Source organism: Carassius gibelio, chromosome A18, assembly GCF_023724105.1.
Source record: "Carassius gibelio isolate Cgi1373 ecotype wild population from Czech Republic chromosome A18, carGib1.2-hapl.c, whole genome shotgun sequence".
NCBI classification, from domain to species: domain Eukaryota; kingdom Metazoa; phylum Chordata; class Actinopteri; order Cypriniformes; family Cyprinidae; genus Carassius; species Carassius gibelio.
Window position 1 is genome coordinate 15,419,568 of NC_068388.1, and position 288,358 is coordinate 15,707,925.

The following is a 288,358-nucleotide window of genomic DNA, read 5'->3' on the forward strand; positions in this document are numbered from 1 at the left end:
CACAGGATCAGATTAGAATAGTAACTGCCTGATGTGTCCTCTTAGCCTAACCTGATTTTACCAAGTGAGACATGTTCCTGGGACAACATCGTTGTTGACCCTGGAACAACATTGTGATTAACCAATCAGATTTGAAGAACCAGTTTATAGATTTTGTGAAGTTTATGCTTAAAATCAGTGTTTGGTGCTTGTACATCAGTGTCATTCATCTATCATTTCCTCTGATTTTAGGGATTACTCATGGTTAAGGTTAGGTTTAGGTGTAGGGATATGGTTAAGAATATATTTTTGGAGTAAAATGTTGTTCCAGGGTCAGCAAAATATGTTGACCTAGGAACACATCGGACTTGGCAAAATCAGGACGTGCGTCCTCTTATGAAACGTTTCGTCTCCATCACATGGCTTTAAATACAGAATTAATGAGGGCAACTGTCAGGTCAGGAGTGGTGTAATTTGATAATACAGTACATCTGATGACAGCACCTCTTGAGTCCTGAAGGATTACATCACACAAAGCATGATCGAGATTTGCAAAGGAGATCGCCATGTTCCAGGAAACCAAATGGAGAAAACAATCCTGCCATCTATTGGTGATTTGGGCTCATGTGTAATCAGAATTTGGTGTCTCATATATATATATATATATATATATATATATATATATATATATATATATATATATATATATATATATATATATATATATATATATATATATATATATATATATATATATATATATATATATAATGTATGATTGAATTCTGCAATGAATTGCTCACTGCATAGTAAAGTGTCTCATGTCTATTTCATGTGTTTTTTAATTGGGTCTTGAGGAACTTATATTTATATTTGTGGATGAAAAGGAATGTCTGTGGCAGTATTCCAAGAAAGAGCTAACACAATAAAGATGCTGCAGCTACTGGCACTTAGAGAAATTCTACAATATACAGCTGCTTATGGCTTGCCTATCTAGCCATCTGGACAGATGTGAGCCTGGGAGTGTAATTTCACCTCTTAATGTAGGCTAAAAGGTTCTCAAATGTGCTAGAGCCAAACTAATAAAAAAGCTGTAACTATCTTATTCTAACAACTGCCATAGCTCTACTTAAATATCTGGAATATAACCATTATTTTGCCAATTTGTCTTATAAATGTTTGATTTTCAATAGTGAATACAACCCCATGTTATGTTTTATTATAAACATTAAAATAATACAATTCTATTAAATAATATAATTCTTAAATAATATACAAAAATATTATAAAATATATATTTTAACATTTATTTTTAGATTATATTTTTTTAAATTTGAATAGTTTTTTTTTTTTTTTTTTTTTTTTTTTTTTTGCTAATTTGAAATATTACTCATTATTTTAGGGTTCATTTATTTTTGTTTTCATTTAGTCCAGTTTTAGTCTAGTTTAAGTTCAGGTTTAGTTCGGTTTAAGTTTTATTACTTAACTTAGTTAGTTGAAGGGCAAGACTTCTCATTTTTGTTTAGTTGCAGTTTTATTTATTTCAAATAGCAAAAATGTTTTTTAATAGATTTAATTAACAACAGTGTCACTAAACCACACAAAGACAACATTTCAACATGATAAAAAATTTTAGCCAAGAAAAGGTTATGCCATTATCATATCGCTTAGGTAATGTGCACTGATTTAATAATAGGTTATGTGTGTGTATACCTTCCCTTTACATCTCACATCTCATGCTTTTGGTACATTTCATGGGTTCCGAATGGGTTCCCCATGGTACTTAACCCCCCTCCTTCCACGCCCCACATTATCTGGCTCCCAGGCTTCCTCTCTGCCCTTGTGCAAGCACGTAACTGACATAACACTCGTACAGTGGGTTACATGCATATAAAGAAACACACCCACGCTTTCCTTGTTGACACAACTCGATACTTGTTGATACAACACCTATTCACTGATCTCGCTTATGCACACCAACAATGAATTAGAAAAACGTATGGAAACTGCTGCCAGCTCAAAACTTTTCCACAACTACATCTGCCATTTTCTTTTTTGTTGAAACCTGTTTCCACATACAGATATTAAAATGTTTATATTCATTGACACCACCTCCAAATCGCTCATGGATGTTTCCAGACAACCCAGGAAAACAAAACCTTAATGGGATCCATCAAGTTGTATATATTTATATATATATATATATATATATATATAGAGAGAGAGAGAGAGAGAGAGAGAGAGAGAGAGAGAGAGAGAAACCCTAAACCTAAGTTCTACATACAGTTATATATATATTGAGATATATATATATATATATATATATATATATATATATATATATATATATATATATATATATATATATATATATATATATATCTCATTGACACCACAAATATTCATATTCCTACCTTTTATCAATTTGTCAAATCCTATATAAACTTTTCTCTTTTACAACCAGCCAGAATTATCTGTGTGGTTTCAAGTTCATTTGAAACAAAGTAAATAGACATCAATTTCTCCAGAGGATCTGGGAGTGCAAGCTCATAATGAGGTTTGGGAGGAGAACCTTGAGAGCATGTGTATGGTTAATGTATGACATATACCTGATAGCACACATACATTTCAGAGATGTCTATTTAACGTATGCATTTACATCTGCAAGACATATTTTTTTTTTAGGGTATTTGCTCATCTGCAATACGTCTATACGACGTTTCCTTTTAGATGTCAAATAGATATCTATTAGATGTTTATACGATGTTTATGATTTGGAATGTATGCAAAACTGACATCTGAAAGACGTCTGTCAGACTTTTGTAGACAGCAGATGCTTTCCAGATCAAGAGATCTTTAACAGACGTCTTGCAGAAGTACATGTGCTATCTGGGATATTGATACAAATGAAAACACATCAAATACATCTCTCCAAAAAAATACACAACACACGGTCTTTCCCCTCAGTGCAGCAGATAATAAACAAACCACCCATTCATTTCATTTATCGTGCACATGTAGTGTAGAAATACTTGTGAAGTATGAAGTGTGAAGCAAACCATGAAGGCTGAAGGATAAACACCATTTAGATACCTGCTAGTTAAGGGGATACTGCACCCCAAAATTAAAATGTTGTCATTAATCACTCACCCCCATGTTATTCAAAACCTTAAAATAATAATAATAATAATAATAATAATAATAATAATAATATTAATAATATTAATAATAATAATATTAATAATAATAATAATAATAATAAACACTGTATCAAAAATAGAAATGTTAAAAGTGTTTAAGACTGTGTCCAGCATTGTCTTAGTGGTTCAGAATAGGTTCATATGTGTAGTATTTTGAAAAGCAGTGTCTTGAAATAGCAAAGAAGTGTGTTTAGTGTTTTGCAAAAAGTGAGAGGCTGAGAATGTGCTTATAGCTGTGCACATCTGGGCTGTAGCTTTGCTCCTCAAATATAAGGTCACTAAAATTTTCATTTTTGTGTGTAAGCAATCGTAAAAAACTGTCTATATATTTTGTCACGTTTTTTTGTTCGTTTTTGCATTTGAGCTGTTTTATAATGGCAAGATGCAAAAAAAAAACAACAACAACATACAGATAATAATTTACTAAGCGTAAACAATGATCGAAATACAATGTTTTGGATAACCTTTCTTGTGAATACGGTTACTCCTCCCAGACACTAGAGGGCAGCAGCTCCGCGAGACTCCTTGAGCGCAGCCTCTGCGCGCATTAATTCTACGTCACTGGTTGTGCTGACGCGGCGTAAGCGCTGCATTTGGACCACATAACGTTACGTGTCTCTCTTTTCACCCAAGCCAAGAATCGGAGAGGAGCGCAGAGAGAAGACATGGCACCCAAAGCCGCCAACAAACAGCAGTCAGAGGAGGATCTCCTCCTGCAGGACTTCAGCAGGAACCTGTCGGCCAAATCCACGGCGCTATTCTACGGCAATGCGCTAATCGTGTCCGCAATCCCCATCTGTAAGTTCCTCATCTGTTCCTACTAATGAGACTCTCAGCAGGTTGTGATTCAAAAGTTCGTTCGCTGCCTACCTAGTTCTATTCTATTCTATTCTATTCTGTTCTATTCTATTCTAAAGTTTGCTGTGGATTCTCACTTAAAGCGTACACTTTATTTGTGCTCTCTCTGATGACCACTGTTATTGTTTCATTACAAATTATTTTGTTCTCACCTTGTTCTTGCATATTATTTTTTATCAGGGCTGTTTTGGAGGATCTGGCACATGGATTTGGTCCAGTCTGCAGTGCTGTATGCAGTCATGACTCTAGTCAGCACCTACCTAGTGGCCTTTGCTTATAAGAACATCAAATTTGTCCTCAAGCACAAGTGAGAATCCCTAAATGGAACCTCGCACATCGTCTCAATGCATTCTTTTCTCTGTCTTTCCGAGACCATTGTGGCTTTTGGCAACTTTAATGGAAGACTGAATTGATGTTGTGGAACTGTACTTTCAGGGTCGCTCAGAAACGGGAAGACGCCGTGTCCAAGGAAGTGACCCGCAAGCTCTCCGAGGCTGACAACCGCAAAATGTCCCGCAAAGAGAAGGACGAGAGGTATGCTAGTCGTAATTATAATATATTTGAATGGTTTTGTCAGCTATTATCAATAAAATCTTAATATTTATATGGTGTTCATTATTTTAAATAGCTTTTATTTAAAAAATATATATATTCTATATAGCTTCCTGTAGGTGTATTTCTTAAATTATTATTATTTTTATTTTTTTCAGTTTAGTAATTCTAGTACTTGAGCTTATTTCAATTAAAGTACTCAAGGCAGCATTTCTAGTTCAGATTTATTTCAGTTTTTAACAGTTTTGATTTTAGATAAAAAAAATTAAAACACTGGTGACTATTTAAGACCATACCACCTCATATGTATCCTGTTGCTCTGCTGTCTTAAATACGGCACAGAACATGTACTTTGTGGCTGACAGTGAGTCTTTGATGCAGGATCCTGTGGAAGAAGAATGAGGTCGCCGATTACGAGGCCACCACGTTTTCCATCTTTTACAACAACACTCTGTTCCTCTTGATTGTCATCGTTGCCTCTTTCTTCTTGCTGAAGAACTTCAATCCAACAGTGTATGTTTATGGTAATATTTAGTCTTTGTGTCTGTTGAAGCCTATTTATGTTTAACTTTGACTTTATGTGTCTGTCACAGGAACTACATTCTGTCCATCAGTGCCTCTTCAGGTCTGATCGCCCTGCTGTCCACAGGGTCCAAATAAAAGACTGATTGCATTCGGAGGAGAAGATTGAGGAACAAACAAATGAGAGGATTATGGAGCTTGGTGGAAGAGAGTCGTGTGGCAATGTGTTGAAAAAAAGTTGTGATCTTTTGGGAGGACGTTTATCATTTCATTTGTTAAAGTTTCATGAAATTCATGATCGGTTAAGGCCTTTTTTTGTCTGGTCTTCTCTTGTTTTTTTTTTTTTTGTACCAATAAAAGACCATTGACTCATGCGTTTTGTCATATTTTTCTACAGGGAACAGGGGAGGATGATGTGATCAAACGTTAGATCATAATACAATGCAGTTATTTGGCTGGAAATATGGCTTTTATGACACTAGGAAGACAAGTGAATACAATAGAAGAGTCTTGAGTCTCAGCTCTGGACCTCGAGATCCACTTTCCTGCAGAGATTAGCTTCAACTCTAATCAAACACCTGAACAAGCTAATCAAGGTCTTCAAGATTACTAAAAAAATTGTGGGTAGGGGTGTTTAATCCAGATTGTAGCTAAAATCTTTAGGAGAGTGGATCTCGAGGCCCAGAGTGGAGGACCGCTGCTCTACAACAAAGATACAATTGCAATAAACTATGAATGAAAGTTAAAAGCAGTGTATATATTTTTATTTTCTTGCTTCATTATCATTAACGACAGTGTGTACAGAGGACTTAAATGACATATTTTTGTTAGTATCATCCTGGTTTCCTCTGTATGATTTTTCTATTGGCTTTTGGATTATTGCAGAAAATTAGATTTGTCACCAACAGAAATGTATGAATCTTCTGTGTTTTATTCATCATGATAATGTTCAAAGATGAACACAGCTTTTATGAATTTTTAAACCTAAATACAATTGCAAGAAGTAAAAAAACTTTTTTTTTTTTTTTTTAGGTAGATAAGGGGGTGCATTCACTTCAGAAACAAAGGTTATCCACTGCATCTTCAGCGGCTCACATGTCGGGGGTAAATTCCCGTTCATTCTTACATCCAACAACAAAACATAAAATTAAATTATTGACAAAAAAAAAGTTTATTATAAAACGATTTAATTGTTATTGAATTATACATGAACTCAGACTCTACAGCTACCTTTGAAATGCATCATGAAGACTCACCACCCTGGGTCACATGACATAATCAATCAAATTAATGGACTTGTGGAAGGGACCTTAGTGAATGGATTCAATTCCATTTGGAATGCCCCTATAAATAGGGTCACCTTCTTGAAGTGCTCTTTATTCACCCTATATTAGGCTGCTGTCACCTTAAGGCTGATTGCATTTTAACTTACGGGCCGCACTTCAGATTTCAAATAATAGTATTGCACTACCAATATATCCAGTCAGTTTGACTGAATAAAACTGTAATTTTTTTTAGTCATGATAAATTTTTATCGGTCAGGAAAATGTGATATATATATATATATATATATATTTAAAATGTAAACATTTAAACTCTTGACATCTGGCAACAGCAACAGTGAAAGATCATGGAGGCTAGTTCCCAATGCAAGATAACACAAGTTAAAATTAAATGCCTTCAGGGTAAATAACCGACTACGCTTACATAACAACTATGCTTAATAAATCAAGAAAAGTATAAATCATGATCATGATTAAAATCCAATTCATTGTGCAGTTGCATCTGAACAGAAGTTTGAAGCCAAAACATTTCAATCTTCCCTGGTGGATGACTGCAATATAGGTAGCCCACCCTCTACATTCATACATGTGGGACGTGAGCCAAACTAAAAAATTCTAATTACACTTAAAATTTAATTTTCCCAAAGATGGTTTCCATCATTTTAGATGGTTCTTATCATGCTGATTATCATTTTTTATATATATAATTTAATTTTACAGTTTATGAACAGAACCAACTGTGAAATGACTTCAGTTAGCCTAGATAATGACACTGTTGTCTTTTAGAATACAAGGAACCATTAAACCTTTGTGACAACACAGAACTGCAATGTCATCTGAACTTAAAGATGATGAGACAAAAGTTCTAACAGTTGTCAATTTTCCACCAGTTTATTATGTCTTCAATTATATTGCCCAACCCTAACAAGAAAACACACATGGGTTTACTGGCCTTATGCGTTTTTATTTCAAGCATATAACTACTCATATATACTGTTTACATATTTATATTTACAGAAGTCACTGCTGCCATACAGGGAGAGAGATGCATGATATGGTAAAAGACCCTGAATCCAACAGCTCCTCTTTTCTCAGAAACAATGTTACAAACTTTAGAAAACAATAGTCACCACATGGTGTGATTTCTTAGTTGTTGTTTTTTTTTTTTTTTTTGTAAAAGACATAATTTACAATTGAGAAAATCTCACAGTATTACACTCATTGACCCATGGGAGAATGGGCAAGCCCTAATGTTCATGCAATCAAGGCACTCCGCAGGGAGACTAAAGGTAAAACTATGTACACACAGATCTCATAAAAACCTTCTGTGCTTCTTTGAACACGATTTTTGCAGTTTAACTCTTAATGTTTTTCTACACAGAACCGTCTCGTTATCTCAAGCCAAATTCTAACAGGTTTAAAATTAATCTAAACATTCAGAGAATTTAACTACAGGGTAAAGCAGCTCGTCTGTTTTTAAAATACTGGGCGTGATAATGTATGGCTTTCAAGTAGGGGTGAGCAAGCGCTATAAAATCAATCATGAGGCACCCACAAACAGTAATTAAGATTCACTCCCATTATATCTTAAAGCTGCCATGCATATCGGGAGCTCCTTGATTCTTAAAGAGACAGTCCACCCCAAAAATGTAAACCTGTCATTCACTGACCCTCACGTTGAAACCTGTATGACTTTCTTTTTAAGCATCTAAGTGATCACAGAGTCTTACGGTCACTTGTTGTTCTTGACCCAAATGGACCTTCACTGTATGGACAAAAACAGTTATTCATACATCTTATAGAAGAAAGAAATCAAGAAGTCATTCAGGTTTGGAACGACATGAGGGTGAAGTAAATGACGACAGATTTTTATTTTTTATTTTTGGGCGAAGTAAACGGAGTCCCGCACATGACATACAAGAAAAAATAAATAAATTGTGTGCACGATTACTATTGCGTTTCCTCGATTTACTATTGCGTTCGCTCGATTTGCTAAATCGTTCGCACGATTTAACAAATCGAGGGAACTAATTCGTAAATCGTGCACACGATTTATAAATCGAGTGAACGCAATGGTAAATCGAGGAAATGCAATAGTAATTGTGTGCAAGTTTTAGTACATTGAGAGAACGAATTAGTAAATTGTGAGCACAATTTAGCCTTATATTTTTTCCTGCATGTCATGTGCAGGGCTCCGTAGAAGTATACCCTTGTGAAAAAGAAGACGACTTTAAAATATTTTTAAAAAGAGTTCTTATTATGGAAATAATACACTTAATAATATAAGAGTATACTTAAAGTGATACTCCACCCAAAAATAAAAATGTAGTCATTAATCACTTACCCCCAAGTCGTTCCAAACCAGTAAAAGCTTCGTTCATCTTCAGAACACAATTTCAGACATTTTGGATGAAAACTGGGAGGCTTGTGACTGTCCCATAGACTGCCTAATAAATTACACTGTCAAGGTGCAGAAAAGTATGAAAAGCATTGTAAGAATAGTCCAAAATGGTGCTACAATGATGTGGAGAAACACAGAGGAGAGAATTGTTGAATAAAATAGTTTTTGTTGGTTTATTTGCATACAAAAAGTATTCTCATTGCTTCATAACGTTATGACTTGAACCACTGATGACAGATGGACTATTCTGACGATGCTTTTCATTCTTTTCTGGACCTTGACAGTGTATTTTACTAAGCAGTCTATGGGGCAGTCACAAGTCTCCTGTTTTTCATCAAAAATATCTTAACCTGTGTTCTGAAGACGAACAAAGATTTTACAGGTTTGGAACGAAATGGGGGTAAGTGATTAATGACAAAATTTTCATTTTGGGGAGGGGGGTATCCCTTTAAGTGTAAACTGAATTTAATATTTGTGGACACCTAATTACATGTTAATTACTATTAAATGAAAATGTTTTATAGTTTAAATTTATATTAAATGCAGTCAGCCAAACTTTAGAGAGTTGTTTAATCCACTTAAACAATGTTTATTTGTAATCTCATAATTTTTATTTCGTCTTTGAAATGTGCTGTTCTCCCAAATGTACTGACAAGCATTTATGGTAAACTAAAATGTACTTTCTTGTCATTTCTATTGAAACCTATATATAATGTATTTAAATGTATATGTAATTACACATTTGTAATGACAAAGCTGCAATTCAGTACATTTCAAATAATAACTTTAAAAGGAATAACAAACTGCATACTATAAATAACACTTAGTTTAACACAAGTTCTTTACATGTGCTATAATATGATACTCAACACATCAAAATAATTCTACAAAGCACAACAACATATTATTAAAATGAAATTATTTAAAGCGTACCTTGAGGTAAATCTTTTAATTTTACTTCTTAAAAGTCCTATTAAGTGTATTAAGAAACATGGTCATGAAAGTGTCATGTATTTGATTTACAGTCCCGTGTCCTTCATTGATAATATGTCATCCAGAAGAACAGTTAAAAAAATATACTTTGCAAATTTGCAGTTCACTAAATGTGTGTATTCAATATAATTAAGCACACTTCTTTTCCACAAGGGTGTCGCTTTAAGTTGTTATCCTCTGAATATCTTCTATACTGTTACTAAGAGGAAAAAAAACTAATTTATAATCAAACATTACCACGAATGCAGCTGGCATAATATAATATATGTCAGATCAACTCTAATAATGTATATTTGTACTACAGTGTAGATTGAGGTCTGTTTATAATACAGTTGCATGATCATCAAGCATGTATTTATAGATTTATGCTACCCTCATTCAAGTAGTAATTTCTTTAAAATACCCCTCCTAAAATATCAATACAGGCATTCTTGCACAGGCAAAACAGCTTGAATCTTTGTGAATGCACATTGTTTCACTGAGTCCTCTATTCTACAGTCTGTGAAACAGGATTGCAGTTGCTGCGTTTGAACACGAGAGGGCCACATGCTCTCTTCTTCCACTCTTTGTGCTAATACAGCCAGACATCCCAGTGGCTGATGGTTTTCAGAGCAGAGGCCAAGCATGGGTGTTTATAAGGTTCATAGATCACATTTGTGAGTGAAGATCTCCTGCAAGGTGCCATTACAAGGTGACACCTAGACACCAATCGAGGGGATCCTTGGGTGCAAAGGCACACTTGCAGAAACAGAGGGGATGCAGGTACAGGTTATGGAGGAGAGCACTCCAAGGCTTCAGAGAGAGGAAACAGATTTGGAGCAGGAACCACTAGGGCACGGACACTGCTACACATGCATCTCTCTTCACCATGAGCCTGTGTCCAGAGCCTCTAGGACCGATAGTCCTTCTTACTGTATGGCCTATTCCCAAGTATATGATCGATGTCTGAGACCACGTGGGATGTCATCTTTGGAAGAACCTGAATGTGCAAAGAAATTAGTCAGGGAACTTCTGGAAATGAATAGATGCATAGAGAGTCAACAGATGCATTTCCTCACCTGTATGGCTCCTAGGTTTTCAGTTAGCTGCTCTGCATTTGAAGTTCCTAATAGTACGGAGCTCACTCCCTCGTTCCGCAGACACCAGGCTGGAGAGAAAAAGTGACAGAAGAAGTCTTTAAAACACTCTTCTCAGCAGATTACGATTTTTGGACATTAGGTGGCACAATCTAAAAACTAAAAGTACTGTAAGTTGTGTTTGGTTGGCCAGGATGAGCAGATGCTCCTGTAATTACTCCATTATGTGGTCAAAAAAATCATATTTCTTCGTTGACGGCAATTCGAAAGTACTTATGAATTCTAATGATTATTTAAACGTGCTTATTATATGAATATTTTTAAAAGTTTGAGTTATTAAGATTTTTATGTTTTTGTCTATTATGCTCACCAACGTTATATGATTGATAAAAAAAATACAGTAAAACAATTATTTTATGAAATGTTATTACAATTTTAAATTCATTTGTGTTCAAATATATTTTAAAAATGTAATTTATTTTGATGATGAAAAAGCAGCCATTACAATCTTCCGTGTCACATGATCCTTCTGAAATAATATCTAATATCCTGATATGGTGCTCAAAAAATATTTCTTGTTATTCTAAATATTTCTTGTTATGCTTAAAATGTATGTGGAAACAGTAAAATTAATTACAGACCCCGAAATAATTATAGGAGATATTACCAGTGATTGTTTTTGCGATCTCATGAAAAGCTTGGAATAAACACCCATTGCCACCAAAAATGCTCACAAGAAATGATTTTTTTTTTTTAAATAGATTTGTATACATTCTTGGTTGTATCAGTGCAGCAAATTCTTTACATCACCTCTTCAGCAATAATTTAAGAACAAGAACCAAACCATCCACGATCTCTAGTCTGCTCAAAAGTCTACACTGTTCTGGCAGCTCCACTGGTGTTGATGGGAGAATTCTTACCTACGGCGAGTTGAGGCAAAGTGCAGCTCAGCTTCTCAGCAATATGACTGAGTTCTTTCAGCTTTGCCTGCTGCTTTCGTCCATCCTCACTAACTATCTTGTCTTTCAGCCACTGGTATGACTTCATGACAAAAAGACAAGAGAAGTAGATGAGTTGAGTCAGGTAGGAAGAAGCAAAGAATATAAATATTTGATTTGTCATCACGTATATGCAGCAGTATGTTTCTAGATAATTCTAAAAGCTTAAAATACAATTTGTCTATAACTCTGAGTACCTTCATAGCTGCCCTGGAGGATTCTGGGATACCGTTTTCATACTTTCCAGTGATGATTCCACATGCCAAAGGAGACCATGTCATGGCGCCCACACCTACAGTCCCCCACAGAATCAAGGTTATATTTATGGTCAAGATGAGCAGCTGCTGCATGTTCTCACGGATTAATTCTCTCAATTTGACAGTATCATATTCTCTGAGATTGAGTGAGTAAATGCTGACTGATTGACACCTGCCTATCTTATGGTAGAGCTCTGGCAGCTGCACTTCGACCTTCTCCCTCTGGAAGAGATGATACTCAGCCTGCTCGCACACTGGAGGAATCAGGTTAAACTGCCTCGCTACAGAATATGCTTCCTAGAAAGAGATAATAGAAATTACAATACACTTTCATATCAAAATATATAGGCTACAGCAGGGTTCCTCAAATCTTGCCCTGGAGGTCCAATGTGCTGCGGAGTTTAGCTCCAACCCTGACAAAAGTCACCTGCCTGTGATTTTCTAATGATCCCAAAGACATTAATTGGCATTGATTAGCATACTCAGGTGTGTTTGATTATGGTTAGAGCTAAAAATCTGCATGGAAGTGGATCTCGAGGTCCAGATCTGAGGATCACTGGGCTACAGTGTTTACAGTATATTTGTTATATCTAGCATTTCAACATATGATGTACACCCTCTTTCTTAATTTCTCTACTTATGTCAGTTTCAAATGCGTTTCTATCCTTCAGTCGAAAAATTTACATGTTTTATTATCACTGACAGATAGAAAGTGTACAATATGTAAACCTGAATAATTATATATAAGTTATAAATGATTAAAGACAGGATTAATAGTAGTTATTAAGTTGATGTCATTTGGAATCGGTAAAATGTGCTTGGAAAAAAATATAATCATAATATCAACTATCAACATGCGCTGTATTTTTCCTCTTCTGCTGTCGTGGTAATTCAAGGAATGTAGTGATTGGTTGTCAAGGCAGCCAATCAAAATTTAGCTGCCTCATCTCTGATTGCTGGAATTATGACATATTGTAATGCTTGGTTGTGTTGAGCCATTTAGCATCAATGGAGCAAGCTAGGGAAACATTGCATGCGCAAAAGAGAACGTCTGAACACATCCAAAAACGTATTTTAAATGCAAAATTGATTTTAGTACGCTCCAAATACTTTTTTCTTTGCAAGACAAAAATTTTCTACACAAAACTCACATCCGAGCAATGCAAAATGCACTTTTGTGCACTCAGAATAGGATCTTTCGCACGCAGAATTGTGGCAGAGATCTAACCCGATAGCTGACCTGCCATCGAGGATAGTGAGGACGGAGGAAGGAGACGAGTGGCCTCTGGCCATAAAAGGGTCACTTCCTCATGCACCTCTGGGAAGAAAGGAACCAGAGTAGAACGCAGTTGTGAGCCACGTTCCGTACTGAGAAACCAATTGTCCGACCGCAAGCATTTAGGTCTGGGCAGTGTATTCACCTCCCGCCTGATGCTCACAGCTGCCCGGGCAAGCATGGCTGTCAACTCCGGGTCGGATTTGGCAGTGGTGACAACATCTGAGGTGGGCAGCCCTATCTAAACTTGATCCTCAGAGGTCAATAGCCCATCCCCCGATGCTGCATCTGATCTCCCGGCACCACACCTAATGAAATACTGGGACTGCCATAAGATAGCCCAGCAGAATCATTCAGCAGCCACACAGCAAAAATCTAATGAGTGGACGTGCACTGTCACCTTATATACGGGGAGTGGCAAAATCCACTAGCCGATTTCCAATGGCATTTTCTCACAGATAGGGAACTGTTATAGCAACTATAACTGTGATGCCAAAGCTAGATTTCCTCTGTGATGTTAAACTGTGATGTTTAATATTTTTGTGGAGAGTGTGATTTTTATTTTTTTTTCATTATTCTTAGATGAATGGAAAAATTTGTAGAGCATTTATTGGAAACAGAAATCTTTTGTAATATTATAAATGTCCTTACCTGCCACTTTTGAGCAATTTAATGCATCCTTGCTAAATAAATGTATGAATTATTAAAAAAAAAACACAACACATTTTTTTAACAATATAATATAATATAATATAATATAATATAATATAATATAATATAATTATAGCCTTTTTTTCCCTATGTAATAATGTTGGAATTGTTCAATAGCTTTTCTGTAGTCAGGTCTTTAGTTATGTACACACTGAGAAATACTGACTATAATAAAAGTGACAGCTAGTCCTGGTTACCCCATACAGTCTACAGTTTATCACAAGACTGCTGGTATCCCAATTGACTCATTGTTTGCATATGCATATAAAGAGCTCATTTCAGGCTGTGAACACATGTCCTATTTGAAGGGGGTAAGTTTCTTTGGGACAGATCTAATGTGACACCAGAACACGGTATTATCACAGTCACATAAATTATAGCTCATCAGTGTGTCCCCTCTCTTTTAAAACCTTAATCAAGCCTCAAATTATCGGCTGTGAAATAATAATGTCAGTGCTTAATTACCACATATCAGTTTGGGCCAACATGCTTTGCGCTACACTGCAATTACAGCAACATACAGTACTGCAAAACACTGACTTCAGGCAGAGGACAAAAATATGTTACATGGCCAATATACACTATAGAGGAGCTGAGATACAAGAGGGTACTTTGTTATCATTGCAAACACTGTTTGCTCCACAATTCAGTCCTATAGAAAGCCAGTCATCAGTAACAATCTCATTTAATGTAAGTGATACACTTGAATTCTATTGAAATGCTGTGCCCTGTAAGGTGATGTGAAAAGTTTCTCTTGACAAATGCCGTTTAGAAAAATGTTACTTACCATTATTTCCATAGCTGTCCATCGTGAGGTCCCCCAGTACATGGACATGCCTTGGTTTATCACGTAGGTCATGGCTCTGACGATCTCTGCAGAGAAGATTCACAAGATGTACACTTTTATGACTGTTCTGTAGCACACTGAAGTACACTTTTAAAGTGCAAAATGTTCTTATTCATAAAAAATAAAATAAAATAAAATAATAATAATCCTTCATTTTCTTTCTATTCATGCTGAAAAGCCCGAAAATAAATAAATAAATAAAAAGTATAATAATAATAATAATAAAATAAGATAAAATATAATGATAAGCTACAATAGTTCTGCTGGTCACCAAAGACAAATGTAAAATTTGGTGGAAAACTAGCTAAATTAAGTAATTTTCTAAAGCTGTCTGTAATGACCTCTTTCTCCACTCTCAAAAAATGTTAATATGGATATTCATTGACTCACACATGTTGAACTTTGAGAGAGACTAAACTCGATTCCCTCCCGTTACGTTCTAATGCTCTAAAGAAAGTTACTGTGTATTACTGTTTTTATATGAACGTATTCTCAGTATTGGTGTTTTCCCATATTTTGAATTGCACTGCATTGTGTTTTAGTGCTAAAGGAAATGTCTGTAATGTCAGAAAATGTCCAGTACATTAACTGGCAGAACATTTGCAGTATCTTCTATGTTTTATTATTTATTTTTCCTTACAGTGTACACCTGTGTTTGCTATCTCAGACTTCAGGTGCTGACTTAATCAGGTATTGTACAATATAGTTTCATTCACTGTGTCTCAGCTTTGGTGGATTATGTTCAGCTTGATGTACTTTTGTGTGGTTTCACTTAATTCAATAAGTGCACTCATGAGGAAAAAAAAATATGATAAAGTACGGTGTAACTTAATATTCCCTTCAGCTTTTACCCTTCACGCTGATGGAATTGTAATCGGGTAAGAAACAAAAAGCGAGAAAGCAGGGCCAAGAGAGTCAGTGGACTGCAGAGCTACTGAGGAACTTAAATATGCACTGCACACAGTGAGAAGCGCTAAACTCTGGACACTTTTTGCTTCAATGCAGCAGAAAAGCACTGCATAGTTATCTGCCTGCCCATGCTTATGAGACAGACAGCGAAAGAGAAGCATCCACATCTGTTCCATGTACAAAGATAAGGACCAGAAATGATTAAGGAGTCTAGACTTGCAATTTTTGTGGCACTTTCAAAATAGCACGTCACATAAAATAGCATTTCTGTGATGTGCAGTTTCTTGAATGACATAAAAAAAATAAAAAAAATAGAAGAATGATTCATTGTGTGGTGAGAGGAAAAGTTAATGCATTATCACATTTGTAAACAATATACCACCTTCACTAAACCCTACCTAAACCTAACAAATAATGTTGACAAAAGCAAACGTGAGATTTGTTACAGAAACCGTGCAATTTTGGCTTGCTTCAGCGGGGGTGAAATGCTATTTCATGCATACTGAGTTTTTTTACACTGTTAAAGAGTTGGATTCCCATGCTAAACAAGGACAAAGTTTCAAAAATTAAGTTGTACGTTTGAAGGAGTATTTTTGTTCCAAAAATACTCCTTCCGGTTTGTCACAAGTTTCGGAAAGTTTTTTTTTTTTTTCGAGTATGGGTCTGTGTGACGTTAGATGGAGCGGAATTTCCTTATATGGGTCCTGAGGGCACGTCTGCCGGAAGAGCGCGCGCTCCCGTATAGCAGAGCACTGAGAGCACAACAGACTTCGCTGATCAGAGCGAGAGCGAAAAGTCACAAAAGAAGTGTGTTTTTGGTTGCCAGTACAAGACAACCCTGCACAGATTATCCCCCCCCCCCCCCCCAAAAAAAAAAAAAAACAGCATTAGTGGATGGAGTTTATTCTACAGAGCATCAACGGAGCTGTGCAAGTGTTTTTGTTTGTTCCCTGCATTTCGAAGATGCTTGTTTTACAAACAAGGCCCAGTTTGACGCCGGATTTGCGTATCGCTTATTTTTTAAGGATAATGCAGTCTCATCGAAAAGGGTCACAATCGTGTGTTGAAACCGCAGGTGGTGAGTAAAACTGCTTCAAATATCTCTGTTTTGTTAACTTAGCTATCGGCGCGTAAGCACATCAAGTAAACAACATGCAATGTTGGCATAAAACTGCACTTTCCAAAAGTACACCTTAAAAAAAATAATAAAATAAAAAAAAAAGACGGCATAAAGTGTAACTTAGTCATTTTTCAAAACCGCTAAGCAAATATATACAGTTTCAGTACATACCACATAGAGACGTCGTTGCTGATGCTGCTCTTGTTCAATTTCAGCCTAGGGATCTGATTCTGGATCATAAATATACGCTGAATCTGACTGTTAGCCATGGTTTGTTTTGGATGATGTTTTTTTCCTCACGGTAATGTCACAGCTTCCAAACGCTCTCAACGCAAAAGCCTACTCGCGCTCGTGATTCTTTAGCTCTGCCCACACGTCACGCCTCCAGCCACTCGTGTTTTTCCAGGAAAAAACTGTACAGACTATCTTTCTCTTATAAATATAATAAAACTAAAGACTTTTTGGAGTTATGAAGGATGTAGTACTACTCTATAGGTACTCAAGATTAACAGGATATTGAGTGAAAACGAGCATTTCACCCCCCCTTTAAGTCTTTGAGCTCTTCTAAAATATGTTTTTGATAAAAGATAATCTCCTGTAATAATTATTTGTGTAAATGGAATAAAACTCCAGTGTTCATTTAAGATGAAAACTGCAGTGAATTGCGTGTACATTTTTGTAGTTTAGCAAAATTGTAGTTGAATAATGAAAATATAACATATTTTCAGAGTTTCACACATTTTTGATATTACAAACAATTAAATTCCCAAATTAATTAAATGAGATTTGCAAATTCATTTGCAAAAAAAAAAAAAAAAAAAAAAAACACATCCACAAATAGCTTTTTAATGTCAGAAACACAAATTTGCCTTGCATTCATTTGTGAATAAGGCCCTGTGCATTCGTAGATCACTGCATATATTTGTGGATCGCTCCCAGTACATTTGTGAAAGGCTTGATCACTGCATGAAACATTTCTGGCATCAGTGTCTACTCAAGCCAATCAGATAACAGCCATATATATCACTGACCAGTCATAGAACGTTTGTAACAAATAATAGTTTTTACATCTTTTGTTTGAGGAAAATGTAAAAACATATAGGGAAGTAGCACTTAAAAATCAATCAAGGCTAGCTGGTTGGCAGGCACTGTGTTAGATTTCATGAGTGTGAGTGAGAAGTGATGGAATGAAAGCAGAAAAGCTTGTTATAGTATAGAGAGGTCTGGAACAAATGGCTGAGTCAGGGTGACCTTGGCTTCCAGCGCAGAGCTTTGAAATATAACTAAGCCCTGAATGTTACAAAACAGAACAGCTCTAAACAGTACATACATTACCAGAGGGCCATACTGATCCGCCTCTAACAAGAGAATATTGATTGAGCCCAGGAAAAGAGAGTGACTATGAAAATCTTTCGAAAATCTTTTTGGCTTTACAAGGTGCTAGAGGTAAGCTTTATCAGCCATTATGCCAACTTTGCTAACTCCAAACTCGGTCCTCCACAGACACATAAGCAAACCTGCAATGCAGTACTTTATAGTTAGTGAAAGACATTAGCTATTTGAAAAGAGTAGTACGACAAATTCACAGGCGAGGAGTTGTGAATGGCAATGCAAATTTGTATCAACAGCATAGTATACGCTCTGTTTGCATGAAGTCTGTTTTTTTTTAATTGCATACAACGTATGCTTAGCTTGCACAAGGTTTTTTTTTTTTTTTTTTTTTGCATTTACAGTGCCCAGGCCTATAGTTTAACAGTCAAGAAAATCAACTGATGAGACGGAACAACAGCATACTTAGACACAGAACAAGGATGAAACTTTTTATAGCGCATATGTCAAGCTCCTGTGTTCATGCAGACTATCAAATAAGAGTATACTAATTGAAAGGCTGTGAGTTTGGCTGTAAAAACTGAAGTATACTGTGGGCAAGTCACATGACAATGGCAATGTGTTGGCATTGTATTTCTTTAATTCTGATTGGCTAAAGAGTGACTTTTTTGCTGCTTACAGAGTTTAAGGTGGTCACAGGACACCTATTACAGTGATACTGTATCTGTATTGGACAATTTAAACAAGGTATTTAAAAAACCTAGAATCTTTAAAAGCATAAAATGGCTTGAATTCCTGTATGGTTAATGTCATGGTCACACTACATTTTGAGCATGCAAGATTTCTTCGGATGGTGCATCGCCCGTGATATAATGTCACACTGTGCAATATCTTCTTAATAACTTAAATTCAACACATAACAAATAAAAATAAATCTAAAATGTAAAAACATACAATCTACTCCACTAGAATGCTTATAGCAATGCAGAGTCAATGTAATTGTTGATTGTATTTCAGCACTTCCACTAGAGGCCTTGTAGAAGGGTTAAATGGTACATAGCATACACAGTTTCACTTAATCTCATGTTAATCTTGAGTAACTATAGAGTAGTACTGCATCCTTCATATATCCAAAGTCTTTAGTTTTATCATATTTATAAAAGAAAAATACAGCTTTCCGATTCTTTCCGGGAAAAGCCGAGCTCCTGGAGGCATGCCATGGGTGGAGCTGATGTTTCGTGTTGTTTCCATTTAACATATATTCATTTATGTGGTGATTTCCAAGAAAATACAGAAATCTGATGCAATTGTACTCACACGAACGGGGTCTTTTATCACAGGAACGGTTCCATGTTTTAATAGCAAATGATGTGCAAATCCAGCGTTGACTTGGGTCTTGTTTATAAAACATTTGTCACTCAAATGACTACATAAAGGCACTTGATACACTCTGTTGCTGCCCTGGAAAAACAAACTGCATCCACTGTTCATGTAACGCTGGGTTCTTGGGGAAGCTGAACACTGTAAACTTTCCCTCACATCCAAAAATGCACTTATTTGGAGGCATTCGCGAACAAATCCAATGCAGCCATACTGGCGGTTTTGAAGCGCGTTGATGTGCACGGTCTCGCTCTCCTCTGGTCAACATGTGCTTTTCCAGAAGAAATGCTCATATAAGGAGTTCTGCTCTCGACTACGTCATTAGGTCCATGATGGGAAAAAAAAAAAAACAGCCAAAACTTGTACCAACCCGGAAGTAAGATTTTCGGCACAGAAATTCTCAGTCATTCTTCTAAACTTTGGCCATATATAGCATGAGAATCAATCTCTTTAGCACTGTAAACAACTATGAATACATGAAACACCATTGTACCATTGTGTGTATTCTAATTCTTCAGTCAGTCTTCTCTTCTAGATCAAATACTGTTATTGTAGTGCAAATGTTTGTTGAGCAAGTAGGTTAAAATTAATTAAACCTTTTGCTGCTGCATCATTAAAGCAAGAATGCAAATCAAGTATGATATCACCAACACCAACTTCACTATGAAGAGGGTGCAACAATGTCTTCACTTCCTGCAGAAGCTGAAGAGAGCCAGCCTCCCACCACCCATCCTCACCATCTTCAACAGAGGAACTGTGGAGAGTGTCCTCGCCAGCTACATCACTGTGTGGTTTGGTAACTGTAAAACAGCAGAACGCAAGACCTTCCAGCACATAGTGAGGACATCTGAGAGGATCATAGGGGTCTCTCTCCCCTCGATCAAGGACATCTATCAGGCAGGCACAATGTGTATGCAGAGCCTCTGCCATTGTGAAAGAAACATCTCACCCCTCCAGCCATCTGTTTGACCCTCATCAGGCAGAAGACTACGCAGCATCAGGACCTACACGACAAGGTACTGCAACAGCTTTGTCCCCCAGGCTGTCAGAATCCTGAATAAGCTAGATAGAACCCAACATCCTACTTCCATCATAAAATGCCTTCCCTACCCCATGTCTACAGGAAAGAAGGAAAAAAACATAAAAACAAAACAAAAAAAAAAACACTGCAATGGACATTCGCATACATCTGCACTACAACTGTGCACTAGACACTCTTGCACAACGGTCACTTTACATATATCCACACTCAACCCACCCAATATGCACTAAAGACACTCTGTGCAAAGGCACATATTCTAAACTAATATCTGCTCTGAGCCAACTCAGTTGTGCACAAGCGCTTTATTCTTAAACTCTTACAGTTTCACATTTCTACCTCATTTAACACATCTACCTCATTATATTTATTGTGTTCGTCATGTTTATTACCCGTTATATTTAATGTGCTTTAAGCTTTTATGTCCCTGTTGTCATGAACACGAATGTACACTTGTTTTGTCAGTGTCTTTGCATCTTGGTCTGTCAGAAATGACATTTTGTTCGTATACTGTTTATGGAAGAATGACAATAAAGCAAAGTTGAAGCTGAAGTTTTTTCCTGTGCTAGCAAATAGAATATCTTTAACCTTGTAAGCTTCAATTACTCTCCATGAAACTTTAGATAGAAGATCGACCGAAGTATGAGGAGACTTAAGTTGGATTAAAAATTTGGCACAGAAAAAAGAAAATTAAGCCGAGCTTACAAATTCTTTTGACTGTGGAGATTTTATCTTGGGGTGAGACTTTAAGATCATTCCATCTTTGAGTATCACTCTTGATCTTGACTAAGATATTATTAAAATGGTTTTATGTTTTATGACAATTTATGACAATTGTATGATTATCTTTATATATGTTAATACCGAAATAGACTAATAGGTATCAAACCAACATTAAAAGTTGTAAAATTACTATAAAACACATAAAACGGTAATTAAACAAAACGGAACTTTGTGCAATAACAGGAATGTTTTTCTGAACATTTTTAGTATTGTTTTTTTAATTATAATGTCACGTACTTAAATTGTTTAATTTAAATGGTTCATTGTAAAAAAAAAATCCCCCTAGAAATAAAGCCTTGTGCAACATAAAGGGCATATATTTCTGACTATCTGAGTTAGTTTGGGCTCACAACAACCTTAAAGAGTTTAATTGGCCAAAAAAAAAAAAAAAAAATGTCTAATGAATGTCAAACTAACTTTACCGCCATCGAAAACCGCAACGCGAGCACCGCACCAACTGCACAAAACGCCACTAAAATGAGAGAAACTTCAGCCTCGGTTCTGCCGCTTGCCGCGACCAATGCCAATGGTGAAAGTCTTTGCGAAAGGAGACCCCGCCCCATTTTGGAGGTTCTGCCCAATTTTGGTGTTCACACCCCATTTTGGAGATCTCCGGTCTGCAGTTTTAATCGACTTGGATCTCCAGGCTGCAGTTATACCCTTCTCGCCTGCGGCAGAACCAAGGCGGCAACAGCGCCACAATCCCGCGGTGGACGTTACCACAAGAAGACTGCCATCTCGCGGTCGGGAAATAAACTCGAAACGAAACAGCTGCCATGAATCTTGTATGATTGTTATAATTTTTTTATATCTATATTATGTTTTCGATAATTTATACAGTATTGCCAAACAAAATATCGCAATACTCATGTGTATCGATATGTTCTTACACCCCTAGTGGGAACCAAGGAGTCCTGCATTATTGACACACTGTTTTCCTAATTAATGTTGTTCAGTTGCTTTGACACAATCCTTTTTTGTTTAAAGCGCTTTATAAATAAAGGTGACTTGACTTGACAGCATGATTATTGCACAAGTGTGCCTTAGGCTGGCCACAATAAAAGGCCACTTTGTGTACATAGAAAAAGGCTTAGATCTTTGAGTTCATGAGTGTTGCGTTTATAATTTTGTTCAGTGTATAAAGGAATGACCACATAATTATCTCTCTCTCTCTCACTTTTGGACTGTAAATTACTGATAATATGTCTGTTGCTCCCCCTTGCCCATTTGTTTGTTTGATGTTTGTTATTTTGTTAATCCAAAAATAAAAAGTTGATCACAAAAAAAAAGAGAGAGATTTTGCTGTCCTGTCGTTTTTTTCCAAAAGCACACACTTAAACAGTAGATTACATTTTCAGGCTGACTGCAGTGCTTTAACAGCAGTCTTTGCATTGTGTACTTTGGGCAGAAGTAAGAAGTCTGGTTATTCATAATTCTTACCGTGATGGCACCTCAGGGACTGCACTTAATCGTAACCCTGTTATTACGAATACTTCTTTTAGAGAACTTAGATGGATGTGCCTGCAGGACACCAACCCATTTAGTCTGACACACTTTTCTTTTGTACATGGCATTTGATACAGTATTGTCATTGTGTCTTCATTTTCCAGAGAGTGTCCCAAGTTCTTTGTCGAAGGTCAAGTAAATTCCTTCAAGAGGAATGACTAAACCTACCAAAGTCTTCAAAATATACCCCAAATAGTTTTCATGCACTGATGTTTTTTTTTTTCTTCAATAATACTTTAAAGTTTCATTAAATTGATTAAATGAGACATTAGCCATGTTTCCATCACCCTTTTTTTTATATGTATTTTGAAGTATTGCATATATAAAAAATCTCTTAATTTCCATAAAAGTTTAGGTGGTTTTTGACTTTATACAGATGTAAATTGTGAAAAGGAGGTAATGTGAATAATAAGAGATGGAAATGCATTTACAGAATAAATTCCTCCATGTGCATCAAAAAATGTATGTGACTTTGTGCAATGGGACTGTATAACTTAATTTAACCAGCGGAATGATCTCATTGCATAGCATCTGAAATTTTGTTATGGTCATTATTAAATGCCCAAGCATAGTCTGTCGTCAAAGTATTTCTGGATAATTGCTTCCCGTCTAGGGTTGTGACGAGACACTTTTCCGATGAGACAAGATACGAGACACGAGACAGGGTTCACGAGAATGAGACGAGAGAAAATTTGTAGACATTTTTTAAAGAAATCCTCAATGATGAATTATATAGGGAAAAAAAAAAAATGTCTTTTATTCAACTGAAAAACACAAAATGCAAAAAAATGTAGGTCCATTTTGAAATCAACTTGTACTTGTCAACTTGTATGAAATTAAAAATTTATTTTAATTAATTTTATGCACTAATAAACATCATGTTAACACAAAAATTAAATTTAAAGCTGCAGTAGGTCACTTTTGATGCTCTAGCGGTTAATAAACAGAACTGCTTGCGTCTCGCGGAAGAACATCGTAGCCGGAACTAATTCTCTCTGTTTATGTCTATGAAGAATCACAAAGGTGCTGGGTTACTCCGCCGCAGTACCCCCGAAGCAATCTAAAATAGTCCGAATATAAACACTTATTATAGGTGCACCCTAATGATTCAGGACAAGCTAAAAACACAGTTTGGAAAATGGATTCATGGTGTACTCGCTTATTATATACATTTTTCTACATTTTGAACTCAAAGTTATGGACCTCAGCTCTAATTGGTTGTTTTCTTACCGGGAATTGCAACTTACCCTCCATTGGTGTGTTACTATCAGGCCGGTTGGCGAAGACCACATCTACATATTCCAGCTGCATCCTCTGCAGGGAGCCCATAAGACCTGAAAGATGAGATGTATATTGCGAGTCAGTCAGGGTATTTGTTTTTCTTCCCTTTAAAAAAATTAATCTGTTATCTGTTTATCTACCAATGTAGCATAATTATATAGTTATACATTGGGAACATTTTAGTGCTAAAAGTTTTTGAAAAGTTGTATGCACTGAGAGACAACCGTTTGTTGAGGACTCTTCATAACATGAAGAATTTCAAGCTCATAGCATCAGAACAAACTTTCACCCACTAAATCAAGCTTCGCAGACGAGGGACCCCTAGCTGCGTGAGTCTGGTGGACTCTGCAGTAATCAAGTTCGTCCTGTACAGGGCCCCAGGGCTCATTCGTTCATTCTGTCTGTGCTGGATTGATCGTCAAGTGTAATGAAGAGGGTTTGGTACTGGATTCCCTTCTCTGTCCACCTTCACTCTGACAGGGTCAGCATCTTGAGGTCAGCTGAGACTTGACAGTCAATAAATGATGGTGGTTTGTCAGCAGTTTGAGACACAGTGGGCCAAAGAGATATGCAATTAGAGATATCTGATTAATTGTATAGTGCGATGTAGCACAACAACATATTTGACAACATCCTATCTTTACCATGACACCCCAGAGTTGATTTATTTTGTTTGTTTCAGCACTGCTAAACTATTGCTTTATGTCCTCTTTCTCTAAATGTGTATGTATGAATGCTTAGATCAATTAAAGAAAAAGGAATCTACATTATCGTTCAAAATTTGGGGTCTGTTGGGTTTTTAATGGTTTTGAAGGATTAGTATGCACTGAATTGAATTAATCAAAATACTGGAAAAGAGTAAACATATAGTGAAATATTATTATAATTGAAAATATATCTTTACTCTTATAAGCAGCTGTTACTCCAGTTTTATTGTCTTTCAGAAATCATTATTATATTGAATGGGTGCTTAAGAAGCTTTACTTATTGTTATCAATGTTGAAAACAGTTGTGCTGCCTTAATCGCTTTGTGGAAACCACAATACATTTATTTATTTTTTTTTTCAAGATTGTTTGATATAAAGTTCAAAGTTAAATTTTGAATCCTTACAGAATGAAAGTATCAATTCCTGATATATATATAAACGACATGTAATTACATCTGTATTTAATTTCTGTAATTACATTCATAATTACACTGTTGACCCATACTTTACACCTTAACCCACCCTTAAACTTACCCATACCTCCAACCCTCTCCCTAACCTTACCCCTATCCCACCTCAATAGCAGCAAAAGTGTTTTACAATACAATATGAACACAATAAGTACATTGTACTTATTTTTTTATGTAAGTACATAGTAAATAAGGCCACCTAATATAAAGTGGGACCTATATATATATATACAGGGGCGTCGGACTGGGGGGGTAAAGGGTACCGAGAACCCAGGGCCTGAGGTAAGGGGGGGCCCTTAAAAGTCAGTTTTCTATACATACATATACATGCACTAACATTTGTATAGCATTTATGTACAAATAAAAAGTTCCTGTGCAAAACTAAACTTGTAGTTAGGCACTGGTTTGGTATAACAAAGTCAATTTAATTCTTTGCAGGGCCCCACCACCCCTCTCGAATCAATGTAAATTGTACGACCCGCAGTTCAGGTGCTTCAGCTGCGGACCAGCGGTGAATCAGTTAATGAGACAGGAGACAGTAAAATAAGACAGGAGCTGGAGTTAGCCGTGATATGAACTAAGAAGACAGAGGAAGAGTCATGTCTTTCCTTAAGAAAGGAAAATCAGGGGCTCAAAAATGAAAATAAACGAAGATTAAAGAGAGAAAGGCAAATGAGGGCAAGCAGTTGCTCACTCAGTTTTTTGAAAAGAAAGGTGAGCTCCAAATGCATAATCGAGCATTGACATTGTTTTAATATAAATATCTACTCTTGGAGGAGTTCTCCCCAGAGTCAGAAGTTTACATGAAAACACTGTATATTTCCCTCCATTGTCAAAATCTAACACCCGCGAAAACACAGATCGTTAGCGCCTATTTTACCAAAATGGTATGCAAATTAGCTTGCGCACGCTCAGGATTGTTATCAGTTTAATGCACATCTTAATGATTGAAAATTACTTATTTTAAAACGTAAAGACTGAATGTCTAGTTTGGTGGTTAGTGTACCCTGTGATTCTATAGTCTGCATTTATTTTAAACAGACAAATAATCAGCAATTAACTTGTATTTAGCCTACACTTTAAAAAAGGTATTATGACAATAAAGGATATTTTAGCAACCATTTGAAGCCATATATTTCAGTTTCAGACCCTGCAGCATCAGGCCTCTCATCGTGGCCAGGTGAAGGCAGTGACAGTGAGGTGGATGTGACAGTGAGACAAGGTGAGCTTTTAGCGGAATTGCCTGTTTTAACACTTAGTAATTAGTAATTAAGTGTTAAGAGGAAATAAGCAAAATGGGTACATTGTTATTGTACACATTTAAACTTTAAAGGGGCAGTTCACCCAAAAATGAAAATTCTGTCATCATTTACTCTCCCTCAAGTTGTTCCAAACCTGTATGGTTTCCTTTCTCCTGCTAAACACAAAAGAAGATAATTTAAAGAAGGTTGGCAATTAAACAGTTGCTGGTCCTCATTGACTTCCATAGTATTTTTTTTCCTACTATGGAAGTCAATGGGGTCCATCAGTCGTTTGGTTACCGACTTTCTTCAAAATATCCCACCCATTGGTATCACTATGGTATTTGGTAAGGGGGCCCAGCAAGATGGTTTGTACCCAGGGCCCAAAATTTGGTGCTACGCCCCTGTATATATATATATATATATATATATATATATATATATATAGATAGATAGATAGATAGATAGATAGATTTGCATCAATGACAAATAACAATATAAAGAACTGATACTATTTACTACAAAAATATACATTTATAAATGATGACTAGAATTATCAAACGGTGTGGACATCATGTAGAAATAATATTTTCCTCACACCTTGAAAACATGTTCAAATATTAATCAGTATCATTAAAACATGTTAAATATATTTTTTAAGGTAAAAGTACGAACCTATAACTTGTGCAAAAATATGGCCCAAAGTCTCAGTCCAACCTTATCTGTGTGTATATATGTATGTGTGCTTTGCAGCCTGACTAGACCAATGATTGAACCAAATGCAGTGGTGTAAATATAATACGGCCGGCGTGTTCACAGACATGCTCCAAATGCAGGGAGCTGCAGGTGGGCGAGAGTAGTGTGTATCCGGAGCTCTATGTTTGTAAAATAGGTGTCTGGCCCCAAACTTGCTGGCATGGAAGAAATATAAGGGCCAGTGCGAAACAGCACACACAACCAATATTTCATCCTCTCTGTAACCCTGAATATCTAGGCCAGAGGTGTGAATTATTTCCGTACTCACACACCAAATGTAACTCTGATCCTACTGATAGCATCTACTGTATGCAGAAAATAACTAGCTTTTTCAAGCAAGTAGTTCACCCACAAATAAAGGGTCTCATTATTTACTTAATGTGCATCATCCTTTTAAATGTTTCCTCTACATCTACATCAGGTTGAACCATTATTTTGATGCAAGCAAAGCATCCTGAAATGTAATATCACCATTCATGGCGCCTGTTGGTGTCAGATGAAATTAAGTCGGGGGAAAACTATGTCAGAAGCACATTATTCTGATTCTTGATTCTGTGCATTGTCTGTTCAGTTACTGATGCTGTCTTTAACATGCACACAAGCTATGATCACAGAGTGAGAGTATTTAGAAAGTGAATGCATGTACTGTAGCTTTACCTTCAATAATGTGTTTCCTAGAAAGCCCTCGTTCGGTCTCGGCTCTGAGGCAGAAAAAAAAGAGCAAACACAGAGACAGATGTGCATCAGAAAGCAGAATTTCAGACAGAACTAAGTTTGGTCTAGCATATGAGATGTGTCCTCCTTCTGCCAGAGTTTCTTGCTCATCTTTTTCTTCTTTCAAACTAGCCCTTTTGCATGTTCATATTTCACGTCAAATAAAACCCTGGCATATTTAAAGTCTGATTATTATTCATGAGAGAGGATTTGTGGGGAAATGGGACAGTACTTTGCTTTAGTCTTATCAAGCTCTGCAGCTGCACTTCTGCGCACTTACTTACAGAATACTTATTCATTCAGAAAACGCTGGGTCAGCACTTGACTTGAACCAAGGTTTGTAATTACATTTATGAAATGTGGGAATCCATGGATGTCTGCATTAAGTGTGCTGCCCTTTAGAATGTGTAACAGTGTGAGAGTTATGAAATAAAAGTTGTCATAACTGGACGTGACATTCACAATGAGAAAAATGACAGTTAACTCACTTTCCACCCCAGTAAAGCTTTGTGGTAATAACCAGACTGGAACGCCTTGAGAAAAGATAGGAGGAAAAAGGGAAAAGTGAGTTAGGATTTGCACTTGCATATTCCATTTTTTTTTTTTTTTATCAAACAAAAGTTGGTTAATCAGTAAAATCCACAGTATGCATATTTACATGTGCCGTTATAATCAAACCACAGTCACTTTTTTTCCCCTTTTCTTTCTTTTTTTTTTTTTTTTTTATCAAACTACAATGAGACAGTTTTTGGGGTCAGTTAGAAATATTTTATTTTGTATTTATTTTTTAACAAAATGAATACTTCCATCCAGCAAGGATGTGACTGTAAAGACGTTACAAACTATTTATATTTCAACTATTTCAAAAGGATTATATTCTGAAAATAATTTTCTCCAAACTAAGGCAGCATGACTGTTTTCAACATTTATAATAATGAAAAAAAATATATATATATATTAAATGTTTTTTGATCCCCAAATCAGCATATTAGAATGATGTCTAGAGGATTATGTGACACTGAAGACTGGCAAATGGCTGCAAATTCAGCTTTGCAATTACAAGAATAAATTGCATTTTAATAGATTTTTGGTCAGACAGATATTGAATGGCTTCTATCTATTTTGAACAGTTAGTCCCTTGATCATTGGTTTCATGACTTCATCAAACAGGAAGCAGGCTGTTGAGGCCGAACTGTAGAGATAGTGATGCTATTGCTCAGCGATGATACATGTGTAACCTTCGCCTGTAGCTGTTCGGCAGTAATCTGCAGGTCTCTCAGAGTCACTCTCATCTGAATTGTAAATGGGTGTAAATGAGCTTTCACTGATGTTAAATCGTGCTGTGTCCTACATTCACTACTCACAAAAACTTCAGAGCTGCCCTCTAAATTTTGGCCTTATAAAATAATAAAAAATAAAAATAAAAAAAAAAGCTGGGCTGTAAAATTCAACAGATATCTTAGGCCAGATGTCATATTATAAGTGAATTCAATGGCTTTGTGTTTCACACACAAATGTCACTGTATAGAAAACAAGCAGCTGGTATAGAAAGACATGAACTTCACACTGAGGGAATATGTTAATGAAAAGGATGATGAAATTGAAAGAGAATGAAAGAAAACTTGAGGGAAATGGGGAATGGGACACAAATTTGAATACTGAAGAGAGGGGGAAATAATAAATTGGGAAGATAAAAAAGATTGAGTATGAAAATAAGAGAGGGCAAACTAGTCCCACAGCATACCCTCTCTGATCTGTTAATTAAAACTGTGGATCTCAGGGGTCAGTTCACCTTTAAAGGTGCCATATGCAAAAATTGAGGTAAAAATATCCATAACATGACCTACACGCATCAAAAGAATGAGAAGAAATAAGGGCGATGATGTCAATAAAAAAATGTCAAGTTATAGTGCTGCAGAGATATCAAAATTAATTAGCATTAGCATTACTAGCCCCGGCCCGACAGGTGTCGTAATACCAGTTTCGGCCATGGGAGGCAGCAAGCGGGCAACATAACCACCAGCCAACCTGCAATACACAAATAACTTGTACGGCTTGTGGGCGTGCCTGAACCTGATGTCAATCATGTGGAAAGTACAGCCCACTAGTTCATTTCAGTTCAGGGAAGAGAGAGAAAGGATGGCTCAAGCCCTTGGCAAGAGACCACCACCCGCTACAGGGAACCAACCGCGCTCTGAATCAAATCCGATAAGAAAAGGAGCCTAACCAGAGTAAACATCGGCACTGCTTTTAATCGCTGGAGACAACTGATGGACCTGAAAGAAATCAGGTTCAACTCCGAACTTGAATCATTACTTTTGGATTGGTAAGTTAGATGCTGTTAGTATTTCGCTAGAAGTTTTTTTTATATGTTTGTGTATTTGTTTTCGGGAAGTTATAACATAGAAATGTATGGAAGGCTGTTCGATAAACGTGCTAATGTTAGCGATGGCTAACCGTAGCTGCGTTTGATAATTAGCTAGCTATAACTTAACATTACCCATTTTATTATATCATAACTAACCTGCTCTGTCTAGTCTGTTGGTCTCCGTGTCCTCTTTGCTTCGTAGTTTTTCTGTGCGTGAAAAAATTGATGTGTGGCATGAAAGCGTGGGAAAAGAGTCAATTGCGTGTGTCTCACGGTGAATGCTTGAGAGTTGGCACATTAGTTCCCAAGCAGAATAAAGGACAGGTTGATTATTGCTGTTTAGCGTTTGTATTAATCTATGATGTGTCCCTGTTTGCGTACAGGGACATAAAAAATAAATAAAAAATGATACGTGGAACAAGGTGTCTGAGATTGTTCATTTTAAGTGTAGCAGTCGATTCTGTTCCACTCGGAATGTCTGTTTCCCCTCGGGTTGCCAGGTCCGTGTAATAAACCTAACCAAATAGTTAATCAAACATTTTCCCAAAGTAGCCTAAATTCTGCGGATTTGGCAACATTCCCGCATGCAAATACACCAAACACACCTGGATGTAAGGAAAGCAAAAAGGGACAACAACAATTGTAGTATGTTTGCGTAAAGGGGAACAGACATTCCGAGGGGAACAGAATCGACTGCTACACAGTGTCGTGAGCAGAGCGGCAAGAGCGATTTTTGACACTCTAGACGCCGGCGGTGTGAACGCACAGTTAGGCTTCGGCTATGGCTGTAGTGTTGTTGTGAAAGTAGGGGCAGAGCATAGAGACTATGCCGTTTCTCGTTTGTTACTCTGGAGTAGACCATTTCACTTTATTGAGGCATACTGCCCCCATCTGGTATTGAATGTGGAGTATGACTTGATTTTTTTTGCCAAACATTACAGATGGCACATTTAATGTATATCCATCAAATATTTACAGAAGAGATCCATACAGAGTTCTTGAACTTTGATTGAGGATCATGTGATATTCATGTATGATCACTTCAGTGAGATGAGTAAATTTGTCAGCATTACAGAATGATCTGTAGTACAGATCTACATATCTAGTTTGGGGACAGAGCAGATCTGAACTGTATAACTCAGTCTGATGAGATATGTTTCAAAGAAAAAGAGAAAGAGAAAGAGAAAGAGAAAGAGAAAGAGAGAGAGAGAGAGAGAGTTCATAGCAATCTTTGGAATGGCATTCTACCATAATACTTGTTCATATTTCATACAATATAGAAGTGGGACATCTCTATTCAGATTAAATAACTGCTGCATGTACACTATCACTGAAAAGTTTGGGGTCAGTAATTTTTGTTTTTGAAAGATGTTTCTTATGACCAACAAGGCTTCATTTATTTGATCAGAAAAACAATAAAAATAGTAATATTGCAAAATTTTCAGCAGCCACTATTTCTGTCTTCAGAATCATACAATCCTTCCAAATCCTGCTAAAATTTGCATGCTCAAAAAATATACTGCGTATTATTTATCAATACTGAAAATAGTTGTTCCCCTTCAGAACCTCGAACTGCATTGGAAACACTATGGGAACGCCTCTACATGATTGTGTACTGAAGCACGTGTGACATCAGTCCGACAGAAGTGCATCAAGGGAAAACAGCATCAGCTTCTGGTCTTCAGCAAGTGCTCAGTGTTGTATCCATGAAAAACAAAGTGTGTGTGTTTTGCCGGTGCACAAATTGTTTTCATAGATATGATGAGTGGCAAGCAGCATTTCAGTTCATGTGTTCCTTCCTGCCCACGTTTCATTACTGGTTGGGATACACATGATCTGCCAAATGGCTCACAATGGATCCCGCCGACTGTAGAAATGGGCTACAGCATCCAGTTTAGTTCTCGTCTGCCTCATTTTAACAGGGTTATGTCCCACTCGTCCTGAGCAGGCTCTGGTAATGGGACAAGAAGTAGACACTCTCTTGAGGATGGAGGCCATACAACGTGATCCTCCTCTCGAGAAAGAGTCCAGGTTCTACAGCCGGTACTTCATCATTCCGAAGAAGGATGGGGGTTTCCTCCGATTATTGATCTGTGACATCTGAACCGTTCTGTCAAAGCAGTTCAAGTTTAAGATGCTCATGTTGAAACAGATTGTGACTCAAATCAGGTCAGAGGGCTGGTTTGTCACCATAGATCTAAAGTATGTGTACTTCCATGTTTCCATCCTTCACAAACACAGGAAGTTCCAGAGGTTCATTTCTGGTGGCAAAGCTTACCAATATCAGGATCTTCTATTTGGCCAAGCATCCAGATTCTAAACTATATCGGCGATTGGTTGATTCTGCCTCAAACGGCATATGGTGGTTTGGCCTTTCGAGATGTCATCCTTGCTCATATGAAAGAACTGGGGTTAAGGCTAAACACCAAAAAGAGTGTCCTTTCTCTAATTCAGAGGAACACTCATCTTGGAGTGGTATGGGATTCATGTCGATGTAAGCACGTTTATCTCCTGCTCATATCAATTCAATTCTTGCAGCTGTGAACAGTATCATACTAGGGCCTGTTGCTCACTGTAAAAAATAGTTTCAGAGACTAGTGGGTCTGACGGCAGCTATGTCCAATGTCATTCCTTTTGGTCTGCTGTACATGAGATCCTTGCAGTGATGGCTTAGGGCCAAAGGTTTTTCCCTGAGGGGCAACCCGTTTCACTTGATCAAGGTCATGTGGCAATGCCTTTGTGCCTTATTCATGTGGATGAAGCCTTGGTTCCTGTCTCAAGGTCCTGTGCTGGGAGCTGTTGCTGTCATGTTGTCATGTACTGCTTATGACAGATGCTTCCCTCACAGGCTGGGGACTGGTCATGAGTGGCTGCTGTGCCCAAGGTCCAGTGGTGGGGCTAGATCGGGGCTTGATGGGGATATAGCCCCATCAGAAACTTGCTTAGCCCCTGCACAGTAACTAACGGTGCATATTCTCTGAGACAACGAGACAAAACTACTTCAACATATGCTGATAATGGTATTTAACTGTAATTATTCACTTATTATTACTCTTGTGGCCCGTATAGAGAAAAAACATGAGAAGAAACGTATTTCATGTTTTTGAAAATCAGTGCATGACATAAAGCTGCTCTTAATTTTAATTGATGACTGCAGTGTTAATAATTTTAATTATAGGCCTATAATTCAATTGTATAAATGAATAGACCTAAAAAAAAAAAACTCTTTTAAACTCTTTTAAAAAACATTTCCAATGAGGAGTAAGCTAATAGACTAAATTTTAAATGTCCTCACAGCCCGTCGTGTGGTAATGCACTATGAAATTGCGGTGCAATAATTTCATGTAATTAATAAAAGTAACCTAATAATAATAATAATAATATGCCTGATAATAATAAGAATGTAACAGGCCTACATTAATTGGAAATGCTAATTCCTCTTAATATTGCACATTTTTTGCCATTATCTCTGGCTACCATCATAACATGATATGATGTAACTCAGCACAAGGAGGTGTTCACCGGGCCCCCCAACACGTGGGGCCCCACCGCAGTGCGTGCCCTGTGTGCCAATTTGCTATGCCATGTGTGGAAATAGTTGTATGAATTGCCACTTTATCTATTGCAAAAAAATTAATAAATAACAATAAATAAGTAAAGATGGTTGGAATTTATCATATTTTTCTGCCAGTTTGCATTAAGTTATCGACACTTCATGGTCAGAGAAAACTACCAAATAGATGCGTAAAAAAAAATACAAAATAAAATGAAACATGCCCACTTTCGCTCTGTCTATGTGCATTCATATATTGTATTAATTTGTGTCATTTTTGGCAGATGGCATAAGAAGTTATTTGACTTATAACAGTGGCATATGAGAAATTTATACCACTTTTTTTTTCTTTTTTTTTTTTTACAAATGTTAAATATGCAACCCCTCTGAATTGTTAAGCCCCCCCTTAGCACTCCCAACAAAAAATCCTGGAGCCGCCACTGCCAAGGTCTGTTGGAAGGTCACCATCTCATGTGATGAATGAATTGCCTGGATATGCTGATCATGTTTCGGGCATTAAAACACTTACTTTCAGACCTGCATAGACAACACATTGGTGGTCTCCTACATCGACCGCCATTGGGGGTCTGCGTCCGGGCCCACTATGTAAGTTGGCACAGCAGTTCATGTGGGCTCAGGGAAATCTCGTCTCACTCAGGGCAGTTTACATCCCTGGGCAACTTTAGTCTGGAAGCAGACATCCTGCCGAGGCAGGGGCAAAGGCTGCATACTGCATCCTTGTGGTTCTTGTGTTAACCTGTCAGAGGTTGACCCTGTTTTCACTGGATACGCCTTTATAGCTTCCAGGGGGCATATTACACCACATTTCTTATCTTAGGTCTTTATTTAAGATACTGTATGATATTAAATTAGTATTTTTCAGAAATCTGTATTACAGAAGCAAATCTTAACTTGATTTGAGATTCTATCCTTTCTGTAGTAAATGTAAGCTCAAAAGGGAAATGTATATATAAATATGTATATGAAATTATATATAAATAATTACAATTGATTATGATTAACTGTAATTATTTATATGAGCTGTCAATAGTAACTGTAGCAGAATTAAATTGCCATCACTAATCTGTTCGTCCAGCGAACCTTTAGCATGATTTCATATAAACTCTTTAGAAAGGATTTTTCGTGGCCACAGAAAATACTTTCATACAGTACTAATGCATTAGAGCAGGTAGCAAAAATCGTAAAAGGACATTGATTTGTAAGGCAGAATCAGAAACTCATGTAATTTGTGCACAAGAGTTTTATTAACTAAACACTAACGCAAACTAGTCTACCAAACAAACATAAAATCACTCATACAGGGGAAAGGGCAAATGAGATTTGGTGGATGATATCATCAGGAAAACCAGAGAATCAAGATATGTAAAGAGTCAGTTAACCCCCTGAGTAAAACCACCAGCGCCATTTATAACGGGGTCTATAGCTTATAGTCAAGTCAAGTCACCTTTATTCATATAGCGCTTTAAACAAAATACATTTGCGTCAAAGCAACTGAACAACATTAATTAGGAAAACAATGTGTCAATAATGCAAAATTATAGTTAAAGTCAGTTCATCATTGAATTCAGTTATGTCATCTCTGTTCAGTTAAATAGTGTCTGTGCATTTATTTGCAATCAAGTCAACGATATCGCTGTAGGTGAAGTGACACCAACTAAGCAAGCCAGAGGCGACAGCGGCAAGGAACCAAAACTCCATCGGTGACAGAATGGAGAAAAACCTTGGGAGAAACCAGGCTCAGTTTGGGGGCCAGAAACCAGTAGTTCAATTCCAGGCTGCAGCAAAGTCAGATTGTCCAGAAGAATCATCTATTTCCTGTGGTCTTGTCCTGGTGGTCCTCTGAGACAAGGTCTTTGATCTCTATCTGGGGCTCTACACTCTAAAAAACGCTGGGTTGTTTTTTCAACCCAACTGCTGGGTTGAGGCCGTTGGATAGGACTTTGGGATGTTTTAACCCAAGTTTGGGTTGAAAATAAGGTTTAAAAAAAAAAAATTTTAACCCAGCGGTCTGGGTTGAGGACGCGGACGTGAAGGAGAGCACGCACGTCACGTCAAGATCGTACGTCTCCAGTGCGAGCAGCCGCCATTTTCTCAGCGTGATAGAAGCGAGAAGCGAGTGAAAGACTATGGTAAGTAAATATTCAAAATGTAAAGTTATCTTTTATTGTTTACCCGGTTGTATGAAAGGCGGAAGGTTTTATGAAAGGCGGAAACAAAGGAGCTTAACGTTATATATATATATTTTAAAATAAAACGGACGCGGTTTTCGCCTCAGACACGGAGGTCTTAACTGCCTCATGTAACGGTACTGAACAGAGGATGTACTTTTAATATAACGTCTGTGAATGTATTTTGTCATATTTACACAAGGTTTTACATTATCTGTACTTTTTGAGGCGTTAACAGACGGTTATGGTCACGGTTATGGTCATGTGAATTTGTCTTTTTTTTCGCGGTTAAACTGAATGTATGTTTGTCTCCTAAAGGAAACGGCATTGTGTAGTAAAGACTAGCATAATTATTTTGAGGCTGTTGAAGTGGTAACTGTTAAAAGTATGTTTTACATGTAATATTTCAGACTTGTCCAGCTCCTGTCTTCATTGTCCTCGCGCTGAGAGTTAAAGACACAGAAGCTGTTTGTGTGAGGAGTCACAGACCTGTGTGAGGATGAGGAGGAGGAGGAGGTGTTCTTCTGAAGAGAGGGACAGACGGTTTAAGGAGAGTAAACTTCAGAATAACATCAAGTTATCTTTATTTTTACTAAGACTAAAATAATGTTGTTTTTTTAGATGTTGCAATCCAGAGACTAGATAACTTCATTCTTTTGAGACTGATGTAAGTTAAGTTATTATTACTTTTTTTTTTTTTTAGAAAATTAATGTTTATGTTGTGTCCTGCCTGTTAACTTCACATTTTGATGCAAAAACAGTGTGATTTTATATATATATATATATATATATATATATATATATATATATATATATATATATATATATATATATATATATATATATATATATATATATATATATATATATATATATATGTGTGTGTCTGTATGTGTGTGTATGTATATATATGTATGTATATGTTAATATTTTATTGAAACCATTGATGTCCCTCTTTGCAGAACTCAAACTAACTGGAGTTAAGGACACACAAGTCTGCTTGTGTGAGGAGGTGGTTTTCTCAGCTTCTTTGGAAGAGAGGGAAAGATCATTTAAGGCAAGTAAACTTCATAATTTCATGTTATCAGCTGTTGTTGTGTTTTACTAAGAGTAAAATAATATTTGTTTTTGTAGATGTTAAAAGCAAGAGACATGGGAGAGCATCATTCCTTTGAGATTTTATGTAAGTTATTTTTAGAAAATAAATGTTTCTGTTGTCTCCTGCCAGTTTACTTCACATTTTGATGCAACAAAAGTGTGATTACGTGCTCATTTCATTAAGACCATTGATGTCTGTGTTTTTTATTGCAGAAATCAAACCAAGTTTGGAGTTGTCTTGTCTGATTTGGAGAGTCATCATTCTTGGTCTTCGCTCTTAGAGGTGAAGTTCACACAAAAAATAATTTACTTGCCCTCAAGTCATTCCAAACCTATAAGACTTTTGTCTGTCTTTACAACATAAATTAATATATTTTTAGTTTTCTCATAATATTTGTTAATCCATTTATAGTTTAGATAATCAGTATTTTCAAGCTTCATAAATATAGAGTTATTGTAGAAGTAAATTCTGATATTTATATATGAATACATCTTAAATTATATGATAGCAAACATGTATGTTCAAAATAAAATACTGGTCTCCCAGACCAGCAATGGAGGACACAAAAAGAGAATATTAAATATATTCATATTTTTTCCAAAAAATGAGCAGAGTTTGTATGAGTCTGGAAAAACATGGGGAGAGTAAATTATGAACATTTTAATTATTTGGTGAACTAACGGTTTGAAGAGCAGCCCTCCACGTACATGAACATTTGTGAGGTATGTGAATGTCATGACTGTTTTAATGTTTCAGTAAAGAAGCTTTCTGAAAGCGATATTTATTCAAACAATATCACCTGTCCTCACACTAGTGCTGCCATTATAGACTTCATGAGAGCTGTGATAGACAGACATTAAACAACCACACAAAGTGTTGAAACTTTAAAACCGATTATTTACCTATCCTTGCGGATGTGAATACACCTCTACCTGAAAATCGATAGTTTAATTAAATGTTTAATTTTTTCAAATGTGTTTCTCTTAGGCCACTGATGAAGAACAGGCGGTGACTGGGATGAATCCTGGTCAGAGAGGAGAATGCTCTTTCCCCTAAACTGATGCAGCGGTGGTTTTAAAGGAGGACGCTGCCCTGGATGATGTAGAAGATGTCAGATGCTGTGCTGATGGGGTTTCTTCATGATTACATCAGTTATGCTAAAGAGATCATGAAAATTGACCGTGATGCATGATCTGTATTCATGGACTATGAAACAAACTGTAAGTGTATAATTTGTTAAAAAAAAAAAAAGTTAAATGCTTTTTCTGTGTTGTTTAGTAGAAGAGTTTACACTCTGTCATTCATACACCTGCTCACATTCTTTCACACACACACACACACACGCGTCTGTTAAATGTTATAATATCAAAGTTAATGTTGTGATTTATTTGTGTACTGTCATGCCAGAATAGTTGGAAAAAAACCTAATTCAGTTATATTCATCAAATGTTCAATGCTTTGTTTATGAACTCTGTAGCTGTTAATGCCATTCTTTTCTGCATTTCTTCTAACATGTTACTTTTTGACTTTTCTCTTGTTTTTAATAAATATTTTCCTTTTGGTAATTATTATTTGTGTGTAAAAGTGATATTTAAAATGAACAACATTTGTAGGTTTAATGCCTAGCTCAATTTGGGTTAATTTTAACGTAGAAATGCATTGTTTCCCCACATGGCTGCACTCTGCGAGTTTATTTTCTGCCAGCAGGAGGCGCTAAGAGCGGGAGAGGTAGGTTTCTCCGGTAACGGCTGCAGAGCGGTGCTGAGCTCACAAACGCTGCCTTATCAAGCACATGCGAAATGATATCGAACATTTTCTAAATACAGTAGTTTTCCTTCTGAAATACAGTGATAAAAAACACCCGCTCTGGTTTTTGAAACCCTGCAATATAGTCATTTTAAACCATAAAAAAGGCAACCCAGCAGGCTGGGTTAAATGTGATAACCCAACTGGTTGGGTTAAAATAACCCAGCGCTGGGTTCGTCCCTTTTTGACCCAGCGCTGGGTTGTCAAAATAACCCAAATTGGGTTGTTTTCAACCCAGCAGTTTTTAGAGTGTAGTTGTCCTGGTCTCCGCTGTCTTTCAGGGCAGTAGAGGTCCTTTCTAGGTGCTGATCCACCATCTGGTCTGGATATGTTCTGGATCCGGGTGACTGCAGTGACCCTCTGATCTGGATACAGACTGAATCTCTGTTTAGCTGTTGTTTTGTGTGTGTGTGTGTGTTTGGCGCTGCTTGCACGTGTGCCGGCATCTGTGTAAAAACACTGGCTCTGATTGGCTACCATGAAACACATGACTCTGACTTAGCCAGTCATAATCGCTTATCTCATTATCAATTAACCCACCTCCTCACTAGCTGTGTGAGCCAGGGGTGCGTTCGGATTAAATAGTTTATTAAATCAATGCATAGTAACGCACCGCATTTAACGTCCAGTAATGTTAACGGCGTTGTAACAACGGGAAAAGTAATTAGTTAGATTACCCCGTTACTGAAAAAAACGTGTTATTCCAAACACTGCTAACGGTAAATTTCAATGTGTTAATGTTACTTAAACAATCTTACAAACCAAACTTTTCTTAACTAACTTTTACATGATAGAACTGTCTGTCATGAGTGCAGTCCATGCGTTTCTCTCTCACAGCACCAGAGGATGCCATCTCCCATCTTCAGGACTCCATTGCCCAAATTCCACACACTTATTACACTCTCAGCTGTTCCTCATTGTCATGGACTATTTATACACCACACTCCCACCACTCTGCCTGACTGAACTATAATTGTATATATGTATTTATTTGAAGGTTTGGTTGTTGCAAGCTATTTTGCCATATTTGTATCCTGTCATTCGGTTTGTAATCAGTTTAGTTTATTTTTTCTGCCTTTCTGTTTAATAAGAAGTTTATCCTGCTTTTAGACCCAGAACCTGTTTTTCTATGGTGCTCCCTTACCACACTGTGACAGAATTCAGCCAGCAAACATGGGTCCAGCAGGGCAACTCTTCAACATCCATCAAGTAGACCAGAGCATTGAGGAGTACGCCAGGGACTTCTTTGGAATGGCTCATCGGTTGGTGATGGAGAAAACCTGCCTCATGGTCATCTTCTGGGGATGTCTGGCCGAGCCCTTCAGTGCCTTTCTGGGTCCCTGAGGAGTCTCTGGAGGACTACATTAACCTGGCTCTGCATTTGAGTGGCTCAGGCTTCAGGGTCCTTCTGGGGAGGTCTGGCCGAGCCCTTCAGTGCCTTTCTGGGTCCCTGAGGAGTCTCTGGAGGACTACATTAACCTGGCTCTGCATTTGAGTGGCTCAGGCTTCAGGGTCGAATTAGCTGAGGAGCCTGTTCACAGTTCTCCTGTAGCCTAGTCTGCCACACCCAGTCCCTCACGCCCTTCCCGGAGCATCCCGGGCTGAAAAGCAGCATGCAGAAACCCCTGCTGATGTCGGTGAGAGCTCACAAAGCCCCAGAGGCGGTGGTGCCCACTTACAATCCTCCTGAGGCGGAGGTGCCTGCTCACAATCCTGTGAGACACTCTGTCAGTTTAAATATAGATTAAAGACCCATCTCTTTAACCTGGTTTACACATAACATACTAACACATTTATAATATTCAAATCAATTAAAAGATTTGTAGGCTGCAGGAAAACCGGAACCTGGAACACTACCCATAACACACAATGTACTCGCTACATCATTAGAAGAATGGCATCTACACTATTATAAGTCAGTTTCTCTCTTATTCGTAGCCACCAGATCCAGTCTGTATCCAGATCAGAGGGTCACTGCAGTCACCCGGATCTAGTTCGTTTCCAGCTCAGATGCTGGATCAGCACTTAGAGAGGACTTCTACAGCCCTGAATGTCAGCGGAGACCAGGACAACTAGATGAGCCCGAGAAACAGATCCCCTGTAAAGACTTTGTTTCCTAGACGGCCACTGGGACAAGACCACAGGAACCTTGAATTGAACTGCTTGTTTCGTCTGGCCAGAGGAGAACTGGCCCCGCTACTCAGCCTGGTTACTCCCAAGATTTTTTCTCCATGCTGTCACCAATGGAGTTTTGGTTCCTTGCCACTGTCGCCTCTGGCTTGCTTAGTTGGGGACACTTAATTTCCAGCAATATCGTTGACTTGATAAATACTATTTAAACTGAACTGAGCTGGATGACGACATCACTGGATTCAATGATGAACTGCATTATTGACATACAATTTCCTTGTTTAATGCAGTTCAGTTGCTTTGTCACAATCTGTATTGTTAAAAGTGCCATATAAATAAAGGTGACTTGAAAGGTGATGACTGGAATCAAATTGCACATAGTTTCCATTACATAAAAAAGCAGGTTAACAAGTATTCTGATTTCAACTTTTCATTTCTAAGTCTTTCCCCCACTACACCACTAATGTGGAAACTGCTGTGAATCTCACAGTAAATAATAAATCTCACTTCAAGGGATTTTTTTCAAAGTTTTCATAGTCAGCAAAAGAACAGAGTCATTCCAGAAATTCACAGGTGATCACAGTGGGTTGTCATTTGTTGCTATGGCAACAGCCCTCATCAGGATGCATCCTTCTGCTGGCATTGATTAAGTGATACAAACTGAGCAGGATCCTAGTGATCAATGTCCCCATCAAAAGTGTGTGTGAATAATAACACATAACCGATGCCAGCGCCAGCAGGTATACAACAACTACAAAGGAATAAAAGCTGTAGTTCCAATCTTTTTGCTGTTGTTGTTTTTTTTACCTTCTTTATCTTGTATTAAAGTTACACAGGTGAGCTTGACACACAAATCAACCATACCTCCAGCCCTTCTTTTTGATGATGTTTCCCATTATGACTTCAGCTCTGTAAAAGACAGAGATGTTAATAATGACTCATGGAGTAAAGTACATTTTGGGTAATCTTGCTGATGCTGAGTCATACTCACTTTCCAGCAGCATACACCTCTGCGGTGTCAAAAAGGTTAACCCCGCTCTCATATGCTATAGTCATCAGCTGCTCCGCCACCTGCAACACACACACACACATATAATAGAGATAGAAGGGTCAACCTTTTATATCGCAACCATCACAGTTAATGTATAATGCTTTTCATGTCACCATTTTTTCACTCCAAATTTCTTAAATATTATGAATCAGGGAGGCTGGGTGGTGCTAGTGGAAAATTTTAGATAAATTAAATGAATAAATATATAAATATATATATATATATATATATATATATATATATATATATATAAATATATATATATATATATATATATATATATATATATATATATATATATATATATATATATATACATATATTAGAAATTCCACTTAATTGTCACTGCACATTAATGTAACATTTAAGAGGGGAAATGTCTGTCTGCTTGTAAAATTCCTTGTTTTGTAATTAAATTATGTTCCTCCTAAAGTTTTCTTATGGAACGCCACTGAAGGAGCTCCAAACTTACTGTAATTAAACTTTATTTTATTTTATTTTTTTCCCCTGTCAAGTTCAGCAAATCTCCCAGCTCATCAATAAAGAGCTACTCAGTCAAGAAGGTGACCCTCAGAAAAAAGAGAGAAGAAAGGTTGAGCAATGGAAAAAATGCCAAATACATTAACGAAACATTAAAGATGAGGAAAGTTTAATGATCAAGAACATACTCTGATAAAGCTGGTGATATAGGTGGCAACAAGTCAAAGGCTACATTTACACATTAAGTGTTTGGGATTGAGAACCATAAGTAACAGGTGTGACCCTCAAATTATCAAATTGTCCGGTGGATTAAATATTGTCTGTAATGTTTGAACAAGTAACAAAAAGTAACCACATTCACAGGATACTTTGAATTGCATCTTTAAGAGTTGGATTTTTATTCTAAACTACAACATTTCAGGTTGGGTTTAGACAAAAAATGATTGATTGATTGATTGATTGTCCTCTTAATATAAGTTTTGGTCAAACAATATTGCTTTGATTACCATTTAATTCATGCAGCACACATCATCTTAATTTGCTCTCAAATGTAGCTTTGTCTTCGGTTATGACTAAACTAATGAACTGTTCCTGTCTAATGAATGCATTACTTTACTGTGTTTAATAAGATTTATTTTTATTTTTTTAAATGACAACCCAGTAATTCTTGGACTTCCCTGGCTACACATTTCCTAGACTAACGGCCTGATTACACAATGGTCAAAGAATTGCCAGATACCTTTTTCACATGCTGTGGAACCACAAACCCTTCAGGCAGCCACTGTCAAAATAGAGACCCTCTCTGTGCCCAAACTGCCTTTGGAGTATCCTGCTCTTGCAGAGGCATTCAATAGGACAAAAGCCTCCCATTTACCTCCTCATTGACCCAACTACAGTGCCATCAAGCTGCTTCTTGGTAAAACCCCTCCTAAAGGCAGGATCTTACCACTATCTCAACCCAAATCAGAGGCCATGATAGTCCACATTGAGTAGTTACCCAATGGTTCCATTCATGCCTCCACATCTCTTGCTTCCACTGAGTTCTTCTTTGTCAAGAAGAAGGACAAAGGGTCTCCTTCCTTGCATCGATTACAGAGGTCTGAATGAGAGCACAGTTTCAATATCCATTACCATTAGTGCCGGCAGCAATTAAACAGCTTCACACAGCCATATATTGCACAAACCTGGACCTATGCAGTGCCTATAATCTGATCCGTATTTGAGAAGGGGATATAAGAAAAATGGTCTACTCCACTGTGTCTTGGCACTACAAGTACCAGGTTATGCCATTCGGGCTGGTCAATACTCCATCCGTGTTTCAAGCCTCAATCAATTATGTCTTCCGCAATATGCTCAACAGATTGGTCATAGTATTGATGATATTTGAATTTACTCAGATTCCCTCAAGACACACATTCATCATGTTCGAGCTGTCCCTCAACATTTGATTACCCACAAATTGTATGTGAAAGCTGAAAAATGTGACTTTGCACCAGACATTCCTCGGATATGTAATCAGCACCGGAGGGCGTGGCCAAAAATGATCACAAAGTGCAAGTCATTTTGAACTGGCCTCAACCCACTATGCTGAAAGAGATGCAACGTTTTCTAGGGTTTCTTAATTTTTATAGACGTTTCATCAGATACTTTAGCTCTATTGCAGCTCCGTTGATATCCATGATTAAGAGGGGATGGATTCTGTCTATCCTTGTCACTGGCAGCCAAAAGTGCATTCCAGCATTTGAAACTACAATTCACTTCTGCACCCATCTTGCATCATCCAGACCCAGAACGTGAGTTCATAGTGGATATAGATGCTTCCAGTACACGCATAGGTTCATGGTAATCCTACCAAACCCTTTCCATGTGACTACTATTCTTGAAAGCAGAACTAAGCAGAGCAGACCTATGAAAACTGCATTCAAGGAGTGGCTACATTGGCTCAAGGGGGCAAAACTTCCTTTTTTTGTACTGACCCACTATCACAACCAGGAATACCTTTGCACTGCCAAAAGAGTCAACCACTGGCAAGAGCAAGGACAATTTTTAATATATCTCTGATTGGATTAAAGTCACATACACCTAGGATGCTTCGAGGGTAGAAGATGGACACATTTTAATTCTCGGGTGAACTACCCCTTTAATAAACAAACTCCAGCTATTCCAAAATGCAGCAGCTAGAGTTTTTACTAGAACCAGGAAGTATGACCATATTAGCCCGATTATGTCAACACTGCACTGGCTCCCTATCCCTACAGATTTTAAAATCTTGCGTATTACTTATAAAGCCCTGAATGGTTTAGCACCTCAGTATTTGAGTTCTTATTGCACTATAGTCCTCCACATCCGTTGCGTTTTCAAAACTCTGGCAATTTGATAATATCTAGAATATCAAAATCAACTGCGGGCGGCAGATCTTTTTCCTGTTTAATGCCCAATCTCTGGAACAACCTACCTAAAATTGTTTTGGGAGGCAGACACACTCTGTCAGTTTAAATCTAAATTTAAGACACACCACTTTATCCCTCTGGGGTCGACAAACAAGGATACGCATTTTGTGGCATCTCTGAGTGGTACAGTCTGGTATATAGGATTTTTATTTGCATGCCCCTGGGAGTACGGTCCCACATATGGGGTTTAGAGCATTCGGTGACACAGCATAACTGCCAAATTCAAACTGTTTTTGCAGGTTGGCTGGCATTGAGCCAGAGAGATCTTCACTGCTCTTGTCATTATAACAACTGCAGTGTTAGGTTTCAGACATTTAAATACACATAAGTACTAGTAAAACAATACATGTAGAGGTTTTAAAATACACATGTCTATAGAAGTAACAATAACAATCCATTCAAATTTAATTTGTGTTGTGTTTTATTCATATCAGATACACATAGGGTGCTTCTCAATATCCTTCCTCTCTCCTCGCTCCTCCGTCCTCCATCCTATGACCTGGAAACCGCAGCCATCTTGAAGGACATCTCAATTCTCTAATTGCACCACGAGGAGGCGAGGATCGAGGAGGGAGGAGGCTTCATGAGGAGCAATGAGTGAGGATACACAGGTGTATCCTATGCGGTATCCTATGCGGAAGTCTTTTTTCGACTTTTATCGAAGTGCTAACCATGGCAGAAAATTCAAACACACATAAATGTGAGTATTAAGCATGGATGTGGGTTATTTTTTGACAGTGCCTTTAATATCGATGTATAATGTGTACTTCTCAGCCCAGTTTCAATTATGTTTATTACGTTTCTTGATTTAACTGGCTTGTTGTTTTTGTTTAATTAATGCCTCTTATATTGATAAATGGGGAATAGAGAATGATTTTAATTTAGGCCTGTAGTTAATTATTTTTAATGTTTTGAGTATTTGTAGTTTAAGTCTGCAGGGATTAATATGCAACGTATTAACATTTCAAACTGCTTCACTGTAGTGTAAAATTTTTTCTTACAGGGACTGATGAGGAGACCGAAAACTTAATTAAATTCCATATTGAGCTTGATTCTGACTTCACTGAGAAGAGGAACAGTGCCAAACAAGCCTGAATGTGAGTTATTTTCCAGTATGTGTAGAAAAAAAATATGCTTTGTCTTAATTTTGTTTGATAAATGCAGTGAGTTTTTAGATAATATTTATTATAATATTGTTACACTATCTTTGTCTGTGTTTGAGTAAATAATTTGTTGAATTTTATTGTGTAGTAAAGTTCTTCAGAGGATTGGTTTAGATGGAAAAGTTACACCAAGTCAGATTTCCAAAAAATGGGACAATCTAAAAAGAAAATACAAGGGATGTAAAAAATGAATGCATGCATTTCATTTGGTGTGAATTTTCTTCTTGCTAGTTTAATAGAGAATGGATTCATTATATTTTAGGAGCTCCGCTGTCCTCCCACGGGAACTGGAACAGATAGTGGGCCGTGGAAAACCTTTTCCTTTTCCTTGTGTCCTTCCCTCACATCCTGAAGAGGTGAAGCTAAGACATGAGGAAAGGAAGGGAGGATGCACAAATAAGAATTGATAAGCACCCATAGTGTAAGTAACTATAAAGTTCATTCTATCGTTCACCCTGTTCACCAGCCACTTATTACTTGTATTTCAATTGATGAATTTAGGTACTGTAAATCCAACTGACATAACTCTCTGAACTGCAGCGAGAACAAACATGGTGGCGCCCATGTCACATTACAGATCAAGATCATTTAGAAAGAGTTTTTAAATGACAAAACACTTCTTATTTACACATATTTGTGAATCTGAATATCAGATTGTTCATGACATGGTATGCAATCATGTACATACATGCTATTTACATATTATTGTAGCCCAGTTTGTACTGAATACAGTGTTTTCAGGCTTAATCAATGTAGGTTTATAAGGAACTGAAAAAAAGCACAAATATCAGGGCATGTCAAAATTTCTCCAGGCCCTCAAAAAACCTGGCTTACAAATAACACACTAACACGTTTCTAATATTCAAATCCTTTAAAATATTTTTAGGTTGCATTAATTAGGAAAAACCGGGAACAGTTCCCATAACACACAAATGTACTTGCTACACTGTTAGAAGAATGGCACCTACGCTAATATTAGTATGTTTCTCTCATTCTGAGGTCACCGCAGCCATAAGATCCAGTCTGTATCTAGATCAGATGGTCACTGCAGTCACTCAGATCCAGTATGTACCCAGCCCAGATTAGGACTTAGAGAGGACCTCTACAGCCCTGAATGTCAGTGGAGGTCAGGACAACTAGATGAGCCCCAGAGACAGATCCACAGTCAAGACCTTGTCTCCTACTGTAGATGGTCACCGGGAAAGGACCACAGGAAACAAATGATTTTTCTGCACAATCTGATTTTGCTGCAGCCTGGAATTTAATTGCTGGTTTCGTCTGGCCAGAGGAGAACTGGCCTCCTGACTGACCTTGGTTTCTCCCAAGGTTTTCTTCAATTCTGTCACCGATAGAGTTTTGGTTCCTTGCCGCTGTTGCCTCTAGCTTGCTTAGTTGGAGACTCTTAATTTCCAGCAATTTCGCCGACTTGATTGCACAGATACGGTTTAAACTGAACTGATCTGAACGATGACATCACTGAATTCAATGATGCACTGCCTTTTTGCATTATTGACACACTATTTTCCTATTTAATGTTCTTCAGTTGCTTTTTTCACAATCTGCTATATAAATAAAGGTAACTTGACTTGACTTGACTTGTATTACTCTGTTCAATTACCATTTTTGACCCTGGACTGTTCCTTTATACACACATTCTTGCTGCCTGCCTCAATCTCCTTGCTCCTTACCACCTAAATGCATACTGTGGCAAATTTTTGTCAACGGTTTTTAGACTTTAGAAGTCATATTTATCCTGCCTCAAAAATATATTGTTTTGGATTGTTGGTGGTATTCATTTTTTTTTTTTTTTTGTGAAGTAATCAAATAAAGCCCAAATATATAGGCTGATGTTCAAATCACAGCCCTGTGTGATCATCTGTACAAGAGGAACGAAGAGAAGAGCAGTTTTCACAGTCATGATAGTTCATTTAACAGAAACATCTTAACCCTTTATTTAATTCTCCTCCTACTACTTCCACACACTCTTACACTCTGAGAGTGTTACTCACAAAAGTGTTAACAAAGTCCTGATTCAGACATTGACCTCTAACACACCAATGCCTCAGAGAAAGCAAATCTCTTACGATGTCAGAGAAACAAACTGCCCTGTCACTCTATGCTAGGAGTCCAGTCAGATCGACTCAGCTGACAGGACACGGAGTCATTCCACTGCCAAGGGAAGGTTAAAACTGTGTGTGTGCACATGTTTAGGAGGGGGTGATGATTCTAACATTTCATGCTCAATCTCTCGACAACCAGCTAAGAAATAAAGGGGCTGTTTGACTGCAGAGACTGAGGACATTTTAACCCTTCCATTGATGCAGAAGGACAGCAGGCTGTTTTGTATAATCTAACATGCCCTCATAAGCAAATTATCATCCTCAGTTATGATTTTTTTCCCCTTCCACAACATCTGTGTGTGCTTGTATGTTTTACACAACTTCTAGAATAAAATATCAGGGTCTCTTCCATCATGTGTCCTCTCTCTCTTTTCACATACACCGTATTTGCCATCTGCAGGCTTTTCTTTTCACTCTTGCAGTTGCACTGTGCTTTGATTTTAACAGTTTCATAGATTCATTACTTCAGGTGTAGTGAAAAAAGCAGAACAATTAGCACTTACTTCATCAGAAATCTGTCCTCCAAATGTCACCCATGTGCCTATAAATGAAAAAAAAGAAAAATAATATTAAGCATTTTTAAGTAGGAGTTGTGATATTTCGTACAAAACACTCTCAAAACAGTCTCATTTAATTACTGTTTGATTATTAACTGGAGAGCAAAAAGCAGAGAACCAGAGAAAACCTGCTCATTTGTATTTTCTGTATTGTCCGAATCATTAAAGTCTTTCTCGACCTTCAAGATTTTCATTTTTTCATTTTCTTTTGGTGCGGCTGAACATGTACAAAGGACGGGCTCCAATATGTGAAATAATAACGCTGCAAATAACAGCCAGTTGTGCCATATTTAATTAAAAGAAGATGGGGTGCGCGATAAATATCATCCAATAATTAATGCGCATCTCGGCAGTAAAGCCGGTTATCTAATCAGCGGTAAATTCCATCAGGTGTGTAATTTCACATAGAGCAGCTGTTACTACACGGAGCCGTTGTTAACTGACAAGCTGCGCAAATCAACACAGATAATGAACGTGGATTTGTGCAGCTTGTCAGTCAACAATGGCTCCATGTAGTAACAGCTGCTCTATTTGAAATCACACACCTGATGGAGTTTACTGATATTTACAATATTTACGGACGATATTTATCGTGCACCCCTAAAAAGAAGCTTTGAAAAAATTATTTTCCAGTGACATTAATATAAATTATTGATTGCCACATAACACTATAGCAATTCCACAGTTTATATATGATAATCTCAAACTTAAGCTGAAAAGATGCTATTACGATATATATATTTTTTTATTATTCAACATTTTTAATTATTGTCAAACTGTTATTTATAATTAATATAACATTTTAATGAAGTTACTATATTCACTTTATGTTCGCTGTATATTAATTTGGGGAATTTATTGTGTAAATATACAGGTGCATCTCAGTAAATTTAAATGTCGTGGAAAAGTTCATTTCAGTAATTCATCTCAAATTGTGAAACTCGGCCTACACACAGAATGCAGTAGTTTAAGTCTTTGGTTCTTTTAGTTGTGATGATTTTGGCTCACATTTAACAAAAACCCACCAATTCACCATCTCAACAAATTAGAGTACTTCATAAAAAGGGTGGGGGTGGGGGGCTCCTTCGTAGTGGCATGGAGTTGATCAGTTTGTGGCACTGCTGAAGTTATATGGAAGCCCAGGTTTCTTTGACAGTGGCTTTCAGCTCATCTGCAATTTTTGGTCTCTTGTTTCTCATTTTCCTCCTGACAATACCGCATCGATTTTCTATGGGGGAGTGAGTTTGCTGGCCAGTCAAGTACACCAACACCATGGTCATTTAACCTACTTTTTTTGCTTTTGGCAGTGTGGGCAGGTGCCAAATCCTGCTGGAAAATGAAATCAGGATCTTTAAAAAGCTGGTCAGCAGAAGGAATAATTAAGTGCTCCAAAATTTCTTGGTAAAAGGGTGCAGTGACTTTGGCTTTCAAAAAAACACAATGGACCAATGCCATCAGATGACATTGCACCCCAAATCATCACAGACTGTGGAATCTTAACACTGGACTTCAAGCAACTTGGGCTATGAGCTTCACCACCCTTCCTCCAGATACTAGGACCTTGGTTTCTAAATGAAATATAAAACATGCTCTCATCTGAAAAGAGGTATTTGGACCGCTGGGCAACAGTCGAGTTCTTAGCCCAGGTAAGAGGCCTCTGATGTTGTATGTGGTTCAGGGGTGGCTTAACATCGTCAACGTCTGTGTGTGGTGGCTCTTGATGCCTTGACCCCAGCCTCAGTCCATTCCTTGTGAAGTTCACTCAAATTCTTGAATCAATTTTTCTTGACAATCCTCATAATGTTGTGGTTCTCTAGGTTGGTTGTGCATCTTTTTCTTCCACAATTTTTCCTTCCACTCAACTCTCTGTTAAAATGCTTGGATACAGCACTCTGTGAACAGCCAGCTTCTTTTGCAATGAATGCTTGTGGCTTACCCTCCTTGTGAAGGGTGTCAATGATTGTCTTCTGGAAAACTGTCAGATCAGCAGTCTTCCCCATGATTGTGTAGCCTAGTGAGCCAAACTGAGAGACCATTTTGAAGGCTCAGGAAACCTTTGCAGGTGTTATGTGTTGATTAGTTGTTTGGCATGTCACCATATTCTAATTTGTTGAGATGGGTGTTTTTTTTTAAATTTGAGCCAAAATCATCACAATTAAAAGAACCAAAGACTTAAACTACTTCAGTCTGTGTGCACTGAATTTATTTAATACATGAGTTTCACAATTTGAGTTGAATTACTGTAATAAATGAACTTTTCCACGACATTCAAATTTATTGAGATTTCTCAATTAATCATCAAAAATTGTGACTAATTACATAATTTCTTAAAATCACAATAAAAATGTTTTGCCTACTCCAATCACCATCTTAAAATAAAAATTTCAAATATTAAATCTAAATGTAAAAATAAAAATGAAATATTCAAGTAAAAAATAACATTGTTGATACTTTGACCGCTGTCAATGAATAACAATAGACACTGTTAGCAAGACGAAGAGATTGTGGAAAACATTTATATTTTGTTAACAACTCAGATCCTTTTCAAAGTTTTCAGAGTGATCACACCTGTGAGTTTGCTATCATATACTAAAATTCTAGTATAGAATAATATAACTATATACTAAAGTAATAAAGGTCACATGCATATTAACTGTCTCAGTTCCTTTAATGCAAAATCTACCTTCTACTAAACTGTATCCTCTTTTATATTAAATATTTCCCCATCATTAGAATGGATCATTTATATGTATTTTTATCCTCATCAACTTCTAAATATTTACTTAAGCCAAAATGTATTAAAATGTGTGACATTTGAAAATGGCACAATCCCTCCAAAATCATGATCAGGCTAATTACGGTGCCACTCCAACTGAATTATGGATCTGCTGTTTTTAACTGGTTATTTGCTCCAGCTGTGGGAACCAATAGAGGAGAAGCTTTATTTCTAACAGCTGCAGATTCAGTTAAAATACTACAAAGAGCTATAAATCCAGGCCAGCAAAACAGAAGTTACAAGCTCAGCCAACAGAGCTTATAAATAGCAGCTGCTTTCTGACTCAGAGAAATAATGTCGCTGTGGTTTGACAGTGGAGAAGACCCCAAATTTATGACACATTGCTTATGAAGCACCAGGATATTGGGAAATGTTCTGCGCCTCTGAGGCTGTTTCGCTATGAGTTTTAATGAGAGATTAAGATCTATTTTAGTGCAGATAATTATCATAACTGTATTCCTGCCCACGTATTGCTGAAGTGGGAACAAGTAAAGCTGTCCTATATTTAATCGCACTCTTCTACAAAATGCTGCTGACATCAGCAACCATCTTCCTATTTCTAGATGTCCCAATAGGTGGTTTTACAAAAGCAAAGCAGTTATGTATGGCATTTGTACCCCAGTCGAAACTGGGGGTGGCATTTCTATTTCAAAACCAATTTGATTTACATTCTTCAAGTCAAACAAAAACGGAGATGGTATGAAAAAAATGGACACAGAAGCACCATAAAATGATTTATCATAATAATCCAAATGACCAGTGTACTATAATCTAAAATATAAAATAGCTTTAGATGATGTTATATTATGAATGATATATAAATATGTAGCTTTCATTTCTATGCTGTGTTTAACTTCATTTGAGAGTAGAAAGGTCACCATATGCAGATAAGAGGACAAGAAGAGGGGAGAAGGGTCAGTGGGTCAGTGACATTCAGGCACTGAGCTGATGGCAAGAGCGGAACTTTGAAAATAAGGGAGCAAATTAACTCATTCACACAGAAAATCTTAACATTTCATGAGCAGAGGCTGACAGGAAGACACATAAACATATGTTGTACTTGCTTTTCAGAGTGCAACAACATTTTAATAAAATACCTCATTTTATTCAAATAGATCCTGAATGAACTGCCTGACCTTGATTTCACACCCCTGCCCTGGTCCTTGATACCAAACTCAGCATTTATAACTGAACCTACTAGTTATTTATCATCCATCTGACACCACCACTTTGGGCAGCATAATGTCAGAATGACTGTGCAGAAAATCATTGTTAATGCTAAACATCATCTTCCTCACTCTCACTCTTCCTCTTCATCTTCAAGTACATTAGTATTTTGCTCCAGCACACCGGATGTCTCAGTCTTAAAATGTTAATAGTCTGATATAATCCTTCTCTGTCTGATATTTTGTCTTTGTGCAGGTTGAATCATTTTGATGAGGTTTCAGATAAAGTTTTCCTGAGAGTTCCTTCAAACTGTCCCTTTAAATATGAGGTGAGAATTTACCAGTGAAAACAGTCCAGAATTAAATACCAAGTATTGATTTTATTCATATTAATGTGGGAGGAGATTGGCCAGAAATGAATTTCAGGTGCGAATGGTTAGTAATGTGACCAGGAAAGTATAAAATAGTTGTTGCAGCAAGATGGTAGGATTGGCATGTTCCTGAAGTTGTGCTCAATGTTCAGCCGCTTAATCCTGGTTCTCGATGTGCAGCTTTTGTGCCTGACATGCAGTTTTCATCCTTTTGTATAGGTATGTGGCATTATGAGATGTGTGAATTGTTTGTTGAATGGTTGCATATTGAGTGCCTAATTATATTCCTATATGATCTCGCTCTTCTTTTAGGCTGATTTATTAAGAGGTTTTACACTGTCAGGAAAGCGGGGCAGGCAAACATTTATTGCTGCAGTACCATCAATGGGCTAATGGCCATGTTGGAATGCTGAATAACCGGTAGATGTAGTATATTACATTGAGGCCAATTTGGTTAAGAGTTTGACACAATCAATACACAATTCCTTTGTGGAAGTGCTTAATATTTGTGCTCTTTTAGTCCCTTCTCTGTATCTATTATATTTGAAGTGTGGTCTTGGGATTGATCGCTGAGATTGGGTAACTGTGCTGAAGTTGTACATTTGCTAACTTTAAGTAAAAGTTAACGTACCTAGCGTTTTTGACTTCTACGTGAATGCACACACATGTTCCGGGGGAATCACTGACCGTGTGAAAGGGCCAAAATCTAGTGACACAGGAACAATGGCCGGGACACATTACCTATGTATTTTCCAGAATCGCAGTGTGAAAAGGGGCTATGCATTTGGCTGAATGAAACCATTTGCGTTTTTTTCTTTTTCTCAACTAATTATCACAGGTACTCGGTCTGACGCCAAACACATTGATCGTAATCCTGCCATGAATCAGTCTTGAGCATTAATGCTACATTACATTTAAATTATGTGCTGTTAGACAGATCCATATGCAGCTTATGTAGATGTAAACTGTGTATATACATCCATAGGTAAAATGTCTATAGGTGTCACCAGTTGGAGTGCCCATGAGCTCCACCCGAGGGACTGATTACTACTCCTTTGCCATTCGATTACAAATTAAACTTCCCATAAACCTTTGCCTGGACTCTGTTGTGCGATTACTTTCACCTGTGTGTCATTAGCTTGTTAAGGTCTGTGGTTGAGCTTGACCTGTGCTTTAAAGGGTTAGTTCGCCCCAAAATGAAAATGATGTCATTAATAATATCAACGAGTCAGTCTATTGTTCATTATCTGGCTTGGCTCGGTGTTCATCACAGCAGTTCAGTCAATGTACTGTTTGAGTACATGAATTACTCCGGGATATTGGTTTGTTTGAACTCAGAGGGAGTGTCAGCCACATTAAAAAAGTTAACAGCTTAAGTCATTTGTGGATTAATGCGTATTAGAGAGACGTTTAAAACGATTCAGTTCAATTTGGTGAACTGAATGATTCGTTCGGACACGGACAGTATACCCTACACACAGCTTCAATGGAGGGACTGAGAGCTCTCTGACTAAATCTAAAATATCTTAAACTATTTTCCGAAGATAAAAGGAGGTCTTACATGTTTGGAACAGCATAAGGGTGAGTTATTAATGACATAATTTTCATTTTTGGGTGAACTAACCCTTTAAGGTCGTTGTTTATGTATGCGTGTTCCAGGTTGATGCTCTCTCTTGCCTTCTCTGAGTAGATCGGGGTGTCCAACCCTGCTTCTGGCGATCGACTTCCCAAAATTTAGCTCCAGTCCTAATCAAACACAACTGAAGCAAGTAATTAAGGTCTTTAGGCTCACTTAAAAATTAAAGGCAGGTGTGTTTGATTAGGGTGGAGCCAAACTTTGCAGGACAGTCGATCGCCAGGAGAAGGGTTGGTGGCAGGAAGCAAGTGCAAGTTAGTGGTTTTTAATGGAATGAATAACACCGTACATGAAGACAGGAACACAGGTGAACTTGGCTGGGGATACACAGTCCGGGAAGATGCTGGTGTGCAGAGGATCCAAAGTGCGGTTGTAAGTTGGCAGCAGGAGAGGGTGACAGAGGAACTGCGGGGAATCGAGCCGAGAAGTTATGTGAAGAATCCAACGGTGAGATGAGATGAGATGAGTGGATGGAGTTCCGGGGAGACCAGACAATCCAACGAAGAAAACAACACAAGGAGAGCAGAACATGAGACGAGGAACTGAAACAACGCTCTGACAAACACAAGACGCTAGACAGGGCAATATATAGGGAGAAGTAATGAGTGACAGCTGCTGCTGGTAACAATTAGCGGAGACGCCCACATGAAACAATCAGTGCTGACACGAAATACACAAACTTCACCCACATAGTGAAAACCCAGAGATCACGGTTTACCAACCGTGAGAGTTGGGTACCCCTGGAGTAGATTATGTTCATGATTCCCCTATGTGAATTGCGCCCTGGTTCTTGTTTTGGTTTTTATCTGTGTGGTTTAAAAACTTTTGTGCTTGCATTTGTATTCCTGCTTCTTTCTACCCTGGCTCATACATTACAGAACAACTGACCAAGATATGAATCCAGCAGCACAGATTATGTTGCAACACTAGTTGTTCCATCCTAGTCTCATGGCTGTGCCCAGGTAACAGAGACTAAGTTTGGCCAGAAAAGCTGACATTACAAGGTCCTCAGCACTGGCTATCACAGAGACTGTTCTCATATCCTCAGTGCTCACTGTAATGGTGGAAGCCATCATGCATGTTTGGGCTCCACACTGCTCTGCTAGTCCCCCAGAGCCTACTCCTTTGAAGGAAGTGAACTTATGAACTCCATGTCAACCCTAGGTAAGCTGCATAGATTCCTCCCTTCGGCTCCACCTTGGTCGATTGTCCACCTGTCTACGTTTCTGGACTAAATTCTTCTGGTTTCACCTCATCCCTTTGTCCTTCTGGCTACTTTCGAATCCTTGCTCCACCTTGTTCCTCTGTAACTCTGGTTCCACTACAGTCTTCTGCATCCCTACCGGTGTTCAGTTGTCTGAGCCGGCAGCTTTGTCTCTGCCCGCCTTTTGCCCTCCTACCTTGGCTCTGAGGCTTTCAAACTGTCATAAACTACATTTCCCATAAACCTTTGCTTGGACTCGTTGTTGTGTGATCACTTCCACCTGTGTGTCATTAGCTTGTTTAGGTCTTTGAATATAAGGTCTGTGCTTGAGTTGTTGTTGTTGTTGTGTGTAGGTCATTGGCCCTGAATGCCTTCTCTGATGCCCCGTCCACTCAGATACATTTTGTATCGTATATGCCTGGGATCCACTTTCCTGAAGAGTTTAGCTCTAACCCTAATCAAACACACCTGCTCATGTTCATCATTGTCTTCAGTATCATTAGAAAATCACAGGTAGGTGAGTAGATCAGGGTTGGAGCTAAACTCTGTAGCAGATTGGACCTCCAGGGCAAGATTTAAAGAACCCTGGTATAGGCATTTCCTCTACACAGATCTGGTGTCTTAGGAGAGTGAAACCAATATTTTTTTTAAACTGCGTCCCAGAGTGGATAAAACTTAAAATACCACCGTTTGCATTTTCGTTTGGACAGTGAATCCATATATTTTTAGAAACTATGACATCATCAGCCCACGTCGCGCACCTAGTCGGACACCATGTCATGGAACAGAAACAAAAACATGAACAAACACTGAATGATTGTCTATTCATTAACTAACATTAACACAGATTAATAAATGTATTGTTCCATGTCCGTATGTATAGTGCACGCAATGTTTACGCGCACAGTCCAAGTCTTATTCTCCGTTTTTAGTGTATCTCTGTAGTAGAATTACAGTGCTATGTAGTGGTATGGCATGAATACTACATCATTTTGTGTCAGTTTTGTGTAGATGCAGATATTTCTTGAGACGAGGAAAAAAAAATATTGTACAGGGAAAGTGCTGCCTTTTGTGTGGACATGTTCTGAGGGTATTATGTTCCTGATTCCTCTGTGTGGATTGCACCCTGGTTCTTTGGATTATCTGTGTTTGTGGCTTAATAAACTTGAGCTTGCATTTGGATTCTCGCTCATCCTGGTCTTGGCTCATACGATACAATATGAACCAGTTCGAAGGGGAATTCTGTAGCTGCTCAGGGATAATGCTGTTCATTACTGCTCAGTTTCCACAACACCATTTATAGCACATACTGTCTTAATCTGCTGCTTTTGATCAGATCAATGAGGAAGTCTGACCAAACTTTTATGCAGAAAACACCGTGCTGTAAAATTTAACTGGTGGATGGAAAATAAAATAATGTGTTCTACAAATCTAAACCATTAGAATAATAAGATATCTAGAATTTTTATCGTATTTTGAAGAGGCCATGAAAATAATACCATTAATTTTCACTGTTGTTGGCACAACACGTCTCCTTGTGCAGTCTTCAGTCATTTCTGACTGGAGAATTTAACATTTAGAATTTTTACAAATTGTAGCTTCACCAGAATGGTACGAAATGGTGATTTTTATTTTTATTTTTATTTTATTTTTTATTTATTTTTTAAATGGCACCTGGTATGTGAACACAAAAAAACAATTGAGGGCATGATTTGAAAATGCTAAGTGGTCGTAAAAAAAAACAAAATAGTCACACTCTTCGGATAAAAAAGACTGACCATAGGGAATGAATGGGGAAAAAAAAACTGAACATTTTTATGTGTACAATCTATAAATCCGCAGAAATGCATTAAAAAAAATTTCACAGCAATGAAGTGGTGAAACTGTAAAACATCTAGAGTGCAAAATCAACACATCAACTCACACACTTGTACACACACATACACACCTTTGAACTGGTGTTACTTGTAACACTGCAACTATGTAAAATAACTACTGTACTATGCAGTAAAAAGTGGACAGCATGGAAGGGGTTAAACTTTAAAACATCAAGAGTGTAAAATGGATACATCCACTCACACACTTAAACACACTCACAGATACACACATTTACTATACATAGAATTATACATACTCAAACGAATTGGTATGGCTATAACCATAAAGCCAAAATGAGTCAGAAGACTGAAATAAGAGGCTAAAATCAGATCATACCCAGAAGGATTAAGCTCTGATAAAGAATTCCTGTTCATTTTTGTTACATTTTTTTAAAGGGGGGGTGAAATGTTATTTTATGCATACTGAGTTTTTTACACTGTTAAAGAGTTGGATTCCCATGCTAAACATGGACAAAGTTTCAAAAATTAAGTTGTACGTTTGAAGGAGTATTTTTGTTCCAAAAAAACCTCTTCCGGTTTGTCACAAGTTTCGGAAAGTTTTTTTCGAGTATGGCTCTGTGTGACGATAGTTGGAGCGGAATTTCCTTATATGGGTCCTAAGTGCGCGCGCTCCAGTATAGCAGAGCACTGAGAGGCTGAGCACAGCCTGATCAGAGCGAGAGCGTCGTGAAAAGTCACAAAAGAAGTGTGTTTTTGGTTGCCAGGGCAAGACAACCCTGCACAGATTACCAAAAGAGAAACAGCATTAAGGGACCAGTGGATGGAGTTTATTTTTACAGAGCATCAACGGAGTTGTGCAAGTGTTTTTGTTTGTTCCCTGCATTTCGGATTGCACATCGTTTATTTCTTAAGGATAATGCAGTCCCAACGGAAAAGGGTCACGATTGTGTGTTGGAACCACATGCGGCGAGTAATACTGCTTCAAATATCTCTGTGTTGTTAACTTAGCTATCAGCGCATAAGCACATCAAGTAAACAACATGCGATGTTGTCATCAAACTGCACTTTCCACATGTACAGCTTAAAAAAAAAAAAAAAAAAGACGACATAAAGTGGAACTTAGTCTTTTTCCAAAACCGCTAAGCAAATATATACAGTTTCAGTACATACCACATAGCATACCGCCTTTGCTGATGCTGCTCTTGTTAAATTTCAGCCTCTGGATCTGTCACAGCTTCCAAACGCTCTCAACTCAAAAGCCTACTGGCGCTCGTGATTCTTTAGCTCCGCCCACACGTCACGCCTCTAGGCGCTCGTGTTTTTCCGGGAAAAATCGGTACAGACTATCTTTCTCTTATAAATATAATAAAAATAAAGACTTTTTGGAGTTATGAAGGATGCAGTACTACTCTATAGGTACTCAAGATTAACAGGATATTGAGTGAAAACGAGCATTTCACCCCCCCTTTAATAAAATTTTTATTTTTTGTGTAACAAAGTGCTTTCTGTGTTCAGGTTTGAATGTAGTTATAATAATGCAACAACAACAACAACAAAAAAAACTATACTTTAAATCAACATTTAAAACAACAAAAAATATAAACCTAGTCTTTGAGAATGCCTTAATATACAGGGGAAAAAAAGTTACATTTCAGGTGTCCGGTCACTTTTGACCATGAGGACCATGAGTGTGACTCTCAAATGAGGAGCATATAAGGGTGAAAGCGTTCACAGCACGATGCAGCAACTGCTATTTCAACAACATATATAAAAAATCCATCACTTAATCTTATCTTGTTCACTTTTCTCTTTTTCCACTTCTCTGCAGTCTGTACCAGTTTTATAGTGATGCCTATTCATTTTCATATATTAACACAAGTGACTATAACTCTTTCAAAGCTATTATTACCAAGCATTATTGTCTTAACCCTGACACGGGTCTCCATGCAACCTCTTACTTTGCTTATTATGTCAGGCTGTATTTGCTACATCCCTTAGTAACCTAAGGGGATCTAACTCTTCCCTCTCTAAAAAGAAAAAGGAGAGAGAGATTGCTGTACTGTACTACAAGTCTGTCTGCTTAACCTTAGCCTGAGGGACTTGATTACAAAAGCATCAGAATGACAAAACTTTTATGGTGATGAAATTCTGAGGTCTTTACAGCAATACATGTTTCTTAGCCTCGGAAACCTTTTCATGAGTGATGTTTTGAAGCAAGTAGACTTTCTCCTCAGGCTGTGGCAAATGATCCAAAGGCCAAAACTGAAGTGCCGTTTCCGCCACTAAATAAAAAAAAAAGGTAATTGTAAAGGTTATTTTTATCTCAAAATTCTGACTTTTCATATCTCACAATTCTGACTTTATAACACGCATATAAAGTTGTTCATTTTTTTTAATCAAGTAATTCTGACTTTGTCAATCTTCAGAATTGTGAGATAAAGTCACATGTAATGTAACTATGTATGTGTGTGTATATGTACATGTGTAAGTATTATAATAAAATATATCATATATAATATAATATATCATTATGAAGTAATATAAGAATAATATACACATATATGAATTGCATATGCCAAATATAATTTTTTTTTTCAAAATAATTTTGTCTTCATATTACTTGTATGACTGGGTATATAAAAATGTAAGTGAATAAGTCTGAATGAAAACTTACTCGTAAAGTTAAATCTGGGGATTCGAACATTCCGACACACACACCTGATTGGACAGATTGTGAGGCTTCAAGGATCACATGATTGTCTGTGAGGCTTCGAGCATCACGTGATTCTCTGAAAACAATACGCGTTCTGGCACAGAGCTTTGTGAGAAATTGTGCTGCTTACTTCATACACGCTTTTAAGCTTCAGTGTCATATATAACTTCACTAGCTGTCGGTCTGTTGAGTTGTTCTCCTGCTTTGCCTAATGCAGTTTGGCAGGATCCACGGCGGGCAGCCATCTCTGAGTGAGCTTCCTGCCTAAACATTGGTGTAGCACCACCCGCTTTGTGCACTTGTGGCATTATGGTAGACAGCCAGTTGGCAGCATGCTGACCTTTGCATAAGACTGCATCCTGGGAGGATGCTCTCAATTTTGCTCATACAAAAATTATTCTAGGCTACTTCCTCTGCCAACTCCAACTATCATCCTTATACAAAATAATATTTTCCTCTAAAATTGATTTGTGTGGCTTGTGACAGTCCTCATATAGCTCCACATCTACTTGCTTGAAATTGAAGTGTCCTTTAAAAAAGCTCTGTAAAGATAGAACATTTTAGGAAGTTAAATCCTCTCAAACTACCATGATATGTGAGGCAGTTTATATAAATGTGACCCGTCATGGAAACAAGTGACACAAGTTGGCTGCACAACTTTCGAGTAAAGTGAGACAGAAGCGTTTTTTTTTTTTTTCAGAATTTGTTAGTTGAGATCACAAAGAAGCCTCTATGTGTTTGAGATAGCAGTATTGGTATATTTAAAAGCCTACATTTTGAGGTTGAAATCAGCTTGTTTTTCAGAGATTCAAGCACGCAGTAGGGGCATGTCATTGTCTGTGTGTATTTCCATTCTTGATAAGCCGGCTTTTGTTTTTTTTCTTATTGCCCCCGCCCTCCAAGGGAAGTGTGGCTACTTATTATGTAGCACTCGATAGTAACATTTGATGGGGATAAAGACATAGAAATGGGGAAAATCCGTAACTTTGACTGCAAATGCTACACAAGGAGAAAAGAAAACTCTCTGCATGGGACACTGTCCTGTAGCTAGAAGCTTTCACCAGACATTATGTACAACATACGGCTAGATTCTTTAGCTGTGGAAAAAGAGTGTCAGGACAACGAGATCTGTAAGAATACTTTTCTGTTTCTTATGGGGTGAGTTTCCATAAACATCAAAGTTTGTCATTTTGCGTACACATTATCTCATGTTTAGTCCACAAAATCCTGTTTAAAAAGTCCTAATGCTACACAATGCAATCAATTCACCAAGTTTAATGTAGAAAACCAGCAAATTACAAATAAAATTAGCATCAGTATGTACTTTTTGTTTACATAAACATTAAAATAATAACATTAAAAATTATGGCCAGATTTTTAAGGAGTGTGTGACAAGTGGGGCGGGGCCGAGAGCCGTGGGAACGGAGCGAGAAATGAGCAACACCTGCGCCACTCACTGGTCTCGCGTCCCACGGAGGAAATGGAGGGATACAAAAGAGTAACGATGACAGTCAAGGATGAGAGAGGACCAGGCCTGGATTTTAGTTTATGTTTTGATTTTGTTTATGTGCGGCAGTGGTCCATGTGGGGCTGCCGGGCTGTTTTGTCTTTATTTTATTATCAAAGCTCATTTGATTGTCCGCCGGTTCCCGCCTCCTCCTTCCCATGAAAGAATATTGTTACATTGGTGCCGAAGCCCGGGAGGAAGGAGAGACGTGCTGCCGAAGATCCCTCGCCACTGGGGTGAACCCGCATTGCCATCGAGCTGGCGTAGCAGTCGGGCACTGGGGACGCTCAAGGTGGTGGGTTGGAGTAGGTCCAGGGATGGATGAGATCACTGCCGGCCGCCCGTGATGTGGAGGGCCGGCTGCCATCCATGAGGGAGCGAATGAGTCGGCGCTGTTCGCCAGGGGGCCGGAGCCTGTTGCCATCCTTGAAGGAATCCGGAGGAGCAGGGAACGGGGGACTCCTGCCGGCTGCCCAAAATCGGAGGAGCCATCACCATCCACGGGGCAGCGGAGAAGTGTTGTTCCGTCCACTGAGGGCAGTCCAGTGCCACCACCAGGCACCGCGGAGGAGATCACCAAGCTGGTGGAGGGCTGAGCGGCAGTGCGTCTGGGAACTGGAAAAAATTTTTTCCCTCCTCTCTCCCCTCTCTCGCCTTGTCTGTCCTACCCCCAGGTTCCCGCAGGTCACCGTGAGCAGTCCCCCTGGAGGGAGGGGGGGAGTAGAGCGCAGTCTCAGTAGTACCCCCCGGCCTGCGAGGGGTGATAGGGGTATGTGACGGGTGGGGCGGGGCCAAGAGCCGTGGGAACGGGGCAAGGCCGGTGGAGTGATTGAGAAATGAGCGACACCTGCACCAGTCACCTGCTGCACTGTTTTGTCTTTATTTTATTATTAAATCTTATTTGATTGTCCGCCGGTTCTCACCTCCTTCCCACAAAATAATATTGTTACACAGTTTCTTGCAACGTTATCTACAATGCACAAGTTCAAATACAGTTTTGACAAAAAAGGTTTTATAAAAAGAGCCTCTAAATAATTTTTATAAAAGTCAAAAAAAGATAAATTACTGACATTTACAATGCATATTATCCTTTATTATTAATGGTAAGCGATCCGATTTTTCCCGTTGCATCTGTCATGCTATGCAACCATGCAGCTTTATGGGGGAGCTTCACAGGGGGTTTGACTTATCTAACTGAGATGTAAATAAGCTCTATTGTCACTCCCAGCAGGTGAGAACAGGTGAGAACTGCACAATCTTTAGAGGCCATTTTGAATAACTCAAAATGCCCCAGGACTGACTTGTGTCCCTACTTTCATTGGTCACAAATTTGCTGATTAAATTAATGATTCACCAATAAATAATTTAAATGTCTGTACAAAAGTCCCTGCCTCTTCTAAATATTAATTCAAATGTTACTGTCCACCATATATATTTTACTCAGTTATATAAATGACTATTATCTAAGTTTCTGAGTTAATTTATTGTAAATTAGATTTTTAATTAGCTTTTTGTTATCAACTTTTGATTAGTGTAGCTAAATACATTTTGATAAGAGTAGCTTGTACGTTAAAATACTGATGTTTGTGTAAAAAGAGAAAAGTCACATAGACAGATTTATATAAGTCTATAGTCTTTCGTTGAATAAGACTGAGGTGAGTCTCCTCCTGTGTTCTCCAAACAAACCCACACAGTCTCTCTGCTGCTCACTTAAGCTTACTTCTTCCTAAATTTAACCCATTATGTACTTTCTCTGCAAAAGTCAGATATCCTTTCTTTCTCTAGAGTTTGATTGGAATCTGAGGTACATAAAATAGTATTCACTTGTTGTAGAGTCAGATCAATTAGACCAATACTTCTCAAATGGTTTCACTTCAGGATCCAGATGATTAACATTAGACATTACATGGAGCCCCAAAACAGTACTGAAATTGTTTATCATATGAAAAAATGTGTCTTTTAATATTTGAAAAAAAAAAAAACCTTAGATAATACAGAAAAAAATCCTCTTCAGGAACTCAAGCTGCATCTGAGAATGAGAGCTCAGGAGGACTAAGGAGACTGGTGGCAAAGGTGCGGTCGATCTGTGCACCCTGACAGAGTTACAGGGTGCAGTGGTCTCCCGCGAGCACCACTCTCAGTTGCCACCCGGAAACGTAGTGGTGCTAAGAAGCTTGCCACCTCCATGGAGGTCTCCAGAGTAGTTATTTCGTCTTTTTCCTGCTGGTTCGCTTTTACAGGGCACAGAGCTAGCTGTTCTAATTACACCAGAGGTCAGTCTCGAGAGACTGAATCCCTTAGTAGACTATTTGTCAGCGTGGAAATAACTGCCAAATGTTTCTCAAAGGGTCCTGCACACTGTAAAGAAAGGCTACAGAATACAATTTGTTTCTCCACCAATTCATTTCAATGGGGCTATTCTCACGATGGTGGGCCCTGAGCAGTCTCTGATCATGGAACAAGAAGTAGACACTCTCTTGAGGAAGGAGGCCATCGAGGTGGTACCTCCTCACGGAAGAGAGTCCGGGTTCTACATCCGCTACATCATAGTTCCAAAGAAGAATGGAGGGTGGCTTCCCATTTTAGATCTGCGACCGATTTAAAAGATGCATACTTCAATGTTTCCATTCTTCCCTCTCACAGGAAGTTCCTTAAGTTTGCTTTTGGGGGCAAAGCATACCAATATCAGGTTATTCCCTTCGGCCTTGCACTCTCACCCCACACTTTCACAAATTGTGTGGATGCAGTTCTGGCTCTGCTAGGACTCTGGGGCATCTGCTTACTGAACTATATGACGATTGGTTAATTTCAGGTCATTTAGAGCAGTCGGTGGTTCGACATCAAGATGTCATTCTTGCCCGCATTAGAGAGCTGGGGTTAAGATTAAAAACCAAGAAAAGTGTGCTTTCTTTATTACAGAGGATCATTTATCTGAGCATGGTGTGGGATTTGACCACGATGTAGGCATGTTTGTCATCTGCTCAGATAAAGTCAACCCTCACCGCAGTCGCAAGAGTAAGAGAAGGCCAGTCACTCACTGTCAAGCAGTTTCAGAGACTGCTGGGTCTGTTGGCAGCTGTGACCAATGTGATACATCTTGGCCTGCTGTACATGAGACCCCTACAGTGGTGGTTGAAGACCAAAGTGTTCTACCACTTCGCCTGATCAAGGTCACGTGGCAATAGCTACATGCCTTGGTCATGTGGAGGAAAACTTGGCTCTTGTCATAGGACCCAGTGCTGGGAGCTCCTTGTCACCACGTAATGCTAGCGACGGGTATGTCCCTCATCAGTTGGGATGCAGTCATGTGTGGCAACCCTGCCCCTGTCTTTGGTGTGATCACCACCTCACATGGCACATAAACTGCCTGGAGATGCTGGCTGTGTTTCGAGCTCTCAAACACTTCCTCCTAGACCTGATAGATCTCCATTTGTTGGTGCGCACAAACAACACAGTGGTAGAGCCCTGCATGGGCCACAAATCTGGGCCCTAGCCCGGCCATGGCCTGAGATGCTCAGGCCCTGACCCTAATGAAAACAAGTTTATCCCAAATGAAAAACGAGACATGGCCACTGCCAGAAAAACAATCTCTCAGAGAGCATCATGAAGAAAAAGCATAGCATCGACAGTGGAAGGCTTTAATCCAGTCCTCCTTTCCTTTATAATTCTTCCAACTGTGCAAAAGGCACACTTGCTGCTACTGCTGCTGACGGGAACACTAAACACAGTGCGAGTCAGTCGAGAAAGATGCGGCAGCATGTTCTCCTGTTGTTGCCACCAGTGCAGCACATATCTTCCATCACCTTTCATCTTGAGATTGAGGCGCAAGTAAATCTATGCTTCATCGGTATCCTCCTCCTGCTCCACAATTTTTTCCACTCTTCCTCTAACTCGATGCCTCGCCATGCCGACTGCTGCATGAATTATCAGGCTATAATTAATACATTAATTTTGAGACATAATAATAATAATGGTAACACCAGACCAGCACATCTGGCAAGACATTGTGTAGTCGCTGGCTCTCACCATGGCTCTTAAATATCTCCTGTAACTCAGTGTAGACCAACTCAATTGACTCCAGAGTGTGGAATACGGTGCTGTACCTGGTTTTTGCCATCTGTTTGACACTTTTTGAGAACTGGCTGGCCAGACCAGATTCCTTTAGATATCGAACTAAAGTCTTGGCAGGCTAAAGGGTCTCTGCTACTTCTGGGGCTAATCATCTTCTGCAAGATCATCTGGGTTTAACGCATGTCTGAGGAAAGTGTTGTAACATGGTCTTGACAGTCTTGTTGCCAGTATGGGCGAAAAGCGGCAGAAATATTAACCCCCTGATCAGTTATCCAGACAATATTATTCATTACTGAAGCATCAAAACCAAGAAATGCGACTAATTGCTGCTGCAACTCTTTTCAGAAATTGTCCTCTGTTTTAGCATCATTTGGGAAGCTTGTTGTGGTGAGTACCCTGCTCTTCATGTCATATTGTGTTGTGACATAGTGTCGTGATTGACAAAAAGCTTATCTGACAGTGATAATTTATCCATATGTCAGTTGTCATGCTGAAATTTGTTAATGACCCCCTTGATATCTTCAAGTATGTCCCTTTTCTTAGCAGTCGCCATTTCTTTTTTGCACTTTCGGGAGATTGTGGTGAGGTCAGGTAGCAAACTTGTGACTGACAGATGGCCATAGGTTGCGCCCACATTAGCTCTTGCACTAACTAAATTAAACGGTTCCCTGCTACAGTTTCAAATGGCCGTAAGTCCATACAACAGAAATTCACACATTTAGCTGTGATTTCACTGTAGAGAGAGTTGGCTTGGCAAGGAAATCACTCACACTCATTTGTTTGCTGCTGCTGCCTGGTCCGCTGCATCCTCAGCGCTCAAAATTTCTTTGTAAAGTGAAAGTGACAGTGAAAGTGACGTGACATACAGCCAAGTATGGTGACCCATAATCAGAATTCCTGCTTTGCATTTAACCCATCCAGAGTTCACACACACAGCAGTGAAAACACACACCATGAACACACACCCGGAGCAGTAGGCAGCCATTTATGCTGCGGCACACAGGGAGCAGTTGGGGATTCAGTGCCTTACTCAAGAGCACCTAAGTCGTGGTATTGCTGGCCAGAGACTCGAACCCACAACCTCCGGGTTAAATGAGGCGATCCAGTTTTCTTACTATGTTAGCTTAGCACAACCTTGCAATTTGTGCAATGTGCATAAATTCAAGATGGTGCTGCCATCCCCAGTCGCTGTCCAGTTCGCTCCGCTTAAAATGTGCTTTTATTTACTTTTTTACATACTTTTGCTTTTTACACACAACCTCTGCACTGATCACTTATGACAAAGGAACGATTTTGGACATTGGTCACCGCTTCACTAACCTGTTTCAGGACACTTTATCCCTCAATCCATCGTGGCCATCTGAGATTCTCCGGAACGCGATATGAACAATGGTCACCTGAAAGAGCTCACAGTTCACCTCTACCGAGCATTCTGCTCGCCAATGTCCAGTCTCTGGAGAATAAGATGGATCTTAGAGCCAGGATAAGTTTCCAATGGGACATTAGGGACTGTAACATCCTTTGTTTGTCTGAAACATGGCTCACGCCCTCGGTCCTGGACGCTGCTGTAACGCTGTCTGAAAATGTATCTGTTTTATGGATGGACAGGACAAAGATTGCTATTATCTGCTATTATCATCCCTGGGGACTTTAACAAAGCCAACCTCAGGCAGGTTATGCCTAATTTTTATCAACATGTATCCCGTCCAACCAAAGGACCTAATACACTGGTTCATTTTAGTTTTCATTTCAGTTTAAGAATGCCTACAAAGCTTGCTCACTACCGACTTTCAGCAAATCGGACCCTGCCGCCATTTTTCTCACACCGGAATATAAACAAAGGCTCATTCAAGAACCACCCAGTGCAGAGGGTGGTGACATTATAAGCAGCAGTAAACAAATGTACTGCTGCTTATAACGGCGGTCTTCTGTTGGGAAACATGAGCGAGTACAAAACATTGTGCTATGCTTTTCCGACGCGCAGTAAGAGCTGCCAAACACCGATACAGGAAACGCATTTTCAACTCAAAGACTCCCAACACATGTGGCAGGGAGTAAAGAACACCTGTGCCTTTGGAAACAATTCCTCTGCAGAGGTGAGAGCAGATCTGTCACTAGCTGACGAGATAAACACTTTCTATGGCCCTTTTTCAAGCAATCTAAGCAGCACTAGTCTGCCGTTCAACGCGTCAGGAAGCGGCACTCAGAGCAGCGATGATCATGTGATCACAGTGTCTGAGGACGAGGTTCGGAGGGCCCTAAAGTGAGTTGAACATCAGGAAAGCAGCCAGATCTGATGGGATTTCTGGCCATGTTCTGTAGTCCTGCGCTGATCAGCTCGCTGGTTTGTTTACATCTATTTTTAATGAGTCTCTTGCTACCTCAGTGTTTCCCACACCCTTCAAAAAATCTGTCATCATCCCTGTACCTAAGAACAATACACCATCTTGTCTGAATGACTATCATCCTAACCTTTGTCAGATTCTTTGGATTAGATATGCAAGCCACTCCAGGCTCTTCCACTCTCTTGCCCTAGCTGTGCAGGGTTCCACACTAGGCAGAGATTCGAAAGTCTGGTGGAGTGGGCATTCTCCGACGCAGCTCGAGTTCCTGAAGAGTAATGTCTCAGTTTACACATGTAACCATGGTTCCTCAAAGGAACGAGACCCTGCGTCGCAGTGCCACACTTCTGCCATCTCTGCTTGCTTCACTCCTAGAGGCTGACATGCTCTTAAGCTTCCTGGTTTCATTACGTCACCCGCCTATGACATCTCGCCCATCTATTGGACCGATTACACACGTGATTCAGAGATGGTCATGCTGGAGGCATTCCCAAAGGTTCTCCACTGCAGCATATTGTTCCTTCAGGAAACCATGGTTACATGCGTAACCTGAGACGTTTTATTTTGGGCCAGATTCAAACCTCCGTCTCCTAAATGATCATCGCTTTCCAAGCTATTTATCTTTCTGGATATTTTTATATTTAGTAACACACGTACACTGTTGTGCTCATATTTTAAAAGACACACACAAGCATATGGAGCCCCTGTAGCCTTGGCCTGTCTCACTCTGAAAGCTGAGTCTGCCATTCGTCGTCTCGGAGGTACCAAAGCTGACTGGCCCACTCCAGTTACTGAAGTTCAGCTATTAGAATTGCGTTTATTTATCCCACTGTTCAAGTCCCAGCCCTCCTTTTCCAGACATCAAGAGTGAGATTGTGTGTGTGTTTGTGAAAGAGGGAAAATGCTAGATAGAGTAAGCACAGTGTAATGATTAATGAGCTGTTAAACAGAACTGACCTCTGCAAAAACTGTCTCTGCTGCTATCTACTGATTTACTACACTAAAAACATACAGCATATGGATATATATATATATATATATATATATATATATATATATATATATATATATATATATATATATATATATATATATATATAATGTAATACTCACCCAAACCAAGGCATGATACTCTCAATCCAGATTTCCCAAGGTTCCTAGACAGACAGGAATAGAGAGAAGACAGAGAGAAAATAAAACATTTATATTAGATAGGGCATTGGTATCCTTCTGGCTCAGGCTTCATGGAGCTAAACAGTATTTCTCAAAGTAAATTCTAGCTGGGACACATAACGTACACAAATGCAAACATGTCAACAAAAGTATGTCAGAATTTATGACACAATGTAAATAACAAACTCAACATTATGCTCAGCTGTCTTTTTCTGGTCAACTAATGTTGTCTGAGAAAATGTTCCCGTTGCAAAGTTTTATGAAGATGAACAAAGCTTTTACGGATTGGGGCGACATGGGGTTAAGTTATTAATGACAAAATTGTAATTTTGGGGTGGAGTAACCCTTTAATGACCATATAGTTTTTATTAATGTTTATTTCAGCCTTAGTTTTAATTATTAGAGTACATCAAGTTAAATTAAATGATGAAAATGTATGTGTTTTTTTTTTATATTTTAGTTTATTATATTTTGAGAACTTTTTTTATTCTAGTTTTAGTGTATTATAATATACGATGACATTGTAGTGCAAAAAAATGAACAAAGTCATAGCAAGGCCAGTATTTTGCATTAATAACTTTAATTAATATGAAAATTCCACCACCTACTCCACAAAAAAAATGCTGTCCACCATTTTATTCTTTACATGTACAGTATTTAATTAAACACAGCATAAAACGTTCAAAAGTTTGAAGTGGGCTCATGACACATGGTATGATTTCTGCTAATAATCCCACATATAATCATATCAGTTGCCAGGCCACCAGAATTTCTTTAAATATTTTGACTTTATTCTCACATTGCTATGATATATTCTCAAAATATTATGACTTTATTCTTATCTTTTCTTTTTTTTTTTTATTTAGGTCCAGATGGTGTACAGTAGTTACAGCAATCTACCAGCAGAGGTTTACAGGTTCATGCTAGCCAACCAAACTTTGAGTTGAATAGCAAAGGCACTGCTAGTCATCTTAAAAAAAAAAAACAAGCACTGGCAATGTGTTGATCTGGGAAGGAATGTTCCGAAGTGAGGTAAATTTCAACAGATTTCCCCTGCTCAGGGAGTAGGGAGCAATGAACACTGTATAGGGACCATGTTAATGGGAACACAGTTCAAGCACAGAGCTCCCTTCTGACAAGCTGATTATCTGAAGTAGGTGTGTTAACAAAGAGAGACATGCAAAATATGCAGAGATAGGGGTGCGAGGACTGGAATTGAGAACCGCTGCCATACACAGATCAAAACAACAGAGATTTTGTGAAAAACTGTCATGACAGCTGTGTGAGCACCGTAAACCAGATTAAAGGGAATATATTGTTTTTAATAAGATTTACTGATATCAAGTGGATTGGGATTAGCGACAAACTTTGCAGGGAACACAGAAAAGTGCTGACAGAGAGAGAGAAAATGAGGATGAGTAACTTAAGAGAGAGAAAATGCAAGCTGGTGCATTCTGCTGTGAGAGTGCATTACCTCTCTGATACTATCAGTATGAATTTATTTCTCTGCATCAAGGCCAGAGAATGAAGGTCCAGGATAATAACAGATTCACCGTGCTGCAGATAATAAACCTGCAGTTGTGACATATTACACATGGCCAATGCACAACCGGTACCCAAAAACTTACACAGCATGTTCTGTAAAATACAGTCTGATGTTACCATTAGTTTCCGAGGATCCATCTGTCAACTTGTGACAGTTCATAACAACATTAAGTTGAAAAGTGTGACTGAAGAGATAGCACAACCCCCTTTCAAGACCCAGACCAAGGTATAAAGAAGCAGAAACAATAACATGACTACAAGCCTATACACACCTGGAACAAATATTTGTTGAATACAGTACTGAAACCGGGTACAGAAAGTCGTACATCAAAGGTTTCTTTCTTTCTTTTTTTAGTGCATTAATATTAGGTAATTGATTACGTGTCATGAATCGCAACTGTTACAAAATGTAATAATCTAAGTTGTTCACAATTTATATATATATATATATATATATATATATATATATATATATATATATATATATATATATATATATATATATATATATGCATGTAGGTATGTATTATACGAATATATAATTCGTATAATACATTATATATTTGTATTTTGTATAAAAATAAAAATTATGGGTTCCAGTCAGATTGAGAAAGACATTTAAGATTACATTAAAGGGGCTGCTCAATGTAAGCTGCACCAAAGACCAATGAAGCATTGCACACTACAGAAATCCAGAGGAGCATGACCACAACAGTGGCACAACTCAAGGAAACAAGTTCTAGTGTTGCAGAGGACAATGTGTTATGTATAATTCTGTGTGTACATCTACAATGTGACTGTCGATCTACACTGACATCAAACAGAGCAGAACCATCCAGAGACCAAACATAACTTTTCAAAGCAACACACACACATCGTTTATCTCAAGTTAATGTGAGGGAGTTTAATCCTGAGAGATATATAGAGGTGCTAAACGATGTAATTACTTATCACAATCATTCTCTTCAAAGGTACTCCAGCAGGCCGTGTGGTCAGTGGCTCTGAGGGGATTCGAGAAGTTTCTGCACCAGCAGCTCCTTTCAGCAGACTTGAACTGATCACTCACATGTTTCTCAATGAATAATTAAGGGAGTGAAGCAGATGTATTGTTCTGATGTAAAACAGCATCAGAAAATATTGTATAGTCAGGCCCGGTCCTAGCATTTTGGGGGCCCTAAAGCAGATATTCAAAAGAGTGCCAACCCATAACCACACCCCATCCCCCATCGTACTCATATTACACTGACAGCTTATTGTAAAGCATTTTGTATCATTGAGATAATATTATAGTTATAATTTTAGTTATTTTAGAACATCAAGATAAACTAAATGATATGGGGAAATGTTGCCTTGTCAACTAGCTAAAATTATATATATATATATATATTAGTTAAATAACTCCGTTGTAAAAATCTGTGTCTACTCAGTATTTACATTTTAACATATAAATATTATTTATTTATGTATTTAGCAAAGTTGATTCAAAAGGTTTTAAAAACATATTAAATGGTGTTTTTTGAAAATCAAAAAATGCACAAAGTTTTCTGTGAGGGGTAGATTTAGGTGTAGGGTTGGTGTAGGCCGATAGAAAATACAGTTTGTGCAGTATAAAAACTATTACGCACCGTAAACCACCAATACAAACTTCTAAAATCTTTTTGTATTCTGCTTTATTTTTTATTTATTACACAATTAACAAAAGCAAAAAAAAAAGCCTCTAACACTAGCTTGTTCTTTTCTTTTTCTATTCTATCTGTTTTCTTTTTATTTATATAATATATATTTAAAAAACTTTGCTACACTTGTTACAGCACTTGCCTATCATTGCTCTCTTGTTGATTTTGATTGCTTCCATTGTCCTCATTTGTAATTTGCTTTGGATAAATGTGTCTGCTAAATGACTAATATATAAAATGTGTGTGTGTGTGTTTGTACAGGTAGATGACAAAATTTACTGTCATGATTACTTTAGAAAACATAACCTATAATCTGAGAAGAATAGAGTCAATCAGACTCATGCAGTATTCATGGCGCAATAATCAGAGAACAGCTCTCTCACCCATTGTCTCTACTATCTGTCATAATTGTTACATCCCTGCCCCTGTTTTCTTTTTATCTTTTGAGTTCTAGGACTGACTCCTTTTTGGTGAGCAGGATTGCACCAATGAAGATCAGCTGCACCTGTGGCAAACTATTTAAGGAGCTCCTAAATTTTGCCTAGTTCTCTCTCATTTGGGTTTTTGTGATTTTTGTTTGAAGAGTGGGTTCTTGAATTTGTGTTCCCATATAATTTCACAACTCTACCAACCTCATTTCCAACGGTTTATTGATTTGATTTTTTCTATAATTATCTTTGTGTTCGAACCCTAGACATTATTTGTTTAATTTTAAATAAACTTACAATTTCTTTATTAGAAATCATCTTGTCAGTTGTCCTCTTTATGTTATGACTTTGAGCCGGGTCGTAATACAAATTGGGGCCTCGTCTGGGATCAATAATGGTTTGGATTTGAGGTTTTATTTGTTGAGTGGAGTGTGGAAAGGGGTATTGGATTATTAAAAGTCTCCGGTTAGGTAGAGTGTTCCAGCTGGGTTGCTAGTCAATCCTTCCAACAGCACACTGTTTGTTTTGTTAGTTTGTTATTTTTGAAAGTATCCCGGGTGGAGATTTAATCTCTGTTGGGGGTACGCTATTCAGGGCCTGGTTTTTTGCCAGGTGACATGAAGTTTAGTGTTTAAAGTGGCCCCGAGTCTGGTAAGCCTTTGAAGATTAGAAAGGATTTTTTTTGTTTTTTTTTGTACCGGAGTTGCTGTCTAAGATAGCCATGTTCAGTGGTGTTTTGTTTAGTATCATTGTTTAGTGTTGGGAACTTGTGAAAAGTTATGTTGAGCAGGATTTTTTTTTTCTCACCCCCACTTTCTTCAGGTCGGTAAGTAACTTTGCACCAGTAACCAAAGTTGTTGGTATGTCAATGTGTTGGGTAACATGCGGTGGTGATGTAGCATGCCAAGTTGTTGAATGTGGTCCGCAATTTAGACATGATTTTGGTGATTTATGAGGAGGTTTCTTTTTGAAGATTACCATAGTGTTCGCATGTTACCTGTTGAGAGGTTTTTGGTAAACCTATATAGTGTTTGGGTAAGTGATTGACTTGTTGAATGGTGCAGATTAAAATGACCTTTTTAGTAGTTGTGTGTAAATGGAGTTGGTCAAAAGTTTAAATCCTTGTTTTTTTGAAATATATTTGAAAGGATACTTTGGTGTTTTTGGGAACTCCTAAAGTGGCTACTGTTTTGAAGGTGTAGAGTTTAGCTATGGCTTCTAATGTGGAAGTTTTTTTGAAAGAGCCTTCTGAGGAAGCACTTGAAAAGTGCACTAAAGAGCAGCTGTTGTTGGTTGCTGCTCATTATGATATAGAGCTTACTAGTGCTGATAAGAAACTTAAAGAGTCGATCTTAAAAAGTTTAAAGGGCACTTTAGAGGAAAAGAACATTTTTGGTGGAAAATTACAGGTGCCAGTTCCCATTGTTGGCAGTGAAGTCAAGCTGAAAGAGATGGCATTACGGGAAAAAGAGTTGGATTTGGAGTTAGTGAGGTGTCGTCTAGAACAAGACCAATTAGCTTTGAAAGTGAAAGAGCTGCAGGGAGAAATTGGAGGGACAGGAAAGAGAGCGTGAGCGGGCTTTTGACCTTGAAAATGGACCTGACCTGAAAATGGAGTTTGAGTTGGCAGGTCGGAAGCCTGAGGGCCAATCGCCGGTTTCACCTTTTGTTGTTCCCTCCGAGATTCCTCAAAGGGTAGAGCAAGTTTTTGATATTGGGAAACATATAAGGATGGTTCCTCCTTTTTCTGAAAAAGAGGTAGAGAAGTATTTCTCCCACTTAGAGAGAGTTGCTACTACACTGAAGTTGCCTAAGGAGGTTTGGACGCTGCTTTTAGTTCAGTTCAGTTCAGTTTATTTATATAGCACATTTAAAAACAACCATGGTTGACCAAAGTGCTTAACAATGTCTAGAAAAGAAAACTAGAGAGTCACATACAAATAAAACAAATACAGTAAAAACATACCAATGTCACAGCTCAGCTTGATATAAAAGCCAAGGAATACAAGTGTGTCTTAAGAAATGACTTAAAAATTCCAACAGTCTGAGCAGTTCTTATGTGTACAGGTAAACTATTCCACAAATTAGGTGCCACCACTGAAAAAGCCCGGTCAGGGCTAGTTCTTGGAACACTGAGGAGCACCTGACTGGATGACCTCAATGCTTTAACGGGGGCATGGACATGTAAAAGCTCTGATAAATACGCAGGCGCCAACCCATTTAAGATCTTAAAAACAAACAATAAAATCTTGAAATCAATCCTGAAGCAGACAGGAAGCCAGTGTAGTGAAGCTAGGACAGGGCTAATGTGCTCATACTTTTTAGTCCCAGTCAAAGGCCGAGCTGCTGCATTTTGGACTAACTGTAAGCGTTGAAGAGATGACTTATCCAGACCAACATATAAAGAGTTACAGTAGTCTAGTCTAGATGTTATAAAAGCATGAATTACACTTTCAAACTCCTTACGTGGCAGGTAGGGCTTGACTTTAGCTAACAGTCTTAGTTGAAAGAAACTGGCTTTTACAACAGAACTAATCTGTTTTTCAAATTTAAAAGCACTGTCAAAAATCACACAGAGATTCTTGGTAAATGGACGAACAAATAACCCTAAATTACCAAGTGCATCTTCACAAGCACTTAAATCCCCAGGATGACCAAACACAACAATCTCAGTCTTATTTTCATTAAGACAAAGAAAGTTCTGATCCAACCATATTTTTAAATCTTTCAGGCAATTCAGTAATGAAAGAAATGAAGCTTTGTTATTAGTATTGACAGGCAAATAAATCTGTACATCATCTGCATAACAGTGAAAAGTGATATTGTGCTTTCTAAAAATATACCCCAAGGGCAGCATATACAAAGAAAACAACATAGGGCCCAATACTGACCCTTGAGGGATGCCACAAAAAAGAGGGTGGGCAGATGATGAAAATTAACCAAGGTGAACAGAAAAACTTCTGTCTGTCAAATATGACTGAAACCATTTAAGGGCTATGCCCTTAATACCGACACAGTGTTCAAGTCTAGATAAAAGAATAGAATGATTGACCGTATCAAAGGCCGCAGTAAAATCCAAAAGGACTAAAACAGCAGAGTGTCACGGAGACGAACCCCGTGATTCCCTCTACTGGCCAGCAGAGGGCTCCATCTCCGGAATACTGACTCTCACACTCACCTATACTGATTCGCACTACACTACCCATCATCCCCGCACCCCCACTCTGATCACCTACAGGTGCAGCTCATTGGCACGGAGATATAAGCTGCACAACTCCATCAGCCAAACGCGAAGTCTTGTTTTGCTCCGGCTGACATTTCCAAGCGTTATTTCCCGTGTTTGATTTCCTGTTACCAGTACTGTTTTGCTTACCGTCTCTTGAAACCTTGCTGCCTGCCTCTTGACCTTGGATTGTTTATTGGACTCTGAATCTTGCCTGTTTCCCCTGAACCTCTGCTTGTGTTTGACGACGATTCTGATTATCTCTACTGTTGTGTTTGCTGGTCCTGATCCCCGCCTGTACGACCTCGAGTCTTTCAATAAAGCCTGCTAAATGGATTCCCTGTCTGATGAGTCGTTACACAGAGTTACCAGGGTCCACAGTTAAAAGAAGATCATTAGAAACTCTTAAAAGAGCAGTTTCTGTACTGTGAAGGGGCTTAAAACCAGACTGAAAATTTTCATATATACTAAATTCATCAATAAATGACTGAAGTTGATTAAAAACAAATCTCTCTAAAACTTTCGATAAAAGGGGAGTTTAGATATAGGTCTAAAATTTGACAAATTGGAAGGATCCAAGTTATTCTTTTTCAGTAGTGGTTGTACAATGGCATGTTTAAAAACAAATGGTACACACCCTGAGCTGAGAGATGTATTGACCAAAGATACAATGCTTTGCCCAACAGTGTCAAAGACATCTTTAACTAAACGTGCAGGAATACTGTCAAGGGGGCAGGTCGTAGGACGTAGCTGTTTTACTATGTCAAAAAGATAGGAGAATGTAACCGGCTCAAACTGCTGAAAGAGAGCTGGGCAAAAAGAAAAACCGGGGGAGTTACTGATAACTGTAAAGGGTGGAAAACTGAGACCAGCAATTTTGTCCACAAAGTGTTTCAGAAAGTTTTCACATAACATTAAAGATGGCACAGTACAATCTGAATCACGTGGGTTAACGAGAGAATTAAATACATTAAAAAGAACCTGAGGCCGCTGGCTGTTACTGGCTACGAGGTCAGAATTTTTTTTTAGTTTTGGCCGCTTTAACTGCTCTCTGATATTTACATAATGCGTTCTGCATAATTTCGAACGAGATTTTAAGTTTATCTCTTTTCCACTTTCTCTCAGCTACTCTGCAGGCACGTCTGAGAGAGCGGGTAGTGTCATTTAACCAAGGTTCTGAAAGAACTTTGGGACGTTTTTTCCTCAACGGAGCGAGCGAGTCTAAAATCTCAGTACAAGTAGAGTCAAATAAGGCCGTGAATTCTTCTACACTGAGATTACAGTCATCAAGATTGTACAACAGTGAATCCTTAAAACATTAGAAAACTGTGAAGCAGTTAAAGGGTTAATTGCTCGAACACTGGGTTGCGCAGAAGCACAGGGTGAAATCTCAGAATTGGGAACAACCAGAGTAAATAAAACAGGCAGGTGGTCTGAAATACTTGTGTCACATATTTCACTGAGAGTAATACATAAACCATAGGACAACACAAGGTCCAAAGTATGTCCTTTTTCATGGGTCAGACCAGTGACTGACTGCGTTAGATTAAATGAATCAATTAGACTGAGAAAATCTTTAACCAGAGGTTTTGATTCGCAGCACACATGAATGTTAAAATCACCAATAATTAAAAAACGATCATATTTCAATGCAATCGCCGCCACAAATTCTGCAAAGTCCTGGATAAAATTCTTATTGTACTTTGGAGGTCGATATACCACCAAATGTGTGCTTTTGCACAATGTGTGCTTACGGGTAAGGCTCAAGAGGTTTATTCAGAACAGAGTGCGGTTTATGATACTGTTAAAACCTCCATTCTCCATGTTTACGAGTTAGTGCCCGAAGCATATCGTCAGCGCTTTCGAAATTACTTTAAATGTGAGAAGCAGACGTTTGTAGAGTTTGCTCGAGAAAAGGAGAACATGTTTGATAGGTGGTGTGCTTCTAAGCAGGTTGAGACCAAAGAAAAGCTCAGGGAGTTGGTTCTTTTAGAAGAGTTTAAGAATTGTCTCCCAGAAGGTCTAGTTAGTTACTTGAATGAACAGAAGGTTTCCAAGTTGTGTGATGCAGCCACTAGGGCTGATGAATTTTCTCTAACCCATAAAGGGTTGTTTGGAAATCGTGAGCTAAAAAGAAACTACTATCAGAATCGAAGTTGGTCATGGCCGGATCTAGTTCTGGTTCAACCTCTCCTAGGAAACTTGAGGCAGTTCCTGTAAAGGCAAATATTATTTGTTTCTATTGCAAAAAGCCAGGTCATAAGATATCAGAGTGTTTTGTTCTCAATAAGAAAGCAAAATCTACCAAGCCAGTGGGGTTAACTACTGCATGCCAATTGCCCCTTTTGTCAAGTGACGAGTGTTTTGAGCGCCATTCTCCGAAGGGGGAGAACATGGAAATTAGTGATGGTTCCACTGATTATACTCCTTTTTTAACAACTGGAGTTGTCTCTTTATCTGGACAGGACGGTGGTGTTCCGGTGCGTATTCTCAGGGACACGGGAGCTGCACAATCGTTACTTCTTATACAGAGGTATTACCTCTGTCTGACCAGACTGATACAGGTGCTCAAGTTTTGGTAAGAGGGTTTGAAATGGGCTGTACCATTGTCCCTTTACATCGCATTTGTATGAAGTCACCCTTGGTTTCTGGTCAGGTAGTAGTAGGAGTGCTACCTTCTTTGCCAATTGAAGGGGTTTCCTTCATTTTGGGCAATGATTTGGCAGGAGTTAAAGTGATACCTAGCCCTCAAGTTACCGAAGCGCCTATTCCTTACATTCCTTACAGAAAATCATTGATTACAAGGGATCAACTCATTTTAAAACAGAGTAAAGACTCTTCTTTATCTTCTCTGTTAGATGAACTGAGTACGGAGCAAGAGGTGAATGAGTTGTCATTTGGGTTTTTCCAGAAGGACGGGGTGCTAATGAGAAAATGGTGCCCTCGATCTTTGTCGGAACAAGATGACTGGTGCAATGTTTTTCAGGTCGTGGTACCTCAGGTTTTTCGTGAAGAAGTTCTCAAGCTAGCGCATGACTGTAGTATGGCCGGACATCTTGGTATAAATAAGACATATAATCGTATATTGCAGAATTTCTATTGGCCTGGTCTAAAAAGACATGTAGTTTCTTATTGTAAGACATACCATATTTGCCAGGTAACCGGTAAATCCAACCAAACTATACCTGTTGCTCCTTTGCATCCTATTCCAGCTTTTGAGGAGCCTTTTGTAGAGTTTTAGTAAATTGTGTTGGTCCATTACCTAAAACCAAACGCGGCCACCAGTATTTGTTGACAGTTATTTGTGCATCTACTCGCTTCCCTGAAGCCGTTCCTTTAAGGAAGATAACAGCTCCCGCTGTGGTACAGGCCTTGCTGAAGTTCTTCTCAATGTTCGGGCTTCCAAAATCTGTTCAGTCTGATCAAGGGTCCAATTATATGTCCAAAATTTTTGAGCAGGTGCTGGATCAGTTGGGTATTTCATCTTGCCATTCTAGTGCTTGCCACCCAGAGTCCCAGGGAGCCCTTGAGAGGTTTCATCAAACCCTGAAAGCCATGTTAAGAACTTACTGTCTTGAGTTCCAGAGGGACTGGGATGAAGGGGTGCATTTCATGCTTTTTGCCGCCAGAAAGGCTGTACAGGATTCTCTGGGGTTTAGTCCTGCTCAATTGTTTTTTGGCCATAATGTCCGTGGTCCATTGAAATTGTTAAAGGAGAAATGGCTGGCCGAGGCATCTGATTCTTCCAATCTGCTGGACTATGTTAGTCATTTTCGACATCGGCTTAGTAAAGCCTGTGAAATTGCTCATACTAATTTGGCTGGCTCACAGAAAAAGATGAAAGCCTGGTATGACAAGCAGGCTAAGAAACTGGATTTTTCAGTAGGAGATCAAGTTCTGGCTTTGCTTCCTATACATGGTTCGTCATTACAGGCACGGTTTTCAGGGCCTTACACCATTGAACGCAAGGTTGGTGATCTAGATTATGTCATTTCTACGCCAGGCAGACGTAAGCATAGTCGTTTGTGTCATATTAATATGCTGAAGGAGTACTTTGTTAGAGCCAGAAACTCTGATGGATTAACCAATAATCTGGCTGTTTTACTGTGTGTGCCCGTTTTTCTGGAGGAACTTGGTGATGTGCAAGTACCTGTAACTTGGTTAAATAACTCTCAAATTCTCTTTAATCTTGAGGCTCATCTCCCTTATTTGCCTCCAATGGAAAGGTCTACACTTGTAGAACTGATCAGTTCCTATAGTCTTTGTTTCCAGATGTGCCTAACCAAACAAATTTTGTGGTGCATGATATTGATGTTTCAGGTGCTGCTCCTGTGAAACAACATCCATACCGGGTAGGTCCTGAAAAGCGTGCACTATTGAGCAAAGAGGTGACCTATTTGACTGAGTATGGAATTGCTGTACCAAGCCAAAGTGCCTGGAGTTCGCCATGAATTTTGGTACCCAAGTCTGATGGCTCTCAGAGGTTCTGTACAGACTTCCGTAAAGTTAATGCTCTAACTAAAGTAGATTCTTATCCTTTACCAAGATTTGATGATTGCATTGACCGGGTAGGGCCTGCCAGTTATGTGACCAAGTTAGATCTGTTGAAGGGCTACTGGCAGGTTCCTCTTTCTGACAGAGCCAAAGAGATTTCTGCATTTGTGACCCCAGATGGGTTATGGGAATATCAGGTTATGGCTTTTGGCATGCAAAATGCTGCTTCTACTTTCCAGAGATTAGTCAATTGAGTGATATCAGGGTTAAACAATTGTGGGGCATATCTGGACGACATTGTGGTGTATAGTTCTGATTGGAGTAGTCATATAACTCAAATAAAGGCTATATTAGATCGTTTGTTAGCTGCTAATCTGACTGTTAACTTGGCCAAGTGTGAATTTGCCAAAGCCACCATCACTTATTTGGGCAAAATTGTGGGGCAGGGTCAGGTACGAACAATTCGTGCTAAAGTGGAAGCTATAGACCTTTTTCCTGTGCCTCAGTCTCGTAAGGATTTGAGAAGGTTTTTGGGAATGACTAGCTATTATCAGGCTTTTTGTCCAAATTTTGCAAGTGTAGTGAGTCCTCTTACTGATTTAAGTCCAAAAAAAGATTTTGTGTGGACGACCAATTGTCAGCAGGCCTTTGATAATGCCAAGGCATTGTTAGTGAATGCCCCTGTCTTGTCAGCCCCAAATTTCGAGACTCCTTTTAAACTGGCAGTAGATGCCAGTGAAAAGGGTGCTGTTGCAGTTCTTTTGCAGGACGATGACTGAGAGGTTGAACATCCAGTGTGTTTCTTTTCCAAAAAGTTTAATATCCATCAAAGAAACTATTCTGTAATTGAGAAGGAAGCTTTGGCATTGATTTTGGCTATTCAACATTTTGAGGTTTATTTGGGTAGCGGCAGTCCGATTAAGGTGATGACTGATCACAATCCTTTAGTCTTTTTACAGCGTAGTTGTACTACCAACCAGCGCTTAATGAGATGGAGTTTGTTTCTGCAATCATATCCTTTACAAATTCATCACATTAAAGGAAAGGAAAATGTCTCGTGTGTAATGTTCCGACCTGTGACCTTTGGGCGATTTCTAAATATGAATTCTTTCATAAATGTGGCCCTTTGTGCATGCTGAATTCCCATTTACTAGTAGGTATCTTATTCTCTTCTATTTAAATTGGTGTAGATTCATTTTTCCTCATTTTGGGGTTATGTTTATTAATTGTATTAAATAATCCAGATTATTTAATGTCTTGTGGGTGGAGGTGTTACATCCCTGCCCCTGTTTTCTTATCTTTTGAGTTCTAGGACTGACTCCTTTATGGTGGGCGGGATTGCTCCAATGTAGATCAGCTGCACCTGTGGCAAACTATTTAAGAAGCTCCTAAATTTTGCCTAGTTCTCTCTCATTTGGGTTTTGTGATTTTTGTTTGAAGAGTGGGTTCTTGAATTTGTGTTCCCATATTATTTCCACAACTCTACCAACCTCATTTCCAACTGTTTATTGATTTGATTTTGTGTTGATATTTACTATAATTATCTTGTGTTCGAACCCTAGACATTATTTGTTTAATTTTAAATAAACTTACAATTTCTTTATTAGAAATCATCTTGTCAGTTGTCCTCTTTATGTTATGACTTTGTGCCTGGTCGTAACAATAATAAAGTAATGTTTAGAGAACAACACATCCGAGCCCTTATTGGGTTTATGATGTTCATCATTGTGTTTTCAGGGTCAACCTCAGTTCCTGCAGCACATAGTTTGCCTCAAATCTGTTCTGTAATCTCAGAGGTCCAATCCATCCATTTAATTCAGTCTCTCTTGACACCTTTCCAGTGTTAAAAGTCATCTGGTGTGTCAGATACATGTGCCGTGGTGTTATATATGAACTGAATCAGCCATAGGAGCCGAAACAGGTTCTTCATGAAGGTTACAGTCACCGCATGCTATACTTAGAGAATCCCAGTCTCTTCAGACGTGCATCTCTGACCGATACAGGCCTAATTAGGTAAGAAGTCCCTGTGCACATGAAACATTATTTCATGTTTCTTAGTAGAAGGTATTGTGACATGTGAGAGAAGCTGGTGAAGTACAGCATGATATAGTTATTATATAAGTGACAAAGACAGACATAGGAATTTGATGAAATAAAGTGAATAAGGGGGAAAAAAAATCTGAAAGAAAAAGATATAGTAAAATCTGTGATCATTACAAAACTGTCTGCATCAATTACTTGCAAACATGCTTCTTTCTAAGAAAAGCCACTTGGTTATATGATGGAGTGAAATGTATGCATGTATACTGAAATGTATACAATAGTCATTTTAGTTTTCTAATATGTTACTGTACACTTGAAAAACAAAATACCACACAAAGAATTTTGCCTTTTGATTTAATAAAGTACATCCAAACAGCAAACGTCAACATTAATAATGTCATGATTATGATGCAATATCTATTCCCTCATTCACACAACATTCCTTCAATGGCTTTACTTCCTGTCAAAATAAAGCAATGAATGAAACCTTAAGTTAAAAACAAGCCATAGTATGCATTTCTTTAGAGGTGTCTGAAAACAAAAATTATTTAAAGTGTCATGGTGCAATCAAAACTTCATTATACAAGAACTCAAAGAACTGCCTATACCAACCACAGAGAACACTGCAAAATTAAACATCTAATATCTGGATATGTTTACTCTGCAGCAGATGAGAAAGAAATATAAACTGCTAGATGCTTAATAGGGAAGAACCTACAGTGAGGATACAGTGCCTCTATGCTAGGCTAGCACACATAGATCAATCTGATTGATGGCAGGCCTTTTCCTTCTTACTCTAATGCGGATAAAAGTCTGAGATGTTGGGCTGCATGTTTAATAGACAACAAAATGCAGAGAGGTATAATAAGATGAAACATTGCAGATGATCCACCCAGCAGTAAGAAAAGTGTGTTATCTCATAGGGAAAAACATTATACGTGATGTTATTGTTTGGAGGTATATTATGTTATACTGAGCCTGAAATTTTGACTAACCCGGAATCCCAACAGAATGGATTTTGCAATGCAGAGAGAAATGAAGTAAATAAAGTGTTGAAAATGAACAGTTCTGCTTGCCTGCCACATTGAGCAATGCTCTGCCTTGTGCTCTACTCAAAAGAAGAGGGAGCAATCTGCATAAATCAGGAGCAAATCACCTACTGTACGTCCACAGCTTGAGAGGTCTGGCTGATGTAATCGAATATATTAAAGGTCGACTGAAGAATAAATAAGTTTAAAGTATTGTTGAGTTAAATTGCTTTGTAAAATGTTAAAAGGTAAACAATAAATGCTACGTGTATGTTCTGTTCAGTGAGTAAATATTTTCAGGGTGATATCACTTGTATTCATAGTTTAAGTAATGATAAGTGAGACACTGGATTGTATGTTGACATACAGAATCTGAAATGTAAACCCTTCTATACAGCGATTTACCAAGATGAATTTTTGAAACCAAAATGTAAGTTTTCATTTAGGCAAAAATAATAAAAATGAAATTGAAGATAAATTGTCAGTGTAACACAGTTTCGGAAGAAGGAGGCGGGAACCGGCGAACATCTGAACATTAAACTTTAATAAATAAATAAACACCAAACGAAAGTAAAAGTGGCAGGCCATCACAGACTACTGCCACATAAAACACAATTTGTTCACTCTAAGTATATTACGCTGTCATTGTCACTGCCACTGACAGTAATTATGGGCCCTCTATTCTGTTTATTCCAAAACTGAACTTTGAATTCATGACTTTCAAATTTGTGGAATTTGACAGGAAGAGGAATTTAATCAATTAATTTATCAATCTGTCTATCTATCAATCTATCTGTCTATCCATCCATCCCTGTCCTTCCTATTAAAACCCTAAGGATGAGTTCAGGAGCTTAAAAAAGTGTTTGATGGCTTCGAAACTTATTATCAAGCTTATAGAAACTTCACTTTTAGTTACAAATGACAGCTACTGTAATAATGTTTTTGAATCGCAATTCAGTTTAATTTTACTTTTTGACATTAAAATGCATACTATTTGCAGATGTGCATTTTTTTACTGAAGACTGATCTGAACAAAATATCAGTGGAACTCTCATTTATCAGTAAACGTATAGTATAATGTCAATTTTAAAAAGTAAATTATTAAAAAGCTATGAATACTAATCACGTTGGTGATTTATGTTTCTGCCAACTGTCCAACCAACTGCTGACTGAATGAAAACAGACTTTTCCCCAATCTTTTTCTATTTAAACACAATAGATGGACATCTCTGACCACTGTGCTCAAATCCCGCATCTTTTGCAGCACCTTGGCACCAGACAAGTCACAGGAGTTCTTAAAATGTAGCGCTTAATTTTAAAGTGGTTCAACCAGTGGCGTAGCCACGGGTGTGCCAGGGTGTGCCTGTGCCACCCACAGTGGCAGTTGGCACACCTAAAAATAATCTAACTACCTTTCTAATCTTTTTGTATTAATTTTTTTCTTTTCATTTATTATGCAATTATATATATGTGTGTATGTGTAAAGACCTTTAACTGGCTTGCTCAATTCTTTTTTTTTTTATTATATCTGTTTTCTTTTTATTTATTATATTATTTAAAAGCCCATGCTACATGTACTGTGTTAACCTATCTAAGACTTGTTATAGTACTTATATAGCCTATCATTGCTTTTTTTGTTTTTTTTGATTGCTTCCACTGTCTTCATCTGTAAGTCGCTTTGTATAAAAGCGTCTGGTAAATGAATAAATGTAATGTAAAATATATCTGCCGACATTTGGACTGCCAACCAATCAGCAAACAGCAGCTGACTGTGACCCCAGCAATCTAAGACATAAACAGATAATTTTTGATTGCACATTGCTAGCTAGCAATATGTCACAGAGTTCCTTTCTTAATTTTTTTTTAGCAAAAGAACTCGGCTTGATGGACAGCCAGACACAAGGCCTTAACGTTACACCTGAGGAGGATGTTTCTCCCTCCCCAGGCACAACATCAACAGACAGTGTTGCCAGATTGGAAATGTCCAAGTATCGTACCAGAAGTTCAAAATTATCGTATTTGGAAGAAAATTATTTAATTTAACAATTAACTACATTTTGACACAACCTGCAAATTACCACTAGGAGTATGGTTGGACGGAAGCAGTGCGACAAAAATACTATCTGACAATAAACGTGGCACACCCAGATTTTCATATGCACACCCATATTCTCTTTTCTGGCTACGCTACTGGGTTCAACTTTAAAAAAAAAAAAAAAAAAAAAAAAAGACCTTGTGTATTTTCCTAATTTCACTGCCCATGTTTCATTCTCTGTGAATGGGACCATTTGAGGGGAAGTCGTGGCCTAATGGTTAGAGAGTCAGACTCGCAATCGAAGGGTTGTGAGTTTGAGTCTCGGGCTGGCAGGAATTGTGGGTGGGGGGAGTGCATGTACAGTTCTCTCTCCACCTTCAATACCACGACTTAGGTGCCCTTGAGCAAGGCATTGAACCCCCAACTGCTCCCCGGGCACCGCAGCGTAAATGGCTACCCACTGCTCCGGGTGTGTGCTCACAGTGTGTGTGTGTGTTCACTGCTCTGATTGTGTGCGCACTTCGGATGGGTTAAATGCAGAGCACAAATTGTGAGTATGGGTCACCATACTTGGCTGAATGGCTGAATGTCACGTCACTTTATTTACTTTATGCATCAGTCCATTGAGGGTTTGAACCTACAACCATTCAGTTTCCAGCCCAGATCTTTGAACACAAGACTACATCAGTCTAAATAAATAAGGATCTCCTCAAAGAACTTTAACTGAGAACAGAAACAGCTGAACTCTAGTCTTTTGCTATGTACAATGTCCTCACAGAATAAATAAGTTGGCATGCATTAATCTGTAAGAGACGTGTTATTTCTCTTTGGTCTCGTTTACACCTGCACATGTTGAGCTGAGCTTTTTCCCTCCCCATGATGCCAGGATGCAGTTACCCTGTAATTATTCCTTCCCCTTCTGTGTGAGACTGAGTCAGAGGACAGTTCCCAAGTTCAAGCTCACACTCACAAACACATACATCAAACTCTCACATCAGTGCAACACAGGCACACTAATATGTACTTACAGTCATAATTACACACTGAACAGGACTGAGAAAGAGAGGGAAAGAAGGTCGTCAAGCAATGTTGATGCGAGTGGGCAGAGAAAAAAAAACTCCACTGGCTTTAGCGTGGGGATTCAAGTATTCTCTAAGTGTTAGCTTCCGGCGAGACTTCAGCCCTGTGTGGGTGTCTGATTGAGTGACTGCTTAAAATATCACACACTGGTCATTTCATTACACTCTAAGAAAGTATAGGAACTCAGTTGGTCAAGAAATGAGCATATCTCATCTACATATCTACAAATCTTCGTCTAAACAATTTTTTTGTCTTAATGAGAAGTACATTTTAAATATCTAAACAATCTTTTTTTCACTATAAAGACCCTTATGTGCAATTGAGAATTTTGATAGATATTAAAGGTTAATAAATGGAACCATCAATGCCAATAAAGTACATAAAGTTGCATATTGCATGAAACCATTTTTCATTAGTCTGGTATGGTATTTAATCAAACAAAATGACAAATGTTCATGATATGATAATCACTAAGATCATAGATCTTAAAGATCATAAAAGCCCTTACAACATGGCATAACAGTACTCACATTTTATTGTTCCAACAACGTGTGATTCAATTACTTTTTTTAATGAAGGAATACTGTGATATGTAAATATCTAACAAGGTTCTGTTCAAGAATCTCTGAAAATAAAGCCTTTTGAAAAACTATGATTACGTAAATCTTTTCCCAACATGAGTGCACATATTTTCATCCAAAGAATTTATGTAAAAAGCATACAGAAGCAAAAAAAAAAAAAAAAAAAAAAATGAATGAATGGAGGTGGAGAGCAAGAGTTAAAAACAGGGCTACGGAGAGTATAGAAAGGTCTGAGGTCAAATTCAGAAACAATTGTCAGCTCTCTCAGGCCAAAAACAGAGATTTTTTTTTTTTTTTTTTGAGTTGGATGTTTTTCTGTTATAACTGATAGCTGTCTGTAACTGTAATCCAAAGAACACTGCCATGAACATTGTCTCATCTAATCATTTCTGAACGAAACCACTGTGTTTGCATGCTGTCAGCCGGTCTTTTGTCGAGTCTGCTTTACGTGAAACAGAGAGAGAGAGCAGTAAAAAAAAAAAAAAGGCTGAGATGGCAGTAGTTCATTCCAATACTGATTAAAAAATTTACCATCTCATTGCTTCTGTAAGTGGTTTGTTATGCAACTGTTCAGGTTTCGTGTGAGGGAGCAATAAGATCTTTTATAGCTCAATAAGCCTTTTGATGACAGAAGCAATCGCCTGTATCTACTCTAAGGCTATTTCACATTGGACTGACTAATAATCCTGCAGTTCCTGATGATCCATATGTGTGATTTTCTGCTGTATTACATTTAGCCCATTTAGGCTGCTCATTATTGAGTCAATTTATATATGGAAAACAAATTATTTATTGGGGCATTACTTATGAAAAACACCTTGCTATGAACACGTCACATTCAAATGACAAATTAAAAAATGTTCTATAGTTTTGCATAGAAATATAATTTATATAAATGTATACATTAATTAAATGTAAATGTAGTATATCATTTATAAATTAATTCATAATTATGTATTATATACTATACTATTTGGAACAAGGAGGCTGAAGCAGTATTAGAATCCATTTGCAGAAGTTTATTAGGGAAATATTTTACAGACAGAGTCGTTAAACCAGACAGAGAGTCAGTACCGTAATGGCAGTCCAATCTTTCAACATGCACAAGGTGAATCCAAAAGGCAGAGACGAGTAGGCAGTCGAATAAGTCAAAAACAAACATCAGTCCAATCAGGGAGTAAATCCAATGGGGCAATCCAAGAAGCAAGAACGTGAAAACAGGCAGAATCATACACAAAGAAGTAATCAGAATAATCAATGGGAAAATGCTTGGTAAGGCAGGTAAACTGGCAATACTTTGCAAAGTAGGAACACGCTGACTCGTGTTAAATAATCCCAAATAGGAAATGATTGTAGAAGCAGAGGGATCGGTGAACAGTCAGTACTCAGGTGAGGGCTCCTTCTGCTGTTGTGATGTTACAGAATCTCCCTCCCTATGAGTGCCTCCTGGAACTCGACATGGACGTCCCCATGGTCGTGGCGCTGGTCCATCGGGTCTGGCTCGATGAAAGTCCTCAATGGGAGAAGGATTCAGAATGCTACCCATGAACTCTCTTCAGGTCCATAGCCCTCCCAGTCCACCAAATATTGGAGCTGACCCCTTCTCCTTCTTGAGTCCAGTAATTCATTAATCTTGTAGGCTGGCGCTCCATCAACATCCAGCAGCGGTGGCAGTTCTTGAGTCTCATGATTTGGGTCAGCAACCGGTGGAACGGTTTAAGCAGCGAAACATGGGAAGATGGAGAGATACGGTAGTTAGCAGGAAGCTCTAACTGGTAAGTGACCTCATTTACTCTTCGTAGAATCTTGAAAGAACCAACACTCTTTGGGCTGAGCTTTCTGCTTTGTAGCCGCAACTTGAGGTCCTGTGTAGAGAGCCAGACCCACTGCCCTGGTTGGTAGGGAGGGTGTTGCTGATGTTGCTTGTTGGCCTGGAGTTATTGTACACTTACAGCTCGTTGAAGGTGGACATGTGCACTGTCCCACAGAATGCTCTCCACACTTGTGACATGAACTGGTTGCCTCTGTCACTGACAATATCTTCTGGTATGCCATAGTTCCAGAAGACATCGTGGAATATTCCCTGTGTGGTTTCCATGGCTGTGGGGAGTCTGTTCAATGGGATCACACGGGATGACTTTGAGAATCAATCTATGATAACTAGGATTGTGGTGAAACCAGAGCAGACAGATGTGTGGACCCATTGAATTAACCTGTGTCGTAGACTTTGTGGAACATAATGTGTGTTAGGTGGGCAGTTGGCAGGGGATGGTTCTTGGAGCTGTTCTTGTTGTATCTCCTACATGATATCTCAGGTAATTGGGGCAATGATTACAGACGGGGGAAATAATGCATTCCTGGGTATGATTGTCGACGGGAAGATCAAACTGCCTAGAGAGAGCATCTGCCTTACTGTTTTTACTCTCTGGACGATAGGTCACTGTGAATTGGAATCAAGTGAAGAAGAGGGACCAGTGAGCTTGGTGTGGGTTGAGTCATTTTGCACCTTTAACCCTTTGGAGTCGGTAAACGCATATACGCGTTATGAGGTATTTTCCCCTGATAACCCCCGAAAATAACTTAAATTACACGTTCAGTTTTGATCGTACAGATAAGAGCAATACATCAATCGAATTTGTAAAAATGTAAAAAAGGGATCGGTGAACAGTCAGTACTCAGGTGAGGGCTCCTTCTGCTGTCGTGATGTTACAGAATCTCCCTCCCTATGAGTGCCTCCTGGAACTCGACGTGGACGTCCCCATGGTCGTGGCGCTGGTCCATTGGGTCTGGCTCGATGAAAGTCCTTAATGGGAGAAGGATTCAGAATGCTACACATGAACTCTCTTCAGGTCCATAGCCCTCCCAGTCCACCAAATATTGGAGCTGACCACTTCTCCTTCTTGAGTCCAGTAATTCATTGATCTTGTAGGCTGGCGCTCCATCAACATCCAGCGGCGGTGGCAGTTCTTGAGTCTCATGATTTGGGTCAGCAACCGGTGGAACGGTTTAAGCAGCGAAACATGGGAAGATGGAGAGATACGGTAGTTAGCAGGAAGCTCTAACTGGTAAGTGACCTCATTTACTCTTCGTAGAATCTTGAAAGAACCAACATACTTTGGGCTGAGCTTTCTGCTTTGTAGCCGCAACTTGAGGTCCTGTGTAGAGAGCCAGACCCACTGCCCTGGTTGGTAGGGAGGGTGTTGCTGATGTTGCTTGTTGGCCTGGAGTTATTGTACTCTTACAGCTCGGTGAAGGTGGACAAGTGCGCTGTCCCACAGAATGCTCTCCAGACTTGTGACATGAACTGGTTGCCTCTGTCACTGACAATATCTTCTGGTATGCCATAGTTCCTGAATACATGGTGGAATATTCCCTGTGTGGTTTCCATGGCTGTGGGGAGTCCGTTCAATGGGATCACACGGGATGACTTTGAGAATCAATCTATGATAACTAGGATTGCGGTGAAACCAGAGCAGACAGATGTGTGGACCCATTGAATTAACCTGTGTCGTAGACTTTGTGGAACATAATGTGTGTTAGGTGGGCAGTTGGCAGGGGATGGTTCTTGGAGCTGTTCTTGTTGTATATAATGCATGGAAATAATGCATTCCTGGGTATGATTGTCGACGGGAAGATCATACTGCCTAGAGAGAGCATCTGCCTTACTGTTTTTACTCTCTGGACGATAGGTCACTGTGAATTGGAATCAAGTGAAGAAGAGGCACCAGTGAGCTTGGTGTGGGTTGAGTCATTTTGCACCTTTAACCCTTTGGAGTCGGTAAACGCATATACGCGTTATGAGGTATTTTCCCCTGATAACCCCTACGAAAATAACTTAAATTACACGTTCAGTTTTGATCGTACAGATAAGAGCAATACATTTGTAAAATAAAGGGTCTACTTTTTTGTATACAGAAATAATACCAAAAACCTTTGTACATTTATAAAATAAAGATAACAAACAAGGTGTGCTGTCTGCAGCCTTTGTCTGTGGTGATCTTCATTTACAAACATGTCATTAAAATGAACTGTAAGTCAGTGAATACTCAATGAAGAGACATGGGAGAAATACTGTATCTATAGAAGCTTGACATGTCTACTTTTAAACTAAACAAGTGCTCCCGAAAACAAATATTCTTTGATAAAGTAATCCATATGAAAACAACGCGATGTCCATTTTTCACTTCTCCCTTCATTATTTTCTAATGCGACCACGCCCCCGCGCTGAACGCCCTATTCATATTATAATTTTCCACTGAAGCGAACGGCTTGAATATGTATTTTGTATTTTACTGTTTGCTTCGCGATGAGAGGAATAAGACACAATTCACCCCAAAAAGATGTGATGTGGATTACCTCAGGATTTGAGATTTGGATTTCCTGAGGAAAAAAAGAATGAAGTGCTTTATTCAGCAGGATCATAAACATGAGTAACATGAGTAAGTTATTTATTTATATACTTGTACTAGTTTTCACATAACGTGTAAGCATTTTGCTAGTTAGACATTTTCCGAACTATAATTCCTGACTAAATGTATAATTAAGTGAAATATTATGAAGTTTCAATAAAAATATACACTACTATACCATTCAAAAGCATGATGTAAATAATATAAATGTAACAAATAAATGTAAATGCAACAAATGTAACAAACAATGCTGTTCTTTCAATTTATCCCCCCCCCCCCCCCCCCCCAAAAAAAAAACTGATAAATATTCTCAGCTCTTTTCAACATTAATAATAATAATAATATATTTTTTTTTTTATTTTTTTTTTTTGAAAGTCAGGGGCCGTTCTTCATACCTCGCTGACTCAGTTAGCTGGATTTTAATGTTGACGATTTGGCATGATCTTGGATCATTTGGTTCTTCGAAGCTCATCCTGGAGCTGCTGTCATAGCAACAGGTCCGTAAGCTAAAACATGCTCGGGAGCAGGCTTATTTCATGTAAACAGGATTAGATCGCATTCTTTCAACCAGAACTTATACTTAAAATATGTCCGCCACCACCGCTACTTTATTACAAGCATATCCTTCTGATCAGGGACAGTAATTTAAAATAATAATCATTTAAAAATGTATTTAAAAATAATATAAATATGCTGTGTAGTCCGTAACAGCCTACTATATTCACAGCCAGTTTTACTCACTGAAATATTTGTCATAAAATTATTACTTCATAATGGTATTAGAGTCTTACACACATGCTATACAGATAATCGAGTCATGCATTAATTTAAGTGATGACGGCTATTTTAAGAGTGGCTTGATGGAGTGCAGGAGATGCAAATAACATGATCTTGACCCTTAAGAAACTTTTATTAATGCTGTCACGTAACAAATCTGTCCAAATATAACATAAAATGAATAGATAATTGCTACATTGAAATAAAAATGTAAAGACTGCACAGCTATTATAAACAGTGATTCTAAATAATTGGGAATCATGTAAAAAAAATCTAATAAAATAAAAACAGTGCACATTTATTTTACCTATTATAACATTTATGTAGTTTTGTTTGTTTATATGATGTCATTACGTTGCCGTCTTGCCGCCAGCCAATTGCTCCACTGCTGATCATAGTTTCGAGTATTGATACATAACCCCTTTTAAACCAAACCATGAATGCACAATTATCTCATATAACTTAGTCCAGCCATACTAATCATCAACAACAGGTGCGTTCGAGGAACCTTATTAGCCAGATCTTGATTAACGCGATGATATCATCTTGGATGTGTCATTTGATCTTGGATGTAATAAGCGACATATGAAGAATGGGCCCCTGATTGTTAAAAGGATTTTTGAAGGATTGTGTGACTGGAGTAATGATGCAAAAAAATCAGCTTTGAAAGTCAGCTTTGATTGTTCCTAATAAATTGTTTATCTGCACTCGCAAGTGAATATTAAATTATGTTGTGGGACATTCTTTCTTGGAACTCTTCCCTCTCAGTCACACAGGTGACTGAAAGGCTCATTATGCAGCTCATTATGTGGGCCTTTGTCTTCTCAGGTGTAAATCCCATTGATATTCATGATAGCTGACGCCTAGAAAAACAAAAAGTGTCTTAAAAAATTTAAATCAATATTTTGTTTTCTGTGAGGGAGTAAACAAGATGATTTTCCCATCATTTAGAAAATAAAATTCTAGGCTACAAGCTCCAGTTCTCAAAAGACCCAGGAACCAATGTTATTTATGTGTTTTATGACCTTATTCAAGTGATTTAACATTTTTAATTTTTCACTAACTACTCAATCATGTACATAAATGCTGCTCGCATATTATTATGGCCCATTTTGTGCTGATTATAGTGATATGATAGCTTTTAGCCATTTAGATGTGTGTAAGCAACTGATAAAAGCACAAATGTCAGGGCATGACAAAACTTCTCCAGGCCCTAAAAATACTCTTAGACCTCAGAGGGTTAATGTATTAAAATATTTTATGGTCAGTATTCACCTGGAACAGGTGGACTGCTCCCTCGAGCCAGTGTCTCCATTGTTTCTATGACTGCTTTCATAGACAGGAGTTCCTTATTCCCAACATCATAGTTTTGTACAGCTGCTGTTAGCTTTCTTGAAAAGATTGCACAGGGATACAGTTTACCAGGTTGACTATGGCAGTGGGAGAGCACGGCTCTGATTCCCGAGTCAGAGGCATCTACTTCCACAATGAATGGCAGATTGGGGTCAGGGTTTTTGAGGATTGGGGCTTAACCTATGAAGTGTTGGATGCTTGAGTGGCCTCCTCACTCCATTTGAATTTTGATGGCTTGCCCTTGAGAAGCGATGTAAGAGGTGATGCAACCATGTTGTAGTTTCTAATAAATCACCTGTATAAATTTGCAAACCCCAGAAATCTTTGAAGTTCTTTAATGGAAGATGGTTGTGGCCATTCTGTCACTACCTTTACCTTGGCTTTGTCGATCTTGATCATGAGCGTGACAAAGTCAGTAAACGATAAACTTTCTCCTTTACATACCAATTATGCCTGTAAGTCAACATTTAGGCTTTTCTGGAAAACAACTTTGAGAGAAACATCATTCCATCCACTCTGAGCAGCAAACGTACTAAACAAAATGGCGTAGTCAGCAGCTTTTCTGTTACTTTTGGACATTTGCAGAAGCTGGTTTGATACATCCTTGCCCCCCTGTGGGATATTCAAACACTTCTTGCAATTGTTGAAGTAGTCAACTGATCATCTAAATCGCATGTCTGTGTCCCAAACGGCTGCAGCCCATTCGATCGCCTTTCCACACAACAGTGACCTCGCGATGGCACATTTCTTATCATCAGAATTGAACTTCTCTTCTTGGTCATCGGAATACATTTTTACCTATCGAAAAAAGCCTCTACATCAGTCAGCAGAACCATCAAACTTATCAGGTAGTGCAAAACTCATCTCTCTAGGCATGGTTGATGGGAGAGACTGGATGTAGTTCGTCAAGTGCTCATTGACCACTTGAAGTTAACCCAATTGATCTTTGTACCCCTTTAATACTTCACTTTGATAAGCGAACGCTGCTTGCATGTTTGTAATTTCAGCTGGATTCAGTTGCGGCAAAGTATTCTGTAATGAGGAGGTAGTATTAGAATCCATTTGCAGAAGTTTATTAAGGAAAGATCTTACAGACAGAGTCGTTAAACCAGACAGAGATTCAGTACCCTAATGGCAGTCTGATCTTTCAACATGCACAAGGGGAATCCAAAAGGCAGAGACGGGTAGGCAGGCGAATAGGTCAAACACAAACATCAGTCGAATCATGCAGTAAATCCAATGGAGTAATCCAAGAAGCAAGAACATGAAAACAGGCATAATCATACACAAACAGGCAGAATAATCAATGGGAAAACGCTTGGTAAGGCAGGTGTAACATGGAGTCAGAGACGGTCGGACCATATGCAGTAGTATATTGAAGAGTGGTCAAACAGGCAGTAATCCAACAACAGCATTAAGTGTGTAAAGAGATATAAGATACGGAAAGGACAAACACTAGAAAGCCACTCTAAAATGCTAGACCGGGCTAAACAAGAATTCACAATCATTGCGAGTCCAAACACAGTTGCTGAGTCCCAATTCGCATACTATCCGTCCTAAATAGTATGCGAAACTAAAATTAGTACGTCCCAAATCGTAGTATGTTGAAAAGAGTATTCCAAAGATACCCGGATTGTCTACTATTTCCGGTTAGAATTCGAAGTGCAGAACAATGCACACTCTAAGTGCTAATATTGCCCACAACCCATTGCGTGCGGGAGGGAGGAGCTTTGCGATGGCTTTGCAGTGATGTAAACATGGCAGCCGGATGCAGCAGCGGAGATGCGCCCTCAGCTTTTAAGTGTAAGAATTCAAATGTTTAACCCTAATTGAAGTTATATTTTATTGTCTCATAATATTATTGGGTTTATGTTGTGCTAAAAAAGTACCGTGTTTATCTTGTAGGTTCCGATGAAGATACTGCGCGTCTCATTAACTGGCGCATTGCCAATGATGCCCTTTTCACAGGAAAAAGAAACTTGGTAGAAGAACACATTGTAAAATGTATTGTGGAAAAAAAAAAACGATGAGAAAAAAAGATGGGAATAGTAAATACAATTTTATTGGACATGAAACGTTAACAGTTGTGGTGTGCGTAACTAGGCAACCACGTTGTTGTTCACGTTGCATGACGTCATCGAAGTATGTCCCAGAACGTGCATACTATTTTGCTACACACTCTTTTGCTACTTTTCCTCACAAAAAAAGTACATACTTTTAGGTCGTAGTATAAGTAGGCGAATTGGGACTCAGCAAGTATATAGGGGAGTGGTAATGGGGAACACCTGATGGTGATTAGTCCTAAAACGGGATTATGGGAAATGGAGTTGGGAATGGAAATGGACACCAAATGCAAGAGTCCAGAGTGGAGTGCCCTCTACTGGAGTTCATGGGCACTCCAGCCGATGATTGTGACAGCAGGTAAACTTGCAATACTTCGCAAAGTAGGAACACACTGACTCAGAGGGAGCTGAGAACCTAGGTGAGGGCTCCCTCCGCAGGAGTTGCTTTACACTATTACCCTATATTATTTAAAATATTACCTATATATTATACACTACTTTTAAAAAAATATTTTCAAAGAAGTCTCTTATGATTTCCAATACTGCATTTAGATGATCAAAAATGCAGTAATACTGTTAAGTAATATTACTAATTAAAAAGAACTGTTTTCTAATTTAATATATTTAAAAATGTAATGTATTCCTATGATAGAAAAGCTGAATTTTCAGAAGCAATTGCTCCAGTCATTAGAAACAATTCTAATGTTACGATTTGATTCTCAGGATAAATATATATCCTACTGTGAATAAACACTGTAAACCTGTGGTGCACCTTTAAAAATGATAGTTATTGGATACGTTAAACACTTATTCATTCAATACAATTTTTTCCATTGGCGAGTTAAGGATATTAATGTGAAATTTTGCATTTATCCATCTTACAACACAGTTCATATACTCTTCAGTATTTCCATTTGTGTGGCTTTTCACTTTAGAAGAAAAAAAAATACATTTGATAGCCTTTTAGATCTGTGGAAAAGTCAATTCTAGTGTGACCTGTACAGCTGCCAAAGCACAATATCCACACACACACACACACACACACACACACAGTGATTCATCAAGGGGAGGAAGGGGAAAATAATGAAAACTAGCAGAACTTCTGCCCTTTACTATTTGTGTGCTTGGTGAGTATGATGGGGGATGGAAGGTGTGAGGGGGGAAAGCTCAATAATAAATCAGCAGCAGGAGTGAGGGGGAAGTCGATGAACCCTCTGAATCTCACATTAATTGATTCTGTCAGCCTTGAACCCTAGACCGCCAGGAACAGTGCACAGTTGAACACTGCATGATGCTAAATGTTTAGAGATAAGATGCCTTTCAGTAAAAGACGTTTATCATTTCTCACACGCAGAGAGATTGATTTCTTTTGTTAAGATCATTTATCATAATAATCACAGTAATTACTCCTCACATTACTCACGTTCATTCTTTTAAATTCAAATAAATTAATAGACCATATAAACTATCCTCTTAATACTTCTAACGTAAACAGTACCACAGCAATGTTATGACTATAGTGTACAGAAAACCACATTAAAGAAATCGCATATTTGGATCTGGTTGTAATTATTCAAACATGTTCTCCTTTTGTCATTTAGTCTTCATGAACTGTAACATGGATCAGCGTGTGTGCATGTTGCTTGTGTCAAACATGCTTTTGTTGGTTGCAACAGAGCCTGAAGCCCAATGGCTTGACAAAACCTGTTTGTCTTGTAGTGTTTGACAGAAAAAATAAATAAAGAAAGAAATGAAATTCCCCCTCCAGGACTTGCATTATTTACCAGTTTGTTGTTTCTGCGTGCTGAGATGAATGAAGTGGTGCTGAATAGACACTGAGACCAGATATCAGCAAAAGCTCACTACCAAGAGTGATATCGTTCATTATTCACCTGCCCCATGGCATGATGACAACTATGTTCCAGGAGTTTATTAAAGCCAAATATGCCCCAATAGTGTGCTGGAAATAGTCTATAATAAATGAGGTGGAGAGTAAACCACTTACTTGACTCTGAGATCTAAGGCGTTCTGGGACACTGGGAAATACAGGTCATATTATTCATAGTCAGCGATATTCATTACTCGGGTACATCAGGGGTAACATCATCACTGTATCAAACATCAACATCAAACAGTAATGCATGACTTGTTGAGCATATCAAATGGCAGGTTGTATATCAGTAACTGTAGTGTGTTTGGTTGCATTTTTTATTTGTGCATTTATTTGTGTTGAATGGAGAGATCTCAGATGAGAAATATATAAACGTATTGTGTGTCTGTTACAGCCGGATTTTATCGCTCATGACAGGGTCATCACTTACTAGGGGGAAAGTTAACTTCAAAGTTTGTCATGGGAGGATTCAGGGAAATTAACCTCTGATACAGTAGCTTACTGCAATCTCTTTTTTCAGAAAATGTAAAGTGAAATCACCATCACAGATGTTTATAAATTTAATATATAAACATATACCTGTTCCTGAGTATAGCCCATGAAGGGCTCCCGATCCCCAGTTCAGCCCAGTAGGGCTCCTGTTCCCGAAAGCAACCATATAGAGCACCCTAGCAACCGTATAGCAATATAAAGAACTTATATCACGGCTCCACAACATCACACAGGCTTCATGGGTGGCTACAGGATGCCGAGTTTTGCCACTGCAAGCACCACTCACATTTTCTTCAGGAAATGTACATTCTAGTCTACTTCTTACTATCTCACATTGATAAAGATGTGTGAGCATGGACATATTCAATTATGAAGCTCTGTAATGGGCTGAACATGAAGCAAGCATGTTCTGTATGCTGGCTCTCGAGTCTGGGTTTTGTGTGTGTGTTTTTAGAAATAATTAACGCTCTGACCTCAGTTCTGCTGATGGTGGAGAGAGTAATGTGTGGTATCTGTCAGACAGACAGGAGTCTAAAAACAGAAAGCTTTGGTTCACCTTTCACACTGGCTCAGCTCTATTTAATGCGTAATTACTCATGTTAATGCAATTTTTCAATTGCAGTGTTCAAACTGCCAAGTAGCGTACTGTGTCACTGGAATGCAAAACCTTTGATAAAATTAACTAATCTATTTTTTTCTTCTCATTCATTTGACCAATACTAAAAGCATTCATACAGGTTTTCTATAGGAAGAAAACAGCCAATCTTTTTCACATAGGCATACATACATGAATAAATAAATATATATTTATTTAATTATTATTATTTTTTACCATTATGTATTTTTCTTTCTGTTTTTAATGATTAGAAATTGGCGGGCTCTCATGATAGTGTTGCAAATCACACTCTTAAGATGATCTTACAGTAAAAATTAGGCATAACTAAATAATTACTAAATAAAATAAATCAGCTTTTAGATCAACTACAAGTTAAATACTTCATTGCTGTTAATGTTTAGGTAAGTAGACAATAAAACTACAAAAGGCTAATATGCTTGTTGTGTTAAATCAGTGTAAGATTGCTTGAAATGCTCACATGATGTGTAAACACCCTAAGAAACAAATAAGGTTATCAACACACTCTGGTAGATGAGTGAATGCAATTTGGAGCAAAGCATCACAGGAGAGTTTATCTGCTTTTCATCTCTACATCCACACACACACACACACACACGCACGCACGCACTCACACACACACGCACGCACTCACACACACACGCGCACACACACACACACACACACACTTGTCTGGTCAGCTATCCTTGTGGGGACTCTCCACAGGCGTAATGGTTTTTATACTGTACAGACCGTATTTTCTATCACCCTACACCAACCCTACCCCTAAACCTAACCCTCACAGGAAACTTTCTGCATTTTTAGATTTTCAAGAAACTTCATTCTGTGTAATTTATCAGCTTGCTTACCCGTGGGGACCTCAATTTAGGTCCCCACCGTGACACGAGTCCCCATGAGTCTGTGTGTATTCAGGTTTAAGTCCCCACCAGAATAGAAAAACAAGTACACACACACACACACAAACACAATCAAACCACTTTTTTCATTCTCTTTAGCTAACTTCTATGGTTCTGTTTCCAACTAAGACATCTGAGCACAAGGTTGTTTCATTGCTTCCCATAGAGTGGACAACACTAATATATATGGCGAGCGTGATTTCACCAAGTACAACAGGTTCCTTGATCAACAAGGAACAATATTCCAATCAACCAATCATAATTGAGATATAACTTATTGGAAAATATCTTAATGTTTTCAAAGACCAAAGGGGTATTTAAGAAATGCTACCACTTGCTCTCTCTCTCTCTGTCTCTCTCTCTCTAGTTGTGCTGTGGTTTTGCGTTAAATTATGGGTCTTTATAATTTACATCCTATTGTGCCTAATTTATCTAACTAAATGCTTAATTGACATTGAACAAAAATATAAACAGATTTAAAACTCATTCTAAAATAGTGAAAGCATGGGAGGTTTGTATGGAAAACCACCAATCAAAGCAAATGCAATAAGCAAAAAAATATTCAGAGATTTTTATTTTTCCATCTTTTCCCCTTAAATGGTAGACTTTTCTTTGATCGTTAAGATGTTTCCCGAGTTTTATCTAAATGAAGTATGCATTCTTATTTCACGAAATGCAGTTATGCCATCAGCAAACAGAACTCATCCTGTGCCTCGAAAACACTTTCATTATCACACCAGCTTCTCATTTAATGTAAAACCTCTTTAAAAGTCTCAGAAAAACAGAGTATGAAATATGCAGCTATTTTTAAAGTCTGCTGAATGTCAATTCATCATTCTCCTAGGAGAGCAGTTTTTAAGGAGTAAAATGCAATCTTGCCAGCTTGGGATTTAACAAAGGTATATTGGTGCTAACAGACGACACACTGAGAATAGCCATTAAAGTTTTAAAGTTATGACAGAACTGTCTATTCTCAAAATGATATGTTTTAATATCTCTCAGTTGCCACCTAGTTTCGAGGCTTTACTGCCCGATCTTCACTAGAATCTCTATGTAAGGGATAACAAACAGTCAGACGGTCATTATAGCAAAATGAACCAAGACAGGGAGCAAAGGCCAAACACATTTTAATGGTCATTACACTACAGAATACTGTGACTGACCAAGAATGAAGAATTCCAAAGAGCTATTATGCAACTTATTTTCCAATATTTCAAACGTCTCATACGCTTTTGACTAAAGGGTGTATTTCGTGATGCAGCAGGTTTGCATGGAGACCATAGTCATTAGTCAAAAAGAAACTGAAATAATAAAGTTTCAAACAAGAGTGGGATTTCATATTGAGGAGAAGGAATGAACCACAAAAACGCTTGTTTGAGGACAACAGCGAATGGGTAGATAATGAAGAGAGGCAGGCAGCGCTGTGAGGAGATGAACATGACAGCCCACCATTACCTCCAGGAGAGATGCCCATCGGACCCAAGGCTGTATCCTGTCACCATCCATAGCTTTAAATCCATTTCATTTTCTCATTTCTGAACAGGCAATGGCAGCTGGCCATCCTACATGCTGTATAAGGTAGGATATCAGGAGTCAGATATAGGAGAGGACGTATTAAAGGGATAGTTCACCCAAAAATTAAAATTACCTCATGATTTACTCACACTCAAGCCCTCCTAGGTGTGTATGACTTTCTTCTGTCAGACAAATATGATCGGATTGTACTAAAAATACAATTAAACTGTATCAATAAATGTTCTTGCTCTTGAAAGCTTAAAAATGGCAGTGAATGGTGAATAAGATTTTGATAGCCAAAAAAAGTGCATCCAAAGTGATGCGTTTATGTAAGAATAATAATACAAATAAAATAAAAAAGAAGCACAGAGGAGTGAACAAAACAAAACACTGGTCACGAATTAGAAGTACAAAATAAGGATTTGAAAACAAAAATGTCTGATGATTTCAATAAGTCAAGAGGAGACTGTAAACAAAACTTGGTTCTCACGAGACTACCATATTCTCTTATTTTGGGCTTCGAAATCTTTAATACCATTCATTGCAATTATAAAGCGTGGAAGAGTCAGGACACTTTTTTATGTAACTCCGATTGCATTTGTTTGAAAGAAGAAAGTCATATACACCTACTGTAGATTGGCTTGAGGGTGAGTAAAATGTGGTAATTTGTGGGTGAACTATCGCTGCAAACCTGACCGCTTTGATTATAACAACCATTCAGAACTCCTGAAATAAGACTCAAACACCCTCAAATATCAAAATGTGATACTTCATACATAGTCTCAATTTGTGACAGAACGGTCATTTGGAAAATAAAATTAGGTTCTTAAACCACACGGAATAGTATTTCATATTTACCACTAAGATGAATGATTGTTTAAATGGCTTTTGAAGAAGAATATTTTTTTTTCTGAAATTAATAAAGCTGAAACTTTTTAAAGTGAGTGAGTGAGTGAAGTTAGTGAAAGGGACGTTTTATTAACAACAATGACCATAAAAGACAAACCCTAGAGTAGTCAAGCAATGAACACATAGACACCATGCATACATAGACAAATAAAAGTATATTTCTTTACTGAGTGGATGTGAAAGTTCACAAGGGTAAAAGAGCAAAATATATTATTATTATTATTATTTCCAAAAGGTTGAGAAATTAACAAATAAAATCAGCAGTGTAAAGAAGCAAAAACTTTCAAATTAATTTACAACACATTAGCAAAAATCAAACATTAAAGGGATAGAAGACATTTTGAAAAATGTCTCAAAATAATGCTGTTTTGATCAATACAATGAAAGTCATTAGTACCCAAACGGATTGGTTTGCATCGTTCTTCAAAATTCCAACAGAAAAAAAAAAAATCAGGTTTGGAATGACATGAGGTTGAATAAATTAATCATTTTTGGTGTGTGTGTATGTGAATTATCCCTTTAAGAGACATTTCTATCTTTGAAGAATCCAATAATGTAAAACTAACCAGCAAAATTACAAAGTGAGACACCTCAAAGTCTAAATGTTGTCATGGAAACTACAAGTTAATTTAAGGTTTTAGCTGCAGGGTCACTGGAGGCCACAAGCAACAAGATGTTCTTCATTAACACTTTGTAAATGACAGTCAACAAACGACCCCCCTGCTTATGGGTCTTCCATTTATCTCCAGCCAGTTCATCTTATACTTTAATAGATGAAGGGTTTATCTTTGTACTTCAAGCTCTAGAGGACAACACTCATCAATACAGCCAAGCTGCTAGTTTAGGGATTTTATTAATCAAATCATAATTAAACTTAAGAGCAATTCCAAATATTTCAGCCTTTAGATGTTTGTACTCATTTTTGTTTTCACACATGGTTAGGGTTCTCTCAAAGGCTACAGGCATCATTAAGGTCTACATATTGAATCAAAGCCTGAGCTGCTTTGTCATGGTGCAAAATTTATTTGGGTTTTTCTAGTGATATGCAAATTTCAGTGGGATTTGCCTCAGTCATTGAGTACCATCCTATTATTTGCCATCCTTAAAATATTTCTGCATATTTTGGCATATTATTTAATCGTCAGTTATAGGCTCTTGATGCAAGTATGGGTGCTTGTCTTGGCATTTCTTATTTTCTTCGCCATAGTGCTGCAGTGGGAGGTCAGGTGACTCTGAGCTCTCATGCAGTTAATAAGACCCCAGAGACAAGCAGTTTGCAGCAAAATACTGATACACAAAGACAGAGAGAGACAGAGAGAGATTTCATGAAGTATAAAACAATGTTGACTCAATGAAAACTGCAGTTAACAGATGTTAAATAAACCCAGGCTTTATGTGTACACGCATGTATGATTGGAAATCGGATCTAAACAATTGTAGTCTGTGAAGTACAATACGAAAGAATTCAAAATGTCGAGAATGAGCCACATGCTATATAATTTAGTCCAACTTTAACATCGACTGCAACATCTTATAAAGCAACATCAAAAATGCATGACTATGTTGGAAAAGAAAACTTGGTAGCTAGAGCTCTTGTTTGTTATCTGGCTAAAATAAAATTAATGGGTTTACTTTTGACCCAACAGCCTCCCTTGTGATAAATGAGAAATATGGCAACCCTAATAACAAAAATGTATGAGAAATTAGACCTTTTTACATTACCATTCAAAGGGTTTGTAATGCTTTTGAAAGAAGTCTCTTTTAACGTATGCCATTAATAAAAAGTGATGTTAATGTTAAAAACTATATATATTTTTATACACTAAAAATATATTTTTATTTTACTTTACAATTAGAACAGAAACCATACAACAGAAACAAACAGAAACAACAGAAATCATTCTGATATGCTAATACGCTAGTAAAAGTTTAACAGTAAGTACTAACTTTTTGTTAAACCCCTTTGCATGCTACAGGGACCTTCATTCTTATCCAGGGATGTTAAAGGTGTTTAATGAAACTTTTGGGTGAATCTCTACACTGTGACCTTTCGGTCTGATCTCCTGCTTTGAGATCTTTGCAGAGAAGCTCTTCATGCCTTCCCTATAAATCCCTGTAAAGGTCAGCCATGACAAATGAAGAAAACCACACCAGAAGAAAAATTTGTTGTTTTATTATTTATTTATTTCTTATTTGCCTCTCCTACATCTTTGTTTCCTCAATACAGAAACAGTATAGATAATTCTCTGTTTGCCTGTTCTCTATTCAGGCTACAGGATCCTTTTCAAAGGTACTATTGTTGCCCCAATACCTATTAAACCTCTGTGATTCTGTAAGTGATCCTGTTTTACCAAGATGGACTTGGTTTGGAGCTGGTTTAATACCAATTCCAACTATACTGAGGTACCATAGTAAGGTTTTGACTCAAGTTCCAGCTGTAAATGCAGTATATTTAGTCACCAGTTCCCATATGAGATTGGTGATGAATGGTTGAAAGGAGTTACTATGAAGAGAAAAGATATACCTAGTCTAATGGGTCTCCAGGGTTTCTACTGTGGCACTAAACATAAAGACACAATGAAGCCTACTGGCCTCCGATGTTTACCATGTGTGAGCATGTATGAGTGTGTGTAATGAGAGCAGTAAAAGAAAGTTTCCTCCCGAGCAGCTCCCTGTCAGGCATGTACAATGAAGTCATGATGGACACGCAGAGCTATAAGTATAACTTTTAGAAACCCAATCCTCTTCTATCTGCTGCTCACTCATACACTGTATGTTGCATCAGTACGCACTCCTGCACTTTTAATGCTGTCCTGATGGGCTGTCAACAACTCAGAGATCACTATCATCACAGACAGGGAAGAGAGAGAGAGAGAGAGAGAAGCGTAGATGTGTAGAATGCAGTAGATATCAAGAAAAACATTGGATCTGAGCAACAAAGTTATTTTTTTTTATTATTATTATTGAAAACAAGTAATAACGATGAGAACCTTGTTTAGAATTTAGTTTAAGAGCAGGTGTTAACATATTATAACTATTTTTAAAGATTCAAAATATATAGAAGTATTATAATTATTATTAGAGATGCACTATATATCTGTACCATATAATTTATAAGATATATTACAGAAAAATTGATATTTCTATGTTGAATATTTAATGTAATATTTAATTTGATATTCAATATAAAACTTAAGATAATCTTCCAAAAGACTAACATAAAATTGAATAACAAATATAATCATTAGCAAATCTCAAAATCCATATCCATTTTCATTATTATGCTGTAGTGCCTAAATTTGTTTTAAAAATAACAGATTTAAATATTTTAGTTGTGTTTTATTTTTAATTTATTTAGACAAAATAGTATATATTTATATCATATCATTTCATATTATATATATATATATATATATATATATATATATATATATATATATATATATATATATATATATATATATATATATAAGCATATCATCTCAGATAATAAGATAAATGCAACGTAAGTGGATATTCTATAAAGAATTATATTAGAACTGATCCTATTTTCTTTCCAAATACACCTTACTGATCTTATTGTGCATTATTCAGGGTGTGCTTTTTAAAGACAAATTATTTTCTCCATAATTCTATCATCTAAATATAATATATAATTTCAACTTCACCGATCCAATCTTCTTTCATAAAACCACATCACGTTCAACCTCCTGTCACTTCTCACATTCCAATCAATTCCCACTAGATAAAATCAACTCATGGCCTATATTTTGTTTTTCTAATTGTATATTCTGTTTACTTGGAAATTTACATTCATTCATTACGTACATTTATTGAAGTCTGTTAATTTAAATAGACTGTCAATAATTTTTATTTTTTTTACGAAGATTTTACATTTAGGGTTATTTCAGCTTGTCACAGTAGCAGTACCCATAAAGGGACAACTACTGTATGTACCATATCTACCCCTAAAATATGCATATTAGCAACTATGTATGCAATCTTATAAGGCACTACTATGATCCTTTCGGGGTGAATAAGCTAAAACATGTCGGTTTTGAGGTTGCTACCTCAGTGACAATACTATACATATTAACCCTAGACGTAAAATTTTTAGAGTTTAGTGTGACTGACTGACCAGTAGATCTAAATAGCACAAACTGACCTCTTGACTACAGACCAAACAACAAAGCTGCAGTGTTTGTTATGTTGCAGGAACATGAAGCAATACATTTTATTATTATTATTATTATTATTATTATTATTATTATTTGTAAATTATTTAAAAATAGAATTCATCGAGACCTAAAATCCATCATCATTGCATGGTAAAGATGAAATAATTTGGTAAACCTAAAGCATTGTGTGACCGCTCCTTCAAAGTTCGGTGTATGTTGTGCTGATTCAGGACATCAGGGGAAAGATGCTCATGTGGTCCACACAACATCAGCATTTAGAAACTTTAATTCTGCAATTAGGCTCAGAAAGCACTGACACCGGCACACACTCACACACACAAGCAAAGCACATCCCACCAGGATCCAGAACACATGCAGCAGAGAAGGTATAAAATACCTTGAAATCACTGAAAATATTGCATCAAATCAAGCAACACATACTGAAAAATGATCAGATAATCAAAGAAAAAACAGCTGCAATTATGCTCTCCTAGAACAAGGAGAGGGAAAACACTCCAAAGAATCAACGGTCTGGAAATTCTCTGCACGTAATGAAGCATCAATCTGAGAACTGTGCTCGCTAGAGTTTAAATATGAAACAGCAAACAATTATGGTTTGTTTGTCCCGAGGAACTCAGAGCTAACAAAGTGAGCTTAGTTAACAAAGATGAACAGAGGAAGGAGATCAAGAGTGGGTCAAATCCAAATATAAAACTGATTAAATACTCTGATCTGTGATGAACAGTAGCATCCTTTAAGTGATGAACAGTGACAAATATATGCCTTGACCACCACAATTCAAGCCTAAGCTTCACCCAACTACTACTGATCTTCTTAAAACTGATCTCAGAAGAGTTTGAGAGGATCCAATCCATTCCAGCAAGAGAAAAAGCCACAGGTGAAGGCATCTGTGAAAGGAAGAAATGGAAATGAAGTAAAGTGGTTAAGGAGGGAGAGAGAGAGAGAGACGTACCGGTACTTCATGCCAGTGAGCTTGCCAGTGGACTCTTTAAGGGAGATGTGGTGGCGTGGGGTGAAAGAACCAAAGCTCCGGGCGATGATGGCAACCGTGCGGAACTTCGCCCTTGCAGCATTCACCACGTTGGGGCTGGTGGCGTTCGTTTTTCCATGGTCCCCATTCCGACCTTTCAGATTGTGGTCAGTGCAAGCGATTGAGACCTGCATGCTGGATGTGGAGGATGCAGAAGATGCAGTCTACAACACAGAAAGGACACACCGAGGGTTCATGCGGGGGTCACAGTCCCGACCTTCCTCCCTGATCCCGTCCTGTGGATACCGTCAGAGCAGCAGCAGAGAGACTGCATCAATTATTAAACACAAGGAAAAAGGAGATGTCTACACAGTCCAAAAGTTGCGCTGCACCTTGCCCAAGACGTTCCCTCGTGGAAAAGATAAGTGTCAAAGCTGCATCTGGGTCAATGAGCCACAGAATGAGAGCTGCAGAACTATCCGGAGGAGGAGAGGAGATTCCCGCAGCACTGAGAGGGTCCTCGCATGGTCAGCCACAAAAAGCCCGCCTGCTGAAGGGGGGAGGAGAGGAGGAGGAAAGGAGGGAGGGATGTCAAGACTGGACAGCATAAATCCACTGCTCTGCTGACACTTCTCTCCTCTCTTCTGAGGTTTCCTCTTTTCTTACACTCTTTCCCACATGCACATACACTCACTTCCTCCAGCTGATAAAAAACTGAGCTTCTATTGAGTGCCTGTCCCGCTTTTTGTTTCTGTTTTTACTCTCTTTTCTTTTTAGATGGTTTTATGTTCTTTGCTTTTTTTTTGAGCTCAGCAGTGGTGCTTCATCTGCGCTACAGCTCTTGGGGAATGAGCAGTAGGCAGCCGTCCACGTCTGTTTAAAGCGCTCTCTCCCTCCCTTTATCTGCCTCACTCTCTTTCTTTTCCAGCATATCGCACTCTTGCTCCACTGCTGTGGTGCGTAATGTCTGTGACATGCACCAAACACAATGCTTTGTACACCTGTGCACATATACACTCAACACTCTTTTAGTGCTAAGCCTGAAACCAATAAATGCTAAACTAAAAGCTGTTAAAACATCATTTGAAGGATATCAGTAAGTTAAAAACGTATAATTAAGCCCTTCAAAGAAGTCTTTTATTTCTGTTTAAAATACTTTCTTCTATCACAGCTAAACATCTAAAAACAACTACAAGTACAGTGTATAATAATTATAATTCATTACATTTATATAGCATTTTTCTGGACACTCAGAGTGCTTTACATAGAAGGGGGTAATCTCCTCGTCCACAACCAGTGTGCAGCATCTACCTGGATGATACGACGGCAGCCATATTGTGTCAAAGCGTCCACCACACACCATCTTATTGATGGAGAGGAGACAGGGTGATGAAGCCAATCAGCAGATATGGGGATGGTTAGGAGGCCATGATGGTCAGAGGCCAATAGGCGAATTTGGCCAGGATACACCCCTACTCTTTTTCGAAGGACATACTGGGATTTTTAGACCACAATGAGTCAGGAACTTGGTTTAACATCTCATCCGAAAGATGGTGCTTTTTGTCAGTATAGTGTCCCCATCACTACACTGGGGCGTTAGGAGCCACACAGACCACAGGCTGAGCACCCCCTGCTGGCCTCACTAACACCTCTTCCAGCAGCAGCATAGTTTTCCCAGGAGGTCTCCCATCAAGTAAGATGTTTGTTGGCTGATTACAACACAAAGTGTACCAATGTGGCTCTGTCAAAAGTGGTGATGTTTGAAGATCCCCACCAGCAACACTGACTCCACCAATAAAGAGAGAAAAAATTGTGTTGTTATCGGTTTATGACCAATGGGAGGTTTGCTTAGGAAACCTGATTGAAAAAAAAAAAAAAAACTATTATTCCCTATGTCCAAATACATCTACTTCCATATTATGCAAAAAGCTGAATGTGTAATGAGTAGTATATCCAAAACCAAAATCCTCAAGATAACAGTGTAAAAAACCTTTAGCAAACTACTAGAATAGTTTGTGAAAAAAACCTTTAAGACTTTTCCCACCAAGAATAGATAATGCCTTTACCAGTCGAAGTACCAACTGCTCCTCAACATCTAAAGACACCAGCACTTGACCTTCTAATATTAGCACTTTCATTTTCTATTATATTCTATTCTATTCTATTCTATTCTATTCTATTCTTTAAAATAAAAAAAATGAAAAACACCATATCTATGTGTACTGCGCTGAGACTCGTCATGGCACTTGTATACTGTTGTTGTTCTCTTGTTGGTCTGATTGCTTCTATTGTTCTCATCTGTAAGTCACTTTTGGATAAAAGCTCTGCTAAATGAATAAATGTTAAATGTAATGCTAAATAATCAGATTGACACAAGAAAGGATTTGTAAATGACAGGAAAATAGTATGACTGACATCGTAGATCACATGACACTGTCATCATGTAAATGTAGTATATCCAGGTTGCACTTGTACTACACATATGCATACTTATATAGAACATGCTTTTCTAACAGTTGTGAAGTTATTTCTTTAAATAATATTTAGAATTTATCATAATTTATATTAATATTATTATTCTAAAATGTAAAATGAAATCCTGTTATGCAAGGAATTGAGGTATAAAGGTAATTGTAGATTTGTCCTAAATCTAAACAGTGTTTCTTTTCTTTTAACAAGGACAAACCTAGTACATTTATGGCTTCAATATCTAATTTAATTGGTGTTATGTAGATATGTTTAAAGAGAGAATATGCAGCACGCCACAAATCTCTACATATCTAGCATAAATCACATATCACATAGCTTACATAAAAAATTCATACAAATGAAAGGTGACACAACCATTTGTATTAATTCTAGTATATTAGCTACTTTGAGTTGGTTGACACTATTCTGACCTCATTTAAATCCATTACAAATCAACTGACCTCTGCTTTAGTTCAGGAGTGCTAATTGAGGCTCCCGGTCCGGAATCACTTTTATGTATGACTCCCCAGTGCATGTACAGTATTATTAGGTTAACTAAAGTTCTTTGTGGACAATGTTTTCCCTGTAAAGTTGAATAAAACGGCTGATCTTGATGGCTTCCTGACAGTATAAAAGGAAATTAAAGTAAAGGTGCCTCTGGGTGCCTTTACCAGTTGAAGTATTTCCTGCCAACTGCTCCTCAACCACAATCTCCAGCCCTTTTTATCACCAGAAACAGTACGGTTACTGATCGATATGAGATCACACACACTCAGCGCATTGTTGTTTTCATATACTCTCCATTAAATATTTGCACTTTACTTGTGGGTCTCGAATCAATATTGATCAATGGAGTAGTGAAAAATGTGACTCTTACCGTTCGCCCAAAGGTGCTCATTAAACCAGGAAGCTCTATGAGATTACACCTCAAAACGCAGTACCCGGCCGTGTCTATGGAAACCACAGCGGCTGGAATACGTTTCCATTAAAATGTTTACACAAAAGGCTCTTTTTTCAGTAGCAGCAGTTCCATCTATATTATTGCTCTGTAATAGTGAGCTGAACTCCAGACTCTCTCTAGCTTTTCACCCGCTTGTTCTTCTTCAGGATCAAGCATGTTAACTGATGAAAACTTATTGCAATTGAGATGTGAATGAGTGCCATCACAGTGCATCTAATTTCTCAGATCAAATTTTTGCCACCCCCATGAATCACAAAACAATTATTGCACAGGCCAACGACCTCAAATGTGTCCTAGTTTGTTTTCTGGATCAATCTTTGGACCATACACCTTTTTGAACCATTCTGGCACTCACGTATGAGCGCTGGCTGGTAGCATTGGACGGTTCCAATGTTTCCACCTGTGATACATAATAATAGCAGGACATACTTGAAGAGGGGTGCAATTACAGATGAGGCACATGCTGTGGACCATTGTATTGAAAAATGCAGTTAAACATACCTGCCACTCTTCTGCACTGGGTACTGCACTGCACGGATCATTTCACACCATAAATACCCAGCCAGCAGCTGAGTTTCCAGGTGTACATGATTTAGAGGACTTCTTTTGATTGGTGAGGGGGTGGTGATTCTCTATCTTTTTACAATAGGTTCGATCTGCATCAGCACCTGTAACTGTAATTACCATGCAAGGCAATAGAGGTGGCCTTGAGTTACTGCATCAGAGACATTGCAACACAGCATGATGAGATCCCTCTGTCCTCTCCCTGACCCCGCAGCGCTGACGTGTTTGACCTCTCTGCTAATGTAACAAGGTAAAAGACATTTTTTCACTGGAAAATAAAAACTTGAGTTCTGATTGGCCGAAAATGTATGTTCAAAAATGTACTGATGGGAAAGATGAAGAAGAAATGAGGCAAGTTTACAGAAATCTTCCCAAAGGGAAAGCCATTTATTAGCCATGGAGCTTTTCTTAATAGAGTCTATGAAGAGTAAATCACAAGAACATTTGAAATTTGCCTTTTAAAAGATAAACCATAATTATACTGACTGCAAACTTTTGAACAGAAGTGTGTATTTTGTCATAATTCAAACACGATATATGCTTGTATTCAAAAGTTTGCAGTCAGTAAAACATTTTTGCCAACACTTGATAGTCCACTTTAGGGATTCTACTGCCTATAAGTAATTTTGCAACTAACTAGCAATCATTAGAGTATTAGTAGAATGTATGCTTTATTTTGTGGCTTCTCAACAGACATTCTACTGACTATAAGTAACTTTGCAAGTACGGCAACTTATTCTACTAACCCTAACCTAACAGTCTACAAATGTTGTAATGAGAGTTAGTTGACATGTTGCAAAATTAATTACATACAGTATAGTTAGTGGAATGTCTAAAGTTGACCGAAAATAAAGTGTAACCAGTTTAGTTTTTTTTATAAATTAAAATGTTATTCAGCAAGGATGCATTACCTTTAGACAGGTAATGTTTTTACATTATTACAAAAAAAAAATATTTAAAATAAATACTGTTTTCTTTTTACTTGCAGTTCAAAGAATCCCAAAAAAGAAAAAGAAGAATACATTAAAACTTAAATAATAAGAAGAACTTTTCTTAAGCACCAAATCAGCTTATTCCAATGATTTCTGAAGGATCAATTGACACTGAGAACTGTAGTAATGAGTAATACATTACTTGTATTAAAATATGGTATTCTTGTGTTAAAAAATTATAATTAAAAATAATTTAATGCAACAACATTAATGCAGTATGACTTAAGTGTCCAACTACTTTTCTATTTGCATGAAAAATTACAGACTATGGATGCTTACAACCCACTAATGCCAATTTCTATCGCTAGCATCTTTGGTTGTGGTCACCTTGATCTCATTTTTGAGAATGGATGAGGAATCCCAGGCAATTTCTTTCTCAAGGTTGTTACAGCCTTGCAGTCAGGCCAAGACCTTGCACAGATACACAACAACTAATCGAATGTGAGTGTGACATAAGTCTAAAATGACAGCAAGGCCAAGCATAACCTTCCCTCTTTCTTGAGCATTTAAAGAAAGTGAATGTAGAACTCGTGCAATCATATATCACTCATGCAGTTTATTAGGTTTGATGCAGGAATTTAAAGGTTATATTAAAGTAAATTACACAGTTATTTTTTAACACTGCTACTTGACCAATACAAAGAATATTGTGTATATTTATTTCAATGTACTATATGTATGGCAATAACCTTTTGAGGGACACCATTACATAACCCTGGATGCCATGGTATCTGAAAAGCATATTTATTTCCAGAAACCCATACCTCACTGCTTGACTAAACTAATGAGATTGCAGAGTATATTTTGACGCATGAATAATTAAAAACTCCTGGTGTAATCCCAAAAGCTGAGGCACTATTGTTATTTCTGAATTCCCAAATCAACAGCAATCTCTGGGTATTTTGTGTATCAAAGTACTAAGTGCATAAACAGCAGATGATAATCTGTAATACTGATCATGATGATCTTATAATGTGCAGGGCAATTGCTGGGTAAGTGCAAGGAGAAAATCCAATTTTAATACAAATGTGACTGGAAACAATTAGCTTTGGCTGACAATATTTCCGAAAACCACTGATTGATCCCAGTCCTGTTAACATATTGTCATACTTGCATGCAGGTTTGTTTATGATTTAATAAAACATTTATGGGCAGTGAATGGTGTGATTATACATAAACGTGCACTATACTTCCCACTAGAGAAATGGATTGCATTTGCTTTTATCACAGGAGATTTATCCATATAAAAAAACTTTACAACAGTGCAAACAAATTTAAACATCAAGGCACAATGCCTTGGTTTTGTTTGTCATTGTGTGTACAGCACAATTGATAAAGAGTACATCTGGACCCTGGTGTGATGTAAAATGAGGTGAAAAAGACCGAAGGGAAGGCAGAATCTCTCTCAGCTCTCCACAGTGTGGGAGGACAGATAGACACTCACTCGACAGCACTATGAACACCTAACACATTTATGCACACACAAACACTGGGCCTTAGGACATGCATGAACATTAAACTCAATGTAAAATGAAGCGAAATGGCGAATGGAGTCCATTTCTATGCAATTTTACTGTGAAGGCAAATATTCTTCTTCATTTCAGCTCACTACAGATTAGTATTTCACTCAGACTCACAGGGCTTATGATGTTTAAACTCCTGGTGCCTCATTAAGCTCAGAAAAAGAGCTAGCCTTACATGAATGTAAAATGTATTGATGTCGTCATGTAACACACAAGACCTACTAACAATAAACAAGAATATTTAGGGATGAATAAATAAATGTTTTTTATTTATTTGTAAATTAAATAATTAATTATTGTGTATAATAACTGTGGTGGGGCCAGGGAAATTTGATTTAATTTAATTTAATTTAAGTTAATTTAACAACCTGTTTCACAACACTAAAAAACAACCATATTCCCCACAGCATTATGACAGATGCCATACATTAGAGAAATCTGTTATGCAGTTTTACTTATTTATTTCAAATCACTATGGCAACCTTGCTGAAAAAGGGGTAAATGAGATTGGCTGTTAGTGCGTCAAAGAAATGTGTATAACACCAAGTGTATGAGAGCAGAGAATAAAGATGTGGTTCTTCACAGTATTGAAACCACTAGTTTGTGCAGTTTTTATTGCTGCATTGAAATGAAGATATAAATTGTGAAATATATAAAGCTTGATCACAGACATAAATGGAAAAACCTCTAAAGACAAACAACACATGACCCTGGGACCTTCTTAAATTATTAGTTTTATGACTTTGCATAACTTCATTATCTCTCCCCTGAGACCATATATTTCTTTGTCTCCAATTCTCAATCACTCCCTTTTTACTGTCATTGATTCTGCAAACACAATCTTTCTCTCTGCTGTGGCAACCAGTAACAGTGAACCCTCATGGCGTCCACAACAGAAGACTTAAGCTTAAAAGCCATTTATTTCCATTAAAGTAAGGTGTGATTTTTCATTAAAACCAACAAGGCTTTGGTGACCCTAACCCATAATTCTATATGACTGCCTCTTCGAATAACATTGTATTATTTACAACGCTATTCATTCTAAATGGCAGATAAAAGTGTTGAAGTACCTCTAGAATGTGTACGGCTTGATTCTAGGTAATTCATATCAATAAAAAAAGAAAAAAAAAACATTAAACAGAATAATATACAGGTGCATCTCAAAAAATTAGAATGGCATGGAAAAGTTCATTTATTTCCGTAAGTAGTTTAAGTTTTTGGTTCTTTTAATTGTGATGATTTTGGCTCACATTTAACAAAAACCCACCAATTAACTATCTCAACAATTTAGAATATGGTGACATTCCAATCAGCTAATCAACTCAAAAAACCTGCAAAGGTTTCCTAAGCCTTCAATGTGGACTCTCAGTTTGGTTCACTGGGCAACACAATCATGGGGAAGAAGACAATCACAGGGTAAGCCACAAACATTCATTGCCGAAGCAGCTGGCTGTTTCACAGAGTGCTGTATCTAAGCATGTTAACAGAAAGTTGAGTGGAAGGATAAAGTGTGGAAGATAAAATGCATAACCAACAAAGATAACCGCAGCCTTATAAGGGTTGTCCAGCAATATCGATTCAAGAATTTGAATGGACTTCACAAGGAATGTGAAGGACTGAGGCTGGGGTCAAGGCATCAAGAGCCACCACACACAGACGTGTCAAAAAATTTGCTGGACCACAGACAATGTCAGAGCCATCTTACCTGGGCTAAGGAGAAGAAGAACTGAACTGTTGCCCAGTGGACCAAAGTCCTCTTTTAAAATGAGAGCAAGTTTTATATTTCATTTGGAAACCAAGGTCCTAGAGTTGCTTGAAGTCCAGCGTTAAGTTTCCACAGTCTGTGATGATTTTGGGTGCAATGCCATCTGCTGATGTTGGTCCAATGTGTTTGGCCAGCAGACTCACCAGACCTGAACCTCATAGAGAATCTATGGGGTATTGTCAAGAGGAAAATGAGTTGAATTCCACTGTCAAGGAAACCTTGCTTACATATCACCTCAGCAGTGCCACAAATTAATCATGCCAAGTCGAACTGAGGCAGTAGTTAAAGCAAAAGAAGCCCCAACCATTGAGTACATGTACAGTAAATTAACATACTTTCCAGAAGGCCAACAATTCACAATATTTTTTTTTTGCCTTATGAAGTATTCTAATTTGTTGAGATAGTGAAATAGTGGGTTTTTGTTAAATCATCAAAATTAAAAGGACCAAAGACTTAAACTACTTCAGTTTGTGTGTATTGAAATTATTTAATACACAAGTTTAACAATTTGAGTTGAATTACTGAAATAAATGAACTTTTCCACAACATTATAATTTAGTGAGATGCACCTGTATAAAACAATACTTTTACTGAGGTATTACAAAAGTAACTGTTGAAGTTTATGTAACGTACATTAAAATATGTCTGTCCATTTTAATGAGAATTTATATCTAAATACTAAGTATATTTTTTTTTTAAAATTGGTATTTTCACAAGCAGATGTATGTATCATTTAAGGGGATAGCTCCACCAAAAAGTCTCTCATTAATTACTCACCTTCATGTCGTTCAAAACCCATAAGACCTTTGTTCATCTTCAGAACACAAATTAAGATATTTTTGATGAAATTGTATGCTTTCTTACCATGCATAGACTGCAACAGAACTACCATGTTCAAGGACCGAAAAGGTAGTAAGGACATTGTTAAAATAGTCCATGTGAGCATTTACCAATAAAACACAGAAATTTGATGTGATTTTACGTACTGCCTGCAGTTCAGATCTTTTATCGCTGAGAATACTACATCTTTCAGTATCAAACAATGTGCAAATCCAGTGTTAAACTGGGCCTTGTTTATTTACATTCGTCACTGAAACGACTTTCGTAACCCGGATGAAGCACGTTGATGGGTGTGCTCTAGGCTCTGGTTGATGTGTGCACGCTCTCTTCCGGGAGAAGTGTCCATATAAGGAATTCTCCCTTCATCATGAAATATGTCCAATTCTTTTTTTTTTTTTCTTTGGCCATGTTAAGCATGAGGATCCGACTATTTAACAGTGTAAATAACTCAGAATGCATGACATTGTATTAGGACCCCCTTTTAATTTTATGAAGCTATGAGTATACTTTTTGTCTGCAAAGGAAACAGTCATCAAAAGCACGTTCACGCAGCTGGCAGGAGCCGGTATTCTGATGTAGAACCTGGATGCACTGCGCCTTTTTTGCAAGCAGAGGAATGCACACACATGCTTCATGGGACTGTCATGAATGTGTGTCAAAGACTGACAGGGAAGATAAGAAATTGTTGAATAAATTTGTTATTTTTGTTTTCTTTGCGCACATATAGTATTGCCGTTGCTTCATAAAACCACAGCAATTCCATCATACCCATATAATAACTCAAAGGGGAAAACTTATTTTAATTGTTCAAAAGAGGAACTGTCACTTTAGGATATGTAACCCCAGAGCATTCAGACATAATGTATTGCTTTGAAAATATGGTGTCGTTGTTAGCAGAGTTAAATGCTTTTAAAGATTCTGAAGACAAAATTTCTACATACTGTACCAACATCAGTAATGTTTTGCATTTTATTCCAGCAAAAGTTTGTTCATGGAGCCATTATACAGCTGTAGAAGATGCAGTTTGCAAAAAAAATTAATAAAAAGATAAATCTTGCAAGAAAAATATACATATAAAATATTGCAGCAAAAAAAAAAAAAAATGTTGCGAATATATTGTTGGGATGAGTAAGATTTTTAAAGAAATTGAAACTTTTATTCAGCAAGGACTCATTTAATTAATAAAAAATTACAGTAAAGATATTTGTAATTTATTTGTTAAAGATCTCGATTTCAAATAAATGGTATTCTTTCAGAGAATCTTGTATCAAGATTTCCACAAAAATATTAAGCACAAAAGTTACAGTTACTTTTAAATTGTTATAAATTATTGTTCTTTTGAACTTTCTGTTTGTCAAAGAATCCTGAAAATGTATTATGGTTTCCACAAAAATATTAATCTACACCACCTTTCTCATCATGTGACACTGACATAGAGATAAATTCCTTTAACTCTTTCCCCGCCAGCGTTTTTGCAAAAAGTTGCCAGCTACTGCCAGCTTTTTTGTTGATTTTCACTCAAATTTCATGGCCCCCAGAATATTTTGTTTTTGAATATCTGAACATGCAATACACCAAAATAAAGAACAGAGCTTCTACAGTTTAAAATAAAATATTGATTAGTTTTATTCTAGCTCCAAGCTATCTTTTTTTATTAACTCTTGAATGTAGATAAGTTTTATAAAAAAAAAAAAAATGAATTAAATAAAAGAATATTAAGCTTTTATCGAATACTACATCTGGAACATATTCAGTAGGATGACATTTGATAATTGACTTGGTAACATTAGGCAGTTTTCATTTATATGCTGTTTATTGTTGATGATCACACTGTTTTTCAAATGCATAAATGCAAACGAGCTCATTTCTGCGTCTTTCTCGCATGTGTTTTTGATTGCCACATCCCTTTTCTAAAATTAAGCATTCTAGTCCTACAGTAAAAGTGTACCATTTGTATAACCACAGTTTTAATACAAATAACATGGTTAAACTTAGTGTAGCAAAACACTAAAGATTTGTGTTTACCATGGTTTAACTATATCAACCATGTTTTTGTTTATGTTTTTGTTTTAATTTGTAGTAAAACCATTGTTAATTTTTGAAAGGGATTGTAGAATAGCGCCCCCGAATTTATAAGAGTGAGAATGTGGAAACTGTTATACAAATTAAATCCCTCATTTTGATGTTATTAAAACGAGGATACAAATTAGTATAACATGACCACAATTTACTAAAACGAGGGAACAAATTCTTAATTCACGGCTACAATTTAACTAAAACCAGAGTTAATAATACAAGGGTTGTGTGTAAATAGATATTTCAAACTGTAATAACATTTTATTATACTATATATAAATAAATGCAGCCTTGGTGAACATACATTAAACACACACACATAAAATTATATATATATATATATATATATATATATATATATATATATATATATATATATATATATATAATTTATGTGTGTGTTTAATTTATGTTCACCAAGGCTATATATATATATATATATATATATATATATATATATATATATATATATATATAAATGAGCCATGTGCAGCAGATATTGTAAAAGAGCTCACCTTCAGGTGGACTAAGAGGAAAAAGAGCTGACGTAGTGCACAGTGACCTCAGATGCTAAGTGTGTATGACGGTGTACAAACTTCAGTGGCAATCTAGTGACCTCCAGCTGTATGGAGTCTAACTGATCTAAATGAGAGGAAGCCGGGAGGGGAATGAACAGTGCATGAATGAACATGGTAGTAATGATGTTAGAGAGTGTGTTTGAACAGATAGAGCAGGGTAGTCATATTAATGCACACTACCTGCTCATAACTCAGGTACTTATTAAAAATATAAATGAAAGTCAAGCCTGGAATGACTGAGGAGGCATTTATAGAATGTGAGTGTGTCTTTGAGAGTATGTCCATGTTAACCTGTGTATCACCTAAGGCAAAACTGTCATTCATCAGAAGGACAATGTGTGTGTGTGTGTGTGTGTGTCTGTGTCTGTGTGTCTGTGTCCATCAAGTGCACAGTTGCTGACACTGACTTTTAATTTCCAGCTGATGTATAAAAGGTGCTTACATACATGTCAACAGAGACTTTTTTTTCAGCTTTTTCTTTGTTACAGTGACATACAGAACAGACTGACAGGGCACATTTCAAATCTAATACAAACTTTGAAGCACACACATAGCACCAAAAGAGAAAAACAGAGGTTGGAAACAATGCTTTTCAACCCTGTACCGTCCACAACAGATCCCCAGTCAAACAAAATAGAAATGTAACACTTTCACTACATCAGCTCACAGTGTAGTGCATTGACTCATAGTAATACATAAATATAGTTTAACTCTCTGGTGTTGCTCACTTTGTGGTCAATTTTTTTTTTTTTTTTTTTTTTTTTCTTCTTTCAATGAAGTGAATGTACTACATTTTAGTTTGATGGGTTTGTTTTTTCGTCTTTAATATTTTATTTAATATAATTATACAATATTATTATTTTATCATACTAAATTATCTTTATGAAATAGTTATGATACATTTATTTCCTGGCAACCACTTTTTGAGTGTAAATCTTGAATGCTTTGGGGCACAGGCAGAAGTGATACTATTATTATATGGTGGGGGGGGGGGGGGTTTGCAGTATCAAATGTTTTCACTAGATGTCATTCAATTCCCATTTGTTTCCAATATGTTATTATTATTATTTCTTTTTTTCAAACAGTAAAAGTGTGAAATTATTTTCAGTTTCTATTATTTGTGTATGTGTGTTCATTTTCATTCAGTTTCATTCAGCACCATTCAGTTGAAATAAAAAATTCGTAAAAATGACAGAACAATGATGACAGAACAACACCAGAGGATTAATAAACACACATTCACAAACTTTTCATGGCCCACAGTCTTGATTTAATCACTAGCCTCCTTTATTCACCTTGATATATTCCTGTGCTAATAACCTCTATATGCCTAAATTCTAAATATTTCAATTCTATAGTATTCTGTCTAAATAAATAAGAAATACATTGGGGGGCCAACCATTTCAAATGCTAAAAGTTAAGCGTTACAATATTATAATGTGTATTAAAATATATATTCTTGTATATGAAAATATATTAATTTTGAAATTTGCCAAAGATTACATTTAACAGCATTATACATCTAATAAATTCAAATAAATTACGAGAGTTTTTAAAGATTAACGTTGTGCCATTTACTGTTCCTTTGTGAAATTCCACAGGTGAAATCCAATAATTTCAATAGGAATTCACAAAACTGGTATTTTAGTGTGGGGGCATAAAAAGTTCCTGTTGCAGATTCTGCTTGTGTTCAAGTTGGTCATGAGAATATGCCACAGTGACCAACAGAAAGTCAATGACAATGGACCTTTTTTCCAAAATTTAGCTGAAAGTTTGTTAACGTAACAGAACATTACGTAAGTTTTAGATGACAAAGCAATGTTCAGCAAAAACATCTATTAATTGAATTACACCACAGTGTAATATAGTTAATAAGTCTAATTTGTGTAGGCTGTTTACAATTGCCAAGCAGCTTGGCACATAGTAACAGAGAGTGTGATTACAGGTGTGCATGTAATGGAGTTATAATGGCCCCACATATGACTCATCCAATTAGAATTCATATTATAGTGTATTCCGAGGTCATAAGAGGAGGACGAAATGTTTGCACACACTAATAATGCTATCTGAAGCACATAATGAGTGGACATTTCCTGACATGTTTAGTGAAGGACAATGAGAGAGCTGCATTAGGGATCCATCTGTTTACCTCGGTTTGCCCCAAGCACCTGTGTTTGACTGCATAGACCAAATTACAAAAACACTATTATATCAAACACAAACACACATAGATGTATGCAGATATCATCTGTATTGACACAGAATAACAAAGACATGTCCATGTTTTATATACAGACAGGAATAGAAAGAGAGAGGAAATTCAGAATAAACGAGAGGAGATAGGGTGAAACAGATTGTCGAAGGGGATAGAAAGTGCTCAATGTGATGTTGCCCAGTAATGCAGAGTGGGATACAATAAAGTAGGTTGTTGTATGTATGTCTGTCTGTGTGTGTGTGTGTGTGTGTGTGTGTGGGCAATACATATTTCCCCTCGCTCCCTGCCTAACTCACAGCAGCATAAATACTGCAAGCGCTCTTAAAGGCAAAGCTCTCATCTGTCCTCTGTCTCTCTCCTGCCCTTCAGGCCTGACAGCTACAGTCACGGCCGCACACACATACTGAGGCATTTTACAGGACAGTCTGATAAGACAGAGTGCAAGAAATCCTCCGGTGCTTGACTTTATGTGTCTACATACGTAAATAAGACTTGTGGCCTGAATTGGACAGAGAAAAATGTATCCAACTCTGCAACTTTTGTAACACAAATACAAATATATTTAGTGCAATAAAAATACATTTCTATCAGTCTGATGAGATGCATTCTCAATTTAATTATGAACACACACTAATGTACACACAACAAAGTAACTGACTACTAAGAATTACAGGGCCCCCTGTCGGTGAACAAGGGTACAATCTGTTCAGTTTACATTCGTATTTGAGCTCAAGTTTACCCACTGCATTGTTTTCTGTCACACAGCTACACAGAGCCATCCCCGCCCATATAGTAGAAAGGATATTGTTACAGACTATGCCTCCATCAATATCCATCTGCTCATTAAAACACCTTCTAATGACTCTCTATGAAGACCAACTGCTGTTGTATCTGTCAGTTTCTTCAGACCAAGTCTATTTTACTTGTACATTGGATGCTGAATGCTGACACTAGGTCTCTGCAGTGAGGGATCTGTCTTTGCCAGTTTGCCTGAGGTGAACCCGTTTGGACTGTCCTGGGTGTGTGAACATCTCAATTACCATGAGACGGTCAGACAGTTTGGTTAATAATTCACACGCATCACACACTGCATTAGTCTGACTGAGGTTTGAATGTCACAACACTGACAGAAAGCTTTAATAACATTGCATAAGTAATGAGCTATAAAGCAGACGATTGTGAAATGCCATGAACAGAGATCTTTAAATGAGAAGCTTAAAGGAGGGGTGAAATGCTCGTTTTCACTCAATATCCTGTTAATCTTGAGTACATATAGAGTAGTACTGCATCCTTCATAACTCCAAAAAGTCTTTAGTTTTATTATATTCATAAGAGAAAGATAGCCTGTACTGATTTTTCCCGGAAAAACACGACCGGCTGGAGGCGTGACGTGTGGGCGGAGCTAAAGAATAACGAGCGCCAGTAGGCTTTTGCGTTGAGAGCGTTTGGAAGCTGTGACATTACCGTGAGGGAAAAACCATCATCCAAAACAAACCATGGCTAACAGTCAGATTCAACGTAGATTTATGATCCAGAATCAGATCCCGAGGCTGAAACTGAACGAGAGCAGCACCAGCAACGACTCGCTCCGAGCGGGGCTCGAACCTGGGTCACCGGCATGGGAGGCAGACGCACTAACAAGGAGGCAGAGATATTTTAAGCAGTTTTACTCACCGCCTGTGGTTCCAACACACGATCGTGACCCTTTTTCGTTGGGATTTCATCATCCTTAAGAAATAAACGATACACAAATCCGTCGTCAAACTGGGCCTTGTTTGTAAAACAAGCATCTTCGAAATGCAGGGAACAAACAAAAACACTTGCACAGCTCCGTTGATGCTCTGTAAAAATAAACTCCATCCACTGGTCCCTTAATGCTGTTTTTTTTTTTTTTTTTGGTAATCTGTGCAGGGTTGTCTTGCCCTGGCAACCAAAAACCCACTTCTTTTGTGACATTTCGCGACGCTCTCGCTCTGATCAGTGAAGTCTGTTGTGCTCTCAGTGCTCTGCTATACGGGAGCACGCACTCTTCCGGCAGACGTGCCCTTAGGACCCATACATATAAGGAAATTCTGCTCCATCTAACGTCACACAGAGCCATACTCGAAAAAAAACTTTCCGAAACTTGTGACAAACCAGAAGGAGTATGTTGGGAACAAAAATACTCCTTCAAACGTACAACTTAATTTTTGAAACTTTGTCCATGTTTAGCATGGGAATCCAACTCTTTAACAGTGTAAAAAACTCAGTATGCATGAAATAGCATTTCACCCCCCCCTTTAAGCATTGGCTATTCCTTAGTATGCATGCACTGGTCATTGAATTACTTAATGTCTGTGCATCTGGTCTTGGGTTAATTTTTGCAGAGGTTATGTAAATATGTGACTAATCCCATGTAGTCATGGAGCAGGAGAGAGGGTGAGAGAGAAGAAAGTCATAGGCGAACAGTGAAAAAGAGAGGTTGAAAGAGAGACATAGTGACCACCAGGTTTACGCGATTTGAAACTGATGGTTGCATTATTGATTGTGTTTAAAACCCGATGCCATGATCACATCACTGGTAGACATTTCTCCAACACCATTGCCTACTAAATAACATCTAGTCAGCATTGTTAGTGGACAAAGACAGTGCTATCTAATCATGTTATTAATGGTTCTTCATACAAGACCCTTCGATCACTTTGCTTCATTCAGACTAAACAGTGTAGATGTGAGAGTTTATGCTATATATATATATATATATATATATATATATATATATATATATGTGTGTGTGTGTGTGTGTGTGTGTGTGTGTGTGTGTGTATACAGTACTATTTAAAAGTTTGAAGTTATTTTTTTTAAATTTTTTATAAGAAATGCTCACCAGATCATATTTGATCAAAAACATTAATACTATTAAATATTAAAAGAACCCGTAAAATAAATTTCTAACTGTTACAGAACTTTTGAATAGTACTGTAGCTTTTCTAGTAATGTTCTAGTAATGCACAAATTTTCACACTAATTTTTTTTTTTTAGATATTATTTACCATTCACTATTTGATTTTAATTCGAAATTTATAACTATTGTGTTATATTTTCCATTTTGCCACTGTGAATTAAACAGGGAACCCATCAACCTGGCATATTACAAAAATATGAATTTAAAAATGTACATCATCACCCAAACTGTGCAGCTAAATTGTTATTTATTTAATAGACAAGTTTATTTGAATGTTTAATTCAAATCAAAAAATAAATAAAAATAAAGATTTTGGTAATGCATTATTGCATGCTGCATGTGTGAGGTCAACTACAGATGTATTCTCTTATATATATATATATATATATATATATATATATATATATATATATATATATATATATTCCTATAGAGACAACTAATTATTATTTTTCTTTAATCTCAAGCACTATGCAGTGGAGGTCATTAAGGTACATATCCAATGAATCCAACTTGTGATTCAATTTCTAGCTGAAAACAAGCACTCCAGTCATTTAATCTTCACTTGGTTATCTCTAAAGCTCACTTGATTTTGTTGTAGATATTTAAAGGTGACATTATGATGGCTTGCAAAGCAATCTGAAATCAGTTTTCTTTAAATGGTGCCTTCAAATGCTGCCAGTAAAGTAATTGACTGCCTGGGCAGCAAGACAGCCAGACAGCTGCCTTCAGTTTAATATACAACCTGTGGCTCTGTTTGCTTGAGCAGCGTGACGTACAATTTCTGGCCAAACCAATGGCATGGATTTGGCTGTGACAATGGAAGAATTGGGGGCTGGGGGAGGGGATGGACTGCCTGTATTATTTTTATAATTCAGACTGATGTTGTTAAATTTCACAACTCACTTTTTAAGGTCAACTCATAAAATACCCCCAATCCTGACACCCCAAATTACACAGGAATTAAACATCTATAATGGCAAAAACTGCTAATCAATCAGTAGTTTTGAGTTATGTCTCCTGAATGCTGTAGGACTGATACCATTCTGTCTATGTGACCCTGCTTCTCCCTTCAAGCCTGTATGAGACACTGTGTGCAGAGTAACATGGAGTCACAAGTGTATCCCTTATCTAATTGCAAAGGTAATTAGGTATTTAACGGGGACACCTGGTGATTGTTCCTCAATCATTTATCAGCTTTCCAGGATGAATAAATAATCAGTGACTGGCACTTTCTTGGTGATTGCGAAACTGGCCCATTTAAAGCTGTTAAGAAATAGTTTACCCAAAAATGAATATTTCCTGAAAATGTACTCACCTTTAGGCCATCTAAGAGTTTGTTTCTTCATCAGAACAGATATGGAAAAAATGTAGCATTACATCACTTGCTCACTAATGGATCCACTGCAGTGAATGGGTGCTCACATTTTAGAAATCTTCACAAATTATATATCAACTGGAAACTCAAAATCTCAAAATTCATCCTTTGAAACACATTTTAAATTCAAACATTGCATTAACAATGGTACATCAAAATCATGTAACAAAATGTTTTCAGTCATGAATTATACAAATTTAGATTTCAAGTCTATCTTCAAAAGTGTGAGTGACAGTTAACTACACATTATACCTTTTTAGTCAAGCAGCATATGGATGTCATGTGATAACATATTTTTAATATAACTGAATTTGTATTTAACATGATAATAATTTAATAAAACCATTTTAAGATACTAATTATAATGCTTACATTTCCACATTCAAACAGCAGAGACAGAAAACATGCAAAGAACATTTTACATTATCAAAGAACATCATCACTGACGTCAGTCTAATGCGAGTTTATGCACTTAAAAAAAATTAATAAAGAAGGCCATTAATTAGCCTCTTGTGAAGCAAAAATAAACATGGATGGCTTGAGCGTGAGTGCATTTTCCTTTTTGGGTGAAGTATTATTCCTTTAAAGGAATGTGCAAGACTAGAAAGAATTGTTTTTTGTTGAGAGAGATTATGTGTGAATGTACATGGCAAATGTTTTATGGGAAAGACACAGTTAGACAAAGATAATTTAAATGATTTCCAAACTCTAAATATGACAGAACAGGCCACAACAAACAAATCTTTGAGGACCATTGGAAACAAAACAATTGAGGGTTTGTGTATTTGATGGGGCCTTTTTTTTTCTTGAACCAAAATAAGACTGGACAAGTCACCTATATTTAATGACACAGTGTAGTAAAACATGAACAACCACCATAAATGTATTTTGGATTGACCTGTCAGAACCATAAGTCAAACAGAAATTGCAACTGAACTGCAACTACAACCCAGCGCCTTGAGCAGAATGCAGGGGTGTAAATAAATAATAATAATAAAAAAAAAAAACTATGAGAAAATAGATCAAATAGACTATGCACTAAATTTTTTTCCAGTCAATATTATTCATTGTGTTCCCTCATGTGACAAACAGATATTAATCACCAGAGTTACTTGTCCATGAAAGTGTATTTAACAACATCACACTGTCCCATAAATTTACAACATGTAGCAGATGTTATGGTTATGTACTATATATATATATATATATATATATATATATATATATATATATATATATATATATATATATATATATATATAATACATTTTTTTATAAAATCTAAATAATATATATATATTATATTTTTTATTATTATTATTTTTTTTTTATAAGACTTTGCATTGCACCAGGATTTAAATCACTGCACTTGGCAGCCACGGGGGATTGTAAATGCTTAATTTTCTGTTAGTGTTGTGGATCTGAGATGCCTCAAAGCTGCATAACAAGCTACAAGTGCACTGTGACCTCCCTATGGAACTGTTTCCAGGCATCAGCGTGCAGTTGCTACGGTGCAGCAGGATGAGGTCATTGGACTTATTGGGTTTGAAGTCAGTCGTTAATGACAACATGTCACTGACTGACAGACTATGATGCTCTGGTGGCCTAGGTCACATGCCTGGATGTAACCCTCATTATCAGTTATACTGCAGTTATATCTGATCAAATGCACATTATTTTTCTTTAGCTTGGGTTTAAACTAATTAATTTTACTTGGTTGGAACAGCAGCTACGCTAATTATGGCTCTATTTGTTTCCCTGTTTTACCAGGATTTACAAAAGCTTCAGACTGGATCCAGAACACCTGAGAAGAGATAATGCCAACCCCTCAGAGGACCTCTGATGATACTAACCCTGAAACAACATACAGAACGACCAAATTTTTTCTATAAGTGTGACTGCATCATATTATAATTGCTGTTAATAATGTTCATCATCTGTTTGACTATGTCTTTAATAGATTTTTCCCAAAAAAAACATCAACCCCTGATAAGCTACTACTAAATATTGTAGAAACTTAATTTTAAGTTGCTTTGCAATGATTTGTATCATAAAAAGCGCTATACAAACAAACTTGAATTGAATTCAACAAGCCTCAAAATGGGGTGTGGCCCCATTTGTATTCAAAGAAGCAAAAAAATGCATTCATATAAAAACCTTAAATATACACCTCATCTATGTTTTTTATTGTGAATTAAAATTAATTGAGATATTTTGGGTGTGGCATAATGTATAAATGTCAGGGTGATACAACTGTCTTGACATAACCTGAATAACCTGAAAGCTGAATAAGTAGTTTGACAATATTTTGTTATTTTTTCTTAAAACTTTTTTCACTGCTTTTCATTTCTTAAGTGAAAATTAGTTCAGGTTGTAAAATGTAATATGGATATAATAAATATATTCATAAATAATTAAAACATTTTTAAAACCATTTTTACCTTTATAGGCTGGTGGTTTTCACACACTGCGGCCAAGCAGCTGTTCAAACACCATATAAAAGTAATTGTTGCATTCTGTGGCACCTTTAACATTCAAGGTGTTTGGTTATGCTTATTTTTACTTGATGGATACCCCAAATGAAAATTAAAAGTTAAAACCTTTTTTATCAATGGTAACCATTGACCATTGTAGACATGCACAACTTAATCATATATATATAAAAAAAAAAAAAATTCATATAAAAAGTAGGTTTAAATTTTTAATTTACATTTGGGGTATCCATCAAGTTTTTTAAAACTTTTATATGGTGTTTTTAAAATTGTTTTAATTGTGTAAAAGAATTGTGTCAAAGCTTTTGGGGGGATCCCCTCACCAAAACCACACCCCCTTCAAAAATAAATAAATAAATAAATAACTTTGTTATTTCTTATCGCTGAGAAAACATTAATGGCACATACACATTAAAACTTAATGGCCATTTGTCGGTTCCAAGATATAAGCTTCTTCAATATCAGTTAATTAGGTATACCAAACAATCATTAATCAAAGAAGAATTACATATCTTACCCATAGGCAGAAAGTTTACCAACTACAGCATAAGGCTAAAGTAGCATAATGTTAGTGTAATCTAACAGTTTAGATTAATGATGTTTAATTTAGACAACTACCAGATATGGTGTTATTAAATATTTAATGCGACCAAATTTGTATTTAAAGTGATCACAATTTAATAAAAGTTACTAATTATAATAATTATTATTATTATAGTGAGTAAATTATGGAAAATGCGAGCAAAGAACATTTACATGAAAGATCACTGACTTTGGTCTTGCCAGAGTTTAAGCACTCAAAACTCCTTTTATTATCACTGAAGCTGTCCATACACTTTATAATAATTTAATGTCTTACTTACATCATGTTCATCTGCACTTTGTTGCTTTTGATGAGAGAATTCACGAGTTTCAGTCGGAATTCATTCAGTGAGCCTGCGGACTGAACAAAGCTCTAGCGTTTCAGCGATGACTCATCTTAACACATCTGATTGGCCGTTGCATTCATAAACTCAACAGAATCATGCGTGATTAGTTATAATGTGCAACGCTGTAAATGCATTTTTTTTTTAATCATATAGCATGAGTAGGCCTAATTTAATACAGCAATTGACGCTTTTCATTTAATTTCCATTTTCACTAGTTTCATGTATAAAGTAGTTATTATAGTTTTATTGAAAAACAAGGGGGACACCTCCCCCCAAGTAAATTTTTTGGGGCTTTATTTGGGGTCACTTAATGCTTATGGGAGGTACGAGACCCCACCAGACCCCTCTCAATTTGAACATTTACTATAGGCCTTCTGGTTACACCACACTTTAAATATAAATGTTTATGTGAAACAAACAGAAATGCAAAAAGTACATTAAGAAAATCTTTAAAAAAATTAAGCTGTGTTTTTAAAAGATTATTCCTTGACACTATTTTATGCCACTGACACTGAGTGATATCGATGCAAATTTGTGTGCAGAGAGAGAGCTTTGACATGAAAGAGAGGGAGAGAGTTACGATTAATGACCTTCATGGGGCTCAAAATAGGGTGATAGACAGTTTATAGTCCACTCCAATACACTGTCGCTGGGCCAATATGCCCTCCAGCCCTGTTAAGCCCTGTGTTATTTGAAAGCAGTGTAGCCCTGTTATGTCAGAGTCTTACTAGACAGTGACTTTGACCGTATATCCACTTCCTACCTAAAGCATTAACTTTAAGTCCAGTACAAACCAGCATGATTTATCTGTTGTCCGTTTATCCGAAACACATACTGTATGTGACAAAACTGCCTCATGATTGTCACTGGTTTTCCAGCCGTGTGACCCATGGGGAACTCTTCCCCGAATACACCCCAGTGATGGAGAGCCAACACCACAAACCAAACAACTAATAAAGGAATAGACTAATAAAAGCTAGTGCAAATCCTTTGGTATTGGCTCTCCAGCCAGCTCCAACACCAACCAGCTTCGCCAGGAACATTTTGACGTTGATGTCCAGCTGAACTTCATGGACCACATAACAAAAACCAGTTGTTCGTGCAGATTTGTGCAATACCACATTAGGGAAATTTGACACTTTTTATTTCAGACCATGTCCCACAATTCCTTGTGCAGTCTCTTGCCACCTCTAGAACGGACTACAGCAATGATTGCACTTTTCTGAGCATCTCTGAAACCACTGCATATCTTATGTTACTGTCACCTAGGATTAATCACTTTAGTTACAGCATTCTTCTTCTTTAAGTCTCCTTGGATAAAAGTGCACACTAAATGAATAAATGTCAATTACAAAATTATCAGTAGAATCAGAGCTTTTGACCTGGGGCAACCAATGTTCCTGATTTCCCTTTGGGAGATAATATAAAATGTGCTGAATTTAAATGAGAACACAAATTAGAACAATGGAAACATCTTCCTCCTCTGGTATCTTGTAATGTCACTCAGAGGAGAACACAATATGCAACCACATGTGGGCGAAAAGAGGAAGAGTGCGTCACAGGAGTTTTAAAAGACTCTTTCCACCCACTCTCGAAACTTCTTTGTTTTTGATAAGTTCATTTAACAACAACTGTCAAAGAGAAAGGTTCGAAAATTCAGAAAGATTTGAAAGACAAGTAACAACATGTAAACTGAAATACCGAAAACAAACATAAAATTAGAAAAGCCCCTTTCACACTGCACGTCAGACCCGGCAAATTGCCGGAACATTGCCGGGTCGCCTTCTGTGTGAAAGCAAACACATCCCGGGGTTGATTCCGGCATTGAACCCGGGTTGGGGGCCTAGTAACATTGCGAGGTGCAATCCCGGGACGAGCGCTGTGTGAACAAAAGCCAGAACTAATGCCGTGTCGAAGTGATGACGCACGTTATTGCGCGACTCTTTAATCGGCTGTTTTGAAGGAAGATCAACGTTCACGACAAGAAATATGTGTAAACTGTAATGAAGCAGAGATCAGTTAGTTCCTCACTTTCCGCGCTGACGCCGAGATCGTTCGCTTGCTTCAGTGAAAGTATTTCGACTCGTACATTACACGTCACGCCCTGTTGTCTAGTGTCATTACGGGACCTTTACAGGTTGTGTGTGGAAGCACGCACATATCCCAGGTAATCACTGGAAGTGTGAAAGTGCAAAATCTAGCGACCTGGGAACAATTGCCGGAACACTTTACCTGTGTATTTTCTCAGAATCGCAGTGTGAAAGGGGCTATATGGTATCAAATGGAATCCCAAAGACATACTGAATAGATTATGAATAGGTATGCGTGTGCAAGTCTCTTTGCGCTGTACTCAGTTTGTACCTGTAGGCCATCCCAGTCCTGGCTCGGACCGAATCCTGCAATGAGAGTGTGTGTACGCTGAGGAACTCCTCCAGATGTTTTAATTCTACCTGAGAGTTGGAACGCAGGCACACGAGTGGGGGATAAAGTTTCCTTCCAACGTTCTGCTTTCCACAGCGGATCTGACCCCTCTCCTTCTGCCCACCCTTCTGCTTTGGAGCGGGGATATCAGGACAAGTGGCCTTGTACAAGTACATCTCTAATACTCACGTCCATACAAAGTCCAAGCTGGCCCTCAGGAAACAACCTTCTCCTGTTTCTTCAGTATTCAGCCTTTTAGAAGAAACAAAACAGCCTAGATGTCCTCTTTAGCCATGTTTCCCAGAGTTCTGTTGCTCGTCTTTGCCAGTAAATATCCTCTGATTGAATTTGTCTCTCTGTTCACCGTCTTGTCTGTTACACATCTGACTGCAGTCGATTGACTCTTAGTTTCACTCGCTAATAAACGCCATGGGAATCTGGGACATTTTCCCTGCCTGTATCTCTCCCTCCATCCCTCCCCCTGCTCTCCCACCCTTTCCATCTCTGTCGCTCCACCTCTCTCTCTTTCCCTCCCTCACAATTTCATCTCCATACTATTTTCTGATCCTACTTTCATGCCTCCACAGATACAGTAAGCCTAGTCAACAGTCGACCTTTGACCCTCAGCTAGTGCTGGAACTACAACTCTGACATCATGTCTGTTCTTTAGGATTGTGGGAGTGAGATGAAGACTTTCTTTCCCATATCTAGATATATCAGCATGTTTGAGCATCCCAGAATTCCATGGAGACAAGCCAACAAACACACTCAGAGGGGCAGTATTCCATACATGCTCACTGACAGACCCTGACAAAATCATACACATATCACAAATTCTGTAGAGACATGAAAGGTACATAATGAGGGATTGATGGATAGCTTTGTCTATTTAGGATCAGAGGCTGTGGAAACTTGGTCAGCTACAGAAGTGTCAGCAGAGGAGGTGTAGTTGTCAGTTATGCTTTTGTTTAAGTTTATTTTTAGGTGACAGACAGAGTCCTATAAATAAGCCCAATGATTTTTCACACCTGCAGGACTTTCCCAAGAGCACATGAGTTCATGACTGAGAACAGATAACTCACTTTCTGCCATCACAACATAAACTCAAATGCAGTGAGCAGGATCATTCCTCAGTCACACTGAATATGTTTATTGTGCAGTAACGACCGGTTGTGGTGCACAACACATCAAGAACATAATTAGTTATCTGCTTTTTATTATTATTATTATTATTATTTAATGTGGTTCTCAACCTGAGGGCTCACCAGAGGGACTCATGATGACTTAAAAGTATTTAAATTAATTAAATTCTTATTAAAATATTAAAATGCTAAAATAATAATAATAATAATAATAATAATAATAATAATAATAATCTAAATGCTTTTAAAAATCAAGATGAATTAAATTATTTTCTTATATAATAATAAAAATAAAAATATGTAGAATTTATGAACAGACACAACTTGAAACTTCTGAAATCACAAATTAATTGTGGTTAATTAATTTCACATATCATAATATACTTATATCATAATATACTACCAAAACAAGCAACTTTGTCGTAATTACAGCAAAAATACAGGAAATAGCCTATATATGGGCGCTTTCAAATAATGTGTGGGAAAATAGGGTGCTTTCAAGTCAGTAAGGTTGAGAACCACTGTGTTAGATTCTAAATTCTAAATGAATATCCATTTTCATACTTTAGACTACACAGATTACAGCTAATTGTTATGATTCCTAAATGCAGTTGTAGTGTCTGAAGTATTCCTGAGAGCTTGCAATGTACTATAAGCAAGGTGACACCTATTCAGGACCCTTTTTTTCTTATTGAGCCATCCATTCATTGTTCCCATATAAGCATCTATTTATGCTCCATTTCTAAAGTTCTTTGCCATTAAAAGATAATGATCTACAAATGCATTGCTACTTGGATTAATGATCAGGTCACCCCTGGGAGGGTAAAAAGTTTAGGAATAAAGACAGTTGTGCCATCCTCAAAACCAGTTCAAACACAAAGACCTTTTATACAGACCCAGATTACAGACCTCTCATTAGAAGCTGTAAAACAGGGAAACCTTGCAGCAGAAACATCTTTGTAAAATGTCTTAATGCAAATATAGGGTGACCAAGAGTATGTGCTGTTTATGTGTTTTCAGTTGTAATTACATTGTTTCATAAATTTTACATTTTAGCACGAAAGTTACTGGTGAATCATTACTTGGCAGCTTGGCAGCTCCATCTCCCCTATTAAGGTGACATTTACTCACTGCAGCCACTTAAATATCCATAATTGCCTTTTATGGATTTTACCTTGAAGGTATTAAAACTTAAGATCAGTAAAAAAAAAATCTTCTGAAAAATACAAGCATAATTTGTGTGCCACAAATAATAATTCATCATTAAACCTTTATTAAACCAAATATTCTGTGAATAAACACACAATTTATATTACAAATGAAAATGTAAATAATTGCAAAAATAAATAAATCAAATAAAATGATGATGTGCTAGGTCTTTTGCTTCATGTTTCAAAATAATGACAGTAATATATCATCAATAAATGCAAACAAAATGTATTTTAGTTCCTTATAAAATGTGCCAACTGAAATAAATTATGAAGCTATAGTAAAATAACATAAAGCATGGTAAGACTTAATATACCATCATTCTCTCTCTGTCTGTCTTGGGTCTTTCTCACGACCTATTTCATCAGATACATTTTCAGCTTTAAGTGAAATAGAATAAAAGGCGCCCAGCATTCTCGCATCCTACAGCTGCAGGGCTCCAATTTTAAATCCTTCCATTAACCTTTTTTGACTGCTTCATTTTGTTAAAGACATAAAAAGCTAAATCAGCTCAAGGACAGGCTTCTGAAGCTGGAAGATATAAAAGAGAGACATACACAATATGTTGACCAAAAATCATAATGGCAAACATCCCAAAAGAGAATTAGAACCGCAATACAAAATTCCCCCAAATACTTACAACAATCCCAATTATGGCATTCATTCAGGGGATCTAACAAACCAGCCAGTGCTGTATCATGAATTGAATTCCTCAGGAGAAAGAAATATAGAAACAAATAAGACTACTGTTGATGTATATACAGCTATAAAAGGAATGAACTTAATGTAAATAAAATAGATAATTTGATGAGTAATGTTTGAGTTCATACTGAAATCTCTCACTTTTGTTCGCAGAGAAGTCTCGGTTTGCTTTCACTGCTGTCTAAGAGAATTCATCTCCTGTGAGATGTCAGTATACAAGTGAGTATGTCACTTATTCATTGAGTTTGAGGGGCTAAGCCCAGAAACGGTAATGACTGCTGTGTCAACATGCACAAGTTTTTAACCTAACCATTATTATTATTATTATTATTATTATTATTATTATTATTATTATTATTATTATTATTATTATTGTTGTTGTTGTTGTTGTTGTTGTTGTTATTATTATAATTATTATTAATGTTGAAAACAGGCAAGTATTTTTTTTTCAGGTTCCTTTGATGAATACAAAGTTCATAAGAACAGCATTTATCTGAAATAGAAATAATTAGTAACATTAGAAATGTCTTTATCATCACTTTTGATCAATTTAAAGCGTCCTTGCTAAATAACAGCATTAATTTATATAACCCCCCCCCCCCCCAAAAAAAAAAAAATATATATATATATATATATATATATATATATATATATATATATATATATATATATTATATAAGTGCTGGTCTTTGGATCTTTATATTCATCTTTTTTTTTTTTTGTTTTTTTTTTTTTTTTGGAGCAGCAAATCATAATGGTACAATTATTTCTGAAGGATCATGTGACACTGAAGACTGGAGTAATGTTGCTAAAAAAATCAGCTTTGAAATCCCAGGAATACATTACATTTTAAAATCAATTAAAATAGAAAGCAGTTATTTTACAAAAAAATATATATATTTCAGAATATAACTGCTTTCGCTGTACTTTGGATCAAATAAATGCAGGCTTTGTGAGCAGAAGAAAATTAAAGAAAAAAAAAATTGACTGGTAGTGTATAAAGATTAATTTATTCCTGTGATGGCAAAGCTGAGTTTTTAGCAGCCATTAGTGTTCAGTGTCACATGATCCTTCAGAAATCATTCTAATATGCTGATTTGCTGTTCAAGATTATCAGTGTTGAAAAAAAAAAGAGTTGTGCTGCTTAATATTTTGTGTGTCTATTTATTTTAAATATAAATATTTGGTAACATATGTCACTATAGACAATTATTCCTTGCAGAATAAGATTATAAGAATATTATTGTGTGTGTGTGTGTGTGTGTGTGTGTGTGTGTGCAATGCATGCGTCCTTAACTATATTGGTTATATCATTATTAATGTGCAGAGTCACATTTTTTTTATAAAACCAAGTAAATGTAAATTAATAAACAATAAAATAAAAATATTTAAAGAAAAATTACATTTTAAAATATTAATTTAATTAATATTGTATTTCTGTCAAATGCATATTTTCAATGTATTCATAAAAGTGGACTGAGATCAAATAACAACTGCAGTACCACCGCATCCCCCCGCTGAGGACCCCTGACCTTTTTGTTTTTAATTAACAAATGTCAGTCAGCAACTGCTCATTGCAAGATTTCTTCATCATTTCATTATTATTAAAACTATAAATATATATATAAACATTCAGGCAATCATTATTTTCTTGTGCTTCACTACACAGCATAAACAGCAATAAAAAGCTTCTGTGTTCATGTTTTTACAATTAAATTCATATTAACAGAAACAAGGGAAGAGATAAAGAGATATATCTCATACCTAAAACTTTTTTTGCTTCAAATAAACAAAAATGCACAGCGGGAAGGATTTCACAGACACTAAATCCACCCACGGGCAAACAGCTGACATAACTCACCGGTAAGGCATGCCAGTCTCATAAGCAACACTATCTTCTCTGGCCCGGCCACACAGCTTCAAGTACCAGTTGGTCTCCATCTCCCTGATAAGAAACGCTTTCCTCGCCCGCAGCAGCGCCCCCTGCCGGAGCTGAGCATGACTATCACGAGTGCTCTCTTGAGAGTTGCGGTGCCCACGGTGGCCTGTCAGAGAAGCAGCTGACTGTCTGCGGTGCCTGGAGTGCTCTTCAGGGCCCCCTCGACCTACCGAACTACTGCGAGCTGCAATCATGGCTGACAGGGCCCCCTCCCTCCTTAGGAGCCCTGGGGAGTCTGAGACTGTTCAATCAAAAGCTGAGTAACTTACTGACTGAGACTCACTCACGGTCAGCTTCTCATATCTCTATGCATTTCTCAGTCTTCTTTTCCTTCTCTTTCTATGTGCGTTTGATCTTCTGCACCAGCCTCTCTTATAACCTCCCTGCGTGCTGAGGATGAAACCAGATCTAGCTGAACTCTCGGTCTGGCTGTAGGGCTGGGCAGGGCCAGGCTGGGTTGGGCTGGGCATGGCAGAAGATAAAGTCACCAGGCTAAGTTTGGGTTAGTATGCCTTGCAATCAAGTTAATGTTATTAAAAATCAGATGAAACCAAAAGAGGAGTTTAGAGGCTTTTTGCCCATCCTACTATTCTTAAAGGTATCTAAATGAACATGAGCGAATAAATATTTATGGCGAATTGACCATAAAGATTTCAAATAGGGATGGATTTATTTGACAATAACAATTAAAATAAGGAAATGAATCATTTAAATAAATAAATGATAAAAGCGAACAACATTTTTCACAAATATAACAAATACAATTTAAAAAACTGCATGGTGAGAGAGAGAAGAAAAAACAAAGTAAAACTTTTACATTTTATATTTCATTCATGTTTAACAATTTAATAATAATAATGGGTCTGCATTAAATTGATCAAGTGTCATTTATAATATAAAAAACACTTATATTTCAAATAAAGGATTTCTATTTATCAAAGAATCATAAATAAATGGATCAGTTTGCACAAAAATATTAAGCAACTGTTTTCAGCAATGTTGATCATTTGTACACCAAATCACTTAAGACTGAAATAATGGCTGCTGAAACTTCAGCTTTGCCATCACAGAAATATATATTGTTTTACTAATTTTTTTTACAGTATTTTTGATCAAATAAGCCAGGCTTTATGAGCATAAGAGACTTCCTCCAAAACATCTTACCCCAAACTTATGAACGGTGGTGTATTTCATGCACCCCTATAAAAAGCTCTAAAGTAAGAATAAACCTTCCTAAGCAATGGTTAGTGGCGAAATATGGTGTGTGACATAGACTACTTAAAAAAGGGTGATGGGGTAGGTTTCAGAGCTTCAGTATAACAGTCTCACAAACAGGGAAGAAAAATTGCAATCATCAAGCCATTTTATAGGAACTGCTTTTACAGGTCCGCGCCCAGCAGGTCCCAACAAGATCTCATAATCTCCTCTTTGGTTGACTGTGGGTGCTCTGATGAAGCTCACTGAAGGTTACACTCACCAGACAAACAGAAAGTTAAAGCTATGATCAAAATTGTAACCTTTTAAAACATTGACTTTCTGTATTAAACCATATGGAATAGTCTTCAGGGTCTGTGCACAACTTCTGATGCCATAAGACCAGCAGTTTTACTCCTAGGAGTGCTCTGTTTCTTGGTACTGTAATTATATCATTCTCAAGAGCAGCACTGATAAGCCTCATAAGACATTTTAAGACTGCTGTTACTTGCAACCTATCCACTTCCACACAGTCACACACCTGAATATCTATTTCCTAAACAGAAAAAAGAGTTTGAAGCAATTAAAAATATTTGAACGGCCCTTTGGGGCGTTTATAAAACTAGGTAATATAATATTAATTATAAGTAATCTGCCTAATCAATTCATGCTTACCTCAAGGATCCAAATGAGATAAATATGGAAATCATTCAGCAAATTGCTTGCTTGAAAGGACAAATTCAGAGTATGGTACCTTATTTCACGCTTGAGGAGTTTGAAAGCAACCTGAAAGTCTCTCAAATGAAGATTACAAAAAAGGACGTCCCAAGACTCTGTTAATCAGTTTCAGCAATGTGCCAGCATGCATGCCAATGGGTGCAAAACACGAGTGATCGATGTTCTCTGCATCCATCATATCTATTGTCAGAGGTGTGCCAATGCTGATACCAGAAAAACACAGGAAGAAAAAGCAAAGCGCAAAAACAATTTGCCGACTTTCTTGAATTGAGATGTGAGCAAGTGCCTAGCACAAACCGTATGCTGAGCAAAACAACAAATATGATATATATACGTTATTCTCAGTAAGCTGGAGTATCACATTGCTAATGTTGAGAGTCACAATCACTTAGGAATTAATGGGTAATCAAATATGAATTTAACGTAACTCAATGCAACTCTTTAAGATATTCTCCGCAGCCTCTGACGTCCTGGGTCACATTTCCAAAGATGAGTGCTATTCTCAAGGCTTGATAATTGATACAGGTAATTGATAATTGATACTGATCCTGCTGATGATTGGGGTTAAGAGTATACTGTATGTGTGTGGGTTTTTGTTTTTTGGTTTGGGCAAAGTGGTTTGTGAGATGGAAAGTGAGAGCTAGCAGAAGGAGAAGCTGAAGAAACCAGAAACCAGCAAAGTGGACCTTAGATGTGCCATGGAGAGGAAAACAAAACATGGCTAAGTCAGTCTTTGGCCTGATGACAAAGGTTAGAGAACACCGTCATTCATGTCCGAAGCATATTGGACTCATCTCACACTATTGGCAAGTTTGAAACAATATGCTGAAAATGTACCACAAAGACACCCACACATGAATACTCATATATACAGGGACAGAGGTGAAAGTATTCATGACCATTTGAGTTCCACGTTCAAGACAAGGTAACTAAACTCCTCCTCCACCGGTAACCATTACGTCTCCATAAATCCATCAACAGAGGTTATGACCTCTGCACCCGTTGTTACTGAGCTGAGTCTGCTAAAGTTGCTGTGCCATTTCTCAAATGCTATCGTAAAGCCTGTTACTATGACAGCAAACATAACATAGATCACAAATAAACTCACATATGCAAACAAAAACCAAACAGTCACATTGTAGACCAGCTCTGAAAATGTATATGGCCCTAGAGACTAATCTAAAGAAATCTTCTAGAGTTCCATCCACTTCCACGGTCACTTTACACATCATTCCAGAAGATCTAATCTGTTACATCTCATGAGGCGTTAAAAGTTTACCCTGAAACAGAGAGAAGGGTTGTGAGACTTAATATGATTCCATTTCCCAGAGGAATGGGTATAACTTAAGGCCTCAGTGAAATTGAGAGTTTAGAAACAAAATTTCTTTGAATTCCTTAGTTGTAATTTTAACATGACGTCTTATGTCTTTAGAATATTGATTTGAAAATGTTATTTCTTAAATGAAATGCAGAAAAATTTACTTGATTTCAGTTTAAAGATATTCAGCTGTTAGAAGACATGGGAATTTTATTTGTACAAGTCAAAGTTTTCTGCAAACATATATAATAACTACAGTAAGTCTGCTAAATAATTCCTTGATATGATAAATATGTGTATTAGGAAGAAAAATTCAAAAGTCTGGGGTCAATAAGAAGGAACAAAAACATATAAACATACTAAACACGCACTTTGAATTCACTCAGCAAGGACAAATTAAACGGATCAAAATGTAAGTAAAGACAATTAATTTTTCCATTAAATAAATTAATCATGTTACGGAAATAATTAATTACAAATAAAAAAATTCCTCCATCAAAGAATCCTGTAAAAAAAAGAAAAGAAAAAAAAAAGTGCTGCTTAAAAGTTTTGTGGAAACTGTGATACAATTGATCCCTTTCAGTCGGTCACTCTCAACGTCACATAGGTGACCGACGAATGTGGATCTCCCTTAGAGAGACCAATCTACTTTTAGTGTAAACTAAATGAGCCAATGCACATTGGCATGTGATTATTGCATCCAGCTGCCTCTGATCACAGCATGAGCATAAAAAGGCAGCAGGTGCACCGCATACCAGCTTTTCACTTCGGAGCCGAGCGACAACAGCGTTCTGCTCCTACCCAACTCCTTTGTGTGTGTGATGAATTCAGCGCACTCTAGGGAGCTTCTTTTGTTGGCAGACATCTACAAATGGGTTGCCCCCATAAATTAAACAGCTGTGCTACTAAAATGTATTTAAATAGATTTAAATAGTAATTCAGATTTGTGTTATGGTATTTATCACATCCCAATTGCTTAAATATTTAAACTTAATAGGCTATTACTTTTTTTTACATTTTAATCTAGACTACAACACTCCCTAGATCAGGATTGGAGCTGAACTTTGCAGGACAGTCAATTGCCAGGAGCAGGGTTGGGCACCGCTGCACCCAGGAAAGGTGACCCAGATAGGGAGGAAGGTGCTATTTGGGGGATGGTGAAGGAACTGCCCCCACCCCTCAAAGGAGGGCCGGGTGGAGAATCTGGAAAATCTCAATGAAAGAGCAGTTTCCTCTGTCTCAAGGTCCAAGGAGGGCACAGAGAGTCACTGAAACTATTTCAGATGCTCCTGGGGCCTATGGCAGCTTCGGCACTTACACCACTAGGGCTATTGCTAGGACCGATAGGAACCACTAGGACCGATTCAGCACTGGCTTCATGGCCGAGTCCCGAGGTAAAACCAGCCTGTCACCAAACCTTCATCCTGTGGTCGAATCGTATGTTCCTTCATGCAGGAGTGCCCCTAGAACATGTCTCCAGGCATGCTGTGGCTTACATGGATACCTCCACCACCAGCTGAAGGGCCACATACAACAGGCACACAGTGTCAGGGTTTGGACGGGTCCCCATCTGAAATGGCATATCAATTGCCTAGAGTTGTTAGCAGTGCTCCTGAATCATCTCAAAGGGCACTTATGAGGCCGAATAAACAAAAGAGTGACTGTTGCGTACATCAACCGACAAGATGGTTTGCACTCCCGTTGACTCCTTTGGAGTCGGAAGGTTCTGAGGTCACTTTGTGCCATTCACTTTGCAGGCAGCAGGGCCAAATAGAGCCTTTGCAGTCAGTCAAGCTTAAGTTTCTTTCACAGAAAACTCTGCTCCTGCTTTCACTGGCCTCCATGAAGAGGGTAGGGGACCTGCATGCATTCATTCCTAGAGTTTGGGCTGGCTGACTCCCAGGTAATCCTAGGGCCTTGGCCCAACTATGGTCCCAAGGTTCCCACCCTTCAGGGATCAAGTGGTGAGCCTGCAAGCGCAACATCTGGAGGAGGCAGAACCTGCCCTAGTTTTGTAGACCAGACATAGAGCTTTAGGTCCTCAGACCAGCTCTTTGTCTGTTAAGGAGGCCGGCAGAAAGGGAAGGCTGTCTTTAAGCAGAGGATTTCCCACTGGATAGTGGATGCCATCACCCTGGCTTATCAGACATAGAGTGTGCCCTGCCCGCTCAGGTTGCAAGCTCACTCTACATGAAGTGTTGCATCTTCCTGGGTGCTGACTTGTGGTGCCTCGCTGACAGATATTTGTAGAGCTGCGGACTGGGTGACTCCCAACACCTTCACTAGACTCTATAGCCTTTGTGTGGAGCCAGTATCCTCCTGTGTTCTCACCTCAAATGGGTAGAGGCACTGAGAGGCCCGGTTAGTGTTGGCTTACTATAACTGCTCCAGAGTGTCCGTACTGTGGACACTGTCAAGCTCTTCCATCCCCTCTGCAGCCAGACACAACAGAATGTCCGTCGCAAGGCCTTCACTCAATGAATCCTTGAGAACCAGTAGAAGGCTGGATCCCATATGTATAAAGTCCACGGTATAGCCTCAGAGCCCGTGTTTTCCCAGCAGACTTCTGACTTCCCATTTCCTAAAACACGTACGGTCACCACAGCTGCTGTACCACCCCTGAGCAGCCGGGTCACGGGTTCAGCTCCTCAGTGAAAACTTGGTATGCGTTGCACCTGCTGCCTTTTTATGCTCACGCTGTAATTAATGGCAGTTGGATACAGAAATTGCTTGTTTTGTTTACACTCAAAGAAGATTGGTCTCTCTAAGCAAGATCCCAATTCGTCGGTCACCGACGTTACGTCTCTGTTCCCTCCTTCAGGGAACGAGAGTTACATACTAGATGTTTTCAGCAATGCAAAAAATTAAATAGTTTATTAAGCATCAAATCAGCATATTAGAATAATTTCTGAAGAGTCATTTGACGCTGAACACTGGCTGCTAAAATACTGTATTGTTTTTATTTAAATATTAACTTATAACAAAATACAGCTATTTTAAATTTTTGTAATAATACTTTACTGTATAAAATAAATATTAAATATGAATTCAGCCTTGGTGAGAATAAAAGATGTATTGTATGTATGGATGTATTTTACAAATAAAAGTAAATATTTGAATCTATTGATAATGGAACGATCTATAACCACACAAGTTTACTTTGCTGTAATTAGCTTACATTTGCAGACCACGTAAACATGTGGTAAATTTGTACATTTTTGTAAATGTGCCAATTCAGACAGGACCACTTTGGCAAGTTTATTTGAGTTAATTAATACAATTTATCTTTGGCGGTATGGTTCCTTATGGGGCTTCTTGTTCACAAAATAACAACATACAAGAGTTTTAAACATTACCCCCCCCCCCCCCCCCCCCCCCGGAACCGTCAGCTTGAAAATACATGACAATTAAGACTCTTAATAATGTCCTTAAAGCAAATAGTGGTAATCATGTAGATGTGGCAGTGGGATGTTGTCACGGTTGGTAATCCGTGATCTCGGGGTTTTTTACTATGTGGGTGAAGTTTGTGTGTTTTGCATCAGCACTGATTGTTTCATGTCAACATGCTGCCTCAGATAAGATGCATCCCTGCACGTTTTCTCTCATCGTTTATCTCCTGCTGAACGTAATTATGACATTGGTAACAGAGAATTGTTGGCTGTCAAATTAGCTTTAGAGGAGCGGCGTCACTGGTTGGAAGGGTCAACCATTTTTGATCCTTTCCGAATGTTTGGTGACATGTTTGGTGACATGTTTGGTGTATTTTACCTGAGAAAATAGTCGTCTCAGGACTCGTATGGGAGGTTGAATCCCGAGACCCTGGTCACATATCGCTCTAGATTTTGTTACCGCCCTCCCGCCCTCTAATGGCATTATGGTCGTTTTGACCGTAGTGGACCAGTTCTCGAAGGCGGCACATTTCATTCCCTTGCCCCAATTACTTACAGCCAAGGAGACAGTGGTCACTGTCATTGATCACGTCTTTTGGTTACATGGCCTCCAGGTAGACGTAGATTCTGACACAGGATCCCAATTTATATCCAAATTGCTAGGAGCGACGGTTAGTCTGTCTTCGTGTTATCACCCTCAGAGTAACGGGCAATCTGAGCGAGCCAACCAGGATTTATAGAGAACGTTGCGATGTTTAGTCTCCAAGAATCCTTATTCCTGGAGCCAACAACTCTCTATGGTTGAGTACGCTCATAACTCGTTACCAGAGTCAGCCACTTGCCTCTCTCAGTTTCAGTGTAGTATAGGTTACCAGCCACCTGTTTTTCCTAGTCTGGAATCTGAAGTCGCGGTCCCCTCCGCTCATGCGTTTGTCCAGCAGTGCCACCGCACCTGGACCAGAGCCCACGAGACTCTGCTCCAGATGAGGGAGCGCACTAAGGCCAAGGCCAATCACCACCGGTCGAAGCCTCCCGTATACGTTGTGGGTCAAAAAGTGTTAATTTCTACTAACTACATTCTGCTCCGCTCCGTTTCTAATAAATTAGCTCCCAAATTTATTGGCCCGTTTCCTGTCACCAAGATCATTAGTCTGGTGACAGTCCACCTCGAACTACCTCCGGCATACAGGAGGATTCATCCCGCCTTCCATGTGTTCAAAATTAAGCACATGTTTTATTCACGCATTAATCCGCCTACCCCGGTTCCTCCATCGCCACGTCTCGTAGATGGGGAGCTGACTTATTCGGTTAATCAGATTCTGGACTCGAGACATAGGGGACGAGGATTCCAGTACTTGGTGGACTGGGAAAGTTACGGTCCAGAGGAGAGGAGTTGGGTACCTGCTAGGGACATACTGGATAACTCTCTGATTTATGATTACAATAAGCAGGTAGGCCCATCTGGGAACTCCAGGAGGCGTTCCTAGAGGGGAGGGTACTGTCACAGTTGGTAAACCGTGATCTCAGGGTTTTTCACTATGTGGGTGAAGTTTGTGTGTTTCGTATCAGCACTGATTGTTTCATGTGGGCGTCTCCGCTAATTGTTATCAGCAGCAGCTGTCACTCATTACTTCTCCCTATATATTGCCCTGTCTAGCATCTTGTGTTTGTCAGAGCGTTGTTTCAGTTCCTCGTCTCATGTTCTGCTCTCCTTGTGTTGTTCTCTTCCTTGGATTGTCTTGTCTCCCCGGAACTCCATCCACTCATCTCATCTCATCTCACTGCTGGATACTCCACTTACCTTCTCGGCTTGCTTCCCTGCAGTTCCTGTGTCACCCTCTCCTGCTGCCAACTCACCACCACACTCCGGATCCTCTGCACACCTGCATCTTCCCGGACTGTGTATCCCCTGCCAAGTATCACCTGTGTTCCTGTCTTCATGTGCCTTGTTTATGCATTTCATTAAAAATCACTAACTCGCACTTGCTTCCTGCCAATCCTTTCACCAGTCGTAACAGATGTCTATCCTTTAGCCTGGTTATGAGGATGAGTGTCTCTCAGCAGTGAGGTCAATGATAAACCGTGTGTCCTACATATTTTGACGGGATCGACACGGGTTCGACACAGGTTTTTTCTTCCTTTTCAAATCACATCCATTCACATGAGAAACAAAAAATTCAATCAGAGAACAATTTTTATTTTTGAACATGAAAAATTTACAGAGGTCTGGACCTCGATGACCTCATAGCTGGCTACGGCCATGGTGCCACGTATATATGTCCGTGTCTAATTGGAGAATGGTAGTGAATGGAGCGATTTGACATCTGACCGCATCAGCTGGTAGCAGCCTATGCCTCAGCGGCCTGACTAAACTAACGCTGTGCTTGATTTAAGCTATTCCATTTAATTATTATAATTAAAGCTACAGTTCTGCACCCTGAACGTAGCACAATCCTGCACTGAACAGACAGCTATATGGTTTAATATCCTGTTCTTTCCTCATATTAAAATATGTTTTTCATCCTGAGAGTGAAACTATACATCACTTTAACACTGTAATGAAAGAGAAGGGAAATGAGACTGCGAAATACAACAGCGCAGGGATGAAAGATAAATTAGTGAGCAATAACTTGAGCCATGATAATAATAATAATAATAATAATAATAATAATAATAATAATAATAATAAATATATAAAATATAAAGACTGAATCACTGATGTAGGAGGAATTGCTGTTAAATCTTGATTGAAGATAGAAATAAGCAGGGCTAAACAGAAAATCTTCTAGATTAAAATGTGTTAAAATCCATTTATTTTCTATTGAACTTACTGTGATATATCGGTGGTCTGTCCCTGAACTCTGGCTCTGGGATCAATGCTTAGTTTTTGCTGTTTGGCATTAAAATGACTGGTCGTGCTCTCTTCTGTAACACACAGACATGCACACTGTGCTGTTTGAGTAGGGGTCAAATAGGTTACTTAGTCTGATATAATTCATCAAACCAAATCATTTCGAGTCAAAATTGTCTTGGTCCCAAGGGCTCTCACTTAGCCAAGTGATTTTATTTCAATTGTGAAGGCTGGATATTAAAATGAAAGGAGGGAGAAATAATGGAATGATGTCTGCCTTTAATCTAAAAGAGCCAAGGGACCAGCTTTATCTATGCAGGATATGCAGAACAGGAAAGAAAAAAAAAACACAGCAGTTTCCTTAATAAGTGCACATTAGGAGGCATCAGAGATAGCACAAGAAGAGAGAAAGAAAAGGAGCAAGGAATATGATTCTCTCTGTGTGTATACAAATGCTCAAAGCCCAGTCCTTCCATTCTAGAATGGTAAACAGATTCTTCTCAGCCAGTGTAGCAAAGCTTTCCTGACAATCTGGTGTCTAATTACTCCAGTATGCCATTCTAACCAGACAGAACAGCTGTCACAGCCTCCAATTCTTTCCACACACACTTTTAGATTCATTCTGCACCATTTCTCACCTCCATGCACGATCCTAAATTAACACTCGATTTGGCTAGTAAATAAAACTCAGCCATTGGCCAGTAACTATTAATAAACGTAATAACTACAAACATTATAGGCCAGTGGATTGATTTGTAAGAAATACATTTGCTGAAACAAATGTTAAAACACAAGTAGGCCTATGTTTAAAAACAATCATGAAGTAAAAGGCTACAAAGAACTGTGTACATGACATATTATACACATAAACTTACCAGGGCCATTTTTAGCTGTTTTTAGTAATAATGCAGGACCCTAATCAAATAAACATGTATCGTTTTACATCATTCATGTAAATTCATAATTTAATTTACATTTTCGCCTTATTAGGCACAAGATTAAGAGTAAATGTCTGTATTTTAAAACATGTATTTTTAAAACAAAACAAAAATATATATTATTTGCAAATTTACAATAAATTCAGCAAACACTACAATAAATTACATTTTACTGTTTAGGTTTATGTCCTTGATTTGAAAGTCAAAATGTGTTCAAAAACTGATAGAATAAAGTGATAAAGTTATATTGCTGTCACTGTGTTCTACAGCCTTTAGTAATTCAATATGATGTTTAACTGATTAACGTAAAAGTCTTTGTTCTGACAGTTTCTCTCAAAGAGAGAGGAAATAGTTAAATGACTACCATGTAGCATTTTTTTTTTTTTTTTTTTTTTTTACTCATGTGCCAAGACAGCAGTCTGAATGTAATTATCAGCTCTAGCTACTCATCTGTCTATCTGTGGAATGAAAGCATCTAAAAAAAGGCATGGCATCTTATTTACCAGATATACATTTTAGCACGAACACCAGAAACACATTGCAAATGGCATCCTTTCAGGAATGCATATAGTTATAATGAATCTGAACCTGAATAAAATACTTGATTGAATGTCATAATGTAACAGAGTTTTGAATCTGAGAGTTTGCTCAGCAATATTGAATGTATTTATTGCACTGTCACTGTCATCTGACATATCTGGTTCTGCCTCCAGTTTATCTAGATATTTAGCCCACCTGAAAAACATTTAATATACAACACTTGAGCTGAGATGGTGTAAGTGTTAATGGAGGGCTCTCAGTACCTCTCAGCATTTTCGGTCAGCAGAGTAGCACAAACTAACTGCCCCACTATCAATCTGTTGTTAATGATGATTATCCACTTGGTAAATAATATGTCTGTAAGTGGTGTGCGTTTTTAAACTCTGATTCATTCCCATCCTATCAGTTGATGGGATGATTACTGAATTTATTTTTAACAATCATCACAAAGTAAAGCAAAAGTGCCCTTGAGATTAGCCATGTTTTTCTCTTTGACTGATTACCATTTATAAACTATATTTGATTAGTCAAACTAAGTGTTAAAAACGGACCATTAACTCAGGTTTAAAAAATTTAGTTTAATGTATTGTGCAAAGTTAGCTTTTTGAGACTTGTTATGTGTACATATGTGAAAAAAAAAAGTTTATTAAGTAAATTTTAACACCTTTTTTTTTTTACATTCCTGAGCACCATCCTGAACACTCTTACAACTCTTAATCTTAAGAAATATATTTTTGACTCAGGGTACATGTATCATAAACATACACATCCGCATGCACAGTATTTAGTATCTGACAGGATGGAGGGGGAAAAAAACACACACACATTCATTGTGAACTTAAGGGCAACCCTTGACATGAATCCCACCCTCCAAGATAGCAGCAAGTGGATGCATCCTAACACCTCCTACTGGACTGCATCCATTATTAATCTCACCCCTTTAACGAACTGTTCACAAAGACCTGATGAATTATTAAAATCATGCCTTGACAGGTTTGCGTTTATCACTGCTCAGTGTTTAATCCAGAGCTGGGCACCTGGCCTTTCTGCCAAGACCATATTCAAGTATTTTCTATACACCACAACCACAGTTACCAGGCACACACATAATATATATTAACTAATGACCCATTAAGCATTATATAAGGTTTGTTTATGATTTATTAATGTAAGTTATCATAAAAATTATATCACCAGCTCTAGAAATCGTTTTCCAAGGGCACCTAGATCAAACCAAAAGGAAACTTTTACATTGTCTTTTTTTCTTTAGGAGATTTGCACTCGGCTGTTTTACACTCCCTGCCTTTTTTAAACACCAAGTATTAAATAAATAAATAATACAAAATGATTTTTTACAGTAGCATCTGCTAAGAGTCTGTGGGGGGTTTAATCACCAAATTATTAAAGAAGTCACACTGTCACTTAGTGTCTGGTAACTGAAACAAAATAAAAACAGCATTTTGAAACATTCTTTTAACTTTTTATTTTATGAATAAGATACAGTAAAGAGATAAAGCAACACGTTCTTATTAATACTGTTTACATGCAATGCAATCAAGGTCTCTGTAGATTCCTGTTCAGAAGTGAGTGAACCTTTAAACAGCCTAAAACATACGCAGTCAAATCTAGTTTTTTTTTTTTTTCATTTTCAAATTCACAAATAAATTAACAGCATAGTTTACATAATTTTACAATTTCATATATATTTAAATATATATATATAATTGTATGTTAGCAAAACTATTGCAATAATTATTTTATATAGCAAATAGAAATTTAATTTATTGTGTCATCTCCAGTGGAAAGAGACCTCAGTTTATGAACTTTCTATGCTTCCACCTGCTGTCAGACCTCAGCATTACATTTATCACTTTGTTGTTCATCCTTTTAAGACTACAATTTGCCTCTGAAAGTCTTTTGTCTTTTGTAGTCAGTCTTCATGCAATTCAACAACTAAGCTATCCTGAGTGCATATTTTGCTCTTTTAAAAGGGTCATATCACAAGGAATCTTTTTCATTTTCTTTTTCTCTTTTTTCCTCTCTTTTATAGTGTATCTGTTGTTTAAAGTACCGAAAATATGTTTTTCCTTGACAATTTGAAATATAATTTGTCTGTGCAGTAGAATGAAAACGTTACTTTACAAAATTTATGAAACAACAATAATTGTTTTAATTTACAGTATTACAGTAAATATTAATATGGATTCATAAATTTATTACATTATATTTGGATATAAGTTGGATATTTAAATTCTATTTGGTTGCACCTCCTCTACAGTTGGTACAATTGGTCTGCTCTTTTTAGTGTAATTTATTGAAACTAAGCTCCAAAAATGAGCCTCTCTAGTGTTCTGATATTTAGAAGAATACATTGGGATGTGACAGTTAAAAAATATTTCAGACTTGACAGCAAACCCACAGTTTGATAATAAAATTTCAGTAAAGTACTGTACCTCATTTCACATGCAAAGAGTTCAAGTGCAAGTTTTAGAAGTAAAGCAGCAAGAAGATCATAGATGGTGGAATATGGTCATAAAAACTATGATTATGAAAAATTATGAAAAAAGTTATAAGTATAAGTATATTTGAAAGGGATAAAATATATTTGAAGGGATTTGTCTGGAAATCACTATTGTGAGTAGGATTATTTCTTCCGCATCTCATCCAATGCCTCTTTTGCTAGTTCCAAAACATAATTTTAAAGCTGGTAATGGAGGCTTGAGCCGCTGATAGCATTCTAATGTAGTTATTAATGAAGTTATTAGAAAGAGAGCGAGAGAGAGAGAGAAAGAGAGAGAGAGAGAGTATTGTGTGAATTAAGCTACATCTTTGCGTCTCTTAACAGCACTGTCTCTTCATTAGTGAGAATTGTCATGTGTGGCCTTTAAGTTGCTACACTATATAGGCTAACTGATAAAATCATCAAGGAAGCACTGACAACACAATTTTGTGCAAACTGCATGACCGTTATTAGAGCTTTACTATATGCGAAGTGATATGGAACTGTAATGTGATCAGGAGAGCTGTTTGGAACTAGGTTCACCATGCGTATCCCTGAAAATAATTGCACACCTCAGAACGTTCATCAGGCAATCAGATTCAAGCATTCAATGGTCCCATAGTATATATATATATATATATATATATATATATATATATATATATATATATATATATATATATATATATATATATTAGGGCTGGACCAGAGTATTCAAGTATTCAAATATTCGTTAGATGGGTTGGCATCCCCCGCCCGCAAGGCTCGAATTTGGTAATTTCAGCACACTTGTCATTCTCAAATCGGCCACTCCTGTCTTAACAGTGCTCTAGGTTATGCATGGCGTGTGCCACAGCCTATACAGCCTTATACACATTATGTTACAAACACAGGTTCCACCTCCACACAATCACGGCGCACACCCTCACCTGAATTCTAGCCATCACCACCTGATCCTCATCACCTGCCATCCACCACAGCCCTACATAAACCACACACACGCACCCAGTCATTGTCCGGTCACGGTTCGCGACAAGATCATTCATCTGCACTAACTATAAGGACTAACTCCTCTTTACCTTCTCTCCAAGGATATTCTCCGAAGACTACTCCTCCTTAATCTTCTTTCTAAGGATTGTTCCCGAAGACTCCTCCAAGGTCCTACGGTGCGTGTGTGTGTTCACCTCCATCCCGGCACGGATCCCAACACTCATCCACTCCCCACTACCTGCTCCTCTGCTTGTGTCTTTAAATAAACATCTACTTCATCTGTTACTCCTCTGTCTCCAAGTGATCCGTAACATCCATCCATCCATCCATCCATCATCTTCCGCTTATCCGGGGCCGGGTCGCGGGGGCAACAGTCTAAGCAGAGATGCCCAGACTTCCCTCTCCCTAGTCACTTCTTCCAGCTCTTCCGGGGGGACCCCGAGGCGTTCCCAGGCCAGCCGGGAGACATAGTCCCTCCAGCGTGTCCTAGGTCTTCCCCGGGGCCTCCTCCCGGTGAGACGTGCCTGGAACACCTCCCTAGGAAGGCGTCCAGGAGGCATCCGAAATAGATGCCCGAGCCACCTCAGCTGGCTCCTCTCGATGTGGAGGAGCAACGGCTCTACTCTGAGCTCCTCCCGAGTGACCGAGCTTCTCACCCTATCTCTAAGGGAGCGCCCAGCCACCCGACGGAGAAAGCTCATTTCGGCCGCCTGTATCCGGGATCTTGTCCTTTCGGTCATGACCCACAGCTCATGACCATAGGTGAGAGTAGGAACGTAGATTGAACGGTAAATCGAGAGCTTTGCCTTACAGCTCAGCTCCTTCTTCACCACGACAGACCGGTACAGCGACCACATTACTGCAGAAACTGCACCGATCCGTCTGTCAATCTCACGTTCCATCCTTCCCTCACTCGTGAACAAGACCCCAAGATACCTGAACTCCTCCACTTGAGGCAGGAACTCTCCACCAACCTGAAGAGGGCAATCCACCCTTTTCCAATTGAGAATCATGGCCTCAGACTTGGAGGTGCTGATTCTCATCCCAGCCGATTCACACTCGGCTGCAAACCGTCCCAGTGCACGTGGAAGGTCCTGGTCTGAGGATGCCAACACGACAACATCATCCGCAAAAAGTAGCGACGAAATCGTATGGTCCCCAAACCGGACACTCTCCGGCCCTTGGCTGCGCCTAGAAATTCTGTCCATAAAAATTATGAACAAAACCGGTGACAAAGGGCAGCCCTGCCGGAGTCCAACATGCACTGAGAACAGGTCTGACTTACTGCCGGCAATGCGAACCAAGCTCTTGCTCCGGTCATACAGGGACCGAACATTCCTAGGGAGCCGCCGACCCCATACTCCTGGAGCACCCTCCACAGGATGTCGCGAGGAACACAGTCGAATGCATTCTCCAAGTCCACAAAACACATGTGGACTGGTTGGGCAAACTCCCATGAACCCTCCAGCACCCTGGAAAGGGTATAGAGCTGGTCCAGTGTTCCATGACCGGGACGAAAACCACACTGTTCCTCCTGAATCCGAGGTTCCACTATCGGCCGAATATCTCCTCTCCAGTACCCTGACATAGACTTTCCCAGGGAGGCTGAGAAGTGTGATCCCCTTATAGTTGGAACATCCTCTCCGGTCCCCCTTCTTGAAAAAAGGGACCACCACCCCGGTCTGCCAGTCCAGAGGTACTGTCCCCAACCGCCATGCGATGTTGCAGAGGCGTGTCAGCCAAGACAGCCCCACAACATCCAGAGACTTGAGGTACTCGGGGCGGATCTCATCCACCCCCGGTGCCTTGCCACCGAGGAGCTATTTAACTACCTCAATGACTTCAGCCCAGGTGATGGACGAGTGTTCAGCCCAAGCTGTGCGTTGAGGTGAGCCCGACTATCTCTAGTCGGTACCTCTCGACCTCCCGCACAAGCTCAGGCTCCTTCCCCACCAACGAGGTGACATTCTACGTCCCTAAAGCCAGATTCCGTGTCCAGAGATCGGGTCGTCGGGGGTCTCGCCTACGACTGTCGCCCGATCCACTATGCACCGGCCCCTTATGCTCCCTCCTGCAGGTGGTGAGCCCACAGGAGGGCGTCCCCACGGGGGCCCATGGGGGAAGGCCCGGCCACCAGGCACTCGCATACGAGCCCCAACCCCGGGCCTGGCTCTAGGGTGGGGCCCTGGCTGCGCCATGCCGGGCGACATCACGGTCCTTGATTTTAATTTTGCCATAAGGGGTTTTGTGAACTGTTCTTAGTCTGGCCCGTCACCAAGGACCTGTTTGCCTTGGGAGACCCTACCAGGAGCATATAGCCCTAGACAACATAGCTCCCAGGATCATTCGGGTACTCAAACCTCTCCACCACGATAAGGTGACAGTTCAAGGAGAGGATCCGTAACACATTATATGTAATCCTTAAATGCGACACATCTGTGAAAGTATTATTTAACTTCTCTAGCATTTCTTCTCCAGTGCATCTCCTCATGCCTGTCAATAACTGCCTATAGCTCATAGTACAATTGAAGACAATTCCCCAAAACTCTTCTGTCAGAGTGTCTATATGGACTGACGCTCAGCAGATGCTATTTCATAACTGAGCAGGAGGACACGTAGATCATCTAGAGGAGTGGAAAGACAAATTCAGCTCAGTTTAAACACTCAGAGATGTATTTTGTCTTTCTGATGTTATTAAGTAGCAATTAAAAGACGTAGAAAAATTAAACCTAAGAATACACGTCAATGAAAAATAAAAAGTCTTTTAAAAAACATAGTTTAAAACATGTGCCAAGTTCTTAGAAATGTAGTCAAGAAAAGTTTAAAATGAATGGCTCCGAAAAAGTCATGTGGTATAACCATCAAGTTTAAAGCAATAATTTTATGAATGTGAGTGTGAGTGAGTGTGTTACTCTAAGGAGAGTTAGCTGGCATGTAGTTGCAAAGTTGCTTATAGTCGATTGTTTAAGGGTACCATCAAAATAAAATGTACCATATAAAACATAGTTGTTTTTTTGTTGTTGTTGTTTTTCAGTTGGAGTATTTGTTATGTCTTGTCTTGTCATGGCTTGTTCCTGTTCTTTCTTTTTACTCTGTCTCCATCTGCTGGTCTTTATAGGTTACTTTCTCTTTCTCCAGCTGTTCTTCATCTTCTCTGACTACCTAGTTTACACTCTTCCCACCTGTGCCCTTTTCCCTCTGATTATTCCTCTATTTCTCTCTCTGTTTTTGCTGCTTCCTTAGTCTGATTCTCGTTTGAGTTTTTCTCGCAAGAAGCAGGCTGCTATCCTGTTTGTCTCCGTTCTTGTCCTGTCTTGTCCTGTTGAGACCCGCCTGGTACGCTTCCTGTTCTCTGTTTATCATCTTCATATTTGTATTCTGTCCAAATTGCCTGACGTCAAGAGAGAACCATCCATCACTGTCTGCCCGCTGCCCGTCCACTTTGAGATACCTGCGGATTAATTGCCCTCTCTGCGGGTTGCTTATTTGCCTTCATCTCTCAGAAGAACATTTGAGTTCTACATTGTTGATTTCCTGAGTTTACATTAAAGACTCTATTTTTGTTGAATCACATTTGGGTCCTCTCTAACCTTCTCAACAGTATTAAGCTCACATCAGTTAATTAAAATTAGCTCCAAAGGAAACATTCAAATAACACTCAACATCTAACCACTCACAAGCTATAGCAAGATACTGTGCAGATCTTAAATAAACAATGTTAAGATATGATACAGTCCATTACACTGTAAATAAAGCAGATGTAACATGGTGGGTTCATAGAAAGTGTTACCATGAGTATCATGCCATTGCCCCAAGTGGTAGTTGAAAGGTACTTGTGGGAAATAGCAGAGGCCAAGTATCCTGGCTGTGGATATGGACAGTTCAGAGCCTCCATCCCTCTTCAAAGCAGATAGAGGGGGTACTTGGTAGTTGGGCACAGCCTCATCCTGTCCTGTCAGGAAAGTGAGTGTTCCATCTAAGGCTTTGGAAATGATGAAGCAGGAGTCATAGATGATGTAACCCAGCTCAGTATCAGGTAAGATGTTATTTCTGTTGTTGATCTCATTCAGAGCAAACAACATGGTCTGAGCCCAGCGGAAAGTACAGAAGTTAAAGCTGAGGGAGAATTCATTCATGTTCTTAAAATGTAATACATTTGCTTTTATAAATCTTCTCAAATTGTTTGTATGATCCTGTTGATGCTGCTCTTATTTCTCCTTCAATCTACAGAGGATACCATAAAAAGTAACACTCCAGGCAGGGTGATAAGCACAATAAATTGTACAAAAGGTAATTTTCCATTCATGAGTTTATGGAACATAAAAGAGGTCTCTTGGGAGGACAAGCTGGAATTATTCCTTGGACAACAGTTTAATTAATTTTTCGTATGACCAATGATTTTATAATCGTTGCAATTACAAAGGAAAGACGCAATAAATGCAGTAAATTAAGCATTTGTATTTAGGTCTCTTTTCATTTTTAGAGACAAGTTACACATTTCTCTAATAACGACAAGTAAGTATGTACTTAGTATACACATTTTGTTTGAGTGCACTATTGTGACAATAGGCTTAGGGAACACATCACAAGATTTTGACAGAATAACTTTATTGCCTATCCAAAAAAAAATAAAAAATGACGTAGTTGCTGGCCAGTTTTAGCTTGTAAAATCAATATCAAATATAGCATTTTACCCCTTACAATAAATGGACTCTGGAGCGACTGTGGTGTTGCTGCCAGCGTCAACTAAGCATTTATGAACGGGAAACATAAAGGTGCATCTCAATAAATTAGAATGTCATGGAGAAGTTCACTCTCTGGTGTTTCCTAAACCCATCCGTCCGTCTGTGTGTTATTAAAACTTTTTTGTTTAAAGGTAATTAAATGACCACTTGATGGTCATGTAGCATGTTACATTTTAAAATATTGTTAGAATATTGGCTATTTGCTAAAAATCTAAAAATTTTAAGTACTGTGCAGTATTCACCAATTCCACTAATATTTCATTATGAACAAGGTTTATTGCATTGACCAAAATGTTCTGTGTTTGTTATAATGCATTGTAGGACAGTGAGGCAGCAAATGACAGAGTAATCAACGTTCTGAAGCTTGGATTACCCCAGGAAATCATCAGTAACATTTTAGGTGTCACTCATACAACTATCGTTCATCGGATGAGAGAATGTGGTTGGCCAGTATCAGAATCCAATAATTAACACTGAGATAATTATTTCCTCTTACCATACATTATTGGTCATCACAAGATTTTGACAGAATAACTTTATTGCCCATCCGAAAAAAAAAAAAAAAAAAAAAAATGACGTAGTTGCTGGCCAGTTTTAGCTTGTAAAATGAATATCAAATATAGCATTTTACCCCTTACAATAAATGGACTCTGGAGCGACTGTGGTGTTGTTGCCAGCGTCAACTAAGCATTTATGAACGGGAAACATAAAGGTGCATCTCAATAAATTAGAATGTCATGGAGAAGTTCACTCTCTGGTGTTTCCTAAACCCATCCGTCCGTCTGTGTGTTATTAAAACTTTTTTGTTTAAAGGTAATTAAATGACCACTTGATGGTCATGTAGCATGTTACATTTTAAAATATTGTTAGAATATTGGCTATTTGCTAAAAATCTAAAAATTTTAAGTACTGTGCAGTATTCACCAATTCCACTAATATTTCATTATGAACAAGGTTTATTGCATTGACCAAAATGTTCTGTGTTTGTTATAATCAATATTGTTTACGTTATATTTTAATCTAATAAATTAATTCAGTAATTCTAAATGTAAAATAAATCTGAAGACTGTTTCGAAGGCTGCTTCCTCAAGGAGGTTGCATTTTGTACGCCACATACATCATAGAAGTTGCCTCGTTTGAATCATTAATTATTAGATTCAATAGTAAAATAAATTGTACAAAAGGTAATTTTCCATTCATGAGTTTATGGAACATAAAAGAGGTCTCTTGGGAGGACAAGCTGGAATTATTCCTTGGACAACAGTTTAATTAATTTTTCGTATGACCAATGATTTTATAATCGTTGCAATTACAAAGGAAAGACGCAATAAATGCAGTAAATTAAGCATTTGTATGTAGGCCTCTTTTCATTTTTAGAGACAAGTTACACATTTCTCTAATAACGACAAGTAAGTATGTACTTAGTATACACATTTTGTTTGAGTGCACTATTGTGACAATAGGCTTAGGGTACACATCACAAGATTTTGACAGAATAACTTTATTGCCCATCCGAAAAAAAAAAAAAAAATGACGTAGTTGCTGGCCAGTTTTAGCTTGTAAAATGAATATCAAATATAGCATTTTACCCCTTACAATAAATGGACTCTGGAGCGACTGTGGTGTTGTTGCCAGCGTCAACTAAGCATTTATGAACGGGAAACATAAAGGTGCATCTCAATAAATTAGAATGTCATGGAGAAGTTCACTCTCTGGTGTTTCCTAAACCCATCCGTCCGTCTGTGTGTTATTAAAACTTTTTTGTTTAAAGGTAATTAAATGACCACTTGATGGTCATGTAGCATGTTACATTTTAAAATATTGTTAGAATATTGGCTATTTGCTAAAAATCTAAAAATTTTAAGTACTGTGCAGTATTCACCAATTCCACTAATATTTCATTATGAACAAGGTTTATTGCATTGACCAAAATGTTCTGTGTTTGTTATAATCAATATTGTTTACGTTATATTTTAATCTAATAAATTAATTCAGTAATTCTAAATGTAAAATAAATCTGAAGACTGTTTCGAAGGCTGCTTCCTCAAGGAGGTTGCATTTTGTACGCCACATACATCATAGAAGTTGCCTCGTTTGAATCATTAATTATTAGATTCAATAGTAAAATAAATTGTACAAAAGGTAATTTTCCATTCATGAGTTTATGGAACATAAAAGAGGTCTCTTGGGAGGACAAGCTGGAATTATTCCTTGGACAACAGTTTAATTAATTTTTCGTATGACCAATGATTTTATAATCGTTGCAATTACAAAGGAAAGACGCAATAAATGCAGTAAATTAAGCATTTGTATGTAGGCCTCTTTTCATTTTTAGAGACAAGTTACACATTTCTCTAATAACGACAAGTAAGTATGTACTTAGTATACACATTTTGTTTGAGTGCACTATTGTGACAATAGGCTTAGGGTACACATCACAAGATTTTGACAGAATAACTTTATTGCCCATCCGAAAAAAAAAAAAAAAATGACGTAGTTGCTGGCCAGTTTTAGCTTGTAAAATGAATATCAAATATAGCATTTTACCCCTTACAATAAATGGACTCTGGAGCGACTGTGGTGTTGTTGCCAGCGTCAACTAAGCATTTATGAACGGGAAACATAAAGGTGCATCTCAATAAATTAGAATGTCATGGAGAAGTTCACTCTCTGGTGTTTCCTAAACCCATCCGTCCGTCTGTGTGTTATTAAAACTTTTTTGTTTAAAGGTAATTAAATGACCACTTGATGGTCATGTAGCATGTTACATTTTAAAATATTGTTAGAATATTGGCTATTTGCTAAAAATCTAAAAATTTTAAGTACTGTGCAGTATTCACCAATTCCACTAATATTTCATTATGAACAAGGTTTATTGCATTGACCAAAATGTTCTGTGTTTGTTATAATGCATTGTAGGACAGTGAGGCAGCAAATGACAGAGTAATCAACGTTCTGAAGCTTGGATTACCCCAGGAAATCATCAGTAACATTTTAGGTGTCACTCATACAACTATCGTTCATCGGATGAGAGAATGTGGTTGGCCAGTATCAGAATCCAATAATTAACACTGAGATAATTATTTCCTCTTACCATACATTATTGGTTTTGCTCTGTTAGTTTAACCCTCAAACCGTATTCACTTTATAGCCCTTAATCCTGTAATTGTGGACAAATGTGGGCACAGAGGACTCAGGTGTGATCCTATTTTTTTTTTATTATAAATGTTATATCACTGTCTTCGATAAGGTTTTGTCTATCCATTTATGGTGCTTTTTTATTTATTTTTTATTTTTGAATTTATTTACCTCAAAAAGTACCATATTTTCTATGTAAATTATGCTTATTTTTATGTTTTAATTTTTTTAACTACATTAAAATATCATTTCAATAAGTTCTTAGAGCGAAAACCTAAAGATGAAGTGACTTTGCTGTCACCTGGTTTCTCATTTTGGTATTTAATTAACAAAAAACAATAATATCAATCGCCACTAGAGGGCTATAGTACTTAATGGCCTCATATATAGGCTGAACTCTATGAACCACTGTATAAAATGAATTTGACTTCTTAAGTTTTTGACTATCACAAGTTAAAATTGTAATTTAAAAAAATATATATGTGTTAGGTGAGACTATACAAAGATGCCAAAATATGATTGGATCATACCAAAAAACATGGTCAGACATTAGCCCAGCTCTTTCATAGGCTCATTGAATGCATTGTGTGTGAGTGTGTGTGTGCGTGTGTCTGTGTCTGTGTGTGAGTGTGTGTGTGAGAGAGAGAGAGAGGGTGATGAGCCAGGTGGATGATTGGATCATACCAAAAAACATGGTCAGACATTAGCCTAGCTCTGTCATAGGCTCATTGAATGCATTGTGTGTGTGTGTGTGTGTGTGTGTGTGTGTGTGTGTGTGTGTGTGTGTGTGTGTGTGTGTGTGTGCGTGCGTGTGTGTGTATGTGTGCGTTGTTTGTCTGTGTCTGTGTGTGAGTGTGTGTGTGTGTGTGAGAGAGAGAGAGAGGGTGATGAGCCAGGTGGATGATTGAATCATACCAAAAAACATGGTCAGACATTAGCCCAGCTCTGTCATAGGCTCATTGAATGCATTGCGCGTGTGTGTGTGTGTGTGTCACAAACCGAGTTTCATATAATATGCAGTGAGTGGAAGATCTGACCCAAAACGTATGTCTGTATAATTAAGGCAGTTGGCAACCGTGCTACAGGCGCACATCGAATCTACCCACAACTTCACACATATTCTAAATCTTGCACTCAATATTGTTTACGTTATATTTTAATCTAATAAATTAATTCAGTAATTCTAAATGTAAAATAAATCTGAAGACTGTTTCGAAGGCTGCTTCCTCAAGGAGGTTGCATTTTGTACGCCACATACATCATAGAAGTTGCCTCGTTTGAATCATTAATTATTAGATTCAATAGTAAAGAATTACAACAATTTATACCTCACAATGAATAATGGTCCATTTTAGAATTAAGACACCCTTCATGTATGTGGCCGACAAATGCGACAGTCTTCGAAATGGTGCTTGGTAGCAATAACTGATTCAGTCATTGTGTAAATTTTCAAACTGTCTCAATAGTTATGACAAATTATGACATATCAAGAATCTGGTAAAACTTCAGTTAATTACTGTGTTCAATTAGCATCACTCACCTGTCTTTACTCCTCCACATCGGCCATGTTGAAGAGACTGTAGCGTGACTCACGTTCATGTGTATGTTCCCGCCCTGGTTGTTAGGCAAAACGTGATTGGTTGGAGAGAGAGCATGCTGCGATTGGTCAGCGCAACACGGGCGTTATTTGATTGGGTTAAGTAGACGGTGGGTGGAGTCGACCTATTTGAGGATTTTTCTGAACTGTGTCAGCTAGAATTGTGTCAAAATCCACAAATGCTTGAGGTGATCGACAAATGCGCAGAAAGCAATTCACAAATGTACAGACACCTGCAAAGGTTTCCTGAGCCTTAAAAATGGTCTCTCAGTTTGGTTCACCAGGCTACACAATCATGGGGAAGACTGCTGATCTGACAGTTGTCCAGAAGACAATCATTTAATTCCTTCTCAAGGAGGGTAAGCCACAAACATTCATTGCCAAATAAGCTGACTGTTCACAGAGTGCTGTATCCAAGCGTGTTAACAGAAAGTTGAGTGGAAGGAAAAAGTGTGGAAGAAAAAGATGCACAACTAACCGAGAGAACCACAGCCTTATGAGAATTGTGAAAAGTGAACTTCACAAGGAATGGACTTAGGCTGGGTTCAAGGCATCCACCACACACAGATGTGTCAAGGAATTTGACTACAGTTGTACAGTCCTCTCGTTAAGTGTAGTAAATGAGATGCATTTGACAAAGTTGTCCAGTAGAGGGCAGCATGGGTTTACTTATGTTACCTCTTGTCCTGATGAGTGTTGTTCTGGGGTTAGTAGGTCATCGGCTGTGACGGTGTCGAAATGCGTGGTCCAAATTAATATTTTATTAACATCTGTTAATAAAGATTAAGTACTGCATCAAAGGATATTACATTAAGCCACTCCTGAACCACAAACAACATCAGAGGCCTCTTACCTGGGCTAAGGAGAAAAAGAACTGGACTGTTGCCCAGTCCAGTGTTAAGTTTCCACGGTCTGTGATGATTTGGGGTGCATCATCTGATGATTGGTCCATTGTGTTTTTTTTTTAAAACCAAAGTCACTGCACCCATGTACCAATAAATTTTGGAGCACTTCATGCTTCCTTCTGCTGGCCAGCTTTTTCAAGATGCTGATTTCATTTTCCAGCAGGTTTTGGCACCTGCCCACACCTTCAAAAGCACCAAAAGTTGTTTAAATGACCATGGTGTTGGTGTGCTTGACTGGCCAGCAAACTCACCAGACCTGAACCCCATTGTGAATCTACGGGTAAATGAACATGTAAAAGACATGCTGCTTTGATGTGCAGAGGTACAGGCTGCTTTGTTCGGAAAGGTACAGCAGACTGAGCTCCAGAGGTTCCAGGAGAGCTAATGGAAGATTGCATAAGACAAGTGATCAAATCTGCTTTCAATGTGAATTAACATCAGGGTCAGAAAATAACCAGGGCTCAAGCCAAGGTAACATTTTACAAAGTGACAAAATGACTTTCATTTTTCTTTTATTTTTTTTCCTTCATTATATTTAATTCTGTGCTAGGGGAGGGCGATATGAGCAAAAATTAATTTCACAATATTTTACACTGTCCAGGTGATATCGATATTATATTGCGACATGAGAAAAAAAAATACAGGCAAAATATTGTAACCTTATATAACTAGAAAAGATGAGGTATTGGACATAGACCTGAAACTAAAATAGTTTTTCTCAAAAAGTGCAAATGTGCAACATGAGGAACGTAAGGCCTGAATTTAATTTCATTTAATTTAATTTAAATATTGTGTGTTTGAGTTGGCCAGTGGTTACCAAACTGTTTCTACCGGGCCCACCTTGTAGAGAAAAATATTTTTAAGGACTCCCATCCCCTTCTTCTTTTTTTTTTTTTTTTTGGGGGGGGGGGGTCTCTTATGCTCACCAAGGTTACATTTATTTATTAAAAATACAATTAACACTTTAAATCATTCTAATATGCTGATTTGCTGCTCAGTAACCATTTCTGATTGTAATCAATGTTGTGAACATTTGTGCTGCTTAATATTTTTGAGGAAACAATTTTATCACGATTCTCTTAGTTATGAATAACTTTATTTGGAATTGTTCTTTCCGTTAGAGCGCTGCAGTTTGTCAGAAATAGAATGCGGCATCAGTTTACTGTCATTGTGTTGCGTCTTGCTGCATCCACAGCAGAGAACTTTCGTCAAATCACGCCACTGACGTCTGATATAGACGCTTAGAGCAGAACAGTACGGAGCCCTGCACATGACATGCAGGAAAAAATAGTATGCTAAATCGTTTGCATGATTTATTCATTCATTTCTTCAATGTACTAAAACATGCACACGATTACTATTGCGTTCCCTCGATTTACTATTTCGTTCACTCGATTTATTAATTGTGTGCAGTGCACGATTTGCTAATTCATTCCCTCGATTTGCTAAATCGTGCACATGATTTAGCAAATTGAGGGAACGCAATAGTAAATTGAGGGAACGCAATAGTGTGCACACTTTAGTACAGTGAGGGAAATAAATTAGTAAATCATGCGTACAATTTATAATTTTTTTCTTGCATGTCATGTGCGGAGCTCTGTAGAACAGAACCAAGCACCCTTCATTAATATTTCTACATGACTCCCTGAAATGCAACTCTGATCATCAATTGTGTGATGTCCTTAATGCACCATTAATGCACCACTAGATGGCACTCAAGCCCCTTGAGTTAGATATATACATAGTAAGTAAGTGAGATGAGTAAGAAAGACTGCTGAGCATGTGCATGCATGTTAACCTGGTTGTTCATAGTAGTTATTAAAGTTTGCTAAGATAAATACACAGTCTTGTACTTCTTGTCTACATGAAGACATAACAAAATTGGCGACGAGGAGGTTTTTTTACGATATTCCCTGAGGATGGCATCAGTAAGTGCTCCATTTCCCAGTCCTTTTTTGCCTTGTCCCGGTGAGCCTGCTATACCATTAGTAACATGGCTGAAGATGTTTCAGAATTACATGCTTGTCATTAATGCTACTGGAGATTCCTGGCCAGAAGCCAGAAAACGGGCTTTGCTCCTTCACTGCCTCGGAACTGAAGGTCAGAGACTGTTTTATACATTGCCTAATACCGGTGACGATCTAGCAGATGCTATTAAAGCTCTGGAAGAGCACTTCATTCCAAAAAGAAATGTGGTCGTGGAAAGACATGCCTTCAGGAAACGAGTGCAGAGGACAGATGAAACGGTATTGCAATATATTGCTGCACTGAGAGATTTGGCAACTACTTGTGAATTTGCTGATAATCTTGATGATATGCTGCGTGACCAGCTTGTTGAAAACATTGCTAACTCTCGCATTCGTGAAAGATTATTAGTGGAATCTAAATTGACATTGGAGACTGCAATTACAATTGCCACACAGCTAGAAGCCGCTGATGTTCAGGCAAAATCAATGGCTACAAGCAACCCTGCTCCAGTACAAGCTGTACATTCCACTCCTGCTTTTGGACGGCAACGTCCAAAGGCCAAATTCAAAGCACGTACCTCATCAAAACCCTCTGCTTCTGCTCCTTCTTCGTCAGCTCGGACATGCTTTCGTTGTGGCTCTGCTGGACATCTTGCAAACGCACAGAATTGCCCTGCTGCATCTGCTAAATGTAAGAATTGCAATAAGACTGGACATTTCGCACGAGTCTGCCGTTCTGCTCCTACACGTTCAGTGCATTCAGTTGAATTACCAGAGGTCTGCATTCTCTATCTACCTGGAGAAACTGACCGTTTGATGTGTGATGTGATCATAAATGCCACACCTGCTGCCATCCCTGTGTCTCTACAGCTCACAGTGGACACTGGTTCATCAGTGTCCATCCTGCCAAAACAACTGTATGAGCAGCATTTTCACACTGTGCCGTTACATGCTCCTACTGCCCGTTTAGTTACTTACTTAAAAGAACCAATTTCAGTACTAGGATGTTTATCTGCTACAGTATCTAAATATGGCCTTACCTGTCCTGCAAACTTCTTCATCGTTGACAATGGCAAAGCTTTGCTAGGCATGGACCTGATTAAGGGACTCCAGCTTCGATTTGATGGACACACTGTGCTGCCGCCGCCACAATCTGCTTCAGTCTGCGCCCTTTCCACTCCTCCATCACAGCATGCTACATTGGGCTGTGTAAAAAATTTTACACACAAGGTTAACATTTCTGAATCTGTACCTCCTGTCAGACATAAACTGCGTCGCTTACCTTTCTCTGTGAGAGATGCTGTTTCTACGGAACTGGAACGACTTTTGCATGCAGGTGTGATTGAAAAGATTGACTCTTCTCCATGGGTTTCTCCGATTGTTGTGGTCCAAAAGAAAACAGGGGGGATCCGCATGTGTGTGGATCTGCGAGGGCCCAACAAGGCAGTTATAGTAGATAGCTACCCCTTGCCGCACATGGAGGAAATGATGACATTACTGCAAGGCGCATCTGTATTTTCAACTATTGACTTGGAAAGTGCATACCATCAGGTACCTCTTCATGAAGACAGCCGGGACCTCACTGCATTTATTACACACGAAGGCCTCTTCAGGTTCTGCAGGGTACCTTACGGCTTGGCATCTGCTCCATCTGCATTCCAAAAGATGATGGTTGTCATTCTAAAAGGACTCCAGAATGTTGCAAATTATCTGGACGACATCATCGTTTGGGGACGCTCACTACAAGAGCACGATCAAGCGCTAGAGAATGTGTTGCAACGTCTCAAAGATGCCGGGTTGGTGCTGAATCAGTCTAAATGTCAATTCAGAAAACAGAGCTTGAAGTTTTTAGGACACATGGTGACATCGCAGGGTATTCAGTTGGATCAGGAACATCTCTCTGCAATAATCGATGCACCTGCACCAGCGGATGCTGTTCAGTTGCGTTCTCTGCTAGGCCTTCTATCATGGTACAACAAATTCATTCCCAATTTCGCCTCTGTGGTAATGCCCCTGCGTGCATGCCTGAGAGATGAGAGTGGATTTCGTTGGTCTAATGAAGCTCAACAAAGCTTAGCTGATGTCAAAAAGCTACTTGTACACAGTCCTGCTCTTGCAATATTTGACCCGGAGCTGCCAGTGGTAATTTCTACTGATGCATCGGCTTACGGACTAGGTGCTGTCTTCGCACAAATAAGCACGGATGGTCAAGAACGTACTGTCGCTTTCGCATCCAGAACACTCACCTCAGCTGAACAGAAATATTCCACTGTTGAAAAGGAGGCTCTGGCATGCGTTTGGGCAGTGGAAAGGTGGAGGACATACTTGTGGGGACGCAGATTTACTCTACGGACTGACCATCAAGCCTTAACGACGCTGCTGACCACAAAAGGGACTGACAGAGCTGGTATGCGCATAGCCCGGTGGGCTGCTCGGTTGCTCTGTTTCAACTATACAGTTGAGTATCGTGCTGGATCTGAAAACCACACAGCAGATTGTTTGTCCCGCTTGCCTCTGCCTCTTACTTCAGATGCTGAGTCGGATACAGAGCCTGAGTTTGTTGCTTTACTGTCCACAGGTCCGACTGCTATATCTCAGGATGAGTTCGCTGCTGCCTCTGCTCGCTGTTCGGAACTCTCTGCACTGCGCACACAAATTACAATTGGATGGCCTTCTTCTGTTGCTGCTTTGGATCCTGTTCTTCATCCGTACTACAAACTCAGATATGAGTTCAGTGTGCAAGCTGATTTTGTGTTTAGAGGGTCTCGATTGGTGGTACCTGGGGAACTGCGTGAGTCATTGGTCCGCATTGCACATGAGGGCCATCAGGGAATTGTTAGAACAAAGCAACGCCTGCGTGAAATGTATTGGTGGCCCAAAATGGACACACTTGTTGCAGAGAAAATTACTGCCTGTCAGTTATGCCTTTCTCTGGATAAAACTGCGAAAGCCTCTGCTGTTCCACTCCAGCCTGTTCCTTTACCTTCTGCACCTTGGGAAAAACTGGCAATAGACATCGTGGGCCCTTTCGAGACTGCTGTTTGGGACTGTCGATATGCTCTGACACTCACTGACTATTATAGTAAATGGCCCGAGGTAGCCTTTACTGCATCTGTTGCAACAAAACAGGTGACTGCATTTCTTACCTCTGTCTTCAGTAGGCACGGCAACCCGACCACTCTGGTCAGTGATAATGGGCCTCAGTTCACTTCCCCAGAGTTTGCTGCGTTCCTGAAAAAGAGAGACATTAAGCATATTCGCACATCAGTGTATCATCCTGCTGCAAATGGAGCTATTGAACGCTTCCACAGAGTTCTTAAAAGTACGATTCAGTCAGCAATCCTACAATCAGCTCCATGGAAAACAACAGTGACTGACTTCCTGCAAGTCTATCGCGCTACACCTCATGCTGTGACAGGTGTTTCCCCCTTCGAATTACTTCATGGAAGGAAAATGCGTACCTGCCTCAATGTCTTGAAACCCTCACCTTCTGGTCAGGCGCCTAAACAATTGCAGAAGCGTGTTTCATCACGTCAGGATGTCATGAAATCTCGCTTTGACCAAAAGCATCGTGTGCGTAATTTTTCTTTCCAGAAAGGGGATAAAGTACGCATTAAAAAGTCAGCACATGTACCAAAAGCTCATCCAAAATTCACTCCTCCAGTTGAGGTTAGGAAAAAAGTTGGCCCTTACACTTACCTCTTGGATGATGGAAAAAAATGGCATGCATCGTGTCTTGCACCTGTACCGACTAATGTGCTGGATAATGGACTGACCACTAATGCTGAAAATGTGATTCCCTCTCAGGTTCCATTGTCTGGAAATTCAGTGTCTTCTGATGCTTGTCCACGGGAGAAACGTCAAAGACGTGAGCCAGTTTGGCTAAAAGATTATGTTTGTTAGTAACAGAAACTGACATGGACTATTGCAACATACATTACACACACTCACATGACAATTCAACACTGAATAGTAGTTGAGTAGTTTGGTTCATGTTGCTTATTATTTAAAATGATCTTTTGCATTCAGTTAATGTGTTTCTTAGTGCATAATTCATAGAGATGTAAACTTGTTGATACATTACAGATCTAATGTTCTTTATTTCTATTTCATGCCAGTTGTTAGTTACAGAAAGAATTCATTTAACTAAGAGGGGAATATGTGATGTCCTTAATGCACCATTAATGCACCACTAGATGGCACTCAAGCCCCTTGAGTTAGATATATACATAGTAAGTAAGTGAGATGAGTAAGAAAGACTGCTGAGCATGTGCATGCATGTTAACCTGCTTGTTCATAGTAGTTATTAAAGTTTGCTAAGATAAATACACAGTCTTGTACTTCTTGTCTACATGAAGACATAACAAATTGAGCCATCTAGTAGTTTGTTATTGATACAACTACAATTGATAAGGGAGTGCTCAAGGGGGTACTGCGAGTCATGTTAAGGAAATAACAATGTCAAATGAATATTTTGCAATCAATTATTTACTTATCAGTCAAGTGGCCGCATGATAAGTGGAAAAAATTATACAGTGTAGTCTTTATCACCCTGCAGAGATTTATTTAGCAAAATAATCTGCTGACTGTATACTTTCCTCCAGTTTGGAAACCACTGGAGTAGGCGATTTGGGCTCTGTTAATTTGGTCTGTTAGGATGCTCTATGTGTTTGATAACTAATGCCTGTGTAATACAGCGTTGCACACGGAGTACAAAAACATTAAATCGTCATTTGTGTTCAAATTTGCAAAGCATACCAAATTGAACAAAACTATATACAGGCAAAATCTGAATTCATGAACATATAACGGTATCCACGGTATAGCAATATCCATATCATGGAACAACGTAATACCAGTAGTCACTTTCATAACGGTATAGCGCCCACCCCTTTTCTGTGTTTATTTAGTAATGTACCAATGCTTATGAAGTATAGATGCAGTAGATATCTGATATTGTCTCAGTTACGAATGTCACTCTCGTTCTGTGAAGGAGGGAATGGAGACGTCACGTTGGATGACCGACAAATTGGGATCTCAATTATAGGGACCAATCCACTTAGACTGCAAACAAAAGGAGCCTATGCACATTGGCATGCAATTATTGCATCCCACTGCTGCGTGACAGCACAGCATGTGTATAAGTAGGCAGCAGGTGTAGCGCATATTTGAGGAGCTGAGCCAGTGACCCGGCTGCTCAGAGCACAACCATCTAGGAGCATATGGAAGATTAGAGGTGACTGTAACCCTCTTGGAAAATAGCAGGAAGTCTGCCGGATGGAACATGGGCTCTGAGGCTATACCATGGACTTTACACACATGTTATCCACTTAGGTCTCTACATATGGAACCCAGCCCTCTACCAGTTCTCATGGATTCATCGAGTGAGGACCTGGCACTGGATGTTCCGCCATTTCTGCCTGCACGGGGTGAAAGGGACAGTCCAGAGGGCAGGACCTCATACTGATATGCTCGTCCTTCAAACGCAAACCGCAATAATAATCTGTGGTGCAGAAGGAATGACACATGAAAGTACATATCCTTCAAGGTCGATCGCGGCAAATCAATCTCAGGGACGGATGCTCCCAAAGATGTCACACAGGCACCCAGATACTACACAAGTTGGACCAGTGGGACGACCAACGTGGGGCAGCGATGTGGAACGCAGGGACCTGAAGACCGGATTTACCTGGTTCCATGGTTTGGCAGTGGGTTTATGAGTAGGGCCTTTGATGACGCTATCGAACTGCACACTGCTGCCTGCTCGCAAGAGAGTGTCGGTCCGTCCGTGACTATCTATGTCCTCTTGGGACCCAGAGACAGAGAAAACCTGATTTTTGGAAACCAGATTCTCCACCTGGCCCTTCTCCGGGGGAGGAAGAGGTGCATCCCCCATCCCCCAAACAGCAGTTCCCTCTCTCTCTGGGTCGCCCGTCCTGAGGCCTCTTGCTCTTCCGCTCACAGGTTGACGGGGGCTGGATGGCGAAGCATTCTGCCTACACCCAGCTCCACAGTGGCGCTTGCTTGAGGCTGCTGCCAATGCACCACGGGAGTGGGGGTGGATACTAGGGCTGGTCCAAATAAAAAATTTTGAGCCTTGAAGCTTCGTTAGTAATCAACACTGAATATTTGAAGCCTCTGTGGGAGGGGACTGAACATATTCTTCTTTCAACACCATATATATATATATATTAGTCACGGGGTGAAGAATCACTCGACAAGAGGTACGTGAAATCAAAAGCCCCGGAGGGTGGATTTATTTATTGAAAGTGGGTGTCCAAACGTGCTCCAAAGTGGCTGGGCTGTCGGTCACTCGCTGCTTTCTGCAAAGTGTAGAGAGAGGGATTAGACCAGTGTTGCATTCGGTTCAAGAAAACTCGTTTGAGTCCAGCGTGTGCTGCTTAAAAGTGTGTGGGCTGATGGGGAGCAGCTGTGACCGATCAGCCCGTGACAAGGACGTGCAGGTGTTCTCCGTTGGTTTCCAGGGCGACGCTGATTCCTCTGGGAGTGCTCGTCACAATATATATACATATATATATATATATATATATATATATATATATATATATATATATACAGTTTTGTTCAAAATAATAGCACTACAATGTGACTAACCAGAATAATCAAGGTTTTTAGTATATTTTTTATTGCTACGTGGCAAACAAGTTACCAGTAGGTTCAGTAGATTGTCAGAAAACAAACAAGACCCAGCATTCATGATATGCACGCTCTTAAGGCTGTGCAATTGGGCAATTAGTTGAAAGGGGTGTGTTCAAAAAAATAGCAGTGTCTACCTTTGACTGTACAAACTCAAAACTATTTTGTACAAACATTTTTTTTTTCTGGGATTTAGCAATCCTGTGAATCACTAAACTAATATTTAGTTGTATGACCACAGTTTTTTAAAACTGCTTGACATCTGTGTGGCATGGAGTCAACCAACTTGTGGCACCTCTCAGCTGTTATTCCACTCCATGATTCTTTAACAACATTCCACAATTCATTCACATTTCTTGGTTTTGCTTCAGAAACAGCATTTTTGATATCACCCCACAAGTTCTCAATTGGATTAAGGTCTGGAGATTGGGCTGGCCACTCCATAACATTAATTTTGTTGGTTTGGAACCAAGACTTTGCCCGTTTACTAGTGTGTTTTGGGTCATTGTCTTGTTGAAACAACCATTTCAAGGGCATGACCTCTTCAAGTATTTTAACATATGCAAACTGATCCATGATCCCTGGTATGCGATAAATAGGCGCAACACCATAGTAGGAGAAACATGCCCATATCATGATGCTTGCACCTCCATGCTTCACTGTCTTCACTGTGTACTGTGGCTTGAATTCAGAGTTTGGGGGTCGTCTCACAAACTGCCTGTGGCCCTTGGACCCAAAAAGAACAATTTTACTCTCATCAGTCCACAAAATGTTTCTCCATTTCTCTTTAGGCCAGTTGATGTGTTCTTTGGCAAATTGTAACCTCTTCTGCACATGCCTTTTTTTTAACAGAGGGACTTTGCGGGGGATTCTTGAAAATAGATTAGCTTCACACAGACGTCTTCTAACTGTCACAGTACTTACAGGTAACTCCAGACTGTCTTTGATCATCCTGGAGGTGATCATTGGCTGATCCTTTGCCATTCTGGTTATTCTTCTATCCATTTTGATGGTTGTCTTCCGTTTTCTTCCACGTCTCTCTGGTTTTGCTCTCCATTTTAAGGCATTGGAGATCATTTTAGCTGAACAGCCTATCATTTTTTGCACCTCTTTATAGGTTTTCCCCTCTCTAATCAACTTTTTAATCAAAGTACGCTGTTCTTCTGAACAATGTCTTGAACGACCCATTTTCCTCAGCTTTCAAATGCATGTTCAACAAGTGTTGGCTTCATCCTTAAATAGGGGCCACCTGATACACACCTGTTTCTTCACAAAATTGATGACCTCAGTGATTGAATGCCACACTGCTATTTTTTTGAACACACCCCTTTCAACTAATTCAACTAATTGCCCAATTGCACAGCCTTAAGAGCGTGCATATCATGAATGCTGGGTCTCATTTGTTTTCTGAGAATCTACTGAACCTACTGGTAACTTGTTTGCCACGTAGCGATAAAAAAAATATACGAAAAACCTTGATTATTCTGGTTAGTCACATTGTACTGCTATTATTTTGAACAATACTGTATATGTGTATATACTGGACGACGTGCCACGACAAACTACAATAGAACCTGTTATGCTATCTAGACTAGATGCGGTGCGGCGTGGCATGGCGCAACAAATTCCCGACAGTAAACTGCTGCTGCGTTCTATTTATGATGTCCCCCACAGCTGAGTTCTTTGGCATGTTTGTCTTCTCTTCTAGATATAATGAATCATGACATTCATGACTTTCACTCATAGGCGATTCATATTCAAGCATGAATGAGAATCATTTCACAGGGATGCCAGGTGTTCAAATCAAATGCCAACTCACCGATCCATAGTGGACACAGGGGGCCACCCTTGGAGATGAGCAGGCTGGGCCACTGCGGCCGGCAGATTGGTGGAGGCAACAGCTGCCGACCGGGGCAGAAAGTCGGATCATCTGAGTCTGCCACTGTGCAGCTGAGAACTGCTTGGCCATGTTCTCGACTGTGTTGCCTCGACTGTGTTGCCAGTTTGGGACACAGGGACCTTGAGGAACAGAACTTTGTCAGCATCCCTCATGTCGACCAAACAAACAGTGACACACAGTGACCTTTGTCACTCGGAGCGCGAGATCAGTTGTGGTTTGGGGTTCTTTTAGTACTTCCGGATCGTGACCACCCTCATGCAGGTCCGTCAGTGCTTTAGTCTGAAGAACCTGTAGTAACGACGTAGCATGTAAGGTGGAGGCAGCTTCTCCAAAGGCCCATAAGCATCGCCAGACAGACCAGATGAGTACCTATAGACCCTGGGAGGAGAGGCACAGTTTGCCCTGCCGGGTGGAGGTAGTATTAGGACACGACTGCATCACAACTGACCACTCCACTAGGGGAACCCCCGTATACCACTGTCAAGAGTGGTGAGGGAGGAGGAGTTAGCAGGTCGGTTTCCACTGGTAGGCTCCTTGAAGAGGGCCCAGCATGTTCCACTGGCAACTCAACTGGTTGCACAGTGCAAGAGGGTTGCAAAAGGAGCAATGGTACCCCGAGGGTTGGTTCCCTGGAGGGTTTGCCATCACGTATCATCGGGTGATACTTTGTCTATAGCACGAATGTTCTTTTAGGGAGAAAGCTCTTTCAGCATGCTGAAGAGCACAGGGGAGATGGCCACCTGCATCACAAACAGGGGTTAGTGCGGCCTGATATGTGCAACCCACCCGACACAGGAAACCACTGCCACTGAAGCGCCGTACCGCCAACAAGAAGTAGAAGAGTAGTCAGGAGCAAAACGATGTGCACCTGCTGCCTACTTACACTCATGCCCTGATCAGTGGCAACTGGATGCAATAATCACATGCCAATGTTTACTGGCTCATTTCATTTACACTGTGGATTGGTTTCTCTAAGCAAGATTCCAATTCGTTTGTCATCCAACGTGATGTAGAGAGTGAACGACTGAAACGGAAATGTATTTACTCAGAAGCACTTTGTGATGAATCAAGTAACTATTATAATATTATTATAACTATTATAATATTGTTTAAGAAAACTCCATACACTAAAAAACTAAATCTAGCTGGGCAAAATGTAGAAAGCTGTATAGTTGAGAAGCATGATTTACAGCTTCTTTTGTACCATTTTGATTGAGAATTTATTTCATTTAATTGATTCTCTTGAAGTATTTTTTACATACACTGTTGTTCAAGAGGTTGGAGTCAGTATGATATATATATATATATATATATATATATATATTTGTTTGTTTTAGAAGAAAATACATTTATTGATTGATTAAATTGACAGAAAAGATCTTTAACAAAATAATTTCAAATCAAATTTCAAATACATAAATAAATAAATAAACTGGATAAGGACAATATTAATACATCTCGGGGGAAATGCCTTCATTTATAATTTTGATTTTGATTTGTTTTGATAGCAAATAATTAAATTATACAATACAAATAAATAATTAAATTTTACACACACACACACACACCCCCACATATATATACAAAATATAAGCAAATGGAGTATATTTTATTTTTGTCCATGGTGTGTGTATATATATATTTGTTTATTGCATTATTAATATTTGATCTATTTCTCTCTCCAGACTTGTCCCTAAATCTAACAAGTGAAACTGAAGAAAAAAATAATATCTTTTTTTTTCAGACACTGACAACATTTTAATTAAAGATTATTCTACTGACTGGGACAGTTACTGCAGAGACAGATGAAGGTGATGGTTCAATTTAATTGTGATCAGCATGCTTCAGCTTGTTCCGTGACAGCACTGGTGCTTGAACCTCCCCTGCTGTTTAGCTCTATAATAGACTTGATACTATATCTTTACTTTCCTTTTAGATCTTGCTGTTTGTGGATGTGCTTGTCACTACATGCCCTTCAATCAGCACAGCAACACACACCTGAGCCCCCTTCCCAAGTGAAAGGGAGTAACACACACAAGCACAGTGAGTTCACAAACAAGAGCCTGCCACATTACACAATAATAACTGCTCTTAACACTTCACTGAAACATCACTAGTCATTACTTTAACTACTTGCATGTTTTAACAGGCCATTTTATCTGAAAATATTGTGTTGACAGAGGACCTTTGATGTAATATATATATAAGATATTTTCAACATAACCTGAATAGACTTGATTTTACACATAATGATAAATCTGGCAAAAGCTCACTTACCTCAATGCAGTGTTAGAACATCATAATGAATTTTCTAGAGCTGAGAAATTGGCAAAACAACAATATATTACACTTATGACATAACTTGTGTAGTTGAATACATATTTTAAAACATTTAACAATTCTCAAATAACCATTATGATGAGTTTTGTTCCAACCGCTTAAATGCTAAAGTTACTTGCGCTGTAAAACCTATTAAGACTGTGTCTGTTCCCCGAATAGTGAGGTCAAAATATAAATATAATGTAGGATCTATAAAAAATCTTATCGTAATTAAACCAGAAAAATGTAAAGTAAATGAACAAAAACAATTTTTTAAGTTTGGGCTCATAAATATTAGATCACTCGCACCAAAAGCAGTTATTGTAAATGAAATGATCACAGATAATAGTTTTGATTTACTCTGCTTGACTGAAACCTGGCTAAAACCAAATGATTATTTTGGTCTAAATGAGTCTACTCCACCAAACTACTGTTATAAGCATGAGCCCCGTCAGACTGGTCGTGGCGGGGGTGTTGCAACAATATATAGTGATATTCTCAATGTTACCCAGAAAACAGGATACAGGTTTAACTCTTTTGAAATACTTCTGCTAAATGTTACTCTGTCAGACATGCAAAAGAAATCTAATGTATCTCTTGCTCTGGCTACTGTGTATAGACCACCAGGGCCGTATACAGAATTTCTAAAAGAATTTGCAGATTTCCTCTCAGACCTTCTAGTTACAGTTGATAAGGCGCTAATCATGGGAGATTTTAATATTCACGTTGATAATGCAAATGATACATTAGGACTTGCGTTTACTGACCTAATAAACTCCTTTGGAGTCAAGCAAAATGTCACCGGGCCCACTCATCGTTTTAATCATACACTAGACTTAATTATATCGCATGGAATCGATCTTACTGCTATAGATATTGTACCTCAAAGTGATGATATTACAGACCATTTCCTTGTATCGTGCATGCTGCGTATAACTGATATTAACTATATGTCGCAGCGATACCATCTGGGCAGAACTATTGTTCCAGCCACCAAAGAAAGATTCGCAAATAACCTGCCTGATCTATCTCAACTGCTAATTGTACCCAAAAATACACACGAATTAGACGAAATTACTGACAACATGGGCACTATTTTCTCTAATACATTAGAAGCTGTTGCCCCAATCAAATTGAAAAAAGTTAGAGAAAAACGTACTGTACCATGGTATAACAGTAATACTCACTCTCTCAAGAAATTAACTTGTAGTCTTGAACGCAAATGGAGAAAAACTAACTTAGAAGTTTTTAGAATTGCATGGAAAAACAGTATGTCCAGCTATAGACAGGCTCTAAAAACTGCTAGGGCAGAGCATATCCACAAACTCATAGAAAATAACCAAAACAATCCAAGGTTTTTATTTAGCACAGTGGCTAAGTTAACAAATTACCAGATGCCACCTGATTCAAATATTCCACCAACGTTAAATAGTAATGACTTTATGAATTTCTTCACTGATAAATACAATAGCGAATGTAGATTCTACAACATCTAACACTTCAGTTTCATCCATCGCACACAAAGATAAACTGCAGTGTTTTACAACCATAGGACAGGAAGAGCTAAATAAACTTATCACTGTATCTAAACCAACAACATGTTTATTAGATCCTGTACCCTCTAAATTACTGAAAGAGCTGTTACCTGTAGCCGAAGAACCGCTTCTCAATATCATAAACTCGTCGTTAACTTTAGGACACGTCCCAAAACCATTCAAGCTGGCGGTTATCAAGCCTCTTATTAAGAAACCAAAACTAGATCCTAGTGTACTGGCAAATTATAGGCCTATTTCAAATCTTCCATTTATGTCTAAAATTTTAGAGAAAGTTGTGTCTGCTCAATGGAGCACCTTCCTGCATAAAAATGATCTGTATGAAGAATTTCACTCAGGTTTCAGGCCCCATCATAGCACAGAAACTGCACTTGTTAAAATTACAAATGACCTGCTCCTTGCGTCAGACCAAGGCTGCATCTCATTTCTAGTCTTACTTGATCTTAGTGCTGCGTTTGACACCATAGATCATGACATACTCATAGATCGATTACAAAACTATACAGGTATTCAAGGGCAGGCTCTAAGATGGTTTAGATCCTACCTGTCCGATCGCTACCATTTTGTTTACTTAAATGGGGAGTCATCTCATTTATCATCAGTAAAATATGGAGTGCCACAAGGATCTGTCCTAGGTCCCCTTCTATTTTCAATATATATGTTGCCCCTTGGTAATATTATTAGAAAATACGGAATTAGCTTCCACTGTTATGCTGATGATACTCAGCTATATATCTCAACGAGACCAGATGAAACTTCCCAATTATCTAAGCTAACAGAGTGTGTTAAAAATGTAAAAGATTGGATGACACACAATTTTCTCCAATTAAATTCGGATAAGACAGAGATACTAACTAATTGTATGATTACAATCTGCAACTAGACGGATGTACTGTTACTTCCTCTACAGTCAGAAATCTGGGTGTTATATTAGACAGCAATTTGTCTTTTGAAAATCATATTTCCAATGTTACAAAAACTGCATTCTTCCATCTTAGAAACATTGCCAAGCTACGAAACATGTTATCTGTTTCTGATGCAGAAAAGCTAGTTCATGCATTCATGACCTCTAGACTGGACTATTGTAATGCACTTCTAGGTGGTTGTCCTGCTTCTTCAATAAACAAGCTACAGGTAGTCCAAAATGCAGCAGCTAGAGTCCTTACCAGGTCAAGAAAATATGATCATATTACCCCAATTTTACAGTCTCTGCACTGGCTACCTATTAAGTTCCGTATCAGTTACAAATTATCATTACTTACCTATAAGGCCCTAAATGGTTTAGCCCCAGCGTACCTAACTAGCCTTCTACCACGCTACAACCCATCACGCACCCTAAGGTCACAAAACGCTCTACTTTTGGTCGTTCCTAGGATAGCAAAGTCCACTAAAGGAGGTAGAGCTTTCTCACATTTGGCTCCCAAACTCTGGAATAGCCTTCCTGATAATGTTCGGGGTTCAGACACACTCTCTCTGTTTAAATCTAGATTAAAAACACATCTCTTTCGCCAAGCATTCGAATAATGTATCTTTTTAATTGTGAGTGTAGTTGCATCTGTTCAAAGGTGCATTTTTATTCATTAGCTTGGGTTAAACTAATTTTACTTTGTTGGATCAGCAGCTATGCTAATGATGTCTGTATTTTGTTTCTATGTTTCGCCACGGGATTTACATCCCGTGGTAACTAGGATTTACACAAGCTCCAGTCTGGATCCAGAACACCTGAGAAGAGATGATGCTGACCCTCAGAGGACCCCAAATGATGCTAACCTTGAATCAACAAACAGAACTAACAATTATTGCTAAATGTGTGACTGAATCATATAATAACTTAATTAATAATATTGATAGTTCATCGTCTAGCTGACTACGTCTTGTATTATTATTATTATTTTTATTTTTTCTAAAATCCTGTCAAATGTGCACAAATTACTAGCTACTACTAAATATTGTAGAAACATAATTTTCTGTAAAGTTGCTTTGTAACGATTTATTTTGTAAAAAGCGCTATACAAATAAACTTGAATTGAATTGAATTTGTTTTATGAAGTGCGAATATAAAAAGCCACAGATGAAAACTGATGCTGTGGGACTGTTTTTCAGCCAGCTGTAATAAAAATGTGTGCAAAAACATCTGAAGAATAAATGTAAAATGTCTTTGGATTAAGAAATATAATAGTATATTGTGGGCTGCAATAGTAACTTGGTCCACTAGTGGGCCCATTTACCTTATTTTCTAATGATAAACACCTCATTTGCCACACAAAGACAGGAATTTTTCTTGTTTTTTTTGGGGGGGGGGGTTTGTTAAGAGTCCTGCAATAATTCCACGAATCCCACGTGAAAGTGGAAAATCAGGTAATTTGTGACAGTTTTGTTATTGTTATCTGAAACTATTAAATATGTTCATCAATTGAAACAAAGCAACAAAAAAAAAAAAATATTACATAAAAAAAAAAAAAATAAAAATCAAACATGAAAAGGAATTGCCAGCTAACTGAAATAATGCTAAATGGAAATAAAACTACAATAGCACCTAAATTAACACTAACACAATAGACGGAGGCGGGTTCGGTTAATATTACACCTTTTCCCTTAATATTTCAGATGGTTATGCAAAGATTTCTCAAAACATCATTGTGGTCTCCTACACACACAGCAATATCAATAAATTTCATCACATGCACGCATATAACAGCTTTGCACAAAATGTATATTTATATTTTATAGTATGAGATGTTCTACATTTGTAATGAACTACACCGGAAGTGTGAACCAAATGCAAACTACTGTACATGTGATCAATCAATCAATCAAAGATCTTGTGATGAGAGAAATCTGAACACAGAGTTCTTTATTAAAGCTCAGTTTGCATTATACAAATATCAGTTTCAAACTGCATGCGGTGGCTTGGTCTGAGGCACAATACTAAGGTAAAACAGCATTGTTCAGGTTTAGACAAAAAAAAAAAAGAAAAAAAAAAGTGAAGGGTGGAGGGGAAATCAACACAGAATTGCATAAATTAAACTGAATATCATGTAATATTGCAGTTTACCCACTAGGAATTTAAATTTGTTAGCTGGATTTCTATTAGAAAAATATACACATGGCAAATGTGACACTGAAAAAAAGACATTAAGAACAACATTTGCGATTAAGACGAGAAGTTCATCTTGCATTGAGTTTTTGCTATAATGACAACAGAACGGTTTGAAATTAAATCTTTAAAGACAATAAATACCAAGCAAGTTATTCATACCACAACAATTCTCTACATCATAAATTAGACAAAGGGCTTGACACAGAACTCCATTTGAGCCCGATCAAAGCCCCCTCTCTCTATACATAAGAACAAGCTTCTGTTGATGGGGTGGAATATTAATAATGAGGCCACACACACAGGAGGACTCAAATATTGACTAACTTGGGGTCCAAATTCAGTTAAGCCCAACCTAGCTCAAAAAGACTTGGCGTTCTTTGCAGGATGATGCCCCTCATCTGGTGTCCTGTCAATCACCTATTCTTCCTCCTCCTGTAAATCTCCTTTCATTTGCCTTTGAAAACCCTATTGCTCTAACTAGCACACACGCGAAAAGAAAACAAAAAAGAAAAGAAAAGGCCTTTATCGGTGAAAATAAGTACACTGTCACTGTTGATCTTACATGTTTATAAGACCAGCCTTGGCAAACTCATGATGGTGATGTAAAAATGCAGACATCAGTAATAACACACTTTCTCACTTTTCACTATTCAAATCTCAAAAATCATTTGCCTGAAAAGACAGAAGAAAATAATTCACCATAAAATAGTCTTATCCCTGAAAACCAAAAAGAAAAAAAGAAGATAAAACAGGCACAAATTTCAGGAGGCCTCCAGATTTAGGAGTCTCCTACACAGCAAGACCTCTGTGATAAACCAACCAGTCCACAGCGCAAGACCGTCATTCAGCAAACTGTCTGATCTCATCTGTATTTGGCAAATTATCATCGACTGGTCCTGTTTAAGGAGCTACTACTGCTATTCTTTACCTGTCACTTCCATAGAAGGATTCAGGTAAGAAATCCAAACCGAAATCAACACTGCACAAACGGAGTCAATGAAAACAAGTTTATCTTAAAGGCAGAAAGCAGCAACACATGGAGCTTAACCCTTAAATGAGTGGATTTGATTAAAAAACGGCTTTCTTCGTGTCATGCTGCACATGGACAGTCAACTGCCCTAAAATGATCTTAGACCTTCAGTGGCTACAACAGAAAGCATGGAGGAGTGACCTGTCACAAAGCATTTAACAAAAAAAAAAAAAGTAATTGTATCATCATTATCATCAGTGATGAGGATAATAACAACAAATATAATACCAATATTACAACCGACCCCAGATAATGAGGCGGAACTGAAGTGGCGTTGTCAGTTTAACGCCAATCACAGTACAACCAGCCATTGTCGGGAATGTTCTGGTCTCAGTGGGACAATGACAGGGCGGCGTGACTAAAGAGGGTGGCGGGAGTGGAGAAAAAGGATTTGGGGGGAATGTAGCAGTACTGGGAAAAGGGGAGGTAGAAGAGGAGTCGACAAGGATAAATCAGAAGGTACAACAGTCCAGTGTTCTACTCCCACTCTGTGGTTCCCGGTGGCTTGGACGTCAGGTCATACATCACTCTGGAGATGCCTGGGATTTTCTTGATCTCATTGACCATCTTGAGAACCACCTGTGGCCAGAGGAGCACGGGTTAGTGTGTGGAAATGATGAAGGGTTTACGTGTATACAAAGGATTTGATCTCTCACCTCTTCGGGGATTTGGTTGTCTGGAGTAGCGGCGATGCCGGTCATGAAGTCACTGGTGATGAAGGTTCTGATGACGACGGACCGTCTGCAGGACGGCTGCTTCTGCAGCGGGTCACGATCAAAGTGCAGTGGGGTGAGGATGACTGGCATCTGGCTGATCTTACTTGAGTAGCCTGGATATCAAGCAAACATTGATACAAATGGATTTTAATATATATATATTAGGGATGTCAACGATTAATCGATGATCGATTAATTGTCGATAAGAGATGCAATCGATTAAGGCTATCGATGGTCGGTTAACCGATTCAATGTTGGGCTGCGTACGGCTCATGCGCACTCAACACGTGCGAGCGGCTGTGAGTGACGGTGACGATATATAAAAGCATCATCATTCATTCACAATGTACAAATTAAGCTTTTAATGTGATTTAAACTTTAAAGTACATTAAAATAGAAACAACATAAAAGTTCTTCAACATTAAATGCAATAGAAATGTAGTTACTAATCATTTCATCAGATAACTGTTTTATATCGTGCGCTTGGCAGGGCTGCGGGACACAGTGACAGGACAGATAGTCTATTCATTCCTACAACTTGTTAATTCATTCCTACGAATTATTAATGTGGCAATTGTACATGTTTCATTAATTTTGTTCCCTAAATAACCCATGATTTAAGTGAAATAAGGGAACAAATTAATAAATCGAACGAATTCTTAATTCATGAAATCTTTAATTTCCCTACCCATGTTTACCACAGTAAGAGATGCGAAAACAGTTATTAAAAGCAAAAGATAATAAAATAAACCTGGGAAATTAGAGGGTTAGACTATGAAGATTTAGGAAAAGAAACGATGCCTAAATATACTGAATTTGTGGAAATTCGTGACCAACCGGCAAACCAGAACTAAGCCGCGTAAATGAAGACTATGGGGTCCAAAAGCATGGTCGCGATCTAACATTTTCCAGTTAACCTATTATTCCTCTAATAAACAAAGCTTTTATACCACACTTGTCATAATCAGATCTTATCATTTCTAAATAAATAATTGCTGGATTCAAAACAGCGATTAATAGGCGCTGTGACCGACACATTCCTGGAGCATTCACTGCTGTCACTAAACGGTGACGCCGAGCATCGTTCACAAGTTTCTGCATGGACCTGACTAGGGCACAGGTTCTAAGCCCTGGGACAAAATGGGATGCTTTAAGGAAAATTTATAGCCTACTAAGTAATAGGCCCAACATAAAAATAACAATTTGTTTTCATGTTTTTTTTTTTTTTGTTTTTTTTTTTTAAATAGGCTATGCGAAATATATCCGACTTAAATAGGCTAATTAAGATTAACGGATTTAAAACAGAAGTGTGGGCGCTCCATAAGTTCACAAAAAAAAAAAAGGATGACAACGCATTCTATTTGTTTGCTTTATTTTACAAGAGCACAAATCTTCTGTTTTTATTATGAGTGTGCACAAATGAAAGTAAACACTTTTGCGGAAAATATATATATTTTTTTTAATGTCTCAGCTGTTTCGATCGCCCCGGAGCCTGCTGCACACGTATATTCTAGCGATTCAAACTTACATCGCAGTCTGTTCATTATCAAAATAAAATGTCAACTAAACATTAAAAGGTTACACTGGTCAGTTTAAATAGACCGTATTATACCGGTCCACTCTGCTGTTATGCCAAGGACGTTTTTGCTCATATGAAGAGGATCATCTTTTCCGTCTATATGCGAATGCGTGTTAAGTACAAGCCTAGTTTACATTATAAATAATAGTTTAACATTCAAATACATTGCGAATATGGAAACATTTCGATTTGTGCCGAATGAGACATGAGCAATAACCTCCAAATAAATCTAGCCAAAGCCGCGCTCGCTCATCCTCGTCTGCACGCATGCACTGTCACGATCTAATGCGCTGTATGACGGATTTTTAAAAATCTGACATTTTCTAGGACAGAATCCAGCAGGATCAAATTAATGTGAGCAACTGTGTTTTGGTGCAGCAGCGCCGATGTAGTTCACTTAATGTGCAGCGCAGTCACACGCGCTCCACATTTCGGATAATTTTATACAATAATGTCAGTTGAAAACATTGCAATTGTGCTTTAAAATACAACAACGAGCACCACAAAACCATTTAAAGAGGCGCGTTCAGCGTTCTCCGTGCGGGATTGGAAACTGTCAACAAAGTAAAATGACCTCAAAAGTATGGCGCGCTCTCTTCATTTTATCAAATGATCATAATCGCATCTATTCATTTTATAATCCTGCTACTAGCATTTTATTCAGACTAAAACCTCTTTAATTCAAGTGAGAAAGCGTTTTGTATGTGTGTGTGGCTTTTGCACATCCTGTCATACCGCTGACTGCGTGCCTGCAATAGACGCATTTTGCAGTATTATGGTTAACGATTAATCGATTAATTGATCGTTAATTTAAACGACGATCGATCATGGAAATAATCGAAATTTGACATCCCTAATATATATATATATATATATATATATATATATATATATATATATATATATATATATAGACAACTTATCCATTTATTTTTATTTGAATAGTCCTTAAGATAACAATCTCAGGGGTGAAAATATAAAAGTTTGAAAGATTTTTATACATAAAAAAATAAATACTGATATCATGTTAAAATGCCCCTATTATGCTATTTATAAGGTTTGTAATATTGTTTTGGGAGACTCCTCCAACAGTTTTCAAGCTTGAAAGGTCAAAGTAGACATTTGATATCAATAGGTTACTGTCGTAATCCCGGTTCTCTGAAACATCGAGTGGAGAGATCCACCTATGGGAAGGGCATCCGTACCTGACCTCTGCAGAAGCATCCAATTGCACCAAGTCTGGCTAGACAGACAGAAGCGCGCAGCCAATGCCAGGTAAGGGCCCGCCCCCTTACCTAGGGGTATAATAATGGCTGCAGCGCTGCTATTCCCCAGTTAAGTATATTCGCTTCTCGTGTGGCAAGCGGGGCAAAGCTGGTGGATCTCTCCACTCGATGTTTCAGAGAACCGGGGTTACGACAGTAACCTATTGTTCTCTTTCATCATCTCGTGTTCCGAGATCCACCTATGGGAGAGAAATGGACAGCTCCCCGATTGCCCAATACACTCACAGTGAGGTTCTGAAAGCCAGAGAAGGACGGTCGCCCCAGAGAGGCGGTGCCTGACACGTCCCATACTCATGAACCTGCAATACTGATGCACAGTCGTGACTGCTGTGCATGTGCAGCACATGAAAAAATGTTAGCATCACACACATGATAACCAATGTGCATATAAATACACCCAGAAAAAGGAATGTAAAAACATGCTAGTGACAGGGATGTGCATGGCCAGCCGGCCCATTCACTCCTTCTTCACCTCTTCCAGCAGGGTTGCAGGGAAGGGCTAAGAGGACCCCACCCCTAAAACCGAATGTGCCACCGAGATGCTGGTGACAACCAGCCAGTAATAACGCACAAAGGTATAAGGAGAAGACCAAATGGCAGCGGAGCAGATGTCCTTTATTGACGCTCCCTGGTGGCTGCATTCCCTTTGATTCATAAGCCAAAGCTATAGCATTCACAAGCCAATGTGATAGGCGTTGCTTAGAAATAGGATTCCCTCCATGAGTGGATGCCCATGAAATAAAGAGCTGGTCGCTCTTCCGGAAAGCACTAGTCCTGTTCATATATGTCCGTAAAGCATGGACGGGACACAGAGCACTTAGCCTCTCATCCTCCCGGGAGGAAAAAGGTGGAGGGTCAAAAGCGGACAGCTCCAACACCTCTGAAGTGAACGCAGGGAAGCACTTCGGCATGAAGGCCGGATTAGGCTTAAGGGAAACCATATCTCCACTAAGAGAAAAATTTAGTGCACAAAGGATGAACCGAAAGTGCATGTAGCTCACTGACACGTTTGGCTGATGCCAAGGCCAAGAGCAAAGCTGTCTTGAAGGACAGCAGCTTTAGGGAAATACTTCCAAGAGGTTTAAAAGGATACTGAGACAGAGCCTCCAACACCATGGAGAGGTCCCACTCAGGCACCCTTCATAAATCTGCGGATTAGATGATGTTGCCCGACTGTTGAGCCCTCAAAGCCCACATGAAAGGCCGAAATCGCAGCCAAGTAGACCTTAAATTGTGGAAAAAGACCTGCCTTTTTCCAAGAGGTCTTGGAGGAAACACAAAATATCAGGAACTGAGCACTGATAAGATGTGAGACCACGCCCATCAAACCACCCTTCGAACACTTGCCACTTACTGCCATACAAGAATCGCATAGACACGGCCCTGGCATTCTATATAGTAGCAATCACACGCGGCGAAAGCCCCAGTGCGCTTAGGTTCGTCCTCTCACGGGCCACGCCCAAAGAGCCACCCTGTCCGGGTGTGGGTGATAAATCTCCCCGTTCGCTTGGGACAAAAGATCTGTGCGGGGGGGGAGGCGCCACGGCTCGACATATAACAGAGGGACTATCTCCGCCAGCCATGGTGCTTTGGGCCACCTGGGTGCTATCAGAATGAGAGACAGGCCCTGCTCTCTCACCCTGGCCAGTGTAGGAATTATCAGGCACAGGGGAGGAAAGGCATACAGCAGCACTCTGGGCCACGGGTGGGCCAGTGCATCTACCCCGAGGGGTGCGTCCACGTCCTTTAGCGAGAAGAACATAGGACAATGGTAGTTTTCGCGCGAGGCGAATAGATCTACGGTTGCCTGTCCAAATCTCATCCATAACATATCCACTATCTGCGGGTGAAGGCGTCAATCTCCGTAGATTGGGTTTCCCCTTGATAGAAGATCCGCGCCTCTGTTTAGAAGGCCGGGAACATGAGTCGCGCGTAACGACAGGAAAACCCGTCCGCTCCACACTAGAAGCTTGTAAGCTAGAGCGTGAAGTTTCGACCAGCGCACGCCGCCCTGACGGTTGATATAAGCCACTGTCGTGGTATTGTCGCAGCGTACGAGCACATGATGTCCCTGCAGGCGAGGCAGAAAATGATTCAGAGCTTTCCATACGGCCATAAGCTCTAAATAATTTATGTGCGCTGAACGTAGTCTGCTCGGCCACAGACCGTTCACCGTTCTGCCCTCCTGGGTGGCGCCCCAGCCTGTTAAGGACGCATCTGTCGTCACAACTTTCCTCATCATAACTGTCCCCAGAGGGGTTCCATGTGCGTAAAAGTCTGCGCTCTTCCAGTGGCGCAAGGCTGCCGAGCAGGCGCGCGTCACTATTACAGAGCGGCAAAGATCGCGCGTCGGGCTGAAATGTAGTAACAAAACCCATTTCATGAACGCTCTCATTCTCAGGAGTCCCAGCGGTACAACCTGGATTGATGAAGCCATAAGACCCTGCAGCCTGAGGCATGTGCGATATTGTACTTTTGCCCCCTCTCTGAACTGCGACAGACAGTTTATTAGAGAGAGAACGCGCTCTTGAGAGAGACGCGCTCGCATGGAGACTGAGTTCAACTCCAAACCCAGGAAAATGACATTCTGACTGGGTGTAAAATTGCTCTTGCTCACATTCACTCTGAACCCGAGAGATGTGATGTGCGTGAGCACACGGCAGGTGTCCTGCAACACTTTCTCTTTCGATTCGGCTATGATTAGCCAATCGTCTATGTATGTCAGAATCCTCATACCTGACATTCTCATGGGTGCTAAACCCGCCTCCGCACACAGACAGAAACACCGGGGGCTTAGACTGAGCCCAAACGGCAGAACTGTGAATTCGTAACATGTGCCTTGGTAGGCGAAACGAAGAAACTTCCTGTGTGGCGGATAAATGCTTATATGGAAGAAAGCATCTTTCAGGTCGACCGATGTGAACCAGTCGTTCTGTTTTATGGCACGGGCGAGCGAGCCATGAGTCAGCATTCTGAAATTGTATTTCCTCAAATGTTTGTTTAACACACGAAGGTCCAGAATAGGGCGGAGAGTGCCGTCCTTTTTTGGGACCAGGAAATAACGAGAATAAAATCCCTGATTCATCAGAGTGGGGGGCACCATCTGAATCGCTCCCTTGTTTAGGAGGGAGGATATTTCCTCTTTAAGAATGTGTGAGGCGTTCTCTTCTGTGTGGGAAGAGAGAACGCCGTTGAAATGCGGGGGTTTCATTGAAAACTGCAGTCTGTATCCCTGCAATATAGTACGCATCACCCACTCGGGAGCCGAAACAGTTTGCCAAGCCCATTCGTGATTCGCAAGTGTTCCCACCCGAGTTGCAGCGGGGCTGTGTAAGCCCAGCTGGTTTATTTGTGATGCAATGGCGCCATCTAGTGGACACACCAGGGGCAACATGCAGGGGTTCAGACAGATTTCCTCTCTCCGCGGGGAGATGGACTCTCTCTGCGGAGAGAGATCCTCTCTCCGTAACGAATTCATTTGATTCGTTTGTTTTAATGTGTTTTTTGTTTTTCTGTGTGTTTTGTGTTGGGGAAACACTGGGGCCGAAGCCTTTATTGGTTGGGTGAGGGGAACAGAGTGTATGCGGTGTGGTGACACTGCTTTTGCACTTTTCCTCACAACAGACCCCCTGAACGTGAGGGGGGAACACACACCGTTCATTAAACACATGGGCTGGGCAGCCTCAAACGGAGAGGAATCGATCCATCCGCGGGAGACCCTGCGTCTTTTGAACGGGGGTCCTGGGACAGGGAGAGAGTCCGAAGGGCTCGTGGCCCATGCACGCGGACTCGATGCCTCCATCAATCGAACATCAGGCAGGCCGCTTACGTTTCGAGTCGATGGGGGTAGGGTTAGATGGTCCTCCAGCCGCGGCCGCGGGGGGAGTCGATTTTTCCCCTTAGGAAGACATAACTTGAAGGCCTCGTCCTCCTTCTCTTTGTCGTCACACCGTTGTTGCATCAATGCGACGGCGGGGCCGAAGAGAGCCCGATCGGGCTCCATCGACGCGCCGCTTCTCACTGTCAGGAAGGCCTGACAGGTTAAGCCAGAGCGCGCGCTCTCCCACCACAGAAAGCGCCATAGAGCGCCCGCAGGCTTGGACGGCCTGCCGAGCATTACGAAGGACGAGGTCGTTCACCGTGAGGATCTCCTTCCACAAGTGTAGAGGAGGAGTTCGCTTTTTTAGCTGTTGCCCTAATTCGTCCAAAATCTCCGCCTGGTAAGCGGAGAGGAGAGACGAGACGTTAAGGGCCCTGACTGCCAAGGCCGAGGACTTGTATGCGGCCTGGTGAACTGAGGCAGAAAAACGGTCCAGCTTGTTGGGCAAGACCGGCTTAGGGGGAGCGAGCAGCCCGCCCTGAGCGGGGTTAAGGTGCCTGGCGATGGAAGGCTCGATAGCGGGGGGGTCGCCCATACCATGAGCTGCCATATCCTTTACTTCAAGGCCCGAAAGGCCGTGTTTGAAGTCGAGCGGTTCGCTCCAGTTGTGCCTCATATGCTTAGCGCACGCTGGAAGGACGGGGAAGAGTTGTTTCCCCGGACCGGGAGGAGATCCCAACACTTTTCCGTCGTAAATATCCCTCTCCTGGTCGGTGGCGCTCTGTGGAGCCGGCCACTCAATGTTGAGGCGAGCGGCCGCTCGCTCACACACTTCAAGGAGGATGGACTGAGACAGGGCTGCGTGGCCGCTAGCCTGGGGAACGCCAAAGGGCGGGATGGCATCCTCGTCCTCTGAGACCCCGAGAAGGGCCGCATCATCCTCATCGCCGGAACCGGCCGGTTCGTCGGCGAGCATGAGGTTGCCCGCGAAGATGTCCTCTTCGGGGAATGCGGGATTGGGCTGGTCAGCCCAAACAAGTGAGGAGGCGCCCCGGGAGTCCCCCGGTAGCGCGTCGTCGTCACCGTGTCCCAGATCTGAGTCAGTAAAACCGAGCTCGGAGCACTGGGTCGCTGCAACCTTAAGACGGCGTCGTAAAACATTTTTGGGCAGCATAAGGCAATGACTGCAATTTTCCGCGTTCTTTAAGGCTTCTTGAGCGTGTTTAAGGCCCAAGCAAACCACGCAGAACGGGTGAAGGTCCTTAGCCGCGATGAGTGCTCCACACGCGGCCGGGCAGGCCCGTGATAGGCTATTCCCCGGAGAAGCGTTATGTATAGAAAGCGACATACCGGAGAAGAAATCGGAAAAATCCGTGGCGGGCAGCCGTGGGAGCAGGTGAAAACGACGAGAGCGCGGCGGCCCTGAATGCAGAACACAGCAGAAAAAGCTGAGAAGACGACAGTCACGTCTGGCGGAGGCTGATCAATTGATATGTCCTCCTGAAGACACGAAGGTGAGCATCGTAATCCAACCGAACTGTGTCAATGCAGAGATCGCGAGAAGCGAATGTCACAGAATCAACGGGGAATCAACGGGGAAATCGCGTGGCGGCGGGACATGCTTTTACATCAATGAACGGTGGTGTACAGATGTAACTGTGTTAAAGAAGACGTGCTGCTCAAATCTCGAAACACTCTTCATTAACTGCAAGCCGTTCTATTCGCCGCGGGAGTTTCACTCGTTCATTCTGGTCAGTGTTTACATCCATCCCCAAGCGCATGTGAGCTCAGCTTTACAGAAACTCGCTGATCAGATCACAGAGACAGAACAACAACACCCGGACTCTGTTTTAATCATTCTCGGGGACTTTAATAAAGCCAATCTGTCCCGTGAACTGCCAAAATACAGACAGCATGTTACTTGTCCCACAAGAGACAGTAATATATTGGATCACTGTTACACCACAATAAAGGATGCATTTCACTCTGTTCCACGAGCAGCTTTGGGACGTTCTGATCACCTTCTGGTTCATCTAATACCGTCCTACAGGCAGAAACTAAAATCAGCTAAACCTGTATCAAGGACTGTAAAAAGATGGACTAATGAAGCAGAGCAGGATTTACAATCTTGTTTTGACCTCACTGATTGGAGTGTTTTTGAAGCTGCTGCCACCGATCTGGATGAACTCACAGAGACCGTAACATCATATATCAGTTTCTGTGAGGATATGTGTATTCCTACAAAGACTCAACTAATTTACAATAATGACAAACCGTGGTTCACTGCAAAACTCAGACAGCTCCGTCAGGCCAAAGAAGATGCTTACGTGAAGGGGGACAATGTCTTGTATAAACAGGCTAAATACACATTGGAAAAGGAGATCAAAGTGGCAAAGAGGAATTATTCTGAAAAAATAAGGACTCAGTTCACTTCCAACGACTCCGCATCAGTGTGGAAAAGTCTAAAGAAGATCACCAATTACAAGACACCACCCCCCAGCACCGTAGAGAATCAACGACTGGCAGACGATCTGAACGAGTTTTACTGCAGGTTTGAAAGAACACCCATCACCTGCCCTGAACGCCTCCCCCAACAACCATTCACACCCTTCACAACTCCTGCAACCAGCCCTGAATGCCTCTCCAAACTACCGTTCACACCATTAACAGCTCCTGCAACCCATCCTGAACACCTCTCCAATCAAGCACTCTCACCATTCTCACCTCCTGCATCCCCCCTCTCCCCCACACCTGCAATTCAGATCAGCGAGGATGCGGTGCGCCAGGTCTTCCGGAAGCAGAAAAGGAAAAAAGCACCAGGCCCAGATTGTGTTACACCAGCCTGTCTGAAATCCTGTGCTGACCAGCTGGCCCCCATCTTCACACAGATCTTCAACAGATCGCTGGAGCTGTGCGAAGTCCCTTCATGCCTCAAACGTTCCACCATCATCCCCATCCCTAAGAAACCCAAAATTACAGGACTAAATGACTACAGGCCTGTGGCTCTAACGTCTGTAGTCATGAAGTCATTTGAAAAACTGGTGCTGGGCCACCTGAAGGACATCACTGGGCCCTTGCTGGATCCTCTTCAGTTTGCCTACAGAGCAAACAGGTCTGTGGACGATGCAGTAAACATTGGACTGCATTATGTTCTGCAACACCTAGACAGACCGGGGACTTATGTGAGGATCCTGTTTGTGGACTTCAGCTCGGCCTTCAACACGATCATCCCAAACCTCCTCCTGCCCAAACTAAATCAGCTCTCCGTGCCCACCTCCGTCTGTCAGTGGATCAACAGCTTCCTGACAGACAGGCAGCAGCTAGTGAGGCTGGGAAAATACACATCCAGCACCCGTACAATCAACACCGGAGCTCCCCAGGGCTGTGTTCTCTCCCCACTGCTCTTCTCCCTGTACACTAATGATTGCACGTCTAAGGACCCCTCTGTCAAGCTCCTGAAGTTTGCAGATGACACCACACTCATCGGCCTCATTCAGGACGGTGACGAGTCTGCTTACAGACAGGAGGTAAAAGAGCTGGCTGTCTGGTGCAGTCTCAACAACCTGGAGCTTAACACCCTCAAAACAGTGGAGATGATCGTGGACTTCAGGAGAGACCCCCCTGCACTCCCCCCACTCACCATCATGAACAGCACTGTGACTGCAGTGGAGTCATTCAGGTTCCTGGGCACCTCTATCTCTCAGGATCTGAAGTGGGACATTCACATTGACTCCATTGTGAAAAAGGCCCAGCAGAGGTTGTACTTTCTCCGCCAGCTGAGGAAGTTTAACCTGCCACAGGAGCTGCTGAAACAGTTCTACTCCACCATCATTGAATCCATCCTCTGCACTTCAGTAACTGTCTGGTTCAGCTCAGCTTCTAAATCTGACCTCAGAAGACTACAGAGGGTAGTCCGGACTGCTGAGCGAATCATCGGTTCAACCCTCCCATCTATTCAAGAACTGTACTTATCCAGAGTGAGAAAAAGGGCTGTCAAAATCACTCTGGACCCCTCACATCCAGCACACTCCCTCTTTGAACTGTTGCCATCTGGTCGACGCTACAGAGCACTGAGCACTAGAACGACCAGACACAGGACCAGTTTCTTCCCTCAGGCAATCCATCTTATGAACAGCTTATAATAACGGCGGACACACTACACTTATATTTATATACACACACACTTTATTTATCTAACACACATACTTAGTATACACTTAAATTTTGCACACAATATATATGTACATACATAACTTCATTTTGTAATATACTTGCCTACAATTGTCATTTGTATATTGTTATTCACTCTCTACTTATTTGTATTTTTTATTCTTTATTATGTGTTTTATGTTCTGTCGCTGTCATTCTGTTGTACTGCGGAGCTTCTGTCACGAAAACAAATTCCTCGTATGTGTACATACCTGGCAATAAAGCTCATTCTGATTCTGATTCTGATTCTTCAACTGGGGAAAAGCAGCGCTGCAGCCATTATTATACCCCTAGGTAAGGGGGCGGGCCCTTACCTGGCATTGGCTGCGCGCTTCTGTCTGTCTAGCCAGACTTGGTGCAATTGGATGCTTCTGCAGAGGTCAGGTACGGATGCCCTTCCCATAGGTGGATCTCGAACACGAGATGATGAAAGAGAACACCTCATTTTCCAACGATTCTCAAACGAATCGTTCAAAGCATTTCTAAGATTCGGTTTCTCCAAACCCCTCCTTTCCGTGAGCCTACTCTGCCAGTCTGTTGTGATTGGTGACAATATAGTAGTCGCCCACACATAGAAAAAAGTGAGTGTGGGAGGTTTTTGGATTCAGTAAAAAAAAATAAAAAAATAAAAAATAAAAAAATAAAAAAAAAGAATATTAAGCAGATTAAATAAGAATGTTATATTTTTTATCGAAGAATATGGGTAACCAAAAAGTCGCTGGTGCCCAATCATCTCCAAAGTAAAAAAAAAGAAAATAAAAAAATAAAAATAAAAAAACTATTTTTAACATATTTCTTATAAGGCAAAATGGGAGTACAAGTAATTAACAGCTATGCATTTTTCCCCTCAGCTGCCATTTTAGTTGTTGTAAGTGTCAGTGTTATGATCTAAAACGATTTAAAAAACTAACTATTTAGTGAGGGAGAGATAGAGGTGTTAATGTTTATTCATGTTTATTTAATGAAGTCAAAGCTTTTTGGAAAATATATTTGTGGCTGTCAGTTTTGATATTGTGGCACCCCGCCACAAATACAATCAGTCAATGTATAGGAAACCCTGTCGCGCATTTAATAACTTTTAGAATAAACAGACTGATATAATCAACTGGTTTAGACGCTAATATTGTTGTAATTCTTTGTGTGAATAGCCTTCTAACACCCCAGTCAGCAGGAAGTGCTGATTAACAGTAGCTTCTTTTATCTTTTGTACAATTATTGTTACAAACTCTCACTTAAGTCACATTTTAAGTGAGATTCATTTGCTCAAAAATTTAAATAAAATCATTGTAATGATGAATTTGATACATAGTATTATTCCTTTATTTGTAGATAGCCTATTCTTTATTATCTTTACTGTAGGTTCTGTCAAAACATTCAAAACTGTTAAAAAGTCTTACAACAGTACATTTGCTAACATTTGACTAATGTTGTCCAACCAAGCAGATTTTCCCCTCAGAGACATGTGTGTGTGTGTGTGTGTGTGTGTGTGTGTGTGTGTGTGTGGTGAAAGTGTTTACACTGCTCTCGCAGTAGCCATAGCTGTGGTGGGAGTGTTTACACACATAAAGGTTAAGACAATAATGAAGCAGACAGTGGAGGCGGCCAGCTCTTACCGGACTCTCTTAAAATGGAGTGTGCTACAAAGTCTGCCTGTCTTAGTGTGCTGAGTACACCAGTGGTCAGGAAGGTGGGCGTGATGTCAGTGGGCGGCTCCTTTACGTGCGATCCGAAAACGTAAACAACTCTGAAAAGGAGGAGATGAACAAGCAATTATTTACATTAGAGACCAAAAAAGACACATATTTAAGGACTACATGACACCACAATAAGTATTTTATACGGTTTAAAAGTTTGGGGTCGCAAAGATTTTTACATTTTGACATTTTTTACCAAAAATATATTTAAAGGAGACATCGGATGCCCATTTTCCACAAATTTGTATAATTCTTCAGGTCTTCACAAACTGTCTGCAACATATTTTGATTAAAATTCCTCAGCGGTCATGTAAAACAACACTTTTTTTTGTGTGCGCGCAGTCATAAATGAATTTAGGATATATTCTTGTCTACCTGCTGCGATATCTAAACAATGTTGGACTGCTTACAGCTCACTCAGGGCAGGTCTATGCTAAAACGGCAGTGTCAGTCAATAGTTGTGGGAGGGGCCTATGCAAAGTCATGTCACTTTGCCCAGATCATGTGAACGGCTTGTTCTGAGAAAGTGCTTATGATTTGTGGGGATTACATTTTTTTTTTTAATCCGATGTCCCCTGTAAAATTTAATTTATTCCTGTGACGGCAAAGCTGAATTTTCAGCAGCCATTACACCCGTCTTCAGTGCCCGATGATTCTTCAGAACTCAATTAAATATGCTGATTTGGAGCTGAAGAAACATTTTCTATTTTAATAAAACAGTTGTGCGGTTTAATATTTTTTGTGGAAACCATGATACATTTTTTTTTTTTACAGTCTTTAGCCCCTTTCACACTGTGATCCCAGGAAAATACACGGGTAATGTGTCCCGGCAATTGTTCCAAGGTCACTAGATTTTACCCCTTTCACTGCCAGTGATTACCCAGAATATGTACGTGCGTTCACACACAACCCGTAAAGGTCCCGAAAAGACACGTGATATCAGGCTGTGATGTGTAATGTATGAGTCGAAAACGCTAGGCATGCTAACTTTCACTTAAGTTGGCGAATGATCTCAGCGTCAGCATGGAAAGTGAGGACCTAACTGATCTCTGCTTCGTTACAGTTTGCACATTTTTTTCATCGCAAACAGCGATTTGTCTTCAAAACACATGCGTTATCACTACGACACACCCATTACGGCATTAGTTCTGGCTTTTGTTCGCACAGCACATGTTCAGGGACTGAACCCGGCAATGTTACTATGTCCCCGGCCCGGGATCAATCCCAGGACGTGTTTGCGTTCACACAGAAAGCGACCCGGCAAATGTTCTGCCAATTTTTCCGGGTCCGACGTGCAGTGAGAAAGGGGCTTTTGATGAATAGAATATTCAAAAGAACAGCATATATTTGTAAAGGAACTATTAGTTTCAATAATGCCTCCTTGAAATTTCTGTTTATACGGCAGTGAAATTAGTCATAGCATAAATCCCTAGTAAGTCCTCTTTGCCACAGCTCTCAAATCTAATTTGCTATAGCATTTAGCATCGATCACTGACATCAAACCTGATGCAAAGCGTCTAAATAAATAATTTTTAATTAAACAAGCACAAGAGGTTTGAGAGTGTCTGTCTAACGGGGATGTTTATCAGTGAATAATCCTATAGTTCCTCGCATGGTTGTTGTGAAAAGAGCAAAAAGTCAACCTGATGATGTTACCTGTTGATGGAGTGACAGATCCGAGGGATGAGTCTGGCCAGGAACATCAACGAATCCCAGTGAGGGGCCTCTTTACTGCTCACCCCACAAACATAACTGTATGACCGGGAGTCACCCTGTACAGACAGATCGTATGGAATCAGAATTAGAACATATTCAACCTTCCAACTGCATCTAAAGATTCATTTTAAACATTCTTACAGTGGAGAAGACGTCAACTGTTAAACAATCAACCATTAAAAACAACAGATCTTAACCATATGCATAAATACAGTGCACAGTATTTAAGACCTTTTGCCCTCCTGCGTGTCAGCATGTCCCAGCTCAGTCTAGAGACCACAGTAATTTTAGCACAGAGGAAAAGGAACACCCAGACATGCATCATCAACCAATGTGGCGAGACTCTGAGTGTCCCTGTCTGGACATGTTCTATCTTATGGCTTCATCTCACAGAAGAAAAGCAGCCTCTCTGGCATTATGACTGAAAACTAAACAACAAGACCCACACACAGCAGCAGAGAACCATCACTCTGTAGAAAGTACTGCTCTTTCACATTTTCATTTCCCAAATAACATCAAATGAAACAAAGCAATAGAGAGGGAATAAGCAACCCAGTGTGTGTTTCAATGGAACTGCAGGGTCGAAGGGATAACCACAAAAATTTAGACACAGGAAAATATCACCACATGATTGGTGCAACGCAGTGAGACAGGTTGTTCTGTGTTCCAGACTAAATAGGTTTTCATTTGAGACCATATAAATTGCACTTCAAACAAATGAACAGTCCCAGTAATTATATATTAGTATTGCATTTATTGCATTTATAAACTCAACACAATCACTGATTGGTGTGATTGGTTATAATGCCCACAAGCATAAAGCAGTACCTCTCTGATAAAACTAAAGACTCTTCTGTGATATGACTCTATAGGTACTCAAGATTAACATGAGATTTGGAGAAACTGTGTGTGTTATGACATCTTTAATAGTTTTAGATCATAACACTGACACTAACAATAATTAAAATGGCAGCTGAGGGGAAAGAATGCATAGCTGGTAATTACTGGTTTCCAAACAGGTTTCCCAACCACTCCCATTATGCCTTATAAGAAATATGTTAAAAATCATGTACTCTTGATAAATTAAGAATTGAGGTACATAGTAACCTAATAAAATACATTTTATTTTACACTGAAAGGGCTGCCTTATGGGGGCCAATAACTTGAGCTCACATGACATTCCAAATACTACTCACTTTATCATAGTAACTATGTTACTGGACACTTTGAGCTGTCCTTTGAGGCTGTAGCCCCTAGACTGTGGAACGCCCACTTTGTGATTCTATCTGTGAAAAGCGCTCTATAAATAAACTTTACTTACTTTTGGATGTGGAATAAATTAATTAGGGCTGACTACTGAGTGCATTTCTCCAATGGTGTCTGAAACTGATAACTATCTGTCAGCATAAGACCAAGGTGGCTGACATAATGGCCATTGCAACAAACCCAAAACAAATACTGTGAGTTTCTTATGCTCACATTATAAATATTCCTGAATGTGATGTGAAAGTAATGACATATGACAGTGCTTACCTGGACACCGACAGTTTTAATTGGCAGCAGAAAGGCATTCAGTGAATGAAGGCTGGTGATCTGCATCAGTTTCTCTTCCTCCTCGTCTGATATGCATGACTTCACTCTCTGAAGAAGGGTGTGTGGCTGAATGGATCGACATCAGAAGATTGAGATTTTATAGCATGTCATATATAACCCAGAGGGGAATCTGGAATGACTGTGTGCTTTCAAGTATCCTCTTTCAACTTAATCAGCAAACTTATAGATTTTTAAGTTGAAGATCAAATATTTAAGGTCAGTGTCAATAATTCAGCCAAGAAATATGTTTAATTTTGCACGCACACACACACCTTTTTGACACTGGCAGAGAAGTCTGTGATGATTTTCAGGATGTTGTTGGTCTCAGCGAAGTCTTTACAGATGTAAGGCTCATCAGCACAAATCACTCTGATGGCAAGGCCTGGACCTACAAAACACATTACACACAGTTTCAGCAAAGGCCACACAAAGAACTCATTAATATACACATGTGCATCACACATTTAAAAAAAAATACACTACTGTTCAAAAGTGGTCTGTAAAAAAAAAAAAAAAAGTCTTATCAAGGCTGCATAAAAATATAATATGGTGAAATATAACACAGAGTGGTTCAAATATAGGTTCACTATAACTTTAACAGTTAATAGCAAATTTGCAGAAGGGACGCATAAAATATACTACCCAAAAACTCATGCCATTTATTTGAACTAATTATTAGTGAAAGTCAACCGAACAAAAACTTTAAGCAGAAACCGAGATTTGAATGTTTCTGATGGTCTTACCAGGAAAGGGATGTCGGGAGACGATCTCTTCAGGGAGCCCCAGCTCTCGACCTAGTGCTCTCACCTCGTCCTTATGGAAGTCCTTCAATGGTTCGATTACTTTACCCTGAAGGGCAAGGCATTCAAAAGAACCAGCAAACAACTGTTAGGATCAAACCATAATGGAGTTTGTCTAACTTGAAGAGACTCCCTATCGTGTGCCTCTATTCTAGCACACTGCAGGAGGCCATAAATATACTACAGCCAAATCTATTATAAAACAACTTTCCCTGCTTGAGCTTACCAACGCTGACAAAAGAATCTGTTAAGGTGCATAAAATTTTTTTTTATAGATACAGTAAAAAGTTATGGGGCTATAATGACAGGTTAGGACATGTTGCAAGCAGGACTCAAACCTGCATCAACCATGCTGGAACTATGACTCAACACACAAACTTGGTTGATGTTAATCTTTACCTCGTCTCTGAGTTTGCGAATGAGTTCTGTGTCGTTGTGGTGTGTTTTGATAACTTCCGCCTTCCCGCTGGCCAGGTGAGATGCGCTCTCAATAAGATCTGGCCGGAGCGTGCCTTGCGCCAAGAACACATCCTCTGGCTTCAGATTCATCTCTCCAATCACTTCATTTGCAACCTAAGAAAGACAGCAAATTAGAGCCTAACTGTTCTGCTTCATACTATAGTCCATTATCTGCTACACATTCTCAGAGACTTTAATGCTTCATAATAGGTTTATTCCACAGGCTAAGTCTAGTTTGATGTGTCCACGAGACATTTAGGCGAATCAATGCTGAAGTCTTTAGTTCCCCTCACTAACATCATTACAGGACCATGATAATAATGACATCATCAGTTCAGTTACTGGTCAAAACAGGGTGTGGGCACAGTCATCTAAAAACTAGAGCTACATACTTTTACAAAAGTATCTCCAATGATTTTCCGTTTCTCTTCTGGATTGGTGGTCATGTTAAGCGTTTTGCTGATGCGTTTTCTGGGTGTGCGGTCCTCTTCTGATATTGGAAGGGTTGTTGTGCCGTTGTAAAAGGTGTGCGCTGCGTTTACCACTGTAAAGCAGGGACAGTGACATTTTACTCTCAACATTGATGTGTTTTAATCTTGTTATTGACACAGTATATAAAGTTACATAAACTTGAATGGGATAGTTCAGACAGAAATGAAAAATTGCTGTTAATTGACTCACGTTCAGGCCATCTGAGATGTAGGTGACTTGTTTTCTTCAGTAGAACAGTAAATAAGAGTTTTAACAGAAACCACGGTCCTTTATGGTTCATAAAATGCAAGCCAATGGCTACCATCACTGAGAGAAAAAAGGTATATCAGGCAACGCAAAATGTATACCTGTGGCACCTGATGATATATAGATGTTTTTATGAGACGAAACTATTGGTCCGTGCAAGACGTTGAACATTATTTACAACATTATCTGTAATCCATAGCCTCAGGCACATGGTCCGAAGTGATATCTGATTCACAAAAAGAAACATTCTTCTGAACTGGTTATTTTCAGTGACCTGGGTGAAATAATTCAACAAATTGGACTGAACAGTCTAAAAACAGGTTGATTTATTTATTTAGCGCTTTATTTTCACCTTTATTTATTTAGCGCTTAATACAATACAGATAATTTGATCAAAACTTACTCCCTACATTCACTGCAACTTGAAATGGGCCAATATTCCAGCTTTTCTAACTTATTGAGCACTCCAGTTACTCCAACAGCAAACTGAACAGAGCATGCCTGAACCGAGCACTTGAATGAAGGGGCAAAATCAACGTTTTTTTGTGGTATGTAAAAGTTACTTATTATACTTTAGAAATGTAAAAACATCAACATTTCTACATCATTATTGGGTGTTTTATTGATATACTTGCAGATACATTGCATCATTTGAATCAATGCATCGTACTTTTCGGACTATAAGTCACACCTGAGTATAAGTCGCATCACTCCAAAAATACGTCATGATTAGGAGAAAAACATATATAAGTTGCACTGGACTATAAGTCGCATTTATTTAGAACCAAGATCCAAGAGAAAACATTACCGTCTACAGCCACGAGAGGGCGCTCTATGTCTACAGTGTAGACTACAGAGCACTGAGCATCATAGAGCGCCCTCTCGCGACTGGAGACGGTAATGTTTTCTCTTGGTTCATGTCTCTTAGTTCATTTCTCTTGGTCCATGTCAAATTAATTTTGATAAATAAGTCGCACCTGACTATAAGTCGCAGGAACAGCCAAACTGTGAAAAAAAAAGTGTGACTTATAGTCCGGAAAATACAGTATCTGAAAGAACCAGTTTGTAGAGAAAACTCTGACTTCCTGTGGATTACAGATAATAATAATGTTATAGATTTCAATAAAGTTTCTTGCACAGATCGATTGTTTCACTTCCATATAGCATCAGGAGCCACAGGTATTACTTTTGTGTTGCCGGACATTTTTTTTTGACTCTCAAAGTGATGGTAGCTGTTGACTTGCATTTTATGAATAACCAAAGACCATGGTTTCAGTTAAAAGTAACCCACATATTAAATGGCATGAGGCTGAGTAAATTGATGGCAAATTCTGATTGTTGGGTGAAACTATCCCTTTGGAAACAAATGATAATGCATACATAAACATTATTGAAAGAAAGAAAGAGAAAGAAAGAAAGAAAGAAAGAAAGAAAGAAAGAAAGAAAGAAAGAAAGAAAGAAAGAAAGAAAGAAAGAAAAAAAGAAAGAAAGAACTCAGTGAGCAGAGTACCAAAAGGATCCTTCTGAATGTTACCTTTGAGTTTGATGCCGAGTTTAGTCAATGCTTCCTCAACACTCTGACTCTCTCGCTTTCTCATGAAGCCGTTGTCGATGTGAACAGCAATCACTTGCTCCTGATTTAGGGCTTTATTCAGCAGGGCTGTGCACACGGTGGAATCTACACCACCACTCAATAACACCTGCGCACACATAAACACACACATGAGATCCGGACACCACACCACAGATACATTTGGGGGAAATACACAGATAATATTACTATAATATTGGGCTTATTAATAGATTAAAAATCCAATATAATGCTCGGTTCATGCTCTAGAAAGAAGACCCACTTTGCAGAAGCTCAGGGAGGAAATCACCTTGCTTTAGGAAAGAGCACTTACTAATTGGCATTTTTAATTAGTTGCCCACTCACACGTCCCACCAAAGCAATGCCAGAAGCAACAGCATTTAATAAGCATAAGATAAATTAGAGTATTATGGCAATAATCACAAATGTGCCTTCAACCAAACAAAAGGCTCATCATAGATGGAGGAAGATTGATATTTCATTGAGCCCACAATAACAGTAACATCCACCACACACATGCATGCACATGCTAACCAATTAAAGCTTCACTAAATAGCAGTCACTTAATTATTATAATTAGAGAATGATGTGCCACTATAATAACTCTATTTTAGTATTATGTGCCATTAAAGGAATGGTTTTGAACATTTTGTATAAGCTTTTAGTTATATATTTTCTGTTTTTATTCAAATTTGAATTTAGTTATTTTGTATCCTTTGATCGTTTTAAACGGCAGGTTGACGGGGTTTACGGTACTCACCAGAACTTTGGATTTGTCCACCTTCTCTTTGATCTCACTGATGCAGTTCAGCTGACGGTTCTGTACTGTAAAGTTGCTGCTACAGCCAGCAATCTCAAACAGGAAGTTGCGTAGCATGTCCATCCCCCTCTCAGTCAGATCGACCTCTGGATGAAACTGAGTGCCGTAAAGTTTCTTCTGCTCATTAGCAATGGCTAAGACAGAGATGAAGACGGGAAATGTGTTAAACCACAAACACCCAGAGCCATGACAAAGAACCCAGCATCAGAAACACTTTTTTTTGTTTCTGATGCAGCGATTGTCTAGGAAATATTCTTCAGGCTCGCCTACTCACCAGCAGCAATGTTTCCCGACTGTGCAACAACTTTGAAACCATCTGCTACTTTGTCAACACTGTCTCCGTGTGTCAACAGAACATTCTCCTCCTTTTGCAGCCCCCTAGAAACACGCAAAAGGGTTTCATCTCAAGAAAACAATTAACTACTTTAAAAATCTTTACACGTGAAAAAAACTGACATAATAAAGGAAAAGAAAAAAACATTGTACTATCTGATATAATAAAAGGGACTTTTACCTGAAGAGCGAGCAGGAATTGTCCAACGTAATGCTGAAAACACCATCCTCCCTCGCACTCTTCCTGTGTACTGTGCCTCCAAAAACTTTATTCATCATCTGGTAAACACAAAAAAAAAAAACGAAATAAATGCTGTTCTTTTGAATGTACTAATTTTCAAAGAATCCTGAAAAAAAAATGCACCACAGTTTCCAGGTAAAATATTAAAGTGCACCTATTATGCCATTTCGAATATTGCCTTTCGTGCAGTGTGCAATGTAGCTGTCTGTGAATGTCTTGTGTATTTGCAATGTTATGAAGCCGAAAGTGCTCACACGTTAAATAAAGTTATTGTTTCTCAAAAAAAAAAATCTGATGCACTTAAACGAGTGGTCAGGATTTTGAATCCCACTTCCATGATGGCTACACGTCACAGAGTAACACATTTGCATAATACCCGCCTAAGTTCTACATTGTTCAGCTGAAAATAACTTGACCCGCCCTCAAACACTGTAGAATTTCAATAGGATTAGCATCATGTCTGGAAGATTCTGTGTCATACGCTGTCAAAGTACATTTGTTTTATTTACACTTCTGAAAGATGAGGCTGCAAAGAGTCAGTGGTTGACATTCTTTAATTCAACGATACCACAGCAGTACAACCCCAATATTTTTTTGCGTCGCCGTCATTTTACTGACGACTGCTTCTCTAATCTCGGGGAGTTCAATGGGGAATTCACAAAATGCTTGCTCTTTAAAGTTGGATCAGTGCCCAGTTTATTTGGACCAGGTTGTTCCTCTGAAACTTGACCTGTTATATGATTAATAACTTATGTTTATATTTTCTAGTGACTCAAATCTTTAAAAAATAGGCGTTTCATTTCAACTAATGCAGAAACGTTAAACATACTCCATGTACTTCATGGCAGCAAGGATTTCACTTTTGCTTGGCATTCTAATATAGTTCCCAGACATGCACCTAAATAAATTATAACTGATGCTGCAATAATCACAAAAAAGGTGACACTTACCACCAAGAAACATCCTGCTCCAGTAGCGCTTGCGAATCAGTTTCTGGTTGATCAATTAGACATTTCACCATCTGACTCTATTCAAATTTATAAGGTAAAATCGATACCATCTTTTCTCTCAATGCATTCTCTCCGGAGCTGTCATTCAGGCGTTTCAAAAAACCAATAACAAAGGACTGAGCCATCTGACCAACCAGAGCAGAGTAAGCTCATGGAAAGGAGAGGTTTAGAGAGCATGATTCTTTGAACTGCTTCATACTAATCCTGTACGAATCATTGAGAAACGCAGTGAAATTCAATGTCTATTATGAGAAAACAAGTGGGGTTTTTTTTGCATGTATGTAAACCTGTTGCAGGAGCGTCCCAAAACAATATTAGGAACCCTAAAAATGGCATAATAGGGGCACTTTAAGCAGCACAACTGTTTTCAACATTGATAATAATAATAAGAGATCTTTCTTGAGCACCAAATCAGTATATTCAAATTATTTATGAATGTGACACTGAAGACTGGGGCAATGGCTGCTGAAAATTCAGTTTTGAAAGCAAATAATTACATTTCAAAATATATTAAATTAGACCATTTATGTCAATTGTTTTTTTAAATCATGCCAACCTCAAACGTGTGATTGGTAGTTAATATTATCAAATCTGATTTAGGATGATTATTATTATTATTAACAACAATTATTATCATCGCTAATTCGCTTCTCACCTGCATTCCATAGCAGATACCAAGAACTGGTTTTCCGATGGTGAATATGGCTGGATCAAACCAGGGAGCATCTTCAGCATAAACAGAGTTTGGCCCTCCGGATATAATAATGGCCCTTTACATTGGAGACAATAATTTAATATACACATTATAATCCAATTTACATTAACCAAAACATAATTACAAATGTCTCAAGTGGCTGAGAGAAATGGAAAGAGTCTGTCTGTCTGTTGAATCATTGAGTCTAGGAAAGTTTTAATGCAAAGGCCAGATCATCTAAGCCACTTATCTCTCCAACTTGTGGGTTATTCCTTCCTTCTATTAGCCACATTCCGACTCTCAATGTTCACAGCTTCAGGAAAACACAACAGCCTTGTTTCCTTTTATGTCCTCACAGGTGGAATGCACAGCCCTCACACTGTGTTCTCTCAAGGACAGACCAACTAACAAAATAAACCAATATCGACTAGTGCTTTACAAATTTCTAAATAGTTGCAGGTCTTAAAAGAGAAGCTGGGTGATTTTAACTGTACAATAACAAAATCTGTTTGCAGTCCTCAATAGTGCATACAAAAAAAACCTCACAATACATAACCTCCAACTTTTTACGACTCAATAGCAGTGTGTTCCTATTTTGCCACAAATTCAAAATTTCAAACTAACAAAAATTGATCAAAACTACAAGCAATGAAGGTTTATCATTCTGATGTCTGCTGCTTTTAAAGAAAGAAGGCGTTTGATTCACAGAATCGTAGTTCAGTTACCAAAGCCATATCAAACATTTCTACTTTGTAATTCAATTAGGTTTCCCTGGCACATGAGAACCAAACAGCATCTACTACTACATCTATCTTATGACCGATGGGCTCACCTGAAACCCTGCTCTCTGATGGCGAAGGCTGGCGTCTCCAAAGGCAGAATCTCAGACTGGACCAACAGCTCTCGTACCCGCCGGTCAATCACTTTCCCATACTGTGCTCCTGCGTCTAGGATCACCACGGCACCCTCGTAGGAACATAAACCATCTTTAGGCTCTCCGATGATATCCAGCTGCAGATACACACACACACACACACAAAGCACAACGAAGAACACACATTACATCATACCCCATGCTAAGCAAGTAAAATGCTACTAATTCAATTTGTGATGCATTTAAAGGCGCGTGTGTGCATGTGACTGGAGACTAAAGATGTGCTGCTTCTGATAAATCACATGAGTCATGGGAAGGTGATGTCCTGTATAGTGCATTTAAGCATTACTTCCTGACCCTGCATGCTGTGAATGAATGAACACACAAAAATGTTAGGGAGTCATTTCTAAAAATTTGTGATATCAGGCAAGCTGATTAATAGGCGCAAATTTGGTCATTTCAGTCCAGTTGGGTTATATTACATATAATTATGTCCTTATTAAATATCTTATACAATTTCAAGATTCATATTTATATATTAAATGTATATTTTTTTAAGTACAATATAGACTATAGTTCGTCAAGTTATGTAGGTTTATGTATGTATACACACAAAATAGTAGAGGTGTAAAGTGAGTAAATGTAATTAATTGCTGTACTTGCCTACTTACTGTAGTTTTTCTGAGTGAGGATCAAAGATAAGCAACTTTTACTCTCTACTTCACTACACTTTTGAATACGTATCTGTACTCTTTACAATTGCAATTAAACATTATATGTTGCACGACACATAGTTTTTTTTCTGCAGCAGAATATTTTATAATCGCAGACTACAGGGCACTGAAAGTAGCTTATCTTGTGTGTTTTGCCCTTCCTCACCCAAACTTGTCAACATCATGGCGCCTTTACCTGAATGCCTTAGAAATTCAATTCATCCAGTAAAGGAAGGCTTTGACTTTTTAATTTTACTTAAAATTAACTGTTCTTCTGTATACTTAACCTGTTATTTTTGTAAAATACAATAAACAAATTAACCAAAAAAATAAAAACTCCATTATACTGAAGACATATTTTTGAAGGATATTGTTTTTGTTTTATTATACTTCTAAAAAAAGGGTGTATATACTTTTTACATTTATCAATAGTAACAATTCCTGCACAAGGATCAACATTTTATAAATTCATAAAAAGTAAAAAAGCTAACACTTTGCAGTCAGATATATTTTACACTTTATTATTACATGGCCTCAAAATATGGGCTATCAAGCGTGACTAAAATGAGCAACTCAAAAGATCAAAACAGCAAAGGATCAAATTTAGATCCTCAAGAAAACTCAAAAACACAAATTGACGCTTGAGGGATGGACAGTGTAACTTATACTTGTACTAAACTATATATGGACACTATAGTCTTGAGCAATTCTTGAAAATCAAAAATAACTTTTTAGATTGTAAATAAACTCCAAACACAAGATCAGCGAAGTAAATATTGATCAGCTATTATATCAGTAAAGACAGAATAATTACATGCTACATAAGCATACACATCTCACCATAGTTTATAAGTGCGAAACGCTCCCACGTGGTTTGAGAGCGCACGAAAACAGCCCTGCAACACGAACCCAAAACAGCAGAAAACGCCGGTAAAGGGCGATTCAAGTTTTTATAATGAACACTTGAAACAGTGCAAACATGAACTGGTAGTCGTTTAATATTTAGAAATAAAACAAATACCAATATCCAGTATGAAAACGCGCTGGCCTGTACATCAGTTACAGCTCATAATAGCATGTTAACACAGACCAGCTCAAGTTTTCAGTTTTATCTAACGTTACTTAAATGTAAAAAGGATAAATCTTTTTAGCTGCGTGTAACTCAGCCGGGTTTCGTGGGAGGCTGTTTATATCAGCCACAGCTCCGAGCGCTCATTAGCCAAGGCAGCTCAGCTTGTCACACTGATTGTGGCTAACTAGCATTAGCTTAGCTAGTGCGCGCGAGCCAGGCTAACTGAACGCGCAAGCTTCTCAGGGCTGCGCGCGGGTGAGCCTCTGAGCTTCGCCCGGGGCGAACATGGATCTCATACCACGACATCATCCAAGTGGAGTGCTGTAGGCATGGGACGACAATAAAAATTCACCACATTACCAAATATCCCTTAATAAAGATAAAACGGACAGCAACAGCTCGCACTAAGTTTCCCTGCGCAGACAGGGCCTCGTTTGTACGGGAGTAACGATACCAGTGGCGAGTACCAGTGATAAGCCCAAGGACGGGTAGAGCAGTTTGGGTTCTGTACATGCTTAGGTCGGCTTTACTGACCTTGCTCTCCCCGTTGCACAGCGCCATGTACGTGTGATGTGAAGCGGACAGTCCTGTCTTGCCGTGTTTGTGTGGTAAGCGTGTTCAGCAGCACCTCTCTCTTCCGTGTGATAGTTGCCGGTGTCACTCACTTGCCTGCTGGACGCTTACTAAAGCAGCTCCGAGTCCGCTCCTCTGTTTGCTCGCGGTATGCGACTGCTGAATAGGGAGGAGTTTGACGTTGAGACTCAGAAAAGTTTATGTTGGCTGGGGGACGACGTCGGGCATGGGAGCCCTAATAACTATTTGTTTGGTACTTTAGCATAAGAAATATATATATATATATATATATATATATATATATATATATACTTTTATTTTATTTTATTATTTTTTTTTGGGGGGGGGGGGGGGGGGTAATAACCAAATAAATTATGTTGAGATCATTTCAGATTTGATCAGATCTTACAGTATGACGAATCCATTTATAGGTTACAGTTATTGCAGGTTCTGTTGAGAAAGATTTCTGCACAAATACTTTTTTTAATCGATGACATAAATTAAATTAAATATTTGGCCCCTAAAAAAAAAATATATATGTATGTATATATATATATATATATATATATATGTGTATGTATATATATATACCAACATAAATAAATTGGATGTCAATGGTAAGAAATACTGTTTGATAACCAACATAATTCAAATATTTAATTTTGTGTTTTGCACAGGATTTTCATTTTTGTGTGAACTGTCCAAAGACTATCCATTCAACAAAACACAGTAATAACTTGCAGTTCAGTAAGTGAGTTTTTTCTTGAGTTTCTTTTGACTTATAAAAAGAACTGGTTCACAAGAGTCGTTCATTCAAGAACTGAACTAGCGTGGTATGGTTTTATTATTTAAATGAAGTGGCTCAGAGGCAGAGTTTGTTTGATGTTTCACTGCTAGATTCAGTAGATTCGGTAAATAGTCAGAAGTCTGATGATGCATGATGTTGCCGTCAACAAGCAACCGGGTGAGACACAGTGCCCGGGACTGATCTAAAGTATCCAGATAGAAATTTGTTACCCATCCTCAATGGGAAAGTGCCCAAGCAACATTAAGCCTAAGACTTCCATAACAAACTTGCTTATTCCCAACCCTAGTCGACTCATCACAGTGGCAATAGAATAACTTTTTGTGTTGCAGACTCGTGGCCTTCCTAAAATTTAATTAATAAAATTTAATTGTCCAGTGGAAGTAATTGGATGTGTGTTTAAATTAAGCATTTAGTCATAAAAAAGAGCTTCATTTACACTGACATCTCACAACAGGAAAGATTTACTTCTAAAAAATTACAAATAAAATCACATGTCATGCATTGTAGAATCACATGAAGTGTGTAAACTACATTAAGTTTTATGTTCATGAACAAAACAAACATTGTAGGTTCCATTTGTATCGCCTAGATGCTCCCCGTTTAATGACATTGACTGCACTTTTGCATTACATGACACCTATATCAGAATCAGAATGAGATTTATTGCCAGGCATGTTTACACATACCAGGAATTCGTTTTTGTGACAGAAGCTCTGCAGTGCAAATAATTATTGTCAGTTTTGTTAGCTTTATATTAATGCGTTCTTGTTTGCCACAGAAAACAGAATTCAACAATTGATTGAATAAATGAAAACTGGCCTAAATGAGTCCCCAGAAAATGGCAGTAATTCTGGCTGCAAATTGACAAAGTCTGAGTTAGTTTACACTCACATGTGTCTGGTCACATGCTTTTATTCAACATTTTTAGTCATGTGCATTTAAATCTTTTTACTGATTTCACACGGCTCCACACACTGCACATACTGTCACTCATTATCTCTGTAGAGAGGAAATGGGGGATGTCCTTTTTCACAGTGAAAGCATAAAATGGCTCATAAGAAAGAACGTAAAGAGCTCAGACAACCCTCTGCTTTGTATAGGATCACATGGTTTTTAAAGATCAACATTAGTATAGTACAACATCCAGGTGTCATATAGCATATGAGCACATACGTTACATTATATATGTGTGTATCACTGAAATAAGGACAACTGTTATGTTAAACATACACATTGCTTTCTTCCAGTATTTCTCACAGTTTCTTTTTTTAATTTATGGCTGCTGAGTAATTACACACTGCAACTGTGGCCTTGTGTGAACAGGATAGCTATTTCAGGCCATGGTCATATGTGTTTTAGATTATGATTTATGACTTTCGTTTAGTCTGGTGTTTAAAAAGTCATTACATTTTAAGCCAGTAATACATTTTTGAAAAGTACCAGGAGGAAGACAGTGATCATTGGTATTTCTTACCAAATTCTTACTTAAAAATATCAAAGTGTCTACAAAAGTATTAAGCTGCACAACTGTTTTTAACATTAAAAATAAGAAATGTTTCTTGACTAGCGAAATTCTGCTATGCATTTCTTCCCCCGAAATACCCACTAAAAATGAAACAGTTTGTGGAGTTAAATGCAGCATAAGAAAGTTCTCTCAATAAATATATAAATTCATAAACTTTTCAAAGCTGCATGGGCAGGATTTTTATTCTCTTCAGAAAAACGGGTTGTGAATTACAGGAAACTACGCGGAACTAAAAACAGGCGCTGTAAGACACGTCAGCTGGAGCATTCGGACACATTTTACAGACGCACCGCTCTGGCTTCCTTTTCATTTCAGCTGTCAGGTCTTCTAACAGCGCTTCCCGATGTCTTGTAAACTAGGAATATTATATGTTTATGCACAGATATTAATGTGTCAGTAAGGCCCTGCTTATCTGAAGTCAAGGAACAGTGTTTTTATTTTCTTTTTCATTTTGTTCATTGATGTCTTGACTTGTCATGTGGAATGTCATCAAAGTGCAAGGTATCAGTGTATTTTCTGCTTCTATACCAACTCATTCTAATGTGGTTCTTTTGTACAAAGTATGTTCGATGATCAAATTGTGTTGCATGATATTTGTATGTTTACTCAGCTTTAGGTGACCAGAATCAGAACTAGTAGTTATTCTTAATCATTAATGTGTTTCGTTTATTGGTTTCACGTCAGAGAGCTTTCCATGAAATGGAATACATTATTATTATTATATTATTTTATCTAGTCTTTAATTACGGAATAGTATAGTAATACTGTTATAGTAAACCATAAAAAAAAAAAAAAAAAAAAAAACATTTTTAGTATTTGGAACAAAACAAATGCAAACTATATATATATATGTATTTATCATCAACTTAACTTAACTTAACCTAACCTCTGCTAATGGCCAAGACTTTTTATTTAAGAACTTTTTGTACAAAAATAATAAACTGAAACCGAAATGAAACTTAAAGAAATGAATGCAAATGCTATAAATAATAATAATAACAAAAGCTAAAACTTTACTACTACTAATAATAATGAAATTATCTCAATGATACCAATATAACACTACTTCCAATAAGATGTTATGCTATTCATTCATTGGTGCAGCTGGTTTAATTCATTCATTAATTGTTTTTACACACAGGTGTTTTGAGGACATATCTGGACTGATGTTCAGCAGGTTGAGATGGAACTGTCTGAATGTGTCACACAGAAGTACGGGAGGCTGCGGAAGCTTGTGGTGTCCAGCTCTGATATGGATGAAAGGGAATCCATTCTAGAGGTTGAGTGTGACGAAGAGGCTCTTCTACCACAGTCAGTCAGGGCTGATGGACAAGCGAAAGCATATCGTGGGATCAAAGGAGAACTGGGCAATGTGGCCCTGTTATTGTTTTTGTATTTGCTTCAGGGCATTCCCTTAGGCTTGGCCGGGAGCATCCCTCTCATCATGCAGAGTAAGAACGTTAGCTACAAGGACCAGGCCTATTTTAGCTTCGTCTTTTGGCCCTTCAGTCTAAAGCTGCTCTGGGCTCCCCTGGTGGACTCGCTGTACCTGCGGCAGTTTGGCAGGAGGAAGTCGTGGCTGGTGCCCACTCAGTACCTGCTGGGTCTTTTTATGCTTTACCTGTCAGTCACGGTTGATGCAATGCTTCAGACAGATGGACAGAGTGGGCCAGATGTGATCACACTGACCGCAGTCTTCTTCATGCTGGCTTTCCTCGCAGCCACGCAAGATATTGCCGTCGATGGCTGGGCTTTGACTATGCTGTCCAGGGAGAATGTGGGTTATGCTTCCACTTGTAACTCTGTGGGTCAGACGGCTGGGTACTTCTTAGGAAATGTGTTGTTTCTGGCTCTGGAGTCTGCTGATTTCTGCAACAAGTATCTGAGGTTTGAGCCTCAGGAACGGGGCATTGTAACGCTCTCAGGTATATGCAACAAGTGTTATTTTTTATTTTTATAAATTAATATTTATGTTCAATAATAAAAAAAGGCACCGTAAAATCTTTGTACATTTGTTACAACACATTTTTTATTTTAAATAAGTCTTTTCCTGAAATCCCTCAACCCCCCAACCCTCTAAAAATATGAAGCAGCACAACAATTTTACATTAATAATAACAAGAAATATTTTTTGAGCACCAGATCAGCCTAATGGAATGATTTCTAAATGATCATGTGACACAGTAATTGTTTCTGAAAAGTTTAGAATATAGTATTTTTGAACATTGTTTTTAAATAATAATAAAAAATAATATTAATTTCACAAAAATAGATTAAAAAAAAAAAAAAAAATCTCCCCCCCCCCCCTTTAAATTAAATGCAGCTTTGGTGAGCACAAGGCAAAGACATTTTATATTTTAGTGTATATATATATATATATATATATATATATATATATATATATATATATATATATATATATATATATATGTGTGTATGTGTAATAACTACATTTACATATATACCCATATATATATATATATATATATATATATATATATATGTATATATGTATATATGTAGGGTAACTTAGTATGTTTTGTTCTCCTTCAGATTTCTTGTTTTTATGGGGGATTGTGTTCATGGTATCTACCACTCTGGTTGCTATACTGAAAAAGGAAACCAACAGTCACCATCATACTAAGAAGAAGCCTAAAGAGGAAACGCAGAGTGTTATGGAGACCTACAAACTTTTGCTCCGCATTATTAAAATGCCCACTGTCTTTACCTTCTGTGCCCTATTGCTGACTGCTAAGGTGAAGTTATTTAGCCGAGGCTTACTATGGTCATCATCTTCCTGTTTCATCTAGTTTGAATGTTGTAACGTTATAGCTATATGCAAATCAATGTATTTCTTCCCTCTTCCTCTCTACATTCAGGTCGGTTTCTCTGCTGCAGATGCTGTGACTGGGTTGAAGCTAGTGGAAACCGGGGTTCCTAAAGAGCAGCTGGCTCTACTGGCAGTTCCCATGGTGCCTCTGCAAATCTTGCTGCCTGTAGTTATTAGTAAATACACAGCTGGCCCACGTCCACTTGATGTTTTCTACAAAGCTTTCCCATTCAGGTACATACCGTATTTTTAGCACTATAAGTCGCACCAGTCCAAAAATACGTCATGACGAGGAAAAAAACATATATAAGTCACACTGGACTATAAGTCGCATTTATTTAGAACCAAGAACCAAGAGATAGCATTACCGTCTACAGACACGAGAGGGCGCTCTATGTTTTCAGTGTAGACTACAGGAGCACTGAGAAGCATAGAGCGCCCTCTCGCGGCTGTAGACGCTAATGTTTTCTCTTGGTTCATTACTCTCGATTCATGTCAAATTAATTTTGATAAGTCGCACCTGACTATAAGTCGCAGCCAAACTATGAAAAAAGTGTGACTTATAGTCCGGAAAATACGGTACTAAATCAACACATGCCCTAAGTCTTGACATTAAGAGCGGTGAAGTACACATGAATTGACAGCCACATATGTAATCATTAGAGTATTGAATAGAGTAATAGGATGCCTGTGGATTGTGTTCCTCAAAGGCTGCTGATTGGTCTGGGGTACGCCGTGCTGGTCTGGTGGACCCCAAGTGTTCGGCAGGAGGAGGGCTTTCCAGTGTATTACTATGCTGTTGTGCTGCTGAGCTATGCAGTACATCAGGTTAGTTTATATTTACTTGTGTGTACATATATATATTTGTTTTATTTATTTGATTAGTCAATAAATCTTAATTGATTATTTTCAGTTATGTATGTACACATACATTAAGTGCTATATTACATTGTTCGATTTTAAAATAATCAATTCAGATTACTGTTACATTTTTATTGATTTGATGACTACTTAAAGGGGTCACATGACGTTGCTTAAAAGAACATTATTTTGTGTATTTGATGTAATGAAATGCGTTTATGCTGTTTAAGTTGTAAAAAAACACATTATTTTCCACATACTGTACATTATTGTTTCTCGTCTATGCCCCGCCTTTATGAAACATGTCGATTTGTACGAAGCTCATCGGTCTGAAAGGCGAGGTGTTCTCTGATTGGCCAGCTATCCACTGCATTGTGATTGGCCGAATGCCTCAAGTGTGTGACGGAAATGTTACGCCCCTTAACATACTGTGATGCCGTCTGATGCAAGTATGATGCATTTCCTCAGCGACCAGCACAGATCAGCTCTAGGCATGATGAAGCAGATATCATTAGGGCTGGGCGATATATCTAACGATATGATCATGCGCATCTAATCAGTAAAGCTGCTTCCATGATTACCGCTAAATCGCCATCACCTGCTTTTAAATGGAGCAGCATTTTACAGACAGGGCTGTAGATTATGGACAAGCTACGCAACATCGCGTTTATTATCCCAGATGAATCGCCTTCGATAATGAACGCGATATCGCGTAGCTTGTCAGCCCAGCCCTAGATATCATCCTCTTTTGGAGGGCCAGACAAAGTACTTTCGCTTTTTTTAAACGAAACACACAGTCCCTCATCAACATGCTGGTGTGGAAACAACAATACAGAGAATACAATTGATGCCTTCTTTCTTTGCATGAACATTTGGGCAGCGTTATGCAAATCTTTCAACATCGTGACAGACATGTGGGGGCGTGCTAGAACGAGCCATTTTAGGAGGCGTTTTTTTTTTTTTTACTTTTTATAAAGAATATCTCTTTGGATTTGAGACTTTAGTCTTTGCAACTTTACATATCTCCTTTAAGCACCAATAGTTTGTAACACTACACAGAGAAAGGAAAATTGAAATAGCATCATATGACCATATCATGACGATCATATCATATTTAATGTGAAAATTTATTAACTACGGATTAACTAAGCAAACTACCCTTTTATAATATATAAATTATTAAAATAATGAATTGATCATTTAGACTGAATTCAACATACTCTTTGGTTTTCTGTACCTCTATTCATTGTGAAATGTCTTTCTCCACTAGGTGGCACTATACAGCATGTATGTTGCCCTCATGGCCTTTCATGCCAAGGTCAGTGACCCTGTGATAGGAGGCACCTACATGACCCTTCTGAACACTCTGACTAATCTAGGATCAGACTGGCCCTCTACACTAGCTCTATGGCTGGTAGACCCTCTCACCTTTAAAGAGTGCCAGGGAGCCCCCAGGCAGACGTGCGGATCGGTTGAAGAAGCAGGGGTAAGTGTTTAATTCAATCATATTTCCAAGCATTTGCTAATTGGTGACACTTAACTCTGCCCATCATTTGAATCCATTCTACTATTTTCTTCAGCTCTGTGTCAGAGAGGGCGGCACGTGTGTGACGACACTGGACGGTTACTACGTTGAGTCTTTGGTGTGTGTTCTGATTGGTCTCTGCTGGTGGATGTTCTTCGGGAAAAGAATGAAGCGGTTACAAGAAGAGAGCCCCGCTGCGTGGCATTGCAGGGTTGTCAAATAACATAGTCTCTACTGGACTCTGTCTCTTTTTTTAAAGTTACTTCATGCCTTGCCCTCTCTTTCCTTCTCTGGAGCAACTACTTCTTTTTGTCATGCTACAGCAGGCCTGTAGACCGGCTTTAAACTATGAAACAGTAGAATGTACTGTACTGTTACATTATTAGCATATCTGTTCCATTATCCCCAAGAATCAGAGCTTTTATGCCAAAATAGAAATCTGTAGAGATGGCACTAGCGTATGTGTGAAGTTCATGGTGGCATGACATTCACTGCACAGCTGCCTTATAGCGTTTGTCTTCGAAATACTTGAGTTCATTCCTGTGCCTTGTGCCTCGCTTTTTATAATTATCATACAGGTTTCTCCAAAAAGACTGTGGATCTTCTGATTTCATAAATGCCATAATGAAGAAGTAGTTGCTTTTTCTCCAGAAAGACTTGATGGTTGCACTTTATTTTATAGTATGTGTACATTTATGTGCTTATAGTTTACTTCCAGTGTATTTATCTAAGAAAGTTCTGGTAATAGAAGGTAACTACATGGGGTAAGGTTAGGTTTAGGGGGAGGTTCAGGGCTAGTACCTAGTTATTACATATTTATTGTAATTACTATAATAAGAACATAGTATGTACATGTGGAACAGGACTGTAAAATAAAGTGCGACTTGATTCTAATTGAGCTCTTCAGGTGGAATGTACGTATTTATGCAGTATAGACCCAAATTGCTTCAACAATCAAATAATTGGAAAAATAAAAAGGGTAGAAAGTTAACTAGTTAACTCCTGCAAGAAAAGGAAAAAATAATAATATTGAAAAAGACTCTATTTTCTTTATTTTTCTTTGTGTTTTTATGGCCAGTGAAGTTTGAATGTGTATAACTGAACTTAATATTCATGAAACCAGCTGTGCCTTTTAAGAAACCAGATTTTCTTAGCGCTACCAAAACCACCATCAAGAAAATGATCAGATTGTTAATAAATCGTTTAGACTTTAGAAGAAAGCCTGGAATTTACAAGTGTAATGTTTGTTGACTGGGATATTTATACGATCACCAGCACTTTAACTAATATTTGGTTTTCAGTGATAACTAGGGATAATTTAAAGAGATCGTTGACCCAAAACTGACTATTCAGTTATTAGTTACTCATTTTCATTCTTTAAAACTATGACTCTTTTAATAAACACAAAAGAAGAGACATTAGGCACAGTTTAAATACTGTTGGTAAACAAAGTTTTTTTTTTTCCCCTCGATTCTATGAAGTCAATGGCTGCTGGCAACTTTTTGTTTCCCAACATTCTTCAAAATATTTTATTTTGTGTTTAGCAGAAAAAAGAAATTCATACAGGTTCGGAACAACTTGAGATTCAGTAAATGATGGCAGAATTGTCATTTTTGGGTTGAACTATTGCTTTATGCACTGACAGCCTCAGTCTCCATTTACTTTTGCATAATCTTTTTCTATGAAAGTAAATGATCGAGACCGTCATCCTGACAAATCTTCTTTTGTGTTCCATAGTGGGGGAAATCCAAATGATCTATGTAAACTATCCCTGTAAAACACTGTACTATATGGATAAATATGTTACCTGGTGTCAATTTTTCTTCATGCAAATTTCTTTATATTTGTAATCTTCATTAAGTGTTCAACTTTTTGTTTTATGTCATATAGTGGGGAGAGGGTACAGCTGCAGTGTCTTTGGATCTTTGTATATACTTACTTTGCAAATGTTCCAAGGAACGCTTTTACCAACATTCCCAAACTCTATGTAAAATAAATGAAGGTCTTTTATACAAATAAATAAAAGGAAATCGGATACATTTGTGTTTCACATATAAAACAGAAAACGCATTTCACTATTTTGGCCTAAGGCGGTACCCTTGAACAGTGGGCGTGGCTACATTTTGTAGTTCTTCCTCTATAAACAATATGCAGCCAGGTTCGGGTCCTGCAGATGTGAACGAGGAGGACAAGCCCTCTGAAAATGTGATTGCACAAATATCACAGTTTGCTGACGATAACCTAACGTTTGTCCGGGTAAGTAACCGATTGGAACAATAACGTTCCGTGTCATTTGATTTCATTTGAATGGCGTAGAAATATAAGACTTCCCAAGCACTGAGGGAACTGAGCTTGTGGACTAACGTTACTTACTAAACATGGCAGCTGCCCGTGCAAGACGCAGTAAATATTACACTGCTTTATCTTATGTTGTGCATATTTTAATGTGCTCCCAACAGAACATCAGCACGTGCCTTGGTCTCGCGGGTCTTCTCATCATAGCGAGGAGCATCAGACTGGTAAATACACCACACACACTCGATGACACGGGTTTTATTTCACACAGCTCCTGACAGTCCATATGTTAACGTGCTCTGTGAGTTTAAATAAAATCTTAATGCATATGCTTTTTTTGTTATTATTATTTTTTATGTGAATGATTGATATTAGCTTGTAAACAATAACAACTGTTGAGCAAACAGCTAGCCACGCCCCAGACTCACACCATTGGTTGAGGTTGACAGAATGTTGTTTCCCGTTTATTGATTGGCTAACATTATTTTATTCATCGTAACTGGTTTATTGGTATCTGTAAGGTAATAGATATACTATATATACTATGATGCCCTGGAACTATTGATGTGTTTTACTGTCTTGATCATATTTTCCTGTCCTTGTTTTGCAGATTACAAAATTTGGCTCCGCTACTGATATTCCAGCACGATTCATCGAGAGAAACATCAGTGTCAGAGGAAGACTTAGAAACATCACAGAAAAAGGGCTTGAAGTGGAACACATTCCAATTTATGTTCCTTTGCTCAGTCGCCTACTTACTAAACGTAAGGAGCCACACAACCCCCTTTTGCAGTCCCTCAGGAAGACCCCCTTAATTAAATGTCTTTTCAGTAGGCCTGCACATTTATTTCACAGCTGTCTCAGGGACCACTGTGTTCATCTGAACAGCTGGTCTCCATTATGACTCAATCTTTAAAAGCCCATTTCTCTTAGAAACAGTTTTATCGGTTTGTATAATTGTGTATCGCCTGCTGTGTCAGTAAGTGTAGAGAAGGTTTTTCTTTTTTTCTTTCTTTTTTTTCTGTAGAAAAAAGTGACTTTGCCTTTGAACTTGGATTCAATTTAATGCACTTCTTGGTCTTTTAACTTAAGTCACTGAAGCACAAAATATTTCTCTCTCCCGTCGTCCTGTTGTTACACTTCAAACCCTGTGAAAACTCATGTTGCTTCAGAACTGAATTAAATTGCCCCTGAATTGTTACCATTTGCACATCTACAAGATGATGAATTTCTATAAACCAGTTAGTGGAAAGAGGCAGTCAAAGTAATTCTATTATGGACCAGCCATGCCTTCAGAATGAGTTTAGATGTGATCTAAATGTGCCATACCAGTCACATATCAACTCCCTGATGATTAGATAAGGAGATGTCACTGTGATTCACAGATGGCCTGGTTGTAAGCTTGTCCTCTTGGTGTTTTTATACCATATGGACGTATCTAGCTTCCTCCTGTATACCACAGAGACTAATACTCAGGGTGACCTTACTGGTCTTGTTTACATAACGGTCCACTCAGACACAGAAAATGATCCTTTTTTAAAATCCTTTAGAAGTCCTGCTGCTTTATACTGACCCCGTAAACTATTTTCAAATCGTAAAAGCACTTTGAAATAGAGTCTTGTTGATACAGCGTTTAAAAGGGAGATCACAACTGACACTGGCTTCAGCAGGTCAGCCCGTGACCCTTCTGGATGTGCGTCTGGCTGGAGTGGAGCTGACCTCGGAAGGGCAGGACTGGATTGGTCAACAGCTGAAACCAGCTGAGACGGTGTGGCTCCGACTGATCGCCCGACAGAACGAGACCCTCCACTGCCTAGTGTCAGTTAACAGGGTAGGTGCGATGGACCAGATTAGCACAGGCTCAGATGCCACCATGAAAGTTGTTAGCTTGACAAATGAGATGCTTTAGAAGGGGGAGGGGTATGTGTGGGGGACATATTAGATCATTGGTTTTTAGCCTTTCTGAATGCAATGCCTCCCTTGTTCCAATTTTCAAAGACCTAATTATTTTTTTCAGTAGTTTGTATCTACTAGATAAGGATTTCTTTCTTTCTTTATTGTAAGTTATTTTAGAGCTTGGCATAGTTTAGGAAGATGTATATTCACTAGAAAAATGAGATTATATTAATTTGCATGACTTTTCCAGGTGTAGAAATTTGACACTTTTAATATTCTTGTGTATACATGTTTTTTTTTAGGACAGTTGGCTCTTCAAAAACCAAAAAATAAATAAAGTTGGGATCCAGTTGAAGGAACGAGTTAAAATAAGAAATATCTTGATTTGTTGTTGATTTATTTAATGTTATTTAATTAATTATTTAATATTTTTTATCGTTTTGAGGCCCCCAAATGGGTCCCAGCCCTGTAGTTATGAGCCACTGCTTTAGATCTAATATCATACAAGTTTTAAACTATTAAATGCTTATAAACAAGGGTCATGGAACACAGTCTTGAGTCCCTTTCACACTGCACGTCAGACCCGGCATATTGCCGGAACATTGCCGGGTCGCCTTCTGTGTGAAAGCAACCACGTCCCGGGATTGATTCCGGCATTGAACCCAGGTCGGGGACCTGGTAACATTGCGAGGTTCAATCCCGGGACGAGCGCTGTGTGAACAAAAGTCAGATCTAATGCCGTGTCGAAGTGATGACGCATGTTATCGCGCGACTCTTTTACCGGCTGTTTTGAAGGAAGATCAATGTTTGCGATGGAAAAATATGTGCAAACCGTAATGAAGCAGAGATCAGTTAGTTCCTCACTTTCCGCGCTGACGCTGAGATCGTTTGCTTGCTTCAGTGAAAATATAACGTACCTAACGTTTACGACTCGTACATTACACGTCACGCGCTGATGTCACGTGTCGTTACGGGATCTTTACGGGTTGTGTGTGAAAGCACGCACATATCCTGGGTAATCAATGGCAGTGTGAAAGGGGCTATGGAAAACTGGAAATGTCAGTGAATTTCAAATGTGTTGTTTCTAAGGCTGAAAAAGTCTTCGAATTTTTAAGTTGTGCTCTATTTCTTTTCTTTTTATTATTATTTCTATATATACTTTTTTTTTATTATATATATATATATATATATATATATATAAGTAATCACAAGCAACTGAAAGAATCATGGAAAAATGAATGAAAGTTTGGTAAAGAAATGTAATAATTAAATGATATATTAAATGTAAATTATTAAAATTGTAATCTAGATTGTAATCGGGAAGGGCAAATCCATTAAATCAACTTCATGGCATTATTCTTTCAGGGCTCATTCTTTAACACCTGTGTGAATGAGGAACTTTTGAGGCGTGGATTGGCAAGGACTTCTCCTTTTGTGGGTCTGGACCCTCACTCTCGGATCTACTGGCATCTCTATAAGCGCTTTCTGAGGGCCGAGAGCAGAGCAGAGAAGAAAGGGAAAGGCCTGTGGAAGGAAGAGAGTCGCTGGGAGAGAGCTGCTAATGTCTTGAAGAATAATATGCTGGTGATTTCACTTAAGAAACTCTTCAAATGGACATCATGGACTAAAGAGAAGTGAAATATTCCTTAATATTCAGAAGTTATTTTGTATGAAGTATTTTATAAAGTATTAATTCTAAATGTGGTATGTTGCTGATCTCAGACCTAAACTTAATGGATAAGGTAAGCAGCAATTAAACTTGAAATGATTCAAATCTCTGTGTTTTTCTGCTTACTTTTACTTTGACCTATGAAGAATATATCTCTTCACATATTTCCCTGTTTGCTCAACATGAAGACAGACATTTCGAACACATTGCAGTGTTGTATAATCCATCACATTATTCATGCTGTCCTACACATGTACTGGCGGACACCATCGTTATATTCCTGACAACCGGAAAGCCTTTGAACTCCTCCCTGCTCCCATAAATCCATATCCCACAGACCTCTCGGTTTTCTCTTTCCCGGGGAGGTGGGGGAGTGCTTTGTCACGATGACACGGCAGTGGGGGTCTACTGATGCCCCCATGGAGACAATGAGGAGGAGGGATCCCCATTACTATAGAAACCTCACACTCAGAAGACAAAGTGCATCAGGGTGCCTCCTTCTCGGGGTCCTAAAGGCCTTGGCACTTGGAGACAGCGATAAGAGGCTAGAAGAGGAAAAAAAACAGATGAAAATATATATAAAAGATGAAGACAAAGTTTTTAAAAGACAATTATTATTCAATAATATTATCGATTGAACTACTGATTGGATGAGAACAAAAATGGAACTGAATTGAGCTGGAAAATGACACTAACTTCACAGCTCTGACTTATTTTTTTTACATCTGAATTGAATCAACATTGAATTGAGTTGAATCTTGACTGTTGACGTCTGTAAAGCTGCTTATAGCCGAACTGAACTCATTTCATAATTATGAACTTTTCATTGGTGACCATTATTGAACGAATCTGAAACAACATGGAACTAAATTGAGCTGAAGAATACCACTATTAGTAAAAACTTAAATTAAGAAGCCCATTTAAAATTTCAACAAGATGTTTAAAGTGAATATAATACTCTAAAAATCTGCTGTCTGAACATGAAAGATGTTATTCTGGTTTACTCTTGTCTCCCAATTATTCCTGGTGGTTTCATTTTCTCTACATAAAACGAAAAAAACAAATAACAACTCATATAGAAGATGTAATTTCAGACACGTTAGATTCAAGCATCTAATGGCCCTCCCATTGGTTTGCTCAACAGTGAGAGTGGAGGTCCTTTGCTAGGGATTTTGTTTTCGCCTCAGTTCTCAATGGCAATAGTCTTATCTACTCTAATGGGCACAAGGGGGAAGTTGCCTGCCCCCTCCTTTCGGCCTTTGTTGTGCAAATGTCCCTTGTGACTATGGCAGAGATGCCGGACTCTTATTGGACAGTCGGTTTGAATTGAAAGGTGCATTGGGTATGAGACACTAGCAGACTTTGAACCAAGACTCCGCACATGGGCGGTTACACAGAAAGACCTGTGGAAACTGTGGAAGGAGTGAGAGATGTGTGACAGGCAAATATGCCCTTTGTTTTCATGTGGGAAAGAGAACAGAACTCCCTTCTCATTGTATCAAATTCTAAGCTTGGAATTTTGAGCTCCTCAACTGAAATTACAAAAATCCCATTTTAGGTTTGTAGGAAACTGAAATGCAACTGTATTTAAACATATACCATCTATGAATAAAATAGTTAGTGATTACATGTTTTATGTTTTTATATTTGTTACATTATTACTTAGCTTGGTCAAAATTGGAGCCAACGTTTTCTAACAAGTAAGGAGTTTTATTTTGTTTATTTTTTTTATACTATTTTATTTCACACCTTTTTAATAAGTATTAATTTACAGTAATAATTTTTGCTATTTATTTTTATTAGTTTTATTTTTAACCATAACTGTTCTGCAAGAAAAATAAAGTCCATGTGTAAGTTCTCAGTGTTTGAGTTGTTTGTTGAAATATAACAATTATAATGCATGCAGGAATGGATCATTACTGGCCAACTGAACCGACAGTACCGCATTAATTGTTGTTTACAGTCGGTCATTGTCAGTCCGTTCCTAAAACTCCCCACCTGTTTTTGCGGCTGCTCCTCTCGGCTCCGGTCGGTTGGTAGTCCGGAGCTTTTGAATGAGAGCGGAGACGTACAGTTAAACAGTAAACACTGGGAAGGACAACCCTGGAGACGCGTGTGTAGAGGAAGATTTGTACACAGTGTTTCCAATGTTTCCACGAAAAGAGTCAAGACTGAGTTTGTAACCAAAGCGGAATTCTAATCAAACTCTTGAGTGAGAGAAACCGAAGTAAGTGATTTGTCTCTGTTCTTTGTTGAGAGCAGGTGCACGTTTAGACGGTGCCAGGAGAAAAAGTTTAACTTTTTCCTCTTTTTTCCGTTTTACTCTTATGAACTGTTTATATTATGTCTATACTATACTATACTATACTATACTATACATACATACATACATACATATATATATATATATATATATATATATATATATATATATATATATATACACACACACACACACACACACACACACACACACACACACACACACACACACACACACACACACACTAAAACTACCGTTCAAAAGTTTGGGATCAGTTTGGGTATGATCTTTAATGTTTTTTTATTTAAAGGAGTTTCTTATGGTCTTCAAAGCTGCATTAATTTGATCAAAAATACAGAAAAAAAAATACTATTGTGACATTTCATTATGAAGCAAAATCTAATTTATACATTAAAAAAAATGTATTCCTTTGATGCAGCTTTGCGTTACAGAAATGAATTACATTTGAAAGGATATTAAAATAGAAACCATTTATCTAGGTGTGTGCTGTTCCCTGAAGCCTCCACAATCACTGTTGCTCGTGTTCAATATTTCCCTACATCCATATGTTATTTACAGACGTTAACCAGACAGATTTGGATCTTAACTTATTATGTGTTGTCTTTGTCTTAAATCTGCCAGCTTTAAAATAGAGCTCAATAAAAAAGCTCAGAGATTGAACTGGGGTGAACAAGATGCCACCCTTGAGGTTAAAATCCATAACTGATTAATCCCTTTGAAATCACAGTGTTTTTTTTTAGCTTATAAAAGAAGAGACTTTTATTATATATTGATACGCTGACGTTATACTGGCTGAATGTTTATGTGACCTGTGCTTGGCTCTACAAGACGCCCCCATATAGAGAATCACATTCTAGTGAAATAAATATCAGACACACACTAGGTTTTGCAACCAAGACAGTCTTGTGTTTGTCACTGCAAAGAGCTTCTATTCAATGTGAATGCATACTTCTGTGTATTGGAACGTGTGGGGTAAAATGACTCCAGTGTTTTCCAAGCACAGCGTATCATTTTGCTCCACTGCTGGGGTGTAGCGTGGGATTGCAAACAAGCTTCTGTGGAAGCGGACACCTGATTAATTATTTACCCTTTATTTTCCGAGAACAGAAGACAAGACATGTTAACTGTATTGTTCATGTTTTCAGTGAAGTTATTAATCGGCGGCCTTGAAACAGATCTCAGTGTCTGTCACTAGTTCTGGGTCAAAGTAAATGTGTCTATATAGATCAGTCAAAGCCAAGAATCTTTCGGACATTAAAGGGATACTCCACCCTAAAATGAAAATTTTGTCATTAATCACTTACCCCATCTTTTTTTGTCGTTCCAAACCTGTAAAAGCTCCGTTCATCTTCAGAACACAATTTAAGATATTTTGGATGAAAACCTGAAGGCTTGAGACTGTCCCATAGACTGCCAAGTAAATAACAGTCAGAATACTGCAATATCTGCAAAATTGTTGAATAAAGTTGTTATTTTTGTTTTCTTCGCTTACAAAATGTGTTCCCGTGGCTTCATATAACCCAGATTGCATGACTGATGGCAGATGGAGTATTCTGAAGAAGACTTTTCATATCTTTTATGGACCTTGACACTGTTATTTACGGGATATGGGATATGGGATAGTCTCAAGCTTCCAGGTTTTCATCCAAAATATCTTAAATTGTTTACCGAAGATGAACTGAGCTTTTATGGGTTTGGAATGAGATGGGGGTGAATAATGACAAAATTTTCATTTTGGGGTGGAGAACCCTTTAAGTGCATTCACTTAACCCATGTGCTTTTAAGTTCACTTAAACTTTGAAAACAGTTCTTGCTTCCTTTTTTTTTTTTAAGTTGCTCTGTTTGTTACTTGAGTGATTGATTTTAAGCCAAGCAGATCAGTCAGAGTTCAGTCATTGTGGCCATCATTAAGGTGCTTTCATGCCATGTTTGAAAAACAATAAAGTAACTATTGCTGCATTTCCACTAAAATTACCCGGAACATTTGTACCAGGAACATTTTTCCCCCCAGACCTGTTGCTTTCTGCGTTTCCACCGCGGTGTAAAATACCGGGAAGATTAGGCAAATAGACTGGTGACGTAGGTATGCACGCGTTTCTCAATACGAAGTACACTGATTTTGGACTTGCATCCTCGGTAGTTCAGACTTTGCTCATTCGACTCGGGAGTGTGATGTCTGCGACTACGCAAATCCGTTAAATATGCAAACAGCAGTTTGCATGGCTACTGCAATTTTCCTCTCTGTATATTTACAATAAAACGAAATAGGATATCAAGTACCACTGCCTCCCTTTGTTTTCATTTAAGCATAATAACAGCTGCAGAAATGTACTTAGTTCAGGGATATGTGTATATACAGCCATTACAATGAAACGAAATATTATATAGATTTGCCTTTTTTATTTTCATTCTAACATATAGATCAATTTAATACCAAAGATAACCTGTTAGATTTGCCCAAAATGAATTATATTTTATGTTTAAACACAAAAAGAGACATCAGAGCCAGCGGCACACAACAGAACTAGCCGAGGTGAGGCTGTTCTCGGCGAATAGATGATCACTTAGCTCTCGCTGATTGCGTGGAGCTGACCGCCTCTGAGATCGGCGAAACAGATTTTTAAATAGGCGCTGTCTTTATAAATAAACCACAGATTTGAGTTTTAAACAACTATATTCTCGCCTGAAATATTTTTAAAATTACATTTCATCACGCAATAACAGTAATATTTTGAAAATGTTGATCCGAATAAATGGTGGTTGAACTCAACCAATCAGCATGTTTAGCCCCCAAGTCCCGCCCCCGAAAGTTCCGGAACGTTGAAAAAGTAGCACCTAACCAGCAGGGACTTTCTGAGGGGCATTTTGTTACCCGGAACTTTATTTAGTTCCTGGTTCCTGCTGTGGAAACACACCGAGTATCAGCCCAAAGTCCCTAGTTCCTGGGTAAAGTTCCTGCGGTGGAAACGCGTCATATGAGATTCTGACTCATAATTTTCGGAGAACTCCAACTTGTTCCACCTCACTGCTGTGAGGTCATACTGAAACATAAAAATGGCAGCGACTTTTTGCCCTTAATTTAAGTTAAACAGTTATTTCACAATATTTCTGTTTGATATTTCCCATAATTGTTTATTGTTAATGGTTTAATAATGCAAGAGTAATCTGAAAAAAAAAAAAAATGAATAGAGCACAATACAGATTAATATTATACAGTGTTGATTAACTTTTTTATGTTCTGTTACTTTTTATCATGTTTAATATATATATATATATATATATATATATATATATATATATATATATATATATATATATATATATATATATATATATATATATATATATATATAATTTTTTTACATTTCTTTCAGCTGGGCCTAAAAGGTACAGGTTGCACATAAAGAGTCTGAATGAATATCCTCTAAATATCTTTCTTTGGTCACACTTTCGCTTGGGGACCAGTTCTCACTATTAACTAACTATTAACTATGACTTATGCTTCAATAAACTCTTAATTTACTGTGTTTTTTTTAACAATAAGTAAGGTTTAGTTGTAATAAAGCATTAATGAATAAAGCATTAATGTGCTTAGAAGTTCAATAATAATAATAATAATAATAATAATAATAATAATAATAATAATAATGACAATAATAATGAATAGCCAATATTCTAGAAATATGCATGCTAATAAACAAATAGTTAATAGTGAGAACTGGTCCCTAAACTAAAATGTTACCATTTTTGTTTCTAACAGTGATGCATGTAGTAAGTAGCCAGTGTCTTGTTCTCCAAAAGTTTGGTAAAGAGTGATTATAGCCATAGGAGACCTTTTATACAGTTAACGTTCTGGAAATTCAATGCATAATAGATGGTATAGTGGGAGGGAAGGACAAGTGTTCCATGGGGGAGCAAGTGGGCACTGAAAACAAAAGCTTGAAGAGATAGACGTATACCAAATATTGTTATGCTCTCTAAGAAGATGAGAATATCTTGGGAATAAATTAACAACATTATTAGAATCTGTTAGAAATGTGTTTGTGAATAAAACACATTTTCAGATACAGATGATGATTAAGAAACACGAGTCAGCCGTTTAGCTGGACTCTTTATTCTGCTGGACAGGGAGAGTGAGAAGCCGTCCAGGGCTCTGAAGAGGGGGCTTCCTGCTTTACAGTCAGAGGGGGTGTGGGGTCACAGGGTTAGACACTACCCCCACAGTTCAATCTATTTTAAGTGCTGTCACCCCAATCCCCAGTGCTCAAACCCTCTCATACTCACTGATTTATTAATGACTTTCTTTCTTCTAATATAATTACTCACAGTCACATACAAGAATCACAATGGATGCAGGCTTAAAATGTACTCTTTAATCCTTGTCTCCATCTGTGCTTTGTATTGATAGTCCCTTTCACTATTCATGAAAGCATGTTTTAGTTATTGGAACTAATGTAATATAAAAGTAATATATTTAAGATACATTTATTTCATAGTAAGTATAGTTCAAATCTATTAACATAATTTACTGTCATATTGCTTTAAACTTACTAATATAAAAATAACAATCACTGTAAATCTTTATTTGGTGCACAACGCACATTTCTTAATATTAAGCCTTATTGTGTTTTAATGTCATTATTGATGAGGATTGTGAAATCTTTGAATAATATCTTTAAATGCAACATATTTAAAGTGTACTTGGAAGTATACTTGCAATAGTTATATTTTAGCACGATCAAATATTCTTGAGTATATCTTAAGTTGGACTTCTGCACAATTAAAGTGCATTAAGTAAAGAATTAGTTGTTCCAATTGCAGGGTATTTTTATTAAATGCATAAATATGTAAATATATTTGTGTTAGCATGAAATTAATGTATTTCAAATAAATTTTAGTGTATTTGTTTTTCACTAGGGATTGGAGCATTATATTTCAGATTTCTCATGAAACTGACTTTATATATAATAATTTGACTTTTTTCTATATATATATATATATATATATATATATATATATATATATATATATATATATATATATATATATTCTGACTTTATATCTCATGATTGCAACTTTGTTTATCATAATTATGATTAATAAAAATGTAACAGTGTGAAATTTTATATGTTAACTAAATACAACTTTTGATATCAGCATCATCTTTACTCATTCTATGACCACTCTCAAGAAAACGGAATAATTGTGAATTCATATATTGATACTAGACAGCTTTAAGATAACATGTACCAAATCATATCTAAATAAGTAAATACACTGCTCTGGTCATGTGACAATTTGCACTTAGCACATATTTAAATCAAACCCTTTATTTATTTATTTTTTCAGGACATGCACTAAAATATCAGTCAATAAGATTTTTAGAGCTTTATAAATGAAAACCGTCATTATGTCACTGTTGTATTTAGTTAACAACTATTTTAAAATGTTCACAATGGCAATAGCTGTTGTTGAATTATGAAAGACACAATCAAAAAGAGAAGTGCTGATGCATCCCAGATGCCCAAGAGATACTTAGCAGGTTAAATATCTAGAACAGTCTGTGATCCAGGTCCTTTAGAGTGAAATGTGTTTCAAGTGGAAGTGACATGGGCGACGACAGACAGAAAAGAACAGCAATCTGGTGACTTTAAATGTCGTGTAGTGTGTTAGCGGCAGGCAAGTGTTTTAAAATAAAATTTTGGAGAGATATGTATATAATCAATTGTGCCTAATTTCTTACTTGACAAGATAAACAATCGTTTGATGTCTAAAGGAGGGTTTACACTGAAAAACCCAGTCATTTGGTTTTGATGAGAGCTTGCCATCGGAGGTGTCATTAGTGACGGAGACTGATAGTGATGCGACAAAGTTTTGCATATTAAATTTATGCAAATGTGCAGCGGCAGTTCGACTACCAGTGAGATGTGAATGGAAATGCCTACTAGCAACCAACAGTACAGCAACTCGCCAAACATCCAGCTATTCAATTATCGTCAGTGTGAATGCACCTAAAACCTTCAGTGATTTGTATTGATTTTATACACAGAAATATGACCACTGTCCATCAAACTCCCCCTCAGTGATCCTTGTTACTGAAATGAGTCCATCCTTGATTTGCTTCTGCATCAGAAGCTAGAGACGCAGGTATAATCCAAGAAGGTTATATTTCCACTTCCAAATAATGGGACGCCACCTAACCAGATTGTGTTCCTCAGGGGCAGATGGGACTTTCTTATGACATTACAAACAGCATGGTTTATTGAAAAGCCAAGTGCTCACATTACCACACTCTGACACTATAATCATTCTCAGTTTTCGCCCTCTGTGGGGATAATGCCTGCTGAAAGGGGCTGCTAGCCTCTTATTCCTTAGCTAATGTGCCTCAAAGTCACACGAATACATTTTTCAAGCACATGTGACAGCTTTTGATTACCCTCGCATTTATATTGCAGCTATTCTGACAGTAAGCGACAAATCACAAGATGAGAGAAACCAGGAGAGCTGAATGGAGCGAGGGGTGGACAGTATTTGAAACAGGTCTCCTGGGCTGTATGGGTTGCGTTTACAGCATGTTTTATTCGTCTTTGAGACTCAAGACCGCCTTTTTGTCGATTTGTCTAGAATCCTGGTAGTGTGGCTATTCAAGGGGCATTTCTCTTCATCACCAGATGAGAATGCACATACACTCTAGGGACGCTCTGAATATGAAATTGTCCCTGATTTTGACCTTCAGCCACATAGAAGCTACTTTTTTTCTTTAAAATACATCCCATCCCATGCTGAGTCTCTTTCTGAACTGTCTGTGCAGTATTGTATGTTTAAAAATTATATTTTTCATTTACATCTCTGTTACTTATCGTCCATTAGACGTTTATTTTGTATTTTTTCTCCAGCAGCACCTGTTTGTCTGCGTGTTTGTCTGCTGGTGATATATGGGATATCCTGAGGGAGAAAGTTCCGGAAAAAGCAAGACCCCCGTCGGCTCCTGCTTTAGTGTCTGATTTCAGCTTGTTTCAGGAAATTAGTGCAGACTGAGGCCAAAGGGTCAAACGCATAGACTTTGCGGGTGGTTAGAGTTAGAGTGATTACTTTCTGTTACGATCCAGCACCATGTGCTCTTCATTCTACCAGTTATGGATAGCAGCAAACTGCACATTGTATTATTTATTTATTGTTTTAATGTGTGGAAGTGGTAATTCATCCTTGGGGTTTAAACTGCCAGTTTTAGGAGTCTGATCATAAATTATTCTTGTCCTCCTTACAGTCAAATGTTTTAAAATGGTAAGATATATATATAGTTTTTATGTTTTAAAAGAAGTGTCTTATGCTTGCTTTAGAAATACACACACACACACACACACACACATATCGCACACACATACACTGTTAGAATGTTTGTATATATTGTATATAGTGTAGATTATTGTACGTTTAATGTTTGACATTTAAATTGTTTTATTATATTATAGTTATATATTAGAATATAATATTAATTGCTTTAATAATTTCCTTTTTATTTTATTTTATTTTATTTTATTTTATTTTATTTTTCTTATTTAGGATAGTTGAGAGCTGATAGCAAAGTACAAGGATCCACACAGGCAAAAGCCCCTTTCACACTGCACGTCGGACCCGCAATATTTCCGGAACATTGCCGGGTCGCCTTCTGTGGGAAAGCAACCACGTCCCGGGATTGATTACCGAACTGAACCCGGGTCGGGGACCTAGTAACATTGGGGGGTTCGACCCGGGACGAGCGCTGTGTGAACAAAAGCCAGATCTAATTCCGTGTCGAAGTGATGACGCACGTTATCGCGCAACTCTTTTACCGGCTGTCTTGAAGCAAGATCAACATTCGCGACGAAAACATATGTGCAAACTGTAATGAAGCAGAGATCAGTTAGTTCCTCACTTTCCGCGCTGACGCTGAGATCGTTTGCTTGCTTCAGTGAAAGTATAACGTGCCTAGCGTTGTCGACTCGTACATTACACGTCACGCGCTGATGTCACGTGTCGTTACGGGATCTTCATAGGTTGTGTGTGAAAGCACGCACATATCCCAGGTAATCACTGGCATTGTGAAAGTGCAAAATTAGCGACCAGGGAACAATTGCAGGAACACTTTACCCCTGTATTTGCCGGAATGGCAGTGTGAAAGGGGCAAAACAGTGTCACAGTCTTCTGTCTTTCTGTCGCTTTCTTCTGTGAGTGTTGTGTTTGTTTGGTGCCATGTGCTCTCTCCTGTCCTTTTCTGACTCCGCCCACCTTGTCACCTCATCATTGTTTTAGTTGCTTCACCTGTGTTTCTCCCTTGCTCCCGGAGTCCTTTACCTTCACTTACACACACACAGCTGTTCCCCATTTGTTAATATTCTTGTCTCACCCACCACTCTGCCTGGCTGTATTGCTTAATGTTACTTGTGATTTGTAAGTGTTCCTGGTTCTCGTGTTTTTTGCATCTTGGTTTTGTTCCCTGCATTTGGACCCAGACCCTGTTCTTTCTTTGCCGGTCCGTGACAAACAGTACCACAGCTCTGGCTAAATTGTATCTTATTTAATCCAGTGTGATATTTTTATTTATTTATTTATGGAAAGCTAGGGCTTCCATTCCAATAGCAGTCTTATTGAAAAAAATTGAAGAATATAGAGAGGTTATATGGCACATAATAATTTACACCTCTGAGAAGATCTAAACTTATAATTTTACACCTATGTATTCTGCATTTATAATGGACATGGATGTGTAATAAACTCTTTCAGGGCACCTTCAGCCCTCTCAGTCCCTTTCTACCCAACAAACACACACACACACACACGCTCCTTTTCATTCTCTGCTTATTTGCCCATCTCTTTCTCCACAATCTCTTTTGTAATCCCATCAGTACAATCAGTGTTGTAATTGTAGGTCTGCACCTGTCATTTTCAATCAGAGCGAGATGTGAGACTCGTGTGTGTGATCAGGCTTCACACTGAACATCAACCTCTAGTGCCATAGCACATGGGTCAAAACATTTACCATTTAAATATCTCTTAATGAATGCAAAATGCATATTTTAATTTAATGTTGGATGCCGTTTGAGAAGCTATACTCTATATTTAACAACAGAAATTAAACTTTTTTTTTCCTCCATTACAGATTCTGCTCTCCATCCTTCCTAGATCCCATCATGAGCTACAGGAAGATGGACAAGCATGGAAGCCCACAGTATTGCCGCCATTTTCTGTCTGACAACAGCATCTTCCATGGTAAGTATGATGTGGATGATGGATTTATCGTAATGCAGCATCGTTATACAGAATAATATGAGAACTGGGAATTTTGCACTTCTTCATATCTCAGGAAATGTGAAGAGTGGGTTTTGATTACTTGACCAGTGACTACCAAATGCATTTGGGACTGGTATACACAAGATGGTGCTGTATCTCACATCATGAGAATAATAAAGCCCTTGTGCTGGATTATGGTACTGAAAGGAAAGGAAATCAGTCCTTCTTGACTTGATGCTGTTTGTTTAAATGGGACTGAGTCCCCAAGGCCACATCACTGAGCACAAAACTGACAGCTTCACAGAAATATTATAGCAGTACCCACTACAAATAGCTACAGATGGTTTAAAAAAATGAAAGAATTTGTCCAGCCATGCATACATGCAGATTGGAGAGACAGGAATACTGACAGATGTGCTAAGAGCCAGGCTATAAATTCTCATTATTAAATGCTAAAGGTTATAGCTTACCTAACGCTAGATCACAGATCTTAATATGTTCATCAGATGCTTTAAATTACATTTTGACCACATTTTCCTGTGATATTTCCAGACATTTATATATATATATATATATATATATATATATATATATATATATATATATATATATATATATATATAATGTGTGTGTGTATATATTATGTGTTTGTGTGTGCTATGATTTCCAGGCTTGGAAATTTAAATGTAAATTTCTATATTGAATTATAATATTTATAAGTTATGCTTCCACAGTGCTCAAAAACATATAAATATCAATTAATAAAAAATAAAAAAAATCCATGAAAATGAGCGTATAATGAATATTTACATAAATATACACTACTGTGCAAAACTTTTGGGTTGGTAAGATTTTTTTATTTTTTATTTTTTTTAAGTCTCTTATTTTCAGGCTTTCAAGGCTGCATTTACAGTGGAGATCAAAATTAGAAAGTAATCTATAAATAATTGATTTTTTTCTGAAATATTGTTAATCTTCATTGCTCAAAATTTGAAGGAATATTAGCTGTTGGTATACTGTTGTTATACTAACATGTTTGACAAAATAACCAAGGCATTTCAACAAAAACTTTTATTTTGTGGAAAACACATTGATCAAAATTAGACAACAGTAACCACTGTTGCACCAAAGAAAATTACAATTCAAATTTTGGAGGGTTACAGGTGTCAAAAATAGTAGGAATCGTAGAGGCCCCTGCTTTGAATGACTTCAGCACATCTGCGGCTGCAGGACATCACTAGTTTCTCACACTGTGCTGCTGTGATCTTGGTCCACTCTTCTTCCAGTTTCGTCCAGTCTGGTAACTGTAGTGCGTTTCCTAGCCATAACTTTGTTTCCAAATATATTCCAGAAATTTTCATTCTGGTTTAGATAATGACTCTGGGCATTACTATTATTTCAGTGTTCTGACCTTTAAGGAACCGCTTTACCCATTTTGCAGTGTGACGGGGCATTGTCTTGCATGAGAATTGCAGGCAGATTGGGAGATGATTGTTGGGAAGGAACTGCATGTTGCTGAAGGAGGTTCTGATAAACATTTGCATTTTCTCTGCAATTTATCTGTATAAGAGGCCCAACTCCTGCTCCACAAGACACTTCCTCCTCCTCCTTTCACTGACTTATTTACGCACTTGGACTTCAGTCTTTCCTCAGTTTGATGCCAAACATAATGTTTCCCATCAGACCCAAATAAATGTAACTTGCTCTCATCACTAAAGTTAACTTTGGACCAGTTCTCCTCTCTCCACGCAACATACTCCTCAGCAAAGGTGAGCCTAGACTTTTGATTCTTTCTGTTGATGAGAGGCTTCATCACTGCAGTGCAAGGACAGATGCAAAGACAGATCCTTAAAGTGCATATTCCAGGTTAGAGTTGATGTATAGAAAAAAAAATGTAGGAACTAGATTTTCTTTAAACTTCTTTAAATTTGTTTTTGTGAGAGAATTTTACTTCCGCATCTGAAAACCGCCAAAACTATAAGTAACGTAATGAGAGGGAGTGTGGTCTATAGGAAAACAATTGATCGCAATGACAGTTCGGACGCTGAGAAACTTTTAAGTGTTTATTAATGAGAGGGAGTGTGGTCTATAGGAAAACAATTGATCGCAATGACAGTTCGGACGCTGAGAAACTTTTAAGTGTTTATTTACACATATGATGGACCACAGATACAATTATGGGGCGGCAGTGGCTCAGTGGTTCATGTAGGTTGTCTACAAACCGGAAGGTTGGTGGTTCAATCCCCGGCTCCACCTGACCAAGTGTCGAGGTGTCCTTGAGCAAGACACCTAACCCCAGCTGCTCCCGACGAGCTGGATGGCGCCTTGTATGGCAGACACCGCCGTCGGTGTGTGAATGTGTGTGTGAATGGGTGAATGTGAGGCAAATTGTAAAGCGCTTTGGATGGCCATGTGGTCTGTTGAAAGCGCTATATAAATGCAGTCCATTTACCATTTACCATGAGCCTGCTATGCGGCCAAGATAGCAGGGACAGGCCAGGATTAGAAAGAAGAATGGTCAGATGAGACTAATTGAGTTGTGTGAGGAGATCAAGGCAGGTGTCTTGGTGAGAGACCAGTGTTACCTTACAAATATACATGTTAGCTAATGATATGTACTAACCCGATTCCAAAATATTCGGGACACTGTACAAATTGTGAGTAAAAAAGGAATGGAATAATTTTCTAATCTTATAAACTTGTATTTTATTCACAATAGAATATAGATAACATATCAAATGTTGAAAGTGACACGTTTTGAAAAAGCATGCCAAATATTGGCTCATTTTGGATTTCATGAGAGCTACACATACCAAAAAAGTTGGGACAGGTAGCAATAAGAGGCTGAAAAAGTTAAATGTACACTTAAGGAACAGCTGGAGGACCAATTTGCAAATTATTAGGGAAATTGGCAGCATGATTGAGTATTAAAAGAGCCTCTCAGAGTGACAGTGTCTCTCAGAAGTCAAGATGGGCAGAGGATCACCATTCCCCCAATGCTGCGGCGAAAAATAGTGGAGCAATATCAGAAAGGAGTCTCTCAGAGAATAATTGCAAAGAGTTTGAAGTTATCATCATCTAAAGTGCATGCTATCATCTAAAGATTCAGAGAATCTGAAACAATCTCAGAATCTGAAAAACCATACTGGGTGCTCGTGATCTTCGGGCCCTTAGATGGCACTGCATCACATACAGGAATGCTACTGTAATGAAAATCAGAACATGGGCTTACGAATACTTCCAGAAAATATTGTTGGTGAACACAGTCCACCGTGCCATTCGCCGTTGCCAGCTAAAACTCTATAGGTCAGAAAATAAGCCATATCTAAACATGATCCAGAAGCGCAGGCGTTTTCTCTGGGCCAAGGCTTATCTAAAATGGACTGTGGCAAAGTGGAAAACTGTTCTGTGGTCAGATAAAATCAAAATTTGAAGTTATTTTTGGAAAACTGGGATGCCATGTCATCCGGACTAAAGAAGACAAAGACAACCCAAGTTGTTATCAGTGCTCAGTTCAGAAGCCTGCATCTCTGATGGTATGGGGTTACATGAGTGCGTGTGGCATGAGCAGCTTACACATCTGGAAAGGCACCATCAATGCTGAAAGATATATCCAAGCTCTAGAACAACATATGCTCCCATCCTGACGTCGTCTCTTTCAGGGAAGACCTTGTATTTTCCAACATGACAATGCCAGACCACATACTTCATCAATTACAACATCATGGCTGTGTAGAAGGACCGGGTACTGAAATAGCCACCCTGCAGTACAGATCATTCACCCACAGAAAACATTTGGCGCATCATAAAGAGGAAGATTTGACAAAGAAGACCTAAGACAGTTGAACAACTAGAAGCCTGTATTAGACAAGAATGGGACCACATTCCTATTCCTAAACTTGAGCAACTTGTCTCCTCAGTCCCCAGACGTTTGCAGACTGTTATAAAAAGAAGAGGGGATGCCACACAGTGGTAAACATGGTCTTGTCCCAACTTTTTTGACATGTGTTGATGCCATGAAATTTAAAATCAACTTATTTTCCCCTTAAATGTATACATTTTCTCAGTTTAACCTGTTCAGCACTGAACTGATGAGCAATTCCAGCTGCAGTGCTGAACAGATTCCCCACTGAGTCTCTGAATCCTGTCTTCTATTGCATTTGTCTTACATAGACAACCAGCCTTTTTGGACTTTAATGTATTAGTGTCACTGTAAAGCTGCGAGATTGTAGAAATCACATATTTGTAATGGCCAGTTTCTCTTGCGACGGCTGAAAAGGTCATCCTTTGGCCTTGATCTGGACTGCCTCCTTTTTCAGTCAACATAGAGCGGCCCGCCATCTTGCAATCTCAGTGAAAATTAGAGGAATGCTGCCAGTTAAATAGAGTGTGTCATATATTTAAGGAAATTAGCACCAGGTGCCATATAAACACCAATAACTTCTTATCTGTAAGTGTTCTCTAATTTTAATCAGTGTTGTTTTTTAAATATCTCAGTTAAATTTTTATACTGTGCTTCAGAATACAATTTATTCATGAAATAACCTTAAAAACTGCCTTAATTCCTGTTAGGATATAGGAGTTCAAATAGGACTAAGCATTGACCGTGAAATTTAAGAAATTGTAGGTTGTCCTCTCATTTTGATCTCTACTGTTTAAATTAATAATAATAATAATAATAATAATAATATTGTGAAATATTATTCAAATGTGAAATACGTTTTCTATTTTAATATATTTTAAAATTGTATTAATGATGTTAATTTATATGATGTTCATTTATGTTAAATGATTTGTGCTGTGGTTCGTGATTCTTTAGAAATCATTCTAATATGCTGATATATATGTGTGTGCGTGTGTGTGTGTGTGTGTGTGTGTGTTGTGTGTGTGTAATCTTATAAATATAATCATTATAAATGTATTTACTGTTTTGGTCAGTTGAATGCATCCTTGCTGAATAAAAATATTATTTTCTTTAAAAATGACTGACGTTCAGACTTTTTAACAGTAGTTTCTTCAGCTAAAAATTAGTCTTTTAAGTGTGAACTCTATAAAATAGTTCACAAAAAAACTTATTCAGTCACAAACAACTGGAAAAAATGTGTCTAATTGAATAAATGAATTTAAATTTAATTTACAAGTAGCACTTGAGACAAGTTTTTTTCGCTGATGGAAGATGCATCAGATGATTGATTTATATGAGTTAGGTTTGTTTTGGCAATAATCAGTCTATATAAGTACAATCACCATTTAGACCATTTACATATAATCAGCATTTACTCTGCAGTGACCCCTTTCAAGATCATTATAATCAGCATTAATACTTTAGACCTACCATACCCATATTCTAGTGCCATATATTGACATGAACGAGATGCAGTGGTGTGGTGGTGTGTTTGTTCCTCTGAGAGAGGCGTGATTGTTGTCTTGTGGCTGGGCAGTAGAAGCATGATGTCCATCAGCTCTGTGGGCTGCAGCCCGCCTGTCTGTCTGCTGTTTTGTCTGGCTCTTCTTGCTTGGCATGCCGTGTTGCACCGCTGCAGTGATTTACCCTCGTTCATTCTTTAAACGGTTTCCCTCCTCCCACGGTCAGAGATGGATCAGTCTGCCTGGAAAATGACAAAAGCGAGTGATTTAAGTTTATGAAACCTGTGTTTGCTTCCCAATTCCACAAGTCCCTTTTTATATTGCACAAGTTTCCAGTTTCCCCCTCTCAAATTGTGTCTCACTCTCTCTCTCTCTCACTGTTTTATAGTCATATGCTTGCTCGATTGTCTCAGATGGCTAGAGCAATAATAATGAAGGAAAAAATAAGAAATTGAGTTCATATGCATCACTAGAAAATATTAGAGGTTTAATATGATATGAATCACTTGTAAAATAAAACCAAGAGTTGCGTTTGTGTTTAAATTGATTATATGATAGACTTATATATGATAGCTTTGATTCCCCCAGCAATGCCTGGCCAGCCCAATTTCATAACGCCTCAGACACATTTTTTTTTTTTTTTTTTTTTTTGCCACACAATACACACATGAAGAAGGGTGAGCCCAGACAATATTGATTGTATTATCTTAATTCCAAACCAGTTTACAGCTCTGGTAATATCTACATCACTCCACATCTATCTGATCTATCTGAATCGTTCATTTAGACTTTGTTTTACAGTCAGCAACATTGTCCCATTTGACATTTAGCAGGGCACTGAGACACACACACACACACACAAAGAAAGTCTTGAACAATTCTGTCTTATTTATGGGAATATGAAACCCTCGAAGGAATCGACGAAGAGATCCAGACTTGCTTATATTTTCTAAGGCTTTATTTCCACCTCTCACTGATGCTGTGTGATGGATGAGTGTGACAGAAGCTTCACAGTGAAGTGCTCACCAACTGAAACATCGAGTGAGCATATTTAACTTCGTACACCAAACTGAGCATATTTAACAGCCATTTTGGTCTGGATAGAAGTGATTTAAGTATAATAATATTTCACAATATTACTGTTTTCATTATATTTTTTATCAAATGAAGCATAGCCTTGGTGAGCATAAGATATTTTTTTTTTTTCATTTAATCAGTCAGTCGATATTTAAGACTAAATGTTTAGATTTTTATACTGTCGAATGCATGGATTCAAAAAAAAATGTGGAATGTAGCAAACGAGCTGTTTGGACTAGTTTCCATATGCTTTTGTGGTGTATTTTTTATGTTTTGTTTTGAAGCTTGACAGACACTATTCTTCAGTTGTAAATGAGCAGTGTGAACATTCTACAAAACAAATTTTGGTTCCCGCATAAGAAACAGTAGTGTATTTTATCTTAAACATCGCTCTAGCTACGCCAAGGTCAGGGGTTTGAATACGAGGGAAAGCAACAACTGATAAATGCAAATGCATAGCTTGAAAGTAATGCAAGTCACTTTGGATAGTACTGTAGAAATTTAGAAAATCTAGAAAAAAGGTCATACAGTTTTGGAAGGATATTTTTTGGGTGAACTTTGCACTGAAGCATTTGAAAGCTAATTTTTACTTATTTAATTATTTTACAATTTGTGATAAATGTGTATTAGACCATTATGTGCCTGGGGAGTACATAATCCATAGCTGAAAATCTGTTAACACTTTCATCTCTCACATCATATTACCTCTCAGCACAGTAAAATTAAAATTTCAGCACATAGATCACTGAGAAACACATTATGACATATTAATCTTTTAGAAACCTTCCACTTATCTCTAATAGCTCTGAACCATGCGTCAGTGCACATTCATCTGCAATGATGTGATTAGAAAGTTCATTTATTATCCCAGGAACATGAGTTTAAACTAAATCAGATGGTGTTTTAATCGGTTTATTCTCAAATACCCGTGAAACAGATTGATTTCAAATCAATTGGAACATAATTTATTAATCAGTGTCAAAAAGTGACCCGTGTCTAGTTTACCTGAATTCTCTCTCTAACAAAAACAATAGTTACTGTTAGACCACAGTGTTTCTCTGAATTATACATTTTGCTGGAACAACAAATACTGGCCAGAGTTCATCCCAAAACGAAAAGTCTTTCATATATTCAGGACTTTATTTATTTACAGGAATTACAGGATATTTGGGGGTTAACTATTCCTTTGACTTCCAGATAAAATGACGCGCGCCTCAGATGAACTACGACTCCACAAGAAATGTGCTTTTTAGAAGAAAAACTAATCAAACTACGTTCCACTGACCCGTTAATCGCTTTCATAACACCCACATCCCCTCGTCTTCCCTCCTCCCCCCTGCGCACGAATATGTGCAGAAAAGAAGCGCGGATCTGCTTAGTGAGAAGATCAGAGTTACTGAGAATGAGGCGAATCAAGCGCGAGTGAGAGAAGAGGAGCGCGCGCGCCTCACTGAGCGGAGACTGGAGAGCGCTTTTCCGCGCGCATTGATTACAAGAATCAATTGGATTTTTTTTTTTTTTTTTAATGATTCATTTAAAATTTATAGCCAGTAAATGTAACCGCATACTAATTCCTGATGAAGGGTGTCCTGTTACAGATATGTTTAATGGAAGAGTGCAATGACACCTGCATTCCGGAGCGCATATTTTGTTTTCTGATCGTGGTGCCGAAAGGGATTCGGTCTTAATGCGGTGTTTACCTGTCATCAACTATAATGGCGGAACTGGAAGTTTTAAAAAATGTCAGTTTTGAGAAGGGTGAGTCATGCGTTACGCTGCTATAACATCAGTCACAAAACTGATTTATTTTCTAGCGTGTATACACGTTACGATGCAATTGTTCACTGGTTTTTATAATTGTCTATTTTCTGATGGGTGTTTTTTCTTATGATTAGGTACTTAACTCAGGGTATCCAGTTAGAGTCTAGATTAAGTCTCATATGAAGCATTTTAATGTAAGTGATGTTGGCAGTTAGTCTTTCTGAGCTGTGCTTGGGTTTGTACGCATGACTTTAAGTGAGAGGAGCTGTCCAGGGTTCTACATCGGAATGCTGTTGTACTCTGTGGAAGGGGGTAAGAGATGCCGCTCCAAAACACGAATCTACAGGCTGTGGCTAATTTAATTTTTGCTATCTATTTAGTTCTCAAGCTGCGAAACCTAATTTTCTGATTTTATAATAGCGGATCTGATTCGTGTTACTAATTATATTAAAACCATTACGGATCATTATGACGTGCGTTTCCATAGGTATTTTGGAGCAATACAATAGAATATGATTTTTACTCCAGCCTTAAAAGCCTTTTTTTATTAGGATAGGGTTAGTTTTTTTTTTTTTTTTTTAATTTTTTTTTTTGTGCCATCTGTGTCTGTGATCTGCAGTTATATTGGGATTTCGAAGGCGAGAAACCTAAAAATATGGCTGTGATTCTGGTATTACCAAATAATAGGATGGTGCTAGCAGTGCCAAGGTTATGGGTTCGATTCCCAGGGAATGCATTAAGTGATAAATTGGATACTTTTAAGGCAGTGTTAGTCACTTTGGATAAAAGCTCTTCTTAATGCATAAATGTAAATGTATACATGCTGAAAACCTTTTATGATGGCACTGATGGCGTGCTTTAAACAAAACAAAAACACTGTAAAATTAATTAACAAAAAAAATTGAATATATATACAGATTTACAAATACATCTTGCTTCTTGCTCTTGTTTTTATATCAGAAACAGGGTCACACGTGGTTGCATTTTATTTCGTGATTTCAGTACGAAATGAGATCAAGCATGTGTCTGAGAGAGGGGCGCAGAGCTTTAGTGGTGCTCTAGGCGAATATATCACCTCTGCCACTGACTAGAGGGAAACATAATGCTTAATGTGATGAACTATAAAGGTGTTTATGAGTGTCTAAGCCATGATGATAACCAGGGTCTCCTAGGGTCATTCCTTTAGTGCTTTCTGCAGTTCTTTTAGCCCTATGTTATAGAGACTTTGAGAAAGGATTTTAATTGTCATTAGAGATTTTGTGCACTATTCTTTATAACGGTGTCATTTATTATTAGTCACTTGTGTGAATATCAGTAAATTAATAATGCACAAATAAATTACATTTTGTTTTAGGATCTGTAATTGTAATATGATACAAAGAAAATTGTTTGTGGCACTATTAAAGTGTAAAATGCCAGCACAGCAATAATAAAAGCTGTTTCGTCCCTGCTCCACAGTGGAAAGACCTTGCTGTTCTCCTGTATATATCATGTCAACAGGTTACTCTCGTTTTTAGGTTTCTGTTTGTTTTTCACTGCAGTGACTGTTTCCTACTCCCCTGCAAAGAGAAAATAGGTGCTTTCCCTCTCAGATAATGATGATCCACTGCAGTATTGCCTTTATTTTCAGACCTTATCAACATACATCCGTCCGTGTTCCTTTCCTTTCCTTTTCATTTTTCCTTTCCTTTCCTTTCCTTTCCTTTCCTTTCCTTTCCTTTCCTTTTCGTTTTTCCTTTCCTGTCCTGTCCTGTCCTTTCATTTCCTTTCCTTTCCTTTCCTTTCCTTTCCTTTCCTTTCCTTTCCTTTCCTTTCCTGTCCTTTCCTTTCCTGTTTTTTCTTTCCTTTCCTTTCCTTTCCTTTCCTTTCCTTTCCTTTCCTTTCCTTTCCTTTCCTTTTCGTTTTTACTTTCCTTTCCTTTCCTTTCCTTTCCTTTTCGTTTTTCCTTTCCTTTCCTTTCATTTCATTTCCTTTCCTTTTCGTTTTTACTTTCCTTTCCTTTCCTTTTCGTTTTTCCTTTCCTGTCCTGTCCTTTCCTTTCCTTTCCTTTCCTTTTTGTTTTTCCTTTCCTTTCCTTTCCTTTCCTTTTTGTTTTTCCTTTCCTGTCCTGTCCTTTCCTTTCCTTTCCTTTCCTTTCCTTTCCTTTCCTTTTCGTTTTTCCTTTCCTTTCCTGTCCTTTCCTTTCCTGTTTTTTCTTTCCTTTCCTTTCCTTTCCTTTTCGTTTTTCCTTTCCTTTCCTTTCCTTTCCTTTCTTTTCCTTTCCTTTCATTTCATTTCCTTTCCTTTTCGTTTTTCCTTTCCTTTCCTTTCCTTTCCTTTCCTTTCCTTTCCTTTCCTGTCCTTTCCTTTCCTTTCCTTTCCTTTCCTTTCCTTTCCTTTCCTTTCCTTTCCTTTCCTTTCCTTTCCTTTCCTTTCCTTTCCTTTCCTGTCCTTTCCTTTCCTGTTTTTCCTTTCCTTTCCTTTCCTTTCCTTTCCTTTCCTTTCCTTTCCTTTCCTTTCCTTTCCTTTCCTGTCCTGTCCTGTCCTGTCCTTTCCTTTCCTTTCCTTTCCTTTCCTTTTGTGTCATGTCCTTTTCATCATTCTGCACTGTTGTTAAGCCTTTCTGTCTGTGTTTTGACTCAGTGTCTGTTTATTGGATTTTGTAAATTATAAAAGAGAATCCTAATTATCCATTAACTTGGTGTAATAATGTTAACTAAGAGGTTGTTTTGGGGGATGTACAGTTAGTAGCCCCTGTCTTAAGTGATCCCTTCAGTGAAGCAAGCTCAAGAGAATGGACACAACTTCATATTTTAATGACGAATGTAGTTAAGATCACCCACTCTGTATAAAAGAATAGGCTTCAGTTGCACAATTAGCACCACTGGAGGCAAACTGGAGGCAAATTTCCATTCAATGCAGATCTCCATGGCCATTCTTTCTGAAGTGGAGAAGATAGACAGTTCACAGGGGTACTCGTTTCTGTTCTGTGAGATATCCATATCAGCTCTGCACCATCCTTGTGCTGGGGAAAGGGAAATGGCAAAGGGGAGGGGCTTTCCCAATTGGCCCAATACCTGACTGAGCATCTCCCCAAACACCAGCCTGCAGAACAGTGCTTCTTTGATGTCAATACTAGGAACGCACGGAGGGAACCCCGTCAGAGCAGCAGTCATAAATATATTAAGATTCCCCACAGTTATTTTTGTCTGATGGATTGTGGGGGCTCAGTGGGGGTTCCTGCTGAAATCGTGGTGGTTCAGTTTGAGTGAAGGCAAAAATATCATCATTGTTTCTAATTAAGACAGAGAAGATGTGATAAGTGGTTAATTCCTCCACCAGCTGGTGCGTGGATGTTGTGAATCTGCCGTTCTCTCAGGAGAGCTCTGCAAGGAACCAGTTTTCAATAGTGTCCACCAGGGCGCTATCGTCGGTCTTTAATTAGTTCACATATTTCCCTCGATTTCTACAAGACGTGCCTCCAGCTTTCCTGAATGCCCTAACAGAAGGCTTTCAAATTAATAGAAGGTGAGAAATAATCTGTCTAGTATGTGATATTCGGCAGTGCAGACTTGCATAGGACACTTCTGTTAAGTGGATTGTTCAGCCAAAAAAAAAAAAGGAAAAGTTCTGTCATTATTTACTTAATCTTCTAAACCTATTTGGGTTTCCTTTTTCCATGGAACAAATAAAAACTGACTTTTTGAAGAATGCGCTATTCACTATTTTCAATATAATAAAAGAGAATGAGGACTGGAATTGCTCCAAAATCATAAAGAAAGTACTACAAAAATACCATGCATCAATACGACACCGAATCCTAAGTCTTCTGAAGCCATACGATAGCTTAATGTGACAAACAGAACAAAATGTATGTCTTTAGTCACAGAAAAACTTTGCTCTAGCTATCCTTGGCATGTTCATGAGTCATTTCAAGTCATCTTTTTTTCACTGAATTGGTTCATTAACTTCACCGAAATGATCTGAAGTATGTTCATGAAACAGACTGATCTGATCCTCGAGTTTATCACTGAACAACAACATCAGTGTTGGTCTGTTTCTCACACAAAGCTAACATATGCCTTCAGAAGATGGAATGTAGAACATATGGGCTCGTTTTAGTTTATTTATTTAGTATATAGATTTCCACTTCTCTCTATTAATTATGCTTAATCATCTAGAATTTTGGCATGCTGGTTATTTATCTTGAGAAAAAGCAAAAAAACTAAAAAAAAGTTTCAATTGACCATTATCAATTGGTATACATTGGTAACAAGCCTACACACAGCTGTCATGCTTAGGGTTGCCAGATGTCGGGAGTTAATAAGAGCTTTTTCCCTTAAATGGATACATTTTCTGGCAAGTGTTTTACTCAATTTTGCCAACTATTCAACCATGTGCGCTGAAAACTAAAGTTTTTGAAAATCTCCATTGTGATAGTGGAAAACAGCCAGTCTGAGTATCTTCATGAGACTGATTAAATTAAATCTGCAAGCAAACCTTCAAGGTGACAACTGGTAGCCAGTGTAACCTGATGAGGAGAGGAGTAACGTGAGCTTTTTTTAAAATCAGAATTGAAATTTTGGAGCAAAATAATGTTGATTTTCAGTTTCACCATTATCATATTGCTATATTGTTATTCTAATCGAATATCACATTTTTTTCAATTCATATGCAAAGAAACCCAGCAGTTTGTTTATTCACAGCAGAAATATGCAGTCGTCATACTATGGACAGCCGAGCACCCAGATTCTCCTGCAAAAATATTGCCCATTTAATCTTTCCCCTTTTCGTACCTCAAAAAGAGTCTTTGGAGTCAAGAGAGTTTAAATGCCACATTAAGGACCTTCTGCCAGCTGCGTCTGAGATGGACGTCTTCCTGCATCTGACCAGCGGTCAGGACACATAGGTCAAAAACCAGTGCCACGGACTAATACAATTTCATATGTGGATGAATTCATTTTCACTCTAGCATGTGGCGCTCAGAAGAGCGAGAGAAATGAGGACACCGAGAACTCGAAGATGTGAAGATGTCAGAGAAATGCATTCATTTTGCAAATTGTGAGACTAAATGATTTATAGTGGCGGTTCAACTGATATCATGATGAGTGGAGGAGTTTTCAATAAATTAGTGACTTCCCCTCCAGTTCCACTCTTCTGCTCCATAGGTACAAAATTCAGTTTAAATGTAAGTTAAATCCCCACTCTTAGGCTTTTCAAAGACCTCACTTTAGATCTGTCTTTTTAAAGTTCTGTCTTTATTGACCCACATTGGCTTCTTTATACGTTAAAGTGGTTTTTATGGGCCCTTTGCGCCACGCGTCCTTTTGAATTTTGTGGGATGACACTCCATTGTACTCGTGTTATGTCATACCATTAATATTATCTGTTTTCTCTTCCATCTCCATTACTTATGCTGCTCACTTTGACCCTCAAGGGCAAAAACACATCTGTTCAAAGCCCCACCATCATGCACATCTTCCCCACAACAATACATTAGCTATTTTGTGTAAATCCCTGCTCGGTACTGCTTTCTACTGTCACAAAGGTTCAAAGGCTCCGTGTGAATAGCTTGCAGCATAGAAGATGGATGACCAAAGAGAGGGTGGAGAGGGCGTTAGATGTGGACATTCAGAGAGAGATTGTGGCTCTCAGTCTCAAGGGAAGGAAGCAAGAGAGAGTCTTCAGGGATGACTCTCAGTTTCGAGCGGTCACCTTTGTGTATTAATGGCATGGGACCCTTCTTCCTGGCATCAGAGCGCTCGGCCATGGCCAACGTAGCGTCTCTTTTGGCCCGTAGGTTCTACCATGTTGGAGGCAGCGTGGCGGTGCCACAAAAGTGTCGTTTGGCATATATAGGTGAGAAGCTTCTTGTAAGTGTAAATGTGTGTGGGTGAATGCACAATGTATTGGTTATACGCTGATATTATACATTTTTTTGTGCCAGTCGTTATTTGATATTTAAATTTTTTATGCTAATTTCCCCTGTCTTTACAATTAGGATACCTATGCCATCATCTAACACTTACATTTATTCATTTGGCAGATGCTTTTATCCAAAACTATGTGTATACACACACACACACACACACACTAATCTGCTTATTTTGATCATTGTCTGTATTTGTTTGTATGCACGTACAGCTCAGCCAAAGATACATGATGCAGAACTCAAAGTCATATTGCTCTTTATTGTTTTATGGCTTTCCAGCTGTTAGTTGGGCTGAAAGCACTAACCTCCTACTCCCTGCTCTGAGTTCTAACATTAGCTTTTATATGTTCATTAGACTGACATTTGTGAGCTTGTGTTTTTTTTTTACCACTACATTGCATCAGAAATGAAAGTCAATTGGAAAAGAGCAAAAATGATGCTCTGTCTATTATCAGCTCTCAGAAATAGTGGAAGACATCTACTCAGGGATTCAGAGCTCGAGGGAGTGTGAGAATGATGGAATGTGCATTTTTATTTTTTTTATAGCTGACTGAATGTTTAGTGTGAAAGTATCTATTTTATGGAACAGATGGCTTGAAGTGCAGTGTTCTCCTACAAATGTAAATATTAACCAGTGTTTCGACTATTTTAAACTCAAGAAAAGATCTGTGCAATGAAAAGGTGCGCAGTTTTTTTTTTTAGAAAAACCAAAGTATTTCCATGACTTCCTCTTTAAATGCTGCATTTGTTCCTGTATTTTGGATGAGTGCATATTTCTGTCCTGTTTGAGGATGAGGTAATTAAGTGAAAGCAAAATGAGTTGTATTTTGATGCATGGGATGAGAATAAATTGAAGTGCTGGTAAGAATGGATAGCAAATCTATTATCAGATATTTGACTCTGAGCAAAGAGAGCAGAGAGCTCGCACAGATTGTCGGGTATTTATAGCACAGACTGTGCACATGCTTTATTGGTGTGTGTGTGAGACATGTTCCACATCCAGATCCTCTTCCTCACAGTGCTCTGAGGCACTGTGAACGCTATGACAGTGCTGCTAAAGCATCTCGCCGACTTGGCTGTGGCTCAGATCTGCCATGTGGAGGGAGTCTGCTATCCTCTTCTGGTGGAAAGAGCATGGAGCAATATGTGGTTATTACTTTGGTTATAATCTAACCTGATCTCTAATGATGATCTGGATGATGATCGAGATAACAGCGCTTATGATTATGATAAAAAAGGAAAAGACAACGGAAAAGGCTTTAAATGTACAATATGTAACATCATTTAGAAAATCCTCATTTAGCAAATTCCAGCACCTTACCCAGCTGACAATGTGCTCCGCTTCATCACAGTTCAGCAGTTCAGCCAGTGTGATGTGGAGCGCAAAAGATAATTTGTTGATGCATGTGATTCATTAAATATGTTGACATTATAACGGTTTAATTTTTGTTATCTATTTTTTTACACAGAAGGGACCTATAGTAAAAGTCAGTCATTTACACACTTTGTATGGTGAAATATAACTATCATTGTATGGTGAAATATAACTATCATTGTAGCTCAACAAGTATAAAGTAGTGTATTTTTGAAGAAGCATTAATGAGAAGACCATCATACTTCCGCAGTAAAAACATCTTTGTATTCATATTTTAGGAAAGTGTGGGGATATTGATTGATTACTATTGAAGAGGCATTTAATTCAGTGCTTTACTTATGTTTTTAAAGTAAATGCATGCAAATTAAGTGAAAGACCCATAAACTAACAATTTTAGTTAACATAAAAATAATAATTGTCATGAGTCACCTATTCCCCATCAAGTGAAAGTGAAGTGAGGACAAGTTTACCCCATACTCGGAATTTGTGCTCTTCATTTAATCCATCCAAGTGCACACACACACACACTATGAACACAAACCTGGAGCAGTGGATAGAGATATGGCTGTTCGGTGCCTTGATCAAGGGTCTCACCTCAGTCGTAGTATAGAGGGTGGATGAGGTTTGTGGTTATTCACTGCCCCCACCGACAATCCCTGCCAGACTTCAGACTCAAACCAACAACCTTTGGGTTACAAGTCAGACTATCTAACCATTAGGCCACGATGCTATGATTTCAAGCGCTTTATCCTTGTTTTCCTTGCCTATTTGTCTGGTTCCTTACCTTGCCTTGTTTTTTCAACCTTGGCTTTATAATATGTTTTTGATTGTTCGCTGCCTGCCCTGACTTTTGCCTGTTTGTGGATTACTCTTTTGTCTGCATCTGATATTACTGTTAGCTAGTTATCGACCCTTGCTTGTCTGACTAGCTTTATTTCAATAAAGCTGTGGATGGATCCCCAACCCCATCATCACGGCTCCGTTACAGAATACTGAGCCCCGTGTAAGAGAAAGTGTGCAGCCTATAAAGCAGTGGTCTCAAACTCAATTCCTGGAGGGCCACAGCTCTGCAGAGTTTAGCTCCAACCAGCTCCAAATCACACCTGCTTGGAAGTTTCTAGTAATCCTGAAGACCTTGATTAGCTGGATTAAATACTTTTACTTAAATAATGATGATAACGAGACACACACACCTGAACATGATGAAATCAAACAAATAACCATGACAACTGAAAAGGAGCGGGAAACAGAGCAAAACTCAAACCGCGTACTGTAAATGCACATCCAGAGCCAGCGCTGCAGGACAGAACAGTTTGTTCAACCTGTGCGCAGGTGTCTGAATGCATAATGCATGTCTCATTTTCTGTTTTGTGTTCCTGTTCTGATGATTCTGAACACACAGTGCTTTGTGATTTAGGCATCACAGAGCCTGAGCCTCTACAACCCGATTATTCAGTGTTTGATATCTCCTTGTACTTCTCACCAGGCCTCTTTGATCTGAACTGCCGGCTTGGTGAACACATTTAGTTCTCCTATGCCTCCAATACCTATAAAGACACACTCTCTCTATCTTATTTACACTTTATTTCTCATCTCCCTCCTGTCATCTTTAACTTTCCTGGGTCACTACAGTCCTATAAATTTAATTTAGCTCAGCTTTTCTTTTTGAGCTTCTGTTTTCCTCTCTGACTGATTTGTGATGCTCTGCTAAGCTACAGTCCTGCCTAAATCCATCTGTCCCACAGAACAAATATAGGACTATGAGTATGTTCTCAGCCAAAAGCTTTGATTAAACAATCAAGGGGACCGCATCAAGAAATGGGGCATGAATAATTGAGCTAGAGATAAATTGGTTTTTACTTTTGTAATGGTAATTTGTCTTGATTGATACTTAAAAGTTTCTTAATAATTCTGAAATGACTGAAACTTTTTTCCCCACTTTTAAAGTCAACAAAAAAGAGGAGTTTGTAACCCATTGGTGGAGCTGCTTTAACTTAACAGGTTTAATAAGCAGCAAATTAGGAGTTTGTTCAGGGAAAACTCTTAGTTAATAGTGAATTATGTGTTCCCTAATCTAAAGTGTTAACATTAACTCTCTTCATTGTGATGTGATATGCATTATAAAAAATAATAAAAAAAGTTTTTTTAAATCAGTATTTGTATTCTATTTAGGATTAGGGTTACGGTTCATTTTGTATTTAATTTACTTCAAAAAAGTTCTGTCCCAGAGTACAGCTAAACTGTCTTTTTGACTCATTATTAACATGTCATGAAGTGGCAGGGGAGGTTGGCGTCCTGGAAGCGAGGGGCTCTTGTCAATCCTTGTCTCAAGTATTTGCACCTCTGTCTGCAGCCTAATGAACACGTTTCCTTCCCTCGAGATCTGTGCCGAGTCCCCGCTGTGCAGAGCGCAGTAATGGGCCGTGAAGGTTTACTCAACATGAGACTAATTTGTTTCAAATGAGCTGGAGAGACTCATGGTAATAACAATGATAGGAGTCCAAAGAGGAGGACAAGAGACTTAGACCGAGAGAAGCATAAACGAGAGGAATGAGTAAGGGAGAGAGACCCTTATTAACGGTTTATTAATCCTGACCACTCATTAAACTGGATTTCCTAATTTAGAGATCTAATTGATGACCCATAGATGTAGTGAGAAGAGCAGGAACATGAGCTTGTCTATGACCTTTGACTCTCTTGGGCATTCCTTCACACCCTTCAGTTTTGCTGTTTGTAAATCCCAATTAAGTTGCATGTCATGGCATACTAAGTCAAGTGGAGAGCATGTGTCCTCTTGTATACTGAAATGTTGAGTGTCCTTGTGGAAATTGATGTACCCTTGGTCGTGTTGTTTCTATGTTTTTAAAATTCCAGTCACAATTGTTTGGTCCAGGGAATCCCATGAGTCTGTTACAAGAGCACACCGTCCTACAGGTCCTTCAAAACAAGTCTGTACGGCAACATGTGAGATACATTTGTGTGAGTGTGAGTTGCAGAAAGCCACCAACCATTTATCCAAAATTATAGTTTTGCTTGCTTGGGGAACAGCAGCCTAGAAATGTTCTATAATCCATATGTCAACATTTTACAAAAACGCTCACCAGGACTTGGAGTCTAAACTAAAACGCAAAGAAAGATGAATACATTGTTTATATTTTCCAAAAACATTTGCCACAAAGTGCAAAAACCTTCAAGTTTTAAAGGCAATCTCAAGCTGGTGAGCTGCCTTTGCTGTTTTCTGCCTGCCTTCTAAAGGCTAAATTCACAAACAGACACTGTCCAATGGCAATAGACATGTTTGTTGGGTTATGTTGGACCAATGTTAACCCTGTCAGCTTTAGTCTGCACTTTTTCATTGAATGTTCATGCAGCTATCCTTTGCCAAATCTAGTGATTGACGGCATTGGCTGGCATCTGTTGGTGCAGTGTGAATCAGCCTGAAGACAGCATCCTAACTGTGAACTTGAATAGTGGCTGATTAGAAATCATTGAAACACAGACACAGTCAGATTTTTTCCATAATGATCTACCAAGAGCAGCTCAAATTAGACCTTAAGACATGCTTTTTTTGGAGAGTTAAATAATGGCGCAAATAACAGTAATTTGATTGCATTGTGTGGTTAATTTTAATAATATCCTCCCATACATTTTGTGTCTGAAAGGGAAACAAATGCATATTCAATAAAGTCAGGTGCAAAAATAACTGTGAATAACATCTTTTCAGCATTAATTCTTCACTGCGCGTCTTTAGTAAATCCTGACAGTTCTATTTTAACACCAAAGGATGGTTTGTGCTGGTGCAAGTTTTGTGCTGAAGTATGGCCCTATGTTGTAGTTTGTTGCTGCTCATATCTGTATTGCAAACTTATGTTGAAACCCAGCTGAAGACATACAGAGTGACCCTGAGGGAGAGCGAGAACCTGTGAGAGGGTTTGTTTAAGAACAAACGGTGTGTTGCAGGGGAATAGTAGAGCCACTGCTTTCATGAGAATCAAAATCGATAGTTTTTACTTTTCCGGTTCTAAAACTCTGGAACAGCAGATGACTAAGAGCTAGGAAAATAAGATCTAAATATCTGGACTAGATGCCTCAAAGGCAAAAATTTGGATTTAAAGTATCTAGATAAAAAAATTAAATAAATAGGCTAGGCCAGACACTTAATAAGACCAGATAGCATGTTATTCCTTAACAATATCTTAAAGCTGCAGTAGGTAACTTTTGTAAAAATATATTTTTTACATATTTGTTAAACCTGTCATTACGTCCTGATAGTAGAATATGAGACAGACAATCTGTGAAAAAATCAAGCTCCTCTGGCTCCTCCCAGTGGTCCTATTGCCATTTGCAGAAAGTCATCCGCTCCCGTTAAGAAACAACCAATCAGAGCTGCGGTCCGTAACTTTGTTTGTGTTCAAAATGTAGAAAAAATTATATAATAAGCGAGTACACCATGAATCCATTTTCCAAACCGTGTTTTTAGCTTGTCCTGAATCACAAAGGTGCACCTATAATAAGTGTTTATATTCTGACTAATTTAGATTGCTTCGGGGGTACTGCGGCGGAGTAACCCAGTACCTTTGTGATTCTTCATAGACATAAACAGAGAGAAGTAGTTCCGGCTACGATGTTCTTCCGCAAGATGCAAGCAGTTCTGTTTATTAAGCGCTAGAGCGTCAAAAGTTCCCTACTGCAGCTTTAATGTGTTCCCTTATGAAACAAAAATATCATGTAATATATTAGGCATATATTCTTATATATATTTAGATTTTTCCAATATATTGCAATATATTAAAAGCGGCAATCATTTGTAAGTTTTGCAATATATTATATAATATATGTATCATCAATTAATTATTAGATGTATTCAAATATATAAAATATTAGAAAATAAAAAGGAAAAATAATATATTAAAATATATCACAATATATTTTAAGAAATATATTGGTAAATATATTTTCCTTTCGTAAGGGTTTTGGAGAGTGAACTGAATATTTCATTATAAGAAGGGTTTGTTTGAAGATGGTGTGCACTTAAGAATCTTTCTCCTTTTTTTCTATCTCTGCCCCTTGTTTTTTTAAGATTAACATGGAAGATATCTTGCTTCATCACTTCTAGTTAGGACACCCCACAGCCATGTTGAGTGACAGTAGAATAAAACGTTTTTCTGCACTTTGCAAAAGTTTGGGGTCAGAAAAAATTCCTTTTTTTTTTCAAAAGTTAATACTTTTATTCAGCAAGTTCACTTGTTAATGTTACAAACGATTTATAATTAAAAGACATGCTGTTCTTTTGAACTTTCTATTCATCAAAGAATACTGAAAAAAAAAAAACGAATCACAGTTCCCATAAAAATACTAAATAGCATATTAGAATGATTTCTGAAAGGTCATGTTACACTGAAGCCCGGGAATCTATTAAATTCAAAACAGGTATTACAAGTTTGAATAATATTTCACAACATTGCTGTTTCACAGAATTTTTTAATCAATTAAATGCAGCCTTGGTGAGCATATGAGACTTCTTTCAAAAACAAAAAGCGTACGGGCTCCAAGTTTTTAGACTGAATTTAAGTTGCTTCACTGATGTTAAATAGTATTTTTGACTTAATTTAGATGAAGCACAATTTGTATTTTTGAGTGCAGATGGTCACAACAGCCCACCAAGTTTCAGTGTTAGTTTGGACCCTCAATATGGATTGAGTCGGTCTTTTAGTGTCTATATGTGGGATTTTCTTGCCAAACATCGTTTTAGGAAAAGCAATAAAGGTTAGCAGTGTAAGGTATCAGTATAGTCGTAATCCTCTTTAGTGTCCCTTCACATGGATAGTTCTGCAACATCAACATCTCACTCATGTCCATAGCACAGTCAGTGCAGGACATATTACATCCCAAAGCTTATTACTTATGGTTAGGGGTTTGTACAGATCTACGGGGCAAAGAAATAAAATGTGGTGTTTTGGACAATATAAAAAAATCTGGGTGCAAAGTGAACATCAGTGTTTGGAGATGGTGAGAAACGAAAAAAAAAAAAAAAATGAGGGCAAAGGGTGTTTTAGAGGGGGAATAGAAAGAATTGTCTTTCATGGTCATGTCAAATCTAATTGGATTGTGGATTGTGTCCCAATCTGTAAAGAGCTGATAGTGAAAGTGGGCCGGAGGTTTGGTCGGGACAGGAAGAGGATGCTGCCCCTCTTATGCTCTCATTTTGGATGAATAGATGAGTATAGGTAGAGAGGGATAATTTAGATAAATGTACAACATGATCTTTCAATGTCTGGCTTCTATAATCTGGGTCAGAATAATTGTTTTTACCCAGAGACCCATATCTAACATGGATTTTCCATAAGCATCTTAGCTCAGCGACCTGCTGCCTATCCTGTGTGAATTGGAGCATAAGGAGTTTTTTTTTCGTATGTATTCTCTCTACTATACTCTTATTTTCAGCCTTTTTATCTTTCAATTAATTTCAGGACTGTTAATTCCACTTCATCATCACAGGCCGTGAATTGGCACACTGCGTCTGAGCCTGCGTCCGTTATGTTCTACTAATCATAGCAGAGAAGTGTCTCAGCTGTTGATGAGTGTGTGTGCATCTACATCCTGTTGACATTGTTTCTGAGAATGAGATTAGTTTTTAAACCCTATTCAGTTGTCCTGTCCTTTATGTTAAACTCTGCTCCAGTTGATCTACACCCATCCCAGTACTGCTACAAGTGTGTACTGCTACAAATGATCTCTGATGTTTAGAAGACATTTACAGAGCATCAATAAGTTGTATATGTACAAACACACTCAAGATGCCTTTGTGTAAAACTTAAAATTTGTTTAATTGCTATGTTCATTCTGTTTATTTATTTGCACTATTTACACAAAGTTTTTGCAAGTTTGTAGGTGTCCAGCTACAGAAACCAATAATCAATGTAAAATATCACTATCACCATCAACATTTCTCAAAATTTCACAGTTTATTTGCTACACTTTAGATAATGGAAGGGTTAACAAATTCATCTTGATAATGCCAGATAACTTTGAGAGAAAGGTATGTAATGGATTACAATAAGCCAAAAACTGTTAGTATGACAATATTTACATAACTATAAATAATTTGTTAACCAACTACCAAGCAATTTTGTTCAGTCTGTGGTGTAAAAGGGTTGCATTAGCAATGAAAGAAAAAACACCCCATGACTGTCACCGTCCCACCTGTGGGACGCTTGGCAAGCCCTAAATAAAATCTCACAGGAACCTGAAGTTGATTTTTTTCAAATCAACTTCAAATTTGTAACATAACTTATGTAGACACAAGGCTTTAATTTTATAACAATTTTAGAGTAAAACCTGTTATGTAAAATATTTATAATAAATTAAATAAAATCAATATAGCACATTTTATTTACAGTACATTTAAACTTTTTTTGATACTTCAATTTTTAATTAGGTTTATACTCCAAAGTGTTCATAAATTACAGCAATTTAAGTTTGTATAGTGCACTTTAATGCCTATTTAAAAAATGGGGGGTGACAGTTAAGGGGGCAAAACATAGTCAGGTCAAAGTGACTGACAAATTTTTGGTCCCAATTTATTTATTTATTTATTTATTTTTATTTTACTGGTAGTCCACTGTATAAATCATTTTTGGATATAATATTTCACAGTTTACTTTATTTTTATGCCATTTACTTTATTTTTATTTATGCCATGCTACCACTAGTAAAAAAAATATAAAAAACTATATCTGGTGTCTGAACAATTTTTGGTTCGGTGTGGAATAATTCTTGTTAAAACTACAAAGTAATTCAGTCAAGAGCGGTGAGTGATTTTCTTTCATCCATTTTCTCGTATTAACACTAAGGACACTGACAGCAGAGCTAGTAAATTAGGCGTGGCCACTTTAAGAGACAATGCACCCAATATAATGATACACATCTGATTTCTTTCTCCACTGTTTACTTTCACTTAAGACATAACTGACGCGTTTTTTTTTTGTTTTTTTTTCTTTCTAAGGATGCTCTCCAAGACAGGGATTTTGACATAATTTTGTGCAAATTTTGGTGTTGAAGCACTTTGAGAACATTGTGCGTGGCTGCTGAAGTGGGCTCTTTAACATCTTTTTCTGTTTGTATGTTAAAGCTGCGATTGCGTGCACAGTGAGCGAGTACTCTTGTGTTTGAATGCTTTAAACTCTTTTGAATGTTTAAAATGGCAATGCTTAAAAACACTTGCAAATGATACGCTTTCATGACGATGTGTAGCAGTGGCATGTCAACTGTCCTGAGCATATTTTTAGGCTGGCCTCAGCCAGTCGGTAGGGATCGCCGGGTGGGCCCCTAATCATCACCACCTTACACCATAGTAGCAACAGCCCTATTAATTAATAAAGTTTCAGATTTATTTCAATTAACAAAAAAATTCTTAATATTTTTAATTTTAGCTTACAACAACAAAAACACTGAGCACATATAACGTCCACTTCATTCTTCATTAATTTCAGTTAATGTTCTTGTCTTTTCCTCAAAAGAAAGAAAATCATACAGGTTTGTGAAAATATAAAGGTTCTTTTTCGTGACAATATAAATATACTGCATGCTACATTTTTGTATGATTTATGTTGTTTTCCTTTTGGTGCGAACCAAACAATTAAGTTGTTCTTTGTTTGGAAAGAGTTCATTCATTTCATTTGTCTCTTGTATAGATCACTTGTCAATATCACATTCTCTTTTTCGCTTTATATCACCTGAGAGCTTCTTCCTCCCACCACCCCCTCAGGCCACCCCGCTTCGATCATGTCAGATGGATAACATGCATGTGCTTCACGTACAAAACAGCATTAACTGCTCGATTTCACGTTTTCGATTCTCCTTGGTAACTTCCACCTGAAATCACACTGACAGCATAAAGTAGTGCTTGAGAGTAGATGGAGTAGATGAGCTGAGTTTCACTGTGCAAAGCGATTTTGAAGGTAAATTAACCATACCACATACACACATGATGCACATGATCTCCTCTTGAGCTTATCTTTGAAGCTCTGGTCTGCAGCGAGCAAGTTTTATTTAGAGACCTTCAGATCTGTCAGCCGATTGGTCCCAGTGGCCCTTTAGGGCAGGGAGTTGCCATCTCACGTACTCAAGAAGATGAGCTGGGTTGCAGCCAGCCTCTGCTGTGTTGCATCATTTTAGCTTTTGTTGGACTTCTCGCAGGCTTCTCATAGTTTTCAGCAAGGTTCCTGAACCTTTTTAAAACTTTTTTTTGTTTTGTTTTTGTAATTGTGCAAGCTTTGACAGTTATCCAATTTTGTCATTTCCCACCACTCAGTGTGCTCCATAACTGCTCTACATGTGTCACAATTAAAATGACGACCATCGTCACACTATCTAAAAATATCCATAGGGCTGTTATCGGCCAATTTATAACCTCCATCCATCAACTGTTACTCATTTGTAGTGACAGAATCCATTTTTTTGCCATTTTACATTTTCACCTCACTGGTAAAGTGCATGTCAGCCCGCTCAATGTGTATGCGTGTGTTTATTTTGTACTCGCAGTTGAGCGATGCATGAGTGTGATGCAGTCGGGGACTCAGATGGTGAAGCTGAAGAACGGTTCTAAAGGTCTGGTCCGGCTCTTCTATTTGGATGAACACCGTTCCTGTATCCGCTGGAGACCGTCTCGCAAGAGTGAGAAAGCCAAGAGTAAGTCAAACACACACAGACGTATGTAAACATAACAATATACACAGCTGAAAGATTGTGTTTAATATGTGTAAATGATGATGCAGTAACTAAAACTGTTATTATTTAAAACAAATGTTCATTATTTAATTGTTAATTGAAATAAAGCTAAAATAAAACAAAATATAAATATTGGAAATGTTGTCGTAACATCTAACTGAAATATTTTAAATTGAAACGCTAACATTACTAAAACTAAAACTGAAATAAAAAAGAATTAATAAATAAATAAATGACTAAATCTTAAATAAAATTAAAACTATAAATCATAAAATAACACTGGGATGTGCAGTCATATGAAAATAAACCTTGACAATTGTATCTTATTTAACTTTCATTTAATTACTAAGTAAATAAATTAACATATTTTGGAATACCGATTTCAGGTAAAATTATATTCTTTGAGGGTAGGGAAATGGAGAGAAATGAGAAAGAGGTAGCTAGAACAGTTATTTAAGAACAAAAGTAAATTAAACGCTTTAAATAATAATCAACAGAAGAAAAAAAAATTGCAGATGCACCAAAGAAGTCCGAGTTTATTCCTATATGTTTTATGAATGCATGGATATCGAATAAAATACTGTATGGAACAAGATGCACAGAAATGTGCATAAAACAACAACAACAGAAAAACAATAAACACATTTACTAAATAAATGTCATAGTTGGCATCAAAGTCATATGACTAGGCCTCTACAAAGTTTTCCTTTCGTATTTTCCCCCGAGTTTTGTTCTCTAGAAAACATGCTGTGGAAGCTCTGCTTCATTTGCAGTCTGTTTTTACGATATTCATATTTTTTTGTCTTTACATGTATTTAATTCCCTATTGATGGAAACAGCTTGTGACAAATCAGAGTCAGAAACAATCTACTTCCAATGTGTTCCACATCTGTGGTTTACTGATCTCTTTCTCTGTCACTTTCTTGATTTCTTTTTCTTGTTCACTCGCTCTCCCTTTCTCTTTTCCTCCCCCTCTTTATAATCTCAGTGTATTATTTGCTCTCTTCTGCTTCCCCATCAAAGCAGCCCATGTGATTTTGATATGTTGAGTGTCAGAGCGCAGCTCTCTTCTCTTACATAATGGCTGTGTATGAATCACGGGCCAGGGGCTTCCAGAAACATGCCGCTCTCTCACCATCTGTGTCTGTGCTCCACGCTGCTTGTTTGGGTGAAGTGAATGCTGCACAAGCGCCCCTTTTTTCCCTGGAAGAGCGTTCTGTTAGTGTACTGGAAATAAATCCTGTTCACTCCTCTCCATATTCACTGTAGGCCTTTGTTAACAGAGCTGATCTGACCTAGCCCAGATGGGTGGATTATTACACAGTATGGTTAAAAAGCTCAAGTGCTATTGTCTCCTCCATCTCACCCCCTTTCTCCCCACCTTCTCTCTATTTTGCCACTGTCGTGTTTGTGAACTGCTCTCATAAGATAAGCCTCTTTGTTAGTCCATTTGCATAATTTAAAAAAGGACGGATTGTGCCCTGCTCATTGTCAGGTTAAGAGATCAGCACCAGAATCAGTGGCTTTGATGAGACTTGGCTTTCTAGAACACATGCAGAGCTGTTTGATCAGATTGTCATCATGGCAAGAAGTGTTAAAGATCTGTGTTAAAGGAGTAGCTCATTCAGAAAAAAATCTGTAATTTGATATGCCATTCTAAATCTGCATAAAGTCTCCTTACTGAAATCTAAAAAGATATTTTAACCAAAAACATGACAATTATGTTACAATTTACTCACGCTCCTGTTTCTCACACAAAGTTAATCAAAGAGATTTGGATATACTTGGAATAAAGATACAAAAGTGGTTTTATGACACACAAGCCCCTTTCACACTGCACGTCGGACCCGCAATATTTCCGGAACATTGCCGGGTCGCCTTCTGTGTGAAAGCAACCACGTCCTGGGATTGATTACCGAACTGAACCCGGGTCGGGGACCTAGTAACATTGGGGGGTTCGACCCGGGACGAGCGCTGTGTGAACAAAAGCCAGATCTAATTCTGTGTCGAAGTGATGACGCACGTTATCGCGCAACTCTATTACCGGCTGTTTTGAAGCAAGATCAACATTCGCGACGAAAACATATGTGCAAACTGTAATGAAGCAGAGATCAGTTAGTTCCTCACTTTCCGCGCTGACGCTGAGATCGTTTGCTTGCTTCAGTGAAAGTATAACGTGACTAGCGTTGTCGACTCGTACATTACACGTCACGCGCTGATGTCACGTGTCGTTACGGGACCTTTACGGGTTGTGTGTGAAAGCACGCACATATACCGGGTCATCACTGGCAGTGTGAAAGTGCCAAATCTAGCGACCAGGGACCAGTTACAGGAACACTTTACCCCTGTATTTGCTGGAATGGCAGTGTGAAAGGGGCTTTATGGTGCTTCCCTTTTTTTTTTTTTTGTGTGTCTACCTTCAGGAGCCTGACAGCTGTGGTCGCTGTATGAACTGAAAAATTCTACTTCTAAAAGACAGAGTTTTCTTGTTGCTGTGTAATATCCCTTTGAAATGGGTTTGCTAAAAGATTCAGAGGCTGGCTTGGGTTTAGATGTTGATAAGACTGAAGTGGACAGAAAGCACACACTGCCTGCAGAGGCTGTCAAGAATTCTGCTTTCATGTAAAGAAACAAAACAAACACTACTGCCAACACTAAAGCCTGGATTCCCTTATGGGAAACCAAAGAAATAGTGACTAATAATGAGAGCAACAGAGAGCAAAAGGCACTGGAAGAAAGTAGTGCTGAAAACTAAATACAGTTGAGGTGAGTTGAGGTGATAACTGTCAGGTTTTGCCACTCCAAGTTATTCTTTATTCATTTTCCGAATCAGATAATCATCATTAACACAACATAACCACTTCAGTTTCTGTTCATTTCATTTGAAATTAAACTGTTCACCCAAGCAAGTCTCTTATTGTAGTGGAGTAATGTGGGTCAGATCGCTGCTGGCTAGGCTTTAGCTAATGAAAGTATCTCTGCGTGTTGGTCATCCATAGCTAGTGGCTCATTGTTTGAGGGGCTCAAAGATCATGTTCTTTTTTTCTCTCTCCCTTCCAGTCACCATCGACTCGCTCTACAAGGTCACAGAAGGTCGTCAGTCTGACATTTTCCATCGCCATGCGGAAGGGAACTTTGATCCGAGCTGTTGTTTCACTATTTACCACGGCAACCACATGGAATCTCTAGACTTGGTTACCTCAAATGCAGAGGAAGCGCGGACATGGGTGACCGGACTCAGATATCTGATGGCCGGGATCAGTGATGAGGATTCGCTCGCCAAGAGACAGCGCACACATGACCAATATCCTTTACTGCAAGATGAATGATGGACAGATGAATGCATTTAATACAGCTACAGTTATCATTTACTCATCTCCATGTTGTTTTTCCTGGGGGCCACAAAGGAGTTGTTTTGAGAAATGTTCAAGCTGCTATTTTCCGTGCAACAAATGCATATTTTCAATTATATACACTGCTGTTCAAAAGTTTCAGGCGAAAATCTGTAATATTATGAAATGCTATCACAGTTTAAAATAACTGTTTTCTATTTTTATATAGTTTAAAATGTAATTTAGCCATTCTTAGTGTCACACAATTCTTCAGAAATCTTTATAATATGCTGATATCTGGTGCTCAGTAATCATTTATTATCAGTGTTAATAACACTTGGCTGCCTTTATATACTCATATATATATATATATATATATATATATATATATATATATATATATATATATATATATATATATATATATACATATATACATATATATATATACATATTATTTATTTTGATGAACAGGAAGTTCAAAAGAACAAAATGTATTTGTAATATAATTATAAAAATAGAATTTTAATATTTTTGTAACATTAATAAGGTCTTTACTGTTGTTTTTGATCAATATAAAGCTTCCTTGCTATATATATATATATATATATATATATATATATATATACGTATATATATACGTATATATATATATATATATATATATATATATATACATATATATATATATATATATATATACGTGTGTATATATATATATATATATATATATATATAAGAATTGAATACATTACTGGATGCATAGATAGAAGCAGAGAGGGAAGGATAGATTTGTGATCGATTTTGACTGATTTATTTAGACTGATTTACAAAAGAGAGAGATGTACAAAGAGGGAGATAGCGTGAGCTTTTTGAGTCGGTCTGCCTGTGAGAAGTTCACTGCTTCAGGGAGTCTTCCTCTGCAGGAAGTTCTTACAGAAGCACAGCCTCACATGAAAGGACCGGCCTTAGAGGAAGAGGAGATAAAAAGCCAGAGCTGCTCATCCTCTCTTCTCTTATGTTTATGTCTGTTATTCTCATTAAAGAGGCGTGAGTCATCAGGAGGCAGTCATTATAATCTCACATAACAGTAGAAACACAGCATCTGGCCGCTGGTAATTTCCACTGATGCTTTCAATCTAGACGCCAGTCCAACTGTGACCTATTTTATTCTTGTCCTATAAGAGATGCTATACTGTAGAATACAGACAATGAACCTTTATTTGGCCTGCAACATTTTGTTAATGTGAAATATCCACACTTTGCGATTGATACTCGTTTCCAAATTTAAGTTCGCAATTCCTGATTTTAACTCAGTTATTAAAACTGAAGTTTAAAACAGTCTTCAAATTGCATTTCTTGAGTAACTTATTTGATTCTGACCACTGATTGTGTGCCATTGTTTTATGGTACACACCGTTTTTTATCGTTCCACATTCATTTTAAGCTGCAAACCTGTAAAATATGACAGAAAAAGCAAGAAACACTGTCACAGAGTAAAGGATTGATCTTGAAATTTGGAAAATCAATATCCGAGACTGTTCAAATGAAGAAAATCTATATTTTTAGCGTGCCCTATAAAGCAGCCAGATATTTCTATGACACACAGGAACGCAGGCATAGAAATTTACCCACTCACCCCCGCTGTTCAAGACATGCTTAATAGATCAAAGAAAACGGATTAACATTAAATGACGTGTGATATAAAACAGTTATTCTGCTTCGTACAGCTCTGTTTACATGTTAATGGTCTTCTGATTAGCCTTCCTCATCGCACCGCTGTTACCTGAATTGACCGCTATATTTGGATGACTTTCAAAGTCTGTCCTTTGTCTGCAGACCCTTCCAAGTAGTCTCTGTTTTTCCTTTCAGCCACAGAAGCGCTGCCTCTTTCCAGCCCGTGATTACATCCATCACAGGCTTTCTGCCAACTGTCATACTTCATAAAACCAGACTTCACTTCTTCCACAGTATAGATGTATCAGACTTCATCAAATAGATCATAATTACATACAGTATTACATAAAGAAATGTATTATCCACACATAAGTATCTTGAATATCATGCATTTTCACTCTAACTGGATTAAGTCAAAATCTCATGACTTGGGGCCTATTCACTTTATGAGACAAATAAAGCAACCCAATTGCACTCAACAGATGGGCTGACACATAAAAACAGAGCTTTGCTTATTTCAACTGTCAGGATGGCATTTTTCGTGAGAAATCAATGAAAATGCCCACTTGCACTCACAATAAACCTTGCGTGTCCTTACTGTGTGTTTGTCAGCTTTGAGATTCTCTTAGTTGTGCATTAGAGCTAATTGTGTTACATCTCTGAGAATAGAGAAGGATGAGCTCATCCACGCCTGATGTGCACAGACAGAAAAGTAATATAGATAATATTATATTAATAATAAATTATATTATATTATATATTATAATACATTTTGTGATGAACTTTTTCTGTTTACACTATGTTGCCATCCTGAAAATCTTCTGTCACACATGTCTCAGTGTAAGTTGATTCTGTGGCTTCATTGTCCAGCTTTTTCCCTGGTGGTGTTTTCTCTTAACCTTGCTGTAAGTGGATGAAGCAGACCTTCGAGGAGGCTGATAAGAATGGAGATGGTCTTCTGAACATTGAAGAGATCTACCAGCTTTTACACAAGTTGAACGTCAACTTGCCTCGCAGGAAAGTTAAACAGATGTTCCAGGTATGTGGGGAAGATTGGAAAAGTGGAAGCCTTAAAGGGACAGGACACCCACAAATGAGAAGTTTTCATTTAGTCATCAGATGCATGTGACTTTATTTCTTCAGATGAATGCAGATTAAGATTTTTTGTAATAAATACCTCTCTTTAAATTCATATAAACACAATTTGGAGCTCATGTGAGAAATGAACTAACGTTTACGTCAAATGTAAACTCTACCCTCTAGTAAAACTGTGTGTGACAAGTGGCCGAGATTGATGGTTTATAGTTTAAAAAGTTAAAATTGTAGTATTTTTCTTCCACACACCCACCGTTTTGCTTCAGAAGACATTGATTTATGCATTGGTAGTTGTATTGATTACCATCATGATGGTTGCATGTACTTTTTTGTAGTGTCACTATTTGGGAACCTATTAACTTGCATTATATAAACTCACAGAGATGGATTATTTGTCTAAATTTCTTGGTATGTTCATCTAAGAAAATAAAGGCATGAGGATAACTGAATTTTTGGAGAGAATTTTTGGGGGGTGGACTGTCCTTTTAATGTAAATTGTGTCTAATATGTTGATAAGTCTTGTGAAATTCAAGGTTTTCTAGAGTTTGCTCTAGAACATGCTCTCATGCTCGGTCGTTATTTTTCACATAATTTACATTATTACAATACCTTTCTCCCCAGCCTGGCACAAATGGCTTGATAAGTTGTTATTTTCCGTCGTCCTGACTGATGCAAACAACTAAACATTCTAACCACAAACTTTCCCCTCACCACTCCCCAACCATTTGAATTCCGTAGGCAGGAATTATTTTAATGATATTCCAATGGGCCGCTTTGTGACATCACAAGACCCAGAAAACAACACTGTAGTCCAAATGAGCCATTCATTGTAGTTCTTGAAAGGGATTTTAATATATATATATATATATATATATATATATATATATATATATATATATATATATATATATATATATATATATATATATATATATATATATATATATCGCCCTTTGGAGTGGACTTTGAGATTTGCAACTTAGTAGAATTTTTATTTTCTCATGCCCAAACACACACTACGCACTGACTGAAAATGAAAAAGTGAAAAAGCATTATAGGACCCTTTTAAACTAATCTTCCTTGTATGCATAAGTATTGTAATAGTAGTAATTAAAAGGCATTTAAGGATATTTTCTCTTCGAAGCTTTGAAACCAATTATGTGTCTTTGCTGTTTCTCTGCATGTGTTCACAGGAAGCAGACACTGATGACCAGCAGGGAACACTGACGTATGAGGAGTTCTCGGTCTTCTATAAGATGATGTCATTAAGGCGAGACCTCTATCTGCTGCTCATGTGCTTCAGTGAGAAGAAGGATCACCTGACCGCAGAGGAACTTGGCAACTTTCTGCGAGTGGAGCAAAAGGTCAGTGTAACATCTCTTCCTGATCTAAACCTGTGACTTCTCAGATTCTATATTGTGTCTCTTAATTTACCAAATTTATATGTCATTCTCATCTCAGAACTGAAGTTTGGATCCATGTTAAGGGCCAGTACACATATTCCAGTGGCAATGTCTGTTTGTGATATTTTCATGCTTTCATGAACATACATGATTACTGGAGAGGCTCTCTCCAGTATGTAAATCCCATAAGCACTGTCCTGACTGATGTTCCATATCCGCTTCTGATGTCTAGCTCTTAGCCTCTTCTATTTCCTCTTAAAGCTCTTGCATCATACTGTGTCTTTATAGTGAAACGTCCAAAGTTGCCTTGCCACTATTAGTCTAATAATAATTAATAATATTATATAACACTATTATTATTAATAATAATAATAATAATAATAATATATATATATATATATATATATATATATATTTTTTTATATATATATATATATATATATATATATATATATATATATATATATATATATATATATTTTTTTTTAAATACAAGAATCTACATAATTCATCCAAGCCCATACCTCCATATGTATCTTATGGCTTTATAATTCCTCCTGTTGGTTCTTACACACACACACACACACACACAGTAATACAGAACTACTGTATACGACATATTCTATATTTAATATGAATATGTGTGTTTATACACAACTGTTTGAAACTTTGGGCTCAGTAAAAGCTTTTTTACAGAAATTAATACTTTAATCAAGGACGCATCGAATTGATCAAAAGTGGCAGTAGAACCTTTTACATCGTTACAAAAGATATATTTTTAAATACAAATTTTCTACACATTTAAAGAATTCTAAAATAAAATTAGCACAGTTTCCACAAAATATTAAGCAGCTCAACTGTTTTATTATAAGAAACGTTTCTTGTCAAATGAGCATATTGCAAGGATCATGTGACATTTTGTTTCATGCATTTCTGTAACACAGAATTGTATTCCCTATTGTATTGTATTCCCTATTCCAGCTCAATATCTGCCTGTGCTCTCTGGTTTTTTAAGAATCAGAAAGTGAAAGGCTCTGCCTCTCTATCAGACATTATAATTGCTTTCCAGCTGAGGCTATGAACAGCCCCAGTGTGATGCTAAAAAGGCCTCTCTTTGCCCATGCTCCCTCTCTCCCATGGCCCAAACACGGACCATGAAGCCCTAGAGGAAGTTGTGAAAAGAGAGAAAGTGTGCTGCAGACAAAACAGAAGCATGAAGTCAATTAGTGACAGAATGTCAGTTTGGAGGGTTTTTGTGGGGACCCTTAGAGACCAAATGACTGACATGTTACGGATCCTATCTGGAGGAGTGTCATGAGGTCGACCCTCTCTTTTCATTGCTTCTCTGCTTCTTCACAGATGGCCAATGTGACCCCTGAGCACTGTGTGGACATAATCAATAAGTTTGAAGTCGCTGAGGAGAACAAGCAGAATGGAGTTCTTGGAATCGAAGGTGAGGGCTTTGTTTGGCCACACTCAGCTTTTCTTTCCCTCCTTGTTTTCCTAGATTTATTGGAGAATGCCTGACAGATTGTCAGAATAACTCAATTCTATTCTATTCCTGATCATTTGTGTAAAAATAATAATTAGAATATAATAATAATTATAATAACTATGCTGTAACCAAACATTATTGTCCAAGCTAATCTCAGAACAGCACAAATCCAACATTAATAGTGCTTACAGAAGGCTCTGCTAAACCAGCACCAGTTGAACAGATCTGAGCTGTCATGAAATTGTGTCACGTTTATTTGTTTGGCATGTGAGTCTGCATCTCCAGTAAGTGGCAACCTACTGTAGAGATTATGGAATATTTGACTCCAAAGCTGTGGCGGAAAGTATCTATGTGAAAGCTGTATTTTGATACTTTCCTTTGTTTGCTGACACATCCACTATATTAGAAATGCCTTTACCGTTTACATTTTACAAAGTGGTGGTTAGTGTGACAGCAGAGCAGGCTTTTCTGCTGGATCCTAAAGGTTCTGTTTTGTGTGTGTGGTGTGAAATTTCATCTAATCTTTTTGGAGCTTTATTGACTGGGTCCATGAGCACTGTCCACTGACAGTGAAGCTCTGGCTGCCCTCTTTTCCCTTAAAATAAATAAGACACAGGGGCTCAGTTCTGCCTGGCTCCCTGCTATAGCAAAGCTAGTAGAACTGATTGAACCTGCCTGCTGTGTGTGAGCCCTTAATAATCCTCTGGTCAGAAATCAGTGGAAGAGAGATCTATCTATCTATCTATCTATCTATCTATCTATCTATCTATCTATCTATCTGTCTGTCTGTCTGTCTGTCTGTCTGTCTGTCTAGATAGATAGATATGTAAATGAGGGAGTATCCATCTTTTTTGGCCATTTTTGACCGCTTTTCTGATTTCTTTGAGGTGAGCGTCTGTGGGTGGGTGTATGTATGGGACTTCTCTGACCTTTCAATCTAATATTGCAATCTAATATTCAATCTAATAAGCTTGTACAATTTACATGTGAATGCTGTGGGTTTGTATTAGAGTCAGGACTCGTAAGAGAACATAATGTTTTTTCTTGTTTGTTTTTTCGATTTCAAAACAAACTTAGGAATTCAGCCGGCAGTTTAAATCCCATCTGTTTAAGAATTAGGTCAGTAGGCAGAGAGGAAGTGGTCTATAGTGGCTTCTTACATATGGGCGTTTACACTGCGAAAGCGATCCAGTCGAATGTGTTTTCAACTACTTCTGGAAGTGGCCAAGCTCAAAACATTTCAGTTCCCATTTACACCTGTATTTAGCGTTGTACACTTGTAATTGGATAGGAAAAAAAAAACACTTTTATGTGTAAATGGGCCTTTACTTCTGTCTGTCATTTTTATACATGGTATTTATTGCAAATTTGCATTAGAGTTTTGTTTATGTGTGTGTTGCTTTCATAACTGAATGATGTTTCTTAGTGACTTGTTTTCCAGTAGTGACTTGTCAAGCTGAAACTAATTGATTCAGCACACATTTGCTGCATCACAGCTCTCTTTTTGTCTAAAAACTGCATTTCTGAAAGCGAGCAAGACATTTAGGCTTTTAAAAAGTCACTGGGTTGATCCCTCCAGTTGTTGCGCTCTGCAGTTTTGCCATCAACACCTTTACCTGTTGTCCTCATATTTCCTTGCAGAGTTGATTGTGTAAGGTTGTAATACCTCATATTTTAGCAGTGCATCATTAATTATATGACAAAATTTTGAGCTTTTAAAATACATGTTGCATTTTTTGTTTTTGGTTTATTTTGATTTTGTGGCAATATATAATATACAGCTCAAAGAAATAAAAAATATACAGCTGTTTTGTGTCTGCTTTCACTTTCTAGGGTTCACCAGCTACATGCGGAGCCCAGTCTGTGATGTGTTCAACCCTCAGCACAACGAGGTCAATCAAGACATGGATCAGCCTCTGTGTAACTATTTCATAGCCTCTTCGCACAACACCTACCTGACTGGAGATCAGCTGCTGTCCCATTCCAAGACGGACATGTATGCTTGGGTCCTGCAGGCCGGCTGCCGCTGTGTGGAGGGTAAGACAACTCCTGTGGATAAAGGTCTTATATATATTTTCCAATGGGTGTAAATAAAATATTTTTAGAGCGCTGTTTGTGACTATGCTTTGTGTTACAGTGGACTGCTGGGATGGTCCAGACGGGGAGCCTATGGTCCAGCACGGTTACACTCTGACCTCCAAGATCACCTTTAAATCTGTCATTGAGACCATCAACAAATACGCCTTTGTAAACAATGAGTGCGTACTTCCCTCTCTCTTCAGTTTTTTCCTTCTCTCTTTTATAATAGTCGTTTATGATCAGCCGTTAGTTGATGTCAGGAAATCAATCATCATTTTTGTTGTAGCTTTTCAAGACTATCCCTACCGGGCACAGCAAAGCCATTCAATGCTCATTTAAAACAGCCATGTGTTCACTTCTTAAAAATGTCAAAGTAATTTAAACTTAAACATTACAATGCATCTTCAAACTATATTAAAATTAAAATACTGCGTATTTAAGTTAAACATCTTCACAGGGGAATGTCATGGGTGTCTGTGTTAGACTTCTGTCTGTTTTTGTATGTTTAATAGTTATTCTAAAAAACAATTCAGATGGGCTTGCTGACTCTATGATTGCTATATCTTTTTCATCTTACTATTACCAGATAAGGCACCCAATGTGGTGCATAACATAAAAATTATGTTTAATTTGTTGTGGAAAATTGTTTTGTTTTTCAACAAAAAACGTTCATCCATTACAGTAATAATTAAAGAGAACTTTCTGTACCAGTGCCTGGATGCTCCTAGAAAGCCACAATTTGTGTTTCTTTAATGCCGTTTTATCACTAAAAACCCACCTATTTCAGCTGATGGCTCAACATAATGAAGAAAATGAGCCTTTTAGTACATGCACATCACATGCAAATTACACTCACCAAATCCCATGACTCCTGCTGAGACAGCATTGCTATCACTGTAGCCCTACAGGGCATCTTTTTATCTTTCCATTTCCATTTCTTTCAAAATCTTTTGTTTTTTTTCATGGTGTGTGTACGTGTATGTGTGGATTCATGTCTGAGAGGAATGTCATTCATAATTTAGGGCTTTTTAAACCCAGAGGGCTTCCCTGATTTCTTAGTATCTTGCATTCAGGTAACATATAGGATGTCTGAATCAAATTTTTGTGCACTACGTTTGTTATGTAGTGGGACAAGGATATTCATTCTCTGAGAAAAACATAATAAAACATACTATTGCATGCAGATATCTATATTATCTTAATATCTACTACTTTTCAACTAAATTTATCTTGATTCAAGGATGTTTCCATAGTTTTATTGGGAAGCAAGCCACAAACACTGATTAAGAAAAAGATTTTTGCATTGTTACATGTCTGGAGTTTTTGCATGCTTTTGGAAACACCTTGTTAGAGCAATTGTTAGAGTATGTAATGTCGAAATCTCAGACTATGAGTGAGAATAGAAACCAAAGTCAAAGGTGATTTGTTTGAGTGTGCAGATGAAGTAAACACAACAGCAAGAAAGAAGGTAAAAAGAAAGACAGTCAAACAAAAGACAGACAGGCAGGAAAAAGGGAAGAGTGTGATGGCAAAGGAGAAAGCGCACATGACAGCGAAGACGAGTCAAGATGAAAGAAATTCGGATAAAGGTTAATGTCGGGGGAAGGCTCTGGAGGCAGGAAGCAGTTGCTGACTGTTCTGGCTGTTCCCTGGTTTGTGATTACTGTCACCCTTATCCTTTCTCTCTTCTGTCTCCTGCTGCATCAGGTTCCCCGTGATCCTGTCCATAGAGAATCACTGCAGCATTCAGCAGCAGAAGAAGATAGCTCAGCACCTGAAAGAGATCTTCGGAGACAAGCTGGATGTGGGGGAGGCTCTGAACAAAGACCCAAAGCAGCTTCCCAGTCCGAACTGCCTGAAGGGCAAGATACTTATAAAGGTTTGGCATGAACTAAAGAAACCCTCATCTCCATTTCTGTCTTTACCAAAACCTTAAATCCTCCATTATTCTTTTCATTTTCCTGTATTTTTCCCCACACTGTTCTCTCTTTTCTTTCTGTCTTTTGTTAAAACCAACTTAAATTTCCACATTGGTATGGACTAGTTAGTTCTGTTTTGGTGCTGGTCTAACTGGTGAACCAGCATAGTCTTGTCCAGAGCTGGCCCTAACATTTTGGGGGCCCTACGCAGATTTTTTAAAAGGGGCCCCCACCACCTATGGTTTCAGTTAACCACCAGCTCCCATCCTCCAATGTGCATGTCCTACAATGATACCTTGTAGTAGAGTTTTAGAAAATTGTCTTACTCATATTTAATTACTTTCAAGTTATACATATTACAATGCAACATTTTTAAATTACAATTGTTTAGCTATTGCTTCAAATGGTTGATTCATAGATACATTACAGTTCTGTCATTTATTACTCACCCTCATGTTGTTCATGCAGTAAGACAAATTCAGAGCACAAATTAAGATTTTTTTTTTTTTTTGTGAAATCCGAGAGCTTTCTGGCCCTGCAGAGACAGCAATGCATCTGAAACATTCCCAGGGCCAGACAGATATATTGTTAAAATAGTCCATAATGCCATCAGTGGTTCAACCATAATGTTATGAAGCTAAAAGAATAATTTATGTGTGCAAAGAAAAAAAAAAAAGACTTTATTTAACAGTCAACAATGTCTTTATTACCTCACGTGGCCTGGGAATGTTTCAGTTGCATTATTGGCTATGCAGGGTCAGAAAGCTCTCTGATTTCATCAATTTCATAATTTGTGTTCTGAAGATGAACAAAGGTCTTATGGTTTTGGAACGACATTAGGGTGAGTAATTAATTACATAAGTTTTATTTTTTGGTGAATTATCCCTTTAAGATAAATATATCAAAGATTATTGCTTAAAGCGTAAACACCTGCCAATGAGTTATGAAAATCAGAATTATAGATTATTTTATTATTTAGTCAAGATTAAAATGCAAAAAGAAAAAATATTCATGCAAACAAACATGTAAATGAAAACATGTAAATACTGTTTTGACCTACTTCTCTGTGACAAGCAAGCAGACACAGAAAGTTGCGCTGCTTTATGTAGTGGGGTAAACATGGTAATCACAGTATTTCTGCGGTTCCAGTGCCAGCTCCTATCAGAGAATGAACTTGCATTTAGATTGAGCCTGTCTGCTGATTAGATCAATGCAAAAATCAGACCGAATTGTGATGCAGCAACTACAAAGTGCTGACAAGTGTAACTGAACGATAATATATATATATATATATATATATATATATATATATATATATATATATATATATATATATATATATATATATACATATATATATATATATATATATATATATACATATATATATATATGTATATATATATACATATATATATATATGTATATATATATATATATATATATATATGTATATATATATATATATATATATATACATATATATATATATATATATATATATATATATATACATATATATATATATATATATATATATATATATATATATATATATATATATATATATATATATATATAAGCTAATAGATAACACTGACACTGACTCTGTTGTTACATTGGCACAGTGTCTCACTAAATGCCAAATTAAATGTTGATGCGATGCAGCAACAGCCATTTCAACGTCAGCTTTACAAAATCCTTCACTTATCCTTATCTTGGTCACTTTCTTTTCTAATTTTCCTCTTCTCTGCACCAGATTGATAGTGTTGCACCACTTTGACAAGAGGTGGAGGCGGGGCCTTGCCTAATTTGTAGGGCCCTACACTACTTGTGTAGTGAGTGAATAGGGCTGCTCGGCTCTGCTGTTCACCAAAAAATTACCAGTATGCTAGACTTTCAGATTCCAGACAAGTAAAATATACCATTTACATAATGATTTTGAAATGTTTAAATCACTTTCAAAACAAAAATATAGCAGTTGGATAAATAAATACAGTTGGACAGACTTGTAGGACATTCAAGTCCACATTTTTATGGTTGTTGAGCCCTTAAATGTTTGGCACTGAAAGACCAGCCAATGATAAAATTCTGAACAGGGACAGCCAGAATGTGTGAAGGGAGAATGAGTGTTAGTTAGAAAGAGATGAGCTGAAGTGAAGGAGTGGGGTTAGTTGTCTAGCGAGTTGGGAAAGACACTCACACACACACTTGTTTATGTCTTTTATGGGGACTCTCCATAGGTGTAATTATTTATTGCTAAACTAATCATATTTCCTGTCCTCTAACCCTAATGTCACCCCTAATTATACCACTCACAGAAAGCCTCTGGCATTTTTTACATTTAAAAACAACAACAACACCGTTTTATTAAGCCATTTGGGTTACATGGAGACTGAAAGAGTTTACATTTTAATGCCCGTGTTTACATTGTAATACCCATTTCATTATATATATATATATATATATATATATATATATATATATATATATATATATATATATATATATATATATATATATATATATATATATATATATATATTTGTGTACTCATAAACTATATTTTCAAGCACACACACTTACACACATTTTCAATGACACAACTCTTGCATTGTTACTTTCTATACAACCAGCACCTCACTCCTCCAATAAAAAAAGGATGTAAACCGTAAAGGATTTGTTACAATAGAAAAAAATGTGTTTGTGTGTGTGTTTTTTTTTTAAAATCCTTTAAATGTTCCATGAGGATTTATGCTTTGAAGTGCTCTATAGAACCTGAATGGTGTTATGAACAATATTTGTATTAATTAAATTTTTAATAATAAAAAAAAATAATATGAAATTATATATAGAAAAAAAGATTATGAAATCATACTCAAAATGTGTAACTTAAGCTACCAGTAGGTAGTTTAATGTTTTAATGAGTGAGTTGTTCGGTCATTCATTCAACCAATTCTTTCAAACGGCTGATTCATTCAGAAATTAAGAGACAGTAAAGACAGGTTATTGAATCATTCGTTTACCTGAATGCATTCAAAAATATGGATTCATTTAGTAAATAATTATTGTTTTGTGTTGCTAGGTGATGCAAAACAGTTATGCTGTGGCTTTGTTTGGAACTATTTTAATTATATTTATTGATTATACTGTCAATTATAAATTATTGAATATACTGATAATATTGTGTCTTAAAACACAATGTTAACTTTTTATTAATTGAGCTATTGTATAAAATAAATAAGCAATGGAGGTGTTTTGTAGTTTGATGTTAAAGTGAACATGAGAGTCTTTATTTTCTCCCAACATTAGAGCCACTGAGGACGCAGTGGATTGTTTTTGATGGTAATGCACCACATCTTTAAAGATGTTTTTTGTTCTTCTGTGGCCTTGTAAAGTAAATGATAGCGAAATTTTCATTTTAGCTAAACTACTTAAGGGTGTGATTGGATGACAGGCGGTCAGTCAGATGAGAAGAGAGTATTACTTTGAGTAAATACCAACGTCACTGTGCCAGCGAGGATACTCTCTAAAACAGGTCAGGACAGATGGCACTGCCAGCCTGCTACTCTACGGGACCCTCCAAGTTGAGCAAACAGTGACGGCAGACTCTTAAACCCAGCACGGACTCTTTGAGATTGGAGCACACTTGAGTAAATCCCCCCACACTTGAACACGGGTCTCCTTAGATTACACACACACACACACACACACACACACACACTTAATCATGTCACAATGTCAGCACCCTCTGCCAGACAAGAGCACTCATTCTGGAAACTGTGGAGGTCAAAAGCACGGGATTGATTTTCCCTCCATCTTGTCCCTCGACCAACAACTGCTATTTCCCACTAGCCCTCACACAAATGTGTTTGTGAGAGAGACCGACAGACAAGGAGGAGACAAGGGTCTGTGTTTGGAGTTTTAGGATTAATGACCCTTAAATGGCTTTCAGTGTTTCGAAGTGTAAATGAAGACCCCGTTTATCCTCAGGTATTCTAGATATTCAGTGCTTTGTGGGTCATTGGATTCCTCACAAATGATTGCTTCCCACTGCTGAAAATTGTCTGAATTATGGGAAAATTAGTTGTGTATCTTATCGGGAATAAAACGACAGGCTTACTGACCCAAACTAAAAGTAAAAATTCAGGCTTCCTAGAAAGAAAATGGTATTTCATTTTTATTTCATTGGGTTAAGACCGCGTACTACACTTCTCTTTCACCTGTCGTCAGCAGTCATTAGTATGGATTCAGTTCTGTTCTATCAATATCTGAGGTGCTGTGTCAACGCACACAGGCTCTAAGGGGTTGTCGATAGTTTAAAGAGAGGTGAAACACTATCTTATCCTCAGTAATGGGGCTGTTTGCTGACACTTGAAAAAAGGATCACGGAAACATTAATTCTTCCCTTTTTGTCTATAGGGAAAGCGTCTTCCTCTGTACTTGTCTGCAGATGCTGAAGAGGGTGAAGTGTCTGACGATGACAGTGCTGATGAGATTGAAGATGACTTCAAGCTGAAGAATAGCATGGTAAGACTGTAACACACACCGATCAGGATTGAGCACAGTGACTGATCACTAACACACACATACACACTCAGCAGAGTGATTTCATTTATATTTGAACATCAAATGTACATGTACATTTTTATCCATTTGGATTAGCATTAAAGGGTACTGATAGCATCGTAAACATTACCTTTTACATATGTACAACTTTACAGTATCGCACTGCACTGATGCAGTGCCACAACAGGACTGCCAATCATCAGTAAATAATGGAGAAACCTGTTCAGTAAAGACCATTTTAATACAAGGTTTGTACATAAACAAATTACAGTCTTTGTATGAATGACATGAATTCAAAATTCAATGAGTACAAACTGATGAGCAAAACGATGTTGGATCAACGTTGGAGATCAATGTCCTTTCGACGCCACGAGAAACGTCGATTCTATGTTGATTCTATCTCAGTTTGTTATCTGGGAACAGTTTGTACTCATTGAATTTTGAAGATCATGACAAAATTGAAGATATACTTGAATACATTTTTTAAATATTCTCAGTGAAGAGCTTCTTGACACGTCCAGTTGAATCAGACAATAGAAGAGAGCATTATTGTAGCTGTCTGTTTTTATATAGGTCTGGCGCAGAAAAAAACACTTACAATTAGTTGTAGTGGTAGTTGTATTTTATTAACATGGCTACAGAGATGCTGCTATCAATAATATATATACAGTATATATACAGTAGTAAAATGTAACACATACATTAATATAGGATCCTAATGTTATTCATCCTCGTCTGGATGGTGATGTAAACCCAGACACTCCAGTGTTTGGCTTTCCATTGTATTTGGGACTTTTTGACAACAGGTACAAAAAAGTGATTTTAGTTATCTCCACCATGGTTGATTGTGTTTATTTGCATGAGTGATATGAAAAACATTACACAAGAAAAATCTAGAGCGAGTGACGCGATGTGGATATTTGCTTCGTGTCTGGTGTGGCTGGGTGTATGGTGTGGTAGAAAAAGTTAACATTGCCTTTTCACATGTTATGTTTTTCACTGTTCCGCTACTCAAACTTTCACTTTCTCCATGTGCTGCAATGCAATCTTGATACAATACAATAATATAGGCAGCAGAAAGTCTTTGTGTGACAACATGGCCATTTGCCAAAAGATCCATCCAGCAGTGCTGCCATTAACAGAGCCTCATTTACAATCAGTCTGCTGACAGATTTTGTCCAGATTTTGATGCTGAAATGGATATTCCGTGACTCATTCAACATCAAATTGGTTTCCTAGTTATTAATTTTATTATTGTTATTATTTATTTTATTTGTATTTTGTTTTACTTCTTGGATGAAGAATGCTTTAAAAGCATTTTAATATAGCCTTGAAAATATTCATGTTGTTTTGTTAGGAGTAATTAATGTTTAATGATCCACTCAGAAAAGTCATTGCTGGTAGCCAATTAAAGGTTTCCATGCTTCGTCTCATTACATGCCTACTTAAACGTGTCAGGAAATTCAAGAAACACGCTGCCCCTGCTGTAAGTTGATGGCTATATTATGGCCGCTATGGAGGAGAGATTTATAAATAAAATGAAATCAAACAAAAAAACTTTTTTATAATTGGCTTTTACATCCTTTATTGCTCTCTTAGATCAGTATGCCAGGCTTTGGTTTTTATTAAGATGAAGATGAGATGAAAGAATGGTCCACTGAAGATTGAAGTGAGAGGCCACGTGCAGTTTATTTAAACAAAGACAAAACATATTCCATAAAACTTGACTTGAACAGACTTGACTTGGCATAAACAGACTCACCAACAGCAGGCTTACAACATCAAAGCTAGACAAAGAACAAAGGCCACACGTGGGCTATTTATATCAAACAATGAGGGTCACATGAGAAGAACCAACCAATGAGAAACAAGAAACATGACTAAGACAACCAATGAGAACATGACACATGATCCAAGGAACTAGTCAGAACATAACACAGAGACAATGGAATCGCATGACAGAACATGAATGTGGCCAGACTACAAAATAAAAGACATGAAAACCATAAACAAGAAACAAATCCCAAACTCCACATTACATGCCCCCACCCCCTAAGGGTGGCTCCAGACCCCCAAACAATACCCAAATCCCACCAAGTCTAGGAGGGTGGTAGAGTGGAGATAGAACAGGGAGAAGGATGGAGGGCCAGACCTGTGAAGGGAAACTGTGGAACAATGGAGGGCTTGGGCCATTGAGCAGTGGCAGACAGTGAAGCAGTGGAGAATCTGGGCCGTGGAGAAGTGGCAGACAGTGAAGCAGTGGAGAATCTGGGCCGTGGAGAAGTGGCAGACAGTGAAGCAGTGGCGGGCCTGGACCATGGAGCAGTGGCAGACTGTGGAACAGCTGAGGGCCAAGCGATGGAGCAATGGACCAGGATACTACCAGGTCAGAGCCAGCGGAGCAAGAATCCAGAGTGGAGCAGAGACATGGGTAGACCACTTGAATGTGACACAGCAGACAGATAGTTGCCTACTTGGCCATGACAGGACAGTCTGTGAGTTTGTTAATGGCCTCCTTGGCCATATCAGACAGACAGAGAGTTCATGAATGGCCTACTTGACAATAATGGGGTAGACAGAGATTTTCTGGATGGCCTCCATGGCTGTAACTGGACAGAGAGTGAGTTCATGAGTGGGCGCCACCAACTTGTGAGGTTCTGCAGCGGACGCCAACACCTCTGGAAGCACTGGAGTAGATTCGTGGAAATAAGAGGCCTCTGGACAGTCAAGGCCTCTGGGGCAGACTCTTGGACTTGGAACTTTGAGACCACTGTGTACATCTATACTTTATTTTTATTAAATAACGATATTTTATGCACAATATTTCAGTCACACTACAATTTAACAATAACTTTTATCTTATTTCTTAACAGTTGGACAAAAAGGTGTCTTTAAGGACTATTGTAACACACTGCCTTAACCAATATAACCAATTGTATTTAACAATTTAAACATAAAATACAAAAATATATTAATGTTTAATTCCTTAAAACACTGGCAAGTAAAAAAAAAAAAAAAAAACTTACCTTAAAATAGATAATTTTCTTCTTTCAACAAATCTCACCTGTATAGATTCTGGAGAGGTCAAGCAACTGTCCTTCTCTCTCTGTCAGTGACGTGACAGCTTGCCTTTCCTACAGACCAGTTAAAGTTAAGAACATTGCTGTAATAAATTAAAGAACTAAAATATGATAAAGTATGATAAGTACTTGGCGCAAACTTTGCTTTATTGGGAAAGGATAATTCTACTCTGGACATGAGAGGAGCGACATGACCAAAGAAAATAATTTATGATGTCCATTTTTACATTTACTCATTTAGCAGACGCTTTTAATCCAAAGTGACATACAAGTAGGAGAGTATGTAACACACACACTGGATCCTGACTTTATAAAGGCAGTTAAGACGTTTATATCATAGGTTTGCTGTGTGGAAGTCGCCTTCGAAACAATGGATGCTATTTTCTTAATTAAACTCTTCAAAATATTTATATAGACTACTTATAAGCTGTAGATTTTGACACCCTACTTTTGTGCATTTCAGTCCAACGGGCCCAGTCAGCACCAAGTAGAGTCCCAAATCAGGAAGAAACTAGACTCATTGATGAAAGAGTCACAGATCGGGGACAAAGAGGACACGGACAGTTTCTCTATCCGAGCCCTGCTCCGTGCCACCCATGAGGGCCTCCAAAGAAACCTGCGCAAGGTAAAGTAGCTTAATGTGGTTCTACATTCACAAGTCTGTGTGGACTCCACATTTTGTGGGAAGATAAAATGATGTGTGAAACTGTACTTAAATAAAACAATAAAACACATACCCATCTCGGCCTCTAAGAATAAAAAAGGGGTAGAGGGGGGGTTAATAAATAGAATACCTAATCAGTGCACATAGTCTTGCAATCCAGAAAAAGAAGTGGAGCATCCCTTAATTAGCATTCGTTCCGCCTCTTTTCTTACCCTATTATTAGACTTTGTACTCTCTAATGATGTGCCGTTTGTAATGCACTGAGGGATTTTCTCTCCCCTCCAGTGTTCCTGCATGATATTTATGAAAAAAAAAAAAAACACTGAGAACTGTTGAGTGAGCGCTGAAATTAAGAGTCTGGAAATGCTTTTAAGTCAATGTTGTTTTCATTTTTTTGAACCACTGCTAGTAGGCCTACCATACATGCCCACAAATACTCATTTGAACATAATGTGACACTTGACTGTTTGAGTTAGAATTAGATACATTTTAAAGAAATTGAAACCCTTTTGTCATTCCAATCCCATCATTTTCTTTTTACAGTGGAACACAAATGTTTTGTAGAATGATCACACTAACTTCAATCCTTATCAAACACACTACAAACTGTTTAGAGGAGTGCTACTGTAGGAAATTACAGGCAGGTGAGTTTGAGTTTGAAGCTGGAGCTAACCTCTACAGGGAAGTCTACAGTGGATCTCGAGGGCTAGAGTTGCAAACCTCGATGGTTGACTGGGGTGCCAAATGGGTGCCAATGAGCACCCCAACACCTCTTTAACATGTTTATATAATAACAAAGCATTTTATTAAATAATTTGTTAACTGGGTTTAAGTGGCAAAATATTAGTAAAAGAAAGAGGCTTTTTTTTTAAATGTTATGATTTTCATTATTTAGTAAACTGATTTCCACAACCAAAGCTTTTTTTTTTCTTCATTTGTTAATTTATTAATTTAATTTACTTAATTTTAAATGATCCACAGAATGTTGCAAAAGTAAACTTATTTTACATTTAATATTTTTTTTCATTCAGTACAATATATATATATATATATATATATATATATATATATATATATATATATATATATATAAATATATTATTCATTACATCTTGAAATTAATATTACTTAAAAATACCAATATGAACCAATATTGTAGGGCACCAAAATGGCAATCTGATATGGCCCTGGTTTATGAGTCTTATTGACTACTTTTATGCCACCTATGATGATTTTGTCCATTTTGGAGCTTGATAGCCACTGGTAATACTTTTGTTAAAAAAGCAGCTGAGACATTTTGTTAAACATCTTATTTTGTGTATTATGTATTTTTGTATATGAAATATATATAAATATATATATCGTGTGTATTCCAGAATTCCAAAGATGGCATGAAGAAATCCCAGAGCCGCTCCTTCATCAGCAACCTCAAGCACAAGGTCAGAATAAAGACAGGCTTTTTCTGTCTTTCTCCCTCTCTCTAGCTCTTTCTTTTTTCCTCGTCTACTTTCTCTGTCTCTGCTTCAGAGTCAGGACTATCCTATTTTCTGTCCTCCTTTTCTGTCTGCAGTTTCAAAAGTTACTTAAATGTGTATTTTTTGCTACCTCGAGGCAGAGAGATTTAAAGAATATTCCCTATTGATTGATAAAAGTGTGGAATAGATAATAAAGATGCAATCGTTCACTGCTGCTCTCAGAACAGTGCCAGCAAGCAAATCTGCTTTCTAGTCTCTTTATTTTAAGCGTATATTTACTGAGTTTAAATACAGAATTCATACATTTATTAAGCACACTTGTTGACTTGATATCTGATAGTCACTTATCGCTCAAGATCACATATGAGTGTGTATACGGATAATGACAGCACGGAGCTCCAGAGGCATTCTCATATTTCGTCCTTTGCATAAAAACTCACTGAAGGTGTTATCCGTTTCCATGTTGCATATTGAATCTGGATGGTGTGTAATTCAACACCTCAATAGCAAATCAATGAAGCGAGTAAACAAGGCTTGCGGTCGCATCCCCACAAGTTTGATCATGGGCTATTGTTCTGGGCTGTGTACACTTTATTGATTATTTTATTAAAATGCAATCAGGGTTGTAAGCAGTATGCAATGCGGTTTCTTGTCTCGTGTAGATCACATCCATCTTCTCTGTCATTCCTACAGGAAGTGGGCAGACACAACTCTGGTGTGTGCATGATTTTTCCTCCCACTCTTGAGATTTGTCTTTGTGGATGTGTTTATGAGGCCTCGAAGGTCCTCCTTTTGTTAGTAATGAGTCTAAATCCTGTAATTACTCCAGCTGCTATACACTGCTCCTCATAGATCTAAAAAAGTTACACGATTTGGACACTAGTCACGTCTGGCAAGTATTAATCCTTGCTAAGAACACACACCCACACTCACTCACTCACTCATGTGGTTATGTTAAGTGTGCCCTTTAAAACAGGCCAGAGCTATTCTGTTCCTCTCTGTTGTGTGTAGGAGGAATTTCATTACCTCTTATCCAAAGCAAAGGAGTGAACATTCACTCCATGTACTTATTTAGCCTGCTGTGTGTTTGTGTGTGTGTTTCCACAGAGGCATTCCAAATCAAGACTGAAGTGTCAGAGTGTTGAAACAGACGATGACAGGCAGCAGGAGCCAACAGGTGGACAGTTTAACAGGTGTGTCTGTCTGTATCTCCTCTTTTTTAATGGATAATGCAAAGTTTCTGTTTATTTTTATAATTTTTTTACATAAAATTTTATATTTTTTTTTAAATAGCGTATTTAAAAGTGAGACAAGCACTGAGTACTATATTAAAACATAGGCATCACTCAACCACTTACATTCCAGGCATCTGAATTAGTTAATTTAATCTTCATTTAATAAATTATTGCTTCCATGATTGCTAGAAAATGAGAAAAACATCTCATAAAATCACATAACATTTAATTTACCACCCATGTTAATTGGCAAATAGACCTGAGTTTTGTGAATATTTAAGTTGCTATGAGTGTGTTTGAAGTGTTTGAAGATGCATTAAATAATCAGTTATGAGGACATTTTAATTCATTTATAGTAAATCACATATTAGAGAGCAGTTTGGGGTTGGTAATATTTGTATTTCTTTTTATGTTTTTGAAAGAAGCCTGTTATGCTCACCAAAGCTGCATTTATTTGATCAAAATTCAGTAAATATTGTGAAATATTATTACAAATTAAAATAAATGTTTTTTAACAAAAACATATTTTAACATGTAATTCTTTCCTTTGATTACATTAATAGTCAGCGGCCGTAAATGCAGTTTCCAGTGTCATATGATTGAGAAATCATTGTAATATGTTGAAAATCATTTTGCTGCATAATAATTTTTTATTTAAAATATAATACTTTTTAGCTCTATTATGATTTAGAAAATAGTTTTTGCTTGTAGTCCATTTATGTTGGTGTTTTTATCCATAATGGTTGTACTGTATGTCTGTGTTGTGCTGGACATTGATGTAATTTCTTCAGAAATAAACCATTTCTTTAGTCACCATTTCTTCTCATCTTTGTACTGTGTACCTGACCTGGAGCATGTCATTACATCTAATAGTCAGACATTTCACAACCTGCCTATATTTTGCTGTGTCTGTCTGTAGAGGAGGAAGGAGAAGAAAAACGATAAAGCTGAGTAGAGATCTATCAGATCTGGTGGTCCTCACCAACTCTGTGGCCTCTCAGGAGTGTTTAGATGAGGGTGAGAAATGTTTTCTGTTTTACCATATCTGATTACTATGAAGTCCATATCCGCCACTGAATAAAAAATAAAATAAAATAAAAAAAGGCTGTTGCCACTCACTATTCTGACTGTTTTTTTTTTTTTTTTTTTTCTGACAGGACATAAACTCACAATTGTGAAGAAAAAAAAAAGTCAGGATTGTGAAATAAAAAGTTGCAATTCCTTTTTTTTTTCAGTGGCAGAAATGGGCTTCTATAGATTACTGATCCCTGCTGTCAAAGTTTTTGGAATATAGCGTATAGCTTTTTCTACAAAGATATATTGTGAATCCGAGAACATGCATCTAACCCAAGTTTTCCTGCACCGTCTCTATTTTAGGATCACCCTATAATGTTCTGTCGTTTAGTGAGACACGAGCTCAGCACCTGGTGCACCATCGATCTGAGTGCTTCTTGACTTTCAACCAACGACAGCTCTCTCGGATCTATCCCTCTGCCTACCGGATCGACTCCAGTAACTTTAACCCACAGACGTACTGGAATGTGGGTTGCCAACTAGGTGCGGAAAGATACACATATGTCCAAGCACAAAAAATGGACACACATGACATTCACCTTGATACAAACACGCATACATAAAATCTTCATCTCTGTTGTTTCCTTTGCATATTTTCAAAAATAATGAATTTTCTCCCTCATCCATGCTCTTTGTATATTGACATATAGTCACAGCTGGCTTACAAAAAAATTAGAGAAATGAATAACTGTATCAATGTGATACACATTTCAATTCATTTGATATCTTATTTGACAGCGGGTATGCTTGTCCATGCAACATCCATTCTGTTATGCATATTCAGGATCCAGTCCAATTTCACATTAGTTTCACAGATTTTTGTAAGCAGACAAATTGACAAGTTGTGCAATTTACTTGTGCAATTTAGCATATGCAAAGTCATGTACGAAAATGCACATATGCACTTTTCACATGCACACATAAGCACTATTCAGGACACCAACACATTACATAAACACACATATAGTGGGGGTGCAAAAGTCAGAGTCTACAAGTGAAAGTGCATTAGTTTTACATTTCTATAATTATCTCTGTAATTTGATATATATATATATATATATATAAATGAAGCAGCAAAAATCAGGCAGACAAGAAGAAAAAGGGTAACAAGAAAGAAAAAGATGCAAGAGGGGATGCAGAGGCATTGCAAAAGCAGGTGTTTATATGTGTGTGCCATCATAAGGGTCCAATAAACCAGAGTAAATTGGAAATTATGGAGCCGCAGCTGAGTTTTGCCCCAAAATTGTTTATTAAATAAAATGTTTACCAGGCCATGATAGAACCTCATAGTTTCTTAGCCATCCAGTTTATTTAGCTTCACACAGATGAATAAATACATGGAATTATTTTGCTGAAACAGATTCTGAATAAATGAAGGAAGGATGGTAAAATAGAAGGAAAGAGAGAAAAATGGACTCAGGTTTTTCTATTGTTTGACCCACAGTGGCTTTAAACTACCAGACTGATGGCCGTATGATGCAGCTGAACAGAGCCAAGTTCATGGTGAACGGAGCCAGTGGCTATGTGCTCAAACCAGGCACCATGTGTAAAGGTACACATACAATATGCATTTAAAATACTGTTAAATCAAAATATACAACCACTGTGTTTTTGTCACTGAAGACTTAACTGTAGAAAGTACACTCAAGTGTAAAGTTATTCTTGAATTACTCTAGGGAGTGTGTTGATATCTGAAAATCTATTCCAGGCTCCTTCAACCCACTGAATGATGATCCGCTTCCTGCAAATCCGAAGAAACAACTGGTGATAAAAGTCATTAGTGGACAGCAGCTGCCCAAACCTCCTGATTCAATGCTGGGAGACCGCGGTGAGGTAAGCAGATGTCACCTAAGCGTACATCTCCTGTCGGATTCAGAGTTGAAATGCAGTTAACATATTTTACATTTGTGGACTTTATTCATAGATCATTGATCCCTTCGTTGAGGTGGAGATTATTGGTCTTCCAGTGGATTGCTGTAAAGAACAAACCAGGGTTGTGGATGATAACGGTACAGCTTCACTGTTTTTGCCTGGGGATTTGTTGAGCTTATTATAACAGAAAATTTTTTGGGGAATTAACCTTTTTATTTACTTTTGGTGTGATTGTTAATGCAGGTTTTAACCCTGTGTGGGAAGAGACTGTGTCTTTCACACTTCACATGCCCGAAGTGGCTCTAGTGCGCTTCCTGGTTTGGGATCATGACCCCATTGGACGAGACTTTGTGGGCCAGAGAACCGTAGCTTTCAGCAGTCTCATGCCAGGTAAGAGAAATTCTATTGAGTGGTTGTCTCGTCAACTATGGGAACCTTTGGACCTGTGGTTAAAGTAAGGTAAAGTAAAGTATATCATGAGATATATTATTGTAACCTTAGTGTAACAAAAAAAGCCCAAAACCGCTGTAATAAACTCAGCCCTTGGAACATAAAAGTCCTTGTAGTTTAAGAAACATCCATGTACTGTATGTTATAGTAAGTGTCACATTATCAGCTAATAACGTAAGTAATATATATATATATATATATATATATATATATATATATATATATATATATATAGGCCTCAGGGACAGGGTCGTTAAATAGCATGTAAAGTGTGAGGTATAGCAGCAGGTCCATGTGTCTCATAGTGGTGCCAAGTGAAGCATGTCATTGGAGTAATGGAGGCCTGAGGTGCTGCCTTTAGAAACGTCTGCTGTCAAACTCTCTCTGCTCTCACACAGAGAGTCACACGGTCTTAAAGATGGAAGACATGCTCCTGTGCTAAAGCCATCGATGACACCATGTCTTTCTTATTTTTTTTTCAGTTGCATTCACTCTCTGAATGTTCTCACAAATGCAAATACCTTTCTTCCATCCCATTTTCAATCATTCCTCCTCTTTCCCACTCCTGCAGGATATAGACACGTTTATTTGGAAGGAATGACAGAGGCATCCATTTTTGTCCATATCACAGTGCATGACATCTATGGGAAGGTGAGCTTGTAACTACACAGAGAGCTGTACCTAATTAGTCTGATAAAGATCCACAGCCGTTTCCACTGGGCATGTTACCAATTTAAATTCTACTCTCTATTTCTTCATGCATTTAGTAATTAGATCAGATCCTATTCATTACTAAAGCGACATTTACCAGGAACTGGGGTGTTTTGATTGAATTAAAAGGTGTTAAGAAGCTGAGCTGGTTAGCATAACAATCTGTAATGCAAGCTGTTGTTTCCGTCCATTTCTACTGCAGTGTGACTAAACACGTGAGACTGTGACTTTTTTTCAAATTTCCATCTCAATACAGAAAAACAGATCAGAAAAAAAATAGCTTTCCCCCGCTGACATTTTATTGAAGTTCCTCCAACCTTTTTACTTTACAGTGGAGTCCTTTAGTCCTCAACCCAAGCTATACCATAATGCACTTGCTAGGAGCTAATAAGGTACTCTGACTATGTAGTGTGCTGCATGGAACTGCATGAGCGTCTTCGAATTTGTCAATGTGACATCCTGTTCGTGCTCATTGAACGCTAAGCTGTTGTAAATGTGCAGTTGTATGGACATGCCTTTTAAATTTAATTTCGTCTGTTTTTGTTTTGTAAGTAATTATGTTTTGGTTAGTTCTGTCCTTGGTTTTAACGCTGGATTTGTTTCATCTTGTAAAAAATGTTGAATTTTGAAGGCTGGAAAGAGGAAAGATGGTCGAATTAATCATTAATGGTTACAAATGAATATGCTGCCATCTGTTGAACTTAGTCAGTAATTGTACAGGAGAAGCAATTCTGTATCTGTCTTGTTGCTGTAGTCCATACAAAGATTGTCATTGTGAGATTGTTGAAGTTAACTGTTTGAAATGAACGTGATATTGCATGTATGTTTTTGTCTGTGAGGACTGTTTGGTTTAACCCGGCACCATAAAAAACACCATAAAAAAATAAATAAATCTGGTTCATCATATAGAATACACCCTCGGGTTTTTAGAATATCATATGCCTTCTGCTTTCTCATATTGATTTTACAGGACTAGAAAATGCAAATATATTATTTGTATTTAAAAAAAATAAGATCAACTTTTCAAAATGTAAATAATCATGATAATTATAGTCATTTTAAGACTATATTATTTTGTTTTACAAGAAAAAAAAGGAAATCATGTGTTACACATGTCTTTTTATTTGTAGACAATACAAAAATAAACAAATAAAATATATATATATCTATATCATCAGTGCAAATAAGTAAAATACAAAAATAAAATAAGATAGATAGATAGATAGATAGAAAGATAGATAGATAGATAGATAGATAGATAGATAGATAGATAGATAGATAGATAGATAGATAGATAGATAGATAGATAGATAGATTGGGAAAGAAAACTCATTGTAGTATATCACATCAGGAAATAAAAAAAATATGTCATTCACAAATTAATAATTCACATAAAATAGCATTTTTTGCTATGAATTTGGCTTAAATAAATATGCATATATAATGCATGCTGAATCCTCTCTCTGTTCCTGTCTGTTTTCCAGGGGCGTCAGCTGCGAGGTTTTAGAGGCTTATTTAATAAAAGTTCCAAGTCCTCAGTGGACACACATATTGGAGTTCCACCTCGTAAACGATCCATAACCGACCACCTTCTTCGAAGGACTGCCAGTGCTCCTGCTAAGGGCCGCAAAAAGAGCAAGATGCCATTGGCTGAAGCTACATGTGACAGAAAGCACAGCACTGGGGACTCTCAAACCACTTTTGTAGAGAGGAGAGCAGGGAACAGAAGAGCCCTCCAACACCGGCCAGCATCTATGCCCCTGGATAAATTCCTACACAGTCACCTCACCCTGTCCACCCCAGATCAGGAGGGCCCTGATCCTGGAGCTGACACAATCATTGGTAAGTAATTCCCTTGACATCCCCTTAGGAACTGTCTTAATGAATCAGAATGAACCCTGTTACATCCCAAATCCAAATAACATTAACAAATCAACTTTATGATGAGAAAGATTTTATTTCTTTTTTTTTTCCTTATCTGCTGCTATCCTCTCAGAGAAGAAATTATATGCATTTTTTTCTATTATTTCACTTCTATTAATTATTTAATTCTTTATTTAACATTTTCAGAAGCTCTCTATTGTTTTGCAGTCCTTTTAAAGGGATAGTTCATAAAAAGATCATGAGATATTTTGAGATAAAATTTATTTTGGGTGAAATATCCCTTTAAGTATCTCTACTGGTCCCTTTGAAGTATTCAGACATGCAGGCTTTTCTTTCCTTAATACCTTAACTTGCCTTTGTCTTGTTCTGTCTTTACTGTTGTGCTTCTCTATAGTAGAAAACTGACTAGGAAAACCCCTAAAGGTAATCCACAAGCCATACTCGGGTTGACTCACCTAAACATTGCAGTTTTAAGCCATTGTACCAATGTTTTTAAACAACTTCTGTTTTGTTTCATAAAAAAAAATGATAATAATTCAACAAATACCTGGATGTTCCCCATTTACGTACACAGCACCATTATCAAATTTCCTTCTCACAGTCGTACTTGGCAGTACATTCCATTTGTCATGTGTTTAGAGTGGTATGTGGTGATTTTGGTGTTTGAAGGTCATTAATGGTGTTTTTTTCTGACAGTCTTCTCCTGTAAAATGTCTTCCACAGACTCCTTTCTCAATGAGAAACCCAGATCGGTCTCAGTGGATCTCCTCTTTGAAACTTATGCCTTCAAAGAAACTGATGTCCATTCCCTTTCGACTGACCACATTCAAGACTGTAACATTGAGCCCAAAGATACAAAAGAAACCCCTTACATGGTAATTGAGCGCAGCAGGGATACTCTGAGTGATTCTCAACAAGAACACAGAAGAG

The 288,358-nt window shown here is 38.1% G+C and overlaps 6 protein-coding genes and 2 long non-coding RNA genes across 14 annotated transcripts in view; 6 read left to right on the forward strand and 2 right to left on the reverse strand.

Annotated features, from left to right (window-relative positions):
* Window positions 1–3,739: 3,739 nt before the first annotated feature.
* ssr3 (signal sequence receptor, gamma) lies at window positions 3,740–5,483 on the forward strand. The gene is made up of 5 exons (XM_052531353.1): window positions 3,740–3,977; window positions 4,218–4,344; window positions 4,473–4,571; window positions 4,971–5,102; window positions 5,183–5,483. The coding sequence occupies exons 1-5, from the start codon at window positions 3,845–3,847 to the stop codon at window positions 5,247–5,249; spliced, it is 558 nt and encodes a 185-aa protein (XP_052387313.1). The 5' UTR covers window positions 3,740–3,844; the 3' UTR covers window positions 5,250–5,483.
* Window positions 5,484–9,198: 3,715 nt separating this feature from the next.
* On the reverse strand, window positions 9,199–137,812 carry LOC127934160 (voltage-gated potassium channel subunit beta-1). Of its 2 annotated transcripts, none has more exons than XM_052531350.1 (14): window positions 137,254–137,812; window positions 69,892–69,935; window positions 49,101–49,138; window positions 42,325–42,404; window positions 42,198–42,242; window positions 28,677–28,721; window positions 28,132–28,175; window positions 24,267–24,353; window positions 14,894–14,979; window positions 12,296–12,416; window positions 12,060–12,154; window positions 11,785–11,905; window positions 10,847–10,935; window positions 9,199–10,767 (listed from the first exon to the last, which is right to left on the reverse strand). In XM_052531350.1, the coding sequence occupies exons 1-14, from the start codon at window positions 137,523–137,525 to the stop codon at window positions 10,678–10,680; spliced, it is 1,257 nt and encodes a 418-aa protein (XP_052387310.1). In that variant the 5' UTR covers window positions 137,526–137,812; the 3' UTR covers window positions 9,199–10,677. The 2 variants fall into 2 exon arrangements, with proteins under 2 accessions (XP_052387310.1, XP_052387311.1); XM_052531351.1 differs by lacking the exon at window positions 137,254–137,812 and adding an exon at window positions 108,175–109,112.
* Window positions 36,009–37,355, forward strand: LOC127934163 (uncharacterized). The gene is made up of 3 exons (XR_008147711.1): window positions 36,009–36,259; window positions 36,709–36,965; window positions 37,261–37,355. It is a non-coding gene; the product is annotated as an uncharacterized LOC127934163 (long non-coding RNA).
* LOC127934162 (uncharacterized) lies at window positions 37,431–39,345 on the forward strand. The gene is made up of 3 exons (XR_008147710.1): window positions 37,431–37,481; window positions 37,610–37,679; window positions 38,385–39,345. It is a non-coding gene; the product is annotated as an uncharacterized LOC127934162 (long non-coding RNA).
* A 41,580-nt stretch (window positions 137,813–179,392) lies between the features above and the next one.
* On the reverse strand, window positions 179,393–207,402 carry LOC127934355 (GMP synthase [glutamine-hydrolyzing]-like). The gene is made up of 16 exons (XM_052531680.1): window positions 207,193–207,402; window positions 204,832–205,010; window positions 203,961–204,075; window positions 202,236–202,333; window positions 201,996–202,099; window positions 201,662–201,855; window positions 200,845–201,010; window positions 198,965–199,116; window positions 198,513–198,686; window positions 198,057–198,162; window positions 197,586–197,701; window positions 197,254–197,379; window positions 195,661–195,776; window positions 193,924–194,054; window positions 181,357–181,529; window positions 179,393–181,279 (listed from the first exon to the last, which is right to left on the reverse strand). The coding sequence occupies exons 1-16, from the start codon at window positions 207,217–207,219 to the stop codon at window positions 181,178–181,180; spliced, it is 2,079 nt and encodes a 692-aa protein (XP_052387640.1). The 5' UTR covers window positions 207,220–207,402; the 3' UTR covers window positions 179,393–181,177.
* A 2,428-nt stretch (window positions 207,403–209,830) lies between these two features.
* Window positions 209,831–216,815, forward strand: LOC127934594 (acetyl-coenzyme A transporter 1). The gene is made up of 7 exons (XM_052532076.1): window positions 209,831–210,065; window positions 210,706–211,489; window positions 212,118–212,320; window positions 212,444–212,628; window positions 213,105–213,222; window positions 214,526–214,741; window positions 214,836–216,815. The coding sequence occupies exons 2-7, from the start codon at window positions 210,748–210,750 to the stop codon at window positions 215,001–215,003; spliced, it is 1,632 nt and encodes a 543-aa protein (XP_052388036.1). The 5' UTR covers window positions 209,831–210,065; window positions 210,706–210,747; the 3' UTR covers window positions 215,004–216,815.
* Window positions 216,816–216,875: 60 nt separating this feature from the next.
* Window positions 216,876–220,745, forward strand: LOC127934595 (protein C3orf33). 2 transcript variants are annotated; one of them, XM_052532077.1, is made up of 5 exons: window positions 216,876–217,036; window positions 217,240–217,299; window positions 217,686–217,839; window positions 218,743–218,906; window positions 220,337–220,745. In XM_052532077.1, the coding sequence occupies exons 1-5, from the start codon at window positions 216,929–216,931 to the stop codon at window positions 220,607–220,609; spliced, it is 759 nt and encodes a 252-aa protein (XP_052388037.1). In that variant the 5' UTR covers window positions 216,876–216,928; the 3' UTR covers window positions 220,610–220,745. The 2 variants fall into 2 exon arrangements, with proteins under 2 accessions (XP_052388037.1, XP_052388038.1); XM_052532078.1 differs by having other exon boundaries at window positions 218,746–218,906.
* A 1,962-nt stretch (window positions 220,746–222,707) lies between these two features.
* LOC127934619 (1-phosphatidylinositol 4,5-bisphosphate phosphodiesterase eta-1-like) overlaps window positions 222,708–288,358 on the forward strand; it is a 68,509-nt gene continuing 2,858 nt past the window's right edge. The window contains exons 1-24 of one of the 5 annotated variants that reach the window (XM_052532115.1): window positions 222,708–222,867; window positions 232,064–232,173; window positions 257,229–257,375; window positions 260,475–260,717; window positions 263,332–263,462; window positions 264,712–264,882; window positions 266,281–266,374; window positions 268,250–268,453; window positions 268,554–268,674; window positions 270,203–270,374; window positions 274,837–274,944; window positions 278,527–278,688; window positions 280,104–280,166; window positions 281,310–281,395; window positions 282,357–282,454; window positions 282,815–282,994; window positions 283,956–284,063; window positions 284,220–284,344; window positions 284,436–284,520; window positions 284,627–284,773; window positions 285,405–285,484; window positions 285,877–285,936; window positions 287,029–287,386; window positions 288,152–288,358. The exon at window positions 288,152–288,358 is cut by the window's right edge and continues 2,858 nt beyond it. In XM_052532115.1, coding sequence (XP_052388075.1) covers window positions 232,095–232,173; window positions 257,229–257,375; window positions 260,475–260,717; window positions 263,332–263,462; window positions 264,712–264,882; window positions 266,281–266,374; window positions 268,250–268,453; window positions 268,554–268,674; window positions 270,203–270,374; window positions 274,837–274,944; window positions 278,527–278,688; window positions 280,104–280,166; window positions 281,310–281,395; window positions 282,357–282,454; window positions 282,815–282,994; window positions 283,956–284,063; window positions 284,220–284,344; window positions 284,436–284,520; window positions 284,627–284,773; window positions 285,405–285,484; window positions 285,877–285,936; window positions 287,029–287,386; window positions 288,152–288,358 — 3,229 coding nt within the window. In that variant the 5' untranslated portion in view covers window positions 222,708–222,867; window positions 232,064–232,094. Of the gene's footprint in view, window positions 222,868–232,063; window positions 232,174–239,264; window positions 240,397–245,658; window positions 246,238–257,228; window positions 257,376–260,474; window positions 260,718–263,331; window positions 263,463–264,711; window positions 264,883–266,280; window positions 266,375–268,249; window positions 268,454–268,553; window positions 268,675–270,202; window positions 270,375–274,836; window positions 274,945–278,526; window positions 278,689–280,103; window positions 280,167–281,309; window positions 281,396–282,356; window positions 282,455–282,814; window positions 282,995–283,955; window positions 284,064–284,219; window positions 284,345–284,435; window positions 284,521–284,626; window positions 284,774–285,404; window positions 285,485–285,876; window positions 285,937–287,028; window positions 287,387–288,151 lie in introns of those variants that run through there. The other 4 variants (XM_052532117.1, XM_052532116.1, XM_052532119.1 and 1 more) reach the window with 4 other exon arrangements.

Bases quoted from the DNA above. Each gene is read 5' to 3' on its own strand.
- LOC127934160 (XM_052531350.1), bottom strand. From the start codon at position 137,525: ATGATTGCAGCTCGCAGTAGTTCGGTAGGTCGAGGGGGCCCTGAAGAG. The intron at 49,139-69,891 runs GTGAGTATTACA...TTTCATTTATAG, and splicing joins AGTATCATGCCTTGGTTTGG to GCACATGGGTGACATTTGGA. The intron at 42,405-49,100 runs GTAAGTGCTAAT...TGTGTGTTGCAG, and splicing joins GAGGACAGATTTCTGATGAA to GTGGCGGAGCAGCTGATGAC.
- LOC127934595 (XM_052532077.1), top strand. From the start codon at position 216,929: ATGCAGCCAGGTTCGGGTCCTGCAGATGTGAACGAGGAGGACAAGCCC. The intron at 217,037-217,239 runs GTAAGTAACCGA...TGCTCCCAACAG, and splicing joins ATAACCTAACGTTTGTCCGG to AACATCAGCACGTGCCTTGG. The intron at 217,300-217,685 runs GTAAATACACCA...CTTGTTTTGCAG, and splicing joins TAGCGAGGAGCATCAGACTG to ATTACAAAATTTGGCTCCGC.
- ssr3 (XM_052531353.1), top strand. From the start codon at position 3,845: ATGGCACCCAAAGCCGCCAACAAACAGCAGTCAGAGGAGGATCTCCTC. The intron at 4,345-4,472 runs GTGAGAATCCCT...CTGTACTTTCAG, and splicing joins AAATTTGTCCTCAAGCACAA to GGTCGCTCAGAAACGGGAAG. The intron at 5,103-5,182 runs GTATGTTTATGG...TGTCTGTCACAG, and splicing joins AAGAACTTCAATCCAACAGT to GAACTACATTCTGTCCATCA.
- LOC127934594 (XM_052532076.1), top strand. From the start codon at position 210,748: ATGGAACTGTCTGAATGTGTCACACAGAAGTACGGGAGGCTGCGGAAG. The intron at 211,490-212,117 runs GTATATGCAACA...GTTCTCCTTCAG, and splicing joins GGGCATTGTAACGCTCTCAG to ATTTCTTGTTTTTATGGGGG. The intron at 213,223-214,525 runs GTTAGTTTATAT...TTTCTCCACTAG, and splicing joins TGAGCTATGCAGTACATCAG to GTGGCACTATACAGCATGTA.
- LOC127934355 (XM_052531680.1), bottom strand. From the start codon at position 207,219: ATGGCGCTGTGCAACGGGGAGAGCAAG. The intron at 197,702-198,056 runs GTAAGACCATCA...TGTGTTTTGTAG, and splicing joins CTCCCGACATCCCTTTCCTG to GTCCAGGCCTTGCCATCAGA. The intron at 181,530-193,923 runs GTAAGAGCTGGC...CTTGATATCCAG, and splicing joins CTCCATTTTAAGAGAGTCCG to GCTACTCAAGTAAGATCAGC.